We start from the raw sequence: 288,358 nt of genomic DNA, 5'->3' as shown, positions 1-288,358 counted from the left end.
TACAAGAGACCTTTTGAATAAAACATATTCCCGTTACATTATATTCACATTCCAAGCATATTTTCATAAATCATATGGAGTGCAACGTCACATACAGTATTAATGATTTTTTAAAATTAAAAAATATACTGCAACAGAAAGATAAGGGGCGATCTGGTTGGAAAACAGAATTTCTGTCTCATGGGAACGCTGACATCTGGAAATTTATTTTTGTTCCAAATCAAGTCAAGACCTCAAAATATTTCATGGAATAGAAATCCCAAATTTTTAATGTGGAAACATCGGAATGACCTTATCAAAATGTTTTGTTTCAGTCATGATGAAACATGATCATATAAATTATACCACAAAGTCAAATTGAAATGAAGTGAGAAACTTGGAATGAAACTAAAGAAGAAAGTAAAAACAAAAACTTCACTTCAATTTTGAATTGTTTTGAAATTTGTACGTTGAAGTAGACATGCACACTCTGCACATATTTCCCAGTCCTGAAGAAGAGCTCTTTGTAAGCTCTGAAGCTTGTCTCTCCCACCAACAAAAGTTGGTCCAATAAAAGATATTACCTCCCTACCTTGTCTCTTTAATGTTCTTACCAAACATTTAGATTTTGACAAAACAGCATTTTCCACTGGAAACGTTCCATCAAAAAAACTTTAACCAGCCCTAGATAATGGGATACTGTGTGTCAGAACAGAGGTGTATTTGCAGAGTTGAATGTGTCAGTGTGGATGGCTTCAATCTGCATTATTCCTCCATTCAACCAATGCTCCCAGTTTTCACTGCATGAATACAACCATTACCAATTGTTTCTTATCTTAGTACCTGATACCTGCCAAAAGCTTTGGTTTTGAATTCCTCCTTCCCCCGCACTCCCAAGGTCTGACATACCCAGGGGACACTAACAGAGAGAGCTTACTACAGCATGATCGGCAGTCTTGTTCAATTTAATTCTTTACAGAAAGCCTCACTCTAACTCTGACTGACAATTAGGATAGTTAATTTCTTTCAGAGAAACAAGTCAGCATTTCTCCATGAAGCCAGCACAATGGTGCTCAATGTGTCAGCCAGCAGGATATGTTGAACAGCAGGGCAGTTCAACTCTCTCAGAGATCGAATGTGTCATCTCTTGTGACGCATACTTCCTGTGAAACCCACTGTATCTCAGAGTGTCTGGTAAGAAATGCTATGTGAACTCCACCAACACAGGAGTGGTGGTGCCAAACAAAAAAAAAAAAGCCAAATGCTTGTCGCTCTGGGACAGTGAAAACATCTGCGGAGTATTTTGCTAATGCTAAACACTGCAAAGTCTGCAATTTTTCAATGGCTATTTTACTAGATGGCTGGGGTGAACGGGAGAGGAAATGTCCTCAATTCTTTAGGGAAACTTTGGATAGCTATTTCTATTAATATTTTTGAGGAAGTCTTGAATCCTTCATTGACTAGGATCACATTCCCATAGCATGTTCCAACTTCTGCAAAAGCACTTTTTGTAGGCTTGTCTGGCACTACATCCAAGAAATGAAATAGCTCTGTTGGCAAGAATACAATATGCTTTTCATGCAAAGTCTTTAATAGACTCCATATTGTCCAAATACATTTATCACCGAAGGGTTAGAGGAAAACTCTAATCCCTCTCTTGTTGTCCCTCTTTACCTTTCAAGATATGAGATTGGTGTGGAAGCAGTTTAAATTATAAAAGGCTACTTCCTTACCATATGTCTCAGTGAAATTCACATTAAGTGCACAACAGATGCTGTAGCTTAGGTCAATTTCAGGCTGAGAAGAATGTTTCCTTTCCTCTACTCTTCATATCAGAAGAGCACAGTGTTGACAACATAAAATTAAATCTTGTTAAAAAATCCACATTTGCAATTATTTTTATCAAATACTGTGGCCAGGTTTTCAAAGTGATCTCCAATGTGCAGGGCTTCATCTAAGACTCCTGTTGGTATCTAAAATCTGTCACCCAAAAACGGAGGTAACCAAACTCAGAGCCATTTTGGAAAACTCGCACTTGCTGGGTTTGATATTCATCAGATTATGGAAAGGGAAGGAGAGTTGATGGCAGCTGTCTGATCAGTTACGTAGCTTTACATACAAATTAAACAAGAAAGACAACATAATAGAGCCCTCCAGTATACGACATGAGAGAGCTCTGGGAGCATATGAGCAATCACTGTACACTATGGGTATTGTTAGAGAGAAGAGGTCACATACATATACAAATCTATTGATCTATTCACCTACCACAAGTGTTACAATGGTCATGAACTTTCCATTATGACAATGTGTTGGCGGCTGAGATTTTCACCGTTGTGCCTGAAGGGCATAATCTGGCCTATTTATATACATTTTCTGATCAGCTTACACCTGACATCTCACACTACTACTTACATCATCTCTGAATTTGCTCTTAAATGGCCACATTCAGCTATCATTGCAGCTCACTTAAAGTCACTAGGCTGGCACTGGTGAAACAGTTTAATGTGGCTCTCTGTATTCTACTCTCACCTTCAAGTAGATTGCACTTTCACAAAGGGCTTGTGTGTGGTGAATAAGCCTTCACACCTTATGCTCTGGGTAGTAGTAATTTTCAGATTCCAGAGTAGTGCAATGTATGGTTATAACTGTGTATACCTCATCCCATGCTACTTCGCTCTGTGGGAATGGTGATGGAGTAATTACACGTCCTTTTACTTTGTCATAAAATGTATTCTTATGACATTTCTCTGATACTATGGGGATAGGGACATGAGAACAGTGAAACAATAGCTATTCTTACTGCATTGTGTCTCTGAAATCCCATTGCAGGACTGACCTGCCTTTTCAGACCAGGTTTTAATTGTCTGCCTGCCCCTAACTCCAGGCTGGTCAACTCTCCAACAATTCATTTCTGCATTCCTCTAGTTTTCTCAAAATCATATGTAATCTACCTTTGCATGCTGTGCAGTAGGATGGAGGGGAAGGCGGGAAAAGAGTGAGCACACAAGAATCAGAGAATCACAGACTATCAGAATTGGAAGGGACCTCAGGAGGTCATCTAGTCCAACCCCCTGCTCAAAGCAGGACCAATACCAACTAAATCATCCCAGCCAGGGCTTTGTCAAGCCTGACCTTAAAAACTTCTAAGGAAGGAGATTCCACCACCTCCCTAGGTAACCCATTCCAGTGCTTCACCACCCTCTTAGTGAAAAAGTTTTTCCTAATATCCAACCTAAACCTCCCCCACTGCAACTTGAGACCATTACTCCTTGTTCAGTCATCTGGTACCACTAACTCCTTCTTCCCTTTTTTAAAGATGGGCACTAGATTAGCCTTTTTCCAGTCATCTGGGACCTCCCCCGATCACCAGGAGTTCTCAAAGTTAATGGCCAATGGCTCTGCAATCACATCTGCCAACTCCTTTAGCACCCTCAGGTGCAGTGCCTCCAGCCACATGGACAGGTGCTCATCCAGCCTCCCCATATTTGTGCCTGCTCAGCAAAGTAAGATCACAATAGCAAACAATATGAGCATAAGAACAAATTGCCCAGAAAGGGCTGAGGAGGTGGTAGTGCTGTTGTTCTGTCCCATTTTGCATTGGCCCATGGAGCCTGACTAAAAGAAGCAATTTGCTCCATCCTTATGGATGATGCAGAGTGCACTTCATGCACACTAAGCAGACCTGGGAGAGATTGTGCTTTCTGAGGAAATGGAATAATTTTATGATATAAGAAAGTGGTCAGGGTGATGGTGTCAAACATGAGAGATAATTGGGTGTGAGGGGGAATAAGGAGGGCTTGGGAAGAAAGATGAGTGCATGGGGTTTTTTAGGTTATGTTAAGTTTAAGCTAATGGCAAGACATCCAGGAGAAGTCAGAAGGAGGCTGAGATGTGGGATTAGATGGAGGGAACTAGAGTAGGAGTGAAAACATAGATTTATGAGCTCTTGGCATAGATAGTGTAGTTACAGCCAAGTGAGCAGATGAAGTCACCCAAAGAGAGGTTGTAAAGAGAGCTCAGACCTGAGCTCAGGACCCCATAGAAGACCTCCCCAAAACGAAGCTAAAGAAATGGCCAGAAAGGTAAAAGGCGAACTAGGAAAAACCAAAGACGACGACGAGGTAAGTTGTGTTCAATTGGAGAGATGGATGTGCAAGCAATACAGTACTGGGTCTCATGATGAAGCTTCAGACTATCTCATTTAGAGCTCAATCCCTCTGAACGTCAAGGATAAGTACTGTTTCTGTGTGTCTTGGTTTCCATTTATAGTTTCCTGAAAGAATTGTAGGTTTTGTTTAGAGGAAATACTATATTACTCTGTGTGAGTGGAATTTTCCAAAGCAATCAGTGGCGACTCCATTCTGCCTCAGTGGAGTCAGTAACAAAACTCTCATTGACTTGAATGAGAGTGGTTGTGCAATAGAGTGATTTTGAAAATCCCTATACTTCTAGCTCATCATTTACCACAAGAGAATTGAAATACACCAAGTCACTAAACATTTCAAACACAACACTCTCATAGGTAAGCTAATAACTAAAAGACCAGGGTTTGAACTCTGCCTGGGATGAATGACATGTTTGTATATAATTAGCTACTCCCCATTCATTGATTTCCTTAGTCTCCCTCACTGTTTGTTGATCTGTGATCTCTGAAGGCCTGATCCAAAGCCCATTGAAATCAGTGGAAAGACTCTGACTCATTTAAATGGGCTTTCAATCATGCCCTAAGTACACTAGTGTGATGCAAGCAGCTGGAAACATACGTAAACTATTGAAAATTTTCAAACTTTCCAAGTTTACATATCAAGGAATCAAGTTATTTATTTCAGAAATCCACATAATCACTGAAATTTTACAAGCTGTAGACACTTCATAAACACAAAGCAATGTAACGGCTCTCTGGGTATAATAATTCACCAGAAAAGAAGTTAAAATGCAACCACAGCTTCCGCTGAATAGCATTATCAAAGGGTATTATGATTCCATTCTTAAGCATTTCCCATGCTTATGGGAAAAGGCTCAATTAATGACTGAAAGCATAAGTGTACTCTTTTTTTGTCTAATTATGGTGGTACTGAAGCTTTTGTTTTGTTCTGAAAGCTTTTCTGAATACTTTTAATATTTTTATTTGTTCAATTCTTGCAAGATAATACTAAACTATTAATAAAGCTTTCATGCCCAGCTTGTATGCAGTGTATCTGCAGACCACTCTGCTGGCGAGGTACTTATAGTTCCAAGCTTCTATGAAATTAGATTACACCCCACACTATACACCATGACTCCTGTTGACTTTGATGTGATTGTGTGAAAATCAAAAGGCAAAATCTGGCCTTTAGAAAGATTCTCCTCACTCCCTCTTTAGTGGTTCATACCAACATACATTTTCTGTTAAGAAGAGCATGTGAAGAAAAGACCCAGGTAGGGACCGTCAAATTGTGGAGGTGAATGCATGGTTACGCAGGTGGTGTTGGAGAGAGGGCTTTGGATTCTTCAACCATGGGATGTTGTTCCAGGAAGAAGGATTGCTAGGAAGAGATGGGATCCACCTAACAAAGAGAGGGAAGAGCATCTTCGCAGGCAGGCTTGCTAACCTAGTTAGGAGGGCTTTAAACTAGGTTCGTCGGGGGATGGTAACCTAAGCCCAGAGGTAAGTGGGGCAGTGGGATACTGGGAGGAACCACAAGGAGGAGGGTACAAGTTGAGAAGCCTCCTGATTCATACTGAGAAAGTAGGGCAATCGGCTAGTTATCTTAGGTACATGTACATGAACGCAAGAAGCCTGGGAAACAAGCAAGAAGAATTGGAAGTCCTGGCACAATCAAAGAACTATGATGTGACTGGAATAACAGAAACTTGGTGGGACAGTTCACATAACTGGAGCACTGTCATGGATGGGTATAAACTGTTCAGGAAGGACAGGTATGGGAGGAAAGGTGGAGGAGTTGCATTGTATGTAAGAGAGCAGTATGATTGCTCAAAGCTCCAGTTTGAAACTGGAGAAAAGCCGGTTGAGAATCTTTGGGTTAAGTTTAGAGGTGAGATCAACAAGGGTGATGTTGTAGTGGGCGTGTGCTATAGACCACCAGATCAGAAGGATGAGGTAGATGAGGCTTTCTTCGGACAACTAACTGAAGTTTCCAGATCACAGGCCCTGGTTCTAATGGGGGACTTCAATCACCCTGACATCTGCTGGGAGAGCAATACAGCAGTCCACAGACATTCCAGGAAGTTTTTGGAGAGTGTTGGGGACAACTTCCTGGTACAAGTGCTGGAGGAACTGACTAGAGGCCATGCTTCTCTTGACCTGCTTACAAACAGGAAAGAATTGGTAGAGGAAGTAGAAGTGGGTGGCAACCTAGGCAGCAGTGACCATGAGATGGTTGAGTTCAGGGAAGGAAGAAACGAGAGTAGCAAAATACAGACCCTGGACTTCAGAAAAGCAGACTTAGGGAACTGATGGGCAGGATCCCCTGGGAGGCTAATATGAGGGGTCAAGGAGTCCAGGAGATCTGGCCGTATTTTAAAGAAGCTTTATTGAGGGATCAGGAACAAACCATCCCAATCTGCAGAAAGAATAGCAAATATGGCAGACGACCAGCTTGGTTTAACAGTGAAATCTTCAGCTTAAACTAAAAAAGGACGCTTACAAGAAATGGAAATCAAGAAGGCCAAGGCACAGTTGGAGTTGCAGATAGCAAGCGATGTGCAGGCTAATAGGAAAGGTTTCTACAGGTATGTTAGCAACAAGAAAAAGGTCAGGGAAAGTGCGGGACCCTTACTGAATGGGGGAGGCAACACAGTGACAGATGATGCTTTTTGTGCCTTGGTCTTCACAGACAAAGTCAGCTCCCAGACTGCTGCACCGAGCAACACAGTATGGGGAGGAGGTGAGCAGATCTCAGTGGTGAAAGAACAGGTTAAGGACTATTTAGAAAAGCTGGACATGCACAAGTCCATGTGTCCAGATCTAATGCATCCGAGGGTGCTGAGGGAGTTGGCTGATGTGATTGCAGAGCCATTGGCCATTATCTTTGAAAATTCGTGGTGATCTGTGGAGGTCCTGGATGATTGGAAAAAGGCAAATATAGTGCCCATATTTTAAAAAGAGAAGAAAGAGAACCTGAGGAACTACAGACCGGTCAGCCTCACTTCAGTCCCCAGCAAAATCATGGAGCAGGTCCTCAAGGAATCCATTCTTAAGCACTTGGAGGAGAGGAAGATGACCAGGAACAGTCAATGTGGATTCACCAAGGGCAAGTCATGCCTGACCAACCTGATTGCCTTCCATTATGAGATAACTGGCTCTGTGGATATGGGGAAAGCAGTGGAAGTGATATATCTTGACTTTAGCAAAGCTTTTGCTACAGTCTCCCACAGTATTCTTGCCAGCAAGTTAAAAAAGTATGGATTGGATGAATGGACTATAAGGTGAATAGAAAGCTGGCTAGATTGTCGGGTCAATGGGGTCAATGTCTAGTTGGCAGTTGGTATCAAGTGGAGTGCCCCAGGGGTCGGTCCTGGGGTTAGTTTTGTTCAACATCTTTATTAATGATCTGGATGATGGGATGAATTGCACCCTCAGTAAGTTCGCAGATGACACTAAGATAGGGGGAGAGGTAGATAAGCTGGAGGGTAGGGATAGGGTCCAGAGTGACCTAGAAAAGAAATCTGATGAGGTCCAACAAGGATAAGTGCAGAGTTCTGTACTTATGACAGAAGAATCCCATGCACCGCTACAGGCTGGGGACTGGCTGGCTAAGCAGCAGTTCTGCAGAAAAGGACCTGAGGATTACAGTGGACGAGAAACTGGATATGAGTCAGCAGTGTGCCCTTGTTGCCAAGAAGGCTAACGGCATTTTGGACTGTATTAGTAGGAGTATTGCCCGCAGATTATTCCCCTCTATTCGGAACTGGTGAGGCCACACCTGGAGTATTGCATCCAGTTTTGGTCCCCCCACTACAGAAAGTTGGAGAGAGTCCAGAGAAGGGCAACGAAAATGATCAAGGGGTTGGGGCAAATGATTTTTACAAGGAGAAGCTGAGGGAACTTGGCTTGTTTAGTCTGCAGAAGAGAAGAGTGAGGGGGGATTTGATAGCAGCCTTCAACTACCTGAAGGGAGGTTCCAAAGAGGATGGAGCTCAGCTGTTCTCAGTGGTGGCAGATGACAGAACAAGGAGTAATGGTCTCAAGTTTCAGTGCGGGAGGTCTAGGTTGGATATTAGGAAACACTATTTCACTTGGAGGGTGGTGAAGCACTGGAATGGGTTACCTTGGGAGGTGGTGGAATCTCCATCCTTAGAGGTTTTTAAGGCCTGGCTTGCCAAAGCCCTGGATGGGATGATTTAGTTGGTGTTGGTCATGCTTTGAGCGGAGGGTTGGACTAGATGACCTCCTGAGGTCTCTTCCAACCCTAATATTCTATGATCCTTTAAATGGCATTTATTTTTTCAACTATTGTTGGGTACTCATCCTGATTAATGGACAAAATGTTGTACAGGTGAGGCCACAAAGTGTAACCATCCACAGTAAATGTTGTCCTTTCAGTGGTGCCACAGGCTTATGATAAGTATACTGATATAAGATTATACTATTGGGTCACCTCTGTTATATACATAGATTCCAGAATGTTGTTTTTGAAGAGCTTCCAACAGACAATATCCAGCCAATAACAGATACATTCAAAGGTTTGTATATCCTACATGTAATTCTACATTTAAATAATATTATAACAATTGTAGGATCTTATTATGTTGAGAATTTCCCACCAAAGAGAGTCATACTTAGAGATTTAGGCACAGATCCTCCAAGGTATTACGCTCCTAACTTCTACTGACTTCAATGGAAGTTAAAATCATAAATACCTTTGAGGATCCTAGACATTAGTTCAGAATTTGGATCCCTTCTAAAACTCTTCTTTGACACTTTCCTGAACCTGTTGGCCACTACTCCAGCTCTTCCACATGGTGCTCTAATGTTATATTAAACCATCCAATATCCCCAGTTGCTACTTTGGTCTATTTATCAGGGTCCCTTAATATTTCCCAGTCTTTTCTTTGCCTGCATTGGTCCACTATTCTCTACCATCCACTTGTCCCTTCTCCATTCACTCTCTGTTTTCTCTACTGTTTTCCTGGCATTGTCTGCTGCTCACCCTTTCATTCAGCTTTTATTCTCCATGGATTCACAGTGACATAAACTGTGACCATATAGATCATTGTTGTAACCAGGGTCCTATGGTTGCACCAGATCTTATACAGAGGAGGCCAAGTGAGATCTCTATAGAAAGGTTGTAGTTTGTTGGTTATGATTATGCTGTCTGTATGTGTGTATAATTTTTGTATTTGAAGTTATGAATATTGGATATGTATTTGTTTGATTCTAAGTAGCCTCAGTGAAGCATTTGGTCAACTTCTTGAGAAAGCAGCAAAGAATCCTGTGGCACCTTATAGACTAACGACAAAGTGGGTATTCACCCACGAAAGCTTATGCTGCAAAACGTCTGTTAGTCTATAAGGTGCCACAGGATTCTTTGCTGCTTTTACAGATCCAGACTAACACGGCTACCCCTCTGATTCTTGAGAAAGGACTATTCTCAGTAAGTGCCCAATCAAGAAACATTTAACTGATAATGGACTTTGGGAGATGCCAATCCACATCTGAGCTTCTCTGGGAATGTTCAAACTAACATGTAAACAATGGTGTTGGCCTGCAAAAAGCTGAATCATTCATAGACATGTGACTTGCCCAGGTAGCTACAGACTCCATCTTGTTGCTGTGATCTTGCACAGGAGAACAAAGTGGTTTCCGCCCACGAGAGAGAATATAAAAGGCCCTGGAAACCCTTCCATTTTGCCTTCAGCTAGCTCAGAAGATAGCCTCTCCACCCCAAAGAGATGCCTGAAAGAAACTGGAACAAAGGACAATAACTACAGGGGTGTGAATGACTACTCAACCCAGACTAGGAAGGAGTCTAGTCTGTGAAAGAAGCTTATTGGAACATCTCCGAGGGTGAGATTTACCTGCATTTAGATTCCTACTATATTAGGCTTAGACTCGTGTGTTTTTGTTTTATTTTGCTTAGTAATTTATTTTGTTCTGTCTGTTATTAATTGGAACCACTTAAATCCTTCTTTTTATACTTCATAAAATCACTTTTTGCTTATTAATTGACCCAGAGCAAGTAATTAATTCCTAGGGGAGCAAACAGCTCTGCATATCTCTCTATCAGTGTTATAGAGGGTGAACAATTTATGAGTTTACTCTGTATAAACTTTATACAGAGTAAAACTGATTTATTTGGGGTTTGGACCCCACTGGGAACTGGGTATCTGGGTGCTAGAGACAGGAGCACTTCTTAAGCTGTTTTCAGTTAAGTCTGAAGCTTGTGAGGGATATGGTTCAGATCTGGGTCTGTGTTTGTAGCAGGCTAGCTTGTCTGGCTCAACAAGACAGGGTATTGAAGTCCCAAGCTGCCATGGAAAATGGGCTCAGAGGTAGTCTCAGCACATCAGGTGGCAATCCCAAGGGGGTTTCTGTTCCCCAACCCATCACAGATTCCTCTATCTAAGGAAATTTGAAAGGATCTGAGATTTTGGCACCCATAAGGATACTTTTGGCGAAACATCATTTGGCTTCAAGCTCATTCCCCCCAGAAGACTTCATATGGAAGTGAACTGAAACACAAGATAAATATTGACTTTTGTTAATATTGCCACTTTGGATTGAAATTCTAAATGAGGTGAGCGCTGAATCAAAGTAAAATAGAACCATACATGTAAATTAAACTTTGCCAAAATATGTGTGTAAGCAATTTCCATTCTGTTTGGGAACTTCAGCAACGCATGATTGAGAAAAATGTAATTTCTTACTTTTAGAGAGTATAGTAGTACACTGCAATCACAAATATAATAATTCTTTGCACACTGGTAATACCTTTCATCAGGGGCTATCAACGCAATTCACAAACATTAACTAGTTAAGCCATAGCAAACCTGTCTAAGTAATTTAATCACTATTTTACGCAGGGGAAAACTGAAGCACAGAATGGTAAAGTAACTTGCCTGGGTCTTCCAGTGAGTCATTGGTACCTCCAGGAACAGAGCTCAGATGTTCACACCCTAGCCCGGTAAGTCTGAAAGTTATTTCTCCAAACTATTTGGTGAATACTTACAAATAATAAATACCTTTGAAGAAAATCAGGAACAATTTTCAGACAATTCACTAGCCATAAAATGGGGTTGCTTCATAAAAAAAAAAAATTAGTCCTAGTGAATAATACACCTAGCTCTACTCCAAAGGTTTCAAAGTTGGGTTCAGATAAGCACCCAAAGATTTACTTGAACTTTTCTGAAATTCTTTGTTTGAGAAGTTAGTCTGAGAATCTTCCAGGAACAAGCTTCCTCATTAGACTTGACTTAGCTAAGTCAATGAAGTCACCCTGATTTACAAACACTGAGGATCTGGCTCTCAGTACTTACTTGTTTTGGTCAAGTCTCAAATATACCAGGAATAGCTTGTTACAAAATTTCAGTATTTATAATTCCTGCCAAAACTAGGGAGTGTGGAAACGAACCCACTGCTCAGTGTGTGTGTTATGTGTGCCTGATTCACAAGGGATGTGAGTCTGTTACAGATCTTAGCTAGAGAGCCTGGCTCATTAGATCAAGCTGTGAAATCTTGTGGTTCTGGCTCTGTAGGTCCCTGATTCAATCTTTGGTGTTGGCTAAAATGACAGCTCTCACAGAAGCCCATGAAAACATAAGGCAAGCAAAAGACCAAACCAAACCCTTTCAAACAACAAAACAGACCTGGTCCTGTCACTTTGACTTTTGGTTAAATGTTTGCTTAACTGAGTGAGCGAGGTACCATATTGTATTGAAGTTTCTGAATTACAGCAATGTAGGTCAGTCAATCTGTAAGTTAAATTCAGCATAAATAGACTGATTTTATAATAACATTGACAGCAATGCCTGTTCTTCTTTACCCATCTCCACTTCCATGCTTAAATAGAAATTTCACATGAAGTTGCACTATTGTCGCCTTGACTTAAAAAAAATCCATTAAATCCCACAAATTATCAGATGATTTATTTTTTCGTAGATTTCAGGAAATTTCAAAGTCCACCTAAACATGTCTACCAACAAGCAACATAACGGGATATGGGGTGAAATCCTGCTCCTCCCTGCACAAGGCCAGAGTGAATGGGTTTTGCATAGGGGACCAATGCAGGTATTTAGGAGAATAAAATCCTCTTGAAAGCCAGAACCAGGCCAAAGGACAGCAATGCAGTCAGTCTGCAGCCACTTCTACAGTTTATGGACTGTTGTAGAGTCTTCAAACTACTGCTCCTCACCAAGTGAGCACTGTGGCTAGTGGATCCATGCAGTTTACAGACCCACTGATCTTACCACACCCTATCCTGCATCTTTGTGGAGTCAACATGGAGCTTAGCTCCACAGTGCAGCAGACACTGAAGAGTCAGTCCTTCAGTATATCTCATCTGCATTCTGCAGTTGTTTTGCTGCATTATAAACTTTCCATGGCCCCAAGGATTTCACCATTATTTGTTAGTATAGTCAGTGTTGTGAAATTGTTCACATCACAAAGCATATAACACAGCCTAATTGACAACTGCCACCTAGGAGAGGGCCAGGAATAAAATAGCTGGGAAGCTTCATGTCAGAACTGAGATGCATAGGTAGAGCCTTGCAGAGGAATTAAGATTTGATCCTGCTCCCATTGAAGTAAATGGCTAAATTCCCATTGATGTCAGTGGGGCAGGATCAAGCCCCTAATGCCTGCTTATACTCACTCCTCCACTTTTCCCAAATTATTTAACAACTCAGAACTAAGTGAGGTCCTTAATTTGCCTATAAAATCTACAACTGTTTCTTTAAAAAAACCAAAGGGAACCTGCCTTTTTCTCAAAGCCACAGATACTACAAGGTGAACATTTCTTTTCTATAATTTACAAATTATATATACTCATCCAAATACCTGTCTTTCATTTTTCTCTACTCTTCTGGTTTTTAAGTGCCTTCTCTAACCAAAATTGCAGTAGTTGTGTGGGTCAGATTATCCAGAATTCACCCCTTAAAGATTCTGTGAGCCTATTCCTCACCCCACAAAAAAGATCTTTCTCACAATTTTCTGCTTCATTGCTAACTACATATCTCAGGTTGCTTGGCTTGCTTGCAGTTTTCATTCCAAAAGCCTGGGAAGATACCGTAACTATCTTACATCAACCCAGTGTCTCACACTCATGCTTGCTTTCCTGTTTTCTAAATTTGTAAATCACTGTTTTCCCAGATAAAATATATAGTGAGTCTTTCTACAAACCAAGGCTGTCATTTTTCCAAAATCAAATTAAATGCTGTCTGAATTTCAATTATATGTTTTGTAAAACAAACAAACAAAAAACCCAACAACCACCTCCTTCATTTTGGCTGATTTAGCCTTAAATCTTGTTCGACTAGATTGTGATTCAGATTACATGCCCATACGAGAGAGCAAGAACCACCCCACCTTACAACCTCCTACACAGCTACTCAATCCTTGGGTCCAGGTGCCTAGGATCACCCACTTATTGTCTTCCTAGAGCAGGCAGCCAGGGAATGAGTGGAGCCTTTTCCAAGTGCTTAAAGTTAAGCATGTGCTTAAGAGTTTTGCTGAACTGAGGCCCCCAAAGAGTTTACAGCCACAGAACCCATTCCTTCAAATTGATCTCTACAGGTAGACCCATGTGCCTACACAGATCCAAATGCAGGACTGGGGCCTACCTTTGACATGACATAAGAAATGATGATCATAAATAGTTTCAGCAAGGCACAGTCATATCTGGGAAGTTCTATTAATATTCTTTCTTTCTAGTAGCTTCTCTTCCCCACCACTTCTCATAAGTGAGATGGAAAAAACAAGGCTAATACTGTATGGTAAAAGCGTACTCTGCTACAGATGATATTTTTCCAGTTTTAAAAGGAACTCCTGGGAAAAGGTTTATATTGAAGTCATGCCCTGTAAAAGTAGTGGAAAAAGCTTTTTAAAAAAATGGTATATAAGATTAAAAATCCTTAAGGGTTCTATCCTGTTATCTTTAGATAAATTTCCCATTGAAGTCAACAGGAATTTTGCTTGAATAAGAAATGCAACATCAGTCCTTAGCAGAACATACATATACAGTTAAAATGATGGTGGAAGACAATAGCATCATGTTGAGTGCATCCATTCAAAGTCTTAAAAGCTAAAGTAACAGAAACTCATTTCTGTTTGGAAATAAATTGACCAGTATTGACAGCAGCTGGAACATAGTGATGCTGAACTTTTGGGTCATTTGGGCCTTTAACCGGACAATAATATAAAAACTTGTGCATCATCATTGATCTTAGGTTTAGGACTAATGCATAGTGCACTTCAAAACAGCTAGCTGCCAAGTCCTGAATATGAGGTTTTCTGTTTCCTATGTCAGCGTTAATGAAGATATCACAAACACCAAACAATGCATGTGTGACATGGATAAAACAAAGCAAACCCTGTGGTCTTTGACTTTCTTGTATATTAGCAATTACAGTCAACATACAATGGTAATAATGACAATAAAAAATGTCCCCTGGCTTTGAAACAATAGGGAAATAAATAAAATAAATCATGAGGAATCTTTGTTGAAGAAGCTACTTTGCCAGATAGAATTTGTTTTTCCAAGGATCTTCATAAATCGGATAAGGAAATCACTGAAAGAATTTTTGGAACATTTATATAACAGCCCAGTGTGATTTATTGTTGAATAAGTACATCCATGGATTATAAGATGCATCTAAAACACATGGCCCTTAGGTCACAGAATTAATTGATCTCATTTATTTTTATGCACTGCTTGAGCAATATGTACTGTATATTAAACAACAGAGTTGGAATATATACAGACATAGCTTAGGACAATAAAAGTACAAGTAGTTCTTTAACTTTTCAGTGGCCACAAAAGTGCTTTGGTCTTCTGAGTAAGTTTCATAGGCGTGGGAATGCTGGAGTTACACCAGGGAGGATTTTGACTCTCTGACTCTATAAAGAAAACTTTTAGAAATTAAGTATCAGAGGGGTAGCCGTGTTAGTCTGGATCTGTAAAAGCAGCAAAGAGTCTTGTGGCACCTTATAGACTAACAGATGTTTTGGAACATGAGCTTTCGTGGGTGAATACCCACTTCGTCGGATGCATGTAGTGGAAATTTCCAGGGGCAGGTATATATAAGCAAGCAAGAAGCAGGCTTGAGATAACGAGGTTAGTTCAATCAGGGAGGATGAGGCCCTCTTCTAGCAGCTGAGGTGTGAAAACCAAGAGAGGAGAAACTGGTTTTATAGTTGGCAAGCCATTCACAGTCTTTGTTTAATCCTGAGCTGATGGTGTCAAATTTGCAGATGAACTGAAGCTCAGCAGTTTCTCTTTTAAGTCTGATCCTGAAGTTTTTTTGCTGCAGGATGGCCACCTTAAGAACTGCTATTGTGTGGCCAGGGAGGTTGAAGTGTTCTCCTACAGGTTTTTGTATATTGCCATTCCTAATATCTGATTTGTGTCCATTCATCCTTTTCCGTAGAGACTGTCCAGTTTGGCCGATGTACATAGCAGAGGGGCATTGCTGGCATATGATGGCGTATATTACATTGGTGGATGTGCAGGTGAATGAACTGGTGATGGTGTGGCTGATCTGGTTAGGTCCGGTGATGGTGTCGCTGGTGTAGATATGTGGGCAGAGTTGGCATTGAGGTTTGATGCATGGATTGGTTCCTGAGTTAGAGTTACTATGGTGCAGTGTGCAGTTAGTGGTGAGAATATGCTTCAGGTTGGCAGGTTGTCTGTGGGCGAGGACTGGCCTGCCACCCAAGGCCTGTGAAAGTGTGGGATCATTGTCCAGGATGGGTTGTAGATCCCTGATGATGCGTTGGAGGGGTTTTAGCTGGGGACTGTATGTGATGGCCAGTGGAGTCCTGTTGGTTTCTTTCTTGGGTTTGTCTTGCAGTAGGAGGCTTCTGGGTACACGTCTGGCTCTGTTGATCTGTTTCCTTATTTCCTCATGTGGGTATTGTAGTTTTGAGAATGCTTGATGGAGATTTTGTAGGTGTTGGTCTCTGTCTGACGGGTTAGAGCAGATGCGGTTGTACCTCAGTGCTTGGCTGTAGACAATGGATCGTGTGGTGTGCCCGGGATGGAAGCTGGAGGCATGAAGGTAGGCATAGCGGTTGGTAGGTTTTCGGTATAGGGTGGTGTTAATGTGAGCATCGCTTATTTGCACTGTGGTGTCTAGGAAGTGGACCTCCCATGTAGATTGGTCCAGTCTGAGGTTGATGGAGGGGTGGAAGCTGTTGAAATCGTGGTGGAATTTTTCCAGAGTCTCCTTCCCATGGGTCCAGATGATGAAGATGTCATCAATGTACTTCAGGTAGAGAAGGGGCGTGAGTGGATGAGAGCTAAGGAAGCATTGTTCCAGGTCAGCCATAAAAATGTTGGCATATTGTGAGGCCATGAGGGTGCCCATAGCGGTGCCACTGATCTGGAGATATATATTGTCATCAAATTTGAAATAGTTGTGTGTGAGGATAAAGGCACGGAGCTCAGCAACCAGTTGTGCTGTGGCATCATCAGGGATACTGTTCCTGACAGCTTGTATTCCGTCTGTGTGTGGGATATTTGTGTAGAGAGCCTCTACATCCATGGTGGCTAGGATGGTGTTTTCTGGAAGGTCACCAATGCATTGTAGTTTCCTCAGGAAATCAGTGGTGTCACAGAGATAGCTGGGAGTGCTGGTGGCATAGGGTCTGAGTAGAGAGTCCACATATCCAGACAGTCCTTCAGTGAGAGTGCCAATGCCTGAGATGATGGGGCTTCCAGGATTTCCGGGTTTGTGGATCTTGGGTCGTAGATAGTATAACCCTGGTTATAAGGGTATGTTGATTTGTTCTGGTGTTAGTGTAGGGAGTGTCCTGAGTAGATGGTGAAGTTTCTTGGTGTATTCCTCAGTGGGATCTGAGGGAAGCGGCCTGTAGAATTTGGTATTGGAGAGTTGTCTGGCGGCCTCCTTTTGGTAGTCAGACCTGTTCATGATGACAACAGCACCTCCTTTATCAGCCTCTTTGATTATAATGTCAGGGTGGTTTCTGAGGCTGTGGATGGCATTGCGTTCTGCACAACTTAGGTTATGAGGCAAGCGATGTTGTTTTTCCACAATTTCTGCCTGTGCACGTCGACGGAAGCATTCTATGTATAGGTCCAGACTGTCATTTCGACCCTCAGGAGGACTCCATGTGGAGTTTTTCTTCTTGTGCTGTTGGTGGGAGGGTAACTGTGTATCAGTGGGCTGTTCAGTGTTATCCTGAAAGTATTCTTTGAGTCAGAGACGGCGAAAGTAGGCTTCCAGATCGCCGCAGAACTGTATCATGTTAGTGGGGGTGGCAGAGCAGAATGAGAGTCCCCGAGATAGGACAGACTTTTCTTCTGGGCTGAGTGTGTGGTTGGATAGATTGACGATATTGCTGGGTGGGTTGGGGTACCACGGTTGTGGCCCCATGTGGCAGGTAGGAGTTTAGACAGCTTACAGTCCTTTTTCCTTTGTAGAGAGGTGAAGTGAGTAATGTAGATCTCCTGTCTTATTTTAGTGAAGTCCGTTTGTATGGAAGTTTGGTTATTTATGAGAGTCTCCAGGTTGGAGAGCTCTTTTTTGATGTTTTCCTGTTAGCTGTTAACTAGAATACCCACACGAGGAAATAAGGAAACAGATCAACAGAGCCAGACATGTACCCAGAAGCCTCCTACTGCAAGACAAACCCAAGAAAGAAACCAACAGGACTCCACTGGCCATCACATACAGTCCCCAGCTAAAACCCCTCCAACGCATCATCAGGGATCTACAACCCATCCTGGACAATGATCCTACACTTTCACAGGCCTTGGGTGGCAGGCCAGTCCTCGCCCACAGGCAACCTGCCAACCTGAAGCATATTCTCACCACTAACTGCACACTGCACCATAGTAACTCTAACTCAGGAACCAATCCATGCATCAAACCTCGATGCCAACTCTGCCCACATATCTACACCAGCGACACCATCACCGGACCTAACCAGATCAGCCACACCATCACCAGTTCATTCACCTGCACGTCCACCAATGTAATATACGCCATCATATGCCAGCAATGCCCCTCTGCTATGTACATCGGCCAAACTGGACAGTCTCTACGGAAAAGGATGAATGGACACAAATCAGATATTAGGAATGGCAATATACAAAAACCTGTAGGAGAACACTTCAACCTCCCTGGCCACACAATAGCAGTTCTTAAGGTGGCCATCCTGCAGCAAAAAAACTTCAGGACCAGACTTCAAAGAGAAACTGCTGAGCTTCAGTTCATCTGCAAATTGGACACCATCAGCTCAGGATTAAACAAAGACTGTGAATGGCTTGCCAACTACAAAACCAGTTTCTCCTCTCTTGGTTTTCACACCTCAGCTGCTAGAAGAGGGCCTCATCCTCCCTGATTGAACTAACCTCGTTATCTCAAGCCTGCTTCTTGCTTGCTTATATATACCTGCCCCTGGAAATTTCCACTACATGCATCCGACGAAGTGGGTATTCACCCACGAAAGCTCATGCTCCAAAACGTCTGTTAGTCTATAAGCTGCCACAAGACTCTTTGCTGCTTTTAGAAATTAAGAGAACTGAACCAGCAATGCAGACTAAAGTCAACCAATGATGGTGCCAAATAAGTATGGTCAAATTTAAAAATAAGCCAAAGAACCATATAAATTGCTGATGCTAGGTAATTTTCTACAAATTCCATTTCACAGAATAAATACTTTTTTCTGTCAACCATTAGGTCCTGTTTTCTTTACCCAGATAAAATGATGCCCATCTCCCTTCTACATAGTGCCAATTTAGCATAACTGTTTTGATCATGGGAGGCTCATCAGCCCAGCTGAGTGAGGCTCATCAGCCCAGCTGAGTGAGGCATGGCCTAACCAAGAGTTCCCAGAAGCTGCAATATACATGTTGCCTATTATTTTTTATTTCATTGATTAATATATATATATTTAAAGACAAATTGTGATTTGATTTCAATGTCACAACTCACTCTCTCCGGTAGCAAAATGCAATGGTGGAAAATTTGAAGAATGTAGTGCTGCGTTAGGCTCAAAAGTTGGAATAGCTAATAGTGCCTCAAGAATTCCTTGTAATCATGGCAATTAATTATGCAGGGGAATCACTTTTTAAAGGTGTTGCTATGGTAATTGCTGCTTGATGAGGCCAGGGTAAGGTTGTAGCTGTTAAGCCTGGGCTGCAGAGGGTTTGCAGATGGGGCTTGCACCCTGTGTCTCCCCAGTTCCCTCACCCATGGGGCATGCCCTGTGTGTATGTGCATGTGGAGCCATTGCTGAGCCCCGGGCCTGCCTCATGCTCCACCATCTGCACCACCCTAGGTAGCAACCGTGGCTCCAGCTCCCACATTTCTCGGCTGCATCTTCACTATAGATAAGGTAAGCTTTTAATAGCTATTAAATAATACATTGGGGTGGGGATAGCTATCTTGTGATTTTTTGCCTCACCTGTCAAAAAAGCCACCACTGGTTCTGATAGCCCATCGGTAGCCACAAATGAAACAGACATAATGGCTTAGCAGAGACACCAAGCCTGGATACTAAAAGGTATTTAGGTGCCTAACTCCCAGTCTTTCTTTTTTTTCTTTTCTTTAAGGAACTAGGCCCTAATCAGTGGCTGGTCTTTCTCTCTGTGTGTGCGTGTGCGTGTGCGCATGTGCGCGTGTGCGTGCAATACTACTGCTGAAACACAAGCCAGAACTCTCGCAGTTGAAAGACAGTATTTTCAATGAGTCAAACATGAATCTTTTTCTGGTCAGTCAAATAGAAGCTAGGGTCAAACAGAACACTGAAAGATGTTCTTTGCATATCTTACAATAATATTATTTATCAGAAGACACCCAGAAATAGTAGAGGCTGCAAAGTACGTGCACAGTTATTACACTGTATAATACAATATGAATTACTAGAGTAGTTGGCCTATTTTTATCCATGTCTGTTTTTCTGATCAGTGGTGGATCCAAGAACTTGTCTACTGTACTTTTAGAAGGGATAATCCAACAACTTTTAAGGTTACAGGTCTCCAGTGTTTCCTGCTTCCAAAAAGAAATGTGAACACTTTTGTTGCAACAGTATATTTTCATGGATGGAAATAGCGTAGAACTAGTGTTTCCTGCTTCCCATTATCCTGTACTACCAACATCATCATTTGATACCATTGACATTTAGTCTATCTTTCTGTTCATTAACTACGAGTCAGGGAAATCATAGGGATTCGGTGAGTAAGAGACATTTCTCACAGAGATCCAGTGGTCTGAATGTAAATCTTCCTCCCATTGATATATAAATCCAGGACTAAGTACAGCCAATATTCTTAGCCAGGCAGCTAAACTTTTGTTATTTCTTTGCCTCCTCTTTGGACTGTCTAGGTCAACAACAAAAACAGGTTAACTGTGTGGTGTCTAGACTAGGGATAATAATTTAGTTTTCAGTTTGGTTCATTCTGGAAGAAATTATATATTATTATCAACTTATAAGGAAAGATTGAAATAACTCAATATGTTGAGTTAAATGACAGCTAAGAGAGGACATGACAACTGCCTGCAAGAATAGTGTCTGAAGGGTGTAACACCAAGAAGAATTGTTTAGGGTGGGGCATTACTAAAATGAATTGGATGAAAAAAGACAGGAAAATATTACATTGAAAAACCTATTAGTGAGGCCTATTAGACCACGGTGAAAAACAATCTCAAGGGAAGGAATAGGAGCATCATCGTTTGAGTCATTTAAACCTGGAATGGAAAAACACTGGAGAATAAGCTGTAAAGAACATTTCTAACATGGTCTTTGGGAGGTGTACCAGTAATGACCTAATAGATCATTTTAATTTGTAACATCTAAAATTCTATGACTACTTGCCACATATTCTCTTTCTATTCCTCCCTCATACTTGAAAGAATCTCAGAAAGAAAAGAACACTCTAAAGATGATCTCAGTCAAGTGAGAAACACTTGGACACAGCTATGAAGTGGGTTTGAAAGGCTTTGTAATATTTTGACACAGACTCCACCAATGCTGGTCTGTTTTGCAATCATTTTCACTATAATTATCTGATTTTTAAAAATTCCCATCTATTCTCTTTACATCAACATGGTGAACTTTTGTGTGTGTGTGTGTGTGTGTGTGTGTGTGTGTGTGTGTTCCAGCCAGTTCTTGTCATCTGTTAAATCTATGAAGCACCTTGGGAATTTGTAGGATGCAAGTTGCTATACACAGTAAAACTCTAATTATCAACATTGGGGACTCTGAATTTGCTTTTATAACTGATAATCAACATGTTCAATCTAATTAATGGACACTGGGAAACATAACTCTGTTTTCAATAATAGGAAGTTGTGGACTATTGTTGTTTTGATCATCAAGACTGCACTACAGAAGTAAGTTATTAATTAAGAATAGTAACTCTAAAGACATGTAATAGTGTATTTACAATGTTTAATGCCTTTCCAGATTGCACAACCCATTTTGTTGTTTGTTTATTTATTATTACATGATGTATTGGGTTATGTATTGAGTATTTGAATGTATTACCCACTGGTCCCACCTACTTTCCTAAAGGCTTTTAGTTTAAAATAATTTCTCATACAAATTGGTGGCAATTTTCCAATCCCATTGTAAGAAAAATCTTTTTTTTTCTGTTCAAATTAGCAAAAATCTTGGTGAATAACCTAAGAGAATAGTTGCTGACCTTCAGTGAAAAGCTTTTCAGGAAATACAGAAGCAATTGAATAATTGATAAATGAAAACACGACAATTCAATGAGGACACTTGCATACATTCACTGCAGAGGGCATGTGACTGTGAAGGTGAGACCCAAAAACCACTCAATGCCAACTGGCAAGGTTGTTACAAGAATATTCTGGTCCTAGTATGTACATTCAGGTTCACCAAACAATCTCATCTTAAAAGGAAGCCTGGGTCATGCTGTTCATTAATATCGTTGTGAAATGTATGTACAGATACTATGTAAGGAGTTATGTATACACACTAAAATGCGTTTTAAAGCCTGTGTAAAGACAGAGTCAACACACAGGTTTTCTTCTAGACAAAAGATGTTTATTCACCTGTCCCACTGTCAGTGTGTAAATTAAGCATTGTAAGGCAACACAATGGCTATCCATCTACATATGAAGTCACATGGGGGTTGTGAAATCAACAGGGCAGCAGCACAGAGGAAAATAAGACAGGGTTATCCTGACTCAAAGGACAGACAATGAATTTTGGGGATTTAAGAAGGCAAAAAGACATCCCTTTATCCTGCACCTAGAAGTAAACAGGCAGTATTTTACACTTATGAAAATGAGATCTCAACCAGTCCTGGTTGAAACACTACAGAGGACATTTAAGGTGAAATAAACTTCCTTAGATAGGAGGTTAGCTTGATGAGTTAAGTTTAGTCTCTTGAAAGCATATTATGGTTTTGTTTCATACATAATCCATTTGTTTTCATTATCCCTACTTACTATCTCTTGAATCTTTGATAATAAATTCATTGTTGTGTTCATTATAAATATATCTCAGTGCTGTGGTATTAAGCTAGGTGCTGATCCTCTGCTGAATCATACAAGATGGTATGTATGCTGTTCCCTTGGGGGCAACAGACCTGGTATTTCTCTGAGTGTTCAGTGGAGAAGGAACTGTCATTACAAGGGAATGCATAACCCAGAGAAGATTGTTTGGGTGGCTAACAGGCAGTAATGTCATGGAGCTGACACCCAATCTCCCTCTCACAGAAGCCAGGGGGTAACAAGATGGCTCACAGTCCTGGCCACCCCAAGAACTGTCACAGCACGAATGTGAAAAGTATTTTGAATTATGAGGGTTTTTAAAATTCTTTCCGTAATCTGTGTGCCACCCACATAAAGAGTCCAGTGCTGTATTCTGATTCCTCATCATGCAGGCACAACCCCATTGAGATCAGTGGGAGTTTTCTTTGAATAAGACTTTCGGCTCTAAGAAGTTGTGCTGTTTGTTGGAGTGAACTTTTCTCAGACACAGGATAAGATCCAGCTGGCCCGGTAAATGATGATCTGGCCGTTTGGAATCTGTTGATTTGCTTAGGGAGGAGGTGGTATTGCTAAGCAGATTCATTAATGCCAACGAATTTTACCCAACAGTGAACATTTAGTTCTTTTCTTTCCTCCCACTTAGGGCCTGATATTTGAGGTGCTGAGCAGCTCTGGAAAGGTGCTGACCGGCCAGCCCTAAATCTCCAGCACCGTCAGTGGATATTGCGAGACTGAACTGTTTAAAGTAGCAAAATTAAATATTTATTTTAAACAAATTGTCAGAAATGCTCGTCAGAGTGTAGTGCTCATGAAAAGTGCTGGTTTGATGTCTCAGGACAGCAAAGTCCTCTGCCTAGTCACACAGGAATGAGACAACTCACACGCTTACAGTTAAGCATGTGCTTAAGTGCCTTGACGGATTAAGGTCAGCGTGCTCAACATTTACAGGATTGAGCTCCTGGTGAACAAGCTTGTTATGAGGTACAGTGGGTATGAAGAGAAAAAGTACCTATACCACATTCAATGCTTTTCACATCTACACTGTCCTCATCAGAAGGATTGTTAAGAGTACATTATAACTTCTCAAGTGCAAAGTCATTCAACTTTTAATCATAGGAGAGCCACAATGGGACTCTTGGAGGAGTAAGAGATTACTCAGTATGAGTAAAGATGGCAGAACTTGGCCTTATAGCATCAGACTGCGACACAAAGAGTTATGTAAGTATTATACTGGGCCTAAGTCTGATCTCACCAAAGTTTTACCCTGATGTAACTATTGGCTGCAGTGGATTTATGCCTTCTTTACAAAAGTGTATTTGAGATGAGAATCAGGGCAATTGTATTTAGAATACAAAAATAGTTATTACTGTCATGACCAGGGCCGGCTTTAGGCACTGCGGGGCCCGATTCGAAAGAGCTGCCGCCGAAGACAGTGGGGGACTTCAGCGGCAGCTCAATTAGCTGCCAGTGCCTTCGGTGGCACATCAGCAGAGGGTCCTTAGGGACATTGCAGGGCCCCCTTAGGGTTGCGGGGCCCAATTCGGGGGAATTGGGTGAATCGCCCTAAAGCCGGCCCTGGTCATGACAACAGCTAAATAGAGGCTGCAAAAGAAGCAGTAGCAGCACCCTGAAGAAGAAAGACTTCCTCTCATTCACAACTAAAAATTCTGTGGTAACCTTTGCATTTGCTTTTCTGTGTTCTGTCTGTGCTTTTTAAAATACGTGCCTGTTGACTTTCTGCTTCGTCACATTTAATGTTACATTCACGTAAACTTCCAATCATTTTCTGCAAAATAATAATAATTACTTGGAGTTTTATAGCACTACTGTGCAGCTGCAAAATGCTAGGATCTTACTAAAATACCTATTGCACCAGCAGTTTTCATACCATATCAGAGTATCATTCTTCATTTCAGTCACTATAATTACTCATCTGAGCAACTTTATTAAAAAGCTAAAACTTCAAAAGCTTTCCACTTCTACTATTCTTTTCATCCAAGGAGTTCTAAGGGAGCTTCACAAATCTTCATCTATTAAGCCTTACAACATCCAGGTGAGGTTCTGTTTTAAGTAAATGTAATTGTAATCATTTGAGGGAAACTGAGGCACATAAAGTCAAAAGAGACAGTGATAGTCCCACAGGGTAAAATATGGAGGGCTTGAGAGGGACTTGAGTAATGCATAGGCTTTGTGCTGGAGTGACTTTCACCTACCATGAACAGAGCTAGGATTAGAACCTAGGAATCCTTGTTCCTTTCTCTAATCACTAAACAACCCTCTCAAATTCATCTTTGTGCAGACTAATTTCGTTAAAGATGTTTGCAAGAAGGAAGTTTCATGGGACTGGGAAACATCTATTCCTGGTAGTCTGTAAGTGAGGAGCTGCGGATTTAGGATTGATAAGGTAGGTAGGAATGTATTTAAACTCATAAACTGCTATTAAAATGTAGACATATACATTATTCTTTTATTGATGCTGAGCATAGAGTAACACAAAAGAAGTAGTTCAGGAGGAGTAAATCAAGATGCAATGCTCTCATGTAAACAGAATCAGAGGCAAAGACTGAGCAGTGTGTAACGTGATTTCGTTTTGTAAGTGGTTAACTTTTCTGTTAATTTTGTAAAGATAAAGCTAGACAAGGTTACAAATTCAGAATAGTCCTTTATGTCACTCCTCCTTCCAGGCACATTTGTATCATACAATAAGTGAGCTAAACTACGTGCCAGAGGTAACATGCATTATGGGCCTGACAAGAGTAACAATTCCAGGAGAGATTCTGTTCAAGATTGTGAAACAGCAGCAGGATGTTATCCCACAAACTTGTTTACCATTTCATATATACCACATGGAACTCAAGGAATTGGTGGGAGGGGTGAGTGAGTGAACAGGAGGCAGAGAGAGAAAATAAAGCAGCCCCAAATAAGGGTGTGAATGTTTGGAGTGTTTTTTTCTTTTTTATTATATCAGTATTAAACACTTACTGTTTATTATTTTCTTTTTATTACTGAAACATGAAACTAAGAATCCATGGTACAAACTAAGGCCCTGATTCTGCAATTGACTCCATGGGGATGCAGCAGTCTACACATGCGGAGTCAATTGTAAGGTCAGGGCACAAGAGGAAAAATGCAGGTAGCATTCAACAGGCAGCTGACAAACAGTCTGACTTGTCTCCTCATTAGACACAGATGTCTTTGCTAATGAAATAGTCAATTTCCAGGTACCTGACATTTTCTGGATTTTTTATTGAGACAATCTGAAATGTAGCAATTAGATGACCCCTAAAAAAATTTTTTTCTGACATTTACCAGGAATATCATGTGCAGATGTCAATCAAAAAACCTCAAGCAAACCCCGTCCCCAGACCATGTGTTTTGTTGTACCTGTATGTGTGCTCACTTTGAGGGAAAGAGTCAGGGCACAGAGAAATGTACACATAAGAATTTTTGTCCTAGCTTTTCAGCAAAACAACTCTTTTTTGTCTTTAGTACTGCCTCAGTAAATATTCTTAGCATTGCAGGAGCCACTGTAAATCAAAGATTAACAGTTACTGCATTAATATTTTACAGTCCGCAAAGTGGGACCCTATTAAGAAATTAATGCAGCTTTATAACTCTTCCCCCACTTATAATTCCTTTCTGCCTTGAAGCAATGATGTGACACACATGGGAAATATAAATTGCCAGAGACTGCAAACAGCGGATGTGTCTACACACTGAAATGTTAACTGTTATAGGCTGTAAAAACAGTTATTGCTCTTTTATGGAATGATGGTGTTCAAGACCTCAAGAAAGAATTAGCCTCATAAAACTAAATAATGAAAATATTGCACAGAAGGAATAGGTCTTTTTATTAAAAAGAATGGATCTTTTCCCACAGGAAGTTAACCAGCAATGATTTCTGATTCTATGTCCATTCTAACTGTATCTTCATCTGATTATCTACAAACATAGGTCCTATGCATAAGCCTTGGCAAAATGAGGACCATAAATTAGTGTGTCTTGTTTGGACCAAGGTAAGATTATACTCTATACAGTACCTTACAGCTTGGACGAACCACATAATGCTTAACTCTGCATTGCATTAAAAAATGTAAAATAGACAGAGTGTTTCAATTTGCTGTGCAAGAGTAAAAAGAGATGGGTGATGCAGGAAGCGGTGTCAGACTGAAGAGATGCAACCATCAAGAACCAAAGCTGTGTTCTAGTTATTGAATGAGGAATAAGGTGGAATACATTCAGCAAATGAAGACTGTTCTGAGCAACTATACACAGAATGGCTGCAGTGTCATTAAGAGAAAAACAAAGAACAAAAAATAAAGAAACATATACCTTATATTGGAAAGGGGGAAAATACAGTATAAAGGGGTCATTTAGTGAAAGAATATGAGAAGTAGAATCAGCATTTTTCTAATAAATTGCACAGGTCTGAAAGGAGGTGCTAACTCTCATCCTACTGGAAGCATGCCATTTCAGCATGTGTCAGTGAGTCTTCACCCCATCCTGAAGTAGTAGATAATGTTATTTAGCATATGAAAAATATGAACAAAGGATAGCTGGTTAAACTGCCAACATTGTATTTGGAGGAAACTCCTTCAATAGGACCCTAGCTTGCAAGTTGTTTAGAGCTGTCAGCTCTCATTATTTTCAGTGGGAGTGGTGGACATGGTTTTCATAGAACTGAGCCCATAATAAATATCTTATTTCCAGGTGGAATAAGATTACGGGGTTGCAATTACATTTCCCATCTCCAGTTGTGTCCTGTACAGCATGTACAGTAACTCCCCACTTAACGTCCTCTCGCTTAACATTGTTTTGATCTTACATCCCTGCTCCATTACAGAACATGCTCGTTTAAAGTTGTGCAATGCTTCCCTATAACGTCATTTGGCCACCTGCTTTGTCCACGGCTGTCAGCCCCCCCGTCAGCTCCCCTACGCCCCCACCCCCAGCCCCTCCCGCCTGCCGGCAGACCCCGAAAATCAGCGCCTTTCTCCTGCTCCCCCCAACCTCCTGCCCACGGCATCTTGCGGCATTCATGAGGCTGGAGGGAGGGGGGAGGACGCAGCGTGCAGCCTCCCCCCTTCCTCCCCAGGCTCCTGAATGCTGCAAACCAGCTGATTGCTGCAGGCAGGAGGCTCGGGGGAGGGGGCGGAGCGAGAATGTGGCGTGTGGAGTAAAGGGGGAGGAGGTGGAGGAGGGGAGAAGAGGCGGGGAAGGGGTGGAGTGGACGGGCCACAGGTTGAACCCCTCCAGCCCTCAGCAAAGTCGGTGCCTGTGCTTGCAAGAACAGCAAGAAGAGCAGCCGGACAATCCATCCTCTTCCACTCTCTGACTCCACCACCTCAATCATGCTTCATACTCAGCAGTTATGATTGTAGTATTAAATTGCTTGTTTAAAATGTATATAATGCCTTTTGTCTGGCAAAAAAATTTTTCCCTGGCACCTAACCACCCCCCATTTACATTAATTCTTATGGGGAAATTGGATTCGCTTAACATCGTTTCACTTAAAGTTGTGTTTTTCAGGAACATAACTACAACGTCAAGTGAGGAGTTACTATATCACATATCTATAAGGAATGCTCCAATTCCTTACACTTCGCGGTCTGTGGCAGTTTCCGTTCCCAATGTTAGCCAAGTGTTTGATGAAGTGTTGATGAATGAATGTTTTCCTCCCACTTTGGATTTTAATGGGTTTGTTCATCTTTGCCACTTGAGAGGCAATTCTTTTTGCACAAGACTGATTTATTTTAAGGCTTCTACATGATGTACTAGATATCCACCACTGAAAGAAAAGCCAAAATGATCGGCTCTGCTCAAGTGCTTTCCAGTGGTGTGTGTTTGCACTAAAAAAGAACGTCAAGATTTATTAAAGGGAACTCAGCTGGAATCACTTTCTTTAAACCTTCCAAGAAGACTCTGTCACTGATATTTGTATACAAGCCTTTTCCTCACAGTTAATACTGACCTGGCTTGTTGAGTATAGTAAATATATTCCATGGATCCTTCTCAATGTTCAAAGGGTGAAATTCACTATAGCGTCTGGGCCAACACAAGGCTTATGAACAACTTAAGCGTTCAGCAATTTTTTTTTCACTTTGAACTCTATGCATATAACACAGGGCTGCTTTAAAGGAGGAAAGCACTAGGCAGTGAAAATGATATTTGCCTCCTTTAATTGAAGTTATGTGCTTATTTTTTGTTATGATATTTCATAGTCTGGGGATACTGTTGCATCTGAAGAGCTCTGATGCTGTTTAGATAGTCACATAACAGCAAAACCCAGAATGGTTTTTTCATCTGTCTGGCCAGAAGTCTGTGACCATTTCACATGACCCATGCCTTATCACACTGAGATTAGATTACCGCAATGTGCTTTATGAGATGACCCATTATATCAACTCAGAACCTGAAGTTCATGCAGAATGAGGAGGTTTCCTTGTTAAGTGGTGCGTAAGCCCTGTCCTGACTCTCTGGACAGGGTGAATTTCACCCTAAGTGAACAAAAATACCACAAATATGCCACAAACTAGCAAATAGCCACCGCCCATCTAGATTTCATCAAATTCTCAATTATTGCTTCTTGAGCCTCTGGATGCTACATTACAGTTTGTATCTAAAATGTCCTATGGATTCAGGGAGGGTCAGATCTATTAACTTTGTCCATGCTGTCCTATTAAAATCTTATGTTTATATAACTGACCACAGCTGCTTCAAATGAATGCATTCCCCCAAGGCCAATTGGAGCTGCTGACCAAAAGAGAGGCAAAACAGATCTTCTTTTAATGTTTTAAAAAATCTCATCCTGTCTTCTCTGTTTCTTTATAGCCAACTATACTTAAATATAATTTAAGATTGCATCTAGCACAATCATCTCCAGCATTTTCACTGTGCAGACAAGCTTGTAATTGGAAGTTCCTTTTAAGGACCCAGGCCCAGATTCACAAAGGGACTTAGGTGTTGCGATGCTGCATGTCACAACAGCTAACGTTCAGGCACCTAGGAAATCACAGGAACAATACTGTGACCCACAAAGCCTGAGTTAGGTGCCTAGGTTCCTATACAGTGAATGGTGTCCTAGAATGAGATCTACAAAGCCAGCCTGCTAGTCAGGGAGCCACCTAAACTAGCCAATGGGAGATGTTGACAAGAGGGATGTGGGCTAAACCCCACCCGTCTTGCAGAGTTTGGTGTCTAAGTCTAAGCTATAGGGAGATGCTTGTGATTCATGAACCAGGGGAAAATAGGTGTTCATCCGCCTAAATCACAGGCAGGGCCCAATCCAGTATGCATGCTCAGAGACTGCCTAAGTCCACACAAACTGGTGTGTGGGGGTGGGGGAGGAGGAGGAAGAGGTCATCCCTTATATCCTTTAGCCAGTTGTTAGGGTATGCTAGGGAGACCCCTAGTTCATGTCCTCTTTCTGCCTGATGAGAAGGGATTTGAACAGTGATCTGACCCTGTCAGGTGAGTGCCCTAACCCATTCCAAATGGCACATTACCACCCACCAGTGAGTCCCGGGCACATTCTAGGTGGGTCACCGGCCCAGTGCAGAGGGGAATCCTGCAGGGAGGGAGGTTGGGGAGCCCCCATCCACAGCCTGCAGTGATGGCTCCTGTCCTGTGGGGCTTGGCCTAGCTCCTCACTCTGGTTGTGGCAATATGGAATGCAGGTGTGCAGCACCACTTGGTCAAATTTGTCCCAACCATCCCTCCATCATAACAGAGGGGCCCGGAGCAGGGAGCCAAGTCCAGCCCCAGGGGGCAGGAGCTGCTGCTGTGCGGTGAGTGTGGGGCAGGCTCGCTCTCCACCCCTCTCCCCCCAGGGCCTCCCCTCTGCACTGGGCTGGGATCAAGGTTTGCAGTGCCAGGGTGGAGGGTGCTGCTGTGGGGGGCGAGGCAAGGAGGAGAAGGATGCTGCCCTCTTAATTCCTCCCCCCCTTCTCTCATCTATGAATCTGGACCCTGGGTGAGTCATAAAAAAGAACAACACGCAGTTGGTGGGTTGCCTTACTAAAAGGTTTGAAGTATCAGAGGGGTAGCCATGTTAGTCTGGATCTGTAAAAGCAGCAAAGAGTCTTGTGGCACCTTATAGACTAACAGACGTTTTGGAGCATGAGCTTTCATGGGTGAATACACGAATTTTCGTGGGTGAATACCCACTTTCGTGTATTCACCCACGAAAGCTCATGCTCCAAAATGTCTGTTAGTCTATAAGGTGCCACAAGACTCTTTGCTGCTTTAAAAGGTTTGAGATATTCTGATATTCTCCCTCAAACTCTCCTATTGAAGTTGTTCCCCTTATATTAAATAATTGAATAATTAAATGTTAATTGAGCTAGAGAAAGAGTAAGAATGACTCTATAGCCCAGTGGTTGGACACTCACCTGAGAGAGCAGATTTCTGTTCAAATCTTTTCTCATCAGACATTGGGGGCTTGAAGTGGGCGACTCCCACATCCTGGGTGAGTACATCAACCGCTAGACTAAAGGTCATAAGGGAGGCCCTCCTCTTCCCCACTGTTTTGTGTGGAGTTAGGCAGCCTCTGAGCATACCTACTATAGCAGGCCCCACACATGACTTAGGCAGCTGAACACTTCTTTTTTCTCTGGTTTGTGAATCCCTCTGGGGCTTAGGTGGGAGATACGTAGCCAGACCCCTAGAGGGAGGCAGAATTGTGCATGACCAGAGGTAGAAACATAGATGTCTAGTGAATTTTTACTGCAAAAACTTAGGCATAGCACAAGTTTGAGCACCTACATCATTAGTTAATAGCCGATTGGGAGTTTTGTAGATCTCTGTGGTGTCTAAAAATGGAATTTAGGCACCTGAGCACCTTTGTGGTTGCTATTTCCACTGCCACTCCCAATATCAGCCCTGTCCCTCCACATGTGGCTCTCAGAATGATAATTTTGCAGACCCCTGAAAGGATTTCTTGGACTACTGGCAATCCATGGGCTGTGAACTACAGCTGACTGATTTTTTTTTTTGAACATTTATTCAAGAACAAGTGACTTTTCGATCCAAATGAAATTTTTTGGTAAAATTGTTCAGTTTTAGAAAACCAAATTTTTTTTTACTCAGTTTTTTAAAACTGAAAAACCAAAACATTTATCCATCAAATTTAGAAGAAAAGAGGTTATTTTTCAAAATTTCCCACTTTCAGCAATTGCCATTTTTTTGACCACCTCTGCTTTCAACCATTGTTTCTAATGTCCAATACAGAATTAATGTGTGGTATTTTGTTAATTTACTATATAGAATATTCTAATCACAGAAACGTTGACATGTAAGGCTGGAAGGAACCTCAAGAGGTAACTGAGTCTAGTACCATCCCCGCCACACTGAGGCAGAGATAGGTGCCTCCCTCTGCTTGGGATGCTCAGCCACAAACCCTCTTGTGGAGCTAGGCATGTAAGTCAGGTCAGCTGCTTAGATAACCCAGTCACCTAGCAGCCAAAACCATCACTCTCTGGCTCATGCGTCCCCTACATTCACCTCTGGCCATGGCTGTCTTTTGTGTGGGTGCAGTGCTGTCCCCTTCCACCTGTCAAGGGCCTGCATCTGGCCTCTTGCTGTGGGGCCTGGTATCAGGTCTTAGGTCTGCTCAGAACACACTTACATGATCGGGCCCTGCTGGTGAGATAGACAGCCCCCCACTTAGTTAGAGAATCCCACTTCAGGGCCTCTGGGGCTTTGGTCTGAGCAAGGGCTCCAAGCAGCTCATCAGGTGTAGGGTGGTATCAGTGTTTAAGCAGTTTTTCAAATGCCAACCAGTGGAAATTTAGGCAGCTAAAGGACTTAGGCACCTCCAGGGTTAGGTGGCAGCTGAGCAGTGACTGCAAAAATGTCAGTGGCACCTTAATAGGGGATTTAGGTGCCAAAAAAGGCAGCTGGGCATAGTTAAAAGATCTGCTCTAGGAATGATTTTGGGGAAGTTCTATGGCCTGTACTATGCAGGAGGTCAGAGTCCATGATCACAATGGTTTTTTCTGGCCTTGGAATTTAGGAATCTATTAATACTTTTAAGGACCTGAGCCAGGCTTCTAGATCATTTAGGTGCTTTTGAGCCTAAATCTATAATCAGTCTGATGTGGGGGAAATAGAATGTTTAGTTAAAGAACATTTTTGTATGATGGGTACCTACCATCTTTCAGAGTCTTCCATTACTAATAATGTGTAGGTATTAAATAAGCTGTGAGAGCGTTTGCATGCAGCTTCCTGAATGCCACAGAAATGCAGTCAGCCAGATTCTCTCCTTCTCTAGAGCTCCGCTTGGCTCAGGAGAGAGTGAGAGGATAGGGGCAGCATGTCAGGAACGGAAGCCATAACCAGATCCAGACTCTGATGCTAGACAGCTATAAATGACAGCAGTGACAGGCGTTGTAATCCATTACAAGTCTCTTTAATCAGGTAACTAAATAGTTATAATATGAACAAATATATTGCAAATACATTATAAAATGTACTTAAGCCACTGCAAATTATTCTAAATGTGTATGTATATTTATAGGCATTTGAAAGTAGATTTCAAAGGGTTTTGGTTTTTTTAATAGTCTGCTTTCAATTATACATCTATGAAGTGTAGTAAACAGTCCTTTCCTTTCCTGTTTAGTCCAAGCCAGGATTTAGAAGAGCCTTTGTGATGACAGTTGGAACCATAGGCTGTCTTTAGTCAGCTTGGAACTTAGAGATACAGGGAAAATTACAAGGTCTTTCCTAAGACTCGTGGTTTCAATAAAGAATCCCTTTTATATTCCTCACAACTGAGTCCTCTCTCTTATCTACCATGAGGAACTGACAATACAGCATGCAACCACATTTGAGCCATAGTCTATAGAGTCTACTCTATGGAACTGTATTTTGGTGTTAAATTATATCAGTGCAACCCCATCAATGGCAGTAGTGTTGCACATATATAATGAAGTTATTTCGGAGTACATTCTGTGAAACGCTACCCAGTTGAACTGGGGCTTAACGTGAATGTCATTGTTAGAATAATCAGCAAAGTGACTAAAAGCATTTTCCACATTAAATTGTTTAGTATTAATTGATTGTATTTATTTATCGACTTGACTCCAGTGCTGAGGCAAAAGACTTTTAGACTGCTTTAAAGCAAAACAGTAAAGCAAGACAGACACTTATAATACAGAAACCCAAGACAGTGGTCTACTGTACAAAGTATCTATGTAGAAGTGAAATCCAGCAAACTTCCCTATTTCCATGACATTGAGCTGTTATGGGCACAGCAGACAGTAGATGCAGCCACTAATTGCTTCTGTCTAGACACCATATAAAGGTTAATCTATTGGCCTTACTTCCAAGCTAGAGAATACCTGTGTTCTCAAGCAGCAGTATTTTAGGATACCATGTGCAAAGTCACCAGTGTAAAGTGTGTATAAAATACTGCTACATCAGAATGGTAATGAGTTACACCAACTTTGCACTGGGGCAAAAGACTGCACAAAGTGAGGAACTGTGGTGAGTCAGGTTCTATATCTCTAACAGCATTATTTTTTCCTTCACTAAATTCTTATGTGATTCTTTCTAGGCTATATCATGAGCAAGTAATTTCCTAAATTATACATTCAATCAACTTGCTATGAATGATAAATGATCTCAAATAAGGCCCTTGGCAGATGAAAACCCAAAAGAGAATTGTAGTGGAATAAACCATTTTAGTAAAAAGGAGATAAATTTGCCTTTTTTTAAAACTGACACCAGTAGAGGGTGTCAGTATTTGTCATCCTGATATAATACATCTCTCATTGATTTCTCTTTTAAGAAGAAAAAAATTAAATATGAATTTTCCTAAGGGTCAAAGGGTTGCAAAGCTTTTATGAGAACAGGATATCATTGTTTTGAAGCCATAAAACTTCAAACTGCAAACAGCCATCCAGCCTGAATGCATCTTTCCTGTAGAGAGTCAGGAGAGGAAAATGTAGCACTAGTAGACAGCACTCAGTGTCAAATTCTTTTATGCAATGTTGTTGTAGCCATGTTGGTTCCAGGATATTAGAGAGACAAGGTGGGTGAGGTAATATCTTTTATTGGACCAACTGTTGGTGAAAGAGTCAAGCTTGCGAGCTTAAAAGATATTACCTCACACACCTTGTCTCTGAGATTCTTTTAGCACTTTGATGCATGGTATCTCTTATCTGACTTCTAGTGGATTTAGTGCTTTTACTATTGTCAGGTCTCATGTTATTTTCTCCTTCTTGTACTATGACTAAATCTAGGTGCAATTTTTCACATTTCATTCCTCAAACAATCTAGGTTTGAAAGCACAGCTCATAATGGCACTTGCAAGGAGTAGTTACTTCCCTCTTGCTACTGGTCTTACCACTGTGAGTCTTGTAAGTGAGGATGCATAATAGAGAGAGAGGCTCTGCGAGCTGTTAAAATACTGACAGATGGGAATTGCAGATAATTATCTAATCGGATGGAGGTGGGGAGAAAAGTAGACAATAGGAAAGAAAATCTGGAACAGCCATAAAGTTCATCTAAGAAGGGGCAAAGATATTGCATTCTACTTTACACAGAAGTAGCAAAATTGATTGACTTACGATATCATGTTTTATATCTGAAGTAGTGAAGGATTGAAAACACTACCAGGGCCCAAGGTAGGCCTGTTCTTAAAGTACAGGTATTTGAGACCTTTATCTTTAAAAGGAGGTGACATTCTTGCAGGTCAGGAAATACCATCAAACTGTTGATGATCCCATTCTCCTACACAGTACCGTTGATCAAAACCCAGCAAGAAGACACTGAGGCCTGGTGAACACTACAAAACTCTATAGTTGTGAACAACGGAGTTAGCTGCCACAATACCAAGCATTACTTAGCAGTCAGGTACGTTCAGGATCCAGTCAGTTAACTGTGAATAGAACCCTATTATATACACTGGTAAAAGGTGAGCTGTTAGTGTACAGCTTTATATTTCATGGCAACATCAAACAAAGTCAAGCTAATCAAACTTGTACAAACCCCTTTCCCTCACACTCCAAAGCATGCCTAGCAGCTTATTGCATGGCTTGTCTCAATTAGAAAATCTTATTGAGTTTGAACTCAGTTGGGAAACTTTGAATTAACTGACATATTGGCCACTGCTGGAGACAGGATACTACACTGGATAGACCACTGGTCTGATCCAATATGGAAGTTCCTCTGTTTTCACTCTCTTCCCGTTTCATACATGCTCCATGTGCCGTTTCTCTTTTTTGCTACAATTAGGACCGTGTGACTCATTCACAATGATCCCAAGACCCACTCTACTTTAGCCTGGAGTGCTGGGTTTCCTGTGTTTGCAAACCTTAGCTCATGTTCTCAAAAAGTTTATAAACGTGGGCTGAAGTTCAAATTCACACAACCTCTCTATCCACAGCTGGCCTCTCTCCAGCTCCTACTAGATCCAAGATCCTACATTCTTATCTTTGATGTATCAGGGATTCCAGGTGGTTGTCCTCTCCTACTATGATGCTCTCTACAGGAGTGGACTTGGTACAAATTCATGCCCCTCCTATCCTAAAGCAATCTTTTGGGGGGCAAAAAGAAAGGATTACTGGACTCCACTTTCTCAGCTACAGTGTCATAGTACAGAAGGAGCAGCATCTACCATCAGGATTGAGAGGGAGGAACCTTTCAGGCCTGCTTTATACACTATAAAGAAGCAAAAAGGGCACAGAACCATTTAATGGTTAGTTAATGAAGTCATTTGGTCATTTGCTGGTCTCCCACTTATGAAGAAATATTTTGCTATATTTCAATGAGGCTTTTTTTCTCAACCTTCCATTAATAAAGCTTGACAACCCTGTGCACCTGATGGAGCTTCACAACCTTGGTAAGTAGAGGACCCCTGCATGCTCACTGAAAATGACGCATATGATTATGGGCAATCTGGGACTGAGAGATGGCCCATAATCCCCACTGGAAGGTTGCTAAGGAATCCCCTGAGGTTTCCTAGCTACTGAGCTAGAAATAATATGGCATCTCTGTCTCTGTAGTCAGTTCCTGAGGCAGAAAAAACAAGAGGAGCCTATTTGCTGCTGCTTGCCTGCACTCTACTTCCAGAAGACCCTCATAGAAGAGAAATGGCTCATGCTTGATTGACAGGTAGCCTGGTAGGAAGAGGGAGTAGCCACACAAGTCTCATAAAAGCCCTGGAGCGTGGCAAAGGCTACTTGTCCCAAGGACCAGAGTGAATAAGAGCTGGCTGTTAGGCCCCCCGCACATACACAGATCTAAGGTTGGACTCTCCTGGGATGTGTTGGCAGAGAGGGCAGCAGAGGACACATTAGAGTCAATTCATTGAACTTGAACTTCCAAGCAAATCTATGGGGGAATGTTTTGCTGCCATCCTTGAGGACAGAACTCCCAAAGTTTTGCTTGCAAACCCCAGGATTTGCACAGCTCATTGTAGCCATTAGCTAAAGCATTAAGGGTTTTACATGTTTGATTTATATTCATTAGCAATGTCATACACTTTAAGAATAACCCATCTGAGAGGTGCTAACTTTTCCCTCTTCCGATGGTAACACCTTTTGAGAGTTAAGGTTGAGCTGACTTTCATTACTAAACCTGCTTTGCAAGATTTAATTCCTGAGCCATGTCAAATAGCACAAGGAATGATACTGAATAGACTTAACTCATGTCAAACTTTCATCGACGTCAGTGAAAGCTTTACCTGAGTCTTTACTCAGGTCCAGTGGGAAGAAATGTTGCCAGTAGTTGTAATTTGATTTGTTCTGTTCTGTTCTGGGAGAGGGAGAGGCTACGGTTTTATAAGAAGTGTATTTTGTTGTTTTCAGTGCTGCAAAAAAATGGATGGAAACTGGACTTGCAGCATCAGATGCTTCTTTCAACCATAACTTGACACCATACATTTCTTATTGTTAAATAAAAGTCTTTATAATGTAGGCTTTATAATGGAAAACAACATAAAACTTTAGAACCTACAAGTCCACTTAGTCCTACTTCAGCTAATCACTCAGACAAATAAGTTTGGTTACAATTTGCAGGAGATAATGCTATCCACGTCTTGTTTACAATGTCACCAGAAAGTGAGAACAGGCATTCGCATGGCACTATTGTAGCCAGCATCGCAAGATATTTAGGTGCCAGATGCGCTAAAGATTCGTATGTCCCATCACGCTTCAACTACCGTTCCAGAAGACGTCTCCATACCGATGATGGGTTCTGCTTGATAACGATCCAAAGCAGAGTGAACTAATGCATGTTCATTTTCATCATCTGAGTCAGATGCCACCAGCAGAAGGTTGATTTTCCTTTTTGGTGGTTTGGGTTCTGTAGTTTCCGAATCAGAATGTTGCTCTTTTAAGACTTTTGAAAGCATGTTCCACACCTCATTCCCCTCAGATTTTGGAAGGCACTTCATATTCTTAAACCTTGGGTTGAGTGCAGTAGCTATTTTTAGAAATCTCACATTGGTACCTTCTTTGCATTTTGCCAAATCTGCTGTGAAAGTGTTCTTAAAATGAACATGTGCTGGGTCATCATCCAAGACTGCTATGACATGAAATATATGGCAGAATGTGAGTAAAATAGAGCAGGGGACATGCAATTCTCCCCCAAGGAGTTCATCACAAATTTAATTAACGCATTTTTTTTAACAAGCATCATCAACATGGAAGCAGGTACTCTGGAATGATGGCCGAAGCATGAAGGGGTATATGAATGTTTAGCATATCTGGCATGTAAATACTTTGCAACGCTGGCTACAAAAGTGCCATGCGAATGCCTGTTCTCACTTTCAGGTGACATTGTAAATAAGAAGCAGTCAGCAATATCTCCTGTAAATGTAAAGAAATTTGTTTGTCTTAGCAATTGACTGAACAAGAAGTAGGACTGTGTAGACTTGTAGGCTATTTTATATTGTTTTGTTTTTTATTGCAGTTATGATACAAAAATAATCTACATTTGTAGGTTACACTTTTACAACAAAGATTGGACTACAGTACTTGTATGAGGTGAATTGAAAAATACGATTTCTTTTGTTTATCATTTTTACAGTGCAAATATTTGTAATAAAAATAATAATATAAAGTGAGTACTGTACACTTTGTATTCTGTGTTGTAATAGAAATCAATATATTTGAAAATGTAGAAAAACTTCCAAACATATTTAAGAAATTTCAATTGGTATTCTATTGTTTATCAGTGCAATTAATTGTGATTAATGTTTTTAATCAGAGTTAATGTTTTGAGTTAATTGCGTGAGTTAATCGGGATTAATCGACAGCCCTAGTCTGAGTAAATCTTAGCTGGTCCCAGGGTTATCTGTCAAGGCATGACTCTGCAGATGATATGTGATATGAAATAACAAGAGGCCAGTGCAAATCTCTGGATACCATGTTACCACAGTGTGTTATGCAAAAGAAAATTATGTTAATGTAATTTGACGACAACTAGAGTTTGATGATCAAAAAAATCAGAACAACGGATACCTCTCATCCCAGCACATTCATCTGTGAGGTGGTGACATATATTGACCACCTAACCTGTCTTTGAACTAGCATGTTGATTTGTATGGCACTGCAGGAATTACAATTGCAGAACCGGGCTTGTGTAAGGATTTTTCCCCCAATACCACTAACACGAAGGAAGGCTTGTTGGGTGAAAAGCTCCCAGAAGCTCTAGAATACAGGAACAGACACTGGACGTAGATTTTCAATTTATTTTTATCACTAAAATATGAGCAATGCCCTTCCCCCCAAAATATAAAAATCACACGTGTTAAAAATAGTTTTAAGTTAAATATTAGATTAATAAAACCTTTAGGACCAAATCCTGATGTCCTTATTGGCCCAAGTGAGAGTCCTATCTGATGTAACAAATAATTCAGTATGTTCTTCATGGTTTAGCCCATAGAAGGTACAACAAAAAGCAATGAATATGTTTGTACTGAAACACAGTTTGAAGGAACCTTGATTCACGATAGCTGAGTTATCTGTATGCCGGTTAAAGGTAATCAAAAGGAAACTTGGGCCAACATTTACAAAATTGGGTGCTTACATATAGGCATCTAAATCTATATTTAAGCACCAAGAATGGGAGCTGTGGATGCTTAGTATCTGTGAAAATCAGGCCATTTATTTCAGTGCCTCAGAATATAGATTTAGGTACTTAACATTAGGTTCTGTTTCACCCATCTTGTCTCTATGGTGGACTTGTCATTTTCCATTTGTTGCAGTTATCTACTGTAACTCCAGACCTCAGTCTGAAACCAAATAAAGCTTTACATAAAGTAAACATATTTGGGCAGCCCAGTCACCATTACAAAGTTGAACAGGTGTGTAAAACAAACAAGTGCAAAACAGCAACCGGTGCACACAAGGGTCTAACAGTGCAAAACGTTCCAAACACTAAAGAGCAAACTAAAATAAAATATTACATGTGGTGTTATATACAATGGAGCTGCTCATCAGTAGGAATACGTTTTCTTTCCCCTTCTTTAAAGCAGGAATAGTATGCAGCAGATACTGCTAGCGGTGTAAGGTTCCAGGGCTCATTGATTGGCTCCCTCCAGCAGCTTGATTGGCTCCCTCCAGCAGCTTGCCATAGATTGGAGGACCTGGTTCTGTGGAGGCAAAGCAACAAGACAGGGCATGGGTGGGCAGAACATCGGTGGGTTTGGGTAGAAGAGCTTTGTGCCAGCTGGCTCACAATCTCAAAAAGTCTTCTGAACTTGTATCTCTGAAACATCATGTTTCATTCCCACATCTGCCGATCATATCAAAGCTACTCTGACAACCTCCCTTTCATCTCAGGTTCTCTTCTCCAACTCCAGGGCCAGCTTTCTTCACTTTGCAGCCATCTGGATATCCTCCAGCTGTTGCCTGAGCTCTATTTCGTGGAACTGGTCTGACTTCCTGGAGCAGTCCTTGTTCACCTCCAGCAGCAGATTGTTCCTGGTCCTCTGTCACTTGGCCCTCACAGCATGCAACCTTTGGGTCACAAAGAGCAATCTCTGTGGCATCCTTCCTTCCCTCACTGAATCTGAAGCTGTCTTAGAACTTCCTAACAAATGAAAAAAGTTTGTGAATGTCTGTTAGTCCCATATGGTTATATATTTTCTCCATGTGGACAGAAAGAAAAAATTGTATCTTATATTTCAAATACCATTCCTATAGCTTCTCCTGGATTCCAAGTTCAGTTGCAGAATATTTCCAGGAAAAGAATGGTGTGTAACCAGAACCTTTGCACTCCCCAAAATATTTATTTTCACAGGCGAGACTTATTTTAAAGGTGTGGAAGGGGTGAAATAGGGCAACATTGGTGACTATTTCAAACTTATTCCAGGCTGCTGTGAGTAGCTTTTGATGTTTGTAATCCTGGGTGAAGATCCCAGAATGGAAGAGAAAGCAGTTATTCCAGACCTCAGAATGGAGACCTTCTGGTTATGCCAGGAAAATCTTTTTGTGTCTTGTACCAGATGAGCTGGAGGTGGTTGTGAGTTACAGGGGAGGCAGAGGGAGACTTGCACTGCACTGAAATCTGATAGACTCCTGGAACTGCCACAGAGTGAAAAATTTTAATTTATCACTTCTCAGGACTGGAGCAAAATGAAATCTACAATCAACCAGCTGCAGCACCAATGAGCGAGCAATACCTCATGTTCCATTAACATGCTGTCCAGTCCTGGGATATTCTTGGTAGAGTCTTTGAGGGCTGTATTTGGTTAGACTATATTTTGCCAGGGTAATGGCTGCAAAGCTTTTAACTTTAGTGTTTCACACCCATGCAGTGCTTTTCTATTAATAGCTGCTTTGTTCATCAGGTGCTGTAAGTTACTCCTTTACAGTTTTTTCCCCTGCTTGTCTGCCATATTGAATAGCATGGTCAGTCAGGAGGAATTATGTAATTATGCTGCATCCACCCAAAACTTAAATGAGAGCTGAGATTAGAGGTTAAAGCCCAGTCACACGTTTCATAATATCCTTTATAATAATAACAATAATGGCTGCACCCAGTTTACCTGGGTGAGTTGCTGTGACCTCTTCTCGTTCTTCTATGTGGGACTTCTCCACCTTGTTGTGCTCCCTGGAGTCCTGGAAGCATTTCACCAAAGGGAATCCTGTGATGTGGGACAAAGGTCCTCTCCACCTAGCTATCCACAGCTAAGTGGGTGGGCTCCAAGTCCTCACAGACATCCAAGCTCTGAATCTACCCTGACCTGCCTCCACCGATTATTCCAGGCTGAAACTGGGATCCAGGCTTGGGGTGCTGTTAAGCACATGGTCCATCTCTCTGTAAAACAGACAGATCTTTTGGGTCAGCATCGGACTTTGAATTGTTATTCTCAGCCCTCCAGTGGCTTACCCTGAGGCCCTTTATAGCTTCACCTGCACCGTTATCCAGTCTGGTTGATCCCAGGATCGGTCTGCAGTATCATCATAGTACTGGGCATTCCTTCTCTGGGTCCCAGGGTCATAGGTTTAGCTCGCTTCAGCCCAAAAGGTTGTCCAAGGCTTTGGTATTAGCCTCCAGCCCAGTGGCTCCATACTGACATATGGGCTTCTAGCCAGACACTCATCTCATGGCTGTATTGGAGACCAGAGACAGGGCCGGCTCCAGGCACCAGCCCAGCAAGCAGGTGCTTGTGGCAGGCAACGGAGAGGGCTGGCTTGTCCGGCTCTTCAGCAGCAATTCGACGGCAGGTTCCTCAGTCCCTCTCAGATGGAAGGACCTGCCACCAAATTGCCGCCGAAGAACGAGGCTGCAGCGGTAGAGCTGCTGCCCATCGCAGCTTTTATTTTTTTAATTTATTTTTTTTGCCACTTGGGGCGGCAAAAATGCTGGAGCCGGCCTTGACCAGAGATGACTAAAACCGGAGGTTCTGCAAGCAGTGTGGGACCAAGGACTCTGAGAAGAAGCATATGAAGGTAAGCAACTTCCAGTTAAGGGACAGAGCACACGTAGATGCAAGATAGGACACAGGACTGGGTGCTTGGGTGCTTGTGGGAAGGGACTGGAGGACTGTCATCCATCAATTGTTGTGATTGGTTGTGGCTATGTGTTTTCACTGCAGGCACCTTGAGTTAGCAAAACACTTCAGACACCTCGAGCTAGCAAAAAGTTAGACAAGCTAACTCTTGATTTGTCCTCAACCTCAGACCATCTCAGCTGCCTTGTGGTTTGGCACAACTATAGCTTGACCGAGGTGAATTCGTGGCTAAAAGTGGAGCATGTTAAAAAGAAAACTTCTGGTGCACAGTAAGTTAAATCTCTAGTGAAAACAAAACAAGAGTGAGGTGATCCACACTAGCCCTTACAAACATGTTAAGTACTTCAAGTGAAATGATTAACAATTAACTGGCAATACAAAAGTCTAGTGTAGACATACCTATTCAGAGAAAGCAGTAAATCAAAAGCAGCATTCCCAGCCCCAAGCATTCAAAACTCATGAGTTAGGCCCTAAATAGTCATGAGATCGACTTAAAAATCATGAGATTTTAAAAATATAATACCTTTTGGGTCCTTGTTATTTACCTTCTGGTTTTTGAACCGTTCACATATAATTAAGTGGTGTTTTCAAACTTTCTTCTGCAACTATGAGGGATAAACTGTCCTTTTTTAAAAAAAGAAAAGCTGAGATTGCATGTCTCCAGGAGCTAAGGCTTTACAAAAAACACCAAATATTGTCAGACTCACAATCAAAATGGCAAGAGCTAGCAACACTGAAGTTTATGTCCTATATGGAGTATGTTAAGGGAAGTTCAGAGCAAAGAAGAACTAATCTCATTGTGCAGGCAAATATCCATATTTCCATTGAGCATGAGCCTGGGCTGTTTATAATAATAATAATAATACATAATAAAAATAATAATTGCCTAAGATTTTAAGGAATGTGAATAAACTATATATGCTTTTAACTCCTGGCTCAAGTTGTGTTCTGGGTTTTAGCTACTACTGTAACTAAGTTATGAAGGCTTGAAACCAAGGAATTTTATCATGCTTCTGGCCAAGTGATAAAGCGATAATGTCTGAACACAAAGAAAACTACGCATAACATTTGAATTATTGTGTAACAATGAAATGAGGCATAAGGTTTGTTGTGCCCTGCTTTGTCACAAAATGACTGGCATTCTGGTCATTTGTGGTTCAATGTAATGGGGGTCTGGTTTGGCAGCTCCTGTCAATCCAACTCCCATCTAAATTTCCCATGTTTTTATATTTTAACAAAGTCCAAGTCTCCCAGGCACATAAGGAACAGCAGACCTGGTGGTCCAAGTTTTCTGTTTTCTTTTAAAAGTAGAGGTCTGTTGTTGTATTTCCAACCCTCCCCTCTTTTTTTCTGTAGTCTCTAGTCCTTATTAGCTCAACTGATGATCCCTCAGAATCCTCCTCCACTAGAACTCCTAGCACCAGGAGCCCAACATGTAGGTATTAAAGTTTGTAATAAAGTTGTGGTTGGGTGCATGTTAGTAAAGTTTGTTTTGTATAGATTTTATCTAACACAAAGCAACTGAATGGAATTTTCTGCCACTTTTGGCCATACAGAGATGTTTTGTTTGAGGTCTGCTTATTGCTGGCTTTGAACTAGGGCTCACATGATTTTCTATGTAAAATCAAATTATTGGACACACATAATTCAGCTCCTTTTCAGAAAATGTGTAAAGCTCCATTCTGAGCTCTATTAATTTAGAAAAACATTCCAGCATTGCAGATTTTAAGCCAAAAAAAGTGCTGTTGGGATAGTACATTGTTCTCCATTTTTATCCTTTTTGTAGCTATGTTCTAGAGAAATTATACTCTAAGACACATTTCACATGGCATAGATAACATGTTCCCTTTTTGCACATCTTGTTAGTTCCTGTATGTGGTGTAAACCAAGTTCCTTGTTGGATATGTCTGTCTATATTATCATGCAGTCACCCAGAGTGGGGATTTCAGAGGCTTTGTAATATCTTACTACAGTCGGTGTTAGCATTTAGGAGAATATCCTGTATTTTGGGATTGGTCCACACAGAATGATGTCCTATCTCTTCCTTGATGAGTTCTGATGCTGCTTTGAACTTCCACAGTCACAAGGCTGTGCTATTACACAATCCCTCATCCGATACTTTCACTTGCATTAAAGAGTCTGCATTCACCTGACATATTCCCTCGGGAATTAGTCATTCCGCTTTTATGGCAATGGGGCTGTAAAAAAGCCTTAGATAGAGACACACAATTATTGGAGGTGCTCTGTGGAGCAATTTCCATTTAATCAACTTTAATTTATCTGACTTTCAGACTCATTATCCATCCAGATCCTTTCCTCATTCTTCTTCATTAATATTTATCTCTATCTTTCTCTCCATTTTGGTGACCAGATTCTGCTCTCAGTTACACCAATGCAAGTCCATTGGCTTCCATATCAATATAAAGGGAAATCCCATTTCATTGGTGTTTCATTGGGGCAACCTAGAGGAGAATTTTAAGTCCCACCATCCCGCTATTTATTTATATGTATATATAACATGTTCATCACTGAGGACTCAGATCTAATATTAGACATGCATATATAAGAAATCATTAGCAGACATATTTCAGGCCATTCTAAAAAGTTTAGAGTCACACAAGCCCATAAATGAGGAGCCACGCATATTTTAGTTGACCGTAGCTTATGTCATCCCACAGGCTTCTTCATGATTCAAGTCTGCTTCTGATCTGCTGCAATTTCAGTCTAAAGGCAGTTTTCCCAATGACAGATGACATTTATGTACTACAAGATCATTTGAAAGCAAATTCTACTCTTTTTAAATTATTGTCTACTCAGCCAAACCTTCATCATGCACTTCAATGTTTTCTTTCAGTTATTTCTTTTCCATAAACAAGGGATGCTGACCCAAAAGCCACGTCCTAGAGATGATGACTGCCCACCAGTCAAGGCTGAGCAGTGCAAGAAGAGGAGGAAGAAGCAGTATGAAGGTAAATGGGAGGATTTCTAACCTGTGCAGCCCTCTTTGGAAAGGGCCCCTGGCTATCTCAAAGTTCATAGAATCATAGAATCTCAGGGTTGGAAGGGACCTCAGGAGGTCATCTAGTCCAATCCCCTCTGTCTGGAACTTACCTTAACAGGTGAATTTGCTGAGGATTCTAAAACTGATATGATGAAGCTCTCAGGGAGCAGGCAGGGTTTCCTCAGCAGCAGATTCTAGACTATGGAATTCCCTTCCTCACAGATATTGGGATGATCTGAATCTCACCCTCTTCAGAGCTACAGGCAGGACCCCATGACAGGGTGAAGCAGTTACTGGTGAGCAAAGGGCTAACTCAAGATGAGCTTCCCCCTCCTTTTGCATGGTGTTCAGGGGAAGGGCTATAAGAATGGCTGCTTGGGAGATATGAGGAAGGAGGAGAATTGCCTTTGGGAAGGCAAGAGGGGCTCCTGTTGTGCTGAACTCTGCCATAGTTAAAAACTTCAATTGTCCCAGCTGGGTGAAAGACGACAGGAAGTCTTTTAATCATATAAGCATGTAATGTAAAAATGTTGTTGAAAGAAAGCCCAGCATGGGATCCAAGAATAGCATCAGCCAAGGTTGTCTGAACTGTTCATTAGGGAGTTCGACTTGCAACACTTTGCTGTGGCTCATTTGGCAAACCAAAAGCCATCCTGAGCAGCTAGGCTTGGTTTAAAAAAAAATGTTACCTCCCACAGACTGACCACAGGAAAATAAGAGCAACCTTGCCCAGAATTTCCCCATGCTACTTCTGAAAGTGACTAATTGGGCCTTTCCTGTAAGCTGGTTCTGTGTTCATCCAGCAAAGGAACTGCAAGCATTAGAGACAGAAGTTGCATTTTCCTCTAGTCTTTTCTCTCTCCCTCTTTGTCTGCATTTGTCTTGTTTTGTTTTAAGGTGAAATAGAACAAACAAAAGCCTCAATCACCAGGGACTGGGACTGTTTGTGTTTGTTCTGTGCCTAACACAGTAGGCCCCTGAATTTGCTTCGGGTCTCTAGTCACTATTGCAATATAAATATTAAACAGTAATAATAAAATCTGAAAGCCAAAAGCAACCACATAAAATGGACCCTCTCTTTTTCCCAGCATGGAGATTTAATATCCTCTGAGAGACTGTTAAGCAGGAGATTTTCCAGCTGAAAGACTATAGAAGTATAGAGAGAGGAAGTAAGGGAAATGGTTAAAACTCTGTTTTATTTGATTTTTTCATTTTGAACTGCTTTAAGTGTTTACTTTTTATTTTCTCTGTATGTGAGTTGAATGAATGTTGAAGAGTTTTTGTTAGCTGATGTACAACAAGAATATCCAAAGAATCCTGTGGCACCTTATAGACTAACAGACGTTTTGCAGCATGAGCGTTCGTGGGTGAATGCCCACTTCGTCAGATGCAAGAGTGGAAATTTCCAGGGGCAGGAAATTGCCCCTGGAAATTTCCACTCTTGCATCCGACGAAGTGGGCATTCACCCATGAACGCTCATGCTGCAAAACGTCTGTTAGTCTATAAGGTGCCACAGGATTCTTTGCTGCTTTTACAGAACCAGACTAACACGGCTACCTCTCTGATACAAGAATATCCAAGTCCCTCTTAGCCAAACCCTTAACCCAAAATACTATTAATGTTGTGACCGTACAAAAGTAACATCCCAAAGACATACCCAATTCTCACAACAGTCCACACCCAGGGTCAGATGACTGGCTTGTGCTATAAACTTGAGTGTTTTTCTGTTTACCTTCTGATTATGTTAAATTATTTTATTCTATTGCTATAAACATTAACTCTTGAAGACAAAGATCCTGTTGAAAACCTTTTTGTTTGGTTGGTTTTTATTTCTGTTTTTGTTTGTTTGCCAAGTCATTCCATTTACAGACCCATCTATCTGCATGTCTTTCCCCAGTGGCAGTCCTCACAGAATGGGACTGCAACCCATCCTGGAACATAAAACCCAGAAATGCTCCAAATACCAGAAAACAAATATAAGAAACCACTAACAGTGAACTACAAGTGAGGGATGGACAGTACAATGCAAACCACATATATCTGTATATCATAATGTACATTGATGGCTACATATGAAGTACCCAGGTAGACTTATACAGCAGGGAAGTTATGACAGCTAAAACAAAGAGACTGAAAAAGATGTGTGAAAGAATGTGAAACTTGGTGAACTATATGAAGCTAATTTGAGTGGGCCGCAGACCTATATGGCTCTGCTCATTTTCTGCAAGAACTTTATTAAATGTACTGGCTCGGTTTCAATGCAGATACATTGTTTATGAATGAGTTCCCTCATTGTCACACAATTGCAACTTTTGTAAACATTAAGCAAAGCAAGGAAGCCAGAAGAGTTTCATTTTGAAAAGATATATATACACAATGCAGAGTCACAAACAACTCTCAAATGACCTAAGGACTGTCACAGATAGGATGTGGTTATCACCCCTCAGTCTACATCATTTTAAGACATACTCAGAGGAAGTACACTTCATTACAGACTCTGCATATTTATCACAAACTTAATCTTTTCAATGAATAATTGAGGTACCTTCATATTTAATATCAGATGAATGTTTTATTTAGTTGTTTTGGGTGGAGCGTGTGGGGTTAAGGATTGCTTATGGAGAATAATTAAATAAACTTGGCATCCACCCACTCCATTCCCTTCTGAAGAAAAAAATAATCTCCCAGTGAAGTTACTTGGGAAATATTGATTCAAGCAGAGAAACTTAGTAACTAATGACTATGGGATATCACCTCCAAAGTCCTGCAGAGGTTTCTGGAGCAAACAAGCAGCCTTAACTCTGCCCTATAATGACATCAAGGGGAAAAATGAAAAAAAATCAAATTTGTCTTTAAATATCTGCTTCATATCTCATATCATCTGGGACTACAAACACTATTATTCATTAACGATAATTGTATGTTCATGGTATTGGATCACTACAGGGCAGAATTAAGGTTGTTTGGGTGCTCCATGTTTGGATTTCTTTTAAATTCAATCTTGACTCTGAATTCCCTGGCTTTATGATGCTTTGTTTTTGGATAATACAACATTCCTATAGTACATTTTTCCCCTAAATTGCAGATATGTGCTCACAACTTTAACTCCATCATAATACAGTTTGTCTCTGACAATTAAGCGATTGCTTATGCCAAAAGCACGTAACTCTAGTGCCCTGGCTGCCCATGGTATCCAAGGTGTTGATTGTGATCTATCAAGCCTTAAATTGGTTCGGAACCAGGCTGCTTTAGAGATCTTCATATGCCCTACTGCCTCAGAGCAAGTCTAGACTACAGCGCTACATCAGTGCAGCTGCACTGATGCAGCTGTGCCACTGTAGCGCATCTGGGAAAGTGCTTTCCCCTCGGCATAATTACTCCACCTCTGTGAGAGGCGGAAGTTATGTCAGGGGGAGAGCGTCTCCCATCGGCATAGCGCTGGTGTGGACAGCGCTTAGGTCACTGTAACTTGCCTTTCTCATCGGGTGCCTTTTTCACACCCCTGAGTGACGTAAGTTACATTGACTTAATTGGTAATGTAGACCAGGCCTCAGTTGAGCTCAGCTTCTCTCTTTATCTGCCAAGACTGGATTCATTAACCTTGTAACCCCATCTTTGTTGTCTGTACTTTTGAACAGATGGCTCAGTGTGGCTTTTGGAAAGCTTTTGGTGGGTTTATGGATTTCACATCTGTGGGGAGGAGTTTGTTATTTTGGGGGGCTGGAGAGTGAGTCCATTGTATGATATATGGCTTATACTGTGAAGGGTGTAGAATTGATGTCAGGGTGACCAAAGCCTTGTGGGATGAGCATTTGGAGGATTTTATGAAGTGAAAGAACAGAAAAGTATCACTTTCTAGATCTATAGCTTTCCTGCCACTCCATGATTAAAACCAATTGTTAAAACTAAAGAAATACTGACTGTTCAGTATCCGTTGCAGTTCTCAGATGAACTCAGTCATGGCTTAACGTCTATGGCTCAAGCATTATATTTTTGTATAAACATCTCTGCAATGGAGAGCAGCGACGATCTCCTTACATGACTGCTAACTCCCATAATCCTGACGTCTGTTTGCAAATGGCAAGGGGCCAGTGAGAATGAAGACAAGACTTTTGGCCAAATGACTGCAACTTTATTAAAGCTTTTATTTAAACAAATTCTGTCCAGAGCAGCATGGAGGGTGAAGTAGGAAGTAGGAAGAGGCCACCTAGCACTGCCTGTCATGCCAGGGCCGCAATCTGAAAGGGGCTTTAGAGCTGCAGGCCAGGGCCCTGGGCCCCCTTAGCCCTGGGCCCTGCAGCCCCTAAAACCCCTGCATTCCAGGTGGCCCTCCCTCCCTCCCGGAAAGTCCTAAGCACCGGAAGGGAGGGAGGAAGGGAGGGGAAGGAGGCAGAGAAGAGGAACTTGTGCAATGCTCCCTTGTAAAGTCAGCCAAATGACATTATAAGGGAGCATTGCACAACTTTAAAGAAGTATGTTCCCTAATGGAGCCGCGACATAACTTCAAAACAACGTTAAGCGGGAGGACGGTAAGTGAGGAGGAGGAGTTACTGTATACGCTTTATACAGAGTAAAATGGATTCATTTCGGGTTTAGGCTCCCAGAAAGATGGAATACTGGGTGCTGGGAAAGTCCCTGTTAACTGAGAAGCCCCTGGGCTAAGTGAATCTTAGGTTATGTGAACTGCAGGGGGGTGTGGCCCAACCACTTGGTCTGTTCTATAGCTGACTGAAGTGCCTAATTCAGCAAGTCGGAAGTGGAGGGAAGCCTTCTCTGGCAGCGGGGTTTGTTCTCAGTGGTATCCCAGCACATCTGGTGACAGTCCTGAGGGAGTTTCTGTGAACCAACCCGTCACACCCCTATTTATTCATACCAGGATTGCATCAGCTCTTTTGGCCATAGCATCTCATTGGGAGCTCATGTTCAACTGATTATCCACTATGATCCCCAAATCTTTTTCAGAGTCACTGCTTCCCAATATAGAGTCCCTCATTCTGTAAGTATGGCCTATGCTCTTTTGTTCCTAGATTAATACATTTACATTTAGTAGTATTAAAACACACTGTTTGCTTGATTACTAGGACAACTGCTGTTCAGCTTGGCCCTGTCTAAAATAGGTCATCTTTAAAAACACGTTAGTTAACTCATTTAAACTAATATGTTTTTAAACACTAGAATAGCGGAGGCTTCCTAAAAGTGGAGGGGGCGACCGGCCCCCAAACTGTGACCCTGCTCCCTGCACCGCCCATTTTTAAAAGTGGTGAGGCCATGGCCTTGGCTCCCCCTTTTCTGGTAGACAGGGTTCAGCAACTTAAAAATGTGGGAGTCTAAGGTTAACTAAGACCAGCTAACATGTTTTAAAAGTGTTAAAGAGAACTGCTGTTCACTAGTAGTGAAAACATGTTAATTAAAATGAGTTAAACAGCAATTTTCCTAGTCAAGACATGCCCTTTCTGTAGTATGATCCTGGTGAGTAAAACAAGATATGAATTATTTAGGAACTGTACTGTTTAACATTATTGCAAATATGTCTGAAAGCTGGTGGATATTTGCAAGCTTAAATCCATAATACATTTTAAAATCCATAATACATTAAAAATGTAAAAGAAACTTTTCCAGTTGCATTCTTTTACATGGCACTTATCAGCACAATCATTTCTTTGTGGATCTCTGAAGACTGAGAGGCAACAGTCCCATCTGTATTTGTTTCAAATCAAATCAATTCCAAATTTTCCCAAATGAATCCCCAAATGACCAGGAAAGAAGCCTGCTGTGGTTTCATTTATGTGAGAGCCAGGTCAGCTTACAAAAACATGGAAGGAAATTCTTCTTGCCAGGACTCCCTAAAAGGGGTTATTGATGCTTTCCATTAATTTTTTGCTTGCTCATAATGAAGCACATTGCAGTAAGTATTTGTAATACGTAAGGGATTTATATTCTTCTTTGCCATTTATTCGATAGTCCTCATCATACAGAAAAAGAGCTTTTGAGAGTTATTCAAACCTGTTAGTTCCCATCCAGCACTGGATCTAAGGCAAAGGGTAAATCTGTAACATCTGTGATTCATTGAGAGATCAAATTCCATAAATATTTAACACAAGCACATTCCCAGGAAGAAAGAGGTTCAGACGTAATTGCATTTTGTCTGAAATTTATTGTAGATTGGCATTTATGTAGACATTTGAATGCCTGAGTCCAGAGTTCATCTGAGAAGAGGCATTCTTCCAAACTACATTCCACACACCGTTCAAGAGGGCAAAATTTATTGCCCAAATAACAGAGTTTAAGACATGAAGACTATACCTACTATTGAATCAAACCTCCCCTTCTTTTGTATTAAAATAGAATCAAATTCAAAGGCCCATGTTTTGGAGGAGTTGTTTCTCTTTATATCTAAGCTGTATAAAAATAATCACCAATTCCACAAACAAAAAGTCAGAATTTACAGTTCCCAGGGGAAGACTCTCTCCTGCGACAGAGATCTGTGAAGATCATTGTGATTAAACAACATGGTGTCACCATGTGCCCATTCAGTCATCTCTGCTATTCGAAGGGCAGGTTATGAAGTATATAGAATTGAAATGCAATTGTTATGCTGAGGAGAACTTTAAAATAACTCATACTTAATTTTATTTACCTTTCACACCGTTTACACATGATGCCACATTTGCTAACTTCTGAATATATTTGTGTTTGAACTAGGCTTTGCTTCCTCACAGTCCATTTCCACATCCTATCTGATCCTGCAGTGAAGTGATGAGGGGTTGGAAGGGATATCCGCGTTAATGTAGATCACTCCTATTTTGGCCAGAAAGGTTGTTCATTGCATGTAGCACCATGCATTTCCTCTGCAAATGCTGACCAAGTTACCTTTATGGCAAGTTCACATCCCCAACAGTTTGGGGACCAGTAAACCAGATCCAAGAACTGAACAAAGGTCTCTCTCATATGGCAGTATGCAGCACTCACCACAGGATACTGGGCCCACCCCGGAATTGCAATATGCCTAATTCCAATTATTTGTATGGGGCTTCTTGTAATTGTGAAAGATATTCAGACCTAGATGTTTATAGTTTATTATGATGGCTTGACTTTGTTTAGTATCAGAGGGGTAGCCGTGTTAATCTGGATCTGTAAAGCAGCAAAGAGTCCTGTGGCACCTTATAGACTAACAGACGTTTTGGAACATGAGCTTTCGTGGGTGAATATCCACTTCGTCGGATGCATGTAGTGGAAATTTCCAGGGGCAGGTATATATATGCAAGCAAGAAGCAGGCTAGAGATAACGAGGTTAGTTCAATCAGGGAAGATGAGGCCCTCTTCTAGCAGCTGAGGTGTGAAAACCAAGGGAGGAGAAACTGGTTTTGTAGTTGGCAAGCCATTCACAGTCTTTGTTTAATCCTGAGCTGATGGTGTCCAATTTGCAGATGAACTGAAGCTCAGCAGTTTCTCTTTGAAGTCTGGTCCTGAAGTTTTTTTGCTGCAGGATGGCCACCTTAAGATCTGCTATTGTGTGGCCAGGGAGGTTGAAGTGTTCTCCTACAGGTTTTTGTATATTGCCATTCCTAATATATGATTTTTGTCCATTTATCCTTTTCCGTAGAGACTGTCCAGTTTGGCCGATGTACATAGCAGAGGGGCATTGCTGGCATATGATGGCGTATATTACATTGGTGGACATGCAGGTGAATGAACCGGTGATGGTGTGGCTGATCTGGTTAGGTCCGGTGATGGTGTTGCTGGTGTAGATATGTGGGCAGAGTTGGCATTGAGGTTTGTTGCATGGATTGGTTCCTGAGTTAGAGTTACTATGGTGCAGTGTGCAGTTACTGGTGAGAATATGCTTCAGGTTGGCAGGTTGTCTGTAGGCGAGGACTGGCCTGCCACCCAAGGCCTGTGAAAGTGTGGGATCATTGTCCAGGATGGGTTGTAGATCCCTGATGATGCGTTGGAGGGGTTTTAGCTGGGGACTGTATGTGATGGCCAGTGGAGTCCTGTTGGTTTCTTTCTTGGGTTTGTCTTGCAGTAGGAGGCTTCTGGGTACATGTCTGGCTCTGTTGATCTATTTCCTTATTTCCTCGTGCGGGTATTGTAGTTTTGAGAATGCTTGGTGGAGATTTTGTAGGTGTTGGTCTCTGTCTGATGGGTTAGAGCAGATGTGGTTGTACCTCAGTGCTTGGCTGTAGACAATGGATCGTGTGGTGTGCCCGGGATGGAAGCTGGAGGCATGAAGGTAGGCATAGCGGTTGGTGGGTTTTCGGTATAGGGTGGTGTTAATGTGACCATCACTTATTTGCACCGTGGTGTCTAGGACTTTGTTTGTATCGCTTTTTAAAATCTATGCTAGGAGAACTAAGGTAAGTTAATTTTTCATGTCATATTATGTTGAAAATTTCTATCACCTCAGCCAACTTGCAAACCAGTATATAAGTCATTTGCTCTAAATAGACCTGAAACTCTCACCGGAACTAGTCATTGACTCTTTTTAGTACACAGTAGAGCTCTAACAGGCCTATAGGAAACAACAGAAAGGAGATGAAACTTTGTGACCCTCCAATTGTTTAGTACAAATAACAAAATAGACTGAGGGGAATAAAGTGTCACTTTTTAAAGTCTTCAGACAGTTTTGGCTTTCAAATGAACAATTAAGTTGGAACTACAGGTGAATTCAGCCCCCAGTATTCATACACTAACCAAAATAAACTTTAGTGTAAGATGCATTTCAAATCTCTCATGATATAAAGTCAAATCCTCATCTAGTGCAAATGGCCATAGCGTCCCTGAAATCAGTTCAGCTACAATGATTTGCACTTATTAGGATCTGGCTTGTGGTATCTATTTGTCTTGTCTTTTGTGATCCAGATGCTAAACATTCTAATAAACAATAACCATTGAAACTACACTCTCTATCTCTCTCTTTTATACTCTACTTATCACATTATTTTTCATTCAGCATTAGTTTTTCTATTAGATTAGCACCACAAACTCTTCAGGGCAAGAACTGCCTTACTATGTGTATGTAGAATGCCTAGCATGAAGGGGCTTTGAATTCAGTTAGAAGCATTCAGGAGCTTCAGCAACACTACTAATGAATATGGAAGATCCAAAAAAAGAATGAAAGTTTGAACTGGAAAACCAACACAATTCCACAGACCCAAAGTAGGTGTGGAGGACAGTGAACCATCTGGAAGGGAGAGAAAATCAAAAGACAGTTCCCACCAGCAAAGCCTGATGGGCCTTTTTTGTAAAAGACTATGAGAAAAGGACAGAAATCATAGAAAAAATACCTACAGAATCTCCTTCAAGCACCATGCTTTGAGGCACTCTGCTGTCCACCAGACATATATATAGACGCATGTACACGCCTGCTGGTAACTCACTGCAGCACAGTCTCTTTCACCCCATTGTCAACCACTTAAGCCAGTGGTCCCCAACCTTTTTAGTCTGGTGGGCACCAGATGAGCATCCGCCAAAATGCCGCCGAGGCTCTGTATGATGCTGTTTGTTGGCGGCAAGCAACATCAGCCAGAGGCATCGCTGCCGAAATTCGGCGGCATTTTGGTGGATGCTCGTCCACTGGTCAGTACACGGGGACACTTAGACGCCTCGGCGGGCGACATGGCACCCATGGGCACCGCGTTGGGGACCCCTGACCTAAACCATCCAGTTCCCTCACATTTTTAGTACTGTTATTCAGATCATTCTTTTGAGTGATGGTCATTTGACAGATATTCCCTTGTGCATCCTGTAATTATTTCATGATACAGCTACAACTGTGCAGCTTACTACCTCAGTCCTTCCTCCTCCCTCACAAAATGGTTCTGTCCTCCCCATGGATACTTTTGTTCTCATTTTACATGCCACAACAGCCCCATTAGGAGAATGGAGACATTGCATAGAATGTTTTTGAAAGGGAATGCTTTGGTAAAATGAAATTGAGTAGGGGAAGTACATTTTCCTAAATCTCCTGGGGGGGGGGATATTTATATATGAAGTGTAAAGGGATGATACTTCTGCAGCTTCACAGCATCTACAATACAGCATTCACCTAAACAGATGCTTAGGCTCATTTTTCTTTAAACAGCTACTAAATGAACCTTTCTAGAGTGATGCCACATTAAACAGCAGCTTTTAAATCAGGGCATCGTTTCCTTTTCTTCAGCACTAGCAGATCATTTTTGGTCTTCCATTTAGATACCATGACATACTTGATTCAAACAGAACCTATTTTAAGATACACCAAACAAGCATCACCCACACATTACAAAGCTTTAACTGATATGATGAGGTCAAAAGTTTAACGGAATGTTCAAGAAATGAGCCTTTACAAACTTCTTATCATTGAGGGAATGTAGAAAGCTTTGCTGCTTGAGTGAACAATTAGCTAGTGGAAGATAACAATTGTAATCATACAACTCAGCTTTTAAACTAAAATAATGAAGGGTTTTGGGGCAGATAACATTAGGCAATTGCGTTGCCCCATCTCATATATGTCATAGAATCATAGAATCTCAGGGTTGGAAGGGACCTCAGGAGGTCATCTAGTCCAACCCCCTGCTCAAAGCAGGACCAAACCCAACTAAATCATCCCAGCCAGGGCTTTGTCAAGCCTGACCTTAAAAACCTCTAAGGAAGGAGATTCCACTACCTCCCTAGGTAACCCATTCCAACCAATAATGTCTGTCATTCATTATTATGCATCACTTTCCACTACTTCTCATATGGTATGTACATCAAGTAAGACCTAAAAGAATCCGTTGTAACTTTCCTGGGCAAAGGTCACAAGAGCTGAGGGTGACAGATCCTAAGAAAAACAGTGTATTTTTCTTTTTTTAAATGAAATATATGGTACAAATCTTCAGCTGATGTAAATCCATTGAGGTGAATGATGCTAGAATGAGGACCTAGCTAAGTACATAGGCTTATATTTTACAGTGCTAGTTTGCTTTCACACGAGCACACACTGCTGCTAAATTCTTAGAGCACTGTTGAGACAATATGTTGCTTTTACAGTGTCATAAAAACAATGAGCTCCTATTTTTAGTGCTGTGCCTGAGACAGGCAACAGTAGAGCAGTTACAGCAGTGGGGCTTGGAGCCAGGAACTCCTAGTGCTGCACTCCGGTCTTTGTTTGGAAAATCTAAATACCTGGTAGTTCAATCAATTTTAGCTTCCAAATAATTATGTAGCATTTAGAATTTCTTTGTCAGGCAAAAAGCCTTCATGTACAATTCTTTATTTGTATAAGATCTTTCAGAAAATGATTATAAAGGAGAAGCAGACAGGAAGATTTTGCGCCATTTCAAACTGCTTTGAAATAGCATTAGAGTTGTGACAAGAACCAACAAAGTCAGGAAACTCAAAATTATGTTAGTAGTGCTTGTTAACTAACACTGATTTGAAGAAAGCAACTTTGCTCTGATTTTTATGACTTATGCTGAAAATACCATATAATAATCCAAGTTTCAGCTCATAGCAAATTTTTATTAACAAGATGTAAAACCCTGAAAATTCAGATATGTAATATGAACAGTGATGGAGCCTGAACTATAATGTAGAGAGGAGAGAATGTTTTGAATTTGAATCAGACTCATTCCATCCCTCATCATGTGATATCTCCCACTTCAAAATAGACTAGTTCCTGGCCACTTTCACTTTGTTTTCCCGGTCCAGTCACTCCTGCGAATAATATGAGAACAGGCTGCTACACTATTTTGATGCCAGCCCATCAGTTAACCAGTGGGAATAGCCACTGTACGAGGAAGGGAGATACAGGGAAGAGATATACCAATAAAAACCAATATAGTGGCAGTATTTCATTAAAAAAAATAACACGGACATTTGTAAAACTATGGCCAGAATTCCTACTTAACTAAATATCAGAAACATCAAACAGAGAGCCAAACAACACAGATCTTATAACATGTTCCCCTATGCACAAATGCACACTGAAAGCTGCTGAGGAGACTATGTGTGAGAGGAAATGCTGTTTTAGCAATATTATCACCTGCTCAGATTTCTTGGAAATCCACATGATCTTAAAGAAGCATGCAACAGAGAGCACCTTATCTCCTGCCTCAAGATTACCCACCCCAGGCCTGTCCTTCCAGCAGGGCCAGCTCCAGACCCCAGTGCGTCAAGCGCGCGCTTGGGGCGGCATTTTGCCAGGAGGGCGGCAGGCGGCTCCGGCGGACCTTCCGCAGTCATGCCTGTGGATGCTCCACCGGAGCCGCGGGACCAGCGCACCCTCCGCAGGCACGTCTGCAAGAGGTCCCCTGGAGCCGTGGGACCGGTGACCAGCAGCGCGCCCCCTGCGGCGCGCCGGCCTGCTTGGGGCGGCCAAATTCCTAGAGCCGCCCCTGCCTTCCAGGACCCATGCAGCCCTGAATATTCAGAGTATTGCTACTAATGCTAATATTTAGCTTCCATATAGAACTTTTCATCTATAGCTTTCAAAGCATTTTACAATAGAAGACCTTTCCCCTCCATTTTGCAGATAGAGAACCTGATGCACACAGAGATTAAGGTCACATTGCAGGTCAGCGGTAGAGCTAGTTGTGGAACCCAGGTTCCCTGATTCCCAGTAGAATTGAAGGTGCATTTGTTGGGCTGGGGAAAAGGGAAGAATGTTGTCTTGGCTATAATTTTGGTCCTTTCCAGATCACAAAACAGAGGGAACCACAAGGCCTATACTTTGTACACTATAATCAAATCAGTTGTTGAAAAGGAAAACATATTGTGTTCTGTTTCTATAACAGAATTTGGAAATTAAACAAAAACCATATACTCATTTCACGGCACAAAACTGGCATTCCAATACATCTAAACAAATCTCCAAAGTACCCAAATACAAAGATCTGATGCAAATTATTTTCCAATGTAACGTTGTGCTTCTTTGCTGGACAAGGAGAACTGTGTCTGGAGATCCACATGATACAATAACGTAAGTGCTGAAGCAAAAGAATGGGTGTAAACCATTTTTTTTTGCATAGGAAGAGTTAGGGTATTTCCCCCCCTCTTTGTGCATGTGTAGTTCCCACCAGTGCTAAGAGTAGATAGGTGCATGAATTAAGGATTGAATATACAAAAAAGAGGTGCATTATTGATTTTATTGCTATTTCTGTTTCTTATAAAGGTGTTCAGTTCTTTTGTTGCTCCTGCCACCCTTGGTGTAAGCAAATGCTCAGTATGAGATGGTTGAACAAAGACGTGCCATATGCAAGATCACCAAATACTACTGTTAGGGTTGAAATCCACACCAAAAAACTCATGCCAGAAGCACCAAGATTTACAAACCTTTCAGCAAGCCTGGGATGCGTTATTGAGGTCATCTAGGCCAATGTAAGAATTCAGTGTAACATAATTTAACTGAGGTGGGAGCTTAGGATTCCACTGTTTGAGATGGGTAACTGCAACAGCTGAGGTCATCTAAGCTATGTGAGCCAGCAATATTTTCCTGATGTAAATCTGAGGTGGCAAGACATTTTCAATGAGGGGCCCTTTGCTTTGGCTTTTAATTTCGTCCCTGGTCCACTTGAATCTAAATATGATTGATGGCTGACTGGGAGATAAACATAACATGTTTGGATTTTTAAACATATTTTTGGTATGTTTTACAATATTTTGTTTTAGATAAACTGTAATCATAAATAATATATTTTTACTGTCTCCCTCTCTCTGTCTCTCCATGACCCTTTCTGGCCAAGAAAAGAAACTAAAGAAATCAGCTTGTAATTGTACCAGTTCTATGGGTTATGTGACTATAAGTGAAGAGACAACTGAGGAGTTTTTCTGTCCAAAAACCACAGATCTCTACATTTAAGCTCAGTTAAGCCTCGATTGTGCCTTTTAGACACAGCCTGGAGCAAGAGGTGGGATCTAAATTACACTACACCAAAAGACATTGTGCCCAGAGACATACAATTTCCTACCTTTTCCCCCTTTGCTTGGGTGAAGGGACAATAATTTGCTACTTGTTTATACCAGCAACATATAACACCACCCTTCACACTGGTCAGTGCATGGGGAGGTTGTCAATCTACTTTCTCCCCACTCAACCCTCACCTACTTTTTCCTTCATGCCTGACCCACTGCAACCCTCCAGGCAGGCCAGTGCTTAATTTGTAATGAAAGAAGCCCCAGGGCTCAAGCAATTATATTACATTCATAACTGATGCAGCAAGCCCAGAGGTGCTGGAGCTATGAATTACCTTGCCTAGAGGTGCCCGGGCTCATTCCTGGCATAAATTAAGCACTGAGCCAGGCCAACAGGGCCGCATATTGGGGGCAAATTCTGCACCTGCCCAAGGCTTGCAGGGCTGGACGCACTGTGGGGTCACAACTGGCCCATGGGATCAGGTACCTGCCCTGGGGTTTGTTCGAGTCTTGTACTGAGACCTGGGGGAATTTAACCAGGGCATGGGGTGGCTAATGTTCAGGAGACCCCAGCCAGGGGGCCTTGGAAGCCATAGCTAGAAATCACGCAGCCTCCAGGGGCTCAGGGCAGGGCTGAGTTTCCACACCCATGTGTGCGTTTCCTGTTGACTAACAGCTGGCCCCGCTCGGTCACATGATGTCACCAAGCCCCTTCCCTGCATGGCAGCTGGAAGAGCCAAGCCAGTCAAGTGACCTCGGAGGCTGGGTGAGCTGCACTGTGAGCTGCACCCTGCAGGGAGAGGCAGAAGCAACAACTGGGTACTGCAGACAGGGGCTGCTGCTTTCCGCAAGCGGACACTGAAGGTAAGGGAGGAGGCTGCCTGTGGGTAGGGGGTCATGACTCAAGCTGTTCAGTGGGCAGCTGAACCTTTAAGTTGTAACACTCTTGCTCTCCTTGATTAGTACCTTCCCCATAAGCAATCTCATTGGTTTCAATGGCACTAGTTAGGGAGTAAGTTGTTACTAAATGTGACTAAGGCCATCAGAACCTGGCCCATATTATAAGCGGTGGGTTATTTACATGCATTTTTATCATTACATTTTGGCATTAATTTTTCTATAAAATAACAAACATTGAATAAGTGCTTAGATGTTTTAAAAGATTGATGCACTCAATTGGCAGAAGTTGCTTCGCATGAGCATCTTGTTTCTGTGTAATGACAATAAAGAATGTCATGTTATGGGAAGAATTTTTCTCTTATATAAAGAAAAACAGATGTGCAAGGGCTCTGGACATGAGTTCACTTAGGAAGTTATGTAGCAGATCACGGGGCTGTTTTTTGTATAGTGTGTTGGGGTAAAAGTTGGGAAACTGAGTCACAAATCTAGCAAATTTAGGCTTAATCAATTTTGCCTTTATTTGTACAATTTCAGAAATGTTATTTATCAGCTATAGTATCTGGACATACATTTATAATAATAATAATAACAGACAAGACAGAATTGGTAAAGGTCCCAAGTTACCATATTCCAAGGCATCTGGAAGTCCTCCTATACTTCTTGATGGTTGTTGTCTCCCCTGATCTCTTTGTCTGATCTTCACTTCCATCCTTCAGTTTCTGGTCTGGCGTTTCTCCAATTTAGGCCCATGTTAACTTAGGTCTTCTATTTATTTCTACATTACAGGTTACTTAATTTTTATCTAATTGGCTTTTAACTCATCAACCCTGTGGCTTTTTAGGTAACCCATACATTAGGCATGGGCAAGAGTCAGTTATCCAACTTCTGCATTTTGTCTGCTGATTTTGCAGTTTCAGTGTCATGTTGTTTTTTTGTGTCATCCTGCCCTGGGTCTTCTCAGTAAAAAAAAGGCTTTTTGTTACAGATTTGTTTATTTTCACCCTAAACTTCCAAGAAACCATTATCTTTGTTCTATCTGCAATAACATCACTTCAAGCAGATTAGCAATTCTATGTCAAAGAAAAATTGGCAAAACCACACTTATGTCAGCAAGGCCTTGTCCTAAGTGTTACCTCATCTGTACTCATGCACTATCCATAATTAAAAATATAGATATCAAAGCTCTTAAGTTTACCATTAACTATTCTTCATTTTATATTTCAGTGCTATAAATCAATATATGTTATCCTTTTTAATCTGTTGGAAAGTGAAGAAGAGTTGCGAAAACCATGATGATTCTTTAATGTCAATACTTCTTACCTTCTGTAAACATGGGGGTTTTGTTCAAAGTCCAGTTTTGTTTGTGAATCACTATGAAAAAACTTCATTATAAATTTTCCTGTCAATGCATTTTGAGGGTGTGTCTCAGTTTTAGAACCTTGATATTTAGTTGTTTTTAATTGTACTCCAACAGGTGCTTGTTTTGTGTTACTCGTATAATTTTGAATCAGTATTTTAAAAATCAGTAAAGATGCCTAATTTTCAAAGCCGCTGAGCACCCACAACTCCAATTAACTTCACTGAGAATTAGGAAGGCTTAATAGCTCTGAAAATCAGGGCCATACACTTAAAAAAAAGTCTTCTTTGATTTTGTTTTTCCTTCTCCTTCTTGTTTCCCTTCCTTCAGTCATTTTTTCTTCTTTACACTGTGATTTGCCATAGGCAGGGCCGATGCAACCTATTAGGCGACCTAGGCGGTCGCCTAGGGCACTAGGATTTGAAGGGTGGCATTTTCTTCAGAAGAGACTGCGGCGGCCGGATCTTCAGCCGCCCTGGTCGCTGCCAACATTTAAGCGGAGGGAGCTGGGGCAGGGGGGCGTGGGGAGGGCCGCCTGCAGCAAGTAAGGGGGGTGGGCGGCACGCAGGGGAACTCCCCACCCCAGCTCACCCCTGCTCCGCCTCCTCCCTGAGCATGCCATCGCCGCTTCACTTCTCCCGCCTCCCAGGCTTGCGGCGCCTAAGCTGATTGGCGCCGCAAGCCTGGGAGGCGGGAAAAGTGAAGCAGCAACGGCGTGCTCAGGGAGGAGGCGGAGCAGGGGCCCCGCCGCGGGTCTTCGGGGCACTTCGGCGGCAGGTCCCGGAACGGAAGGGCCCCCCGCCGCCGAATTACCGCCGAAGACTGAGCTAAACTTCGGCGGCGGGTCCTGCTCCGTCTTCAGCGGTAATTCGCCAGTGGGGGGTTGTTCCACCCCGGAGCGGAAGGACCCCCCGCCGGCGAAGACCGGGAGCGGCAGAAGCTCCTGCGCCCGGCCGCACAAGAGTTTGCCGGGCACCCCGGAGCGAGTGAGGGACCCCGCTCCAGGGGCCCCGAAAAACTCTGGTGGGGGCCCCTGTGGGGCTCGGGGCCTGGGGCAAATTGCCCCTCTTGCCCCCCCCTCTGGGCGGCCCTGAGGCGGAGCAGGGGTGAGCTGGGGCGTGCGGGGTGCCTCAGGGCAGAGGGAGGGTGGGGAGCTGCTGCGGAAGAGGTGCCTCCAGGCGGAGGGGGGGAGCTGCCGTGGGGAGGGGGGTGCCTCAGAGCAGGGGCTCAGGGATGGGGGAGGGCACAAGGTGGAATTTTCACCTAGGGTGCGAAACATCCTTGCACCGGCCCTGGCCATAGGAACCACTCCACACAATGTGTCTGTTGGTGCTGCTGAGGAATCAGCAGTAACCGTATGGTCCTTCAGTCCATGCTAGTGCCCATCTCAAAGGCAAATTTTTGGGTGCCTAACAGTCTAGTCTAAGCCTGATTGTAAATCATTCTGCTCTAAAGAATGAATGAATTTTAAAGAATTACTCTGAAAAATTGAAATAGCATGGTTCCATATTTACTGTCTCAGTGGCTCAAATCATTTAAGGTTCTGAGCACCCTGAACTCTCACTGACTTCAGTGAGAGCTGAGAATGCTGAGCACCTCAAAGTATTGAGCCCCATATTTGCTCAAGTTACAAACAAAGATATTCCACCACCCCACCCTCCCTGACTCCTATCACTAAAATCTTGACCTACGGTCTGAAAGTCAAGCTGTGACCTTTCTGTCTCATGATCATCACTAGTAACTTTATCCAGCTGAAGGTTACCCAGGGTGTAACTGAGTTGTACATCCACCATAACTGTTATCTGGATCAGGGTTAATAAGCTCTAAAGAGTGCAGCCTAAATTTCAGTTCCCAGGGTAAGCTTGCAAAGATGTCAGCTAGGGAAAAAAAACACGTGCTACTTATAAACTGAACAAATTTATTATGGAGTCACTGAGAGACAATAAACATAGACCCTAGAATGCCATTGTTACAGCAGAATGTTTCAAAGTATAATGGCAGTTTAATACTGTGCTTGCTGGTTTAAACTTCATGAGAAAAGCATCATTGTTTAATATTTCAATAAAACATTCATTGTTTAAATATTGCAATACCTTTTATCATTTGTTGTATCAGTATGAAAACAGGAAGGAAACTCTGGTTTCTTGCACTGTGTTTCCTCGCTGGCACTAAAGGTTCTCCGTTTTTAGCAAGAGGGCTTCAACTAACACTGGGCTCAAGAAATCACTTGTAACTAAAGAGTGCTTTTCAAATATGGTTCCTGGTTTGCTTATACAGAGAAAAGCTTCTTATCACTTGAACTTTCAGGCTACTGAGCTGAACAAAATGGGCCACATCAACTGGTGTAAATCAATGGACCCTCAGCTAATGAACACTTCAGTAAAGCTATGCCACTTTACAGCAGGTGAGGATCTGGTCCTATTTTTACTTTGGGGAAAGAAGTCATGCTTAACTATGATTGTGATGAAATAAAGCAACTGACTCATATAAACATATGTTGTGGGATTTTCCCAGAGATCAGGCTTTGGGGAAAATATTAAAAACAAACACATTAGTAACAAGAGTCTATCCCATCCATACAGTATGAGTAATGAATCAAAAGCAAATCCTGGAATCCAAATCCCTTTGAATGTTAGGGGACCTTACATTTTAAACCCATAGATTCAAGTCTGCTCATATGGTTTGTTCCTTGGTCAGACCCAAAACTAAAAGGAGCCTCTCTTCCAGTTCCGGCTGGGGGGGGGGAATCTTTTTAAAATAATAAAGGTAAATATTACCTTCTAATGCTTCAGAATGACATTTGGCTACTCTGCAACACAAAAATTACTCAGAATGTTTGAACATGTTACATTCCATATACTGTAGTCATTCAATTTTTAATTTAAACATGATTGCTACTGAATCTAGACCCTTGAGTAGAAGTGTATTCCACCTATTCACCACAATCTCCATAAAATAACACCTCTTCAGACTCATCTTACTTGCAAACTCTCTTAATTAAAATCTGTTTCATAGAATCAGAGAATCATAGGACTGGAAGACACCTTGAGAGGTCATCTAGTCCAGTCCACTGCACTCAAGGCAGGGCTAAGTATTATCTAGACCAGCCCTGACAGCTGTTTGTCCAACCTGCTCTTAAAAATCCATAATGCTGGAGATTCCACAACCTCCATAGGCAATTTATCCCAGTGCTTAACCACTCTGACAGTTAGGAAGTGCAACTGATTGTTCTTTCCTAGGTGGAGTACTTTGCATTTGTCCTTATTGAATTTCATCCTATTTACTTCAGATCATTTCTCCAGTTTGTCTTCTTCTAATCCAGGGGCGGGCAAACTTTTTAGCCTGAGGGCCACATCGGGTTTCCAAAATTGTATGGAGGGCTGGTGAGGGGAGGCTGTGCCTCCCCCAACAGCCAAGCATGGCCCGGCCCCCACCTCCATCCGACACCTCCCTCCACTTCTCGCCCCCTGACAGCCCCCGGGACCCCTGCCCCATCCACCTCTCCCTATCCCCCATACCTGCCACCCTTGAGTGCTCCCCACCGCCCCATCCAACCCCTCCTCTCATTTCTGACTACCACCCGGGACCCCTGCCCCCATTCAACCCCTCTGTTCCCCGCCCTCTGACTGCCCCGACCCCTATCCATACCCCCGACCACCACCCCGAACTCCCCTGCCCTCTATCCAACACACCCTGTTCCCTGCCCCCTTACCGCGCTCCCTGGAGCACTGGTGGCTGGCGGCACTACAGCTGTGCCGCCCAGAGCACCAGGACAGGCAGCCACACCGCCCGGCTGAAGCCAGCCACACCACCGTGCAGCAGAGCACACTGGGTCAGGCCTCAGCTCTGCAGCTGCACTACCTGGCAAGAGCTTGCAGTCCTGCCGCTCAGAGCATTGCGCTGGCAGCGCAGTGAGCTGAGGCTGCAGGGGAGGGGGAACAGCAGAGTCAGGGCTGGGGGCTAGCCTCCTGGGCCAGGAGCTCAGGTGCCAGGCAGGAAGATCCTGTGGGCTGGATATCACCCGCAGGCTGTAGTTTGCCCACCTCTGTTCTAATCTGTTCAATAACCTCAAAACTATCTTAAACCTTAATTTTATAATAACTACTTTAAATACTTTAGGAAGGTCACCCACAGTATTAATTATTTTCTCTTAACACTTTATAATTTATCAGTTTCATCCATCCAGTTAATTATTTTTGTTGTTTATAACAATAAGAATAACAAGCATATTGTACTCTCTCCAACTTAATTATATAACTTTCTTACGATAAGATGACCAAAGTTGGACACAATACTCTAAAGGCCTTAGCAAGGCTCCTAACATGATGCTGCATTGGGGGTTGAAGGAAATAGCACTTCATGAGTGATGATGACGGGATGCATTATGCCCATGGAGGCTAGTGGCAGGCATGATGCCACAAGTTGTGTTCCACTGACCCTTGTTGCATCTTTTGAAATCTGGTGTGTAGAGAGTGGATATGTGTTCTCAAGTTACCCCCTCTCTGCTGCTCATCACTGATCTCCCCACCCCACCCACCAGCACTGATATAAGAACAGCCCTACTGGGTCAGATCAAAGGTCCATCTAGCCTAGTATCCTGTCTACTGACAGTGGCCAATGCCAGGTGCCCCAGAGGGAATGAACATGATCAAGTGATCTCTCTCCTGCCATCCATCTCCACCCTCTGACAAACAGAGGCTAGGGACACCATTCCTTACCCATCCTGGCTAATAGCCATTAATGGACTTAACCTCCATGGATTTATCCAGTTCTCTTTTAAACGCTGTTATAGTCCTAGCCTTCACAACCTCCTCAGGCAAGGAGTTCCACAAGTTGACTGTGCGCTATGTGAAGAAGAACTTCCTTTTTTTTAAAAAAAACAAAAAACCTGCTGCCCATTAATTTCATTTGGTGGCCCCTAGTTCTTATATTATGAGAACAAGTAAATAACTTTTCCTTATTCACTTTCGCCACACCACTCATGATTTTATATACCTCTATCATATCCCCACTTAGTCTCCTCTTTTCCAGGCTGAAAAGTCCTAGCCTCTTTAATTTCTCCTCATATGGGACCCGTTCCAAACCCCTAATCATTTTAGTTGCCCTTCTCTGAACCTTTTCTAGTGCCAGTATATCTTTTTTGAGATGAGGAGACCACATCTGTATGCAGTATTCAAGATGTGGGCATACCATCGATTTATGTAAGGGCAATAATATATTCTCCGTCTTATTCTCTATCCTCTTTTTAATGATTCCTAACATCCTGTTTGCTTTCTTGACTGCCTCTGCACACTGTGTGGATGCCTTCAGAGAACTATCCACGATGACTCCAAGATAATTTTCTGATTTGTTGTAGCTAAATTAGCCCTCATCATATTGTATGTATAGCTGGGGTTATTTTTTCCAGTGTACATTACTTTACATTTATCCACATTAAATTTCATTTGCCATTTTGTTGCCCAATCACTTAGTTTTGTGAGATCTTTTGAAAGTTCTTCACAGTCTGCTTTGGTCTTAACTATCTTGAGCAGTTTAGTATCATCTGCAAACTTTGCCATCTCACTTTTGACACCTTTCTCAAGATCATTTGTGAATAAGTTGAATAGGATTGGTCCTAGGACTGACCCTTAGGGAACACCACTAGTTACCCCTCTCCATTCTGAGAATTTACCATTTATTCCTACCCTTTGTTCCCTGTCTTTTAACAAGTTCTCAATCCATGAAAGGACCTTCCCTTTTATCCCATTACAACTTTGGTGAGGGACCTTGTCAAAGGCTTTCTGGAAATCTAAGTATACTATGTCCACTGGATCCCCCTTGTCCACATGTTTGTTGACCCCTTCAAAGAACTCTAATAGATTAGTAAGACACAATTTCCCCTTACAGAAACCATGTTGACTATTGCCCAACAATTTATGTTCTTCTATGTGTCTGACAATTTTATTCTTTACTATTGTTTCAACTAATTTGCCCAGTACTGATGCTAGACTTACCGGTCTGTAATTGCCAGGATCACCTCTAGAGCCCTTTTTAAATATTGGCATTACATTAGCTATCTTCCAGTCATTGAGTACAGAAGCCGAATTAAAGGACAGGTTATAAACCATAGTTAATAGTTCCACAACTTCACATTTGAGTTCTTTCAAAACTCTTCGGTGAATGCCATCTGGTCCCAGTGACTTGTTAATGTTAAGTTTATCAGTTAATTCCAAAACTTCCTCTAGTTACACTTCAATCTATGACAGTTCCTCAGATTTGTCACCTACAAAAGCTGGCTCAGGTTTGGGAATCTCCCTAACATCCTCAGCTGTGAAGATTGAAGCAAAGAATCCATTTAGTTTCTCTGCAATGACTTTATCATCTTTAAGTGCTCCTTCTGTATCTCGATCATCCAGGGGCCTCACTGGTTGTTTAGCAGGCTTCCTGCTTCTGATGTACTTAAAAAACATTTTGTTATTACCTTTTGAGTTTTTGGCTAGCCGTTCTTCAAACTCCTCTTTGGCTTTTCTTATTACATTTTTACACTTAATTTGGCAGTGTTTATGCTCCTTTCTATTTACCTCACTAGGATTTGACTTCCACTTTTTAAAAGATGTCTTTTTATCTCTCACTGCTTCTTTTACATGGTTGTTAAGCCACAGTGGCTCTTTTTTAGTTCTTTTACTGTGTTTCTTAATTTGGGATATACATTTAAGTTGGGCCTCTATTATGGTGTCTTTAAAAAGCGTCCTATATGCCACAATAATTCATTATTTTGACAAAACAATGCATATTATTTATAGTTAAGATTTAAAAGTATAAAATCATTAGCAATGGAAAGTAGTAGAGTGCTAAAATATTATTTAATATACTTTGGTCAATTTCATTCTATTTTGAATTATAATTTAAAAATGACGTAATTACTGTTTTGATTTTAGAATGTTAGGAGTAAAGCCCTGCAGCTGGGCCTGTTAAGTCTTCCTGACAGCCTAATGCTGCCTGATGGACTGCCCTTCCTGATTGGCTGAGGAAAGCTAGCAGGATGGTTCTTAAGCCCATCTGTAGCAGTAGCTTGCTCAATGCATGTGTCCAAAGATTCTCTGTCTCTTTGTGCTTGTCTCTCTTACTAAGCCCTGCTCCTCCACTGCTCCAGCCTAGATCCTGCCGGCACCCAGCAGTGTTCCAGTCCTGCCCCAGCCTTGCTCCTGCCTTCCCTGACTCCTGGTAATCTGGTTCTGACCTTTGGCTCTGATTCCTATCTTGATCTTTGGCATTTGGACTCTGACCAGTAGGTCTGACCACCTACAACCTGCCCCCTGACATACACAAGGATAACCTACTTAAAATTTTTGAGATCACCTCATGTGTACTGAAAAGTCAGTCAAGAACTAAGACTTATATAATCAATAGATGAAAAGCATCAATGTCAAACCTTTAGAAGCATTTGATTGAATAATGTTAGTCTGAGGAAAATATAACTGAGATACTATTAAGATGCTGATGGCATGAATTTTTAATGTTGGCAGAAGAAAATGAAAAATATGTCAGTATGCCCTAAACAGCTTGTGGAAAGAAGGAGCTGTTAATGGATTTAAGGAGGACAGCCTCATACATGATACATTAGACATAACTAATGTGTAGGGAGGTTAACTGATATCATTAGTCATTAAGAGCTGTTCTATCATAAGATGTTACTGTAACTGTCTGAGGATAATTTCATATTAACTACAAACCAAGGCCCCAGTTCAGGAAAGCATGTAAGCACTTGTTTAATCATGTGCTGAAGTCTCATTTCCTTCAAAGGGATCTAAGCACATGTTTAAGCACTTTGCTGGACAGAGATGCTTTCCTGAATTGTAGCCAAAAGTCTTGACCCAATGACAAATGAAATGAATGCAAGGAGTTCCACTGACTCCAGTGGGCATTTTATCAGTCTCCGTATACTCATCCCATTGAAGTCAAAGGAAGTTTTGCCATCATGTGTATTGTATATAATACATATTACAGGAAAAACAAAGTAAGGAATGTTTTAGAGAGTTTTAAAAAAAATGTATTGGGACTATTTTTGTATCCCACTCCATATAAAGTCAGGATCCTACGGTACTATGAGTCCAAGTGTTCAAGGCGCAGGGGAATGCAATAGAAACCTCTACAAATGACCTGAAATAGCTTTTCTGAATATACAAATGTCCCAAGTGTAAGGTCCAAAATTTCAGGAATTTACTGAGCTAAAAGTGAATGCTGACTCCTATTGGGAAGTTCGGAATGACCACTAAATGGGAGAAAGCACCTGTATCTAATCCTCCAACATCCTTAGATCAGTTTAAATTTGTGGCCTGCTTATATAGCAAATCTGCTATTGGTGCCAATGAGAGTTTTACCTATCCTAGGCAACAAGCCAGTGTAATTCTGAGGAGTGAGACTAAATGTATACCAGGAGAAAGAGAAAACATTTCTCTGGCAGTTTTTTTTTTCTTCTCAAATGGGGAGTGTATGATATGCTTGAGGAGTTTAGAATGTTAGATTAAGTGCTAGAGAGATGGATTAGTGGGCAGAATGCAGTCCAGGTTGTGTGATAAACTTCGCTATCTCCTCCACCTGTGTGGTATATTATAGAGACATCAACTGTAACTTCAGAATTACATTTGCATTGAAATTTCCACTTCAATCAGAACTAAAATCCTTCTGATTATACTTTAATAAATTGACCCAGTCTCCAAATTTGGCACGGTAACTCTCCAAGAGACAATTTAATATTCATTCCCATTTGCAGAGGAAAGATTTTTAAATGCTCACTTTTTAAAAAGTTGCCCTTTTCCTTTCATTTATTTGGGTTCTTCTAACTTAAAAGATAAAGGTTACAGAGGCTTCAATTTTCAGCCAGTAGCTCATCTTTAGAATCTCTCAGACATTGGCTCGGCACTGAGAGTTGAAATAATGCAATTTAAAAAGTAGTGCTATAATTTGTCATAACCAAATTGAATTTTGCCCTAAAAAGCTGAAAGACACAAGAAGTTTCATCAATGCTCCATTCTTCCATGAATCAAGAGACGTAGGGAAAAGTGTTCTTATGCAAAGGAGGGAAATTGGCATTGATTTCCTTTCATTTCCAATATACAATGATGTATCCAGTTCCTCTAAATCACACTCCAACGGACAACCTTAACAATGGCCACCATGAGATTAAAATATTTTACTGAGAAATACAAATTCCCTGCAGAAGTGGGCATGTATTATTACTACATTAACAAATCCAAAGTCCTAGTTAAGTCTATATACCTCCATGTAATTTCGAGGCATTGGATAAGTGCAGTGTGAGTAGTTTTACATTAGAAATGAAAGGATGTTTGTTGTGGTATCTGTGGAAGATGTAAGTGTGATACCGATAGTAGAAAGAAATGTGGGTTTAGGTTGCTCTGAAGTTTATAATAGCCTTAAAGGGTTATTGCCACATCTCCTGACGTTATCACTCAAGACTGGGAGACTGGGGGCCTGATCCAAAGTCCAGTGAAGTCAATGAGAGCTTTGGACCCAGTCTTGAGTGAATAAATGAAGGGATATTGAGGGGATATTGAGTGGTCAGTCACTGACTGTGGCTGTCAGTGTGGGACTGGCAAAAAGACGAAAATAAGAATGAACTACCATCAGGAGCAGCTCCAGGCACCAGCACGCCAAGCGCGTGCCTGGGGCGGCAAGCCACGGGGGGTGCTCTGCCAGTCGCCGCGAGGGCGGCAGGCAGGCTGCCTTTGGCAGCATGCCTGTGGAGGGTCCGCTGGTCCCGCGGCTTCGGCGGACCACCCTCAGGCACGCCGCCGAATCCGTGGGACTGGGTAACTCCCACAGGCAAACCGCCAAACCTGCTGTGCTTGGGGCGGCAAAATAACTAGAGTCGCCCCTGACTACCATTGGCCCCATAAAAATGACCAAAGGATTGGTTGACAGAGAGGAAGGATAGGTAGGATTTTCACTTCAGCAATTAAAGCCCTAGTCTAGCAACTGACACTATGTAATGGATCCCTGCACCTCCACAGAGCCCTATGAGATCAGTGAGGCGCCACAAAAAGTGTAAGGTTTTGCCCACATGAAGTCAGGTGCTGGATCAGAGCCTAAGTTGTAATGTTCTGTTTGGAGGCAGGGTAAGGCCTTAAGAAACAATGACTAAGTAGTAGGCCATCAGATGAGGAGCAAATATTGTTTCAATATTGTGTAATGTGAAAAAAATGAGCCCAAATATAAGTACAGCTGTATAGTCCCATTACCCCAAAGGGTTACTGTGCCTAGTGTCAGAGGAAAGTTATTTTTTTACCAATTTAGAAAATAAAAATCAGACTTTGAAAAGACCATTTGTTCTGCCACTCTACCTGTTTGTGCTTCTAGCTTTCTCAATGCTTGAAAATTATTCTGTTTTCTTCAAGGATTTGCTTTTCTACTTTCTCAGTAACAAAACTGCAAGCAACATGACAGACCTAAGTATTGCATGGCTGAGCATGTAGCACAAATCCCAGGGTGGCTTTGCTCAACTCCAGGGAGGAGACTCCCAAGAAAAATACTGAGTTACTGTAGCTGAGACGAGTTGGCAACCGTACAGTACTGTCCGCACTTAACAATGAACCCGTTTCAGGGAAATTGATTGACGGAAGTGGTTTGTTGCATCACTCATTCTTACAAGTTCAGCACGCTCACCTAACAATGCTGTCTTTGGGAGAACAGTTTTGATGTATCCACAGACTTGTTACAAGCATGTTTGTACTTTTGGAACTCCTGATACACTAAAGTACTCAGCACCTTTTGACCAGATGTTTGCATATTTTCAAAACAGCTGCTTCCACATATTTTAATAGTGCCATCTAGAAGTTATGTAGCTATGAATTGTTCTCCTTAACCACTGAGGATAGGACAAAAAGTAATGGTCCTAAATTACAGCAAGGAAGATTTAAGTTGGACATTAGGAAAAACTTCTTAGCTGTAAGGGTAGTTAAGCACTAGAACAAATTTTTATCTGGAGAGGTTGTAGAATCTCCATCATTGGGGATTTTTAAGAGCAGGTTAGACAAACACCTGTCAGGGATGGTCTAGCTAATTCTTAATCCTGCCTCATTGTAGGGGACTGGACTAGATAACCTGCCAAGGTCCCTTCCAGTCCTACATTTCTGTGATCCCAGAACTCCCTTTTCTCAGTCAGTATCCCTGCCATTGTCAGTGTGGGCTCGTCTAAGAACCTATTGTAGAGGAAGTTAGAGACAAACAGTGTAGTGTCCTTGCGTGAGCCTCCATAGAGAAGAGCTTCAGAGTGGTAGCCATGTTAGTCTGTATCAGCAAAAAGAATGAGGAGTACTTATGGCACCTTAGGCCACGTCTATACTTACCCGCCGGGTCGACGCGGCGAGTTCGACTTCTCGGAGTTCTAGACGCGATAGTTCGAACTCCGGAAGCGCCGCGGTCGACTCCGGTACTCCACCGCGGCAGGAGGAGTTGCCGGAGTCGACCTTGGAGCCGCGGAGTTCGCTTCCGCGGCGTCTGGACGGTAAGTCATTCGAACTAGGGTAGTTCGAATTCAGCTACGTTATTCACGTAGCTGAATTCGCGTACCCTAGTTCGAACCAGGGGCTGTGTGTAGACCAGGGCTTAGAGACTAACACATTTATTTGGGCATAAGCTTTCGTGGGCTAAAACCCACTTTATCGGATGCATGCAGTGGAAAATACAGTAGAAAGATATATATACACAGAGAACATGGAAAAATGGGTGTTGCCATACCACCTCTAACGAGACTAATCAGTTAAGGTGGGCTATTATCAGCAGGAGAAAAAAAACTTTTGTAGTGATAATCAGGATGGCCCATTTCAAACAGTTGACAAGAAGGTATGAGTAACAATAGGGGAAAAATAACCATGGGTAAATAGTTTTTACTTTGTGTAATGACCCATCCACTCCCAGTCTTTATTCAAGCCTAATTTAATGGTGTCCAGTTTGCAAATTAATTCCAGTTGTGCAGTTTCTCGTTGGAGTCTGTTTTTTGAAGTTTTTTTGGTTGGAGAATTGAGACTTTTAGGTCTGTAATTGAGTGACCAGGGAGGTTGAAGGGTTCTCTGACTTGTTTTTGAATGTTATAATTCTTGATGGCTGATTTGTGTCCATTTATTCTTTTGCTTAGAGACTGTCCAGTTTGGCCAATGTACATGGTAGAGGGGCATTGCTAGCACATGATGGCATATATCACATTGGTAGATGTGCAGGTGAACGAGCCTGATGGTGTGGCTGATGTGATTAGGTCCTATGATGGTAGGGTGACCGGACAGCAAGTGCAAAAAATTGGGATGGAGGTGGTAATAGGAGCCTATATAAGAAAAAGACCCCAAAATTGGGACTGTCCCTATAAAATCGGGACATCTGGTCACCCTAAATAATGGTGTCACTTGAATAGATATGGCAACGGGCTTTGTGGAAAGGATAGGTTCCTGGGTTAGTGTTTTTGTTGTGTGATGTGTGGTTGCTGGTATTTGTCCCAGGAGGTGCTGCTCTAATACAAATAACATAGTGATATAGACAGGCTGAGCAAAGGAGAGTATGACTCTGACTGAAGAATGCCAAAAGCTCCAATATAGTAAAGACTATCCAATATTTTTAAAAAATGAAAAATATTAGCATTTTTGTTGCTCCAAAATGTTTGATTCCAATGCAGATCACTGCTGCAAGGCTCTCCTCTGTCATCCTCCTTTACATCTATTGTTCCCATTCCTCTTTCCCCGACAGGCATCTGTATCAGAGACTGGTAGTGCCAGCATTAAGATCATAGAGACAGCAACCAGCCAGCCTCAGTCCTCACCACAAGAACACAATATTGAGACAAACCTGAGAAAAAGTCTAGAAATGGGATTTGGAAGGAAAGGGAGGAGGAGGGAGGTGAAGGAAAGAGGAGAGGAAGGGCAGAGGAGGAAAACTGAGAGGGAGAAAGAAGTGGAGGGGAAGGGCGGGAAGAAATGGGAAATGAGAACAAGAAGCCCAGCCTAGGAAGAAAGAGTCAAGGGAAAGGGCTAGGATCAGGGAATGGAAGGCTGGCAGAAAGAGAAAGAGGAGGGACAGGTGGAGTGGAAAAGAGAGGCAGGGATGGAGGGAATCGAATAATGGCAAGAGGTGGAAGGCTCAGGTAGGAGTGGGCCACAGGAGGTAGAAGGAGCAGAGAGGAAGGGGATGGACAGAGGCTGAGAGCGAGGGACAAAAGGGAGTGGAAGGACTAGAGAGCTGGGAATGGGAGGAGGGCGACACAGAGGGGAGGCGCTGTGAAGCGGGGCAGTGCGCGGCGGCTCCTCCCAGGCAGCCCGGGAAGTTTGCTGAGCATCCCTGAGACACCGCAGAGCGCTGCCTCGCTGGAGGGGAGAGTCACACGGTGCGGCGGGGGTGGGGAGGTTCCGCTGGACTCGACGCGTTTGCTGGCTGATCCCTGCTTGGCCCGGAACGGAGTCGGGGAGTGGAGAAAGCAGGAAACCAGAAAGAAGCGGCTTCGGGGGCATTTGCCTGAGACCAGCGCAGCTGCAGGCGCGCCAGACCCGTCACCCACACGCAGGGGACTAGGAGGACACCCACAGAGACACCCCATCTTCTCCAGGATGCTGGGTCCCCGAATGCCCCCGAGCGGCAGAGGCGAGCTGGGAGTGTGCAGGCAATAGCTCGGGTGTAGAACGTGAGTACACGCAAAGCTAAAGCGCTGATCTCCGCACCTTTCAGCTACAGGAAACTCTCTTTAGAAACCTGGCTACGCTCAGCTCCCCGCTGCGGGGGCTGTTAGTCAAACGGTGCCTATAATAATAACTACAGGACTCACAATCCGAGTCACGATCGTCTTTAACTGCCCGGCTATAGGTCGCTAGTGAGGTTTCTGTTGGCCGATTGGATTATTTGGCGCTGGTTCGGGGAGGGGAGTTTTTAAAAAGCGTGTGTGTGTGCGCGCAGGGTGGGGGGTTCATGCTTGATTCCTGCCTGGAATTCAGCTCCGCACATCCCCCACCGGGCTTTGGGAGTTCATCCAGTCCTCCCCTTGCGGAGAGCCGGCTGCAGTTTGGGGGAGTTTTGGACTCTCCGATTGGCTTTTCCTGGAAGCTCGCGGCTCGCCTGGCGTTTTTCTAACGAGTCTCACTTCTCCTTGCAATCCGTGCAGGTGGCGCGGGGCGAGCTGCCTGGTTTCCAGCCCGTGTCGGCTTCTAACCAACGCACGAGCGTGCGCCCAGCGAGCGGTCTGGCTCCGGAGCGCGGGACCCACGCGCTGCCGCTCGCGAGCCACCCGGTCCCTCGCGTTCCGGAATCCGAACGTTCACGCCTGTGGCTCCAGCCCGAGCCGGACACGGCGCGGGGTAGATTCTAGTCGGGCAGAGGGCAGGGGACCCGGAGTGGGGGTTTAAAGCGCAGCGTGCTGTTTTGACGGGTAGATGCAGAAAACAGGACTCCGGGAGGCACGTATGTATAAAGTGGTGCTTACAGAAATAACCTAGCTAGACATTATAGACCATTACAGAGGTGGGGCCAACAACTAAACCGTACATGCCGCCTCTTGTTCACTGGCACCTCACTCTTCTGAGCTAGCTGGAGCTAGCAGGGTCGTGGCGTATCAAGTCCTTTACACTTAACCTGAATGCCAGGGCCTGACCTTTACGCCATGGGTGGGTGTATTGTGCCAGAAGGACACGCAGGTAGCTTTGCTGTTTGTGGGCTCAGGTCACTTGCACTAGTCTGATGGCTGCGATGTGCTTTGCGGGGAAAGGATTATGTGTGTGTGAGAGAGAGAGATCAGCTAGTTTGGACAGATCCAGACTTATTTGCTTAGTCATGATTTTTAGACCGATTTGCGTTTAAACGTTTCACCTACAGTCAGAGGACTGGAATTGTGGTACGAGTCCATCACTCTTGCTAGTCCCAGTTATAAGACCTCATATTCTTTCTCCTGTTTTCATGTTGATTAATTATTACGAATTTCACCTGAAGGGATATGCCTAAGTAGTCAAGAACCAGGCAGCCTTACCTCCATTGTGCTAAGAACACCATTTAGGCGGGCTGTGTGATAGGGCAGTTCCAGTGAACAGTCCTGGAAGTGCTAGTAAAGTATCAAGTTGGTGATCAAGTTCCTTGAAACTGAAAATATCAACATTCCCAAGCCTTACAACCCAAGAGCAGTCTAGTATTGGAGTCAATTACAAATTTAGATCTCCACCTCCAGCTGGTTGGACAATAACTTAACTTAGGCAAAGTTATATGCTGCGAGCCCTGCATTTCTCTGGTCATTGCATTAAAAGTTATTTCATTTTTTTTCTTGCAAATTTTAGTACCTGTCAGATTTTATTCCTCAATACTCTCATGTGGTGGTCAGTCTTGGAGGTTTTTTTAAAGTTATACAATTCCCATGTCAGCTTTTATAATCAGTTCTTTGTCCTATGTACTATATGTAATGTAATTTCTAAGGTTTCCTTATACTGTACTAGATAACCTGAAAAAGTGCATGTTGGTGCCACTTGCTGCTTTTTTAGATTTATTTGTTGCCACTTTATTTGGAAAGATCTTGGAAGAGAAATTAGTTTGATATGTAAAGTGAAGGCTCAGTGTCACACTGATTGAATTTTCGAGAGATTGGTTAAACAGGTAAAGTCATGAGAGTTGTTCCGGGTTAGAAAATTACTTCCTATTTAGAATAGTGACTCTCTGCATACCTTTAGTTCTGTGTTTAGAAAAGAAAGAGCTTTGACCCAAGTGAGTGAAAGCTGGGGTCACTGCAACTTTTTAGAATCTGGAAACTGAACAGTGGATTCTTTCCCAGGAGGGAGGGCAGCTAGAGGGAGTGAGAAGAAAGGGGTAAAGATAACTTTTGCCAATATTCTTAAAGCCAAGATTCAAAACACCCAGAGCTCCTGTATGAGAGTTACATGCTTGCTACTTGGAAGAATTACGAATGCAAAAATGCTGTTGTCTAAAAGCTAGAAGCCAAGAAAAATAACTCTTTGTTAAAGGTTTTGGCCTAAGCCATAAAACTGCCAGCACATTCATTTTAAAAACGTTTAAATTTATTTTTGTTTGTTTGTGCTTTCCAAGAAATATTGTTCTGCAGCTGATGTTTGTTGTCTAAATCCCATTTGCAGCTAGAGCCATTCAATTTCAAATTGGGAATGTAGATTCAAATTCACCTATGTTCTCAGAAATCTTTTTGTATTCTTAAATTTAATGCCACCAGGGCGTGCCTGACAAATTACACACATTTACTCATCATCTGGAAAAGCTTTTAAAATAAAAAAAATAGAAGAAAGTTTGGCGTCGTACACACATTCTTCTCTTTTCCTTCTCCTTTCTGAAAATTGTCATTTGTGGGTAAAGTAAATGGCTACATATGGAGAAGGATGGAGACCTGGAATGTGTGGACTCTCCAGTCCCTTTATTCAAGAGGTTATTTTTTGTTGCTGCTTGGAATGTAGGGAAAGGTCAGTTCCAGTGGTGTACTGGATAGAGATATAATTCAGTTACCAATGTGACTGTGTAATATATATGCCCTTGTATAGACAAAAGTAAGAAGGAGAATATAGAAACAATGAGCCAAACTCTTTTCTCCTTTATACCCATAAAACCTCTTTGCCTTCAGGGTGGGTGTAATTAAGAGCAACGTCGCTCTGTTGTTGTTCCAAATAACATAACTCCTAGAAGACTATTTCTTCAGTCTACTGCAAGTTGCTGAGTGTCTATTGTGTGATGCTGAGAGCCCTCAATTCCCGGTAGGAGTCTTACAGGAGTTGCTTAGCGCTTTGCAAGATAGACCCTATACATTACTTATGTGTAATGGCCCAGCTCCTGCTCCATTGATTTCAGTGGTGCAAGACTGGAGCCAACAGTGTTGGGGTAGATCTTTGGCTTCCATACAGGCCTATGCACCACTCCCGCAGCACACTGAGACCACAACATGTATTAATTGGGCAGTTAGGTATTTCCCTGACATGGGAAAATCCCCAGCTACCACAGCCACATTACTGACTCTATACTACTTCTTCTGCTCTCAGCATAGAGAGCATATTGGCAGCGCTGCTTTGCTTTGGGATCCCAGACCAACTTAGTGGATGCTGGGGGGGCCATTTCTGCTGGTGTGAGTTAGAGCAGCAAGGAGGCTGCTATACTTTGTATAGGGACAAACTGGGCCCCAGCAGCGCTGGGCTTTGGGGGAGAAAGTGAGGTGTAAAGGTGATATACATCCACCTTTGCCCCCTACCTTGAGGTCTGCATTGAGAACAGCTGAATCAGACATGTAGATGAAGGTTTGATATTTGAGTGTTCTCAGTGAGACATTCACATGAACCTCTAGATGCAGTTTTTTTCATATTCACATTGTTGTGAATATGATGGGAGGGAGAGAAGTTTCACAGTTTTTCTGCTGTTATTGTTTAGCTGGAAACAATTTTCTGCTAGGGCAATTTAAAGGAGACCTGGAAATAAATTAGGGTTTTGTGATTTTTTTTTAAATTTATGATGTATGAAGAAGACATGGATGGCTTTTGTTTTATTTAGAGGAAGTGTGTGTGGGAAGATCCTGTTTCTTTGTTACATTAGAAGTTGGTCTCATCTACCCTATTTAACTTGGAACAGTCTATGGACAACAGGAGAAACAGAAGGATTAGTAAGCAATGACCAGTCATTTGTATGTAACTGGCATTAAGACATTTTGTAGAATGTCTACATCTGTAGTGCTATAGTACAGGAAGTACTTAAAAATCAATAGCATAATATGGTCCAAAACATTACTTTAAAATGTTGCTTCCAGATTAAATTTTAATTTTCCAGCATTTTCTTAAATTATTTATTGCATTATTGTTAATATAAATATTGAAATATTCAATATTTCTTATATTGAATATAAGAAATGAATCAGTGAGATTCATTTTCTGTAGGTCCTAGCAGGTAATATTGCTTTCTTTAGATCATGTTGACGAAATCCATTGTACAGCAGGAAATTCTATTGTTGATCGTCCAATACACTGTCCAAAGCAAGCAAAGGTTTACTTTGATTGTGATACTCCATATGATCATAACTGTAACAAGAGGTAGTTAGGAACAATGGAAGATATCCTATGTATTTTCTGTTGATTAAATATATAGTCCATGTCGTCAGGTGGTGTAAATTGGTGCAGCTACACTGACTTTAATAGAGCTACATAATAGAGCATACATAACAAAATGACAGCTCTGCTCACAAAATAGTGACTACTGAAATATTTATTTTGTTGCATGTGATACTGTAAGTAGGTTTCCATTATATATACAATACAACTTTATATATATACACACATCAACTAATCATTTTGTTGGGTGCCCAGTGATGAACATCCTTGCTTGATCTAACTATGGCTATCTGATTTCTTCTATGGTCACACACAAGAATGTATTGTAGTGAGAAGGCACTTACAATGAATGTGGATAATGTGAAATTCCTTTTATAGTGAAGAAGAATCACCCAAAAAGTTTCAGTGCAATACAGTGTGCAGGCTGTAAATTATTTACGATAGTCAACCTCTGCTTAGAATAAAGTTGTTTTGTTTAAAAGGTTCAGATTTATAGGGCTTCAGAAAAACTATTGTCAACCTAATGGTCCAATCCTATTCCAGTGACATCAAGGGGAGTTTTTAAGGGGGAGGGATAGCCCAGGGTTGTGAGTTCAATCCTTGAGGGGGCCACTTAGGGATCTGGGGCAAAAATTGGTCCTGCTAGTGAAGGCAGGGGGCTGGACTCAATGACCTTTCAAGGTCCCTTCCAGTTCTAGGAGATTGGTATATCTCCAATTATTACCTATTACCATCTTCAGTGGGAAAAGGATCAGGCCCAAGTTGTAATAGTGTTTATTCAACAGTATATGTATTTTCTCTAGTACCTAATAACTAAGTGTTGGTACCAGTCTGACCATGCAGTATCTAAGTTCTAACAATTCCTGCAAAATTATAAGGCTGAAGCACCACCATACTTACATCATCACATATTATTTTTGCATAGTCATGTAGTCCTTTTGCAGTATTTGTATGCCATAATTAAAAAAAAAAGTCTCAGCGACTCTATTGTGAATTTATATTACATCAAAGTTCATGGAAAAAACTAGTGCTGATTCAAAGTTATGACAGAGAAAGAAAAATCAAAGCTGTTTTTAAAAGTATTAGTAAAATATTAAGTCTGATTAATCTTTCACATATAATTAAATCGAGAAACTAATGTAGTTCTGAAGTTACATGCTATGAACTGCTGATTCCTTTTCATTGGATGGTACAAATAAAGGTTGGAATTAATTTGTATATAAAGTAATGGTACTGAAAAGTTACCTAATACAACCAACTAGTAGAATTGTCTTTGAGCTCATGGGTTTTCAGACAACAACTTAACTATAAATAGTATAATTTTGCCATGTTTAGAGAGAGAAACTATTTTAGTCATTTATAACACATCTATTACAATATCAGCTGGGGCCTGGGCACCTGACAAGTTGAGCACAAGTGGCTAAAATCCACCTTTATACCTTTCTTAATCCTAGGGCTGCCAGGGACCAAAACAGCTCCCACAGCCACTTATAACAGTCACAGGGATGTTCCACTGGTTAGACATCAGCAGAGCACATAGCATTCAAGTACCACTGCCTAGACCCTGTCACACTCCTGACCTGTCCAGAATATCCCCATCCTATCCCAAGGTGCCTCATCATCCCCTCTGGATTCTCCCATGCTCATCAACCCTTTAGAGATGGTGCAAAGTCACTTTGTACTTCTTCAGTGGCCCAGGGAGCATAACAGGAGCTGAGGATCTGATTTGTTATCTTAAAAATTGTGTTGGCTTTGGAGGATTTTAAGTAAAACTACTTACACTTATTCCTGCTTAGAGTCAAAATGAGGTAGTTACTAAACTCCCTGAGATTGGTTGGGTGTTTGTGCTAAACCTTCCTCCCTACTCCTCAGTTCAACATACAGTACTTTGTTTACTCAGCAATAGATATTTTCGATCCAACAACATAAGGAGTCAATACCCTCCATTTACCTCTTTTTTTCCATCAGTAGAATTATAATCAAAGTACATGCCTAATGTTTTAGTTAGTAGGTGGTTGGCTTTCAGATACCAAATGATCAAACCCACTGTAATGCTAGTCCTTGGTATATATTTAATGTTCCCCACGGTATATATTATTACAAGGCATATACATAGGATTTTCTTTATATAAAGACAGTGATATTGACTCTACTGACTCTTTTTCTCCACCAGGTTCTTGGTTTCACTGCCACTGCTGGATGTTGACATGCAACAACTACTGAAGCCTGGGGCATCCTCAAACGACTCAGAGAACTTCGTTAGGGAATGTGACTTGAACTCCCTCTTGTGGAAAGATATTGGAATTAAACTTTCATGATTTTAAAAAACAAAACAAATTATGGCAACAGTTACCATGCCATTTGTTGCTACGTTCACCCCTCCAGGAAATGAAGAATCTGACTCTCTAATCGTGCTACATTATAATTATACAGGGAAACTTATTCTAAGAGAAAAGGCGACTGATCGCATAGGGTTAACAACTGTTTCATTTCTGCTCATATGCAGTTTTATAGTCCTGGAAAACTTGATGGTGTTGATTGCCATATGGAAAAATAACAAATTTCACAACCGTATGTACTTTTTTATTGGCAATCTAGCTCTCTGTGATCTGTTGGCTGGAATTGTTTACAAAGTAAACATTCTTATGTCTGGAAAAAGAACTCTGAGCCTGTCCTACACAATTTGGTTTATTAGGGAAGGAAGTATGTTTGTTGCCCTAGGAGCTTCCACTTTAAGCTTATTAGCCATAGCCATTGAAAGACATTTAACTATGATTAAAATGCGGCCTTATGATGCAAATAAAAAGTACAGAGTCTTCCTTCTTATTGGAACATGTTGGCTTATCTCAGTTTCCCTGGGTGCCTTACCAATCCTCGGCTGGAACTGTATCAACAATTTACCAGACTGCTCAACAATTTTGCCTCTTTATTCCAAGAAATATGTTGTATTTTGCATAAGTATCTTCATAGCCATTTTGGTGGCCATTGTTATTCTTTATGCACGTATTTACATACTGGTAAAATCCAGTAGCCGTAACGTCACTAATCATAGTAACTCAGAGAGATCTATGGCACTACTTAGGACAGTTGTTATTGTAGTTGGTGTTTTCATTGCCTGCTGGTCTCCATTATTTATTCTGTTGCTTATAGATGTAGCCTGCAGAGTAAAAGAGTGTGCCATTTTATACAAGGCTGACTGGTTCATTGCTTTGGCTGTCCTCAATTCTGCGATGAATCCCATCATCTACACTTTAGCCAGCAAGGAAATGCGTCGGGCTTTCTTTCGCCTTGTTTGTGGCTGTCTAGTGAAGACCAATGTGTCTAGATCTTTGCCTATTCAGCCCACTCCAGATCAAAGCCGAAGTAAGTCTAGCAGTAGCAATGCACAGAAACCAAAGGATGATTTCCCACAGACTAGTGTTCCCTCAAGTATAACTGAAAAAGATAAATCACCATTTCAGAACGGAAACTTGTGCAAATGAAGGACTCAGCAAGTCAAGGACTCATCTATGGCTTTTTAGGAGTCAATTACAAACTTTCAATTTTCATGCACTTAAATCATAACTTAAATCATAGGGGAAAATGCTAACCACTTATTTAACTGAGTGTCTGTTTATCACATGACTTGTTTTGGTTTGGGTTTTAATTCTGTAAAAGATCTGACTCAGGAAAGCTTTTTCTACTACCCAACAGTCTGCATAAAATCCTTGTGTATCATGATGACAGGTATGACATCAAAGTATGTGGTAAAGTCTGATCTTACAGTACATCTACATCACCTACAAGAAACATCAGCTATTATACATATCCCACTAACCTGTTTATTGTTAATTGGGACAAAGGTTACTTACATTATACAAAGTGCATTATATTTCTCTATACATATCTTGCTATTATGTTAATAGCCTTACATGTATGTGGTATAAATAACTGTATATTTGTACATTTCTTTATTAAATAGTAATTGTATGGCAAAAGTTTGTATTATGCTACGCATAGTATTACAGTATATAATGCAATAATACAGATTATACAAGTATGTAGAAATTTCAAATAGTATGTTTGAAAATGTATGAAGTAGTAATCCTGAACTGAGTAGATGAAAATGCTATGTCTACTCAATACTTTTTCTTGCAACCAGTAACCACAGATTGCTCATGTTTACATAGTAACAGTATGATCACTAGGGCTGTGGCCAAATTTTTTTAGTTTATTTTAAGCAAACTGTAGCAGATAACCACTGACAGTGAGTATATATGTTTGTTAGTCAAGGTAGTTAAAATATGATCTAACAATTCACACATATATCAAGTGTAGGTACTTTTTCAATGCATGTATTTTTACTTACATTTTTAAATACTGTATATTGCAAACAGTATGTCAAACCTGTGAAAGTCTCTACAAAGTGGCATTCTTCTACAGTTAAAGCAGGCTTCCTTTTAAAAGGCAATGGACCATGACAAAATACTTTCAGAACCTCTGGACTTCCATCCAGGAGTTAGTACAGCGTGCAGCTGTATTAACATCTTCTAGGAACAGATCCAGATCATGCAGAACTGTTCATTTGGAGTCATGCTGCACAAGAGAAGGGAATCAGAATTTGTTCGTCTGGATGTGGAATGACTGCATGAGTCCACTGGGGACCAGTCCCTCTGCACCCACCTTGGCACCCCAAATCTATCCCCTCTGAGGACTTTGTAGACTTTTCCTGCCCCACTGTCCCCTTCCAAATGCATTCTCCTTTGAGGAGGTAGTCTCGTCCATTGTGATTAACAGCTCATAAATATATGGGCCCAGAGCCTTGGCTGGTCTAAATCAGCATAGCTTGCTTGAAGTCAGTGCAGCATGCCTGATTCACACATAAGTATAAATGAATTGTGCTTTAAGGCTAGGATTTTCAAAAGGAACCTATGTGAATTAGGTGCTCAAATTAGCTCCCATTGACTTTCAATAGCACTTGAGCACCTATTGGACCCATTTGAAAATCCCAGTTTAAATGAATCAAACCAAGCATTAAAGTCATAGAGTTTAAGACCAGAAGGGACCACCAGATCATCTAGTCTCAGTGCCTGTATATCACAGTCCCCCACCACACCCAGCACCCACACATTAAATTCAACAACCAAAATTAGACCAAAGTATTATAGTCCACAGGAGACTAGACTATGATGTGCCATAGGGAAAGAAGAGGTGCACCACTGCCTGAAGCCCCCGCAATGGCAGGAAATCACTAAGTAAGGTATCGTAATCCTCAAACAATCATAACTCTTCTTAATTCACAACTTACAAAAACTGGTGCTTAGTTTTTTTCTCTTCTCTTAATTAAAGCAGCTGTGTTTAAAGAATATGTCCAAGTATGTATAGTGCATAAACCCTGTAATGTATGTAGCAAAAGCCTTTCAACATATACTGTTTTGCCTTTTCATTGTCAAGTGCAAGGTAAGAGTCTACGTGTTAAAAATGTCAGCAGTAGTCTTTTGACAGCTGTAAAAAGAAAGAGGCTGATTTTGCAGCAACTGTGAAGATACCAATAAATATGAAATGACTTGTATAAAATAGAGCCTGCCCAAAGCAATGAGTTATAATTTATTAGCCACTTGAAAGAAAACCTTGGCAAAGAGTGGCAAGAAAACAAGTGTAATGACATAGGAGACTGAACTGTGGCTATGAAGTGGATCAAAGCTGTAGGGTTTGTATGCGTATTCATTATAAGCTGAACTGTGGCTGTATTGTAGTTTCATGGTTTGCCTCTTTACATCTTGGCGTGATGTGTGGTTATACTCTCCAGTCTTGGACAGCTCTCTTGAAATGAGTGTCATTAATAATGTTTGCTAAAGTCCTTCTGTTACCCGGTTCTTCTAAATGTTTGATTTGTTTAAATGACCAGTCTTGCCCTAGCCCAAAAGCTGCATTCTCAGCTATTGTAAACAGGAAGGGCTTTAGCAACTCAACTCCCATTAGTGTGAGGGAAAGCAGTGTGGCTGTTGTCTGGCTATGCGGAAAGACTAACTGGAGACATTAGATATGGGTTTAATCAGGCCACAACTTCATTATTAGATGTCTGGGGCTAACCTGGTGGATAAAATATGCAGTGCAGGAGAAACCCCCCCCACAATTCACTTGCGAGGGGTGAGTGCTTTTTTCAGCCCCCCTCCCCGACCTTTCGGTTCATGTCCCTCCAGCAGAGCCACTGCAAGGAACCTCCAATTCCAGCCAATTATAGGGGAGGGGGGGCTTCCACCAGCTCCCCCCTCCCTTTTCATCCAGGTCTCTCCAGCAATTCCCTTGCTGGGACCTTACCGCCCATTCCCCCTCATAGGAGGGGTTAAGGTGGACTATAATGATGGGGGGTTGGGGACACCTCTGATTGGTACAGCAGGGAGCCAACTGCCCCCAGCTCACTCAATTACCAAGCACCTCGCCTTAATTCCTTTTCCAAGCCATTTATCTGTTCTTTTGTGCCTTAGTTTATGGAGTACCTGCACTGAACATCCACTATACACTTAAATAAAGAGTTGCAACATATGGCCTACTGCCCATCATGCTATGCATGAACAGAGCCTACCTGAACCTGCTGCGAGGAAGGCAAAAAAACCCACTGCACCTGGCCAGTATGGTCATAAGGGAAAAATTCCTTCCCAGCCCCCATTAATGGGGCAGCTAGCGTAATGCCCACCACAGATATAGCTAATCACCTGGCATATTTCTGACCTAAATAGGGAGGGAGAGTGGGTGCTGCCTAGCCTGTTGCAAGTGATGAGTGGAGGGTCCAGGCCCAGGCTGACCTTTTTAAACCCCTCATTCCTAGGCGGTGAGTCATCCACCATGCTGACTGTTTTTCCAGTAGTTTTGTCTCCTCCTTCCCCCCCCCCCCCCCAAAAGCCAGAAAGCATTGCCCTCTTCTCCTGGCCAGCCAGACAACACCCTCCCACCCTCCCCACATTGCTTAAAGTGCAGGGTAGTGAAACTCACCCCATGCCTCAAGTTAAGAATGTTATATGTGTGTCTCCATACTTAGATCTGAAATAAGAATACATACAGTGGAACCTCAGTTAAAAACACCTTGGGCATGGAGGTTGTTAGTAACTCTGAACAAAACATTATGGTTGTCCTTTCAGAAGCTTACAACTGAACATTGACTTAATACAGCTTTGAAACTTTACCATGCACAAGAAAAATGTGGTTTCCCTTTATTTTTTTTAGTAGTTTACATTTAACACAGAACTATACCGTATTTGCTTTTTTTTTTCTGCTCTGCTACTGCCTGATTGTGTACTTCAGGTTCCAAATGAGGTGTGTGGTTGACTGGTCAGTTTGTAACTCTAGTATTCATAACTCTGAGGTTCTACTGTCATAGCCAAAGCCCACATACATGTCCATAAGCCTGAGCTTAAAAGCCCAATTCCATTCTAAGAAAGTATTTGAGCTAGCCCAATCAACAAGTTATGTAAGCCAGTCAACTGTTTGGGGCCTCATGGTGCTGGGCTGACATGGCAACTTCCACTCAACCCTGCTCTTTCCCCCTCATTCTGGCAGTGGATTCCTATGAAGAGGAAACTCATTATTCAAACTCACATTTCCTGCAGCTCAGCACTGTGCTCATTTTAAAGCTAGCTACTCAGCTTGTGCATGCCTATGCAATAGCCAATATTACACTATATGAGGCAGTTATACACAAATGGATAAATCTAGCTCTGTTCTTCATGGGAATTCAGAGTACTGCCCACTACAGAACCAGCATGGCTCTACTGTAGATAGGGGAGCCTGGATTTAGGAAACCCACCTGGCAGTGCAAACAGAGTGGGGATTTAGGGGCAGGGAAACTAGGGGACTGGCAGAGATGATGGGAGTACAGGTGCTGTGGAGGAATCCATCCTTGATTCTTTCACCCCAAACATCAAAGAATATCTTCCAATGCAGCCCAAATAGCTGGGTCTAAACTGGGCCAAGAGTTGCACTTATGTGGGATCAGAAACAGACCCTCAGTCTGTAGCTAATTTGTTGCACATAGAGGAAAATCCACAAAAGAAATACATACTTCACACTGGAGCCTTTATTTTTGTTCCAGACTACAAAAGAAACCACCTAAGGAAAAGAGCTTTCACAAGAGTTTTATTGCCAACAGTCTTACAGCATTACAGTATTTTAAAATCATTAAGTACCATAAACATTTTAGAAAACTTTTTTTTAAATCTCAAATCTTTGAACCAAAGTTATGATGTAGCAGTCACCTTTCAAAGAAATGGAACAAGGATTTGTGTTTGTATAGCAAACTTAGTTAAATTATAAAAGTCATGCTTGAAAGCGCTGTATCTACACAAACAAAATGTCAACCAAATATGATAGGCTTTGACTCTGTTGCAGTCAAAGGGAGTTTGTCCTCTGATTTCAATGGGAACAGGCTCAGATCCTTAGTAATTAAGTTAAATACTCTAAGGGTTTGCTACACAAGCAGAATTATGCTATTTCATAATAAAGGCACATTTCCCAGTAACCAATTATAATTAGAAGTGCAGTATTGCCCAAAAGTCCATTATTTTCATCTGCCATACTAATGAAAATGAAAACAAATAATGTTCACACAACTCCATCTGCTATCATAAAATCCACAAAGCTATGAACCCCTGAGAGGGGTTGATCAGCTCTCACTGGGCCATATTCTTTGAGCTGAATTCCACCAGTGTAAACCTGGCGTAGCGCCATTTAATTTAATGGAGTAAGTAGGATGTACACCAATGTAATCAGAGCACAATTTCATCCATTGACTTCAGCAGGAGTTGTAGGTTCAGCCTCTCTCAGGAGCCTGGACAGCCCTTTCCAATGGTAAAGCCCATGGAAGCAGGCTAAATTGGAAGAAAACTCAAGGAGAGTTTTGCCAGTATTGTTTGCCCAGACACAGAATGAACTGAGCTGTGGGCCTGCCCACAAACCTAAGGATTCCCCTAGCATCTACAGTAGTGCTGCCGCCACTGTCTCTAAAGCTCCAGTCCCCCATCCACATTCCCTAGTGGCATGGCTACAAGGAGCATACCTGGCCACAGCTACTTCTGACCTCTCCTTAAAGAGGGAAATTCTACAAGAAAGCTAATACAAGGTATTGCCTTTCTCAAGTAATCTGTGAGATCAGAGGGAGGCTGGGTTGATGTGCAGTGATCCAACATGGGGCTACCCACTCCCCACCCCGCAGCACACCCAATCACTGCCCTTCTTCCTACATGAATGTCACCTCAGAGTGCTCACCATAGTGTCCAAGAAAGGAATAGCTGGCTAACCCACCAACTCCATCCTTTTGCACACGAGAGGGGAAAATCTCAGCACACAGACCAGGATATTATCTGGCCCAGAATCAGGACATATAGCAGCAATTATTTGTGTTATGAAAATGGTATTTGGCAAAATCTTATTAATGGGGTTTGCTTCTGTTCTCACATGGATTCTTATAAATCAACAATAACTCTGTGGGAGCAAATGGAGCTACTCCAGTGTAACTGAGGCCAACTCATAACATATTATTTGGCCCTAGGGTCATTTTATTTCCCTAGCATGTTGTAATCTAAAATAACTGGGGTCAAATTCCACCTACTCTGCTGAGATGAGCAATTCATTGACATCAGTCAGCCTCCTGGATAAAGGGGATAAGAATCAGGCTCACTGCCTACATTTAAAGTTTGCCTGTATGTGTGGCCAAGTTCTCCAGAGGGGTGTGATTTTTGTAGAGTGGTCTAATCTTCTGTGCTCTTACTACCCCATACAGGCTGTGCTGGCACACACTGAAAGGTACCTAGTTAATCAACTACATTTTAGTTCATGCTAGAAGAGTCTACATTGGGCAGTTAGAGCACCACATGTTACAGCACTCCACTATTCACTATTTCTCACTAGAGTGCTTTGCTGTGCCATGTACACAAGTCCTTAGATTTGATAAAAGTAGCGGTGAGTTCATTATTTCCTACACAAGTTGGAAAATCAAAAATGGGCTAGGTGACTAAATTCCATGGATGAAGGATTTCCTAAGAGTCAATTCAGCTCTAAAATCAAAGTGGCCACTAGCAGTGGACTAGTAAAAACTTGGGACATAGTAGAACATTTCATGATAGACTTCATTTTGGATTCACAAAAGTTCAAGGGACAATAAACAACCACAGTATTTCCACACACCACTCATCTTTACAGAGATACCAGTCTGTGCAATTCTCAATCAAAAATGTTTCTAAAGAGTAATAAATACTGAATATTTAAAAAAAATTCATGATGGAAAGAAACATATTCATCTTCAAATAAACACAGCTTGTGCCAGGATTTAAGTTCTGTTTGGACTAGAGCACTTCACTTGGAACAGAAAAGCCATAATTACACAAATCTAGTCACAGGGGGAAACAATCTATTTCCCATACCAACTATATTAATTATTTTTCATTAGTTTATAATGTACTTTAATTGGTTTATAATGAATATTTTCTGGGTGGTTATTTTTACCTCACTAAAGATAGAGGAGGAACTGGGGGAGAAAGCCGTAGAATAGATCTTCATGTTAGGAATTAACACATTTTAAATAAGCCGCTGTACAGTCAAATGTGTGAGAGTCAAATATATGATTTAGTGAACAGTTCCCCCTACTTTGAATCAGCAGCAAGGTAAATAACCTTCACAAAACTCTAACTGGAAAAATATGTTAAGTAAAAACTCAATATTGTTGGTAAGTGTTTGAGGTGAGCTCTTTTATTTCATATTTGTGGTGTGGGATTTTCAAAAGGATTGAGCATTGGCCTAACTCTGCTCCCGATAAAATCAGTGGGAGTCTGACTTTAGTGACAGCAGAGTTGGGTGAAGGCTGCATGTCTGAAAATTCCACCTTAGTGTACAGCATTGTTTATATATATTTACACTTATTGTACATATTTGGCTCTATTCACTGTGTCAAGTAGATATTGGAGTCCAGATCCTTAAAAGTATTTAAGCGTGTAACTAGTTGGACAACTAAATACCTTTGAGGATCTATGCCTTGATGCCCTGGACAAAAGTTTGGGACATGGATTTGTAACTAAATGTTATTAAACAGTCACAAGTTGCAAAGTCCTGATAGAAAGCTGCAAATTTCCCGAATGCTGCAAAAATGTGCCAGCTTTAAAATGGGGCATTTATTACTTACAAATATATAAATATGTATAAATTCCATTGAAAATAAATTGTAGCTGGCATCTTGTCTGCCAGCAATAATTGTCCAAGGGTATAAATATTAATTCTCCTCTCCTAACTGCACAGCATGGACCCTGGAGACTATCACACTAAGAAATATGAGAATGCCATTCCATGAGGGGAATAAATAATAAACCCCAGGCACAGAACATATAAAACTGGCAGGTGATACCTGGCAGATTTCTAGTATGTACCTACATCATCTTTGTGCACTGCTTTATTTTCTATTCATACATTATAGTCCTTGTTCAGTCCTAAATTGCAATCTCCCATAGAAAACCTATAGGAGAGGGCCACACAACCCCATGATGGGACACTTATGGAGTTTCCTTCTAATACTCTCCTCAGAGGGGAAGGGTTTGGGGGTTGTAGAAGAGGCAAAAGGCATGGGTCTCCAAACCTACAGGCTGACCCTATTGATTTCAATGGGCTTTGGCTCAGCCATCCCAGGAGCAATGGCACCAGTGGCTGCTTCCTATGCAGCTCCTTAACACAAACCATAGGATAGATGCCATAGCAGTTAGTGCTGCTTGGGACAGCATTAACTCCCATTGGTGGTATCTGTGTGGTCTGCAGGACAGCATGTGTGGAATGCTGACTGACTCTGCCCTCTCCTGTGCCATACACCATCACCTGACCTACAAAGTCTCCGCTCTGCTGAGGGTCTTCCCCAGGCAAGGAGGCAGCATGCCATGGAAGCTGGCTCTCCTTCTGTGCTCCCCACCCAGACATGGCCAGCCTAGCTCTTGCACATTTGCATATTGAAGATGATCACAGGAGTACTTTTCCGGCAGAACTCTCATTGAAGTCAAGAGCTAATGGTATTTATTGTTTTCTTTGTGCCATCTAATGCTTGAAATTTCTGCAGCAAACAAAATGTCTGATTGAAACTTTGGAAACAAAGATGAAATTCAGCTGCCAGAACTAATACGGCTAACTTCACTGAAAAATTCGCCTTGATCTCAACCAAATAACTCTTGCACACCTACAGTAAAAGTAATGCAAAACATTTGGTTTACTTAAGAATGTCTTAGTAACATGGCCCTAAGGCATGTCTATTGCACACAGGGCCGGCTCTAGACCCCCAGCATGCCTGCGGAGGGTCCGCTGGTCCCGCGGCTCCGGTGGAGCATCTGCAGGCATGCCTGCGGGAGGTCCACCCGAGCCACGGGACCAGCGGACCCTCCGCAGGCACGTCTGCAGGAGGTCCACCGGAGCCGCGGGACTGGCGACCGCCAGAGCGCCCCCTGCGACGTGCCACCCTGCCTGGGGCGGCGCAATTGCTAGAGCCGCCCCTGATTGCACATGGTTCATACAATTGTAACATAAATGCAAACCAAACTGACGGGCAGATTCTAGCTGTCATCACACAATTTGGAATGTGTCTAGACAATAGGCCTGATACTGCAAGGCACCGGTAGCTTCCTACATAGTTCTGAGCATCCTCAACTACCCCTTAGGAAGGAACGGAGGACACTCCAGTGTTGCAATACTCATAGTTTTATCATGTGTCTTGCAAATTTGGCTCTCTTTTGTTTGTTTGTTTGGTTTGTTTTTGTAAAATCACAGCTCCTGGAGTCATGGGATGATGTGCTAATCTCAGCTTTCAGTCTAAAAAGTAGCCTTTGTTGCTGCAGGGGGGAAAAAAGCTTGAAAACATGAAACCTAAAGCCTCAGACACCAGAAAGAAAATAAAAAGAACCCACAATTATGATTTTTTTAAATCTCATAATTTTAAGCCCATATCCTGATTTTTTGGACCTGACTCATAATTTTTGAATTTTTGGGGTTGGCAACACTTCACAGAATTGAACTGCCCAACATGAAGGGCTTAATCATGCCTCCCTCCACAGAAGTCATTAGCAAATTGCTCACTGATTTTAATGAGAGCAGGACTGGGTCCTGCGTTCATATATTTATATCCTCATTCTATTATTTTCACAAACAGGACCAAATCCAATGAGCAGCAACAAGAGCAGGTGATGGATCACACAAGGAACTATTCCAGGAATTGGGAATCACCATAGCACAGGAACAATGGAGCCACCACCGCCCCCTTTTCTCCAGTCACTCTCCCTACCCCAGTACTACCTCACCTAGGGAAACTGTAAGCTGGGCAGATTTGCCACATTTCCAGCTTCTTCATGCCACCGGAGCTGCTCAAAGTAGCTTAATTATAGTGGAAAATGTAGCCCATGAAACACACTCTTGAGAATTCAGTAAAAGCGCTCCATCATTCTGTGTCTCCTTGCCACCTACCTGAAGGCTGATTTCCAAAGCATGTGTTAAAGCTTTCAGAGGGCCCATTTACAATTTCAAAACATAAAGTAAAGGTTGTGTTTGTGTGCAATTACAATTACATGGTTACAAACTTCCTGCAAATCTCTCACGTTTTCACTGTACCCATGTGATCTAAAAACGGTAAGTTAGAAAAAGGGTCTGTTACATGCAGCTGATTGATTGCCAGTTTTTGAAGGCTACAGATGGGACAATGCATAAGATTTTTTTACAAGTTTATTCTAATGCGTTTAAAATGCTTTCATTCATGCACCATCTCCTGTCACTTTATTCTGTGGGCCAGATTTCCAAAGGTATATAGGCAGCTAAGGATGCAGATAGACACCTAATGGGATTTTCAAAATCACGGAAGCAGGTGCCTCACTCTGAAATCGTGTGTGTTTTAAGTACCACAGAAGCCACTTTTCTCCCTGTGTTGTACCATGCTAAAAGTCTCCTGTGAGGTGGCTGGAGGCAGGTGGGATCTGATTCTCCATAGCCTTACACCTTTTGCAATCATCTTACACTTGTAAAAGTACTGAGTGCAAAGTGTTGTGGCTTCACACAAAGTCCTTAAGACCTAAAGAATGAAGTGTTGACACACCGGTGCATTTTAAATACAGTGAAATAAATGTGTAAAAGTCTTTTAGTGTCCCGGCAATAGTAATAATAAATAAATATGTAAAAATGGATTGCTATTCAGTTGTTTTGCAGGAAAAGACTGTTTTTTAAAAAGCTAAATAAACTAGAAGTCTGAACTTCAAACATTTACTCAGATGATTAGTCTTCATTTATGCAAGTAGTCTCCATGCATTATCTCCTGTGTGCTACTGACATAACTAAGGGAAAGTCTACACTACAGTGCTACATCAGCGCAGCTGCACTGATGCTGTAGAGCATCTGGTGAAGATGTGCTATGCTGACAGGAGAGCATCAGCATAATTACTGCACTTTGGCAAGAAGCTATGTCGGCAGGAGAGCATCTCCCACTGATATAGCACTGGTGTGGACAGTGCAAAACTTGGGTTGCATGGGGGTGAGGGGGCTTTTTCACACCCCTGAGCGATGTAAGTTAGATCAACTTAAACCAGGGGTTCTCAAACTTCCTTGCACCCTCCGACAACAAAAATTACTCATGACCCTAGGACCAAAGCCTGAGCCCATCCAAGCCCCACTGCCCCAGTAGGGGGGCTGCAACCTGAGCCCTGCCACCCAGGACTGAATCCCTGGGGCTTTGGCTTCGGCCCTGGGCAGCGGGGCTTGGGCTTCAGCATGTCTAAGCCAGCCATGGTGATCCCATTCAAAGGGGGTCACGACTCACTTTGGGTCCCAACCCACAGTTTGGGAACCACTGACTTAAATGGTACTGTAGACCTGCCCTAAAAGTTTGCAGGATTGGGGTCCATGTTTTTCCTTTCAAATTCTGTACAAACAACTTTAGTTTTTATAGTTAGTTACACTCTGTTATAGCAGAATAAACCAAACAGAATGGCTAGCTAAATTCTAACTAAATCCCTCAGGAAATGTTGATATTTCACAGTAAGTTTCCATTCTGCACAAACAGAGTCAAAATAGCAAAAAATTTCATGGAACAAAAAATTTTGAAAAGGTTTGAATCGGAAATGTTGAAACAGAGAATTTCGACAATTTCAATTTAAATGAAGTAAATCAACATTTGAAATGGCATTTTTAGTTTCAAACCAACATTTCATTCTGACATGTTAACTGAAAGTGAACTTTTTCCCTTTGATTCCCCCAATCATAAATTCAAAAAAACTTTGTCTAACTCTAAATTTTTCTGCAGAAATTTAGACAAAACCACATTTTCTGACAGGAAAATTTTCATCAGAAAGGTTCAACCATTTTCACTGTTGAATCTTTCCTACGCGTGGTGATGCACAGACCAGAAATAATCCAGTTTGACTTTCAATCTCAAGTAGAGATTGCAGGGCTACAAATTAGAGACAACATTGTTTTACTAATACACTTCACAAATGTGGCATGGAATTATTGAGAGACAATAAAAATTGAACCACAGTCTGTGCCAGATTAAAGCATAGGCACTATTAGGGGCATGTCTCATGCCCCAGCTCCTAGAGTGACATAATGAAGTCAGAATCTCAGCTTTCATTTGATTTTTAAAATAGCCCTCATGAATGCTAAGAAAAGCTTGAAATTGTGACCCAAAAGTAACCAGTGCCTGTCTGAGTCTATATGGAGCCTGAAACAATAACTCTCAGAGGTGTGCTTGTCCCATACATCTTCATTCTGACACTTGCTGCTACCCTAAAGAGGGTAGCAAGTGAACCCATTGGAGGGTGTGCCTGAGGCCTTGGATTGCCTTAATTTAGCCCTAGCCACAAGATGCCAATATTACAGTCACTTTGCACAATATAATCACAGAAAAAGCAAAACAAGGCTTTTCTTTCCTAAAATCATTGTCATAGATACCAGACAGGGTGCTACTCAAGCACTTCCATATTTCAGCCTTCTGTATTCCAGCATGGAATAGGGCAGACCTAATCTGAAGATCTCCATCCATGCCATGGGGGACTGTTATGATGCATCTGACTCCTTTCCTGTGCTCTCTGCTCCTACCCAAACCTACTGTTCTGTGCAGAGGAGATGGGAACTGAAGCAAACAGTTGTATCATCACAGCAAGGAGGAAAAGGGAAGGATGCAGCCATAATTCCCTGCGTACTAGGAGGCATGAAGAAGAACTACTTCCCCCCACATCTAGGGAAGGGGGGAGAAAGAAGATTCGGGTGTGGTCTGATGGGGAGAAGGTCCAACTGCTGCATGGGGAAGTGCTGGTGATAATTGGCCTCTGCGGCCTAGATGTAAAGATGTGTCAGGGAGTGGTTAGTGGGGATCCAAGAGAGAAGCCAGATGAGTGATTTAGTGTGAGATGCCAGATAGGGTGAGTCTTGAATGGCTAAAGGAGTTTCAGGAAGGCTGGGAAGTTTCATGTGACTGGGTAGACAGGGAGATAGGGGCTAGCTGTGAGCTGGTCCCATGGCAATGCATTGGGAAGTGAGACATGCTGAGATGGGGAGATTAGAGGTGAAAATGGAATTTTAAATTCTCAAAAACCTTTGAAAGTCAGTTCTTCCTCTGATAGCTCTTTTCAGGTAGTGAGCTCTAGACCAGCGGTGGGATTCCTTTTTGACATTACTTACAAAGTAATGACCTTTGCGTAGTCCATGGCACAAGGAGGACATTATTTGGGAGTTTTAAAACTGCCATCCTAGGAATGGATTCTAAAGCAAATCCTGAAGTCAACTTGGCCCCATTTCAGCAAAATACTTAGGCACATGTCTAACTTTAAGGAATGACAGGTCCTGTTGACTTCAATTGAACTAATATACTTGAGGGTAGACATGAGTGTAAGTACCTTCCTTAATCAGGGCCTTTATTAATCAAATCCTGAAACTTGGTTTGAATTTCTGACTTAGAAATACTGAAGTTTAAATTTTGCTCTCAGTTACAGTGGTGCAACCTTCACTGAAGTCTATGGGAGTTGCATCAGTTAAACAGAGAGCTGAATTTGGCCCGCAATTAGATATGTATAACTGAAAGACAAAGTCCATTCCAAAAGAAAGGCAAATTAATGAATTTTGTGTGTGTATGTGGGACAGAATGCACTTTTCAATGTACACTTCCCAATACCAAATGTTAATGAAATATCTGCCCAAAAAGCAACTCTAATGTATATCTATTTTTTCCACACTAATTAGAAACAACCAATAAATGTATAAAAACAATCACTTCCTAAAGGTTAACTTGAAGCTGTACTTAGGGAGAGGCACATAAAAATTAAGTTAATCAAAGTTAGCTCATTTAAATGGACTAATATTCTAGGTATTCATTTTTGTCATTGTTCTATGAGAAAAAAGGTTTCTATGAGAAAAAAAACCCACCTTTTTTGTGTGTGTCTTTGACCAACCACAAGCATTTTGCACCAAGTATATTTAAAAAACAAGCAGTTTGAACCCTCTTAGTCAATGTATGACATCTCATTGGTGACTGGCAGTCAAAAACAATTAATTCTTTAGCACAAGAAGTGAACTATTTGTAAATAATCTTAGTATTGAATTCAATAAATCAAAGCTGCAGAATATTAGTTCAATTATATTATTGTTTGAAAAATCAAATGCATACACCTTGTACACAGAGAGATCACACCAAGTCATTGTCAAAGCAAGTTACAAATATCTTGAGTAGCATCATATAAGAATTCAAACTGGACATCAGAAAGAGAAAATGCTTTTGAACTCAGTGACACTGAATAATGCTTTTAAAAACTTTTTCAAGCTAAATTTCCATGTTAGAATACGAGCTGCTGAATTTAATCCCCTCGGCTGGTATTTAACCAATGTAATCCGCCTGTGTTCTCACCATAATTGTGCTTATTAGATAAAACTACAAATAAGACGTCTAATATTGTATTCTCAAGGAAATGAGATTGTTGAATTCTATTTTTATCTGAACAATCACAATGGGCATCTTTTTCAGTTAAAACACATGGCACAGAACATTAGTTCCATACCTTCAACAGACTGACTTGAAAAATATAAATATATTACTGTATTTATATATAATGTGTGTATGTACACTGTCAATATTCACATTCAAGAATCAGAATAATTTTATTGAAATTACATTTTCAGAAATCTGTGTTTTTAATCATACTTCATGTCTGCATAGAGCAGTAAGAAATGTGAAGTGGTACTATACGGGATGGGGCTTTTTAAAGCTCAAGAAAACATATTGGTGATAGATAGATAGATGTGTGTATTTTTTAATGTACATGTTTCCAGGTTTGCAGTGTCCACTGCAGTGGTTATAGCTTACAAATGCTGAACATGTCACCATGGGTCACTGTTTCCTCTCAACTGGCTGCTGGAGGCAGAGTTCACTTCCAGCGGAAACTATTGGCAAATTGTTCTCAAGATGATGGTTGATGAGATGGCTTATGCTGTCAAATACATGATCCTTTGTACGAACCTTAAAAGAAGAGCATGGAAAAGTAAAGGTTAAATACGGACCAATCTTTCCTTTACCATTAAACAAAAGTTAACTGAAAATAAGACAAAATATTTTCCTTTTATATCTGTATACACGTGCGCTCATGTACACACATACACACAAACACTTTTAAGGGTCTGAGCCACCTCCCATTAGAGTCAATGGAGGTTTTGTCATCTCCAAATTAGTTGTTTCACCTCCTACCCCCTCACTTCTCTCCAAACTTCTGTTTTGCCTGCTCTCTTACTGGCCACCTTTTCTCACACTGAATAGGCCGGGTTGAAGATTTTCCATCACAACTTTTTTCAACAGAACACTGACCTTCTGATCAAATTAAACATTTTGGAGATAGTATTTGCTCTCTACAAACACTTTCAATTTTTTGTTGGAAAACTGAAAACCAAAACATTTCAAACAAAATCCAAACCTGCTGGGAATAGGCAATTTTTGGCCCAATTTTTTTCATTTTTTGTTGCCAAAATCTGAAAAATATTTGGCTTTTGGTTTTTCATCAAAAAATAAGAAATGTCTGCTGAAAATGTAGGCAATACTAATGAAATAGTTTGTCAACAAAAAACCCATTTTTCTGACCAGCTGCATCCTGAGTAGACCCTAAGTTGTCTATTACCACATGAGGAGCCTCACTTATTTAAATGAGGTTAATCCCAGAGAAAGGTGTCCCTCAAGGTCAGTAAAGGTAGCAGACCCTAGCCCTATCCTTCATACACTTGCATGTTTCATACTGCACTTTCTACTTAGATGTCAGTGGCCTCCCTCTCTTCTGTCTCAAAACCTGCTCAAGGAAATATTCCAGCTGCAAAGACCATTATCTGTATTTGGCTCTATATATGTTTCTGGTCTGCATAGTACCCAGTTGTGTCTTTGGACTGTAAGCTCTTCAGAGAAAGGAACCTGTTATTTGCCTAGCACAGTGGTTCTCAAACTTGTTCCGCCGCTTGTGGAGGGAAAGCCCCTGGCAGGCCGGGACGGGTTGTTTACCTGCCGCGTCCACAGGTTCAGCTGATCGCGGCTTCCCAGTGGCCAATGGGAGCTGCTGGAAGTGGCACAGGCTGAGGGACATATTGGCCGCCGCTTCCAGCAGCTCCCATTGGCCTGGAGCAGCGAACAGCGGCCACTGGGAGCCGCAATCGGCCGAACCTGTGGATGCGGCAGGTAAACAACTCGGCCCGGCCCGCCAGGGGCTTTCCCTGCACAAGTGGTGGAACAAGTTTGAGAACCACTGGTCTAGCACATTTTACCAATATTCTGTACAACTGCCATGCGTCTTCAATAATTAAATAAAAAAAATCTAAAAAATCTAAAAGGTTGCAAAGTCAAGCACTCAAAGGTTAGACAATGCCAGATTTAAGGTTGCTCTTGTGCGTATGCATTACAATAGTCTTTAATTACATGATGACATACTATTTTTCCCCCGAGGACTCCTGCATCATTTGTGTGAACTGAGATTTTTCAAAGACTTATAACTTAGCCAATTTGGGGCAGATTTTCACAGGAACATCAAAAGGCACATCCCTAACACATAGGCAAGCTCTTGCCAAATTTCAAGTCCCTGCTTCAAAGTGAGGAGCCCCAGATGGTTGTAAGAATTTTTTTTAAATGGGGAAAACTATGTATTTTGTCTAATCTCGTGCTCAGAAACAGCTGAACAAATTGTGCTGAAACTTTCCTTTAAAAAAAAATCATCCTGCGGTAGATACCCTCTTTTTATTTATTTTTTCTTTTCGCTTCCCTATTTGGGGGTCAACAAATCCAGATGCAGACACCCAGCATATTTAGTTGAAGTTTTGCAAAGTTGTAAAAGGCTCTTATAATGGGAAGTGCCAGGCAACCTTAACAATAGCAATGCTACCAGCTCTGCCTATAACAATCAGGGCCGCCCGGGGGGGAAGGGCAGGCAAGTGGGGCAATTTGCCCCAGGCCCCGGGCCCTGCAGGGGCCCCGTGAGCCACTCCGGGTTTTCGGTGGTACTTCGGCGGCGGGCCCTTCACTCGCTCCAGGTCTTTGACGGTGGGTCCTTCAGTGCAGCGCAAGACTTGGAGCGAGTGAAAGACCCGCTGCTGAAGTGCTGCCAAAGCCTCGGAGCGCTGCCAGGTGAGTACAAGCACCACAAGCGGTGGGGGGGAAAAAAAAAATTGCGATCGGCGGCACGTAGGCCACTCTACCACTGCTGCTTCATTCTTCGGCGGCAATTCAGTGGCGGGTCTTTCCCTCCGAGAGGGACTCGCCACTGAATTGCCGCCGAAGACCCGGCCCTGCCCCAGGCCCCCTGAATCCTCTGGGCGGCCCTGATAACAATAACGCTGCTGAAGAAAGTCTGCAGACTTTTACGATTTCTAGAGTCCAGCTAGCATTCCAAGTACAATATGATCTAGGAGGAAAACCTCAGTTCCCGCTAGTTGCTTTGAAACATCAGCTTTGTGTAACCTATCAGGCCCATATTTTCAGAACTAAGGGCTTGTCTTCACTGCAAGCTTGAGTTATCTGCATTCAAGTCAACTCCTCTTGAGTTAGCCTAACTCAAATGAAACCAGTCACATTGTGAAACAACACTCTCCAGCATCAGCAGCACTCAAGCTTCCATCCATATCCCCTGATGGCCAGCTAGCTCAAATTTAAAACACCACTTAACTTGAGCTAGAGATTTGTGTGTGTACATGGGAGTCAGATTAGAGGTAACACTCAAATTAGACCTTAAGGTCACACCACAATGAAGACAAACCCTAAAAATAGGCCCCTGAATAATTTGCACACAAATGACCTGTTGGGTGCTGTTTGTATGTACAGTTATCTCAAATAATTCTGAAAATGTGGACCTCAGTATGTCTAAGAAATGCACACTGTGGAAAAATGCCTCTTCAGGCTTGCAAGATGTTTGCATTTTGTTAGCTATGTTCATGACGAGCCACAAATCAGGCTGCCAAAGGGCTGAGCTAGTGGCTCACAAATCATAAAGCCAGCACAGTGAAGTCTAAATACAGAAATAGGCAAGCTGCTCCTATAGGAGCAAATTTCTCAAGTGGAGTGTAACTTGCAGTTAATACCTCCTTGAGGTGACTCTTCACTGAGCAAGGTCCTTGAAATTGCTGATGGCTCCTGAAGTGACATGCAAGACAAAAAACCCACTTGGAGGAGAATTGCAGCTGTGCAAGATGCGCATGACCCCTATGCCCTGACTTGGCCAATGTGGCCCCAAAGGTGGGAGGTGATGGCTGGCAAGAGGGCATGACCAGTTCTCTCACAGGTTGAGCTGATTTGTTTGTTTGGAGCTCAGCTGCAGTTTAAAGCTGCCACACGAGTGTTGGACATGCAAACACCTCACCCAGTGAATCCCCACTGAAGTGCAGGAGCCCCATTGAAACACAGGGGTGAATCAAGCCCAATAATATTTATTTGTGTGAGGCTAAATTATTTAATGTGTGTGGGGCATTTTGAGAAAGCAATACAGCCATGGTGGTTGTTGGAAGGCAAGGGGTGTGGGTAGGTGGTGATAACGGTGATAAATGCACAGAGCCAAACACTATCCACTCAGCACAGTGCCCTCCATCCTTAAAGTATCAGTGTTTTTCTATGTGGAGATCCACAATCTGATAAATAAGTATGTGAAGTATGAAATGTGTAAAATGATGCTTTGCAATGAGGGAAGTGGTGGTGGAGGATGTTTCCATTTGTATTGAAAACTCTAGGGCTAGATTGCAACTTGGACTGCAAGCCTATAAACGGAACACAGAGGGAGTGCACCAGGGCCCACCGCCTCCTGAGTGCCCCCTTCTGGCTTCAGGGAACTTGTGTGTGTGTGTGTGTGCCCTGCCTCAGTTTCCCTTGAGTCAAGGCCCCTCATTCAATAACTCCACTAGAGGTTTTTTTGTGGCCAATAATTCCCCTTCTTGGCATCTGGGTTTATTAACATAAACAATTCAAACTGACCTCAATCCCAAAATACTGTCTATTATTATAATACCTCTGCAAGGCCAGAATACCTCTTCAGTCCCAGCCTGCTTTTTATCAAGTAGCCACTCCAGCCCCTTCTAGCTAGAGTCTGTCTCTGCTCTTCCCAGAAGGAACCTTCCGGTCTTCCTGTCTGCAGTCCTTTCTTCCCCAGAAGAGGGCCCAGCACTCTCTCAGTTCGCTCAACTTTCTTCATCCCTCTGCCTCTAGCTTCTAGGCTTGAGCCCTCCCACATGGCCAAGGCTCTGCTGCAGGCACCTCCTGCTACCTGCCACTCTCTTACCACCTGCAACTCTGCAGCTGCCTCTCACTCTCTGTCAAGCAGCAACTCCCAGGGCCTCCCGCCTGGAGAGTCAAGTTTGAAAGGCCCATCTCTAGCTCAGGAAATCGCCTCCTGAGCCAGCAATCAGCCACTGGCTTTCCTCCTTATAAACCTTATGCTCAACGTAAGTGTAATGGAGTGGGGCTACCTGAACAGAGCTGGCTGACCCAAGCCCTCCTGGCCCTTAGAGAGGCAGGCCACCCTGTTACAGAAATCAGAACCTTCTTCCGTCTCTGTATAGGTTACATGGATCTTGAACCCAGATGGGTAGGAGATACTAGGTAAGACATCTCAACTACTCCTGTTGGGAAGGTAATGGCAGGATCCTTGGCTCTTCCATGACTTCTTGCTGCCTGGCACTGAGCAAAGGGGTGGGATTGGGGGCGAGTGCAGTAATTTGCTAAATACTGGTATAGGCCACCAGCAAATTACTACTTTCCCAGCCCCAGAGCAAGGAGCAAGCAGCGTAGCCATTGTGACTCAGAGGTGCATTACAAATGGACTCAAGTGGAGAGAGGTGATGCAAGGAGATCCTCATGCAGGGAGGGTAGCAGGTTCTTGCTGCCTTAAGGGGAAGGAGTGGAGGGATGTGAGGCCAATATCTTGGTTGGGCACAGAGGAGAATATGTGGTGCACCCCTGTGTAGCAATGGCCCCATGCTCCCTGCCTACCAGAACTCCAGCCAGGACACTGCATCTCTGAAACAGCCATATTGCAGGCTTGTGCATTAAAGGCATGATAGGACCCTACTAATTAATCCTCATGGCACCCCACTCAAGAGGTAGCTATTTGTATGTGTATTGCAGATAAACCAAAAGGCCCTTCTGCAGGGTCACAAAACACTGGTAAACTTTCAGTCCGAGTCGAAGAGGTTCCTATCTCAGAGATTCAGCACTCGGCTGGCTTGCCGAGGCTGACACAAGCACATGTAACCTCAGGAGTAATCCGGTTATAATGGAAAACATCTTAATAATATTCTTTGACTGCCCTCCTGTGGCAAATACAATGACAGTATGTACAGCAGCCTTCTTTAGTCAAAGCTTTTGTGAATCAAACCCTGCTGCCCTTTTGCAAGTTTCTCTGTTGAAGTCAGCAGGAGAAAGGCCCAACAGGATTAGTCCTTCTGTATGTATACCATATACACTAGTTTGTCAGGAACCTGTTGCTCTGGTTCTTATTATTTAAACTAACATTTTACACAGGAATAGAAAGTCTTATATTAAATGCCAGAGTGTTTAGCCACTAGGAAAACGGAACTGAAATATGTTGCTTTCCACCCTCTCACACCAGGTGGAGCTCCTTCACAAACTTTCACAGATGCATAGATTCCAAAGCCAGAAAGGACCATTGTGATCATCTAGTCTGACCTCCTCTGTAACACAGGCCATAAAACTTCCCCAAAATAATTCCTAGAGCAGATTTTTTAGAAAATCTTCCAGTCTTGATTTAAAAATTGTTAGTAATTGAGAATCCACCATGACCTTTAGTAAATTGTTCCATTGGTTAATAATTCTCACTGTTAAAAATGTGCACCTTATTTCCCAGTGAATTTGTCTAGCTTCAACTTCCAGCCACTGGATCATGTTAGATCTTTCTCTGCCAGACTGAAGAGCTCATTATTAAATATTTGTTGCCCATGAAGAGAGTTATAGCCTGCAACCATGTCACCCCTTCTTTTTGATAAGCAAAATAGATTTTGCTCCTTAAGTCTATCACTGAAAGGCACGTTTTCTAATCCTTTAATCATTCTTGCATCTGTTCGCTGAACCCTCTCTAATTTGCCAACATCCTTCTTGAATTGTGGATAGCAGAACTGGACACAGTATTCCAGCAGTGGTTGCATAGTGCCAAATATAACCTTTCTACTCCTCTTCGAGATTCCCTGGTTTATGCATCCAAGGATAGCATTAGATCTTTTGCCCCTAGCATTATGTTAGGAGTTCATGTTCAGCTGATTATCCACCACAACCCTGAAAACATTTTCAGAGTCACTGCTTCCCAGGATATAGTCCCCTATTCTGTAAGTATGGCCTATGTTCTTTGTTCCTATATATATATATGAAGAGGAATCAATGACCTGTCCTCTTCATTATTTTCCACTCCCCCTATTTTTGTGTCATCTGCTTACTTTTTCAGTGATGGGCAGCTACAAAAATACCAAGGACCAGTTTTCATGCCCAGCTCTGGCTAGTTTATATTGCTCTGCTGCTAGAAAGCCAATTTAACCAGCTAAGGGAATCCTCAGGTAGCAGAGAGACAGAGTATGCCATTTCTCTCCCAGGCTTGAGTGAGAGCCTATTCCCAGAGAAGGAAGTCATGCCCCTATGCTCTGGAGATCACTCTTATCAGAACAACTCACTGGAGCCTCAGGCAGCTGGGTGGAAATAAGAGCAGTGCAAAGGCTGTTCTAACTAATGCGAGGGACCAGACTGCTCCCTAGACAGCCATGGGATCTGGGGGCCACAAAAGTAACTTAATACCTTTGACTGCCCCGTATTGCACTGAGGACTAGACTAGAGGAAGTGGCCTCAGAGCTACCTCGCCATGTAGAAATGCTGCAGCAGTTCTTCAGCTAAGCATCATGAGTTGAGATTTAAGGTTAGGTGATGGGAACCTTAAAAATTCCTGTAATAACAAATAATTGTTATCAATAGGGTTCATTTTCTAGCTTACAGAAAATATATAGAGTCAGACACTTTTTTACTCTCATCCAGGAGTCAACACTTACAGTTCCTTCCGGATCCACTAAAAGAAGATGTTTGGCTTGTCTATTGTGCATACCAGTCAGCACATAGGAGCCTGGATTTGTGGTGCTTTTCCTGACCAGGAAGTCTCCACATTTCTTTAACAGCTGTTCTGCTTCTTTCCTACTCATCTCTCCTTGATACCAAGGCTCTGTATTCAGCTCGTTCATTATAGTGCAGTTAGCTGCTCTGGGTAATGGAGGACTGGTGCACTCGACCGAGGGAGCCTTATTCAGTGCAGGCCCAGTGGCCTGGTTCTTGAGAGCGTCTTCAAAAGGTTCTGGTTACAGGCACAGAAACAAGTGCAAGATCACTCACAGGTAAACTGCATTACAAAAAAATACAATTCCAGTCATTTTAACCCTGGTTTATTTTCTTGTAATAGCAACTTCTATTTATCCTTAAGAAGAAGAAACACAGTATGGTGTATTACTAGTCCCACTAGTTTATATAATATATTAAGAACACAGAGAATATTGTTTGTAAACAAATATATTAAAAATCAGAGACAATTTTGACTAATTGCTAATGGTCACATATTTGTATGTTCTGGACAGGATCAGAGCTCTCTTATTGTCTGGCTAGTTAGAATCATAGAATATCAGGGTTGGAAGGGACCTCAGGAGGTCATCTAGTCCAACCCTCTGCTCAGTGCAGGACCAATCCCCAGACAGATTTTTGGCCCAGATCCCTAAATGGTCCTTTCTGGAACTGAATTTACAACCCTAGGTTTAGCAGACCAATGCTCAAACCACTGAGCTATCCCTCCCCCACAAAGTTAGGAGGACTTCATTTTAAATAAAATGCATAATCTGCATAGTCATATTTATTACACAGATATCTGCTCTCTTTTCAAAACAGAGTATTAATTTAACAAAGATCCCTGATGTTTAATTACATACTATGATAAACTCATGAGTCTACATCCTAAATTAGGAAAAGAAGTCTAGGTTAGATCAGTGTGAGCTAACACATGTTACCTAATCCCAACCTTCTTCCTAGTGTAGATGCAGTGTAGACCTTTTACCTTGATTTAGCTTCAAAACTATAAGCACCAATAATTTCAAACCCAGAAAGATATGAATCACCTTCATTAATTCAAACCATTTCAGGAATGAACAAATGGCAATTCTATTGGTCCAAAATAAAATACTAATTATGTAGGGTCTGTCATTAGAGGTGAGAGTTAAAAGGGAACTCACTCATATCAAACAGATCTTTTCTTGGACTGCTGTCTTTGGTACACTCTTTTGTTCCACTGAATGCAGCATCTGCCTGAAGTGCAAGTAGAGCTTCCATGTTTATATGTTGGGTGTTCACATAAGCTGGCACCTCTCCTGTTGGGGTTACCTGAGGCTTCCCTTCTGGCACGCTGTAAATGTCCAAGGACCCTGGAAAATTCAAAAGACTTCTTTTTTCCCCCTCTCTTTAACATAGCATTTGGAAGAATAAAGCAGTATTGTTTAGAATAAACATAGGAGGTGTCACTAACCAAAGTGCAGACTCAACAGTCTCTGGAAAGAGAGATGAAAAGACAAACAACATGCCTGTCTATTAGAGCTTGGCACAGGGGAAAAATTGTTCTCGAATAGTCATTCAAATTCAAAACTGATTTTGATTTGACTGCATTCATGGCCCTTTTGTCTTCACTTTCTGCCTATTGTTTACTAGCACAAATACTGGCTGTATTTTATTGGAATATTCAAAACTGGGGCAGCATTGGTTAGTTACCTATGTCATGCGATCAGAGAACTGAAGTAAGCTAATCTGGCTTAGGTAACCAACCAACACAGCATCAGCTTTGAAATTTAAATATCAAATATCTGAAGCATCACTGCAAAGTAGCCAAATGAAGGGGAAATTTCATGAAGACATGCAAAATTTTCTGAATAATGAATATATTTCAGAATATTATGATTTGCTCATGACGTTCACAAAAAGCAAAACAGGAAAATTTTAGAAATCAATTATTTGTTACAAATAATATGCTCAGCTCAGCTCATAGATGTACATATGTGCATGGACAGACACTGTGATGGCTTGTACCCCTGTATTCACCTTTTGACTATTACTGTAATAATCTTTGTACAAAGTATGCCTTGTAAGGTATTCTTTAAAAACTCATAAATTACGGGTCAATAATTGTCCTGAACAACATTGTGTATACAATGCTACTGTATGGTGTTATTAACACATGTTCCAAACCACAACCCTGCCCAAACAGAAAATGGCAAACAGGTCTGTCTCAAATAAAAGAATGTGTGCTCTGCTTAATTTGCATTAAAGCAGAAAACAAAGGGAGTTCCAAGGGGCTAGAAAACCAGCAGTTTTTAAATGTTATTAAATAAACAGCTCTGGGAACTGAAATCCAAAATATATTCTGCAACACACACACGTGTGTGTGTTCATGTATGTGTTTCAGAATATATATTGGATTTCAGTTCCCAGAGCTGTTTATCCAATACCTTTCAGAAACACTGATGCTAAAATTCACTTTAAGGAAGAAAAGAAACTATCAATTAACTATAGTGTCTTGCTGCAAGATTTCCATGCATCAGACTTTCACCATATGGCCCCAATCCACCCAATCGAATCCAACTTGTAGGAACTTTACACTTCTCAAGCACTAAGGGGGTTGGAAAACCGCCCCCGGATTTAGAGCGGCTGAAGCGGTTCCCACCCCCCCACACTCGATCAGGAGACACACAGATTAAGCGCCGACCAGGTGCGTACCACTGGAATACGCAATGCATAGAGCACCAATCAGGGGAGGGGGCAAGGAGTTGGATTGGGGTTGCACATGCGCATAATAGAATGATTTATGTAACCATTATAACAAAAGGACGTGGAAACCCCCCGCTTGGGGCGCTCCACTGGAACAGACTGATAGACTTGGCTTCATTTATTGCTACATCTGGTGACCCCGACGTGATTCCCCCTGCTCACCGGCTGGAATAGCCTTCGATGCATCGACCCTCGCTGAAAAGCCCCGTTTCGTGAGTATGGGGGGGAAACAGTCAGCTCAGCAGAAAGTTCATGCGAAAGAGCTGCAGGCTATCATGCAACAGGCTGGCAGGCCAGCCTCCCTGGGTCAGTTAGAACAGCTACTAGCTGAAATCAATCGCCAATGTCCTTGGTACCCGGATCACGGGTCACTGTCAGTAGATGATTGGATAAAGATAGGGGCGACACTGCACGCGGAACCTCGAGCCGCGGTGCAGTGGCTCCTGCTTTGGCAGCGATGTACAGAGGCTCTGGAAACAATCAGGGTTGGAGCGTCATCCAGGGCTATCCTTCTCGCCCCCGTACCTTCGGCCCCTCCTCCTTACCCTCGGATCTTGCCCCCTAGGCCGCCTGAGGCGGTACCCGAATGCCATGATGCATGTCCGGGTACGGATGGCTCTTCACAGCCGAATTTTCGGCTGTCCCCTTTTCAGGCAATGATACAGAGGGAAAGGGAGGAGGGAAGCCTGAGCTCCAAAGAGATAAGGGAGTTATTGGCTGCGTTCCCAGTGACACATCGCCCTGGCAACGCAGAGGGGGAGGTTGAAGTGGAGATCACAGCCCTCCCCTATTCCGTTCTCCGAGAGGCGAGACAAGCGGTTACTGAGTCTGGATTGAAATCCACCTTTACCCGAGGCATGTTAGAAGGGATTGCAAATGGGTATAGCATGCTCCCCCAAGATTGGAAGGATCCTTGTAGGATGCTTTTAAGCCCCGTGCAGTATGTTATTTGGGATAGTGAATTTCAACAGGAAGCACTACAACAGGGGCGGGCATCGGGGGGGGGCCTATACTCCCGAGCAGCTGTATGGAGCGGGACAGTTTGCCAGCATACGGGAGCAGGCTGCGAATATCCCTCTCGCAACGCTTCAAGTTGTGGGGCGTTGTGTTTTAATGGCCCTGTTTAAAGTACCGGTGACGGGGAAACCCTCCCGGTCCTTTACCGTCACCCGCCAGAGCCCTCAAGAGTCGTATGTGGAATTTATTAACAGATTACAGGAGGCTATTCAGAGGCAGGTAGATAATCCTGAAGCCCAGTGGGAATTAATGAGGAAACTCGCTTATCGGTATCCCCCTTGAGGGATTGGTGGATACTGGAGCTGACGTTACAGTCATCTCCGCTCGGCAGTGGCCGTCCACCTGGGACAAATCCGAAGTGCTGGCCATTTGGGGAGTGGGCAGATTGCAGGCTGCTCAACAAAGCACCCGATGGATTGCTATAAGTCCGCGAGAGGGGGGAAAGGAGATTCTCCTTAAACCCTATATCATGGATATTGCTGTATCCCTATGGGGAAGAGATTTGTTAAGCAAATTTGGATCACATCTTACCATTCATGATTGAGTTTACTGCCCTTCCCCTTTTAGCTAACACATTTTGCTATTGCCTGGCCGAGTCCTGCCGTTTTCATAGCAGCTTTTCTTGGCTGTCCGCCAAGCACCACTCTTTCTTGGCTGTTCGCCAAGCCCTCCCTTCCTCTTGGCTGTTCGCCAAGTTTCAGTTGCAAGTGGTGTCCTTGACTGTGGCCAGTTTTTTTTTCTTTAACTTTTTCAGTTAACTCATTCTGTTCTTTTCGGATCCCATTGATAGTCATGCATTTTTTCATCAAAATGCTAAATCCTTGGCGAAGCATTTTATGATCCCCCTAATTCAGGCCCAACGTATTGTTCAAACCTGTAATCATTGTGCTAGTCTTTATTATTACCCCGAACTGGGTGTTAATCCCCGCGGTCTTCAATCCAACCAAATTTGGCAAATGGATGTCACGCTTTATTCCCCTTTTTTTCCTTGGAAATATTTACATGTTACCATTGACACCTACTCTCATTATATTTGGACCACCCCCCAACGGGGCGAACAGGCGAAACACGTGATTAATCATGTTCTTGCTGCGGTGGCCGTTATGGGCCGCCCCCGACAAATAAAAACCGATAACGGCCCCGCCTACATTTCTCACAGGTTTGCGGATTTTTGCACGCAGTGGCAAATTAACCACGTCTTTGGTATTCCGTACGATTCCACTGGTCAAGCAATTGTGGAATGAACCAATCGTACACTTAAAGGGTACCTGAAAAAGCAAAACAAAACAGTGGGGGATGATGGGCCAATCATGGGAGCCAAGCAAAATTAATTAGCGATAGTATTGTTTACCCTAAATACTTTAAATGTTTTTAAAAATTTTACAGCCACTGAACGACATTTTAAGACAGAAACCCCGCTCCCACGCCCATCTGTCAAATATAGGCAGAGCCCGGACCCTAATTGGTATGGCCCCGTTCCGTTGATAACCTGGGGACGAGGGCATGCCGCTGTGCTTACACCCACAGGTTTGTTGTGGGTCCCTGCCAAAAACGTGCGACCGTGGCACGATGACGTGGCATCAAAGCCTCAAGAACCCGATACCCAACTTCAATCTGAACCTGACCGAGACCTTTCAAGCGTGCCGAGCCACAAAGACGGCACCAAAGGTTACCTGGGGGCAGGTGAAGCGACTGGCGCAGCAGGCTCAGCAAACGCTGGAGAATAACAAGGCCGAGCCTACCCCCGAAAGTTTTACTGCTGCTATCTTTGCCTGTTTGATTGCTAATTCTTTTACCATATTGTTGTGTTGTTTTTGTGTGTCATTGGTTGGGGCCGAACCCGAATTGCATAGCTGCATGCGTTATAATATATGGGCTCGACTTGCGATCCTTGTCAATCATTCCTCCTTTTGTTTACAACAGGCCCCTGAGATGCATGGCCTGTTGGGCACCTGCCTGGTCCCAGTATGTAAGGCGCCAGGCAGTGCTGCATATGCAACGGGGATGTTTAATTTTATAAATGCCACCGAGATTCAATATTTTTTATGAGTCTATGGGGCCAGGCCACTTATGTGAAACCCGCAAGTGCCTTGTCCCTCTTTACCCCACGGGTAGCCAATCACGCCAATTTGACCTGTGCACGGATGGTTAATTGCACACGTCACAAGCCCCCAAAAGGATGTTTGCGGGTGGGTACCCCAAAATGGAATTGTACGCGCTTTCAAAATGTGTCCAGCAATTACGGGCACATCATGTTACCAGAGGGTTGGTTTTTTACGTGTGGTCAGAGGACCTTTAATTATATTCCGGCCAATATTTCAGAAGCTCAATGCTGCCTAAGCAGGCTCACATTGATACTCCCCACAAGGTCAATGTTGACTGGCTCCCGAATTAATGAGGCCCGCACCCGACGCCGGCGAAACTCTACCCCCATGAGGTCAGAATGTAACGCCAATGTCAACCTTTTCAGTCGGGCTGAGTACATTTCTCTGGCTGTTTCCTTGGTGGGTCTCCCTGCGTTGGGAGTGGCCAATCACCAACAGCTTAGTCGATTGGCATGTGCCTTAGCGAAAAATATTAATCATACGTCTGTCGCCTTGGCTTTGCTGAATCAAGAACAGGAGGGGCTTCACAATGCCATTTTAGATAATCGAGCGGCAATTGATTACCTGCTATTGCTCAGCCATGTGGTTTGTGAGGAGGTATATGGCATGTGTTGTTTTAATCTGACAGACAATTCTAAACGGATTCAAGCACACATAGATAACCTCCAAGAATTAGCACAACACATTCAGCAGGATAGGAACCCATCATGGTGGGATGGCCTTTGGGCGTGGCTGCCATCCATGGGATGGGTCCGAACTGTTTTGCAATATGCTTTGATTGTTATCGCCTGCTTGATTGGTTTTTTTTGCTTTGCTCAGTGTATTCCTAATATAATTAGGATGTGTTTTACACCCTGTCGGCGCAAACCCCTGCCTACGTTCCAAGCCGTCATGTATGCATATAAAATCATGAAACATGCGGACCAGGCACGGGTCGACAAAACAGAAAAGGAGGGGATGTAGGAACTTTACACTTCTCAAGCACTAAGGGGGTTGGAAAACCGCCCCCGGATTTAGAGCGGCTGAAGTGGTTCCCACCCCCACACACTCGATCAGGAGACACACAGATTAAGCGCCGACCAGGTGCGTACCACTGGAATACGCAATGCATAGAGCACCAATCAGGGGAGGGGGCGAGGAGTTGGATTGGGGTTGCACATGCGCATAATAGAATGATTTATGTAACCATTATAATAAAAGGACGTGGAAACCCCCCGCTTGGGGCGCTCCACTGGAACAGACTGACGGACTTGGCTTCATTTATTGCTACACCAACTCTATGATTGGGGCCTATATAAAGTCTACACTAAAAAAAACAAAACACGGCAGTGAGTTTCAGAGCCTGGTTCAACTGACGGGCTCACGGGGCTTGCACTGCAAGATCAAAGATAGAAGCATAGATGGTTCCTGCTCAGGATGGAGTCCCGGCTCTGAAATCCTCCCCACTTGCTAGGTTTCAGAGCCCAGGCTCTAGCCCAGGCAGGAACGTCTACACTGTCATTTTTAGCCCCTTAGTGTAAGCCCCATGATCCTGAGTCAGTTGACCCAGGCTGAGACTCTCAACAAAAAAACAAAACAAAAACAAAAAAAGCAACCCCGCAGCAGCAGTGCAGACATATCCTTTGAGAAGTATAATTACTTTAAAGTTTAACTCACCTTGTTTAACAGGAGCATGCTGCCAGTCTTCACTGAATTTGTCTCCGAAGTGTCGACTCTGGTAGTATGTTTGTTCTCTTCCTGCTGCTGCTGCAGACTAGAGTGGACATACAAACAACAATTCTTCAACTACTCCTTCCTTTAAAACACTGTGATGCACTGTTCATCTTTGAGGCTTTGTTCGGTTCTGTTCTACTTACACCTAGTCTTCTTTTCATTCCTTATGCATGACACCATGATTGAGCATTCTGTCTTGAATGTGTTTGTGTAGGGGAATGACAGTGTGAGTGACCTTCATGAGAACCTCACTCCTTCCTGTTTTTATTCTATACAATATGCAGCCTTCTTTATTTGGCAAACCCTGACAACCTACTGAGGATGCTCTGCAGAAAACAGATGCTAGAATACAAGAATGAGCAAGCATTCAAAAGGATTAACAGAAAGATTCACTCACTGGTACCTACTGACTGTATGGTGGGAGGGGGTTCTCATCAGACAAGGTATCTCTGGGAATTAAATAGAGATGTGCTGCCAACACGATCTTTGGCTCAGATGCTGAGTGCTGTTCCACTCAGACCAGCAGAGCCCCACTGATTTCAGTAGAGTCTATATGGACAGCCTCTTATAGCTTCTCAGTGCCACTGAAGTCAATGGGACTCCATATAGGTGCAGGACTTGTCTTCATGGATCAGCTTGAAGGAGCACAGACTTTGAGCCCAATCCTTGTGTTTTTGCCTGAATGAGAACAGTAGGATTGGCCCTGTAACGAAGTGCACAAACATCCAGCACACGAACAACCGGATGGCATTCAAACTACCCTTTCCTGGGGTTTCCTTTACTGTTAACCTAAGAGACCACCACCAGCTTGAAATATTAGTCAATTTAAAAACTAGGTAAAAGTAGTTTTAGGTGCTACCCCTGCCCATGGGGCTTGATATATATGGAGATATACCTAGCTCACAGAACTGGAAGGGACCCTGAAAGGTCATCAAGTCAAGCCCCCTGCCTTCACTAGCAGGACCAAGTACTGATTTTGCCCCAGATCCCTAAGTGGCCCCCTCAAGGATTGAACTCACAACCCTGGCCAACTCACAAACCACTGAGCTATCCCTCCCCCCTCTGCCAATTGGTTTGGTTAGAATCAAAGTATCCTGTTTCAAAAAATGTTTCTCTCCCCTACTGTGGAGGGGAAAAGTCATACATACAGCAGGGGATAGTGATTGTACAGGAGAAATAGTAAAGCTGATATACAAAAAATCAGTTGCAGAAAGCAAGCAAATGGAATAATGTGTAAAAAATTCCCCTCCCTAAGCATGTTCAGTCATAGCATTCTTAGGTGTTCCATGTAATAATGTGGGTGGGGGGAGAAGACAGGGAGAAATATGATTTATAAGGCAATGGTACCTCTTTAAATAAACCTTCTATCAGGACATGCACTTGAGCTCAGCTATTTCTGGATTTGCTGCTGCTGCCTGTGCCTCATACAGAGGCTCAACCCTTTTTATGTCATGGGTTGGAGCTAACAGGACCCACCTGATCCAGTTGCCAAGCCAGCCAAGAGAATAGCTCTCCATCCCTATGCAGGCTTCTAGGCCCAGATCTACAAAGGGACTTAGGAACTGTGCATTGAGCATCACAACACCTAACTGTTACGTGCCTAGAAAAATCACAGGAACAACACTGCAACCCACAAAGCTGAGTTAGGCACCTCAGCTCTTATTCAATGAATGGGGAAAGATAGGCAGCTTAGTAGACAACCCACAAAGCCACCTAATCTAGCCAATAGGAGATGCTGATAAAATGGATGGGTATAAAGCCCCGTCCCCTCACAGAGATAGGTGCCTAAACCCAGGTTGCAGGGAGGCACCTAGCTCTGCTAGTGATCCACAACCCAGGGAAAGACAGGCACTACTCCACCTAACTAACATGAAGGGCCCAATCCACTAGGTGTGCTCAGAGGCCACCTAACTCCACACAAAACAATGGGAGAGGGGACGTGGAGGAGAAGAACCTCTCTTATAACCATTAGCCCAGTGGTTAGGGTACTCACATGGGATGTGGGAGACCCCTGGTTCAAGTCACCTCTGCCTGATGAAGAGAAGGGATTTGAACAGGGATTTGCCACTTCTTAGGTGAGTGCTCTGAGCAAGGGGATATCCTGATGAGGAGCTCTTAGTGAAGTTATTCCACTGAAATTATATAATTGAATAATTAAATGTTAATTGGGCCAGAGAAAGGAAAAATCATTCTACAGTCCAGTCTTTAGGGCTTTCAGAAAGCTCCATAGAACTGGTCCAAAAGGAAACAGTCCACACTATCTTTCCTTCTGTGTGTTAACAGAGATTGGGGACCTTATAATTCCTCCCTAGTTACTTAGCTATGTCCTATTGAGGACAATGAATGTTGGCCAGTGACTACTCCCACCTAGCATTCTGTGATCTGGAAGGCTATGATTTTGCCTGTCTACTGAGCAGGTGTAATGGGTAAGAGGTCATCTTCAGCCTCTTCTCCCCCAGCACACCCATTGCAGGACAAGCCAGAATTTAATAATAAACAATACAGAGCCATGTTTCATTTCTTATTCAAGTCCATGAATGAATACGAAGCAGCAATAAATAAGGTGCCACAGTACAATTCAGCCATATATGAAAAGTTACAAGATATTTAACATTGTCAGTGCATTGATCTGGAAATAAAATGCTGCTTTCAAATTTTTGATTGAATAAGAGAGCTAAGCAGGTAACATTTCACTGACCTGAGCAGTATCTGCGGTATTTGGGATCCTAGTTTTGAATCTAGCATCAATAAAGCCACCAGTAGGAGGCATTTTATTAGGAATGCTGTTGTAATAGGGATGTTCTGCTGGCTCTCCATTTTCCTCCATCCAAGGTTCATCAAAACTCTGCATCCTGTAGAAAGGGATTATGTTACTTGTCTTGCAGCACGCGAAGTGCTGTAATACTAGCTACATGGGCCATATACTACTCAGCCCTTTGACAATTAAGCGACGTTTACAAAGTAAAATAGGATGAACCAAGCAGCACTCCAAACCTGTAATGAGGCTGATCCAAAGCTCACTGAAGTTGATGGGAGTCTTCCATTGACTTCAGAGAGCTTTGGATCAGGTCCTATATACCCCTATTAATGACAACCATTAAAAACTTCTTTACAATACCTTTCCTAGTTACATTTACCATGTTATTTGTAGTATTATTTGTGTGATTGATTGGCTGATGATAAAAAAAAAGGATTCCTTCATAATGTCTTGGGGCCTGATTCTGATCTAAATAACTCTGGTGTGAATCAGGAATGACTTTGGTGAATTCAATAGGCCCGATTCTCTGTTTCACTGCACATCAAGCTGTCTTTTACACCAGTGCAAAGAGAAGGTAAAATTCTTCCAAATCAGAATGGTAGCATTCTATACTCACTATGCATAGGGTTGCCAAAACTCAGTATTGTCCTAGAGTCTCCAGGAATTAAAGATTAATCTTTAATTAAAGATTATGTCATGTGATGAAACCCTCAGGAATACATCCAACCAAAACGTTGCTCACACCAATAGAGCTGATATGGTGCTAGCTTTGGTGGGAAAGTTTCTAAAAATGTTACTGTAGACAGAGACTGAGGTGGGGGAAAGGGATGTGAAAATCAGGGTGAAGGCTGAACCATAGGCTAATTTGGTAGGGGGTAAATCCAGTTCCCCTTTTAGAACAATCTCACATAGGGTTTCCTCCTACTCGGCCCTTCCATGTGCACTTTTTTTCATGGGAGAGCAGTCTGACCGCTATGTATGTGTTTTTAGAAAGCTTGTTTCTTTGACTTTAGTAAGGGTTATGATGATTTTTATGACTTGCAGCAAAAAGAAAAATCTCTAAAACAAGCAGACCAAAATCTGTCATGAACATTCATGTCTTTACAAAGAAACCCTGCAGGATAGATTCCAACCTTCCTGGGAAGTCCCTCCACTTGCATTACTTCAAGGCTCCATCCACACTGAGTATAAAGCTGGATTTAAAAACAAATTTTAAACAGATTTAAGCTAACATGGCTTAAAGACCTTCAGTGTGGATATGGGCCAGGGCATAGCTATTTAAAAACCATGCTTAAAATAGTGCTTTTACCTGGGGCCAAATATAGAGATGACTCTTAGCTGGTGTAATTTACAACTTGTTCTGGTCACTCACTATGTAAATTATACCAATTTAGGCTCCCTTAGTCTCACTTAGTGGTGTGCAATATGTCTCCTATAGCACACATCACCTCTGAATTTATGCATCTGTCTCGAACTCTAACAAGTGTTTGACTAGCCAGTATGGGCAGGAAATTATAATTTTAAAACAGTTGATCCTAGAGGCCGTGTTTAAACGTGATTTTAAAATGATTATGGCCCATCCACATTAATCAGGCAAACCATGTTTCACTCATTTATCAGGAACCTGTTTTGAAGTGTGTTTAAAATCCAGTTCTTCTAAGACAGTTTCATCCACAGCACAGCCATAGATTCACCCCTCGCTTTACCAGCTGGTGAAGGAAACTGAGGGACTAGAAAAGATTCTACTGCAATGTTACTCACCTATCATGGAGAGCAGGTATCTTAGAGGGACACCGTAAATATTGCTTAAATCGAAGTTCAAATGCTTGCCCTATGGTGCTGATAATATCCTGGGCCAGGTCATCACAGCATTCCAGTATATGGCACGCTAGAGGAAAGAAAGAAAGATGCCAACATTTACACACCATTATTTATACAGTCTTCACTGTGATGCAATAATTAATGGCACAAGGACCTCCAGGCCAAGGACAGTTGTTCTTTTCATGACATATAGATTTTATTAAAATCTGAATGAACAAAAATAGCAATTAGCTACAGCTAACTTAAGACATTGGCTTGATTCTCCTCTCACTTACACCATCTGAAATCTGGAGTGATTCCACTCCAATCCAATGGAATTATCGTACAACGGTGTAAAACTGGTGTAAGTGAGACCAGAATCAGGGCCCATAATTTGAAAAACTCCTTCAAGAAGAGAAACCTTAATGAATGTCATTCATTATCACCTGACTGTAACTGCGTGCAGCAAGTTACAGGAGAATTCTGAGCTTTCCATTAAAATAAAGAGATAGACACTAGAGAACATTTTCAGATCGTTCCAAATTAAACTTACCTTTATTTCTCTTTAATCTGTTTTCCATAATTTTATTGCCATTTTAGTTGATTTCTAATCTACTTATCTTGATGAGTGCCTGTGTGACAAAGTTTCCAACTGGTTCTGAACTTCCCCAAAATGAGGTGTGAGGGAGATATTCATATACAGGATACCAGCCAGATCTTTGGCCCTGCTATGGCTCCAGTGATGCAAAGGTGTCATGTGTTGGCATAACTGGCTATCTGGAAAATCCCTGGGTGGCATACAGCCAATACATCAGCTCAACAGTGACCCCCTCTCTGCACTCTTCCAGGCTGATACTCTGGAACTGTGTGGAGGGAGGCTGGCTACACCATTTCTACACCTGCTAGGGGCCGACAAACCCACTCCCTTTCCACTAACTGAGCAATAAGAATATGCGCCTGCAATATAACTGCAGTATGTCTACACAAGCTGCAATTATACTTCCTGACTGCAATGTAGGCAAGTCTGCGTGTCCAGTGCCTAGCACAAGCTGATTGGGGCTTCTAGGGACTAATGTAATACGAATTAGGAATGATGCTGACATTTGTGTGTGCTTGTACAATTTTGTTAGTAACAGTCACACAGCACTTGAAGAGCATCTACACAGTGATCCCACACAGGCTGGCATACAGGAAGGATTTGTGCTTAGACCAGGGTAGGACATCATGAGATCTGCAATTATGCAGATCCAGTGGCTGCTATTCCTGCCCATAGAGTTGTGTGATGTCTTGATGCAGGGCAAATGTTCCTGGCCCTGGGTTGCAGATGGATTTTTTCCCCCAGCATACTTCACCTGCATAAAGACTGAGACTGACACCACTGGCTTATGAAGTGAATTTGCCTTAGATGAATAAACTGTATGACCAGCTGTGTTAGACATTCAGCACCAAGGGATTCCCTAGGCAATGTGCAGATGTCTCCAAACGTGTGGACTGAAAGAAGTGAAGTTGAACAAAGGACTATAATATGCATGCATGCAATAGTGGAAGTGGGTATTTAAAGAGAATATGTTGCCTGCTGCTAAACCTGTTGGGAGCTGAAAAGAAACTTAAGTCATATTAAAAATAACATAATGAATAAACTGTCTCCTTAGATACAAGGATGGTTTCTGGGCAGGTGAGAAGTAGAGGCAGGATCCACAAAGGGACTTAGGTGTTGCAACCCTCAGCATCGCAGTGCTTAACTTTTAGGTACTGAAAATCACAGGAATAACACTGCAATCCACAAAGCCAAGTTAGGCCCTTGGTCTCCCTATACAATGAAAGGGGAGAGATAGGAGCCTAAGAATGGGAACCACAAAAGCCAGTATGCTAGGTAGGAAGCCACCTATGCTAGCCAATGGGAGATGCTGACAACAGGGATGTGTTCTAAGCCCTGCCCCTCTCTCTGAGATAGGTGCCTATCTCCACTAGTGATCCACAAATAGGAACCAGCCACCCGGAGTCAGGTGGCTTAGGTGTTTACTAGGTGTTTACTAGGTGCCTGCCTTGCTCCATAAAAAATGGCTGGAAAAGGGGGCAGTGGTGCTCATCTTACTTACAATATGTAGCCCACTGGTTGAGCACTCACCTGGAGATGGGCAATTCAGGTTCAAGTCCCCACTCTGCCAGAAGGAGAGAAAGGATTTGAACAGAGGTCTCCCACCTTTCAGGTAGGTGCTCTAGCCACTCAGTTATGGGATATTCTGATGGTGGTGGACTCCCTCAATCTCACCTGTTGAAGCTGTGGACAAATAATGAGAGAGTCATTGGAGCAGGGGGATCGGGCCCCGGGTCTCCCCTCCTCCCAGGTGGGTGCCCTAACCACTGGGCTCTCTCTTTCTCTCTGGCCCAGTGACTATTCAAGTATTTATCCACAGTGGAACAGTTATTGGCCTCATTTTAGGCTTTGCATGTGACTTAGGCAGCTGAATGCCTGTCTTCCCCTGATTTGTGAATCACTCTGGGGCTTACACAGTATAGGCACCTGGGCACCTAAAGGGAGGCAGCAGTGCATATACCCCAGGGTCGAATACTTGGGCAGCTAGGAAACTTTTACAGAAGGAAGTTAGGTGACTAGTGAGCTTAAGCACCCACAGGGTTAGGTGCTGAAGAGGATGCTGGATATGAAAACTCCTGCTATATTGCCCCCTGACACAAGGGGGCACTCTTGAGATGAGAACGCACCATTACAGATGTATAATAAAAGGAGTAGTGAGGAGGTAATTTTACACCTGTACATGGTGTTGGTGAGGCCAATACTGGAATTCTGTGTCAAGTTCTAATGTCCACATTTTAAAAAGATTATTGAAAAATTGCAGAGAGTGCAGAAAAGAGCCACAAAATGATTTGAGAGCTGGAGAAAATGCCTGACAGTGAGAGACTTATAGAGTTTAGTCTGTTTAGTTTATCAAAAAGAAGATTGAGAGGTGACTTAATTACAGTGCATAAGTACCTTCATGGGGAGAGTCAAAGAGGGTTATGATCTCCTTCCTCACAACATTCAGCAAAGAGGCTAGGAAGGTCCAGTCCAGGCATGAGGAGCATCCAGATGATTTGAAATATATTAATCACGGCAAAAAATCTGCTGGACTAACATATGTGGCTGCTGATTATTGCTGTGCTGATTGTTCCAGTGATCATCCCTAATGTCAACTTTTTATTGTGTTGCATTTACTTTTTCTGGAAAAATCCAATAAATTGAAAATATGAATTTATATTTTTAAATGGATGGCATCAAATATAGAAAATATCTTACCTCTGCGATTAACAGGGTCCTTAGCAACATATGCAACATAGTCTGTTGTATCCTGTAAAAATATATATATATACATAATGAATATATGAATTTGCTTTTGCACTGTAACAAAAGAGCAGAGCATATCACATAAGTATTTCCCATGAAGTGATAGCCTGGTGGTGAGGGTGGGACAGATAGCTAACCCACCATTTTACACACAGCAATATGACTGAGTACATCCTCTGTATGGAATCACTCCGAAGGCCATGTTCACAATACAGTTAACACTGTGCCATCAATATCCACGGTTAAGCATGCTAGTCTGTAGCAGGCTTCCAGCATGGTTTCCCTGACCAGTGTGGACAGTTTTTGCAGTCCTTTCTTATATGTGAGTTTACCTATGATATAAAACCATGCTACAGACTAACTCTCAGGTAAACCTAACACAAGGATGCAAATAAAATAGGAATAAGGAAAAATAATTTTTTATTTTACGTCTTCCGGGCTACTTTTTTATGTTTTGTGACTACCTTTAACTGATAAATAAGGCTAGGGAATGCTGGCCAGATAAGCAAATTCCTTTTTAAAAAGCTCTTCCATCTTGCCCTTAAGCACAGCTAATGCTGACATCTGTTCAATTTTAATGTGGACAGGGCCTAACTATGCCCTGTTGAGCACCATATTAATATCCTGTTTGAACACCTACAGCTCAGACACCTGGCAAGCATGTGCAAAAGCAACTCTTGTTTTTGGAATAAAACATTTCCAGGATTGGTTCTGATCCCGCTCACTCTGGTTTCACTCCACTGACTTCCAAAGCATTACCCTTAATTTACACCAGTGCAAGCACCTCTTCCAAAGCCTTGAAATCAGTTAAAAGACTCACATTGACATCAGAGGGCTTTGGATGAGGCCCCAATTGAGAGAAGACTCAGGGTCTTATCCATGACACTCAATATCTAAAAGATTGTCTGAAGCCATGAGTGGCGGTTAGCATAGGCAGGGGAAGGCTGTGCCTCCCCAAACAGGCTGGTATGGCCCTGCCCATGCTCCACTCCGAAGCCCCCTCCTGCCTGCTTCCAGTTTCCTTCCTGCTCTTCTGTGGCCAAGAGGCTGGGGCCAATGTGCAAAAGGCCCGGGGCTGGGGGCACTGGGGTTGGGGGTACTTCAGCTGGGCTGCTCGTATGCCCAGTGTGCTGGGGCTGCTCCAGCTATTCGCTCCAGCTATTCGCGTAGCTGAAGTTGTGTATCTTAGATCGACCCCCCCCACTAGTGTAGACCAGAGCTGAGACTGTGGAACAAAATCCCACAGAAGTAAAGGTATCAAAGACTTCAACACCTTCCGCTCCAAATGCAAGTCACACTTCTTCAGCCTCGCCTACCAAAACAAAACATAATATTGCATACACAGTTCTTCTCCTGGGGAGAAGATGAGAGCAAGAACAAACCACATGTGGCAGATGTTAGTCCCTGTGACAGATATGGCAATTTCCTACAATAGCCTTGAAAAATAACCTTAATGGGTTAAGTTTAAGTATCTTTTGAGTCCACTGTATTAAATGCAAAGGTTATGTATTATCATGGGCCGGGATTGTATGTAACCTCTCTAGCGGTAGATATGATGTGAACCTTGGGAAGTGTTATGAACTTCAAAGAACTATACTGAACAATGTGTAAGAATGGGCTTTTGGGGACAAACATTGTCAAGTGATTTACCTGAGGAATCTCTAAGGAGAGATGAATGCAAAATTCCCCATCTCCAGTTATACAAAAACCCAGCCTCTTGAAGTTCCACCCTGAGGAGAGGGCCATTATCTGCAGATTACCTGTTCTTGGAGTCTCAAGATCAAAGGCCCAAGCTGCATACAGGAAAGACTAACCTGTTTGTGGGGGTGGTAGTTCTGAGCTAAGGCTGTTATGAATTTGTAACCACAGAAAAGTTCCATTGTGGGGTTCGAAGCACTGACTCTTAACAGAGCCAGAAGGAATCATAGAATATCAGGGTTGGAAGGGACCTCAGGAGGTCATCTAGTCCAATCCCCTGCTCAAAGCAGGACCAATTCCCAACTAAATCATCCCAGCCAGGGCTTTGTCAAGCCTGACCTTAAAAACCTGTAAGGAAGGAGATTCCACCACCTCCCTAGGTAACCCATTCCAGTGCTTCACCACCCTCCTAGTCAAAAAGTTTTTCCTAATATCCAACCTAACCCTCCCCCACTGCAACTTGAGACCATTACTCCTTGTTCTGTCATCAGGTACCACTGAGAACAGTCTAGATCCATCGTCTTTGGGACCCCCTTTCAGGTAGTTGAAAGCAGCTATCAAATCCCCCCTCATTCTTCTCTTCTGCAGACTAAACAATCTCAGCCTCTCCTCATAAGTCATGTGCTCCAGCCCCCTAATCATTTTTGTTGCCCTCCACTGGACTCGTTCCAATTTTTCCACATCCTTCTTATAGTGTGGGGCCCAAAACTGGACACAGTACTCCAGATGAGGCCTCACCAATGTCCAATAGAGGGGAATGATCACATCCCATAATCTGCTGGCAATGCCCCTACTTATACAGCCCAAAATGCCGTTAGCCTTCTTGGCAACAAGGGCACACTGCTGACTCATATCCAGCTTCTAATCCACTGTAATCCCTAGGTCCTTTTCTTCAGAACTGCTTCCTAGCCATTCGATACCTAGTCTGTAACAGTGAATGGGATTCTTCTGTCCTAAGTGCAGGACTCTGCACTTGTCCTTGTTGAACTCATCAGGTTTCTTTTGGCTCAGTCCTCTAATTTGTCTAGGTCCCTCTGTATCCTGTCCCTACCCTCCAGCGTATCTACCACTCCTCCAAGTTTAGTATCATCTGCAAACTTGCTGAGAGTGCAGTCCATGCCATCCTCCAGATCATTATGAAGATATTGAACAAAACCAGCCCCGGGACCGACCCTTGGGGCACTCCACTTGAAACCGGCTGCCAACTAGACATGGAGCCATTGATCACTAGCCGTTGAGCCCGACGACCTAGCCAGCTTTCTATCCACCTTATAGTCCAATCATCCAGCCCATACTTCTTTAACTTGCTGGCAAGAATACTGTGGGAGACCGTATCAAAAGCTTTGCTAAAGTCAAGGAATAACACATCCACTGCTTTCCCCTCAAGGAGTTGGGAGGGGTGAACTCTGGCAAACTTATTAGAATGTGTGTAGGTTCTTTTGTTTTCTCTGTAATGCTTTCCCCTTAAGAATAAACGTGCTTGCATAGAAAGAGTCGAGTAGTAACTTGTGACTGCTGGTAATTCCAACTGTTCATATCCTCTGGAGAGAAAGCAAAGTGCAGACTCTGGCCTGTTTATGCAGTCTGGCTTGCTGAGAATATGACAGTGTAGGCAGGGAACTGTGCAGCCTCCAATAATCACTGTCAGGAGGGAGAGAGATATGGGTCTCTTCCCAAAAGAGGTGATGGCCGAGGAGCTGGGAGTTTAGAGTGGGTGCCCTCAAGGGACCACTCTGAGGGAATACTGGTGCAATTGCCCTGAACTGTAACACTCACATCACTTAATGCACTACTGCAATGCACTCAGATACCACAGTGATGAAGGTAGTAAAAGAAGGTGTATAGAACAGAACAGAATAGCCTGTCTCTCTGTTCATGCATCTCTAATACTCCCAGTGACCTGATGTAGGGGGAATGACTTTTGTGGGAGTGGTGGTGGATTTCACTCCTGAAGAGGAAAGAAAACAATGAATACATTTATATTGGGATATATGCTAGGCTGGTTTGGTATGTTTGGTGTATCAAGCAGTAATTAAGTTTAGCTGTGAGAGACAGGAACCACATGAGCAAGCTCTTCCTTTTATTTAAAAGTTCTCCCAACTAGGAGCCTACTGTGACAAGCCTGCTGAATGTCAATGGATGCTCACACCTACCCTCCTCTCCACCCCCAGAATGAGATCATCATACAGTGGTCTTGTTGTGTGAATGCTACTTTACAGTTCCACCAGCTCTTGTTGGCTCCTGTACTTGGTATGATTTGATTTCTCAGTGACTCAGTGGCATGACTTTCATCTCACTAAAACATTTGATAGACCTTGTTTATTTCAATTCAAATCTCTTACTCCTGCTGCTGGTAATGCTGTTTCCTGGTAAATCACTCTGCCAATGGGTGGGGGTGTTTCTAGGACTTAGCATGTGGGATGGCAGATGGGGTGGCAAAAAACTTTCCTATGGAGGCAGGCAACTGTACTAATCACACCTCTGCCCACTGCAGGAATTGTTCATTTCCAGTATCTATTGCAATCTGTGGTATTTCAGAGGTGCTGTTGATCAATTTTTTACTCCCTGAATTATTATTTTACAATGGCCCAAATTTATCCCTGCTGTATCCCCATTGAGTTTAGCAGAGTTACATCATGGATGAATTTGACCCATTTAGCATATTGATAACAATCAGTTTGCAAACATGTCAAGGTTATTTCGCCCTGAGGAGCTGGTTCAGTTAACTCATCTTGCAGTTGAGGTGGGAGAGCTATTTCATAAAGAGGGCTATATGTGCCATGTAAGTGGACCTGTCCCTGACAACAGGGACTGGGTTGATCAATCTAGAGTAAAGGCTTTCAAGACTCAGGAGGGACTTTTACTGTTTTGAGATTCTCTCAATTCTTCATAGATAGAACATATTCTGAAGCGTATTTAGTATGAAATTGGGAGGATAGCTCAAACAAATATGTAGATCAGTAAAAAGCCCAGATCTGCCTTCTGAATTGAATGTGAGTTGCACAGAGGCATCGGAGAGGAACACTAAACATGGCAAGTGTAGAAATACAGAACTGGGCTTCTCCTAAAAGGCACATCCTCTCCTCAAACATATGAGTGGAATGGACATATCTGAGGGCAGTATTTGGTTCTCCATTTTCATAAGATAGAGTTGAGGAAAAAGAAAGGAAAGAAAAGTTACCTGGACCTACCAGGCTAGAAATACAGCCACATCCTCAGTCCTTTACTGCAGGAAGGGCAAAATGGATAACAATCAAGATGAAAAGTAAAAGGATATCCATATGAAAATACTGTGCTTCCTTTGAAAACCACAGGGTCCTACTTACAGGATTTATAAGATTTATATGAAATGCTCTAGGCCCTTTGACACTTTTCCTGACACTCATTCATACAGGAGGATTTGTGACTGCCTGTCAGTGGTTTCCCTCAAAAAGAGCTTGATGGCAACAGTCCAGAAGAGCTTACAAAATAAGAAACAGAAGCTATCATGCTTATATTTTCCTTTGAGTAAGACATGAGATAAATCCTGGCATAAGGTCCTCCTATAGCAATACGTATGGAAGAAAATGACTAAAGAAATGCTTACCGGATCACCTCCAGAGGCAAAGGAAATAGACTGCATATGATGATTTGCTATGATCTGTTTGGATCAGAAAAAAAATCAAAAGTATGAGTCAGTAGATTCTCTTTTGCAGAGAGGTAGTCATGCGTCTGACAAAGTGGGTATTCACCCATGAAAGCTTAAGCTCGAATACATTTGTTAGTCTATAAGGTGCCACAGGACTGTTTGTTGCTTTCTGAAAATATAGTTTCCTGAAGATATTTTGGAGAAACTTTAATCTGTTGAAGTGAGTTTTTGTCACAGGTAGTGATGAATGTAACAAAAGGGCACATTTCACCCAAAATACAGAGCTTCCATATCCTGCATGGCTACAGAGGGCAAATGTTAGGGGCTTCCATGACCTCCTGCGGATTTGAACATTGTGGACACAAGATAGGCTCTCTGGCTCAATGGAGTTAACTGTCAGAGCAGTGGAAAGGGAGTGGGGGTCATAGAGAGAGGCATTCCCTGAGCTGACTAATTTTCCTTTCCCCTTTCTTCCCTGCACCTGAAAGACCATGCCTAGCAGTACCTCCCTCTTGAGAAAAAGGCTGTCTCTTGGAGTTCCTTCGCTGAGTCAGAAGGGGTCACTAGAGAATAAGGTGAAGTGCTTCCTCCATGTAACGCATGCTGCCTTCATAATACGTCCAGCTCCATCTGCTCACCCAACTATAACCTTTAAATAGATCTTTCATTATTTTTATTCTCAGTGGAGGCCTGTATTCCTCTTTATCCCCAAGGAAGGGTTTCTCTCCCCACTATTGCTCAAAGACCTGCATCATGGTGGTCTTTGTACCAGGAGGACTGAACAGTAATTCACTCCATGTCTCAGTGTCACTCCTAACTAACATGGTCAGCTCAATGGAGTGACTCAACAGCCCCCTTACCTCCCTACTCCAAACTAAGAATGCTGTTTTTCAATTCTCTCCAGTCCAAAGCTGATCCACGAACAAGAGACTAGCAACAAGAATCAAGCCTGTCTTTCTTGGATAGCACCGTAAAGAACTAATCACAAAGCCACTTGGCCAACCTTGCTTTCAGTATTCTGAAAGGTGTGCCACAGAAAGCAGACCACATTTTTATACATTCCAGGAATGTTCTCTGGGGTAATCCAACACTCCTAGTATAAACCAGAAAGGAAGGAAACCTCCACCAGAGTGCTGGTTTGTCAAAGACCCCTTCATTTCCCTGTCCTCCATCCAGGGGTGGCTCTAGGAATTGCGCTGCCCCAAACAGGGCGGCACGCCGCGGGGGGCGCTCTGGCGGTCGCCGGTCCCGCGGCTCCGGTGGACCTCCTGCAGACGTGCCTGCGGAGGGTCCACTGGTCCCGCGGCTCCGGTGGACCTCCCGCAGGCACACCTGCGGATGCTCCACCGAAGCCGCGGGACCAGCGGACCGTCCGCAGGCATGTCTGCGGGAGGTCCACCGGAGCCACCTGCCGCCCTCCCGCGGCACGCCGCCCCAAGCGCGCGCTTGGCGTGCTGGGGTCTGGAGCCGGCCCTGCCTCCATCATCATAGCATGTGTAGTGAATATAGATACACACAATATCAGTCATCTCTTCTATTTCCAGTTAATGAGACTATACTGTGGAGAGAAGCCAAAACATTTGGGGTTGACCCTCAGCTGGTGTGAATCAGCATAGCTCCATTGACATCCCCAAATCTCTGTTGCTTTACACAGAGCTGAGGCTCTGGCCCTTTATTTAAAATGTCTTCAGTTTTTGGTATGTTTTGCAGATGGGTCATACTAAGGGAAGGCTCCTTGTGCCAGTAGTGAAAGCTGGGGACAACAACTGCCCTTATAAAAAGTACTATCAGATTCTTTAATAATGGTCCAAAACACTACAACATGCCATAGTGCTGCTATTACACTGCTTGAGCTAGTCCTGTAGAGGACTACAGCAGCTTATCTATAAGATGGTGGGGAAAAGACAAATAAAAAGTAAGAAACCTTTCAGGTGTGTGTGTGTGTATGTTTCTAGTTTATTTTTTATCTTGTGGCACAGCAGGTTTTTTTCCTTGCTGTATCTAGGCACATCTAGGGACGTAGCTCACAGCAAATAGCACAGCAGTGATTATGCAACACTATCAGCTTTCTCTATATACATAGCGAGCAAGATTTTTTCTCATCTCATACATCATTCACAACCCACTGCAGTGATTCCCCAAAGTCAGTATATACCTTCAGCACAAAGGAGAAGAATAAAGGGGTTGGCTGACACAGGCTTCCTCCTTCTGAAAGGCAGACATTTCACTGAAGTGCAAACCCCCCAAAGCAGGATTTTTAACATCACCTTATGAATAGAATGTCTTCTAAAACAATATATAGAAAAAGAAAAGAAAAACCACGGGGGATAGGCATTCATCTCTGTAGATTGGTCAGAACCAAAATACCTCCACCCAAACACAGCCCAAGTTTGGAACCGGACCTTTTTCTGCCAGAAAAAGCCATTTCACATTGTAAAGTGGACCTTTTGAGAAGTAATGACAGAATTACTGTGAAAACATGATTTTCACCAATCTATGTTAAATGTGTAACCAAATTAATTAATCTATTGCACTTTACATTTGCATTCCTTTTTTTATTTGATAAAGAAATAACACTTTAAGCACAGGAGCATTTTATCAAGTAGCAAACATTACACGATATGCTCTTTATCAGAGGACTTGGGGATTTTTATACACAAACCTGTTTTGAATCAGGAGTCATTAGATTTAAGCTGGTGGTGGAAATATTCAGAGTTATGTTCATTCCTGCAAACTGAAGATTGCTCTTTCCCAAGACGCTAGAGAGAACTTTGCTTGGTGGCTGTGAAGTAAAGTAATACATTGTAGTTGATTCGCAACGATAACTCACTGCAATGGATTGCTAAACTGTATTATACTGTTCAGCCATGTGGGGACACTGTAACAAATCCCATTTAAGCTAACCTCAGCCATTCCTGGCAGTTCATTAAAGGATCTTATAGAAGGCTCATATCTGGTGTACCTCTGAGGCCTGGTCTACACTAGGAGGGGGGATCGATCTAAGGTACGCAACTTCAGCTACGTGAATAGCGTAGCTGAAGTCGAAATACCTTAGCTCGAATTACTTACCCGTCCTCACGGCGCGGGATCGACGTCCGCGGCTCCCCCGTCGACTCCGCTACTGCCACTCACTCCGGTGGAGTTCCGGAGTAGACGGGAGCGCATTTGGGGTTCAATATATCGCGTCTAGATGAGACACGATATATCGAACGCCGAGAAATCAATTGCTACTCGCCGATCCGGCGGGTAGTGAAGACGTACCCTGAGAAGGGAGCTCTGTAGCCAGTCTGTACCCAGTACAGGAGCCTGACTTGCTAATAGCAGCCCTCCAACCTCCCCGTACAAGGTGTACATATCACACTTCATGCAGGCTCAGCCGACACCTTAAGAGCTGCTTTTCGAGAACGACAACTTTTACTCTACACTAGTGATCACTTCCTTTGGGCAGCTACTTTTCTCTGTAGGTCATTCCTCATAACACAATTAACAAAATGGTGAAAGCATAAGTGTGGAATATAGCATCAAACCCCAGGTTGCAAAGCATTATTACTGTGCAATAGTCAGTGGGGATCAAACCCTAGACTTACAACACCAAAAGCACATAGTCTTAATACTTGAGATGAAGGAATAACTTTGTTAGCTATACGTAAGTAGCAAAGCCTTATTCTCTTTAGCGATAGAAGGAGATATAACTGCATATACTAAGCCAGTGTACTTCACATAGGAGAATTTTTTATTAATATGTAATAAATCCATATTACAGACTAGAGATGAGAATAGGCCCTAGCCATGAAAATTAAGATATATGAGTCACCATGAAGACAGGGTGGGACACGGACCTGCAAAAGTTCACGTGTTTTTTGTTGCTGTTGTTAAGATTTAGCTGAAGTGCTGCTACCAGCACCCTTTCCCTTTCCAAAGGGTTGGTTTGTTTTAAAAGCAGTACGAGCAAGTACTGAGAGAATGCAGAATTGGTCAACGCTACGCTCAGCTGATGCAGCAACTCATGGTGTCGGACGCCATCAGGTGGTTGAGGGACATCTACAGAGAACACATCACCGGACAACAGCAATACCAGGAGAGATGAGCTGGAGTGCCGATGAGAAGCACAGTCAGGAAAGTAACTGAAATACTTTCCTCATGGATTTTATTTTCTAAATTTACAACCTACCTAATTCTCAATTACTGTGGGACAATCTCCACTCATTGATATATTTTGCTTTCCACAACCAAATCTCTACAATTTTTCATGAGTAATGTACCCAAGTATTCAGATTCTAATCTCTAAACAAGAGATACTGCTCTTAGACACACTGATTCAGCAAGATGGCTCATTGGGCTCTAGGAACTTCCTTTCATCCATTTTCCCAGTGTTATTTTGTAGCATTGTGTTTTTCAAGAAAAAAGACATTTGCCTTTCTTTTACTTTCTGATTAAAAGCCCCCATTAAAAAGGCTGAATATGGAAGATATTCTCTGAAAAAACAATTCTGTTTTGAAGCAGATTCTGTTGTCACTGTGGTATTTGTTGTTTTAGTGTTTGCATAGTGGGAGTTAAATACAGTACACCCATTGTGACCATGAGAGCTAAATATATATTACATGGGTCTCAGCTACAAGAAAAAGGCCAGATTCAGCCAGGACGTGGGTGGGTTCTTGTTCTGAACCCTCCCTCATATATTCTATTTCTGTTGATAGTACAGCAGTTATCCATTTCAGATACAAGCTCACGTCACTGCAAACTAGACTTCCTAAGAGCTAAACTGTGGCTTTGCTGCAAGCCCTGAGTCAGGGGCAGTTCATAGTTGTACTGCTCCAGAGGTAGAGCCAGGATCGTACGGGCACCAACTCAGAGTCACAATATGGTGTCCGGCTGGTTCTTTCCTTGCTCCAGGAAGGCAACAGTTTGTGTCAGCCGTATACCTAGCACAGTGTACTTCCCCCTTTGCTGTGGCCAATAGCGTGGGGGCAGAGCCAAGATTCCAGCCACTTCCCCACCCAGCTATGCTACTAGCCATGATATGGATATCCCAGGCAGGGGAGGAAGGAGTATCCTTACACTCCCTTACTTTGAACTCCTATGAGCGATGCTGACCGGAAGGGCAGTAGGTGCAATCTACAGTGGCTGCACATAGACAAGACTTTGGAAGATTCTGTACCTGTAGTTCTCAGGCTGACTTAAACACACCTGCCCACTGCGTCCGGTTTCCGCTATGCTGAACTAAGGAAATATGGGTCACTGACAAGAAAGAAAGAAAAATACCTTTCTTTTTTTGAAGGCTGCTTTGGCTCCAGGTACTGCTTCACAAACACGGCTGATAGCTTCCCTGTGGAGACAGAAAATAAGCTTTATAGCAAATGGATGTGTTGGTTTCTTCATTATATGTTCAAATTGCACTGAAGGGGAATATTTGACAACTTAGTTCTTTATGGCATTCAGTCACAAGTGAAGACCCGATAACTAGTGAGTCAATTAGTTCTTTTCTCACTAATAAAGATATCATCTCTGATCAGCTTTAAAACAGACTCAATTTAAAAAAAAAATACAACCTGCCCAAAACATTTCCCTACTACCTTCCTGCCCAAATGTGGAATTTTCTCCAAATTTGGACTACTCTGCTCTGAGGTACAATACTCAATTTTGGTTCAAGGTGCAATAATTGGAGAACCATCAAGGATAAAAATTGATTCTTTATACCATTGGAGAGCTGGTATATGCTGCACGTCTCATTTTTTTATCCTAGTGAGATATTAGGTCTTAAAACAATGCTACTCTTAATTATTAAACACCGTTTGAGACCATTTTTAACATTTGTATTTATTTTGGGTTTTTTTCTAAATTTAGAACATAGAGACAGTTATTTTCCTCCCCCTCTGAGGCTTGTGCAGAGCCGAGCCAGCCTGGTTTCACATAGTATCAAAATTCTCTAAAATATTTCTGCAGTCATTTTGCTGCAAAATGTATGTTGTAAAGAAAATATATGAGAGTGTTGTGGTGTAAGGATTTTACTGGTATTTGTTCATCATGACCCACATAACTTGTGGCATTACCGTACCACTACAAATATCTTTATATCACAAACATTATGGGTTTTTTTCTAATCAGACTTATGTCATTGGTAAATTAATGTTGACAGGCTAAGTGAAAGAAACATACGCTCAGGAGGAATTTGAATGAAGAATATGATTGTATTTCAAAATGAAATTTTGCTGATCATGCAGCTGCAGGTGAATGTCTTTAGGCCCTATCGGTTTTAAACAATAGGTCAAATGCAACAACCAAATTGTTAATTCTTGAAAATACGTAAACATGCATGCACAGTCCTTCTTAGTCATGTTAATATCAGTGCTGTAATGGATCAGCCTCGATTGATGCAATACATTGTAATGGCTCCACTGGGACTGTTAAAGATTGCAAAATATTCTTTAACAGCATTAAATATTGAGGGAGATTTCAAATTATTAACAGAATAGTATGTGTATACTTCCAAATGGACAAATGACATTTATTTTACACAACCAAATATTTTTAAAAATAACAAAATTGAAGGGAACCCACCACAAACTCAAAAGCCCACAGAGCCAGAAATAACCAAAATCTCAAAGCCAACCTAAAGGATCATTAAAAACCGAAATATTTCTTTAATTCTACCTTGACACAATATCTGCGTTACTGTTTCAACCCATAGTCTATGTGAATGTATGTGATCAGTGTGCATATGGGAGGGGCTGCCCATGTATGTGCAAGCACACACAGACAATGGCCTAACAAATGAAGTTATTGATTTATTATGGAGGAATCAGTAGTGACTCCATAGTTAAGATTGGAGTATGCACAGAAATAAAAATTTGGCCACTTTTGGAGGGGCACTTTCTGTGCCTCCCCCGGCCTAAGGCGCTGGCTCTCCTCCACCCCTCATAGCCCTGGGGCCTGTGGCGCTCGCTCTCCACTGGTGGCTCCTCCCCCATGGCCCCAGGGCTGGAGGAGCTGGCTCTCCTCCCCTCCCCCTGCGGCCTGTGGAGTTGGATCTCCTGCCCTGGCCCGGGCAGGAGGAGCTCACTCTCCCTGTCCCAGAGGAGTTCTGTACCCTGGTTTTGTTGACTCGGGGGTGGTGCCCCTGCTTGCCTCCCTTGCACATGCCCCTGGTTAAAATTGTGTGGCACTTCTCACCTAGGGCCCAAACCAATGAACCTGAAGTCAGTGGAAAGACTCCCATTAACTTCAACAGATTTTGGATCAAGCCCTTAAAACAAGACTAAATCCCTCCATTTCACTGACCAATGATTGAATTTAGTCTCCAAATCTACCCCAGTTCAGAACCCCGATGAATTTTCTGCAATGTGTTTTGTGTAAAATTGTTACTAACTCTCCCAGATACAGCAGTTAACAATCAGGCCAGTTGGCAAATGAGACCTAACATGACTCACAAGCACAGAACAACAAAACACCCCACTCCTAGACATCATCCCTGCACCTCAAACTGAGGCTACTTTTGAAAATTTAATGTCAGACAGAAAAAATATTTCCCTTGCTCATAACATGTGTTTTCATTAACCTCAGAACAAGCCAACACATACATCTATGATCCAATGCTGCCTCCTTAGCCCTGCTGCCCAGCCATGAGCACCTCTGGCTCCTCAGATAGGCTCCCAGCAAGCCCTGGAGCCTGCAAAAACAGTGAGGAAGACTGGGCAGCAGCTGGGAGTCCTTCTCCCTCGCCCATGGCAGGCTCCTCAGACTTACTCCCCATCCCTTCCCAGTGTGCTTCAGAGCTGGTCTGGGCAGTTCTTCAGCTACTCATCCACTCTGACTGCAGAGATACAAACTGTGCTTATCAGGTACATTTTCCTGCAACTCTCCCTGACTGCTCTCACAATGTCCCAGCTACTATAACCAACAGAAGGCATAGAGGGGGCAGGGAGAGATTGCAGGCAAATTTTCCTGACAAGCGCAGCTTGCATCTTTGCATTGGAGACATCTCCATCTCGGATGCTGAGCTGGGGTTGGCATGTCTTTGGTTGCCTGGCCTCTCTGCCAGCCAGCTACTGAGTGTCAAGAGAGGAGCCCTATACTAAGGAAACTCAGTCCATCCATCAGACTGGGACTCCTGCTGGCTACCCTTATCAGGTCTGAAGTTGGGGAAGTGAATGTACTGGAATAAGAGGAAGAAACCTAGCTTGAAGGATTGGCTGGCTGTATCACCAGCCTCCTGTTGGAACAGCCAGCCAGTTGAAGCACTGCACACTTTGGCTGGGAAGTGGATCTGGAAAGGGGGATGGAGGACAGCTGGGGAGCCAGGATGCATATCAGCTTAGGCAGTAATAACATACTGCAGACTTCCAACTGCAGGTACATCTGTCCATAAAACACCTTAACCTTGCTGAGCTTGGAGTTGAGGTTGTGTGTGAGAATGTGTGAAATGAAAGAGAGTGTGCTGTGGATCTCAGGAGGACAAGAGTGCATTTGGGTGTTATGATATTGAGTCTGGACCGTAGTATTGCTTTAACTAGTGACTTTCTCGATTTTCAGTAAATACACTAGAGCAACCTCAGCTCTAAAGTTAACAGTGGTTTTGGTAGGGATATTAGGAGCTTTGAATGAAATACTAGCTTATCTTTGAAGCGTGCTGGTGAAGATAGTGGAGCTGGAGAAGAAGTTCTCTAAGCAATTTTGCCTGTGCAAGACAGGATGGCCCAGAGAAGTCTGGGGTCAGCTGCTCAGCAGCGATCCTTACAGCTGCTGCAAAAAGGTGTAGCATTTACTTGGCTAGAAGGCATGCAGGAGCTCAGGTACGGAGGTGCTCATATAGATCCCTGATTAGATAAACAGATGGAAAGAAAACAGCTGGCTGGTCACCCCCACTTTGGGCCTAGGACGTGGGGAAGAGATGGGGCGGAAAGAAGCAGGGAGGGGTTGGGGCATTGGAGGAAGGGGTGAAGTGGGGGCAGGGCCTCGCCAGAGCTGGGGGGGGAGCACCCCCCGGAAGATTAGAAATTAAGCACCTGTGCCCCAAGGTCTCTGCCAGTCTGAAAAATTCCTTCCTGACTCCAAATATGGCTCAAAACAATTGTCTGCCGTTGCTTTCAAGGGGTGGGGGTGGGGGTAGGGGGGGGGCTGATGACATGTACCCAGAACCACCCGCGACAACTTTTTTGACCCATCAGGCATTGGGAGTTCAACCCAGAATTCCAATGGGCGGCGGAGACTGCGGGAACTGTGGGATAGCTACCCACAGTGCAACGCTCCGGAAGTCAATGCTAGCCTCGGTACTGTGGACACACTCCGCCGAGTTAATGGTCTTGGAGTGGGGACACTCACAATTGACTGTATAAAATCGATTTCTAAAAAATCGACTTCTATAAATTCGACCTAATTTCATAGTGTAGACATACTCTTAGACTCTGAGTGTGGGTGAGACCCACCAGCCAGACACCTGGGAAAGAATTCTCTGTAGTAACTCAGAGCCCTTCTCATCTAGTGTCTCATTTCCAGCCACTGGAGATAGTTGCTAACAACAGTCACAGATGGGCCATATGCCATTGCCACCTCATTACAGCACCCACTCCATAAACTTATCAAGCTCAGTCTTGAAACAAGTTAGGTTTTTTGCCCCCACTACTCCCCTTGGGAAGCTATTCCAGAATTTCACTCCTCTGATGGTTAGAAACCTTCATCTAATTTGAAGTCTAAACTCACTGATGGCCAGTTTATAGCCTCTTGTTTTTTGTGCCAGTATTGACCATTAACTTAAATAACTCCTCTCCCTCCCTGGTGTTTGTCCCTCTGATATATTTATAGAGAGCCATTATATGTCCCCATAGCCTTAATTTTGTTACATTAAACAAGCCAAACTCCTTAGGTCTCCTCTCATAAGAAAGGTTATCCATTCCTCTGATCATCCTAGTAGCCCTTCTCTGCATCTGTTCCAGTTTGAATTCATCTTTCTTAAGCATGGGAGACCACAATTGTACACAGTATTCCTCATCTGGACAAGGTCTCACTGGTGCCTTGTACAATGGTAACAACACTTCCTATCTACTGGAAACACCTCGCCTGATGCATGATTGTATTAGACTTCTTTCATAGCTACATCACCTTGGGGGCTCATGGTCAATACACCAAGGTCTTCTCTTCTGTCACTTCTAACTGATAAGTCCCTAGTTTACAGCAAAAATTCTTGTTAGTCCCTAAATTCATGATCTTGCACTATTAAATTCCATCCCATTTCTATTATGCCAAAATTCCTTGTATGATATTCTGGTCCTCCTCTGTATTGGCAATACCTCCCAACTTTGTGTCATCCACAAATTGTATTAGCACACTTCCACTTTTTGTGCCATGGGCATTAATGAAAATATTAAATAAGACTGATCCCAAAACCAGACCCTAAGAAATTCCACCAATAACCTCCCTTCACCCTGACAGTGCTCCTTTCAGCATGACTCGTAGATTTGTAGTGTCCCCTTTAACCAGTTTCTTTCCCACCTTTTGATTCTCATATTAATCATCATCCACTCCAATTTTGCACCCACCATTCCCTGTATAGGCACACATCAAACCAGATTAACTGTGCATACAGCTGCTAGTTTGAGCATGCACTTACCTGACTTGTGCATACAAACATGTATCTGAACAGGAAAATACAGAGGTTTGTGGCACATTTGCATGACTAATCAATTGCATGGACTTTCGAAAATTTGGACATAAATGTAATTTCTTGCTTGTTGTGGAAAAGTGGTTGTCAGTAATATGTTTAAAACTTTCTGCACCCCATGCCCTTACAGTAACCAAGCACTGATCTCAGGTATGTACTACATAGTGCAGCACTATCTTGATAGCTTGTAAAATTTGTTTCTGTGCAGATTGCAGTAAGGACCACATACTGAGTTCCAAATCTGGCCCGAAATATTTTCTGCTTTGCAGATGGTCATATCTGAAGTAATTTTCACAGCAGAAAACACACTATGATTTCAGTATAGATTTCAGATGGCAAGTGTATCGAGTGAAATGTTGTCTATATGCAATACTGAATTTCTCCAGTCTTACCTACAGTGCTCCATGATGATCTGACATTATTGTGAGAAAGAAAAGCATTGGCATCACATTGGCATCATGTTCCATTTAAAGGCCATAGTTCTGATGTTTGTTTTTCATAACTTTAACCATCATACTTTGTGCACACTTCTAGCTCTAAGGAAGCTGGAAACTGTTTCTTTATTAAATATTTTGTTTTGACAATCACATGAATGTACCTCTGCTTGTTTTATTTTGGATTTTTTAAATTTATTTAACTCCTGTAATTGATTACTTTTTATGAAAACAGAGTACTGAAGCTATTGTTTTGTGGGAAAAGACAGACATGTAAAAGTTGCATTGACTTTTCAATTGAATTTTAAGAAAAAAACTGGTAGGTCAATTTTGAGACGAGAAACCCTGACCAATTTGCACACACAAAATGACTTGCATGCCACGGCCATAAAACTTGCTGTTTTTTCTCTTGTCTATCCATGTTATTCCACGCTTCCATCTATCTCTTTGCCAAGCCTAAACAAAGAGACAAACTACTGTATGCAACAAACATTCAATGAATTTACTTAGAAAAAGAACTGTACATTTCTGGACAAATTGAGGAGTGTGCCACTATTCATTTTCTGTAAAAGCAGCAAAGAGTCCTGTGGCACCTTATAGACTAACAGACGTATTGGAGCATGAGCTTTCGTGGGTGAATTCCCACTTGCATGCATCCGATGAAGTGGGTATTCACCCACAACAGCTCATGCTCCAATACGTCTGTTAGTCTTTAAGGTGCCACAGGACTCTTTGCTGCTTTTACAGACTAACACAGCTACCCCTCTGATACTATTTATTTCTGAACACTCTATCTTTGCCAATCCTTTTAATAAACAAATTACATAGCTACCACCTGCCAAGAAGAAAAATGGCCTATATTAAAATTAATATTAACACTTTAATTCTGAATAAATCCCACAGAGGCCAAAAGTAAACTTTCATAAATATATTTAATAATCAGAATATTTGTTCATTTACAAAACAGGCACAGTAAATTTGTAGTGTCTGAAGTGGTTAAGGGAGGATTAAGAAGCCTTAAAGACTAGTGCTCACATATTATAGTTAGTGGTGCCTTAAAGGCAGAGAGGCAAATGGGTGGGGTCTGATAGAAGTGAGGATGAAAAAGTAGCTAATGAACATAGAACTGAGAGTATGGAAGAGAATGATGAAAGGATGGTGGACAGGTCTCATGATATAATGGTGCAATGAGTAATCCTGGAGCAGAGCTGCTTGTACAAGATGTGAAAGGATCTAATGATGTGAACTCACAGAAGAGGAATGTGAACTAGCCTACTTGTTCCAGGTCACAGAAAGCATGGAGCAGAGGGGCGGATTTATAGAATAAGCTGGTGGTGATGAAAATGGCAAACAAATTGTGATAAACTTATACAGCAAGATATAAAGCCATTCCTCTTTTTCTTCCCTTCAGCTTCTCAGTTTGTTTCTTGCAATGTGGGATTCTCTCTATGTGTGATAGATCTGTAAGGGGGAAACAAAAACAAGCTGGCCATTCTATCCTTAACACATTTTATAAACTGTATACACAATCAGGACTGTGTAATCCACTATAATAAGAGAAATACATCTTTGGCAATGATTAGCTACAGAACATAACTTATGGTTAGATATATGTTGAACTACACAATAGTTATTCAAGTGCATTGGCACAATTAATACTCTTGAACTCAGAGTTTTCTATATGCATTTGAAAAGTGTTTTCTAAATTAATGACAGAAGTCAGTGCACTCAAGCCTTAGGCTATTTCAGAGCACCCTGCGTCAACAATTCATGGATGCTTTTTTAATCCCTTCACTGCCAAAGATATTTATTACCCATTGATTTGGTTTAGTGGTGTTCAGTTTTTTCAAAACTTCCATAGATGCATATTTATTAAGCAACACACCAGGCAGAATATCTTAGCACAACCAGTACCTTTCACTCCTATCAAGCCTTTGTGGGAATCTATTCACATATTTACTAAATTCCACACAAAATGTGAATAAAATGCAGATTTATAAAACCAATGTCTTTAGGCTTATATGAGCTCCAGAAAATCCTACTGTTTTATACACCAGCAGCATAGAGAATTACATATTGTTAAATCCTACTTCTAATAAACTAATTTAAAACTCCAATGATGTTCTGATTTTCAGAAATGTGGAATTGTGCATTCAATTACACACCTAATTTGTATTTATTACCACACAATTTGCATGCAAACAGGGTCAGTTCTGCACCTAACTAGCATCTTAGGAGCATACACATCTGATGTTTGTGCACAGCTATGGCAACTATACATGCCAATTAGACGCAGAACTCCATTTTTGTGCACACAGTTGTGTGCATATTCCTGACAATACCCTTTATGTTCAAGCATCATACAGACTCTAAAAGCCCTTCCAGTACAAAGAGTACATTTTCAAAACAAGCTTCTAAAACACCTTTTCATGTACCCAAATAGTGTGTGTGAAAAACCCTGTGTTTGCATGCACACGTCAACAGGGATTCTTTTTTTGGAAGATTAGTTCAGTGATGCCAACAAACTAAAGGAAGAACCTAAGTCTAGATCAGTTTAGTTAAGAAGCCATAATTCTCTAACCTCTATTCTCTATTCCAGCATGGCCTCTGGAAGTGTAGACCAGTGGACAGGACAATGGATTGAGACACAGAAGACATAAGCTCTATTCCTAGCTCAGCCATCGGCTCACAGTGTGACAGTGGGCAGAGGAATATAGGAATTGTCATATTAGATCAGACCCAAAGTTTGTCTCATCTAGTCCCTTGTCTCTAAGAGCAGACAACACCTGTCACTTCAGAGCCCTTGGTAGGCAGATATGGGATAATCTTTGCCCCAGGTGACTCTCTCACTAATTGCTAGAGATGATCTTAAATCCTGAAGCATGAGCTTTTCTTTTTGTAAAGAAAAACTTTTCCAAAATCTCTTGTTTTTGAATTAATGATTATAAAACTGGCTAGCCTTATTATTCATATAAATGTTCAATCCCTTCTTTGCTGCCTGATAAGTTTGCAGCTTCAACAACGTCCGGTGGCAATAAATTCCACAGACTAATTATGCATGGTGTAAAAAAGTCACTCAGCTTCTCCACACCTTGGTTTTCTCTGTGTGTTTGAAGTCCCATGACCCACCTGCTGTTAAAAATTTGACAGTCTCCTAATTGTCAAGTAATGACTCAGTTAACTTTGCACTGAAATTTGCCTTTAAAAGCAGGAATAAAACCCCTCTGCTTCACACTAACTACTAAATGAATCCCCAGTTTTTATCACTTTTTGCTCCAGTAAAATGTTCCACTTTCAAAATGTAGCCCTGAGAAGTCTCACTTCTTTTTGCCTCCCTCTGGCTAAATCCACAGTTGCCACAAACTCCAAACTTTACACAAACAGACATTTTCATAATATCTCAGAGAAAGGACAAATTTTGTATTTTATACTGCAGTACAGACACAGTTATTCTTGAACTGAATTTATTTATCTCTGCTAAGAAAAGCCAACAGAATTGCTCAGGTTCATCAACCTCTTGTTTGATAGAGCAGGGTGCAGCTACATCCATAGGAGAGTTGCCAGCTCCATGTCTTTGGCAATTTGGCCTTCAACTCTCCCTCAACCCTGTCCTCTCTGTAGTTCTTACTCAAGAGGCTAGCAGAAGGAGACAGGGAGGGCTGCCCAGGCTTAATAAGTTATCATTATTGTCCACTTTTGTTCATTATTGTTGGACTACCATAGGTCAATCAAATTAATCCAACACTACTGAAAATGTTTCCATTAATAATACATTAAAATTCAAGATGCTTACAATGTAAAGAACATTAAAAAGCCTGTTTGTTCCAACACATTTGCATGCTGCTTTTTTATGGGAGCTAAGTGGGCAGATGTAAATTATTCCCCATCAGTATTTGTTAGTCTGTTAAGCATGAGTATCAGGTATTATAAATTATTAGTTATCCGGGTATTATTCATAATACTGGTGCATATGAGTAGCAGTTATTCACCTACTGGGCACATTTCCTGGTATGAAACTCAACAGCAATAAATTATTACTTCTACTACTAATCTGCCTTCCATTGAAGGTTCTCAGAGTATGTGAAGCATGGGCTAGACAGTAAATTTGGAGTCACAGACCTGAGGCAGGGGCAGTCTGTCTGGAGCTGCACTGCCCCAAGAGGAGAACCAAAGCCCCGCCTTGCATAAAAATGGGGCAGATTGCTCTCCTTCCACAGCCTGCGGTTACAGGTTCTGAGCACAGCCCTGTCTTGCCCCTGCCCTGAAGAGGGGAGCACTAGCAAGCAGTCCCTGTGCTCCCCATGGCTCAGCCCCTGTGTAGCTGTTCAAAGAGAGAAAAGCTTCTTGATCATCCCTCTGTCCATGCATGGGTGTGCTGGGGTTACTTACAATCTGAGTCTATGTATGACACATTACCTACAGTACCATCCAGGTGGCAAAATCCATGGTCCATTAACCATAGGTGAACTATAGAACCCTGGTGCTTTCCAAGCAAAAGTAATATTTTCCAAGTAGCTGATGGAGGGAGGGGAGTTTCAGTGACTACATAAGACATTGTTTGAAATACATGTTACCTAAATTTCTTCATAAGCTATAGTGGAACCATTTTTCCCCTCCCAATGTCTTCCTTCCTTCTAGGTGATCTTTGCTGGCAATACGTTTCTGTAAAGAATACAAAATATGTAAAGAAATACTATATGAATTGAAATGTCATCAATATAAATTAGCGGTGGGCCTGAGCACAGTTCTATACCTTGGATTTGGATTTTGAATACCTCCTTTCCAAAAGTCAGGGGGTGGGGGGCGCGTGAATGGATGGAAAAGTGTGTATTTATGGTTTTGGTTCAGCCCCTTATGAAGGTAGGGTCCAACCACAAGATCTGGATCTGGATTGTGAGCAGGGTTCAAGTACCGTATCCCCACAAAGTTCATGGGGGACTAGGATCTGGATTTGTATTCAGGCCCATCGCTAATATAAGTTATTCCACTTCTGTGATCTACTTATTAACAGAACATGCAACATAATGTTTCACTTGGTATGGTGAGATGGCTTTCAGATGCTGCATGCACTAAAGTAATTGCACTCAATTAGCTAACAACAACACTGAACATGCAGGCTTGTAATCCAGATACCTGTAGTATGACAAACTGTACATGCAGCATAATTATAATTCGGTCCATGCATGCAACATGGTAGCTAACGCTCATTATAATATAACAAATGTAACAGTAAGCACACAGATGTAGACACTTGTGTATTAGATGAACTGTAAACATTGCACATGTTGCAAAAATATTTTACCTGATTTTTTTTTAAATAAAAAGTTTGAGGACACAAATGGGCTGGCCAAAAAACTTTAAAGGTGGCCCCTTTCAGTGGCGATGGTGGAAGGAGTCATGGTGAATTTAGGACCAGTTGCCAGCTGCAGTTAGTTCAGTTGTCTGGCTCCTCCTCTACGTTGAAAATGAAACACTTCTGTTCATCCCGCTGCCCAAGCAAGTTAGCATTACTTCATGTGTGTGCCAAGAATTGCCAATGCATAGTTAATTATGCAATTTGTGGATTCAGTTGGCTTTTATTTTACCATTATCTGTACCTGCTGACTTTTTTGCTTGCACTTTCATTTAAATGTTCAAAGATTCACATGGAGATTACAAAATAATAGGTACAATACAAGTGACAATACAATAGCACTCTAATTCTCACATTTGTTCTGTAGTAAAAGCCTCTGGCAACTTCATATTTCACAACAATCAAGGAAAAATCTCATTCAGCTTATACTTACCTTTTAATTTCTCCATAAGCCATAGCCACAGAATAATATAATACCACCTTTTTCTGGGTAGCACTGAAACTGTTGATACCCTTCTACTACCAGCATGGTAAATGGAAGCATTTGTTCATTGATTTCACTTAAGTAGAAAGTACATTAACTATTAAATATTTAACATTTTAATTTTTAAGAATGATAAACAATTCAAGTTAATTGTTAGACACGCAAAGCGCCAAGTGGAACACAGTGAAAATAGCTTACATTTTTCACAAGTGACCTTAAGAGAAGAAAGACCCCTAAGCAAATCATATTTATTCTGGGCCTTCAAAAGTTGCAGCCAGTTTTTCATGTGTTTGTTTTGCCCAAGCATATACTTGGATTTGGGTATCTAAATACCTGATTAATAATAATAGGTGGGATGGTTTTCAATACTTTTTAGGGGATTTGGCTTGGAGCAGCGAACCACAGCCAGTGGGAGCCGCGATCTGCCGAACCTGCCGACATGGCAGGTAAACAAACCGTGCTTACCCTGGCGAGCCGCGTGCCAGAGGTTGCTGACGCCTGCATTATAACTAGAGGTCCATACATGGATTTGAACTGCTTAGACATCTGAAGCTCAGGGTAGCTTCTCCAGCCAAGAGGAGTGGTGCAGCCATGCTTACACAGTGTGACACTCTGTCCCCTTCCAGTGGCTAGTCATAGAGCAATTTATGGAACCTGGGCTCTTTAGCTCAGGCAGTAAAGGCACCACAGGCACCAGCTTCAATCCCTGCTGCCGATGATCCACTACACAAAGGTTTTCAAATTTTCAAATGATTCTCATTGGTGAAGGAGCTGCAGAGAAATCAGCTAACAAGCAAGCAATGATAATGCCTCACTTGGCAGGCCCAGTAGCACAGCAGGTATACAACATTTATAGAAGAATCAAGAACAATGATACAGAGCATTTGGCACTGGTTACGGATGAACTATAGAATTATTACAATCCTAGAATAAATGTGACTTATTAGAGACTTCTGTTTTCTATTTGTAAGTGAGGTCAGCAGGAACCAGTTGTGCATATGTGACATTTTACCATGAAGGTTAAAGCTCAAAGGTGAGGTTAGGGAAATACATGACTTCTTAATCAAACATAAGCTTGTATGATGTGAAGTACAAAATTACAAAGTGAGGCAGAGACTGCTTGTGGTGATTGCTTTAACCATAACCCAAGCCATAGGCATTTCTAATGTCCGTGATTATTTCTAATGTTAGTGAAATACAGATTCAGGTTCTAGCATCTGATTCAAAGCTCATCCAAAGCTCCAACTGACTTCAGTGGACTTTGGATCAGACCCTATGAATGGATCCGAGGAGTGAGTCTATGTGACATCATTTTTAAAAAAAAAATCAGAATCCCCAAGCAACATAAGGTTTTCTGCCTGCAACTTTTCTTATGTTTTAGATGTGGTCAAAAGAATATGAGCCAAGGAAGTGCCCAGCATGTGATCAGCTATGCTACAACGTCAACAGAAAAATGTCATTTTCCAAATGTATGTTTCACAGTTAAAGCTAAAAATAACCATGAGCTCAGAGAACACTGGAACAGTGACATTTTGCACATAAAAATGACTGCAGAGTATACTGCTTTCTGATTGGCAAATAAGGTTGAGTTTTAGGGGCAGAGTGAGTCTTTCAACTAGTTACTGGAGAAAAAAGCAATACTAAACCAAGGAAAGTGTATACCAAAAAATAAGTGCTTCATATTCAGATATAAAATACTAAAGCAAGTAACTATTACAAATTGTTTTATAAGCCAGTGTCACTTAACTTTCCAAGTGGTAAGTACAAATGTGCCACCTGTGTCAGAACTAAAATTCTGTCTGGCATGAAGTCACTTAAAAAGGCCATTATTGTGAATACTGGGGAAACACATACAGAGAGACCATGGAGACAGCTTACAAGAAATATTCTCAAATGTCTTCTAAGGCCTAGAATGTTTGACAGGAAATTATAATGTTCTGTCATCTCTCTCTCTCTATCCCCCTCATCATCATAATATCTGAGCACCCAGTTAAAGGACTCATAGGGTATGCGTACACTGCAGCTGGGACTGGGAGCAAGCCTCATGCGACTTCAGTTTAAACCAGCATGCTAAAAATAGCAGTGCAGAAGTTGAGGCTCCGACGAAAACTCCGGCTAGCCACCTGAGCTCAGACCCAGGGGGTCAGATGGGCTTGAGAGCTCAAGTCGCAACATCCATACTGCTACTTTGAGTGGGCTTCCAACTGCAGTGCAGTCATACCCATGGGGACAAACTTAAAGCTGGTGCATGCAGGTGCAACTCTCTTAAGTCAGTGAAATTACACCCCTGTACAAGAGCTCTGAATCTGGTCCATGGAATCTACAAGAATGACATCCAAGCATGAGAGATATTAGTTTAATAACAGATGTATCATGTCTTCTTTGACTGAGATAGACCACTAGAAACTGGGAGGTATTTTCCAGAATCACCCTTCACAACCCATCTCCCTGAATTCAAAAAGGCAACAGTTTTCTCCACTAATCCCATTTATATTTTTCTTTTCAAACAGAATGGTTTATTGCCATGGATCTGACACACCTGATTTGGCTATGGTTTTTGGAAGCTATACTGTCCAAATGCTAGAAGATACTGGCATCTTGCCACATTGGAGGCCTGATTCAAAGTGAATGGGATCAGGCCCTAAAACTAGAATGTATACAAACGAACATTTGCTGTATTTCTCCCTAAAGAATTTCTTTATAAATAAAATTATTCATGGAGAATGTTGTAAAAGCAGGATAATATTTTAGTGATGAATTTAAAAAAATGCTGTGCTTAGAAATTCTGATGTCTACCCAGTATATGTTTACTATTTATTATGGATTGTCCGGAACGAATAATACGCTTGTATTTGCCATTCTACTAATTTCTTTCCATTTATATTTTCTGTACTATGGATTTTTAATTTTAAAAAATATTAACCCTTCTTTTGTGTGGTTTCAGAAGGAAAAATTAAAAATATATACACAGAAAATTCCTTAAGGCTTTTTAGCATTTCAGGCATTGAGGCCTCAATTCAGCAGTCCATCCCTATTCAGTGAAGTACTAAGTATTTGTTTAACGGTAAGCATGTGCTAAGTTTCATTGACTTCAATGGGACTTAAGCACATACCTAAACAAGTGCTTTGCTGAACAGGAATGTACTTAAGCAGATGCTTAAATGCTATGCTGAACTGGGGCCTGAAAGGACAGAAGAACATGCAGAAAATACTCTTTAAGTTCCTTTGGAGCTACACGAATTTAAGATGCCCACCTTTTAATGCAAAATATAAGAATGGGCCCAAAGAGTCTAAACATTTGGTTACATATTTGCTCTTCTCCAATCATATGCTTGACTGTTTGGAGATAATACAAGAGTTAACTATGTGAATTTATTTGCAAAAAGTCTTACCTTGTAATCTGTGTTCTTGTATTGAAGTCAAGAGATCTCATTGAGCGCAAGACCTCTATACACCCCAAGTACTGCAGGAAGAAAGAAAAGTTATAAAGTATGTATTATACGCACTGCTGACCTCTAGGAGAAGAAACAATTAATCAAGAAAAGTAATTGTGCAATCTTTGTTTTACATCTGATTTATCATTTGTAAGCTAGCTTTTCAGAACTAGGTTCTCTGGGTCACAGGGCTGTTCTATTTTAGTTACAATTTAGGTATATGTCAACATATCTTTTTATGCCTAATCTCATTTTAATACACAGTACATAATGTACTGCTTAGTAGTTCATTCACATTCATATTCTTTACTAGGCTTGAAGATATTCAAAGAAATACAAATAATATCAATATAAAAAGGAGTTAAATTGAAAAATATGCCAAGATATTGTCATGTCTACCATCAATTTGTTATAAACAAAGCCATATATTACGGGCCAGATTATCAAAAAGTCAGGCATACAATTGCATGTAACTACACCCCAAATCAGATATTTGAAAGAGTAAATGGTCAGTGAGAAAAACAATTGAGTATTTGCATGTGCAAACATCTGATCTGCACATGCAATTGCAATAAGTGGATGTGCACATTATCTGCCCTTCCCCAAACTCCTAAGTATCATAGGGTCACAGATATGGGGTTCTTTATAAAGCAGATGATGTGAAAAGCAACATGTTAATCCTTTAATCAACTGCTTGTAAATTCAGTTCAGAAAACCCCTGAAAAGACATATGGACAGCCATCTATCTATTGTTCTAAAGATAATCCTGCAAAATTAGAAATATCTTACTCAAGCAGATTCTAACACATGGCTGCCTGAATACAATCTGCCTTGCTGTCATGTTAAAAAAAAAATCTAACTGAAAAAATAAAAGGGGTGGAATTCGAAATTGTTCTAGGAAATGGTCATGCCAACCAGATCACTTTCAGACAAATGCAAAAAGTATTATCGACCTGATTGAAAGCAAAGTATGTAATTGTACATGAAAACTCTCCAAATTATTATAAGCTTACATCAGGTATTTCCATGTGCAAGTGACCAGTTAGACATAAATGCCTTGATTCTCCATTAGGTCCAACCTCTATCCCACCAGTGGAAGACTGAGCATGACAGAACTCAGTTCTACCACAACTCCACCTTGCCCCACACCAATATGCCTCTTCATCCCGCTTACGCTAGGAGTGCAAAGGGAGCAGGGGTGAGAGATGGCTATAAATTCCCCCTATGCAGGGGGAAATCATCCACTGCAAAGCTCTGGCCAGTTTAAAGCTACTTTGCACAAGCAGTAAAGTGACCTTAGCAGACTGGAGAATCCACTTCTATAATTAGTTTTTTGCGTGAACAAATACCTCCTCAGCACATGGACATTAGATGCACGATTATCCACCGGACTTTTTGAAAATCAAGCCATACAAAATACATAGTTAAAGAGAGAGATCTATAGATAACAGGCCTGATCCTTCGCTCTAGTACATTGTTTTTACACCAGTGTAACTCCAGTGAAGTCAACTGAGGTATGCTACTGTTAAACCGCTGTAACCAGGGGCGGCTCTAGCCATTTCACTGCCCCAAGCCCGGCGGTACACCGCGGGGGGCGCCCTGCCGGTCGCCGGTCCTGTGGCTCTGGTGGACCTCCCGCAGGCGTGCCTGTGGATGCTCCAGCGAAGCCGCGGGACCAGCGGACCCTCTGCAGGCACGCCTGCAGGAGGTCCACCGGAGCCCCCTGCCGCCCTCCCGGCGACCGGCAGAGCGCCTCCCGCGGCATGCCACTCCAAGCACGCGCTTGGTGTGCTGGGGCCTGGAGCCGCCCCTGGGTGTAACAAAGCAGAAAATTAGACCAGCATTCTTTGGAATAATGGAGAGATGGGTGTCCCAAAGTCTAATCAAGAAATTTTTTGTAGTGAAGTTATGAATTTCTGATTAAAGGATTATTGTGTTGTAGGGCTGTCAATTAATCGCAGTTAACTCACGCGATTAACTAAAAAACATTAATCACAATTTAAAAAATTAATCACAATTAATCACACTGTTAAACTGTAAAATATTTAATAAATTTAAATTGGTATTTTTTGATGTTTGTCTACATTTTCAAATATATTGATTTCTATTACAACACAGAATACAAAGTGTACAGTGCTCACTCTATATTATTATTTTTATTACAAATATTTGCAATGTAAAATGATAAACAAAAGAAATAGTATTTTCCAATTCACCTCATACAAGTACTGTAGCGCAATCTCTTTATCGTGGAAGTGTAACTTACAAATGCAGATTTTTTTTGTTACATAACTGCACTCAAAAAGAAAACAATATAAAACTTTTGAGCTTACAAGTCCACTCAGTTCTACTTCTTGTTCAGCCAATCACTAAGACATACAAGTTTGTTTACATTTACGGAAGATACTTCTGCTTGTTTCTTATTTACAGTGTCACCTGAAAGTGAAAACAGGTGTTCGCATGGCACTTTTGTAGTAGGTGTTGCAAGGTATTTATGTGCCAGATATGCTAAACATTTGTATGCCCCTTCATGCTGTGGCCACCATTCCAGAGGACATGCTTCCATGCTGATGATGCTTGTTAAAAAAATAATGTGTTAATTAAATTTGTGACTGAACTCCTTTGGGGAGAATTATATGTCTCCTGCTCTGTTTTACCCACATTCTGCCATTTATTTCATGTTATAGCAGTCTCGGATGATGACTCAGCACATGTTCACTTTAAGAACACTTTCATAGCAGATTTGACAAAATGTAAAGAAGATACCATTGTGAGATTTCTAAAAATAGCTACAGCACTTGACCCAAGATTTAAGAATCTGAAGTGCCTTCCAAAATCTGAGAGGGATGAGGTGTGGGGCATGCTTTCATATGTCTTAAAAGAGCAACACTCAAATGCAGAAACTACAGAACCTGAACACCAAAAAGGAAAATCAACCTTCTGCTGGTGGCATCTGACTCAAATGATGAAAATGAACATGCCTCGGTCTGCTCTGCTTTGGATCGTTATCGAGCAGAACCCATCATCAGCATGGATGCATGTCCTCTGGAATGGTGGTTGAAGCATGAAGGGACATATGAATCTTTAGTGCATCTCGCATGTAAATATCTTGCGATGCCAGCTACAAAAGTGCCATGCGAACGCCTGTTCTCACTTTCAGGTGACATTGTAAAAAAGAAATGAGCAGCATTATCTCCTGCAAATTGTAACCAAACTTTTTTATCTGAGTGATTGGCTGAACAAGAAGTAGGACTGAGTGGACTTGTAGGTTCTAAAGTTTTACATTGTTTTACTTTTGAGTGCAGGGTTTTTTTGGTACATAATTCTACATTTGTAAGTTCAACATTTGTGATAAAGAGATTGCACTACAGTATTTGTATTAGGTGAATTAAAGAATACTATTTCTTTTGTTTTTTACAGTGCAAATATTTGTAATAAAAATAAAGATAAAGTGAGCATTGTACACTTTGTATTATGTGTTGTAATTGAAATCAATATATTTAAACACATAGAAAACATCCAAAAATATTTAAATAAATTATATTCTATTATTGTTTAACCGCACAATTGATCACGCGATTAATCGTGATTCATTTTTTTTAATCGCTTGACAGCCCTATTATGTTGCTTTTTATATTATCTGGAATCTTGACAAAGTGTCTTATAAAGGAGCATACAAGTTTAGAGAGTTTCTTGTTTGTTTTCATATATCCAGCATATATTGTCTTTTAATTTATCTCTATAAAAGGTTATTGGAATCATTATATCTTGGAGTAATATTAAAGATTGAGGAAAATGAAAGATTGAGTGACTACTTGAGTTAGTTGATTTTTTGTTATTGTAGTATAAGAAACTACAGTTTGGGGGATAGATTTGTTTCAATATCTATTTTTTGTGCCATTACACTTCCCTTGTATCTCACCTTCTGGTTTTTGAAGTTTGTAAAATCTTGATGCAAAAGGCGTCAGCAAATATGAAGCCAAACTTTAAAGGTCAGATCCTCAGTTGTTTTAAACAAGCACAGCTCTACAGAAGTTAGTGGAGTTACACTGATTTACACGAACTGAGCATCTGGCCTAACCACCTAAAATTAAAAATGCAAAATATATTTGAGAGACCAACTGCATGTTTCTGCAGGTGTCATTACCTGTTTGTATCCACATATTTTGCATGTGCAACCCAGGCACCTACAACAACATTTTCAGGCTTTAGAGCATAAAGTTAATATGCTAAATTTATATTTAGGTACCTCTGCAGGTGGCCTGATTTTTCTAGGAGCCGAACACCTAAAGGCCACCTGAAGTATCCCTTTTTTACATCAGTGTTATTTTTTAAATATCTAGAAAATGTTTAGTCAATGTATAGTTATTGCTAGACAGGATAGAATTTTCTCTGTGTTTACGGGGAACAAATGGTTCCATGAAATGAGTGTTCAGTGTAATCAAGTGTTTGGAGTGAAGAGAAAAGTCGAAGAGTGTAAGCACTATCAGCCAGTTTTTGCTCACAGGGAATGTTAAAAATTATTGTTCAGTGTTTCATAGTAGCCTTATTCATCACACTACATTTCTAGAAGAAATCCTCCACTCCAAGAAATATGCACATGTTACTGTCGAGTCAGAATCTGGGATTAAAGAAATACCAACATTGCTAATAAAAATGTACAAAGATGTAGCCCCACGTAGAGTGGATTGCAACAGTCTAGTCTGGCAGTGACAAAGGCATGGATGACAGGTGCAACATCTGCACCCGAAAGAAATACCAGAGCCTCCTGTCCATACATAGATGGAAAAAGCTTACCTGCCCATAGCTGCTACCGGATTTTCGAATAGCAGTTGGGAATCCAGCCAGACTACTATATTACATATCTCTCTCACAAATGTTGAGCAAACCCCTTCAATCAGTCTGAAACAAGGTTAGAACTCCCAACCTCTGCAGCTGAGCAACTGGGACATCAATACCTAGCTCACCAGTACTATACAGGTCTTCCTAATGAGCTAAAATGGACTAGCAACATTTGCTTAACAAGATGATTGTCATCAATGGAGTCCCATAGCTCATGACATTACAGATTGTACCAACAGTACATAGCACCATGTACAAACTATGTCAGAGATAGCACGGTTGTGTTAGCAAATAAGACATGGTTACTGCCATGTAAGTAACCTTTCAGATCCTAACACATGTAAAGGCTGATATAGTTGTTGTGTAAACTACTGATGATAGCTCCGTGATGAAGTAGCCTCAATGTTCTTGGGTTCTGGGTTGAAATACATCTAATATTTGAAAGAAGAATGGTCTAAAATATATTGGAACATACTCTGTAATAAGCCCACTAGAAGCACAAGTTCTTGATGCTCAGGCTTAAAGTATATTTCTATTTTGGAAAGTAACTATGTAAAAATGGCACATATCGACTCACCACATCTGTTCCTTGTGTGTAGTCAAAGTGATATCACTTGACTTTCATTATTAAATTGAGCTTGTGCTGCATTTTACTCTTATTAGTACTACACAATATGACTAAGAGTGAATGAACAGGATTTGGTTCCTGTTTGTGCATGAACAAGATTGTTCACTAAATTCTAGCTGCAGGGACCATCATTAATAGCTAAAAGGCAATGGGATTGTGAAAATGTCATTAAAGGAGCAGGGTTGATCAGCTGTAACTGAGAGCCTAATTTGGGCAGTTTACATTTTACAACTGGTGTTGATACATGATCATAAAAGAACCCAGACTGATTCTCAGGTCCCAGGTTGAGTTTCCAGGGTTGGCAGTTACAAACATCTTGTATAATGAGCATATTTGTACTTGACATCATTGAGAAACAATAAGCTTACTGCCCTGCAATGCCATTTTTACAGTCTCTTTTCATAATACAACTGCATTTACAGTGCATCCCACCACCAAGGAAGCATAGTCAACAGGTTGCTACCCTTGTAGTACTCAAGCCACAAAGCCATTTTGGTAATTAATGTTTTTAAATTGTTGTTTTAACTGAACATTTATTATGTTGAGCAGCTCACTAATTTGTACTGATGGCAATTGGAAAATACATTGCAAGTGACTGAATCTAGCCAATTAGTAAGAATCTATCATAAAAAAGTAGAGATAATGCATCACAAAATACATTTGGTCATTTACTTCACAAGCAGATCATAGCTTAATTTCAAATACCTATGATACTTCATAGCCATATCCTTCTAGTAAACTCTGAATTTGTAAAATTAATGATGTCTTAGTCACATAACCCTTCTATAGCAATTGCTATTAAACTTCTGTGGAGAATTAGGGGGAAATCACTGATTTCCATATTTTGAGACACTTCTTGGGTTATACAATCCATGCCAATGCATATGGGAGTCCTAGGCCTGGTGACTGACAGCTTGTTGGGAACCTCAGAAGACTGGGCCTTCAAAGATATGGCAACAAGCCACTAGGCGGTGTTTGTCTAAAGCAGTGGTTCCCAAACTTTAACAACTGTGAACCCCTTTCACTAAACTGTCAAGTCTCACAAATCCCCTCCTAAAAATGAATATTGCCAGGGATTTTCTCCTTTACCGGAGTATAAATTATAAAAGCAGCAATCTTGGAAATATAAAATTTGTTTTTATGACATGCTTATTGCACACTATTTATTAATTATTATTTATCATTACAGTATTTTTATTACATTATGAAAATGGCAACACTCTTACAAGCTATGAAAGTGAGATCTTGGATCACTTTGATTAAGCCTGTTATAAGACAAGGCTCCTATGTTTCATCAAGAAGTATCATGTGAAACCAGCATGAAAGTATTTAAGAAGCCAACTCAAAGAGTTCCTCCTACACAAGCATTCAGGTCTTGAGCAGTCCAGGCAAACAACACAGGTTACAACAAAGCTTAAACTTGTTCTTCATAATAATTTTAAAAACATCACTAGCTGCCTATTTAATTTTAAAAACAGCAAAAAATATCCACCTCCCTTTCCATTTTTTATAAGGAGTCTTGAAGTTTAAATCTCCTCAATAGGGTGACCAGACAGCAAGTATAAAAAATCAGGACAGGGGGTGGAAGGTAAGAGGTGCCTATGTAAGAAAAAGCCCCCAAAATCGGGACTGTCCCTATAAAATCGGGACATCTGGTCACCCTACTCCTCAGTGTGATATGCTTGCTTTGATCTGCTTAGCTCTTGGAAGTCCAGGGGCTCCGGGCTGCTGGCCCCATGCTGCCTGGAGTTCCTAGGGACAGCTCTGTCCGCCATTAGGGATTTTTTTCCCCCGAGAACCCCCTGTAACATTTTGTGAACCCCAGTTTGGGAACCACTGGTCTAAAGAAACACAGTGCCAATATATCCTTTAACAGTTTTGATGGCAATAATATTGGAAATGGATTTCTAGAATTTGAAATAATTAGCAAAAAGGTGACCTGTTTTGTTATTCCTTGCAGGGTATTTTGCTCTAGTTATAAAAATAGATACCTCTTTCACTCCAGATTGAAAGAGCTTCGGGAGTACACCATTGTCTCCAGGATGAATGTGCAATTGCTTTAAGTTCTTACGTGGCCACGTCTGCTATCCTTACTTGAGTAATAACTTATTCTGGCATTAGTCCCATTTAAGTCAATGGGATGACACATGAATTAAAGCATTACTCACTGTGACATGGGAGGGGGGGAAATCAGGCCAAAGTGATTATCCCAAACTATTTAATTTATTTGAGATACATTTTTCTTGGCAGATGATCCCTCATAGATATGCCTTAAAGCAGTGGTTCCTCAATTTTTCCATGCTGTGACCCTGTTATAAGAAAAGAACGTTTCAGGCCTCCCTCTCCTACCCCTCCATAGTTTTGGGATCCTACTTCCATCCAGCCAGTGTAAAAAGAGAGATTGGTCATGACTCCTAGAATGAGAACTCGTGCTTTACAGGCACTCCAGATAAAGCAGAATAGGAGAATCTCTGATCTGTTTTGTGGGAAATAATCTTTAACGGGTAAATTGTGAAGTTCTTACTTAGGCAATCTCCTACGGAAGTCAGGGTTTGTCCTCTCACTCCTCAGAGCTAAAATGTGCCTTAAAAGGCACGTCTGTGAGTTGGATGAGATATGGAGGAGCTATGCTGCAGCTGGAACCCCAGGAAGAATTCTGGCTAACTCATTCAGACTCCCTCCTGAGATTCTTAGGGAACATATGATGCAACAACACTTTGTCACACTTTAAATGGATAATGTTCACTCCACTGCATCTGGCTACACCTCCTCTGGTGAAGGAGTAGGTGGCATTGCCTCAAATTCACCCTGTCCCTTGCCACTAGACTCCGTCGTGGCTAGTACCACTGGCAGCATGGAACAATGACTCTACATCACATTCTGACTGGCCCATGCACAAGGCATAAGGAGGAGAAACTTTACCTCCCACGTTTGTGAACCCACACACAACCTGGTGCTACATTTGGAACAGAAACAAACATCCTATAACAATTAGGAGGCATTTGTATCTGGGATGTTTTAAAGTGGGCCTGGTCCCACATTGTAATGGACCTATTGAGACTGATTGAGTCATTTAGCATACAGCAGGTAATGATACTAGAAAGTATTGCAGGTAACAGTGGAGGTCTGAGAATAGGAAGTAAATGCAAGTGAGTAATAGCCAGACTGTTTTAGCTCAGCACTTTAGAATTTAGTTTTTCTGGTGCTTTAAGATGTAAATATTTGGCTTTAAATGTCCTATTTAGGTTCTAAGTGAGATGGCTATTGAAGCCTCCCCTATTTTGAGTCCAATTATGTACATATAACATTGTACATTATATAATAACAAAAAGTATTCATGCAGTTAGATTCCTCGACTTCTAATGGTCCCCCTTCACAAAGATGCGCTGTGCCTCGTGTAAAGAAACATATAAATTTGAAGAGAGCTGATTAGTAACAACTTCTTTTAACTTGACTTTTTTTTGTCTTCACATCAAGACTTCAGCATATTTTCTAAGGGTTCAGCCATGCATTATATTCACATTGTGCTCTGGAGGGTGATGCAGTGGAGCATCTAGTCCAGGGGAGCTCCAGGCAGAATTCCCCCTGCAACTGCTGAGGTTACAGGGAGAGGGAGCCGGCTGCTACATTCCTTCAGGCAATGCAGCATACTCATGCTGCTTTGCTGTGCTCCACTTCCTCCTTGCTTGTTTGGTGCACAGGGTGCCACAGACTCCACTGAGGGAAGCATAGGGACTACACTGTGACAGGCTCTTGCACAGGCTGGGGGAGATTTCTTGTGCATTCCCATTCCCTCCCTGTGCACCTCATTGAGTCATACACTCACTAATATTGTGTTCATTAATAAATGTTCACTCTGGGTGAGATAAAACCATTTATCTTGGTCTTGTTTAATAGTAAAACAAGTGCCAACAACATATATATTTACAGTATAAAAATAATAGCATGTAACACACTATAGTTGAAAAGGCAAAAAAGTACTATTTAGTGTTTCCAAACATTTGCAGTTTTTGGTAAATCTTATAGCAATATGTAATTATACACAAAAGTTTAAAAGTCAATTTCTCATTTTCTTTTTCTCATTAAGGACTATACAGAATGCATGCTCTAGCCCAGACAGAAAACTCTAAGTTAAGATTAATTGAATAGAAATGGAACAGAAAATCTGAAAACAAGTCTTTACAGTTTAACAACAAATTACTTGACCCCTTCAGCTGTGAATTTATTGTCACAAATTGCTCCAAACAAAGAAAGCAATATTGCAGTACAGAACATCTACACTAGTTTAAACCACTATTAAATATTATTGTCAATAGTTTTTCATGCCTCTAAAATGGAGAAAATGATCACAAAAATGCAGTCAGCTAACAGATGATGTAGCTCTGGAAAAGGGGAACTAGTTAACTAGTTTTTTACTACTAACTAAAGCTGTACATAATACAATTACTATCTTGTGCTAACTACAGGTAGAACAAATGTAAATGTAATCTATATGGCATATGCTTTATTAATCCTTAATTGGTGAATAACAGTCTACTGTTTGACTGCCACGTTCTATTTGAACGCCAGGATAGTTTTGGATAACTGTAATAGCAAATGGATTTAGGGGACATAGATGCATTTTCTATGGAGGAGTTCAATGCCTCCCAGAAATCACTTTTAAAAAAATCAATTGCTGCAAACATTCCATAGTGTATGTATGCTTTTTTTTTTTTTTAAATGGTACCTCATTACTTTCATTTGGGCTTTCCGTGAAGTCTACAATTCGGCACTTTCTCCATTTTGTTCTCTGAACTGTCTGCTTGGTTTTCTGATAATGAGGTCATTGTTAACATATTATTAAAATTGTTATGGAAAAGAGGTATGCTTCATAAGCTTTAGATTTAATTAGCACAGTAGAATTAGACAGCATTTTCATAATGGACTTCAGGGGAAAAAAAGAGAGATTCCAAATTTTCTTTGAATCAGTCCAAGATATTTTTTAAACTCACTTTATAAAACAGTCGATCTAGACAACAGCACTAGGAACTTTAGTATTTGTTTAATACTCAGTGTGCAAATTCTTTAAAAAAAAAAACAGGGCCAGTTTTAAAATTTTCACTGCATGACTGTGAGTCACTGCATATTATTTGAGGCTGTGCTTTAAATAGCTTAAAAGCTTTTACAATTAATTTCCTGTGAACTCTTTTGAACGGAACCTTGTCTTCATATGCATTTGTTCAGGTACCATTGGGCTCTGATCCTGACTTGGATCTCTGGGCTCTACTAGAATATAAATATTCAGTAAGAATAATATCAATAATAATAGCTACTGAGTGACTATACAATGTTTTTGTCTAGATAAATCTACCTTATGGCTAATCTACCGAATCAGCTTCTGAACAAAGAATGACAACCATTTTGTCCTAACATACAAACCTTGTGTGTTTAGTTGTTTCAATGATAAAAAGATTCAGCCTCCTATGACAATGCAAAAAGTTATCATAAATAAACAATAAGTTCCTTCAATTAATATATGGACTTCACACACACACACACACATGATATCATGGATCTTAAAGAAGCTTATTAAGAAAAATTTTGTGAGTAAAAGAACTATTTGTTGTCCTTCTAAAATAGACATACATATACATAAGTATCTTAATATTTGAGAGAACGCTATCTCTTGGTATTAACAAGTGAGATATCCACTTATTAAGAAGATATCAAGATTTACTAAAACCCTAAAGAGGATCAAAGTAAGCAAATAAACTGTCATGGGAAGAGAGGGCAGGTCCTCTCATGGATCAGTAACTGGTTAAAAGATAGGAAACAAAGGGCAGGTATAAATGGTCAGTTTTCAAAATGGAGAGAGGTAAATAGCAGTATCTCCCAGGGGTCTGTACTGGGACTAGTCCTATTCAACATATTCATAAATGATCTGGAATAAGGGGTAAACAAGGAGGTGGCAAAATTTGCAGATGATACAAAACTACTCAAGATAGTTAAATCCAAAGCAGACTGTGAAGAGTTACAAAGGGATCTCACAAAACTGGGTGACTGGGCAACAAAATGGCAGATTAAATTCAATGCTGATAAATGCAAAGTAATGCACATTGGAAAACATAATCCCAACGATACATATAAAATGATGGGGGTCCAAATTAGCTTTTATCACTCAAGAAAGAGATCTTGGAGTCGTTGTGGATAGTTCTCTGAAAACATTCACTCAATGTACAGCGGCAGACAAAAAAACTAACAGAATGTTGGGAATCATTAGGAAAGGGATAGATAAAACAGAAAATATCATATTGCCTCTATATAAATCTATGGTACGCCCACATCTTGAATACTGTGTGCAGATCTGATCGTCCCATCTCAAAAAAGATATATTGGATTTGGAAAAGGTACAGAAAAGGGCAACAAAAATGATTAGGGGTATGGAACAACTTCCATATGAGGACAGATTAATAAGACTGGGACTTTTCAGTTTGGAAAAGAGACAACTAAGGGGTCTATAAAATCACAACTGGTGTGGAGAAAGTAAATAAGGAAGTGTTATTTACTTCCTCTCAGAACACAAGAACTAGGGATCACCAAATGAAATTAACAGGCAGCAGGTAAAACAAACAAAAGGAAGTATTTCTTCACACAATGCACAGTCAACCTGTGGAACTCATTGCCAGGGGATTTTGTGAAGACCAAGACTATAACAGGGTTCAAAAAAGAACTAGATAAGTTCATGGAGGATAGGTCCATCAGTGGCTATTAGCCAGGATGGGCAGGGATGCAAAACCATGCTCAAAATTTCTCTGGTTTTCCATGGAATTTAGCTAATTTGTACAGTCTCTCCGCTGTAGGTGGTAATTCATGTAAAACTGTGTGCACTGGAGAAAGTGAGTACCTCTTGCAAGGTACTGAGTGACTAACTCTCCCTGAAAATACAGCACACCTCACAGAACTGGGCACTGGATAATAAAGGGGTAGGTACAGCACATAGTTCAATGTCAACAGGAGATGCCAGTGGCAGTTTTGTATGCTCAGTGAATAACACTTTTCATGTCTGGTAATATGGTTCATGAATAATCAGGCATAAAGGATTTTATGCAGTAGAACCTTTTCATCTACTAGGGGAAGAGGTCCCAGAAGAATTGTTGTGCAGTGATGTAGAATATTTTCACCATACATTTGAATACATTTTCCCTCATGTTGTCAGGCTGTTTACCCATTTCTTCCACACCTGGCTGTGCTCTTAACTGCTGAAATTTAAATCCTGTCCTTCATTTCTTGTATCAGCAGATGCAGACAGTGGAGAACAGACTGGTTACGGAAGTCACTACATAGCACACGAGCAGAGGCATCAGGGAACAAAAGGGTTATCCAGTAAACCTCAAGAAGAACTGCAGAGACCCTTTACCAACTGGTATATATCTCTGCAACTCTAACTACAACCTCAGGTCTTTATAATGAGTTAGTGGCTTTAGATTTGTCCCCAGTGAAAAGGTCTAACACCATCTCAAAACCAACACATATAATGATAATTCAGTACCACTTAAAAGAGAGAGGCCATGGAGTTAGTTAACGGACGGAGAGTACATTTTCATCTCATCCCTAAAGAGCAATTCCTCTAAGTCAACACTAAGGTTTCATTTCATTTCATGTTAGAGATGAAGTACTGCTGAGAAGCAAATTTCAGCTCCCAGTTCTGAAAAATTTCTAATCTTTATTAGTGTGGATAAATATATGTTCAAAATAAATTTGGTGTGAACACTTCAGAACCCGATTCTAATCTTTTTGTATTTCCTATGCTTGTGTATATGAATTTAAATCACTATCACTATAGCTCAAAAACACACATGCAGTACAAAAAATCAGTGGGTCACAATTTCACTAGCTGCCTCTATAACTGCACTCACAATTTTACATGTGCAAACTTTTGTTTGTGAATGTTTTCACCCACTTTTGCATGCAAAAAGTTAGTGTAGATTTTGACATGCACATATTGGATAGTTATAGATCTACCTATTTTATTTTGCATTTTGCATCATGCATCCAAGTTTTTCTACACAAATATCACCTGTGGAAAAACTGCACATGCAAAAAACGCTAGTGTACCAAATTTCTGATGCAATTTTCAAGTCACTCTAATTATCAATGAGTGTGAATGTAAAAATATGCACTATGTAATACTGTAGCAGCAATGTATTGTTTATTCTTCATTAATGCATACTTAAATAAGAACTACTCTGCCACAGTTGTCAGAGTATTTTGTTGCCCACCAACCATCTCTGACAAGATACATTTTCTTAAAAGCACTGAGCAGATTAGTTCGAGCAGCTTGTGTCACGCATCAGAAATCCTTTAATATGAACATGCAAAAACTTCTGCAACCAAAACATTTTGCTACAATAGAAGATCCTAATGACATATGTTAAACCACAAATAGTGTACAATATATCTAGATTTATTTAGTAATAGTATTGCCGCAGTACAAGGCAGCCCTATTCATGGACCTGGACCCTATTGTGGTGGGTGATGTACAAAGACAAAACAAAAAGATGGAATTTGCTCTCATCTGAATTTGTTATTCTGAACATCATCAGACAATACAGTGGCAAAATGCCTGAGTCCTATCTGTGCTAAAACTTCTTCCACTTTTACTTTCAATGTAGCTTCAAAGGTCATCATGAATTTTGGATCCTGACAGTGCCAGCATAGATGCAGCTCAAATGTAGATAGTAAATCCAACCTGTATTCATACTTCAGATGGTTTGCAAAATTCTTGTCAGTTTTCTTCATTTGGCAAAACCAAAAATTGTTAGTGTGCACACGTTTTTAATGTGTTACTCATGTAGGGCACTCAAAAAGTTTAGTTCCAGATCACAACAACTTGGCTGTATACCTTGGGCCAAATTCACTGCTAGAGTAAGATGGAATCAGGGTGGATAAAAATCAATGGTTTGGGTTTTTTTAATTAAAAAAACGGATTTTTTGATAAAATTATTTTTGAGGAAAAAACCTATCTAAAGATAGTTTTAATTAAGATACATTATAGCTCAAAGCTATCTCATCATGAAATAGGGATTATAAATTCTAATTCTATAGTATGAGACAATATATTCATGTAATGTTTAAGAAAAGTTTTGTAAATGAGTTCCAATAGTTCATGGATTAGGGACCCAATTTTATGGGATTCCAGGGGTTTCTGGATGGATTATTTAGGTTAATCTTTCTATCTACCCAATGGGACTCAGTGCTCAGTCTAGAAGATACCATCAGAGATGCTTAGTTTTACTGTTCTCCAGAGATAACATGCTTGTTAATAGCAAAAATGTTTTAAAATAAATAAATTAATATAGAGAGGTGAGAAATAACAGACCTCAACCCTATTGTCCATTTGCAAATTTGTGTACACAGAGTCAATCCCTTACCTCTCTCTAAAAGTGCAAAGTTTCAAAAAGCTCAGTGAAGAGAAGATTGTTGGGGGCGGAACAGATTTGGACAAGGAGAAGAAGTCTGGAGATAAATGTGAGAAGGGAGGGACAAGCAGTAGAAACAAAAAAGTGAAACTGCTTGAGCAGCATATTCCAGAAGTCTTGAGGTCTTTCGGTGTGTAGCATTCATTGATTTGTGATCTACCATATCATTCTCTCACTAGCAGGGAAAACCTATAATGGCAGCAGGCCCTAAAAGAGACCCAGTTTGTGAATATTTTAATGAAGTTTCTCTCCCTGTGGATAAGACAGGCATGTGTGCAAAATGCAAACAGTGCAACAAAAAAATGCAAGCCCTGGTTGCCTGACTGAAACATCATGAGGAAGCTCAGGAGGAAGCTGCATTGAAGATGATGAAAGGAACATGTCTGAACATGCAGGATCTTCAGGTTGATAAACTTTTTTAATTCATACTTCTTTCTTAAGGACTGCCTGTCTTCCTTCTGAACTATTCTTGAATTCTCATGTTTGAGCAAAAAATATAGTTGTTACTCTATGGTATTATCATTTTAGATGCAGGTGTGATAAAAAATAAATAGCTGAAATAGGCAGATCTTCCTTTTACAATTTCACCTTTAAAGTAGTACTGTCAGTGAATGCAATGAGTAATACTAAACGAGCAGTATGGTAATAATAATTAAATAATTGCATTGATTTATTTTGTCAACATAAAAGATTCTGAAGACTATCCACCTTCAAGATCACCATCATTTTCTATAGTTTCAGAGTTATCTGCCGATGGTAGTGTTTCAGTCACATCATGTATGTCACCTGTATATCACCACAGTATATCACCTGTAGCAAAAAGAAAAAAACATCTCTATCATCCAGAAACAAACCATAGATAAGTTTGTGATAAGAACCAGCAGATTACAAAAAGAACTAATTGATGAAAAAATTGCTCGGTTTGTTTATGCAACAAACTCTCCTTTCTGTATGATTGAGAACCCAAACTTCATTAAGACCAGGATACAGTCCACCCAACAGAGCAGATGTCACAGGCAAATTGCTGGATAAAGTGTATGAAAGAGAAATTGAGCAGTGTGCAAAAGATCTAGAGGGTGAAATTATTAACCTGAGTCTTGATGGGTGGAGCAATGTTCACAATGATCCTGTTATATGTGCTTGTCTGACAACAAAAGAAGGGAATGTCTTCCTTACAGAAACAATTGATACCTCAGGAAATGCACACACAGCAGAATACTTACAAGAAGTAGCAGTAAAAGCTATAAAAAACTGTGAAAAAAAATTCAAATGTCTAGTATGCAGCTTGGTCCCAGACAATGCTGCAAACGTATCCAAGATGAGAAGATATTTAGAAGAGAGTCCCAAGCTAATAACATACGGTTGCAGTGCTCATTTGATGTACCTCCTAGCCAAAGACTTCAGTGGTCCAGAAATAAAGGCTAATGTTGTTGAAATTGCAAAATACTTCCGTAACAACCACGTTGCAGCAGCTGCTCTGAAAAAAGTGGGAGGAACCAAGCTAACTCTCCCACAAGATGTGCGATGGAACTCAGTGGTGGACTGTTTTGAGCACTATATCAAGAACTGGCCTAATCTGATGACCGTTTGTGAACAAAATCGTGAAAAAATAGACGGCACTGTCACAGCCAAAGTTCTCAACATTGGGCTTAAGAGAAATGTTGAACACATGCTTAGTACCTGGAAGCCTATTTCTGTAGCCTTGAACACAATGCAGGGAAATAGCTGTTTTATTGTTGATGCTGTTGAAATTTGGAAGGAACTGAGTGAGATCTTAAAAAGAGAAATATGCAATGACAGAGTTAAATTACAAGCATTAAAAAAACAAATGGGACAAGCACTATCTCCAGCTCATTTTCTTGCAAATATTCTCAATACTCGGTACCAGGGTCAAACCTTAACTGCTGAAGAAGAGGAGCTGGCTATGACATGGACATCCAGCAATCATCCCTCCATAATGCCAACTATAATAAACTTCAGAGCTAAGGATGAACCAGAATGTATTTCCCAGATTTGATTTAAAATGAAAAACACCATTCAAGAAATATATGTTTGCTGATGATGTTTTAAAGAAAGTCACACCAGTGAACTGGTGGAAGTCACTTAAGCACTTGGATTCAGAGACTGTTGAAATGATAATCTCACTTTTAACAGCAGTAGCTTCTGCCCGTGTAGAAAGAATATTTTCTTCCTTTGGACTAATTCATTTCAAATTGAGAGATCGTTTGGGACCTGAAAAAGCAGGAAAGCTTGTTTTTCTTTTTCAGATTATGAACAAACAGGAAAATGAAGGTGAAGATAACTGAGTTAGCTGCAGAAGCCAATATTTTAAGTTTCTCATGTTGACTTGGCTGACAGTCGATTTAATTTTTGTGGGTTGTTTTTTTAAGATTTCATTTAACTATTTTAGTTAAAAACAATTTTAACAAAAACAAACATGATATAAAAAACTTGAATGTTTAACTAAATTCAAAAATTTATATGATTGTTTTGTTAAAATATTATGTTTGCTGTTGAAGAAAAAAATTCAGAATACATAACGTTGTTGTTTTAGTTAAATAAAACAATTTAAATGTCTGTCTGGTGATGTTCTCCTCCTAATACAGCATGGCAAGAAAATCCTCCAAATATTAATGATTAACCTGTTGAATTGGAGATAGTTCACCTCCCCACTTATGATTTCATAAGTATATGCTTCAATTACCTTCGGTAAATGAAATACCAACGATCATTCATTTTCTGATATAGCTGTAAAACTAATCTGAAAAGTTTTCAAAATAAATCACTTAAAAATATATAGTGTGTACCTTCTAAAAATGAAACCTACATCTATCTCTTAGTTGGGAAGAATATGTATTAAGGTTATAACAACCAACAAGCATGCAATTTTATGTAGAAATCCATGATTAAATTGAGTCTGACTAGTGATTTAAATCATGATTTAAATCAATTTGATTTCAATCAGATCCACCCTGGCTGGGATGAATTTGCCTTCTTGTCTTTTTCGATGTGTTAGAACTAGTCACCAGCTCTTACACCAACATCAGTCTGATATGCTAACAATCAAGTGCTTTCAGTACACATAAGCGCATGCACGCACACACACAGAGATGTGCAAATAAAATTGATCTTAACATGAATTAAATAAACTAAAATAAGTAACAGTTAGGAGAAGTTATCTATCCTGGGCCAAAATCTAATTCAGATTTCAGTCAAATACTAGAAGTATTTAGCTTTTCCTTGTCTGCCATGAGAATATCTTTGGGCCTGAGTCTCATTTACAATAAAACCACTCTACTCTGCGCTGGCAGCATAAGAAAACTTAGAGAGCACTGTGGCCTAGTGGCTAGAGCACTGTCAATTAAGTCTTGGAAGACCTGGGTTCTGGTACTCAACACAACATCAAGCTGTCACTGTTTTAACAACTACATTGTATAGTACTTGCAACACAATTCTTCATTTAATAACTTTTTTTGGAAGGAGGCTCACAGACATGCAGTTTAATTGTCTGATCTTTTCTCCTGACTTCTGCTTACATTTTAGATAGTATTAAGTTAAAATGGCTGATGTCTTATTTTAGTATAAAACATGGCATCTGCCCTCAGTATGAGTCATTCGGGTTTCTGAGGAGGTGAAGAGAAAAGGATCTATTTAAAATGCTTGGACTACAATATCTGTGCTGCTTAACAGGTTCGTGTGCGAGTCAACAAAAAGAGTTTTGCTTTTTACAATTACCTCATTGTGGTGATATGGTGTCGGAGATAGTGAAGATGTTACACTTTACAAACAATAAAGGCATTTCTTGGTCTATAATTCTGTACTAACAAATAAAAGGGTAATAAAAGCAGATCAGCATTGAGATACATGCAGCATGCATACTATACAGTATACGACATTTAGAAGTCCTTCAGGGAACAGACAGGATTTATTTTCTTTTTTGTTCTTGTTTTTCTTACTTCCTGGATTTGTATAATTTAATGCATTTCCCAGATTTGATTTAAAATTAAAAACAAACAAAAAACCCTAACTTCTGTGCAAGTATAAATGTAAGGGGAAGAGATTTTTAATGATTTTCTTATAATCTCTTACATGATCATCTTTGGAGCTGCTCCTTGTCTTTCACTGCCCTTTATCTTAATGTATCTTGTTCGCTGTGCAGGTAGCGATCTTTAAATCTTTACACTGATTTCACTATATACATTTCAGTGCTGGCTGGGATTCTTAAAGCAGACTGATGAAGTTAGGCACCTAACTCCCATTGACTCCTAATTCCTTCAGGCCCCTTATAAAGAAAGCAAACTTTCCAAATAGTTAGTCAGATATTAAGCCATAGCAAAATGACACATGCAATGTGGTTATACTGGGCCAGATCAGACCTTCAACCCCACAGAATGAATGGAATCTACACTAGATCTGGCTGGAATGGGTGGAGGTAGGAGCAGTGCCAACCTACTCTCCTTCAAACCTCTGAAATTCATTCCCTGGTAGCATCATGCAGTTGATTCTCCATGGACAGGATAGGCTGTGTCAGTTTTGAAAAAAGGGAAGCATTGGGGAGATATCAGCACTGTGTTATACCATCTTCTGGCAAACCTGTAGCGTTTCCACTGGAAATGTCAGCAGGATTTAACACTGACATTTTCAGCATTAGCTTCCACTCTATGCCTTAAAGTGGAGTGAGAATAGGGTATGGTAGTCTGCCAATCGAAGTAGGCTCCTCAATGGGGTATGTTGCCAGGGGACAAGGGCATGGATCCTTGAGTAGTACTGAGGAAAGTAAGGGACACTGCATGAAAGCCCCAAGGTCCATATCCCTAAAGATCTTGGTTCATCCATATAAGTGGAGGACTGTGCCTCTTTTAATCTTTAGTATCAGATATTTAAATAACCTGCACAGAATTGCTCTTGTGATTGTGATGTTATCTGAATGTAGCAAAAGTAATCAAAAATCTAATTTCCAAAGGGAAAAAAAAAGGGCATCTGGGTGCAGATTTGCCACCTAAACTAGTTAGTTAGTTAGTTTTATTTGGATAGTTTATATTGTAAATAATCAGCAGGATTTCATACTGACCTTTCTTTAAACATATATAAATGAGACTTCACTAATCAAATAAATATTAAGACCATCTGATAAAAGAATCATAAATATGAAGAAACATGCTGAAACTTCTACTGCATTTTGTGAATCTAGAAAAGATCAAAAGTTCTCAGTGGGGGCCTGATCCTGCATTAATGAAGTCGATGCTTTTGACCTAAATGGCTGCTAGCAAAGGTCCCTAGTGAGTAATAATATCTGATTGATGGAATAAAAACAACATTACCATTATGGACTATCATCGGAATTTCTGTCCATACTCAGTGGCCATTTTTCCATTGACTTCAATAATCTGTATATCAGGTCCATAGACACTAGATCAGAACCAATAAGCTCAATGGGAATTTGGACTGAGCAAGAAATACAGGGTTTACTTAACTGTAGACAGTCTTACCATTCAAGCAAAACTGAATGCTACAGATTGACCACAAAAGGGTTGTAGAATATTAGAAAAATTAATCTCTGAGATCAAAGTAGTTCTTTTTTAATTCTGCCTTATCCCCTACCCAAGTTTTTTAATTCAGAAAACAAAACAAAACAGAGTTGCCACCTTTCTGATGTTTTTCGTAAAGCTCCAGCACCTGGAGTCATGTGATTACATTTTTCTTTAAATAAAAGCTGAGATTCTCACGTAAGTTTCTAGTTCTCATGGTTTTGAGAAAAACTTGAAAACATGAACCCTAAAGACCAGGGTTTCTCAAACAGGGGTCACCGCTTGTGCAGGGAAAGCCCCTGGCGGGCTGGGCTGGTGTGTTTATCTGCCCCGTCCTATGGGAGCCGCGATCGGCCGGACCTGCGGACGGGGCAGGTAAACACACCAGCCTGGCCCACTAGGGGCTTTCCCTGCACAAGCGGCGACCCCTGTTTGAGAAACCCCGCTAAAGACTCAAAAAGACAAAGACAAAAAGAACTCAAAATATATTTTAATTTCATGATTTTAAAGCCAATCTCATTATTTTTATTTTTTTATTTTAATTTTATTTTTTTTGAGTTCTGGCTCATGATTTTTCAAAGCTTAGGGGGAGGCAATAGTGGAATTTAAATGTAACAAATTCACCTTCATCCCTGTTATTATCATAAGGATAAATTTAAAACTTGGCCTGTAAACATGCACACAACCCTCACATTTTGATTTGCAAATTGGATATTTGGGAATTGTATGCCTAATTACTTGAATTACATGTACAAATACCTATTGAATACACAAATACCCAAATTTGGCATGTGATAATTTAGAGGCTGCCACTGAAAACTGGATCTATAGTTAACATGCTTAGTTCCAGGTATTCTGAATTTAGTACAGGTGCATCGTGATGGACGTAAGGAGCAATGAAAAGCTGACCAAAAAAACCCACCCCACACAATACTGTTATAAAGAAGGAAAACAAATTTAGCATCAGCCAAATGCAGCAGGCTGCAACAAACGAAACCAAACCAAAAAGTCGTGTTTCAATTTTACTACTCTACACATAAAACTAAGGGCTAGATTGTGACTTTGATTATATGCCCCTGCAAGGCTGTAAGGGAGAGTAAGAATACCCCTTCCCTCGCTGCCTAAGCTTCCTAAGAGTAGGTGGGCAAAGACTCACCAGAACAACTAAATGGGTACAGAAGTTGTTATCTGCTGCTGGTGTAGGCCAGTAGCAAATTATTGTCCACTATAGCATAGGGGAAGAAGAGGGGGAACTGTTCCTTAGAAGTGTAGACCTTAAGTACAACGCCTCCCATGGAAATGAAATGAGTGATTCAGTTTACACATCAATCCCTTTTCAGAGCTGTACTTAAAGGTCTGATTTAGTCCCAAAAGATGGAAACAATTTCCTAAATTCAACAACTGCCTGCAGAATGCTGTTAAAATCTCATATAACCTGCTTGTGGTCTGACATGGATCCTCCAATAAGATCTAAATGGATGATGACGCATAAGCATTACCTCTCCTCTAAACACATACACATAGTTTTAAGTTTACATATGAGAGTAGTCATGTTGATTTCACTTCGACCACTCCTGTAAGTAGAGTTAAGCATGTGTGTAATAGTGTGCATAGGATTGGGACCTAAATTTGGTTACATTCTCAAATTGCTACACAAAAAAGTATCCACCTGTTTCCATATCAGTTTTAAAAATTTTCTCCCACTCAAGACTGCAGTGTGAGTGTGGTGACCAAATTTATTAGATATAATTGCCAATTAGGCATTGCACTTATGTATTTTTGCAATATGATTTAAATGTTTTATCATTCAAATTTTGTTTGTGGTTTCATGTTCTGATCCCTTATATCTGGAACTCTTGTCCCTTGATCTGAAAGACTGATCATATATTTGCTTGGTTTTTTTTAAAGACCAGGTTTACATAGTGCTTTTTCTATGGTTTATCCACATTAACTGGTTTGATTTTATGCCTAGTAAAGCACTTTTGGGTGCACTGCATGAAATGTTTTGAATATAAGAATGGATTATATTGCAATATTATAGCATTTTTTGTTTTGTTTTTACTTTAAAACTGCTGAAGGCCACTATTTTAATCTCATCGGTACTTATTACAAGACTAAACCACAGGTTATCTAAAGGCTAACATCTATTTACTTCCTATCAAGATTGTTGACTGTGTTGTCAGTTAAATCTACAAATAAATAAAACATCTATGCCATTATCACAGTTAAGATAATCAGTAGACTTCTATAATTTGAAACAAATGAGTTTCATTGAAACACTTAACTGCTGTTAGTTGTTAGATTATGCAGTTTTACACTGTTTTATTACATGGATTTATTTTTCTAACAACATGAACATTTATAATCACTCTATATTAAACGTAGGCTCTATAACAGAAACCATTGAGATCTTCAAGGACATCCATTACTACAAGCCATTTTCTCTTTCATTTTTTTCATTAATTCACAAGTTGTCAAATTGTTCACCAGTGGTGTAAGTAGAATACCAGAACCCTTCAGTATTTTGTCTCCATACATGTCTGATGTCAAGAAAATGAACTAAAAAGTCAAATATATTTTGAACTATTATTTGTTACACAACCTTTTCACTGTGTTTGTGATGAAATTTTACTATAAAATATCCATAATCCACATGAAATTCACAGGAAAAACAGATTATAGATAGCACCTGTAGTTTTAGGTCCAAAAAAATTCCACCGCAACAAAAGATCCTGTGCAATATAAATCCTACCCATTTTTAAATATTGCATTTACGTTGTCCATCTCAAAATGGACAATGTGCACAAGCTTAAAAAACTGGGATAGCAATAAAGCCTGGCAAAAAAAAAATGACCACTGTCATCACTGAGGAAAATATCTGCCCATTTCTCTTTTGCAAATATATGTTGTTTATAATTGTGGACTAAAAAAAAAGCAAATTGAGGAAAGGGCATATATTTTATATTGCATATAATACACACATACAGTTCCAGTCAACATAGAAATATTGCTCATTGTTCTTGGAGATGTTCCAACATGGTTTACATCAAACTGTCCACTGGTGACATTTTGCCCTCCTCCTTGAATAATTTCCACATTTCTGATGTGAGTTAATGAAAAATACTAACCCTATGCCAATACACACATACAATGATAAAAGCTTTACTGGTTAACAGCAAATCTAATTTTTGTTTCATTTAACTAATGGCATATGGAATGCTCAGCAAGGCATATGGTACTAATTAAACACTGTACAAGTCCCCCAGATATTCAATATAGCCATGAGGTACCCAAAGACTGTTTCCTTTCAATGTACATTATCTATGTATTGATTTGATGTTTTGAATGCACAAAAGCCCTGGGAACTAACAGTGTTTAATGATGTGGGAACTGCACTTCTGTTCTTATCTATGTGAATGCCGCAGTTGCTGAGGAAAAAAATTCAGAGAGACTTAATGAACAGGCAAATTATTAACTAACTATGATGGGTTTTAATTTCATTCACACATTATCCTTTGTTTTTTATACTATTTTTAAACTTTCTTTTGACATTTACAATACATTTTTATCTATGAGTGAGTATTCCAGACAGCAAAAAGTTTAAGATCTCATCATCCTATTTTTAATAGAAATGCTAAACATCATAACGTTATACATTTTGATTACATATAAAACACAACTGATATATAGGCTGCTTAATGCTAAAGCTATCTTTTGAAAATATCCCAACATACTGGTTAAAGCATGTGACCCTAGCTGCATAGAGAGAAATCTTTGCATTGTTCCAACATTAAATATTGGTTAGTTTTTGAGAATTCACTTTTATTTAAAAAAATAATTTCTTTCATCTCTTTTCAATCAAACTCAAACTTTTCAGTTTCTTCTAGCATGCTTGTGGTCAATCAATCTACATATTAGCTCAAGAAAATAAGTTGTATTTGTTCTGCTTCATAATTATTACTTTTGATTGTACTTGTAATAGTGAATTCCAAAAGCCAGTAACTGCATGTTTCTGATGATATCTTAAGCAGAAAACAAATGGATTAAGTTTCATGAGCTAAGATGAGGACAGTATATGACCTTTTGTTAACCAGAATATTGTCATACAAGAGAACAACAGAGACCCGCTACTTTAACATCCAACATCCAGGTGTCAATTTTACCAAGAGACTTCTTGCAGAGTACCAGAAAAGCACTGTGCATTCAGAAAGGTGATACTAATTCATTTTCCGTTATGTTGCATGGTAAGTTTGAGACTGACAAAGAATTACAGTACTTTTTAAAAAGGGTTTTGAACTGTACCTCTTGTTAAACCTATCATCAATCAAAAAGCTACTTCTCAAAACTCCAATTGTTAAAAAAGTGCTCTGTTTTATTTAACATTGCTTACCTCACATTATTCTAAATTCAATGTAGCTTTAACTCATTTAAAACATTGTGGATTAAACTTTATGCTGTAATTTTTTTACATGCTGAATAAACTGAGATAAAAATAGATCTACATTCTGCTTAATACTGTTGCATAGTAATTTAACTCTTAAGCATCAGAGCTGTTACATATGTAAGAATTTGTGATTTAAGAGGGAATTTTGAACAGTATAATTATTTTTATACCTACTATATGCTATGTTTGAAAACATCAACTGGAATCTTCCATGACAGAGATGCTGCATGCACCCCCTTCTTACCAAAGGTACCATCCTTTTTACTCTACATTTTAAATGCTTTCAAAAATACAACAGTATCAGCCTAGACATTTATGGTTCACTGCTCTGGACACAAAGCATAAACTGAAAAGAGAAATAACGTTTAGGGTAGCCAAATCCTTGTTATGTAAAACGAGTCTGCATTTTGCCTGCACTACTGAGATAAATATTCTTATTTATGGAATGAGACAAAAACGGTAATCTGTGGTTTTCTCACCATGAGATTGTAAATACAACTTCACTCAAAAATGCACACTTTTCTTTGAAGTAATTTGTAGTTTGAAATATAGTGCATGATAAACAGGTCTCACGCAAAGGTGTTTCTCCTTCCTCCTGTATTACAGATTGCACCAGACATATTGAAAATGTGTATCAGAGACATACACAATATACCAGATAAAACCAAAAACCTGAATTAAGAAAAACACTGAATGTAAGAAAATCAGCTTTTTATCTTGAGAAAAAAATTTCTACATAGCTGTAAAACGTGCTAACAGATAGAGCCAATGTGCCTGTTTCCTCTTCTCTAATATAACAAATTAACACTGCTTTCTAATCCTGCCTTTCTACATTTACATTCCATGCATTCCACAGAAAAAAGAACATACAAATAGAGATCCTTTCAGCTTCACTAGTCTGTCATCAAAACCTGCCGAGAAATTTTCATTGATTAAAAGAAGAGAATGGAAGGAAAGCAGACCAACCTTCACAATGTACGTCACACCAGGTCCCAGGATCTTCTCATTCGAGTGCAGCCACCCTCGGGAGGGTTTATTGACAAAGCTGCTACTTTGATTCCAGTCTTCACCTCCCAGGTGCATTTCCTCTGACCGTGTTTTTTTTCCTGTACTCATCTTGCTCATGTCCTGCTGAGAACACGGAGTGGCAGAGACAAGGTTACATGTGTTTTCTGAAGCCCCTGCTGCTGAGCTAGAAGCACTCGAGCTTCCCTGCAATTTGGAGACAGCAAGCTCCTTCACTGCAGAGGAGAGATTTTTGATACCCAAAAGGCTGCCTGTGTTGGAGAGTTTCAAGTGGGACACCTTATGGATGAGGGTACAAAAGGTGGTGGGTCCATCTTCGTGGTCTTTGCGGAGAACTTCAGGCGAGACCAGGTATGAAGGTGCTGTTGAGGTCGTAGCAACTGCTGAGACTTTGCTGTTCATGGACAAATTGTGAATAAGATCATCAACTGATGTCACTGAATCATTCCTGAAGCGGTTATACTTGGTACGCTGAAGCATGCCCTTCTATCTGGTTTCCTGCATATGTTCTGGCAAATCTGATGCCAATGCAGGAGATGCCTGTGCTAACATAGCAGGCGATTCATAATAATGAGGACAGAGAGTAAATTTTGGCTTAAAAAGAATAAAGAGTATAAGGAAGTGCAAAAAAAATTTTAAATAAATTTATGGTTCCACGTTAAGGTTGGGTGAAGTAACAGTTTTCTATGACTGAGATCCCAGTCCTGCTTAGAGCTGCCAAGTCGCTCACAGCAAAAGCATGACTCACACAAATGAGAAGGACCCTTTTCAACAAAAGGCTCAGTGAACACTGCAAATCACTTCCTGTAGCAAAAAAAAAAAAAAAAAAAATCCACCCACTTACAGCACACTAGCACCAATCAATTCTCAAATTTCCTTTTCCTGTCTTCTCAAACAGATATTTCCTTCCAATCTTTATTTTTTCCTCTTTTCGTTACCAAACACAAATACCTCTAAATATCGGTATTAACTTAAAAAAAATACTCCACTCTATTCTTCTGTTAAAACGTTCTTCCATATCACATATTCGTCAATCTGTTAAAAAAAAAAAGGTCACAGTTAGGTATCAGATATTATAACAATGCTTCAACATATACAAACAAAATGGAATTCAGATATCTTGAAGGCTTTCAGAAACTCCTGACATACAACAGCATTAAAAAAATTGGGTGGACATACTACACTAAAGAATATACTCATTTTCTTTCACAAAAGCAGCCTAACAGCCTTAACAAATACCTTTGTGCCAATGCCGTTTCTCACAAAAACTGTTACATCACAGTTTTTATACAGAAACAAATCCTTCTGCCCTATATTATTCAAGAGCAAGCTTTTTCTGTTTTTAATGCAGTGTTACATGAAGTACCTGTGTCTGAAGAAAAAAAAAATTCTGATGTACGGCAGCAGGCTTACGAAATATGCCTTCATTCAATACTGATCTTCACTTTAAAGCAAAAACTGTAAAATGGATCTTCAGTACAGGCTTAGCTCTGAAAAATTAAGAAATACCAGAGGAATATTCAAAAGTCCTTATAGCAGCATACTGATGCCCTGCAGTAAAGAATATAAAATGCACTAGCTCTTGTGAAGCATAAATGCCAGTCAAAAACACCTAGGAGGAATAAGAAAATAGGTATAAATACTGAAATTTGCATCTCTTTTCCCTTTTATTGTAAAAATCCAAAATGTACAGTATAATGAAAATACAATGCAGATTATAAACCATATGGCTCTTTTTTGTCAGTTGTCTGCTTTGCAAATTATGGATTTTGGACATTATACTGCACTGTAAGAAAGCAAATTCAGACAAAAGAAGTTTAACGGTTCAAGTGCTCTTAAAAGAATCAGTATAGCTACAGCATATTTTTGAAGGAATTATCTTGAGGGATTCCCTTCCTTCCCCCAGGAATAAGGCTGCAGTACATGAAGTACAAATACACTAAAACAGCTTTAAATACAGGTATTTAATTAGCATAATTTATGACACATTAAGTTAAGTCAGCACCTCTTATCCCAGCAGTGATGAATAATGGAAATGTCCTATTCAGTGTAAAAACAGATTTCTAGTGATCTGCGGAATAGCCTTTCATCACCACACTGCAAACCTGCTACAGTATCCACACAGCATTCATTTTTCTCTCCATCCTGCTAGCATAGCAACAGCAAATATACACATCATAGATTATTTCTACTGTTCTCTAATGCACAGAAAACCCTGTCATTTCCAAATGGCTCTCTTCATTAGAAGCAGATAAAAAAAAACCCTGCAAAATGTGAATGAAATTCTGTGTATGTGAATGAAAGGACTGGCTAGCATACCAACATTTCTGTGAATGAAGCAAGGCCTTGCAGCCTCTGCCAGGCAATCCCTTGGGTGCTAACCATCCCAGCCAATAAGAAACAGCTTGGATGACTCATTCAACAAAGGCTTGCTAAATAGTGGAAGATTCCATTTCAAACACAGGCGGGATCTTTCATACAACAACCTGAGAAAAAAAGCCTGCTTACAATGATCTAAAGATGACTAACACAATTGTTTTGCAGTAAAGATATTTCACAACTAAATGTAAAGGATTTTTATTAGGAAGGGGGTGTTAGCAAAACTGTTTTCTTGAACATGTATTTCATCCCAAGACATTCATTCAGCTGTTTCTTTTACATCAAGAACAGCAACATGAATGTGCACATTTTGTTTGATTTTTTGATTGCTACAAATGTACATTGTCAGATTCCAATTTTACAGGTTTGCCTTCAGAGATCCTCTGGTTCGTATTAGCCTTTTGAAAAAAGATGGAGCTAAATATTTAACCCTTTGGCAAACTGGGTATTTTAAAATAGTGTCATCTGTAGTCCAGTGAGAGAGAGGCAGAGGAAAGGGTAGAGAGTGAGAGCTTATGGACTTTTAATGCACTGACTGCAGATCCTTTTCTGAAACTGACCTAGAGGGTTTGGAAATGCTACCAAAGCAACTAATGAAAACCTAGCTCTTTTGAAAATCTGGTCCTGAGTGCTGCACTGAGAGCTGCTGAGTGCTGAATACTTAATAGTCTGGCCCTTATTTCAGTGTTGAATGGGAGCTGAGCCCTTTTGAAAATCTGGCCTCAATTGTAAGTAGTGAGCACTTGAAAATCTGGCCCCACATAGCTCCTGGGACTGATAATTGTATAAATCTTTCAACCACACAATTGGTTCAAATCCAGTTCAGGTGAATAGTCATCAAAAGTCACTCCTGAAGGATGGTCTGATTCTCATTTACACTAAGGTGCCTGTATACTGCCCTGGCCATGCTATAAAGAGGCCTTCAAGTGAGCATAAATTACAATTAAAATTAAGGTAAGACCACTTTACAAAGCAGTGTAATGGAATCTTATTGTAAATGAGACTAAAGCCTTAATAATTGTTTAATGGTTTAACTGATTTAAACTATTCTCTCTCCAGGAAGCAGTAATCTGTTACCCTCATCTTCATAACCTGCCACATTTTATGGAGTGCCAGGTGTGATAATTTACATATGCCCACAAACATCAGTTTTGTGTGGCTTTAGTGCCAGTGAAAGGTGTTGGATTGAGAGTACATTTCCCTTACAGGGCTCCTTGACAGTGGGTGGCAGGACCTTATTCCTTGCACCCCTCAAAAGGAGGAGGCAAGGACTTGGCGGGAACCAGAAGCAGCCTGGGGGAAGCTCGGGGTAACCTAAGGAGAGTGAGGGGGTGCAGATGTTGGGCAGAAGGGAACCTGGGGGTGGGGAAGTGGCTGCTAAGGGATGGCATTAGGCCCTTTAGCTCAGGTCCTCTCTATTAGTTACTATCCCTCTTCTGTCTCCCCTGCTATTCCCATTTACCTCTGCTCCACACAATGGCTTCTGCTCCTCACTTAGCTCCCACCAGTGGCAGTAGCTCCTGCCCCACCTTCCTTCCTCTTAATAACCCTTGTCCCTCCTTTCCCCCGAGTAACTCATCACCTCCCATGCTGGGGCACTGGCAAGGCTCCACCTGGTTGAGAACCGGCAGAAAAAGTGAGGAACAGACAAGAAAGATACATCTGGCTGCCTGCTCTTCGGGCACCACAGTGTCCCCTTGCTTCAACCAGGATAAATTACAGTCCTGGCTCTTCTGCATACTCACAGCACAACTGAATGGTGATGTTCAATGTATAAGTGAGTGTCACACAAGATGCATGACACTTGGTATGTCTGCATACTCTGACATGTTAACTGGTTTCTTATTCACCTTTGAATCCATTTCTAAATTGCCCTCCTAGTTTCCAGAACTCTCCAGGGATGTGCTCCAACTCACTTTTGTGACAGTGAGCTACTCTCTGATGTGAATCATACCTGATATCAGTGGCGACACATGGAGGAGCATGGGCCCTAAATTTGCTGCTTGGCTTGTACTGAGCATGCTCAGTAACACTGCTGAAGCCAGCTGCCCTCCCTCTGCTCCCCTGCTCCTGCCCATCGGCAGGCACAGATCATCTCTGTCCGATAAACAAACAGCAATGAATAATTTAATTTGTGTGTGTATAAAAATCAGGATAATAGAATATCAGGGTTGGAAGGGACCTCAGGAGGTCATCTAGAATGCCTGATATTTCTGACTGAATAAACATGGGGACCACTTGGGGTGAGAACATAATTAATATTCAAAAAACACTCTTCACAAAGAGTGAATGTTTGTGCAAAAACCACACAGAAGGAGAGGGTCTTCTGGACAGATGACAATATATAGAATCAAAAGAACTCTGAAAGTAAATATTGATATGCTCATTTGACCCCAAAAAACAAACTGGGAGACTAACTTTCTCCACTAAAATTACACTTATTCCCCCTTTAATTCTTCCATCTTCTTAGGCAAAGTATTCTACTTCTCCTTTATGGAATCACGCACCTACAACCCCAGACAACTCTTCACATGTTTGACTCTCCCTTCATGCCCTACTCACATATTATTCCAGCCTCCCCTTCTGCAAAGGGTCTTGCTGATTTCTTAAAGAAAAAATTAATATGATCCAGCATGACCTCTCCCTCCACTTTTCCCCTTCTATCCTTTCCCCCAGTACATGCCCTTCCTTCTCTCCTTTTACTGACTAAGAATTCCGATCCACTATTTTCCTCCACCCCCTCTTTCTGCCCAGGTGGCCCCATCCCCTCTCATCTTCTAACCGCCCTTACCCCTGCTATCACCCAATCTTTTACTTGTCTCCTCAATCTCTCGAGATGTTGGGAACTGTACCTTAAAGTGGTTTAGCTTACCAGGCAGGAAGTCTCTGGGAGTGCACTACAGAAGCCCACATTCTGCAATGCAGAGGCAGTTGGGAAACTGCATCACAGAATAAAGAGGTTCTCTTTCAAGCACCTTAGTCCCAATGTGATTACTAAACACCACATGCTATTGGGAGTAAACAGAAATTAAAGAAAAAAAACTTGAGTGGAAAAAAAACATATGGGAGATTTTTTTTTAATCTGAGGGTAAAAAGAAAAGTGAAACTATAGAAGAGTTTCTTACTGATTTATGGATTAATAACCAATCTTGAATTTTTTGTGGGGGGAAGGGGCTACCTGAGTGCATGATAAGTAGTCTGGCAGAATTCCAATTTCATTTGGAATTGGGGTCAGATAATTATTTAATGACAGTAGACATTAGGATTCAAAAAAGTTAAAGCTGTGTAACAGTTAAAAACAAATTATCAACATCATATGTCAAAATATTCAAAGAAAATAGCCTTAAATCAAATTCTAATAACTCCTCAAGCAGACTTTTTTCTTACTTTGCTTATCTGTAAAATTCAATTATTACCTACAAAAATATTTTTTTCATCAGTTTGTGTGTGGATGGTGAAATCAACATTTACCAATAAAAATCTAACCCTTGCAAGCCTAATGATAAGAGACTGGATTTTGATTGGAATCCTCAAAACCTCAGAGAGGTCTACGGGGAGACCCAGAATTAAACCTTGACAAGGCAATTAGAATTTGCCAACCAATGGAATTCACTCAGTCCAGAATGAAACTTATGGAGAGTGGACAGTGCTCTGACCAAAAACCCAGTGGCATGCCAGGACAATTTTAGTAAGGCATGCAACAATTCGCTTGCATGTCTTAGGTGATCCAAAATGGTGTCCTCCAAGCAGCCTGACACCATTTTTTTTGTACAGAATGGCCCCATGCATGGGAGTCTGACAGAATCATCCCCTGGGCCAGATCCAGCCAATGGGCCAATGCATAAGCCACTTATTATCATTGCCAAAAGGGACCTAACAAACACCTCTCTGAGAATATAGATATTCTTTCAGTCACAAATTTATGATTTGCAAATTGAATGCAAACCTGGTGGAGATTTGGTGGCTGCAGACACACACTGTAAAACATTTGACAAAAGAGCAGTGGAGGAATGTTCAGAGTTAGACAGTGAACATATGAATTTGATTTAACAGAACTGTCCACTCAAACAAAATGTTGACTGTGATTGCAACAGTTCAGGATGAGACCATTCAGAAAAGGAGTAAGGCCATTAGCACAGAGTAGGTGGAACAGCATGTTCTCAGTCCTTTCACCAACTCAAGGGGGAGCTCTCAACCTTAGATGGGATTTTGTTTAGACACCAGATGGTGAGCCCTAAAAGTTAAGACGAAACATGTTAAAGAGGATAAATAGATGCCACTGAAGATAGAAAATCTACAAGAAGGACTAGTGATGTTTTATACTGGCCTCAAATGAACAGCACCCTTGAGGAAATTATTAAGGCTTATTACATATACCAAAAATACGGGCCAAGTCAATCAAAAGAGCCCATGTTAATGGTATAGGAAAAATTGGCCCTGTGGAGCAAATTGGGTGTAGATTTGTTTATGTTGTTTGGAAAAAAATATGTACTCATTCTAGACTAATATTCTTACTTTCCTGGGATAGTCTTTCTAGAAGATACTATGGCTAAATAGGTGAGCAAGCATATCACCTGTTTTTGCAAGACATATTCCTGACATAGTAATGTGTGACAATGGGATGCAGTTTAGTGGGCATGATTTTAAGCAGTTTACAGTTAAGTTTGTGTTTAGACATGTAACCATAAGACCCCATTATCCCCAGTTCAATGGATTGGTGAAAAGTGATATTAAAATAACTAAGTGCTACTAAAAATGGCTGCAGAGTCAAACTCTGATCTATGCTGTACTTAGCATTGTACAGGATAGCGCCAATGAAATGTGGTTGGTCACCTCCAGACATTTTGTTTAACAGAAAACTGAGAATGAGAATAACTGTAAAGATAGAAACTGACATCAGAAGAACTGGGGATGTGCAGAAGTATAAGAGACAGATACAGCTAAACAAAAAAACCGAACATGATTTAGAATTCCAGGAGCTAGCACTTCTTGATCAGAATGCAGTGTGCATCTCAGATGGAAATCAGTGGTCACAAACAGCAGTGGTTTCATATGAGGTTGACCCAGTGTCTTACAATATTGTCATCCAGACGGGCATGTACTGAGGAAGAATAGGCAATGCCTTCTCCAGCTTCCTGAAGGAAGAGAAATAAGGGGCACTGAGTTTGCCCCTTTGCCTGAGAAGGTCTCAATTAGGCAACAACCACAACAGTTCAAAACAACCAAGCCTCAGGACATGACAGCACCAGAACAAATGGAAGCACCTGACAACAGTAATACCAATATTTCAAGGGAAACCTGAAAGTCCAAGCAACAGTGCAAGGCACTTCAGAAGTTAATAAAACATTGGTAGTAAGTTTAGTTAGTAGGTTGGTTATAGACGTTTTTGGAATTGTTAAATAAATGTCTGTTGAGTGTTTTTGTTAGAGTTTTGGCTGCAAAAGGCAGATGTGGTATTGGGAACTATATTTGGAAGTATAGCTTCCCAGAAGCCCATTTGCTGTTATGCAGAGGGAGTTGGAACTGCCTCACTGAATAACAAGGGTCTCTTTCAAAGACTTTGGGCCCATCTCTTATCTGCAAGTATGGCTTTAACTGATTACCGAACACCACATCTCTCACTTCAGGTTTCTTCCCCTCCCCAGTACCAGCATAATCCCTATCTTAAAAAACCCACTCTTGACTCTTCCTCCTCCTAAAATTTTCCACCTGATCTCTCTTCTCCTTTTCATCTCTTAACTCAGTGAAAATTGTGTCTACATCTGCTGTCTGGAGTTCTTTTCTTGTAGTTCATTTTTAAACATCCCCACACTACTCTTGCAAAATGTCTCATGGGACTTTTAATGACCACAAATGATTGATCAATGCCTCAGTTTCACTTCTCAAATAAAAGACAGCACTTCCAATGCTACCGAGCCCTCTGGCATCCTATAGGGACATTGGTTCACAATAAGAGGGAAAAATGCCACCTATTGAATCCATTTTCTACCCTATCTAGATTTTATCAGCTCTCTCTTATCCAAATACAAACCAGGTTCAGTCCTACTTAATTTATGAGATCACAACTTAAGGTAGCACGGCTATAGCCAAGAAAAAGACTGTTATGATCTCATCTTCTTGGGAAATGAAGTAGCGTTTTTAATAAAGTAAAAACCCCACAACAACGTCAATGTAGCTATTCTAAGAAATAGCTCTGATATAGCATATTCTCTCTCTCACACACACACACGGCCCTATGAAATTTCAAAGGAGAATCCGATAGTTGATGTAGATATTCAGAGAAATCACAATCCCCAGCAGTGTTGGAAGCAATAACTGGTGACTGTACTCCATTTCAATTCATTTTGCAGGAAACAAACATGGAGTGGGTTCATATCATTTAGATTTTCCATACTGAGCATTGGTGGTTGCAGAGCTAATACAGTATCAAGTTTATATTGCCCTATGCCAAAAGAGAATGAGCGCAAAAAAACCTTTTGCATTTTCTATTTCACAAATTCAAACTCAATTGCTTCAATGAAAAATTCCTGCAAACTCACCCCACCCCTCCCAGAGTTTCATTGTGTTTCCATGACAACCTTGTTGCTAAGGTTGGACCCTGTGAATACATCAGAGTACTGTGTAGAGCTTTGTAAGTTGATCCTGTGGAAGGCCAGGTTGGTGGAAATATTGTTATTTAATGGTCAGCTTCTGATCTCAATTGCACCAGTGTAATTTGAAATACCTTCACAGACTTCAGTGGAGTTACTCAAATTTTAAACCAGTCTAACTGAGATCAGAAGTTGGCCCTAAATTAGTATCGCTCTCCTTCCTATACAGAGTGTGTGTCCTAAAAATATTATTTTACATGATAATGCTCTTGTTGCAAGATATTGAAATACTTTTACTCTTAAGACAAGTAATTCTGTGAGATGACTTATGAAAATTGGTAAGCAAATTAAAGCTGTAACTCATTGTTCTCCACTAAGGGATCCTCTCTTATTGTCCTATTGTTAAAAGCCATTATTATGTAAAAAGGTAAGAGTAGAGATGGGCCAGAACTCGCTCTAAATCTGCATTTTGTGGCACAGGCCCATCTCTGATAAAGAATTAATTTATTTTCTTAACTCTTACATGCTCCATTGAGGGGAGAAAAAAAGAATCAACAATATAGGGAGACTGTATTTTCAAAAATCAAACCACAAGATGCAATCACATTTTCCTCAGTCTTCTTCCATCCCTCAAAACTCCTTAATGGACTCTCTCCCTACTTCCTCAGTCCAATCCCATTAGGGGATATTTCCCCCCCACCTTCCCCATAGGTCCTACTTCTGCTCCATTACTGGTCTTAAATCCCCCTTTTTTTTTCTTTTTTTTTTTTAATTCTTGAGTTCTGACCTTTATACTGTGTCTTCCTGTTTTTATGAGTTTTCAAATTATCTTCTTTTCTTTTCCAAGGGCAGGCCCAGTCAAGACTCCATAGACTTCAGGAAGTCTGCTGCTCCAGGCTCCAAGTTGATATCTAAGACTAGACAGGAGCGCTGTTGGTTGCAACACAGATTTTCCAGTCTCTCCTCCCACATTGCCTCCCATTATGCTCATAAGCTTAAGGTCACAGTCTGTGCTGCACCCTACAACCCCATAATGACCCCATATTTTGTGTCCTGCTCTTACATAGCCTCTCACCCTGCTGGAAATTGTAGCTCCATGTGGGCAGATATGTATTCATGTGCTAAATATCAGCCGCTGTCACAAGCATCAAAGAGACAGGACATGTACTGCTCACACTGCCAGATTTGCATTGAAATTTAGAAGCCAAAAAGATGCAAGATGGCAACTGAGACAAAACATTATATTTTTGTAAAATTCTGCCTCACAGCTAAGACATGTCCCTGAAACCAGACCACTCCTGGAAACCCAGGGCAGAGGCTTACTCTGCTCCAATATGACCACTTTGGTGTAAAACAATTTGAGAAATCCTAGATTTAGAAAAACTAGCTTAGTGAGAAAAGCAACTATTAGGTGATTATATTTGCAGTCTGGTTATTGTTGATTAAGTGGAGTGACAAAAGTAACACTCTGGTAGTCAAGTCCACATAATTCAATTCCTTTTTATTTATTAAATATGTTAAATAATTCAGTAATTCCCTTTTCTGCTTCATTGCTCTATTCCTGTTTACTTTCTTTATCCATTGTGTTTATAGCCTGTTTTTGTTTGAAACGTCGTTTGACATATTTACAAACTAGTCTAGGTCTATTTGGTATAGTTTTTAAAACTGGGGGTGAAATCCTGGCTCCACTGAAGTCAATGGGAGTTTTGCCATTTAGTTTAATGGGGCCAGGATTTCACCCTGGGTCTTTTTCCCCAACCAATATTAGTGCTGTAATAATGTAACAACTACAGAAATTTTAAACGTTTCTGAATTTGCATTCGGAGACAAGTTTTGGGAGCTTTCACAGGTACTCTCGGAACCTTCCCCAGACCTGAAGAAGAGCTCGGTGTAAGCTCAAACGCTCATCTCTTTCACCAACAGAAGTTGGTCCAATAAAAGACATTACTTCACTCACATGTCTCTCTAATATCCTAGGAACATCACAGCTACAACAACACTTTTATGGAATTCTGAAAATACTCCACAATATGAAAATATTAACAGGGCACATTTACAATGTGGTAGAGATACTCTGCCTGGTGTATGCCTAGCCAGTGCGAAACTATGGGGGTTGGCTGAGGGATCATGAGAGAGACTGGGGCTGACACTCCTTTAAGTTAGAAGGACAGATAGTGAGCAGGAGGAATCTGCTGTGCTACAAGGGAATGTTTGTGCCAAGGAAGGAAGAGGTGCTCAAAGCTCCTAAGTGGATCTGTGAGCAAGGAACAGGTAGGGATCATAGAAGAAGTGAGAGCATTAGTGAACCGGGATGGAGAAGGAGAGGCTTAGAGTGCAGAAATAAACCACCATGCAGAGCTAAGACTCCCAGGAGGGACGTACCATTCTAGTGCAGTGTGAGCAGTGTAGGAGCTTCATGTGATTGCAGTGATTTCTTCTCCTTCCCAGAACCTAAGCTGCATTAGAACAGAGATCCCACCCCACTCCCCCCAGGGTAAGAGCTATGTAGAAGGGGGAAGCAATTGTCCTGTGGAGCTCTTAAACTGTGCAGGAGCAAAAATAGCATTAACTCTTACAGTGTTCCTTCTGGTGCTACTACCGAGTGGCCAATGGCATCACAGCTCTTGGACAGGAGGAGGTAATCCAGCAGAGTAACAAGTGCTTTCTCTGTCTGATGCCCTCTCCAAAAGCCTGACTGAGAAAGATCCAGGATATTGGTAGCTGGTTATTTTTCTCCCAAATCCTTTGTTTCAATAAAAGTAAAAGGTATAAAGGGACTAGCATTTATGTGCTACATTTGATTATTCCTATGTGCTTGCCTAAGGTATAAAATTATGCTCCAAGGCCCAGTTCATTGAGAAATAATCTATGACTGGTGATAGATGCATTTTGATGGTATCAGAGCAATAATGACATTTAACATATTAATTAACAAAATGTCAGTATGGAGATACAAGAGCCTGTCTCCTGCTTGACTATATAATCAACAAAGAATCCTGTGGCACCTTATAGACTAACAGACGTTTTGCAGCATGAGCTTTCGTGGGTGAATACCCACTTCTTCGGATGCAAGAAGATTCACCCACGAAAGCTCATGCTGCAAAACGTCTGTTAGTCTATAAGGTGCCACAGGATTCTTTGCTGCTTCTACAGAACCAGACTAACACGGCTACCCCTCTGATACTATATAATCAACATGATTGCTCACATTTTAATACCTGTAAATAGGCTGAGTCCCTATCTATCCTCAGAAGACCACCTGGACCCTGATTTAGCATCTCCCCTCGTAACCACCATTATTCAAAAGGTTTAGCTTTATTGATAACTATATGCTTAGTCTGATTTTTAATGTTCTAATGTGTGCGATTTTGCACACGTGCATCATTCTCCTTTCATCAGAAAGTTCTGATAATGCATCCTCCCCTTTGGATTTATGAAATTATGTCTTTTCATTCCTGCTCTAAGTTCCTCTTAGACTCAGATAAAAGAGCCTCAGTTACTCATTTCAGCCTGAATCCTTTATGGAAGGCAGCTTTATTTTTACTTTAAACAGCAGGGAAAACAACAATGCTAAAATGAGTATTAATCATGGTTGCTGTCAGATATAAAATGGTTGGGTGCACAAGACTGTGTAGTGCATGCACAGAGACAGGACACTCAAATAACCTTGTGAATGTACATTGTGCATCATCACAATCATCTAATGGAAAGGAAACACATTAAAAGGGGTTAGTGCTGTGATGTGTGGGTGGACTGGCAACATTTACAATCACCGTTCCTTCTACCTTTGCCAATAAAATTTTAGTTTCTGTTTTAACATTTTCTGACCAAAAATGTCTTTGTTTCAAAAGAAACGCAAAGAGTTTGGTACTCCAAGAATTATTTTACTATGATGGCAATGGTATTTGCAAAAAAAAAGGTGGAGATTGTATTTAACTGTTTCCATCCTACAGAAGTCACAAAAATAGAAAACAGTGCTTTCATCTTCCCTTTCATGGATAAAAGATGACATTCCATATTCCAATAAACTTATAAAAACATAGAAGACTTACTTGCTCCCTCTGCTGTGTAAAAGGAGGAAGAAAGCATAGGAAGACTGGGTGTGTCTACACTGCAGCTGGGAGGTGCGATTCCCAGCACAGGTAGACAGACTTGTGCTAATTCAACTCAAACTAGAGTGCTAAAAGTCTCGCTAGGTCTACACTGGGGGGGGAGGGGTGTTGATCTAAGATACGCAACTTCAGCTATGCAAATAGCGTAGCTGACGTCAGCGTAACTTAGGTCGATTTACCTGGCCATGAGGACGGCGGCAGTGGAATTCCGGAGTCGATGGCAGAGCTATCGGGGATCAATTTTATTGCATTTACACTAGACATGATAAATCGATCCCTGATAGATAGATCATTACCCACCGATCTGGTGGGTAGTGTAGACATACCCTCAGTATGGATGTTGCAACACTGGTGGTGGATGGGGCTAGCTGCCTAAGCTTGGATACTGGCAGCTAGCTACATCATGCAAGCTATAGAGTAGGTTAACTCCCTTTAGCCTGCTAGGAGCAAAGACTAGCTAAAATGTCATCCTGAACATACCTTAAGAGAGAAATGGTCTGTTGGTTAAAGGTGTATTAGTATTATCAATTATTTGTATTACTGTAGTGCCTAGAAGCCCATGTCATGGACCAAGACCTCATTGTGCTATACTCTGTACAAACAAAACAAAAAGACAGCTCTGAGGAGCTTACAATCCAAGTATAAAGAGACAGCTGGATACAGACAGGTTGTTTCCTTGTATTCCCCCATCAATGAGACAATACTGATCAATATGATAGGCAGTAGTCTTAGCACAGCAATAGCCTAACTGTGGTCATGTATTTTGTAGATATCATGGCAAAAAAGCATTTCTGTAACAATGCTGCCCTTGGTGGGACACTTCTGAGAGTATCAATTCAGGACAAATTGCTTAGAGCAGGGCAGTTACAGTGCAAGGCTGGGGTTTCTGCACTTCTAAGGCAAACCAAACCAGCCAGCCAGAGAGGACTCTGGTTTTACCCCACTGGCTAACCATAAGTCACACAAGCAATTCCCTTAGACACTCCAGTTTCCCAGTATCACCACCAGTGCCACTCATTATGGGGACAAATGGTTATGAAAACCAGTGCCCCAGTAAAAGAAAAAAAGAGGTTCTCCTGATCCCAGAGGACCAAGCCCCAGACCTAAGTCAATATATAAATCAGATCTTACCCACAAATCTCGCTGTTGTCAATCCTTTAGAATCTAAAATCTAAAGTGTTCAGAGCTTCAGTTTGTAGCAAAGTCCCTCCAGAGGTCAGAAGCAGGACTGAAGACAAAACAGAGAGGTTTCTAAGGCTTTTATATTCTCTGCCCTGTGGAAGATCACAGCAGCAGGATGGAATTTGGAGTCACATGGGCAAGTCACCAGTCCATGCATGACTCAGTTCTTTACAGGCTGACACCATTGTTTACATGTTAGTTTGAACATTCCTAGGAAAGCTTAGATGTGGATTGGAGTCTCCCAAAGTTCATTGTCAGTTAAGTGTTTCTTGATTGGCACTTACTGAGAATAGTCCTTTCTCAAGAAGCTGACCAAATGCTTCACTGAGGCTACTTAGAATCAAAACACAGTGAGATACAAGTACATAGCCAAATTCATAACTTCAAATACAAAATGATACACACATATCGATAGCATAATCAGTCATAACCTTTTTATAGACACCTCACACGACAACCTTTGTACAATATTTGCTGCAAATATATAACAGTGGTTGCAGTTTATGTCAATAACGTCACATAGGTATCATGCAAAAGAGCATTTAGAGGAAGGATTTGAAGATAGATAATGAGTTAATTTTGCAAATGTTCCCTGGAAGCTCCTTCCAAATGTGAGGGGTAACATTGGAGGAAGCACAAAGGTGCTTGTTTGAAAATTTAACAAGTGGGTGATGGAGGCTGGTATTGTGGGCCAGTCAGAGGCAGGGGAGCAAATAGGTAGAGTGGGGTCAGGTTTTGAAGGGCCTCAGAACTGAAGATAAGTCACTTATGTTTGGTGTGACAGAGGAAGAGGAGCCCATGGAGGGACTCAAACTGAGTGGATGACAGGTTGAGCTGTGTGAATGGATAGGAAAGGCCATGTCTTAGAGATGTTATGCAGAAAGAATCTAAAATATTTAGATGCACCTGGATGCAAGCACCTAGAGAGGTCCGAGTCAAAGATGACACCAAGGTTACAGGCCTGAATCACAGGCAGAATGGTGGTGTTGTCCACGGTGACCGAGAAAGGAGGGAAGAACTTAGGGAGAAAGAGTTCTGTTTTATCCGTTTGTTACCTGAATAAGCACTTTAGTTTATGAGCACCCTCAACTCCTACTGTCTTAAATTCAAAACTAGCCAATGTACTAAGGAAAGGCATGCCCTCTTTGCATACCTCCATAGACTCCTCCAAACAAACAAACTGCTTGTTTCACTTTCAAGGACCTCTACAGTCTATCCCCACCCAACTTATCCTCTCTCATTCACCTCAAGCTGTTGACTCCCCCTCCAATCAGCCCATAATGCCAGCCTCCATGAATCACTTGTTAAGTTTTCAAATGAGCTCCTGCATGCTTTCTCCCATGCTGCCCCTCACACTTAGGAGGAGCTCCCAATAAATGTCTGCAAAGCTACATCAGTATGCCGCTTCTAAATCCTCCTCAAACTCTTCTTTGCCATGTTGCTTACAAAAACTTGACAATGATTAGGCTGCTGGTGTATTGTGACCACTGCCTATCACCAATATTGTCGCATTGTTTCTGTTGTCTCTTGTCTTGGACTGTAAGCTCCTTGGGGCAGGGACCATCTTCTGTTCCCTATTTGTATAGTGCCTAGCACAATAGGCTAGTCCTGGTCCATGACTAGGGTTCCTAGGCACCATGGTAATACAAATAATAAATATTAAATGTTGTTTACCAAAAGTAGTCCAGCCCTACTGTCGTGTCAGTAGTTTTACTAAAGTAATGACCCAATAACAGAATATTGTTTAAACAGTTGCTCGGTTCCTTAATCTGACCTGCACTTACTCTATAGATTATCAGATTTTTTTTTCTGAAACAAGAATGTGCTCAAAATAAATAAATGTTCCTGTCCTGAAGTTAGTCATAAGGACAATTCCATCATTTCCTTGACTTGAATCTTAATGAATGGTCTTGAAATAATATTCAACCTCCTTCTCTGATCCTTTTTTATGCAGAAAATAATTATTCTTCCTAGTGTTTTAGCCACCATGCCCTCCTCTTGCATTTTTGCTTCAATGACTGTTCTCTTACATTACCATCTTTCTTCCTTCCTCTTGTGCTTCCATTTTTTATAAAGATGTTTCTTTTCTATTACTGTGGGTGGGCCTACCTCTACCAAAAAACTCATAGCCATTGAGGTACCCAGGTGAGATACATAATAAGGGATAGGATGTGGTATATGTCTTGACTTAAGTAAGGCTTCTGATATTGTCTCGCATGACCTTCTCATAAATAAACTAGGGAAATACACCCTACATAGAGCTACTATAAGGTGGGTGCATCACTGGTTCAAAACACGTTCCCAGAGAGTAGTTATCAGTGGTTCACAGTCAAGCTGGAAGGGCATATCAAGTGGGGTCCTGCAGGGATCAGATATGAGTCTGTTTCTGTTCAATATCTTCATCAATGATTTAGATAATGGCATAGAGAGTACACTTATAAAGTTTGTGCATGATACCAAGTTGGGAGGGGTTGCAAGTGCTTTGGAGGATAGGATTAAAATTTAAAATGAGCTGGACAAACTGGGTAAATGGTCTGAAGTAAATAGGATGAAATTCAATAAGGACAAATATAACATACTCCGCTTGGGAGGGAACAATCAGTTGCACACCGACAAAATGGGAAATGACTGCCTAGGAAGGAGTACTGTAGGGGCGATCTGGGGGTCATAGTGAATCATAAGCTAAATATGAGTCAACAGTGTAACACTACTGCAAAAACCGCAAACATCCTTCTGGGATGTATTAGCAGGAGTGTTGTAAGCAACACATGAGAAGTAATTATTCTTCTCCACTCCATGCTGATTAGGCTTCAACTGGAATATTGTGTTATTGTGTCCAGTTCTGGATGCCACATTTCATGAAAGATGTGGAAAAATTGGAGAAAGTCCAGAGAAGAGCAACAAAAATAATTAAAGGTCTAGAAAACATGACCTATGAGGGAAGATTGAAAAAATTGGATTTGTTTAATCTGTAGAAGAAAAGACTGAGAGGGGACATGACAATAATTTTCAAGTTCATGAAAGATTGTTACAAGGAGGATGGAGAAAAATTGATCTCCTTAACCTCTGAGGATAGGACAAGAAGCAATGGGCTTAAACTGCAGCAAGGGATGGTTAGGCTGGACATTAGGAAAAACGTCTTAACTGTCAAGATAGTTAAGCACTGGAATAAATTACCTAGGGAGGTTATGGAATCTCCATCATTGGAGATTTTTAAAAACAGGTTAGACAAACACCTCTCAGGGATGGTCTAGATCGGGGGTGGGCAAACTACAGCCCGTGGGCCAGATCCGGCCCCTCAGGACTTTGGATCTGGCCCACGGGATTGCCCCCCGTGGCGCCACGGGCCCTGCGCCACTCTCAGAAGCAGCCGGCACCACTTCCCTGCGTCCCCCGGGCAGTGGGGCAGCAGGCTCCATGTGTTGCCCTTGCCTCCAGGCACCACCCTCTGCCGTTCCCGTTGGCCGGGAACAGGGAACCGTGGCCAATGGGAGCTTCGGGGGAGGTACCTGGAGGCGCAGCAAGGGCAGCGCATGCGGAGCCCTCCGCCCCCCACCTCCTCCCAGGGGCCGCAGTGCTTCCTGGAGTGGCATGGTGCGGCGTGGGGCCAGGGCAGGCATGCAGGGAGCCAGGGCTGCCCAGGGGGTGCAAGTGGGGCAATTTGCCCCTGGCCCCACAGGGTCCCCCATGAGAATATAGTATTCTATAGTATTGCAACTTTTTTTATGGAAGGGGCCCCCAAAATTGCTTTGCCCCAGGCCCCCTGAATCCTCTGGGCAGCCCTGCAGGGAGCCTGCCTTGGCTCCGGTGCGTGCCACTGCCACCCCGGAGCCGCTTTAGGTAAGCGGCGCTGGGCCAGAGCCCGAACCCCACCTGCACTCCACCCCCCAACTCCCTGCCCTGATCCCCCTTGTACACCCCGCACCCCTTCTGAGCCCCCTTGTACACCCCGAACCCCACCAGCACCCCACCCCCAACCCCCTGCCCTGGGCCCCCTCCCACAGTCCATACCTCTGCCCTGAGCCCCCTCCTGCATCCCAACCCTCTTCCCTGAGCCCCCTCATACACCCCGCATCCTTCATCTGCCCCAATCCCTTGCCCTGAGCCCCTTTCTGCATACCGCACCCCCTCCCACGCCCAAACCCCCTGTCCTGGCCCTGCATACAATTTCCCCACCCAGATGTGGCCCTCAGCCCAAAAAGTTTGCCCACCCCTGGTTTAGATAATACTTAATCCAGTCATGAGTTTAGGAGACTGGACTAGATGACCTCTTGAGGTCCCTTCCAGTCCTATGATTCTATGACTGTTGTAACAATACATCAGCAATATGGCCGGTTAACAATGAGCTGTGTTGTCATGGAGTTGCAATGTGGTGACACCACATCGTGACATCAAGTTGCATTCATATTTAAGGGTTTAAACAGCATTAAGTTGTGATACAATGTTGGGGCCTCAAACTTCACTCCTTTGCTCTAAAATCCTAACATTGCTAATAATCTAGCTGATAAAATATGGCAACCTTTAAAAAAATTGTTTTTACCCCTACTTGTCTTCTTGAAGGCTTGGATAAGTCTGCTATAAGTGCTAAACAGAATTGATTTGGATATACCTCACCATATCTCTAAACCTTTGTCCCATTGTTTTTAAAATTGTGATTCCATTTAAGGGGGTGAAGTAGAGGCTGCAGCTGTGCCATGTTTCCAGCTGTCATTTTGAACTGATGAACAGGGTTGGGGGGAGGAGGGCATGCATTTGCTGGGTGGGACAGAAGAGGGCAGGGGAAGGAAAACAGATGAATGGGCATATGCCTTACATGTCATAGGCCTAAAAATGGTCAAATGCGGGGAGGTTAGCATGAGACAGAGGCCAATTGCCCAGCCAGAGCAACTGCCATTTTTGAAACATGTATGGTGGTGCCGAATGGATAGTGTGGGGACGAGGGAGGGAGGAAGGTGGGGACCTAGGAGTCTGAAAGGCTCCAAGTTCACATCCATCTAAAATGGCTGAAGACGTGGGGCACCCAGAACAGAAGCTAGCATGGGAGCATAGCACAATAATAATAAACTGTAAAGACAGATACTTACATGTCAAGGTTCCCTCCATAGGATGTGCCTCCTCAGTTCCACCTTCGGTTGCTGGCGGGGCAGGGATTGGGCTGGCCTTCTACCTGCCTGGCCACAGGGTCCTGAGTCCTGAAGAGATCCTGGCTTTCTAGGGAGATCTCTTTACTGGCCTCCTTGTGCTTAGCCTCTGATGAGTCTTGCTGGTCATGGAAGTGCAGAGAGAGAGAGAAGGTAGCAGGCTCCACAATCTTCTTGGATTGGGTGGTTGTGTAATCATGCAAAATCTGGTCTAACTCTTCAAAAAAATGCACAGGATCCATGTTTCCTGTTGGATTTTTCCTTGCGTCCCTGGTTTTAATGTAGGTCCTCCTGAGCACGATTGCTTTTTAACCAGCAGTAGTTGGGGTTCTAGCCATGACCCCTCACGGACATCTACCTAGCAACGTCCACAAACAAACCTTTATTCCTATAGCTGGCTGCAAGGCCTTCCTGTACTGATGCTTCTCCCCAGAGCTCTAGGGACTTGGCCAGGGGCGGCTCTAGCAATTTTGCCGCCCCAAGCAGGGCGGCAGGCCGCGGGGGGGCGCTCTGGCGGTCACCGGTCCCACAGCTCCGGTGGACCTCCTGCAGACGTGCCTGCAGGGGTCCGCTGGTCCCGCGGCTCCGGTGGAGCATCCGCAGGCACGCCTGCAGGAGGTCCACCTGAGCTGCGGGACCAGCGGACCCTCCGCAGGCATGCCTGCGGGAGGTCCACCAGAGCCGCCTGCCGCCCTCCCGGCGGCATGCCGCCCCAAGCGTGCGCTTGGCGCGCTGGGGTCTAGAGCCGGCCCTGGTCTTGGCATGATTCCAGGTGGCTGCACAAAGAATTTTTTAGGGCAGTGATACTCAGATTGAGGTTCGCAAGCTGCAAGTGGCTCTTTAATGTGTCTCCTGCAGCCAGGGCCGGATTAACTCTCCTGTGGGCCCGGGGCTATTAGATTTTGTGGGGGCCCCTTATACAAGTCTTTTTCCTGGGAGGGAGTTTGGTGCAGGAAGGGGCTGGGGCAAGGGATTGGGGTGCAGGAGGTGGTGCAGAGTCTGGGAGGGAGTTTGGGTGTGTGAGGGGGTTCTGACCTGGGGCACGGATTGGGATGCAGAAGGGGGATTCTGATCTGGGGCAGGGGCTTGAGGTGGAGAAGGGGGTGCGAGGTTCAGACTCAGGCTGGGAGGCACTTACCACAGGTGGCTCCCAGATGGCAGTGCAGCAGAGCTCAGGCAGGCCGCCTGCATGCCGTGGACCCACGCTGCTCCTGGAAACGGCTGGCTACTAGCACATCTCTGCAGCCCCGGGGGGAAGGGGACAGCATGTCTCTGTGCATTTCCCACGCCTGCAAGCACAACCCTCGTAGCTCCCAATGGCCAGTTCCCCGCCAATGGGAGCTGCTGGGATGGTGCTGGGGGTGGGGGCAGCACACAGAGTCACCTCCTCCCTCTCCTGCCAGGGACTGCAGAGACATACTAGCAGCCAGGAGCTTCCGGGAGCTGCGTGGGGCCGCGGCATGCAGGCAGCCCGCCTGAGCACCCTGCTGTGCCATGGGACTTTTAGTGGCCCAGAGTTGGGGATTGCTGCCTGTGATTAATTTTACGGAGCCCCCCTTGAGCCGCAGCCCTGAGCTGCAGCCCCTAAAGCCCCTGCCTTAATCTGACCCTGCCTCTTTGTAGTACATGATATTAAAACACTGTGTGATTTAATTATTAACCAATCTAAGTTATTAACCAATCAAGATGCTTTTACTATGTTATACACCAATTGTAGTTGATAAAACAATAATACTTGGTCAGTCATTTTGCTGGAGAAATATATATATTTAAATATAATATTTTCCCTGTCATACTGTTAGAATATGAATATATAGTACTATAGTCAATTAAACAATGAATTCACACTGCTGTGGCTTTTTTGGGTAATGTTGATCGCTAATTTGGCTCCTGAACCACTGAGGTCTGAGTATCCCTGTTCTGGGCTTCTGAAGTAATACTGCAGCAGTTGTGCCATACTAGAATCAAGTAGCAAAAGGGCAAAATGTACTGCCATGCCAGCTTTTAAATGAGGGAGGAGATATCCACTCAACCTAACAGCAGAGCGGAGAAAGACACACAAGTAAACAGACAGGTCTGTAATGGTCACCCATAAAGCAGTATTGGATATACGCTGGAGGACTGCCAAAGAATTGCACGGCACCATTGCGTACACATGAACAATAGACTGAACAAATTTGATTTGCAGCAAAGTTAGTTCACTTTGAAAGAAGACTCAAGACTTTGCGATAAATACGGAGTTCATAAATAAGGGTAAGATTATGTCATGGAGGTCACGGAAGTGACAGATTTTGTGACTTCCAGCAACCTCCATGACATTTTCTGCTTCAGCTGCAGGGTGGTGGGGCTGGAGCTGTCAGCTGGCAGGGGGCTCCTGCAACTCTCAGCTGCTCCAGGCAGTGGCCGGGGCTCCAAGCTGCTGCAGGGGGTGGCCAGGCATAGGTGCTGGAACTAGGGGTGCTTGCAGGTGCTGCCACACCCCGGACTTGAAGTGGTTTCCATCATATTCAGGGTTTAGTTTGGTTCAATGGCTCTCAGCAGCCCCATTCTATAAATTGTTCCAACACCCCTGGTGGTGGGGAGCCCCCTGCAGCTCCAACCTCCAAAGCAGCAGTTGCTGGACTTCCTCCCCTCCCCTTCTGCAGCGGGGCTCGGGCTTTCACAGTTATCTTTAGTCACAGACTTCCATGAATTTTTGTTTATTGCCTGTGACCTGTCCTTGACTTTGACTAAAAATAACTGTGACAAAATCTTAACCTTATTCATAGATCGTAAGGCCAGAAGAGACCATTTCAATCATCTAGTTGAACCTCCTGAATAACATAGGCCATAGAACTTCCCCAAAATACTTCCTAGAGCAGATCTTTTACAAAAATATCCAATCTTGATTTAAAAATTTGTAGTGATGGAGACTCCATCACAACCCTTGTTAAATTTTTCCAATGGTTAATTGCTCTCACAGTGAAAAAGTTGTATCTTATTTCTGGTCTGAATTTGTCTAGCTTAATTTTCCAGCCATTGGATCATGTTATATCTTTCTCTGCTAGACTGAAGAGCCCATTGTTAAATACTTATTTCCCAGGTACGTACTTATAACCTGTGATCAACTCACTTCCTAATCTTCTCTTTGATAAGCTAAATAGATCGAACTCCTTGAGTCTATCACTATAAGGTCTGTTTTCTAATGCTTTAATCAATTTCATGGTTCTTCTCTGAACCTTCTCCAATTTATCAACATCCTTTTTTAATTGTGGGCACCAGAAATGAACACAAATATTCCAGCAGCAGTTGCAAAATGCAAAACGCAGAGTTAAAATAACCTCTCTACTCCTCCTTGAGATTCCCCTGTTTATGCATTCCAGGATCACATTAGCTCTTTTGGCCTCAGCGCCACAATGGGAGCTCATGTTTAGCTGATTAAAAACCCCAATCCCCAAATCTTTTCCAGAGTCACTGCTTCCCAGGATAGAATCCCCCATCCTGTAAGTCTGGCTGACATTCTTTGTTCCTAGATGTATACTTTTACATTTAGCTGTATTAAAATGCATATAGTTCACTTGTGCCCAGATTACCAAGCAATCCAGATCACTCTAATCAGTGCCTGTACTCAGAGAATAAACAAACAGTCAAATAACCCACAGAAGACAGACCAAATGCACCATTCACCAAGTCCTGCAATGTCAAAGCACAGGATCTGCACTATATTGAATTGTGGCATGTGTACACAAGCATTTTCAAATCAGATTCACTCCACTTAATCTAGTTTAAACCCCTCGTGTGCACAAGTCTTTACTGTGCACTCTGTGTTCCCAAAGTTCCACATATTAAAGTTATTACCAACCATTTCTGTCTGGCAGTCAAAAATCCATAGAACCATACTAAGATTATTGTTGTTATTTGGTATTCAGACCTCAGGATTCTCTAGTGTTTTGGCAAAACCCAGTCAATAATCCAGTTACACTTCCATTACTGCTGGCAACCTGATTACCAGCAAGAAAAAGTTTTCTAATAACAAAATATGATTAATATTATATAGTAAACAGTTTAGCACTAGGATTAAAAACCTAACCTTAGTACTCTCAATTCGCAGATCCCAAGGCCAGATGGGAGTCTTGTGATGATCTAGTCTGACCTTCTGCATAACGCAAGACTTCCCCAAAGTAATTCCTGCTTGAACTAGAGCATCTCTTTTAGAAAAAAACCCACCCAAGCTTGGTTTAAAAATTGCCGGTGATAGAGAATTTACCGCAGCCCTTGGTAAATTTTCCATTGGTTAGTTCCCCAATAAATTGCTGCATTCTTATTGTTTATATGTATACCTTCCTAAAATATGACTTCAGAATATGACCTGAGGCAATTGTATTTGCAACATTTTAATATGAAAATATTTTGTTGATATATGGCGCAGAATGATGTATATCTAGCGATTCATATAACTGCATCAGAAGAATGACGATACTATGTTAACAGAACTTGGACAAAATCTAAAAGTAAAAAAGCATACTAGTCTCTGTGTTTGTTTTGGATGTGTGCTATTTTACTGTACTACTGTTATTTTCTGATTACTGTATATCAAGGCATTTAATGTACCAGTAATACTTATGATTTTTATATGCAAACATGGAAGCCTTATCTAAAGAATGAACAGAAATTTTTCGGAAAGTATCATAAGCACTATTGGAGAAAAAAAACTGTATTATTGCTAAAGAATGAGCTGTGGCGGTGTATTCTAATATTAGCATTTTAGGGGATCGGTTTTTAAAATGCAGTCATATAATAAATCCTTGTGGTAAACAAAATGTTAGCATTTAAGACCATGTTATTTACTGTTGGTTTTGAGTGAGAGAACCATCAAACAACTATACATACAATTTTAAAAAGTATATTGCCAGTTTATTTCTAAGAGCTTTTCCTTTTAAGCTATGTTGATTAACTGACTCTATTATACATATAGCTTGATAGATGATGTGATCTATGATCTCAGATTACAAGAAGCTGAATAGCAAAATTAGTGAACATTTTCCTGTGTAATCCAGTTTATTTTCTCATTAATATTTAGTACTGTATGACAGCCAACTGTGTATATATTTTGAATAGTAAATATAACCCTGCTTTCCCCATTACATCACCATTACTTCCTTAAAATACATATTTACTGCAGAATGCCCATAGTGTTTAGAGCATATTAAACTTTTAATTCTTTAAAGTCTACACATTAAAATTAGCAATAATATTAAATCAGTTTTAATTTCATCAAAGGCAGGCTGGTAGACTTACAAATAACTAGCATTTAAAGCCTGCCTTGTTTTTCATTTTAATTAGGAATCATGTCATTTCAAAACTAACATTTGATTTCATGAGACATTTGAGTCTGCTTGATATGGAAATGAAAGTCAGTGCTTGTAGGGTTAATCTGCTGAGTCGTGACTACTTGTAACTGTCAAATTCTCTCCAAGGATAAATAATTAAAGCTTCAGAAAGAATAAGCACACAGGAAGCAGTGAAGATTGGATGTACGTAGGTGTTGAGGGCATTCATTTTTACCCAATCGCTGAATAAAGAGCGCATTATTCATGCAATCTTGTTCATTCACTGCTACGTGACCTGCACCACAATAGGAGACTGCAGCATCCAGTGCTGAACTGAACTGCATTAGAGACAAGAAGGAAATAACTGTAACTGTACCAGTACAATATTTCAAACACAAGAACAAAATGCTGCCCTGTAGGTGTATACATAGCCTGTGGTTAATGTTATACTGAGATGAGTTACAGTTCTGATGACTAACATTGAAGCTGCTCATAAAAAATATGTATATTCTTTGTCATAGTTTTTCTTCATACTCTACAATATGATTAGCAAATATTAGCCTTAAAGTGAAATCTCTCCCTCTCTTTTAACCTGTCTCTTAAATTTGTGATTAAATAGTCTCTTCCAGACTTTTAAAAAACCAACCTAACAGATAGATGCTGATAATCTATTTAATAATTCACACAGAAATGAAGAGAAAATATTATCTAAAAGCAGCTTATATTGTAAAATATAAAAGCTGTAAAAAGGCACCTTAGCACTATAGCTTTAAAAATCATCTGTTGGGTCTTTTTAAAAGCTGAAAGTCTTCCTGTCCTTTAAATAGTTCCTTTTTTCTCCATATACTCCATGGTATATATACCACTTTTACTCATTCTGATATCCATCTTTGACATGATACATCATATCCCTTTTTTCAGAGTGGTAGCCGTGTTAGTCTGTATCAGCAAAAACAATGAGGCGTCCTTGTGGCACCTTAGAGACTAACACATTTATTTGGGCATAAGCTTTTGTGGGCTAGAACTCACTTCATCAGATGCATGGAGTGGAAAATACAGTAGCAAATATATATATACACATAGGACATGAAAAGATGGGAGTTCCCTTACCAAGTGGGGGGTCAGTCTAATGAGACAATTCAATTAACAGTAGAATATCAAGGGAGGAAAAATCACTTTTGTAGTGATAATGAGGTGGCCCATTTCAAATAATTGACAAGAAGGTGTGAGTAACAGTAGGGGGAGATTAGTATGGTAAAATTAGGTTTTGTAATGACCCATCCACTCCCAGTTTTTATTCAGGGCTAATTTGGTGGTGTCCAGTTTGCAAATTAATTCCAGTTCTGTAGTTTCATGTTGGAGTCTGTTTTTGAAGTTTTTGTTGTTGTTGAAGAATTGCCACTTTTAAGTCTGTTATTGAGTGACCAGGGAGGTTGAAGTGTTCTTCTACTGGTTTTTAAATGTTGCAATTCCTGATGTCAGATTTGTGTCCATTTATTCTTTTGCATAGAGACTGTCTGGTTTGGCCAATGTTCATGGCAAAGGGGCATTGCTGGCACATGATGGCATATATCACATTGGTAGATGTGCAGGTGAACAAGCCCCTGATGGTGTGGCTGATGTGGTTAGGTCCTATGATGGTGTCCCTTGATTAGATATGCAGACAGAGTTGGCACCAGGGTTTGTGCAGGGTTAGTGTTTTTGTTGTGTGGTGTGTAATTGCTGGCAAGTATTTGCTTCAGGTTGGGGGGCTGTCTGTAAGCGAGGACTGGCCTGTCTCTCAGGGTCTGTGAGAGTGAGGGATCATCCTTCTGGATAGGTTGTAGATCTTTGATAATGCGCTGGAGAGGTTTTAGTTGGGGACTGTATGTGATGGCTTGTGGTGTTCTGTTAAATTCTTTATTGGGCCTGTCTTATAGTAGGTGACTTCTGGGTACTCTTCTGGCTCTGACAATCTGTTTCTTAACTTCACCAGGTGGGTATTGTAGTTTTAAGAATGCTTGATAGAGAGCCTGAAGGTGTTTATCTTTGTCTGAGGGATTGGAGCAAACGCTGCTGTATCCTAGAGCTTGGCTGTAGACAATGGATCATGTGATGTGGTCTGGATGAAAGCTGGAGGCATGTAGGTAAATATAGTGGTCAGCAGATTTCTGGTATAGGGTGGTGTTTATCTGACCATCGCTTATTAGCACTGTAGTGTCTAGGAAGTGGATCTCTTGTGTGGTCCAGGCTGAGGTTGATGGTATGTCTTTCCAGATATAATTGTTGCTTGCTTACATATTTCTAAAACCAAAGTAAAAAAATATGAAATACCCCCCAAACATGACTAAATCAGCTAATACAAATTTTAAAAAGCCATAATATAGTACCAAAAGTCAAGGAAAAAATATCATCAAGGTAGGCTTTGACATACCCACAGGCACCAGCACCCCTCTGAGAGATTATACCTTTTTTCCCCCCTAGCTATGCAGTTTTAGATAACAGGATCGACTACATCCAGCTCCATCATTTTTGGTAGTAGATTTTATATCCCAAGTCTGGACAGACCATGCAATGGTTGCAACCCTATTTAAAAATCAATAATGATGATCCTGTAGAAAAGACTTGGAGGCTGAATAACTTCAATGAAAGATTCAGTTATTTTCAATGCTGTAATAAACAGAAACTCAGTTCTATTTTGATATTAATGATAATGGTCAAACATCTAAAAACATTGTCCAGGATGCATATTAAACAGAAATAAGAGGAAGATTAGTTAACTTAGCATCCCAGAGGAAAAAAGAAAGGGAAGCAGAAAAAGCAAAAACACAAGAAATTGAAAATGTTCAACCTTTGTATACAAGAACTGGGTCTAGAAGTATATTAAACACCTCTCCCCTTCCTCAGAGGGATAACTAAATGCCATTCTTATAGATAAAACTAAAGAGCCTCTCAGCTGGCTAAAACAGAGTATTATGAGCAGTGGAATAAAGCTCGTAAATTCCTCACCTATAGATTAAGAAAAGAAAAGGAAAAGTCAAATTCAAGCAATCTTAAACAAACAAGTAAACAAAAACAAAAAAAGGAAAATGTAAGACCAGAGAGACTGTTGAAGAATTCAGAAGGTTTTATACAAATCTTTATATCTTCAACTATAAAGAGCCTATGGAAAAAATTAAGGAATATAATATTAATGAAGATAACATCCCAGGGTTAATTCAGAAACAACTGATTGAGTTAGAAAGACAAATAGGAGAAGAAGAGGTTATAGAGGTGAATAAATCAATGTCAACGCAAAAATTCTTAGGACCAGATGCATCCTAAGTAGAGCTTTATAAAATGATTTCAGATATCACTGCAGGTAAATTAACTACTCTAGGTAATGATTTGTAGAGAATAAAGAGGTTCCATATACACTGAAAGAGGCAGATATATTAATACCAAAGCTACAAAAGACAAGCTGCTATCTCGCTTCTTAATGTAGACATAAAAATATTTTCAAAGACTCTTGCCAGAAGAATAGATGTAGTCCATCCTCAGTCAATACACATTGATTAAATAGGGTTCAAACTTAACAGAAAACTGAATGATTAAAAACATTAGAAAAATTATGAGAGTAATTCATGATATACAGAATTTAAAAAAGGACTACTGCTATCCTTTGACACTGACAAGGACTTTGATAAAGTAGAGTAGTCTTTCCTAAAGACACTTCATTTAACAATGGATTTTGGAGGTGATATGACAACTTGGGTAACTATATGACTTTCTTTCTCTACTAGGATAAAAGTTAATGGAGAATACGGCAAAGAATTACCAATAAAAAGAAGAATCAGACAAGGTTGTCCTCTGTGTCCCTTGTTGTTCACCTTCTTTATTGAACCTCTGACCCAAGAATACATCAGAATAATAGCATAGCGGGGGTTACCATTAATAAAAGAGAACATAAAATTGAGCAGTAGGCAGATGATGTAGTTCTAATGGAAACCAATCCACTACAATGTATGATTTGCATTCAGAATGTTAATAATGAACTCAGTGCTATATTGTGTTATAAAATTATACTAAATCTGAAATATTAAATGTAGGACTGGAGGAATGTATGATTAAATAACTACAAAATACATTTGAGTTTGTGTGGTACAAACAAATAAGAACTTAGGACTGAATATTTCTCCTAACCTCCATTGGTTCTATGAAATGTATTTTCCTTTCATTATTTCAAAATGGAAAAATGATTTCTTTGAACAGAACAAAAACTATATTTGTCTTGTCCTGACTCTATAGGTGTGGTAAAAATGAATTGGTTGACAAAAAATAATTTCCTATTTCAGGCCCTACCAATATGGATACCAGAAAGAACTCTACAGGAGATTCAAACAAGAATTGTTAAACTTGCATAGCGCAATAAGTTCCCAAGAGCAAATAGGAAAAATTCCTATAGACTCACTCTAAAAGGTGGATTGGTAGTACCTATTTCACTAAAATATTTATTGTCAGCTCAGTTAAGATCACTATCAACCTGACACCATAATGACCCCAATAAATGCTGGGTGGAAATCGAACAGGATTGAAATATAAATTTAGTGCATTGATTTTCTTATCTAAAAGATTTAGACCAAAGCAACTGGGAAATAATCCAGATGTCCTAATGACACTAGATAAATTCACCTGTTTTTTGTGGCATACAAATCTATATGTTGTGTAGCATTGTGTAGTTATAAATATCCAAACTTTTGGATAAATTAAATGAAAAACCAGGTCATCCCAAAATCTTATTCAGATACCAAGACAGCATATAAAAAACTGTGGAATGGAGAAAACTGCGACATAAGGGATCTCTTTACATAAAATAGTAATTCATTCTCCAGGTCCACTCAGGGCTTGGCTACACTTGAAAGTTGCAGCGCTGGGAGTTACAGCGCTGGTCGTGCAGCTGTGCAGGGCCAGCGCTGGTGTGTGGCCACACTCACAGCTACCAGCGCTGGTGTGTGGCCACATTTGCAGCATTTACAGCGCTGTTGGGAGTGCTGCATTATGGGCAGCTATCCCAGCATTCAAGTGGCAACAACGTGCTTTTCAAAAGAGGGGGGTGGAGGGTGGTGTACTGTGACAGGGAGCGGGGAAGATAGAGAGAGTGGATTTTTGGAGCCAACACTGTGTGTTAGCTTCTCTGGATTGAAAAATCACAAAATGTTCGCGAACCCTTAGTCTTAATTGCAAACAGCCTGCATCCAACGCTGTTTCTCTGTCAAGCAAACTGCTTGCCTCTCATTTGATCGTTCACAGCCAGGTACAGATAGCTCCTGTTTGCTGTGATCAGTGTTTGTTTTTCAGATAAACAGTTAATCGGCGCTCCGATCGTAGTTCACAACAAAACAAAGAGAGGCTGCATAACAAAACAAAGGAAGTAATTTAGTTAAAAGCATTCTGGGATATCTCCTTATTCCCTGGAGGCCAATAAAAGCGCTGGTGTGTGTCCACACTTGATGAGCAGCGCTGGATCACCAGCGCTGCAATCGCTACACCCCAACCTGGCCAGGTGTACAGCCAGCGCTGCAGCCAGGGAGTTGCAGCGCTGGATGTGCCTTGCAGGTGTGGACGGTTACTAATTGCAGCGCTGGAAAGCCTCTACCAGCGCTGCAACTTGCAAGTGTAGCCAAGCCCTCAGGTCTGACATATTGCTATATATACATGCTGCATGTGGGAGGTTTCCAGGTTCAAAGCTCACCTTGTATTTCTGTTATTTTGTTTGAGCTTGTCTCCTAATCCATAATTCAGATAATTTTCATATTTGGGGTCCAAATATATGAATATTCAGAACACCACATATAAATCCCATCCAATTTGTAAAATGAGCTATCATACTATCCTCCTTCATATCAGTATCTCCCTCCCACACACTTCTCTTTAGTTAAGCAGCCCAGCAGTCTTCTAAATCACCTCTCCATACAATGTTTATTGTCTTCAAGAGAAGACTGTTTTTCCCATTATCTCTTCCTTATGTGGCAACTTGGTGATGAGCTCCTTGCTTCTCTGGGAGATTGGCAAAGTAGACCTGTTTAACTTTTTTCTGAGGTATCTGCAAATGGGTGAGTGGCTTGTCCACCCACCTCTGTCAGTAGACCAGTGAACTCTAGGGGTGAGGATCTTCCGGGATCTTCAACCCCCACCCACTAGGAAGAGACAGGGCAGGAAATAAGAGCACCACCAGTTGCCTAGCTTTATGCCACAGAGTTTATTGAAAGGGTCTGAAGAACCTCTGACAAACAGCCTGTTGGGAGTTATATTGAATTGTTTTACAGGATACAGGATGGTATCGCCAGTCTTGGAAAATGATGAGAAGAAAGAAACAAGAGATATTGAACTTTAATGAAGCATATTTTATACCCATTCTACTCACCTACCAACAGTTTAAAAATATTAATATTGGAGACTAACCAGTTGATGCATATAATACATGTTTTCTTAGCCAATTTATAATTAGACAGTAAGGCAAAAATAGTGATTGTGATTATTGTTAACACAGCCCTGAGCCTCTTCAAGAAACAAAAACTTGCTGAACTCTAACATCCTTAGATATAATTATCTCATGATAAACTAAGTCACTGGAATTATCCAGCTACTCAAATTTATATTCTGAAGAAAAAAATGTGAATTTCCTATGATGAAAGGATATATTCATCACAGCTCGAGCTCTAGATGAGCTACATAGTCTATGCAGATTAACCTACTCCTTAAAACCATCCTCAACACCAACTTCTGATGTAGTGCCCGTAAGAAATATTGGGCATTACAGTTAGATATTAAAAAAATATCCTGCCCTACCATGCTACACAAGCCCTTACTGAATACCACATACTCTCACAGCTATAACCCCTATCAATCCCTTCCCCCTGCTCCTCTTGTATCATGGATGTAGTTAAGCCCCAATCCTGCAATAAACTATGCATAGGTGGACTTGCATACTCACACAGAAACCCAATGGCTTTAGTCAGGCTCCGTACACAGTTCACTGTAGGTTGAGCTGCAGAAAGGGACTTCAGGAGCTGATCTCATTTGCACACCCACCCTGCCTAGGTGCTCAGCAAGATGGGATTGCTTGCACAAATGTCAGAGGGGTAGCCGTGTTAGTCTGCTTGCATCCGAAGAAGTGGGTATTCACCCACGAAAGCTCATGCTGCAAAACGTCTGTTAGTCTATAAGGTGCCACAGGATTCTTTGCTGCTTGCACAAATGGTCACTTTTGGCTAGTGTGGGATCCCCCGTCTCCTTGTTATTGGGGCAGGAGTAATAAACTCACTGACACCTAGGTCTAAGTATTAGACCTGCTTTGGACAGTGTCTCTGATGCAAAAGACTGCTCAGTGTGTACCAGCAGTGAGGCTCCTCTGCTATCCACTGAAATCACTGAGAGCCATGTTAAGTAGCGGACCCTGAAGACACCTTGGTGCGGCCAGCAGGGCAGCTGGCAGAGAGTACCAGAGCAGAGCCCCACAGAGACTTGTGGCGAGTGAGTGCCTGAGCACCAGAGCGAGTAGGTGCCTCCTTATCCCCCTCCCACCCCCCCCACACACACACAGGGTGGGAGGTGAACTCTGCAGATGCACCTCTGAAATCTAGGTCTGCACAGTCCAAAGGACAGCAACTGTGAGTGCGATGCAGAGAAGGGACAGGCACGTTAAAGGGATTTGGGGTTGCTGGACTTAAGAACCTGAGGGGAAAAGTGCACTGCCCAACTTACTTGGTGGTGGCTCTTTTGCTCATGGTTTATGTTTATGAACCCTGTTTGTGGTGTTTCCCCAAATTAATGCCACATTATTTCTCTCCTTTTGTTAAAAGATTTTTTGCTACACTCAGACTCTGTGCTTGTGAGAGAGGAAGTATTGCTTCTTAGAGGTACCCAGGGGGTGGTGTGTAATTGTCCCAGGTCACTGGGTGGGGGCTCGAGCCAGTTTTGTGTTGTATTGTTGAAAAGGAACCCCTAGATACTGAACCCAGCCCTTGCTGCCAACTCTAACTGGCAGAAGGGTTACAACAGAAAAAGAACACTTTCCCTTAAAATATAGCAAAAATGAAAATTGGGAACAAGTACATTTTAGGCCTAATTCTCATCTCACTTAAAGTCAGGAATCATTCCAATGAAGTCAATTAAAGTGACACTGATGCACAAACTGTTTAAGGATTACCAGAATCCTTTTTGCTTTAGAAAGCTTCTTTTTAAACTACATTGTAAAGACCCTTAGCCCTCTTGTTGGCCACCCTCTTGAGGAAACAACAAGATCATTTTTTCAGCCATCTGTCACAATTAGCATTTCTGTAGTGAGATGAAGGAATAGTTGGGCATAAAGACTACAAGGTCTGATTCTCCAGTACCTTAATTTTGTATAGATATTTACACCTGTGAGTTTAAGATGCTCCTATTCTCATTGGGTAGAATTTTATAATCATTATGCCTCATTTTACCCATGTGCAAATGACTATACAAGGTGCAAGGTAATGGAGATTCAGAACCTGCATTTTCAATTTCATCCCCTAGGTCAGGGTTGATGTTCATTGGCAGAGCAATGTGAGGGAAGCTTGTCCTTCAGACACCTTTCTGCACCTGTACTATGGATGAAAAGATGACATCACTTTCCAGGGCTGTCAATCCAGCAACACACACAAGCACTAAAAGTCACTGAAAAATTAGAACTAGAAACACAAAGAGCCCAATCCTGATAATTATTGTTATTATTTTTATTTGTATTGTGGTAGTGCCTAGACAGGACCCCATTGTACTAGGTACTGTACAAACCAAACAAAAAGTCACTGCCCCAAATAGCTTACAATCATAAGTAAATCCTGTACAGCAGAAGCTCGACAGAGACCTGATCCATTTGATGAGGGGACACAGGCTAGTGCAGTAGAGACTCATGAAGATCCAGAAGGGTGCAGACAACTTATTCAAATGATCTGCACCTGAGCAGGTCTCCACAGACACTGAACTTTTCAGAAGAGAGATCCAGAAGAGATCCACAGAAGGGCAGCAATAACCCAAATTAAAATCCATATCTAGGGAAGAGAGTGGGACCAAGTGGTTGGACAGTTGAGAATGGAGAGGGGTTCAGGCAGTACATTCAAATCTTAATTGGAGGATGGGGAATTGGATAAGTCGAGAAAGTGGAAAATGTGATGGTTTCCCCCCTCCCAATTGCCTGGGTTGTGGAAGAGATCAACCAGTTCCTTTCTCAAGAGGCAGATCCTTTCATGTGGCTCCAGGTCTGGTTGGATGGGGTCATCCTTAGCCCTTGGGGTCTCCTTGGTGGAGAGACACAAAGGAGCCTGCTTCCATGTTGGGATGTTGTGGGGAAGACACCTTTTAATTGTCAGCATGTGTTCTGAGGGGGCAAAATATTCCTGCTTAGGGTCCCCACAATGGGCTAGCACTGTCCCTGCCTCTACCATATGGATCAGTCAATGGGAAGAGTCATGGACTCAGCCACTGGAGGGATGGGCAGAGCGGATCAGCCACAGACCACTCCACAGCTACTGGTGAGGAGGGCTTCCCTCACTTGAGATGCCATTAGCATTTCATGACTGTGAATCTTAACAAGGTTAGAGAGCTGTGGCCAGTCTCTGTATGCACTGAGTCTATTTCGTTTGATTTTGACAGTCTCATCTCTAATCCAAACAGCTTCCAACATTTTTTCTTGGTACTGAAGACAAAGCAAAGCTTATGGCTTTGCAATTACCCTCTTCCATTTAATGTGTGTGCATGTGTATATTTAGTGCTCTTGAAAGATGTCTAAGTGATAGCCCTGGAAACTGAAATCCTCTATTTAACCATAGAAGAGACCTAACATTGTCAGTGCAACATGCAAATTGCATCATGTGACCCTCACCTAAAAAGGATCATATCCCAAGCATAAGATTAAGGAGACTTTTTTTTTCAAATCCAGGACACTTTCATGGCAATATTGTTTAGAGGTACAAAATACTCAAGTGCTCTGCATTCTGCCTCTTTCCTTTGATCTGCTTCACCTGGTAGAAAAAGCTCCAACTGGAGCCATGAAATAGATCAAGGCAAGGTTGATTTCTTGCTCTGCGCTCCTTTTTCCTACCTACGTCCTTCACTTTTATACTATCTCTGGTTCTGGTGACCATGAAAAAGAAAAAAGGTGAGATACAGAAGGACTGCCATGTGCTTATCCACCTTCCTCTCCAACTCCCTGCCCATCTTTTTTGCGGGTCCAGAGGAGGGGTTTTGCACTGGCTAGCCTGTGTCCTTGACTCATGTTACAATTTGCAATGTTGGTGCCTGACAAGCTTTGGCCTTGAACAATGGATGGTTCAAAACACCTGCTCACTATGTAACAAGAGTGAAACACCACATACAAAAGTTTCTATAGTGGTGTAGCATTGTGTAGTTATAAATATCCAAACTTTTGGATAAATTTTATGAAAAACCAGGTCATCCCAAAAAGTTCTTGAGACACCAAAACAGCATATAAAAAATTGTACAATGGTCCTGAGAAAACTGAGACATAGGCGTACCTTTAAATAGTAATTAATTCTCCAGGTCCACTCAGATCTTGATCTCTCTGCTGACACTGCCAACAAAGGTAACAGGACTAATTTTGGTCCCAGTCCCATGGGAAATGACCACCAAACAGCCATAAGATTAAAATTTCCAGACAGTTTGAGTTGAGCTGGATGTGAACTGACCTATATGTAAAAAGCTCTCTCTTAGCGCTATCCTCATCCATCCAGTTCATTAGCTATACTTTTTAACTTCATCGGTAGGGACAAAAAAGGTTTTACACTCTCAGAAATGTTTTGGGGAAAGCTGTTTAGGGTTAAGAAAAGCTTGTAATTCGTTCTGGTATTAATTTTGACTTATTGAATTTTCTGATGTAATATCAGATAAATGAGGGAACATGTTTAAGTGCCAGATGATACATTACTGGATTATTTGCTTTAATTTATCAATCATATGAGGCATAATTTTTGTAACAAGTTTATTTTAGCATTATTCTGTTCCAAATTTCTGCACCAGCAAAACCCTTTTCTCCATGTAGTTCCATCTGCTGATTGAAAAAATGTTACAAGGTACCATGGCAACGCTTGCTATGCTATAACACGTATTGAAGAAATAGTTATGCCTCATAAGCCTGAAATGTAAGACATACAAACATGCACAAACTCTGTAAGAAAAACACCCTGGAGCAGGATTACTTTGAAAAAAAAAAGTTTTTTTGTTTTAAATTAAAAAGACAATGTAGTGAAAAAAATTAGCTTTCTTTAATAAAATGCAGTTTTGTGTTTTTAAAATGTATTAAATTGTTCAGTTTGAAATAAAATTAAAGAACTTGCAGTGGCTTGAACTGACAGTTTTGATGGCTAGGCTTTACAGCTCAGTGCTCATCAACCAGTTCACAACTCCCCATGTTATTTAAAGGCAAATCCAGTCCTGTTGTTTACAAAATGCCCCTTAGCAGTGGCAGAGTGTGGCAATGGAGAGGAGGAAACAGAACCTAGTCTGGCCAGATGACATTAGAGGATCTACTTGGATGGAAGCAGGCAAAAGCATGAAAGATCCCACAGTGTCTATCTCAGCCAAGTGGAACCACTGGAGGAAGGATTCCTCCTCCTGGCCAAGCTACTCAAGCTAGAAGTTGGACTTTGCATTTACCCCTTGCAACATTGTAGAGCAAATGTCAGTAGTTCATTAATATGAGAAATGCTATTCTAAACAGTCTCTTCTTTGAAGAAATGTAATGTGCTTTTCACTGCTAAAAATACAAATGTTTTATATAGAATACCACTTTTGCATTTGTGATTTCAATAGGATTGTGGCTTATTGTTTATTTATACTGTCATTGATATACATGACAACGGATAGACAAGCCTACCAAAGAAAACAAAGTTCATACATGAAATGGAAAGCATTTTATCTGCCAAGACCTGAATTCAGGGCTCAGAGTTTCTCCTACAATAGCTGGTGACATCTCTAATACAGAGAATGGAACAGGTTAGTAAAGGAGGAAATAATTGCCAAATATTTGGTTTTAAATTTTTTTTTTGGTAACACTGGGGTAGAAATCTGTGAACCAATATATTTGCATGTGCTCCATCAGTGGTAACAATTAGTTTATGTAGTACCCTGAAAATAACCCAAATACCTCAAAATCTTGTTTATGACATCATCCCAGACAGATTTGACAGCGTAATGTCCAATTTGTATTTCTCAAGACAAGCTCAGTGTCTTCTATGTATTTTTTTAAATCTTAAGCTGCAATTTTTACAATTTAAAGCTATAAACCAATGACAGTTATCACATTTAACCCCAATTCTTTCCAAAGAGAGTTTAATTTTAATGTCATGTCTTAAAGCTATTTAAAAAAAGTGATATACATTAGATGCTTGATGAGAACAATTTAAGTTGCAAAACCAAATGGTCCAGGGGTTTATTGAACAAAATTGTCAACCATGTTCTCAGTAATGCTGTAATTCAGATTTAGCCCAACCCCATCTCTTATTTACACTACACGCAAAAAAACCCAAAAACGTATAAAGTCCTGCTCCACACCATCAAATCAGTAACTGACAGTGGTAATACCCCACTGAATCCAACATTTCAGAATAAATACAAACAGATGGGTTCAGGTCCTAGTTACCTTCATGGAGTACCAGACAGGGTATCCCCATAATCTTTTACTATTTCCTTTAATGTTGAAAACCCGAGCTCTAACAATAAAAAGTAACATTATTTACAACAACAAATTAGGGGGCAAAATTCATAAGATGTGGTCAATGCTGTATTACTGATCCTCTCTTCCATTAAACATGTGGTCCAAAATGAGACAATGTGTACACATGAATCTGCATATTCACAGTATAAGACAAGGAAGGTATTACACTTGATAAATATGGGCTAAATTTATACATAGCAAAACTCCCTATACATGTCGGCCTGCAGCCTTGCATTTTATATCTGAAGAGATCAGAACACGAAGTGGTGTATGCATCCTTTGGCTGTCTAAGCCCTGGTCTACACTACGAGTTTAGGTCGAATTTAGCAGCATTACATTGATTTAACCCTGCACCCGTCCACACGACAAAGCAGTTTTTTTCCCAACTTAAAGGGCTCTTAAAATCAATTTCTGTACTCCTCCCCTGATGAGGGGATTAGCGCTGAAATTGACCTTGCTGGGTCAAATTTGGGGTAGGGTGGGGGAGTGTGGTTGCAATTTGATGGTATGGGCCTCTGGGAGCTATCCCAAAGTGCTCCATTGTGACCACTCTGGACAGCACTCTCAACTCAAGATGCACTGGCCAGGTAGACAGGAAAAGGACCACGAACTTTTGAATCTCATTTCCTGTTTGGCCAGCATGGCAATCTGCAAGTGAGTGCAGATTTCATCAGCAGAGGTGACCATGATGGAGTCCCAGAATCGCAAAAGAGCTCCAGCATGGACCGAATGGGAGATATGGGATCTTATTGCTGTATGGGGAGACGAATCTGTGCTATCAGAACTCGGTTCCAAAAGATGAAATGCCCAAACATTTGAAAAAAATCTCCAAGGGCATGAAGGACTATAACAGGGACCCGCAGCAGTGCCGCGTGAAACTTAAGGAGCTGAGGCAAGCCTACCAAAAAAACAGAGAGGCAAATGGCCACTCTGGCTCAAAGCCCCAGACATGCCACTTCTATGATGAGCTGCATGCCATTCTAGGTGGTGCAGCCACCACTACCCCACCCCTGTGCTTTGACTCCGTCAATGGAGTAGCACACAACAGGGATGCAGGTTTTGGGGACGAGGAAGATGAGGAGGAGGAGGAGATTGAAGATAGCTCACAGCAAGCAAGCAGAGATACCATTTTCCCCAACAGCCAGGAACTGTTTCTCACCCTGGATCTGGACCCAGTACCCCCCAAACCCACCCAAGGCTGCCTCCCGGACCTGCCAGGCGGAGAAGGGACCTCTGGTGAGTGTACCTTTGTAAATATTAGACATGGTTTAAAAGCAAGCGTGTTTAATGATTAATTTGCCCTGGCATTCATGGTCAGTACAGCTACTGGAAAAGTCTGTTAACGTGTCTGGGGATGGAGCGGAAATCCTCCAGGGACATCTCCATAAAGCTTTCCTGGATGTACCCCCAAAGCCTTTGCAAAAGGTTTCTAGGGAGGGCAGCCTTATTCTGTCCTCCATGGTAGGACACTTTACTATGCCAGGCCAGTATCACATAGTCTGGAATCATTGCATAACACAGCATATGGGCCTGGTGTTTCCTGGGATTCAAACAACATCCGTTCTTTATCTCTCTGTGTTATCCTCAGGAGAGTGATATCATTCATGGTCACCTGGTTGAAATAAGTTGACTTTATTAAGGGGACATTCAGAAGTGCTCATTCCTGCTGGGCTGTTTGCGTGTGGATGAACAGAAATGTTCCCCACTGTTAGCCATGCGGTGTGGGGTGTGGTGAAGTGATCATCCCAGAGAATTGTGTGTGTGTGGTGGGGGTGTTAGTTGGGTTTGTGCTGCACGTTAACCCAAAAACTGCAGCCCCTCCTTTTAAACTGCCAACCCATTTTAAATAGCCCACCCACTGGCTGCTTGGTATGGGAAATGAGGGTGCTGCTGTGTGAAACCATTCCCATTATGAAGGTTAAAGAAGCCAAAAGACTGTCTTACCATGGCTGCCTGCAAGCCAAATTCTGTTGCCTGGCCCTGCGTGAGTAATCTCTCACACCAAACTGGCATACCCTCAATAAGAGGCAAAATGCAACCTTGTACCAAAAGCACATGTGCTATGTAATGTTAACAGCAAGGTTTACCGTGAAAGAGTCTACCCATTGTTCTCTAAAATGTGTGTCTTTTTAACTACCATTCTCCCTTCCCCCCCCCCCTCCACCAGCTGCAAATGTTGCAATACTCACACTATCTTCTAATCTTCACTAGCTTCTGGGAAGGAGAAGGCGGAAAAAAACCCACAATTGCGATGAAATGTTCTCTGAACTCATGCAGTCCTCCCATACTGAAAGAGCACAGCAGAATGCGTGGAGGCAGACAGTGTCAGAGTCCAGGAAAGCACAATATGAACGCGAGGACAGGTGGCGGGCTGAAGACGATCAGTGGCGTCAGCTTGCTGACAGAAGGCAAGAGGCAATGGTGAGGCTACTGGAGGAACAAACGGATATGCTCCGGTGTATGGTTGAGGTTCAGGAAAGACAGCATGAGCACAGACTGCTGCTACAGCCCCTGCATAACCAACCACCCTCCTCCCCAAGTTCCATAGCCTCCTCACCCAGACACCCAAGTATGCGGTGGGGGGGGCTTCCAGGCACCCAACCACTCCACCCAAGAGGACTGCCCAAGCAACAGAAAGCTGGCATTCAATAAGTTTTAAAGTGAAGTGTGGCCTTGTCCTTCCCTTCCCTCTGTCCAACCTCTCAAGGTCAGCTAAAAGAGCACGCAGGAGACGACGATGACACCTACCAGTCGTAATGCACCGTCTGCTGCCAAAAGGCAATGAGCTGCTGCTGTGTAGCAATGCAGTAGCATGTCTGCCAGCACCCAGGAAACGTACGGTGACTGTGAGCTGAGTGGGCTCTATGCTTGCCGTGGTATGGCGGCTGCATGGGTAACCCAGGAAAAAAGGCTCGAAATTACTGTCTGCCATTACTTTCATGGGGAGGGGCGGAGGCTGACGACATGTACCCAGAACCAGTCGCGACAATGTTTTTGACACATCAGGCATTGGGATCTCAACCCAGAATTTCAATGGGCGGCAGGATAGCTACCCACAGTGCACCGCTCCGGAAGATCTGGCCTTATTTTCCTGAAAGGAGCCCTAAGGAACTTTAGTTATATAGCTGGTTAAGAGTCATAACACAAGATGTATTTGCAGGAAGGTAGGATGGGGGAAAAGGGGAAATCAAGTCATTCATCAAAGTACAGGTTTAATCTGGCAATGCTTGCCTCTGACTTTTCAGACACTGCTGCTGCTATTTCATGACTAGGTAAGTTTGCCTCCCTCTTGTAGTGGAGCATATTTTACTGTAGAAAGGATGAGGGACCATAAGAACATAACATGAGGGACCAGGGGAAGAGATGTACTACAGAGAATTCAATATGCCAGAAGTTTTAGTTTGGGATGTTCTAGTACAGCAAGATGCTTCCCCCTCATGAACTCCTGTCACTAAAGACTTGAACGTAGATAAAAAATATTAGTACTCCAAAAGTGGAATAAGATATGGTAAAACTAGGCAGATCTCTGGGAATTACCCTAAAATAGTAAGTTTGCAGAATTGTACTGTTCATCCAAATCCCATTGAAGTTGAACAGTCTTTCCATTTACTTCAGGGGACTTTGGAACAAGCCCATAACCTTGAGATAACTGTAGGACTAGAACAGAAAGAAAGAAAAAAAAAAAAAAGAAAGACCAAACACACCAAACAACAACAACGACAAAAATTTAAAAAACCCTACATTTTTCAACACATCTGCAAGTTGCAAAACCAGGGCTCAACTCAGTATCCATGACAACTCCTCTGATATGTTGCTAAAAACAAGACAAAGGCATTAAGTTTTAATACCTATACAGCTAGCTGAATCAGTTTGTCTGAATGGTTGCTGAACTATGCATTGCTTAATTTTTATTAAATTCAGACTATTCCTGCACAGAGGTTTACTATATACCCTGAAAGTATGTAGATGTTGTCCACTAGAAGAGCATCATCAAGTAAGTCTTCAACCAGATGTCTATATAGAATGACTCAAAAAAGGGCGGGTGGGGGAAGACATTGTAGAAATGTAGGTCTGGAAGGGACCTTGAGAGGTCATCTAGTCCAGGGATTCTCAACCTTTTCTTTCTGAGCCCCCCACTCCTCCCCAAACCTGTTATTAAAATGCCACAGCCCACTATAACTGGTTTTCTGCATATAAAAGCCTGGGCTGGCATTAAGGGGTAGCAAGCAAGGCAACTGCCTGGGGCCCCCATGTCACCCGGCCCCCACAAAGCTACATTGCTTAGGCTTTGGCTTCAGCCATGCATGGTGGGGCTCAGGAACCCAGACTTCAGCACCATGCACTAGGACTTCAGCTTTCTGCTCTGGGCCTCAGCGAGTCTAATGCTGGACATGCTTGGTGGCCCCCCCGAGGGACCCAGACACCTGGTTGAGAACCACTAATCTAGTCCACTCTCCTATGCTCAGCAGAACCAAGTACACGAAGATCATCCCTGACAGGTGTTTGTCAAACCTGTTTTTAAGAACATCCAATGATGGGGATTACACAGCCTTCCTGAAGTTGCGTATCTTAGGTCAACCCTCCCACTAGTGTAGACCTGGGCCTGTTCCAGTATTTATCCTTATAGTTACAATGTTTTTCCTAACGCCTCACCTAAATCTCCCTTGTTGCAGATTAAGTGGATTACTTCTTTTCCTATCATCAGTGGCCATGGAGAACAAGTGATCACCATTCTCTTATAACAGCTCTTAACATATCTGAAGACTTATGTCCCTCCTCAGTCATCTTTTCTTAAGAAAAAATGTCCAGTTTTTCAACCTTTCTTCATAGGTCAGGTTTTCTAAACCTTTTATCATTTTTGTTGCTGTCCCCTGGACTCTCACCAACTTGTCCACATCTTTCTTCAAGTGTGGAAACCAGAACTGGAGCTAATACTCCAGCTGAGACCTCACCACTGCTGAGTACAGTGGGACAATTAACTCCTGTGTCCAACATATGACACTCCTGTTAATACACCCCAGAATTATATTAGCCTTTTGCAACTGCATCACATTGTTGACCTATATTCAATTTGTGATCTATTATAACCTGAGCCTTTCCAGTAGCACTACCAGCTAGTCAATTATTTGATATTTTTCTTCCTAAGTGAAGTACTTTACACTTGTCTTTACTGAATTTCATCTTATTTCAGACCAATTATCCAAATTGTCATGGGGATTTTGAATTCTAATCCAGTCCTTCAAAGAGCGTGCAACACTCCCCAGCTTGGTGTCATCCACAAATTTTATAAGCATACTTTCTACTCTGTTATCCAAGTAATTAATACAAATATTTACAAGTACCAGACCCATGACTGACCTCTGTATATGCCCTCCCAGTTTGACAGCAAGCCATTGATAACTAATCTTTGTTTAGAATCTTTCAACCAGTTTTGTACCCACCCTTAGTCATTTAATCTAGACCACATTTACCTCGTTTGCTTGTGAGTCTTATGTGGGACTGTGTCAAACCCTTACTAAAAACATCAAGATACATCACATCTACTGCTTCATCCTTATCCACTAGGCCAGTAACCCTCTCAAAGAGGGAAATTAGGTTGGTCTGGCATTTTTGTTGACACATCCATGTTAGCTATTTCTTATATCCCTGTTATCCTGAAGGTACTTACAAAATTGATTGTTCAATAATTTCTTCCAGTATCTTTCCAGGTATTGAAGTTAGGCAGATTGGTCTATAATTCCTCAGGTCCTCTTTGTTCCCCTTTTTAAAGTTATGTACTATTGTTTGCCCTTCTTCAGTCCTCTGAGGCCTCATCCATCCTCAATGAGTTCTAAAAGATCATTGCTAATGGTTCCAAGACATAAATTCAAGGTTCTGTGTTTCTCCTACAAAAGATGACAGCTTTAGCAACTGAGACAAGGCAGGGAGCCACAAGGGACCTAACAAGTTGAGAAATATAGGAAGGATAAAAAAAAGAGATTTAACATGAAAAATGCAAGATGCAACATTGAGAGAAAAAGATTTCAAATGGATCTTCAATGCAAGGGAGGCACCTGGAAATGAGCAATACTCAAAATTATCTCATAGTCATAGCAAACAGTAAATTAAACAAGTTTCCATGAGATATGACAGCAAAATTGTCAGTACAGTTATGCAATATTATACATACACAGGCATTGCCACAAAGAACAGAATAAATGATCCCTTATTGTACAGCTCTGGTGCAACCATACCTGGAACATTGTATTCAGTTCCAGAACAAGTTATTACCAGAAATAGATTGATAAACTGTAGGGAGCTCAAAGAAGACTAAAAACAACAAGGAGTACTTATTAAAAACACTAAATATGTATACTTTGGTTAAATGAACTAAATGGGGGACATAATCAATACCAGAAGGGTATAAATACCAAGGTCAGACAGGAATTTAGGCTTGTATAGTAAAAAGAATAACAAGAAATAATGGAATTAAATTAGGAAAAGCAAGATTGAGTGGGGTTCCAATTACTCTTCCTTCAAAAACAAAATTCCTTTAAACTTCAACAAGAGCAAGATTGGGTACAGAAATACTAGGAAAAACTGACAGTGAGATGTAATGTATTAGTTCTCAACTCCATGCTCAGACTCTTATTTCAGCAATGGCCCAGTTTGCTAATGGCTGACTCATCTTTGAGAACAAGCTGACTTTAGCACCTTGCTCAGAATGGGGGTGTCAGAAAGCATCCCTTCCTGGAGCACCCTGCCGCAGCTAGCCAGGGTACAACAGACATGTATGACTCAGTTGCTCTCTTTCAGAGCCCCTAGAAGTAATCCAAATAGTCTAAGTAGTCCTGTACTTCAAGTAGAGCCCTCACCATGCCCCAGCTCTGCAATACTGCCTCCCTCTCATCCTTCAGCTCTGAGAGCTAACAGACATCCCTCTCTGCTATTCTCAGCCTTCAGTTCTCACCTGCCTTCTCTGCCCTTGGTTCTTTGGCTCAGAGGGATCAGCAAGCTAGCCCCCTCCTCTAGCTTCCTGATAATTCCATCCTTTCAGGGAGAGAATAGCAAAGTGAGGGAGTCTCCTGACTCTCAGGCAGCTCCCTTTTCTTGATGATTTTCACAGACTTCTGACTCAGCTAGTCTTCCCCCTTACAGGGTATGTCTACACTAGGGTTGCTACAGTGGCACAGCTGTGCCAATTTAGTGTGAACACTTACTACAGTGATGGAGGGAGTTCTTCTGTCACTGTAGAAATCCACCTCCTTGAGAGGTGTTAACTAGGTCAACAGAAGAATTCCTCCATCAATCCTGAGGCATCTACAGCAGGGCTTAGGTCAGCTTAATTACATTGCACAGAGCATGACATTTTTCACAGACCTGATCCATGTAGTTAAGCCAACCTAATTTTGTAGTCTAGACCAGACTTCAGGCTCTCCGTGGTTCTTTATAGCCCCAGGTGCAGCCCCACCCTCTTAATTCTCCAGACTGGCAGCACCTGTTCTGACACAGGGACGCTGGACCTGCTTCATTTACAGGGGCCAGCAGCCATTCTGTGTTAAGAAGGAAGGGTGAGTCTATCAGATTTGGGGATAGCTTTTCCATGGGCAGGAAAACACTGACATAATGATGCAGGGTTGCAAGAGAGAACAATCTGGTCCTTGGTGTTTATTCTATATTGTTTAGATCCTCCTACCTTTGGAAATATTCCTACACCATGAAACTTAATCATATAGCATATAGATTTTCAGATGAAAGAATAACATTATCTGTACCCACAGGTACCAAAAGTAGACATGCACAGAAATTATCTGTAAAAATTCCATTATCTTCCAATTTTCTCAAAATGTTTAATACATTTTGATCTCTTGATATTACCAGAGCCAAAAACAAGGGGAAATATTCGCTTTTAAAGACCTTCTGGTCATTTAATATGGAATCAGTGAGCCCTCCAGTGGCTCTTTTAAATGTTGCACATTATAATGCATATTACAGTAGTGTGTAAAACAAAGAAACATTTGTGACACTGCACCCCATGTTCTTCATAGTTGTATGATTATGACATAATTATGATGCATTTTGTACAAGATGTCTTGTCAGGTGTCTATGGAGAAACAAAGACTGAACTTGGGGAAGTGCTGGTCTCAAGCTAATGGAATTTCTAGCCTGTGTATGGAAACTTGGTGGAGTGCTTACATCATCAGCCAGAGTGAGAAATTGCTAATTCATATCAAATCTATCTAGTATGTTAGGCTTAGTTTGCAGTTTTGTTTATTTACTAGGTGTGATGCTCTGTACCCCGAGGAACACCCTGCACCCCCATGTTTACCTTTTTTTAAGAGCAGGATTGGATGTTTGTGTCCTTAGAGGTTTGTGCATATGTTGTTTAATTAGCTTGTGGCAACAGTTAATTTCCTTTGTTTTCTTTCTCAGTTCTTTCTCAGAGTGGGGGGTAAAAGGGCTTGAGGGTACCCTACAGGAAAGAATTCCCAAGTGTGCCTTCCTGTGTTCCAAAGGGGGGGGGGTTGCACTTGGGTGGTGGCAGCATCTACCCATCTAAGGTCAGAGAGAAGCTGTAACCCTGGGAGTTTAATACAAGCCGGGAGTGGTCAGTATTAATTTTTAGAATCCTTGTGGGTCCCCACCTTCTGCACTCAAAGTGCCAGAGTGGGGAATCAGCCTTGACATGGTGGCACAGCGGTGGGATCATTTTGAACCTAAAGCACCTGGGGTTAGCACAGAGGAGCCCATAAGCCATAAAGAGAGAAACCTAATTGCATCTTCCTAGACATTTCCTAGTCTACCTACATATCAAATGAGTAGTTTCTTCATATGATCTGATGATTTTCATATCTGGCCCACAGTTTTTTACAGCATTGCTGCTCTGTCCCTCATCTCTGGGAAAGCAAACACACACAAAAGGAAAGGTTTTTTTCACCCAATTTTAAAAAGTTCTAGCCTTCTCATTGGCCCGTTTGGTCAGGTGCTCACTTCCTTCCTTTTTACCTATGGGCTTTTTGACCCTTTACAGGTAAAGCAAGCAGAGAACAGCTACTAACAGAGATTTTATAGTTAAATGGCTGGCTGGGTGTCCATAAAAGGGAGCTACCTCCCTTTTCATTTATCACAGTAATGTTATAGGTTGTAATTTCATGTATATAGTTAGGAGGCTGTGTAGCAGTGTGGTCACCCCACTCCGGCCCTGGAGAGGGCTGCATCTAGGAAAAGGGAGGCTGATGAGGAAAGCAGCCACAGCTGTGGCCAGCTTAATCAGCTTAAGCCAGCTGGCCCTTATAAGAGGGTGGTGGGCTAGAAGCTAAAACACACATTATCTCTGGAGCTTTTTGAAAGAGAAGGACCTACCCGCCTGGGTGTGAAGAAGGGTAGCTGAGATAGGGTAGTGCTGGGGAAGGGCAGAGGGAGCTGGGGAGCTCCAGCCAGGAAAAACCCTAGGCTGTAGGCCTTGCCAAATGGGTCAAATAGTTACTGGGGCTGCAGAGGGGCAGCCCAGAGACAGGCAAAGGCAGCAGGTCCTAACCCCCTTGCTGATGACGAGTGGTTTATAGACTGCAGTCAGCCCCAAGGAGTGGGGGATAGATGATGGTTGGCAGAAGTCACTGAGGCAAGGTGGGGATAGAGGGTTAGGGGTTCCCCTGTGTAGGGAGACCAGACTGTGGGTTACTGCTGGGGGCAGAACCCTGCTGTAGAGGGGTACTGGGGTCTGGGAGGGACACAGGCCAGCGGCACGTGAGACACTGGCCTGCAGAGGGTGCTCTGAGCTGGAAGAGCTAATTCCCAGGATGACCAGCAGGGGGCGCTGTGCCAGTTAGTTATTGCCCTGCCACAGGCTGAATGTGTCCTCATTGCTTAAAACAAGCCCAGGCAAAACTCTCAAAGGGCAGAGGGGCAGTTCACGCCTCATCAAGGCATGTATGGAACAAACCCAGCCTCACAGGAACAAAGGACACTGGCCTAGGCAGCAACAAAAGATGTGTTGGACTCTCAAGCGAGTCACCCCCCTTCCCTTGGTCAGTTTGGGACTACAATGAGGTAATGCTCACCTGACCCTGAAGGGAGAGGGGGCAAAGCCAAGAGGGAAGAAAGAACATGATAAAAGGGAGACCTGTTTGCCATCCTCTCTCTTCCATCTCCATCTACGGACACCACCACCAAGCGACTGAAGCGCTGATCAAAGGGGAGAGCTTGGATGAAGGGCAACCAGCCAGCCTGTGGCGAGAAGCATCTAAGTTTGTAAGGGCACTGCAGGTGTTAAGATCAGCTTAGAATGCATTTTGTTTTTGTTTCATTTGACCAAATCTGACTTCTTGTGCTTTGACTTATAATCACTTAAAATCTATTTTTTTTAGTTAATAAATTTGTTTGTTCTCCCTGAAGCAGTGTGTTTGGTTTGAAGCATGTCAGAGACTCCCCTTGGGATAACAAGCCTAGTACATATCAATTTCTTTGTGTAAATTGATGAACTTGTATAAGCTTGCAGCATCCAGCAGGAATAACTGGACACTGCAAGATGGAGGTTCCTAGGGTTGTGTCTGGGACCGGAGATACTGGCTAGTGTCATTCGGTTGCATAATCCAAGCCACGGCTGGCCAAAAATGCTCACTCACGTAGCTGGGAGCATCTTACGTGCTAGAGCAGTGGCTCTCAAACTTTTTTTTACTGGTTACCCCTTTCACATAGCAATCCTCTGAGTGCAAACACCCTTATAAATTAAAAACACTTTTAAAATCTATTTAACAGCATTATAAATGTTGGAGGCAAAGCAGGGTTTGGGGTGGAGGTTGACATCTTGCGACCCCCCCCCCCACATGTAATAACCTCACAACTCCCCTGAAGGGTCCTGACCCCCAGTTTGAGAATCCCTGTGCTAGAGTCTGTGCATGAACAGCCCAGGAGGGGAGGTTTTTCTCAGCAGAGCAGGGTAAGGCTGGTTCCCAGATTTGAGAACTAGAGTGACCTAACAGATTACCAGTCCAGATAATGCCAGGGGAACATAACACTAGATAATCTGCTTTGATCTGTTTATCACTTATAATCACTTAATCTCTCTTTGTAGTTGTTAAACTTTTTTTTTAATTTATCTAAACCAGTATGCCTTTGAGTGAAGTGTCTGGGGGGGGGGGAGGGGGAAATCTCAGCTTGGTTAACAGAGGCTTGTTGCATATCTTTCCCACACTGAGGGGAAGGCAAACTTTATTAGTGAGTTTACATTGTACATATCCCTGTGCAGTGCCCAAACCTGAGACTTTGTGGATCTGGGCCCTTATCTTTAGACTGCTATGGACATGGAAGGCAATGAATGAATAATAAATTATTATTACATCAAAAACTATTGGTAACTTAAAAATAAAGCCATTGTCCCACTTTGAAGTGTTGTGATGCTGAACAGCCTATGAGGAAATTCTGGGCTGGATTGCGCTTCCTCACTCTCCATGTTCTTCTGCTTGATTCTCCAATTATTATACCTTGTAATCCTGTCTTTGTGATACCAAAGTCAGTTGCTATGGAAATAATCATCTCCTAAATTCAGTGTTATGATTTGGTTAAGCACAAGTATTCTTCAATAGTGACTTCTTTTGAAATCCATCTATACCTTACTAAGGTTCCAATCACCCCTCTCACAGGAAAACATACAGGAGCAGATTAAATGGAAGGAAATCTCAGCAAAATTATCCTCACTGAGATGATTTGCCATGGAAAAAGTCTATGGGACCAGCCCCAAAACCCTGTGGCTCTGCAGGGACCTGCCTGGATCCCAGTGAATAAACAGGAGGCACATATGCAGAGGCCCTGTACTTCTGTTGACTCTATACCCCAGCCCTATGCCCAGCTCTGTTAGTGTGGCTCCATTGGCACCATGCAACCAAGACTTTTTCAGCATCTGGCTGTCCTATAGACCCTTCTTCAAAGGGGAGAATGTTCAGAATTCTTTGTAAATAATGCCTGCTCAGTTACATTGTTTGCTTTTGTGTCACTGTTTGTTTCCCATCATCTTCTCTCACTATGTTGTGTTGGACTCTCTCATGGTGTTATCCATCTAATTCAGGGGTCCCCAACGCGGTGCCCGTGGGTGCCATGGCACCCTCCTGGACGTCTAAGTGTGCCCACGTACTGGCCGGTGGACAAGCATCCGCTGAAATGCGGACAAGTAGCATCAGCCAGAGGAGTCGCTGCTGAAATACCGCCAAAAATCAGCGGCATTTTGGCGGTGATGCCTCTGGATGATGCTACTTGTCGGCAGCATTTTGGCAGCGACGCCTATTGGCATTGCCACTTGTCAGCGGAATTTCAGCAGATGCTCGTCCGTTGCCATGGTCCTCTGTGGCTCGTTGTCTGGCACCCACCAGACGAAAAGGGTTGGGGACCACTGATCTAATTTAACCCAATACTGCCAAGACTTAAACATGTGCTTAACTTTACACACAAGTACTTTCACTGAAAGTGAATCCCTTTCCAGTCCTGCCTGGCCCACCCACTCCTCCCCAGCACACCAACTCTCCCAGCAGCTCCCCACTTATGGATTTCCAAATCCATGGAGCTCCCTCTTTAGTCTATGGGTTGCAGCAAGGACGCTGCCATGACAGCAGCTCATTCTGAATGCTCTGTGAGGTGTGATCTACACATGGAGGTTCCCCTGTGTGTGTGTGTGTGCATGCGCGTGCATCATGGAGCTACAATTGAGCCTGACAATGCCACACTCTGTGGCACTAAAGATCTGTAAGTCTGGTCTAATTTACAGTTATACCCATATTTTTGCTCCTTTTCTTCAGCCTGACTCTCAAGCTCACAGAAGTAGCAGTTCAACTGTTGTTTACATTTCCAGGTCTGATTCTGTGTTCTCTCTCTCTCTCTCTCACTCACTCACTCACACACACAATATTCTGTCCTAGTCTCAAATGGCTGCCACTCCAACTGATCTGAATTTCGATCAGCAGGTTTCCACCAATGTAACATTCTTCAGTGTGAGTATGTATACATGTTTGTAGGTAGAATTTGACTCAAGTGACTAGAAGTAAAAAAACTTAAAAATTACAATATAGCTCAACATACTTATCCTTTCCTGAAAGAAGAAGGATGGCTCACTGGTCATGATACTAGTCTAGGACTTGGGAGATGTGATTCAGTTCACTGCTCTACTACAGCCTTCCTGTGTGATCCTGGGCAAGTCATTTAGTCTTTCTGTGACTCAGTTCCCAATTTTTAAAATGGGGATAACAGTATTTCCCTACCTCCCAGGGTTGCTGTGAGGATAAATATTTTAAAGACAATAATATGCTCAGATAATAAAGTAAAAGTGACTCAGATAGTAGGGGCTATAGACATACCTTAGATAGAAAGCCACTAAGGGTACGTCCATACTACCTGCCCGGATCGGCGGGTAGCAATCGACTTCTCGGAGTTCGATATATCGCGTCTCATCTAGACGCAATATATCGAACTCCGAACGCGCTCCCGTCGACTCCGGAACTCCACCACCGCGAACGGCGGTGGCGGAGTCGATGGGGGAGCCGCGGACGTCGATCCCGCGCCATGAGGACGGGTAAGTAGTTCGAACTAAGGTAGTTCGACTTCAGCTACGCTATTCGCGTAGCTGAAGTTGCGTACCTTAGTTCGACACCCCCTCCCCCCCAGTGTAGACCAGGCCTAAGGTAAAGAACTTAAATTCATTCATTCATGCTTTGATTCTACAGAAATCAGAGATTAAAGGTGAACTGAAAATCAAAAAACTAAAGTTTTTCAAACTTGGGTGCTTGAACTAAACCATAAATCCATCTTTAAGTATCTAAATTTTCAGAGGCCCCAGTCCTGCAATGGGCACATAATTAACTTTATGCATGTGAGTAGTCCCACTTAAATTTTCAAAATCAGGGCTTCAGCAGGGGGTTTGCTTTTTATTCTAATTGTAAGGTGTCTTGCAAAACCTGTGGTGCTACATAATTCACAAACAACAACAAATGATGGTGTGTCATCAACACATAAGTGTGATTCACACTCACATTCTTCCCAAACTATCAACTGCTTCTGTGATTGTTACTTATTAAGGCAAGGACTAAAGGGTTTTTTGGCAGTAATCTGACTGTTCCACTCAGCCAGGAAAATATTCTGTGCCAATTTCTAATAAGAACATGTTTGAAAATAGAACTACACTAAAAGTACATCTAACTTTAAATTCCTCAAATATTTTGCAGAATTGAAAAAGAAAAGGCTGCAGAGAAATCCAATCAGAAATCATTATGTAGCTCACAGATGGGAAGCTTTTCACCTTCCCCTCTCTGCCAAAATACAAGAAAACTCTTTTTATTTTCATGTGCTATGGCACAAATCCTGGGTCCTGTGCATGTAACAGTAAGGCACACATAAGCCCTTTGACACCATGTATACTGGTTTACAATAGCCCAACAAACTCAGTGGATCATCTTCTTATCATGGCCTCATACTGCTTCCCACCACACCTGTGCACATCCAGTTGCCTGATCATTGCACTCTGCCAGGTCATTGGAAGAGCATTTGTGCTCAAGCAGCTCGCATCACAAAAGATGCTTCATATTTTGAGTCTTTCTGCTATATTCACCGGTATTGGACTCATCATGTCTCTAGACCAGCCAACTCCAGCGCAGATGGAGCTGATCTGTACCAGGAGATAGGTGCTCAACTGGTGGTAGTTGGAGCAGACAGGCTACCAGAGTCATTCTCTACTCCTGTTTGCCATAACTGAACCCTTGGCTGTTTTGGTGATAATGTTAAGGGGTTTAACATGGCAAGAAAACTTTGTTGTGACTTCAGTTGACTCAGAGTCAGTGTTGTATCATTACACCTGAGGGAATTCTGTGCTACTGTGCACTCATAATTAATGAGCTGTGCATATTTTTAATTTTTTATGCAGAAAAAAGCTTCTGGTGAAATGTTGCTGCAGTTCTGCCTTTTGCCCACCAGAGGCCACTGTGGCTATAGAACACAGCAGCTCCCAGCCAACTAGGGAAGAGAAAGATCCTGCAGAGCCTTCGTCGCAGTGGGCCAGGTCAGGAGACAGGGGCTATGGGGAGGCGGACAGCATAGGGTGCTGGGGGAGGTCAGACGGGGGCTCATAAGGGCTAGTGGGGGAGGACAGATTGGTGCAGGGGCTGAATGGGAGTGGAGGCACAGGGCCACAGTGGGGAGGGAGGTGCAGGGCCACATGGTGATGCGGAAGGGGGTGCAGAGCTACATAGGGACAGGGAATGGCTGGGTGGGGGCACAGGGAAACATGAGGACATGGGTAGGGGATACAGGGACACATAGGGACAGGGGAGTGACTGGGTGGGGGCACAGAGCCACATGGGGATGGGGGAGGGTTTACAGAGCCACAAAGGGACAGGGGAAGGCGGTGAAGGGCCACATGGGGATGGGGGGAATGGGTGTCTGCATGGGGGTGGAGGGACACGTGGGTGAAGGAACACATGGGATTGGGGCAGATGTGCCTGACTGAATGGGAGAGGTTAGGGATCAGCCAGGGTCTGCATGGGGGGAGCTCCCTAAAAATCCCTCTCTGCCCTCCCTCCCCCCAAAAAACCTGTTTCATACTTTTCCCACCCATACCCAGCAACCCTCCAAGTTCATACCCAGGCTCCTTCCCAGCAATTTACTTCCATCTCCTTCAGCTCCTCCGTTACCCCTGACTCCCCCAAGCCTTTGCACTGCTTTTGAAGGGTGTGGAAATACGATTCTGTATTTTAGTTTAAATGAATTATTACTCAGAGTTCTGTATTAATATGTCTAGTAAGGAATCTATTTGTCAAAAAACATTTCCTGAATCTTTTTCGTTGTCTGTATTGTTACAGACATACTTGCTGACAGGTATTTTGAAATAAATGATCAAAAATAACAAATTGGTGTGATTATATTGTGTTATTTTGACAAAATATGCAGAATTTTAAAATATTGTGTGCAGAATTTTATTTTTTTTGGTGCAGAATTCCCACAGGAATATACTTTCTTTTTCCTCAAGAAAAGAAGAAAAATGGCTTTACGATTTAGATTTAGAGCTGAGGGTTTGAATAGAGAATTCAACTAAATCATAACGGATAAAAACATACGTGCACTTTTTCCAAATTATTGACAATATAGAGGTAAACATCAAATTTGTTCTTTAGAAAAATATTTTAAAGCTAAAAGTAATAACAACGACATAATTTGCATTTATACAATTATTTGACTGTGAGTGCATAGATGTGTAAGTATTATTAGCTGAATTTTGCAAATGGGGGTACAAGTGGTTATAGGAGTCAGTAACAGAGACTAAGAATATATCCTAGACGTCCTGACAATTCTGCCTTCCCAAGTACACAGACATGTTCCAGTAATCTTATATTATTTGTTCAATCAACTGGTGTAACCAAAGATGGGTTAGCACTAGGGCCTTCTGGAGTTAGTCTCTTGGTTTAAACAATGTAAATGTAACCTGAAGAAGAGGTTGTGTAAGCTTAAAATCTAGGGTTTTTTTACCAACAGAAGTTGGTCCACCTTTGTCCCTCTACATGTAAACAGACACATATGCAGTTTTTCAGCTACCTAGAATCTTCTGTTAAATGTTTACTCTGTGAAGACAGCTGTATCCCAAAGCGTTGCCAGACCTCTTACAGATATCCTGCCCAATAAAAGCTAGAAAACCAGCCCTAATACATTATGCATTAATTAGTCTCTTAGTCATTAACTAGGATACCCAGTAACCGAACTAAGAGAAAACAAGTACTGTGGTTACCTGCTGGTGAAGTCAGTCTGTCCTTATTTGTGCCTTCATGACTCTTATTGGCTGCTGGAGCTGTGACTCTGGCACATAGCACTTAAATAGTTTTGTCATGCCAATGAAACACTTTGAATTGACTCACTCTCAGTAGCCTAAGAACATTCCTAACTAAACATCTCAAAAAGCTAGAGCAGGGGTAGTCAATAGCTGGACCGTGGGCCAAATCCAGACCGCCAGATGCTTTTGAATGGACTCCAAAATCTTTTAATTTACTTACTGTCATTATCGTTGGGTTTTTTTATTATTATTATTTTCTCTATAGGCTGGACTTTGACTATACCTTTGACCAAGAAATTTAGACCTTGACAAAAAATAATTGACTACCCCTGAGCAAGAGTAAGAGCATCCACACAGGGGGATACATTAGTGTAACTATAGATTTATAATTACACTGGTATAGTTTGCTTGTAAATTTCCACACGTAAACAACCTGAAGACTCAATACAGATAAAACAAAGGCACTGTTGGTAGGTTATAGGAAGTAGCTAGATGAACTGGCAAGTATTATAACACCATCTATCTGTCACTCAGGGCAGACCTACACTTACAACGCTATGGTGGCACAGCTACATCAGTGGAGCTGGTCTGCTGTAGTGCTTCAGTGAAGACGCTACTATGCCAACAGGAGACTTTTTCCTGTCGGCATAGTTAATTCACTTCCATGAGAGGCAGTAGCTATGTCAATGGGATTTTTCACACCTCTGAGCAACATAGTTATACTGATGTAAGTTTACAGCAGACCTGGCCTCAACTTCACAGTTTAGGGGTATGGTTAGACCTATGGCCACTTTAGTGAAGTCACTTTAGTTGGATAAGGAGAGAGTGACCATTTATTTTTTATATGGACCTGGTAACACTTTATCTACCCATGACTTTATCACCTAAAGATTAGACTGCTGTTCGCTAAGACCATTCCAACCGAATAGATGCAGCATTTATCAGTTCGCCTACTGAGGCCAGGAGTGCAAAATGGTGTCTGCTCTGGCTACCCATGATTTTTTGGGTGGAAATCATGTTTTAGCATGAACCTTTTATCCCTAAATGGGTAATTGAGAGAACTCCTCTCCTCTCATGCAATTCTGCTGCAGTTAGCAATAATTCTTAATCTGGAGTCCACACTTTATAAATGGGAGCAATTTTATGTGAAGACCTCTGGAACGTGGTTCCAGACTAGTACACATTCTAACCAGTTCAAAACTTCATGGCAAAAACAAAGGCAGCAGCATGGCAGATTCTTTCAAGAGAGTCTCATCATTCAAGGACACAGTTGTCTTGAAATATAGTCATTTTCAAAAGACGAGTTAAGAGTAGTATCAAGTATTACACCTGCCCTTGTAAACCCTGATCATTTTTGTGATTTGACAATCACATTCTCCTGTTTTTTAAAATGTTTTTCTCCCCTCTATCTGCCTATTCTAGGTACATAACCTCCTTTTAAAGTGTCTGACACTTTGGCTTTTAATGCATTTATCCTCACAACAACCATGGATGATAGGGAAGTATCATTATACCAATTTTACAGATGGGGAACTGAGGTACAAAGAGATAGAGTATGACTATAACACATATTACTAGGAGGCACCAAGTGAAATTAATAGGCAGCACGTTTAAAACAAACAAAAGGAAGTATTTCTTCACACAGTGCACAGTCAACCAGTGGAACTCTTTGCCGGAGGATGCTGTGAAGGCCAAGACTATAACAGGGTTCAAAAAAGAACTAGATAAACGTATGGAGGATAGATCCATCAATGGTTAGATGGACCTTTGGTCTGACCCAGTATGGCCATTCTTATGACTATACAGCAAAAGCTGTGCACAGAGTAGCTTACCCGAGCTAGTCTGAATCCAACTAGCGCAGTGCAGGCTTCAGGGGGGATAGTACAAGCCTGACACAGACCCTGGGTATGCACAGTGCTAGTCCATACTGTTCTACCTTTACTTATTGATAGGATGGGAAAAATGAAAGAAAGATGCAGACATAAACCCTATAAATTTACTATTCATTTTCCTGTTCTCAGTATCTATCACCTGTAGGTTCTGGAAATAATGAGGAATAGTAGTACATTGATACAAACAGGAGCAAGTGTATTGTAGGGATTGGTATACAGGATAAGGGAAAATGGGGTGAGAGGAAAACAATTCAATTACAGTGATTACAATAGGTGGCATGAAGCCAGCCCCTTACAAACCCTTAGGCCAAACCATAGACAGCAAGGTAGGTAATCGAATAAAAAGTCCGATTATAGTAACCTTCTTCACAGTTCAAGCGCCATCATCAGTCAATGGGGGGGGAAGGGTTTGATTGCTCAGGACCTGCAATCCTTTGGCTAATGTAAAGCCGCAGGAGAGGACTCTAAGGCGTCCTCTGAGGAGAAGATCCCGGTGTGATGATGATTCTACAGGTCCTGAAAAGTTCAACCTGAAAAGGAAAACATGCGCACTCCTGCCACTAAGATGGGCAGCCCGATTGTGAGGGCTGATTAGCCTTATATACTCTCTTTTGGCAGGGAAAAAACCCTCAAGGGAACCCCTGCTCAGGAAGCCCTGTGCATTTCCTGGGAAAAAACAGTTAAAACTGGAAGTTGCTTACCAGGTTTAAATCAAAAGAGTGAAACAGCTGAGTCAGGTGACCCAGGAGTCCATTTTGAAAACTAGGGCTCCATTTTGAAACTAAAAATGGTCTCCATATGCAACAGATAAACATACAACCAATATAAACATTAGCATATACCGTGAACCCAATTAAACTTTAGGGATGCTTGGCCCAACACTATGTCTGTGCTAGCTAGATTCAAGCTAATTTGGGCAGGCTAATCTGTGCACAGCTTTTGCTGTGAAGACTCACCCTCAGTGACTTGCCAAAGGCCACAAAGGGAGTTGGTGGTGGAGGAAGGAAATTGAACCCAGGTCTCCCAAGCCCCCAGCCTAAAGTACTTATGCTATGTTACTAACTTTTGAGAATGAGCTTGTTATGGTTAAACCCAGAGCCCTCGTCACACAGGATCCTGGCCACCCTGGGCTATAGCTGCAGCTGTCCTTGTGAGTGGTGCCACCCCATGGAGATGTGTTATATAGAGCCATGCTTATGAGTAGTTTGGACAGTTTCTATCTGTGCAGCTTTTTTCTGCCCGTTGCCGTGAGATCTGTGTAGGTGCATCAGGGCTTAGGTTAAGTGCACCCATGGGCTATAATCAAATGTATGTCTATGCTGCAAAAAACAATGTGTCCTTAATTTGGATTAACTAACTTGGGTTAATGCAGCAGTGAAGACATAGTAACTTGGCTCAGGTGGTTAGCAATATTGAAGCCTTGAGAAGCTGGGTCTGACGTGCTGATAGCCAGGGTTACCACATGTATGTCTACATCAAAACCACCTGCGGCAGCGAGTCTGACAGCTCAGGCTGTGGGGCTAAAAATTGCCCTCCCCACTCACTGGATTTCAGAGTATGGGCTCCAGCCTGAGCAGGAACATCTACACTGCTATTTTTAGCCCTGCAGCAGGAGCCAGAGTCAACTAACTCAGACTCTGAGACTTGCTGCCACAGGGTTTTTTTGCAGTGTAGACATACCCCAGGTCTCCACCACTATTGTAACCTGAAGAAAGGACAGACAGCAGAGTAGCCAGATGGTATGTCTACAGTGCACTGTAAGTGCAAGTTTAGGAAAACTTAAGTTAATGTAAGGCTTGAGCAGCTACATTTATTTGTAACCCCAGGTTAGGAATTGTTGAACCCTGATTCCCATCTGCAGATCCAGCCTACCCACTGCATTAAACAGGTCCCAGTCCAACCACTCATATCCCAGACTTCCTAGTGCCCTCCCAAAATGTGCCACGCTGGCCTTTTGTTCATGATGCAGTGTGTGGAAATTTGACTATCCAGCAGACAAAGCCAGCCCATGGGATACTTCTGGGGTATTCCCAGAGAGAGCACAAGTCCAATGAGGCTGTCTACACTGTAAACGACAGTGTTTGAACCCTGATTCCTAGCTTGACTCAGGCTCCAACCCTCTGCTCCCATGGGGTCCTAGGTTCCAGCCCTGGGTTAGTGTGATTGGGCTGCAGCGGAAGTAGTTAGGCCTGAGCCTGTTTGAACCCTGTGCTAACTCTACAGCATAAGCACACCCAGACAGCCCGTCACTGCTGGCTGCAGCAGGCAGGTACTGCTGCGCGAGGAGCTACGGGGGACACTCCTCAGCAGAAGGCAGGAGACGAGCAGGAACGGCCCCTAGGTCGGGAGGGGCGGAGCAGCTCAGCAACCTGTCAGCTGCACCCGCACATGCAGCTGAAGAAAACTGCTGGAACTGCCCCATTCCCCAACCGCAACCAATCCCGCCCATAACCGTCCCACAGCTGCTCACGAGGCAAGCGCGTGTCTAGAGAACAGCGAGCGAGCGCACGCGCCAATTCCTTCCCAACCTCTGCGCGCGCAGCTCACTTTAACCCTCCCCCTCTTACGCTACGCCTTTTGCTCTAATGGCCTCTAAATGGTTGGTTGGAGAAGGTGGAGGATACGGGTGATGTCATTGTCTGACGCATGTGACAGCGCGCTCTGTGATTGGCTGGCGCCGCCCGCCAATAAACGTTGAATTGTTGGATTCAAATTGAGTGGAAAGCTGAAGCGGTCAGTTGATGAGCGGGCGCTGCCTCAGGGTGAGGAACGCGAGTTGGGTCCTGCTGGTGTAGCTGCCTCCGCCATGGCCCACAAGCAGATCTACTACTCCGACAAGTACTTCGACGAGCACTACGAGTATCGGTGCGTGGGGCGGGGGCTGCTCCTCTCTCTCCTTCACCCTCTCCCGTGCCGCGGGGGGCGCGCGTAGGGGCCTCCGGGGAGGAGGCGGAGGCGCGGGGCGCAGCGCTCTCTGGGGTGGGGCGGTGTAAATGCTTTGCCTGCTGCTCCCCTCTGGGGGTGTAGGCGGGACCAGTGACTCTTCTGGGCTGACGGGGTTCGGGGGGCTCAGGTCAGAATCTGACGCTCCAATATCGGGGCCTGCCTCGAGCGCAGACGGTGCCGAGTCTGCCCCGGGAAATGAGGGGACGGGTCTGGGGAACAATGGGCGGGGAGCCAGGGGCGGCCGGGCTGTGCGCGCTGACGGGACTCGCGAGCCAGTGACGAAGTCGCGGGTCCTGCTCGGAGCCCTCAGCGCCGTCTCCCAGGGAAGCCAGGTCTGCTGGTGCTGAACTCGGGGGAGTTGCCGCGAGCTCGCCGGAACTTCCGCGTCCCTGGAATTAATGGGGGGAGACTCTAGCGGCCATTGCTGAGCGCTGGCGGGCTCGCTGGTCCCTTACCCACCCGGAGCAGCGGTGGGACTGGGTTTTACTGCCTGTAAACAATCCTGATCTCTGGGATGGGGTGACAACAATGGCAGCCGCCTCTGGCTCCCTCCAGAACGTGACTCTGCTTTCACTGCTTCAGAGTGAGGCACTCACTTTATACAGCTCCCTGAGACCACGTGGCCTGGGCAGGTAGGCACGTAGCCTTTTCGAGTGTAGCTGCTCTGCAATGCAAGGGAGTCCTGGAGCTTTAACTTGAAGTGTAGTAACTCACACAATACCCTGAACAAATCTTAGCATTAAGATGCCATGCTTCCTGTGGGACGTTTTGCTCTGGGTGCGTGTATATTGGTGACTCCTTATATGCAGGTTAATGACATTGAGCACAAGGCTATAGGATGGATGACCTCTTGCTTACCCCACTTGAATGTTTTGTTCATTCAAGCCTGAAACAATGCTGTGTAACCAGTTTGCATAATAGGGAGGCAGATTGTAATTGGTCTCAGAGGGAAGATGTAAACAGACTGCTCAGTGCCCTATGAAATGCACTACAATGCCTCAGTTTCATGTTACTCTCACCAAGATAGGCTTGTGATCTGTATATACAGTTTGGTATTCAAGGGCAGAGGTCAGACTATCTTGGTCAGCAGTTGACTTGGCAGTGATAAGTGAATCATAGCTGGTGGTATAAGAATGTTGCTTTGTATGTTTCTTAAAACCACTTATCTGATCAGGTAGATAAGGGTTTTCTTCTCTTAAACAGTGTGGCAATAATCAGTTGCCAGGAGCACTCTTTGCTTTGATAAACATGTGCTAGACTAGGCAAGAATTCTCTCCTGGCTCTCCTATATTTCAGATGAAGTGGGGAATGGAGTGCATGATTACACCTTCCCTTACAGGGCTGAAAGTTTAACATCTACCATACTGGTTCTTGGTTTTCAAGATTTTTAGCATACCACCTCTTAAGCTTAAAAGTATTTTAATATGAACACTTAAATCTGCATGAATTAAAACTGTTGCATCTTTAAATAGCCTGTATATTGCCATTGGTACATCATCAACATGTCTCTCCTAGGGTAGTGGATGGCACTCCCAGGGAACTTGAGAACAGGAGGGCATCCTTCCAGCAGCTGGGACTGAAATAGATTGGGAGAGGCACAATATCTTACGAAAAGTGCACTGGGCTTCCCACTGGTGGTCAGGATAACGCTGAGTTGCCTGATATCCTCTGTCTGGAGGATATAGTTCTGGACTTTGAGCTCTGCTTAAGAGATTTCTCTAGGAAAGGCAGTAAGGATTATAGCCTACAAATACAGGTGTCATCAGAAAGAAAACTGATCTGTACTGTAGGATAACTTTAAGTACTATTATATTTTCAACAGACATGTGATGTTACCCAGAGAGCTTTCAAAGCAAGTACCAAAAACCCATCTAATGTCTGAAGAGGAATGGAGAAGACTTGGTGTCCAGCAAAGTCTTGGCTGGGTCCATTACATGATCCATGAGCCAGGTAAATGAAATGTCTGTTCTATAGTTATAATTGCACTTTTAACTGACTGCACAGGTACTTGTTGGGATTAAAAGGACACCCTGAATCTTTGCCTACTTGCAATACCCAATGTTACAGGAAGCAAAAGATTGTCACAACTCGAGTTGTTTGGTAAAACTAACAGCAGTGGAGAAGCATTGGAGTCATTTTGGGGAGTGGGGTGGAGGGGGTGGCTTAAAATTTCCCTAACACTTGCTTTTAGACCCAGTGCAGGATTTCTCTGGGTATGTCCACACTACTCAGCGGGTAATGATCAATCTGTCGGATCGATTTATCGCATCTCGTCTAGACACAATAGATCGATTTCCCCGAACGCGCTCCTCATCGACTCCAGAACTCCACCAGGGCGAGAGGCAGAAGCAGAGTCGACAGCTCGATCCTGCACCATGAGGACAGGAGGGAAGTTGATCTAAAATGCGTAGACTTCAGCTACGCTATTCTCATAGCTGAAGTTGCATATCTTAGATTGATTTCACCCCCACCCCTAATGTAGACCAGGCCTCTGGGTTTAACTAGTGGGCATCTCATGTCTAGTTTGTAGCTATCAAACTTTTCAAGCCCTGAACTAGAAAACTGACATGTTGCTATCTGCTAGATTAAAGTTTAGACACTTGGATATACATAACTGTATAACTTAATCTTTGTGAACCAGAATAAAACTGTCATCCAAGTGGCTATATTATAGCTGATTTGCTAGAAATGACAGAAGTTAAAGATTAGAAGATCTTAGCTAAAGGGACTTACTAGATAAAGCAGTTTACATTAAACTGTAATACTATAATCTTTGTATCAAAGTACAAGTGACTCAATTTCAGACCCTACTTTGATGCTAATCATGAGTATTTAAGAATAAAACTAGTACAAACCTGACTGAAAGTTAACATATCTGTCAGTGGACAACTGCAGGTGATCTGTGAGCTGTCTTCAAAGTTTGATGGTTAGAAGAACCAGCAAGCAAATTCAACCAAAGGTCGATACAAATTTTCTGCTAGCATGGCCATTCCTTCCAAAGACTTATTGCATTGTTTCACACTGCTGCTTAAGGATGTGCATGTGCCACTTGGCCTGACGGCCTTGTTTAAACAAGGAAGTTGAACCAATTATCTAGATCTACCCAGAAATTGATCTAGTTAAATCAATGTCTCCACAAGTGGGTACACTCTTGAGCTGGTTTAAAACAGACCAGTCAAGTCTCTACTAGAAAAGGTAGTCTAGTATAGTCAGCCTGTAGTGTTGATGATAGAGCATAAAGGTGCTCTTGCCAGTATAGCTTACACTATCTTAGTAAGCAAAACAAGCCAATATAAACTGCATCTACATTAGGAGGGTTTGGTATGAAAATGTTGTGAAAAATCAAACTCAGCTGACTTTGCTCTACTAGCAATAGTCTTCTATTAAACTGGTACAAATTCCTTACTGAAACAAGGTCTAAGGACATGCATCCGACGAAGTGGGTATTCACCCACGAAAGCTCATGCTCCAATATGTCTGTTACTCTATAAGGTGCCACAGGACTCTTTGCTGCTTTTAAAGGTCTAAGGAGTTGATCATGATCATATGCTCGTGTATTAGTTGCACATGGGAAGATATAATTCCACACTAAAATGCACTGATCAGTCACTCAACGCTTAACCTTCCAAGTACTTGAAACTTGAGCATTCATGGAAATATCTGTTTTTTAATTTTGATTGGCCTGTCTTGGCACCAAAGGTAAACCTCTTAAAAGCACCTAATTGGCTTAAGATCCAAAGTTTTAGAAGTGCCTGAATTTTACCCCATATAGAAGGGCAAGCCTGAAGGCACTGCATATAGGAATGGTCATTTTTCTTACACTCAGTGGGGAGACTCAGCATTTTCTCTATTAAATGTAGTAATTGAGTACTAACCTGCTGTACACATGTATAGCACTGGCAATGATAAATATTGCAGGTTAACATTGAAATTTGTGTTCAATCTTATTTCCACAGAACCGCACATCCTTCTCTTTAGACGACCTCTTCCGAAAGACCAACAAAAATGAACTTTTTTTCTGGAAAACTTCTATTAAATCTTCTGGAACTTTATGTATATGAGTGTATATATGTTGGTAGTATTCAGTGAATACTTGAAAAAAATGTACAAAACATACATCCGTATCTGTGCATGAGCTGTATTATTCACAGCAACAGAGCTCAGTCAAATGCAATTCCAAGTAGGCTGCTATGGTGTCTAAAGAATAAAAACCTATTCCTTTACTGTAATATAAATGCCTATTTGACTACTTATTAAATTTTGTTTAATAAAGTGTTCATGTTGCATGTGTATGTCCTGACTATAGACTTTCACTTATTACATGTATCTTTTCTTTAGAAACTTTAGTTTCAATACTGAGCAGCTCTGTACAGCATTGCAATTACAAATGTTTGACTAGTTCAAAGCCCGTGGCGTCCCAACTCTTCACAATGGATCTGAAGAAATAAACACTGACTCTCAATTCTAGATACCTACTTTGTGAAGTCTTTCTAAGAAATCTTGTGTGTTAGCAGATAGGAATCAACTATGTAGAATTTGGGTGTTAAGGCTAAACTAGTGGAGGAGGAGGAGGTATTTGTCCAAAACTGATCATTAAATCACTGCATAGGCAAAAAAAAAAAAGTGGCTTCACAGCAACCTAGTTTCTCCACTATGACATAATACCTGTCTCTGGGAAGACACAGTTGCTGGCTGGCTACTCTGAATCAAGAATCTCTTCACAAAACAGGTTAATCTAGGCTTTGCTGCCCCAGAATGTGCCCCATCGCTTTGCTGCCCTTAGGCTATTTGAGCCACCTCTCAAATCACTTTAGCATGAGGAAGGCTAGTCAGACAATCACATCTAAAAACAGGCTGGAGAATGCAGTTGGCTGTCCTGGCTTTAAGGCTTTGGCTACACTTGCGCTTCAAAGCGCTGCCACGGCAGCGCTTTGAAGTGCTAAGTGTAGTCAAAGCGCCAGCGCTGTCTGTACTCCACCTCCCTGTGGGGAATAACGTACAGCGCTGGGAGCCGCGCTCCCAGCGCTGGGGCTTTGACCACGCTGGGGCTTTGACCATGCTGGGGCTTTGCAGTGCCGCAACTTGCAGCGCTGGAGAGGGTGAGTTTTCACACCCTGCTGCAGCGCTGCAAATTTGCAAGTGTAACTAAGGCCTAAGATTATAAATAGCCCATGTGCTGCTTGAGTTTGCGTTCAGAGAATAGCAAAAATCAAATGCTATTCAGGTTTTAGATAAAAATCTCTAGCTACAACTATGTCTAAGTCTTGTGACCACTCATTCCCCTCTGAAGAATTTCTTGCTATAATTTTATAACTATGCTAGCTCAACCCAAGACTGGCAATACTTTCACAGGCTGTAGTGTAAATCTAAATCAAAGTTACTGCAGTATCAGCGCAGTCACCTGTATTTTGTGGATTTCTAGGTAGCAGTTGCAAGTGTGTGATAATGACTTCAACTGTTTGATTCTCCTATGCCATCATACATGAGTAGAAGTACTTGAGCCTCTTGATTTTAAAAAGTAAATGGCTGCTAACTGGGCCTTCTCCCTAAAGGTCTCTTAACATTAGTGCTTCCCTTTAGAAAAGGCATAATTTGTCAAAACTTGAAGTATATGATCAAGCCATGCTGTCTACTGGAGGTGTATGAGGGGAAAATATATTAGCTGACAATACTCTAGCCCATTAATCATGGTTTGTACTTAATCACAGTGCACTAAGCTGTGGCCTGAGAATACAGCCTTGAAAGGTGAGTAGGATACAGTAATGGCTATTCCACTGCAGTCATAGTCAGAACTGCATGTAGATTCAAGGCATTCGATTATAGAATGGTATAGGCAGATAAGGTCATGAGACTGGAATTGTCTTAATGTCTTTTGTAAAGCACTTCGTAGAGCTGAATTGCAAAAATCTTTAATGTAACTTCCTAAATTATGTAGAGTGTTGTAGCTGTGTTGGTCCCAGGATATTAGAGAGACAAGGTAGGTGAGGTAATATTTTTAGACCAACTTCTGTTGGCAAGAGAGAAGCTTTTGAGCTTACACTGAGCTCTTTGCATCTAAATTAGGACTGGTCTACATTGGGGCGGAGATTGATCTAAGATATGCAACTTCAGCTACGCTATTCGCATAGCTGAAGTCAAAGTATCTTAATTCAACTTACCTGGCCATCCTCACAGCAGCAAGTCAACTGCCGTGGCTCCCCCGTCAACTGCTTACTCCTCTTGCCAAGGTGGAGTATGGCGTCAATTCGGGATTGATTGATCGTGTCTGGACGAGACACAATAAATCAATCCCCAATAGATCGATTACTACCCACCAATCCGGCAGGTAGTGTAGCTGTGGCCTATGTCACCTTAATTGTGTCAAAGTTCTATCCTTATGCTGGTCAGTAGAAAACATACCAAGTGCCTATGGCTATATCAGATTTAAATTGGGTCTGGCTGTCTTTAATAAATAACATGGTATTTTATGTCCATGTTGTGCAAGCACATTGCTTTCTGATATGCTAAGCATGACAAAAGTTTAAACAGTGAAAATGTCATCCTTGTTTTTTATTTTTTACATAAGTTAACTGACTTATGTGAACAATAACTAGCTCAATGTAAATCAGAAATGTATTTCAGACACATGATACAAACATTGAGACTGGGCTCTGTATTAGTGTAGTTTTTCTATATCATTACTGGTACTTCAGATTATCATCAAAAGATTTTGTGGAAGAAGAAATTTTATTTATGATCATAAACACATAGTTGCACATAACTGTCATACAAATGGAACAGCCTTAGCAAAAAAAAATGTTCTTGTGCACACTTCTCACAATGGTGATGATAAACTTTCTCGTTGATGGAGTCATGTACTTGACCCACATAGCTTGCAGTGGAGGGCTGCAAAGACGACACATTCAGAGGACAGCAGCTATGAGCAAGTAATCTTTCCAAAACATATTTTCAGATTAGTGACTACTAACTTTTAAAGGAAATAAAGAGACAAACTGGATGAGGTAAAATATTTTATTGGACCAATTTCTGTTGGTGAGAGAGAGAAGCTTTCAAGCCACACTGAGCTTTACTTCAGGTCTGAGAGAGATACCTGAAGAAAAGCTCTGTGTAGTTTGAAATCTCACCAACAAGTTGATCCAATACAAGATTTTACCTCATCAACCTTGTCTCTAATATTCTGGAACCAAAATGGCTCCAACTACATGCCATAAAGGAAATCAAGGATATTTGTATGAAAAGTTTTGTTGCTAGTGCAAAATCATATGCTTGTATTAATTTTTGAGTCTTTGCATTGTTATTGATGAAATACAGGACAAGGAGCATCCTGGATTGACTTGATGTAGAACTTTAGGCACTGCAGTGTTTATCACCACTCAGTCATCATTTTTTTAAAGAGAGAAGACACCATACATACCATACTATCTACCATACATAAGTACTTAGTTCATGACTATTCAGAAATATCAAGAATGCACTGAGCATACGAGAAGGGGAGTACTGGGCACAAACTTCCATTCAAGAAACTGAATTTTGTATTGTTGATGTACTCACAGCAAGTCTTAGAGAGGGATCCATATGGTGCTTCTTAGATGGCCAAAGCTCTGTGGTTGGGAGTGGTGGCAGTAAAGTGTCCCTTCCTCTGCCCCATTTAAATTATTTTAAATAGGAAGGAGGGAAGATATTGAGATGCCTTCAGTTGCCAACACTCTAAGCAGTTCTCATACTCTTTCTCACTATGTGTAAGAGCAGCCTTGGATGCTGGTGCATGTGACTTAGCTGGCTCTAGAGGCCTTGTTTTATTACTACTGGGCTGCTGTGGTACTGGGGAAACAAACAGGAGGGGGAGTTTATAAAGATGCTGCAAATGTAAATAGAAATGGTGAAAATGGAAAAAAAAAAGCGCCTGACTCATTTGTGCAATGATTGGTAGGAATAAAGTGTTCTCAGATGGTTGTAACGCTCTTGGGGTTAATTAAATAACAAACCAGTGAATGAAAAAGGAATACAACTTTAATAAAGAACTGAGGCACACAGTCATGCGGTGTTCCCAACCCTTGCCAGCAGGGCACACCGCCAGATGCCTATGTTCATAATACTATCCCTCATAAGGGAAAACCTCTAAATTATAATAGTCTACAAACATACCGCTACAGTGGTTATTTGGCCATGGATAGCAAGAGGGAAAACGCTGGAAAACTGACCAAACCGCCACCATTCCAGATGGATTATTTGCACAAAATAACACAATCAGCTTTCCGTGAGGCGCACGCACAGGAGCGTGCCACTCAGAGGCTCCAGGGGGTACCTCCCAGGCTGGCACACCGTCACCAAGGTCTTGGATGGCAGGTGCGGCAGTGCGGTCACGTGACCAGACCAACAGGCTCCACCTCCTTCCCTCGCTGCTGCCGGTGATTGGAAGGTGACGTAGAACCAGCTGCGCCGCGGCTCTTCTGACGCCTCTCGCGGGCGTCGTCGGCCGGTCGGACTCGGGAGCTGGTTTGGGGGAGGGGGGGTGGCGCTGTTCCCCTTCTCGGCCGGCCATGGCCACGGAGCGGGAGCCGGGCACGGCCAGCGAGGTAAGGCCGGCGAGGCGGCTCTGGGCCGCGCAGGGGTCCGCCCCTTTCCCCCCTCAAGCCGTTACATAAGCGGGGGCCTGGCTGCACCGCGGGCCCTGCTCCGCTCCCGAGTCTGGGGAGCCCCTGCGGGCCCGTGCGCCCTGCAGCTCTGCCCTGGGGGTGGAAGCCGCGGCGGCCTCCACCTTGGCCCTACGTGTGACGGGCTAAGGGGCCCCGAGCTGGCCTTTGAGTCCGGGCGGTTCCTTTTTAGAGGGACCATCAATTTGAAATGATACTTCTGGTCTGAAAATACTTGACCTGCTGTTGCTGCAAGTACCCCACCAGTATTACTGCAACCGGGAGGGAGCTGGGTCGGGGAGATACCTCGTCTTTCCGTTTTTCTTGTGCTTTGACAATCGTTTAGCCTTGCTCTTGCAATCAGATTCGTGCAGGTGAGCTCTGTGCCCGTGCAGAGCCATTTCCAGGTGTAGGAATTTGCTTATATAGCTCAGATTGCAGGGGAGGGGCAGGCATAAGTTTCACACTTTCCTTGTGAAGTCCTGTCTACGTGGGAAAGTTATACTGGTGTAAGCTAAAGTGTGCGTATAAACTAATATAGATTTACTGGTATAAACTGGACAATCTTATTCTGGTGTAAAGAAATGGCTCTTTTCAGTTTAGCTGGTGTTGCTTGGGAATGGGTTTAATTGATTCTGCAAACACTCAAACATGCATATAACTTTACTCATGATCAGTTCCAGTAGTATTTGTCCCTGATTCTGCAGCTGGATCCATGCAACTCTTGACTTCTGTGGGTCTCTACATAGGTGTTGGGGGTCTGCCTTCTCAGATCCAGTTGCAGGATTAAGATGTCAGTCCTGGAAAAAATGTAAAAAACTTAAATAAGCCTTTACAAAATCAAGACTCTGTTTTTTCTGTGAGGCTTTCACGCAACATCAAGGAAGAGAGAATCTTTTATGAAAAGGAACATGTGTTTATGAAACCACAAATAGAAGGGGAGTCAGGAGTTCATGTGATACCTGAAACCTCTTATTAATTTTTAAAGATGGTGTTTGTTCTAATTATCCCAAACAATTAAAAGAAGTTTGTATTTTGTACAGCATAAGAGACTAAATTCAACGTGCCGATCTATATGTAAAATATACTTTTTTCCCAAAAGCTCTGAAATAGTTACTTTTGTCAGATACTTGTGGAGGAGAGAAGCAAATAATTCAAAGAAGCATATACAATATTAAGAGCATACTTAAAAGCGAACTGCATTAGAATGCTTCAAGTTCTTTGCTAAAATCAGTGTTTTTACCATTACAGCGTTTTCAGCAGGAAATGTACTTGAGTTAAGCATTCAGTGAATATATTGCACCAGTACCTTGAGAACCAAAATGTCTCACGTTAAGACACTAAACACATCATAGGCATGGTGAAGTGTGTGTGTTTGAGAGAGAGAGAATATATATATATAAAGGAACCTATTATTTTTAAGAGTCACCGATGCTATGGGGTAGTCTTCTATTACATTTATTCTGTGAATAATGCCCCGTTGGTTGTGTGTCAAATATAAAATGTACATATCTAACCAATATGGCACTAGATTCCATAGAGATCTCCCAGTCAGCCTTAGATGTCTTTAAAATTAATGATAAACCCCAAATTAAAAGTACTTTTATGGTTGGTATTATTTATGCCTTATTCGTTTGTCTGGTAACAGCTTTAACTCCAAAAATAACTTGATTTGTTTTTATACTCGTGTGTGTACATATTTCATGTCCCATTTCTCACCAATGCAATCTATATTTTGTATTTAAGTGGCCAGGATAAATTTGGCAACAGTTGAAGTGGACACTCTTTCTAACAAACCCATGAAGACAAGAATCCATATTTATCTGTTGGGTTGTAAAAGCCTTAATCCTCAAATTTCCAGGTGCACCCTTAACCACCAGAGGGTGCTCTTGTACATTCTAAACACTGAAATTACTGTCAATGAAACATTTTTATAAACAAGGCTCCATGTGCCCTTGCATGGATACAGCAATTCATGAAGTTGACTTTGTTTTACTGCTTTAACAATGAAAACTAGTAAAGCAAGTCTTAGTTATGAAGAAATATATAATCAGATTTAAAATGACTTACTGCATGTATTAGAGTGAATAGAATTTTGAAATACTACTTTCTCCAAGCACAAACTATGAAGTGCCAGCAACAAGTAACATCAATAAATACATTCTGGTTTTAATATTGGAGCCTACTTTACATTCAAAAGGCCTGTTGAAGGCTGTAGTAGTCCAACATATGGAACACCTCCAAAATTGGGCATGTCAGTATGAATATATTAGTGCTGTGACAATCTCACTAGAAAGATACAGAATATAATGTTTGATCCATATTTTTTAAAAGCATTCACAATTACTGTACATTTGGAGGCAACATTTTAAAGTAATGCTAATGATCTGCTGAGATGATTATACTGATTAAGTGACTAATCTGAAAATGGAATATTCTTCTTTTTGCATCTCGTGTTAAGCAGGATCCTAGCATTTTTGTAATGTACCTTTGTTTTGTGTATTTTCTGTTACATGTAGGCATCATGTGAAAATAACTTTCCAAAGCAATCAAATCTTTGCTGTTTGTTTTTTCCCCTTCACTTTCCTTCTGAGAATTTTGTTGCTTCACAACTATTATTATTATTATTATTAGAACAAGTGAACAAACTAGCTCTTTTTTGTGCAGTTTTGCTCACACAGATGAGGTAGGGTTGTTTTTTTCCCCACTTACTTTTGCTTAATCTCAAAATTCATGTATCCAAAAAACATTTTGTTTCATAGGGCTTCAAGTTCTCAGCAGATGTCAAACCGTTTGTCCCAAAATACACGACAGTAACTGTTGCATGGTCAGAACCTTCAGAAGCATGTGTCTTTCCTACTACCTACTACCCACGTGTTCAGGAACCGTCTGTGGATAAGTATGTATTTTTCTGAATCTCATATGGGTAACTTTAACCTTCTAGTGCCTTGACTTTGACTACTTTTCCAAAACTGAAGTAGGAGCATCTAGTGCTTTAATTCTTCTAACTGTATTAGTGCTTGCCTAATGGTTTAGACTTCTGCATTGCTCTGAGTGATACAGATTTGGTACCTAGGTTGTTGATCCCAAAGACCTGGTATTGTGGAGTCACTAGAGAAGGGCAAGGAAGTCTCATGTCACTCTGCAGTGCCTAGTCTAGCTGATTCAGATGTGGTGTTTGGCTCTGGAAGGAATCACATCCAGTCCTGGGGCAGAAGGATGATAAACTATTATATGGTTGGGAGAAACAATGGGTATGTATAGAAAGGGAAGGAAGGACCCTTGAGAGTGGGGAAGGGGGAGGGTCCCCAAATGCCTTCATTCTAGATATAAGGAATCTTCAGGGTCCTTCCTTGGTTTCCCCTTCCCCCCCCAAAAAAAAACCCCCACCAAAAGAACTTATCTTACTAGGTAAATCTAGTAAGAATAAGATCCCCAACAAATCTATTTTCAATGTAGCAGTTTTCAGGATTCTCCAATGTAGATTTTACTAAATGGATTTTTAATGCTGTATATTAGGATTAAAAAAAACCCTAACAATTACAAAGGTTGGGTTTAATATTCAGTTGGTATCCTAACTTTTTTATTAGTTTCTCAGAATGTTAAGCATTGGTTTCATTTTAGCCATAATTGCAGTGTCCTGCAACTTATTTACAGCCTAAAAAACCGCCCAAAGATTGTGTTCTTTTTTTTATACCTTAACTGACTTTTCCCAGGGGCGATCTCAGAATTCTTACAAAATTATCTTTGTATACACCCAGTATTTTGGATTGTTGTAATCTGTTTAATGATGAGCTGAATGCAAGTCTGATTTATGACAGAATATAACATAATTAAAGAAATAGTGAGAAGCACTATTAAGGTTGCATTGTTGGGGACTTAAGTCAGAAAATGAAGGTTAATGGTTGATGCACTATTGTGCATATGTCTCCATATAAATTAGGATAGGCTGAAGTCAAAACAACTCTTACAACCAGAGAGAGAGCGAGAGAGCGAGAGCATTTCTTACTCCAGACATGCAATACACAATATCTACTTATTCCAGAATTGAACAGATATATGAAAATAAGAAAACATCAGGCTTATAAACTTTGGCCACGCTAAGCTTCTGCATATCCGATTTTAAAAAACAGTTAACATTTGTTTGCTCAAATTGAGACTGTCACTGCTAGCTGTTCACTTTACATCTGTAAATGTAATTTCTGTGGGAAATGTCTTCACTTTCAGAGGCCTGCTTAGAATTTGGCATGATCTGGTTGGTGGAGACCTTACTGATATCAATTTAGAAAAATGTGTTTACTGATCTTCTCCTTCCTTTTTAACTTTCACATCTGTTGAATTTGTGGAAGCTGTATTTAAGGCTTCCTTTAGCCAGTAAGCACAACCCAAATATTTACCATCTAAGCACCTTGTACTGTATTGTTTTATTGGGATAAATTCTGTCCCACAGAGTACTGTATTTATACTCCTGGTTTTAAACTGTATTTTAAAATAAGTTTCAGTACTTCATATTCCTTTCCTTGTAGTGAAGTGCATTCGCACGTGCCTCTTAGTTGTATTACACTTTCAGGTCTCTCTGTCTTTTAGTTTAAGCTCACTCTTTACCACAAGGAAGTCTGGCAAAATAATAAAGAACTTGCTATCAACTGTTAAAGCTGAAAAAGGGAAGTATAACTTTTAAGTAAAGCAGAATAGTTTTGAAACTCAGTAACAAATATTTTGTAGGTAGAATCATTGTGGTTTTTGAATTTTAAATAACCATTATGAAAGCTTAACTATAAAAAGGAGATAAACATTAATATTTTAATCATGCTTGAGGAAAAACTTGAATTTTATGGCTAAAACACTTATCTAGAAAGCAGTGAGTAAATACTTAATTGAAATTATGGAGAATGCTTTTCTTGCAAAATATTATGCCTGACTTGATATTGAACAAAATCTTCAACTAAGGAATGGTGTATTTATTTAGGCCACAAATATGTGCAGAAGATGTGTCCTGGGATGGCGCTTCATCTCTTTCTCAATATATATCTGGTAGCATTATGGGATATACTCCACTTGGTGAATACTCTAGCTCGCCGCCTTCGTCTGATGCTGCACCAAATATGTGCTCACTAGCCAGTGCACGGTATAATTATAACAACTCTCAACACTACAGTCATTCCAGGATAGTTAATGAATGTGGCGAACAAATTTGTCCAGTCAGACAAGAGACTAGAAAGACTCCTAAAGTAAGTGAATACCTTCTTCTGTGAGCTTTAAAATGAATAGTCACTATTTGTTCACTATTGCTTCTACCACAGCATTTAAAGGGATGTTGTTAGCAGTAATATAGACCAGATTTAGATTTTTATAGCAGTAAGATTTTTTTTTTTACAGTATCAAAGACCAGTATTTTAAAATTCTGCATATTTTATGTGTCAAAATAACACAATATAATCATGCCAGTTTCAACTATTTTGTTACTTTATTTCCAAATACCTGTTGGCAAGTACATCTAACAATACAGACCACAAAAATCTTCAGGAAATATTTTCTGATAAATAGATTCCTTATTAGGCATACTAATACAGAACTTTGAAGAATAATTCATTTAAACTACAATACAGGAATGTATTTCCTACACCCCTCGGAAATAGTACAAAAGCTTGGGGGAGTCAGGGTAATGAAGCTGAGAGAGAGGGAAGTAGTTGCTCGGAAGGAGGCTGGAAGTGAACTTTGTTAGGTTTGGGTGGAAGAAGTATGAATATATATTTTTTTCGGTGTGTTTGCGGGGGGAAGGGAATGTTAGGGAGCTCCCCCATGCAGACCCTGGCTGACCCTAGCCTTCCCCATTCAGTCAGGCACATCTGCCCCGTCCCAGTACCTCCACTTAGCCAGGCATATCTGCACATGTCCCCATGTGGCCTTGCACTCCCACTCCCATTCAGCTCCTGGCTCAATGTTGTCGCCCCACTAGCGCCCGTGCCTCCACCCCAGTCCCCACCACTAGCTGTTCTGAACCCCAGTCTGAGTGACCCCCCAGCAGCCCTATGTGCCCTGCTCTGTTCACCCTCCCCCATGTCCCATGCCTCATCACCTGGCCCTGCTGGCAGGGTGCTGTGAGGAAAGCAGCTTCTAGCCTGTGAGCCAGCTGCCCTTTCTTGGCACCACATCAGACCCTGGTAGGTGAATGGTTTAATTATAGTGCGACCCCTTTCATGGCTTCTCCTTTGCCTCCTGGTCAGAATCAGTTCTTCTACGGGGGGGGGCGGGGGAAATCTGGGGTGGACATTAATTCTGTGCTTGCGCAGTGGTGCAGAATTCCCCCAGGAGTAATATATATATTGGATTGCCAGTTCTCCCAGTATTTTTGTGAGATGCCACTGTTTTGTGGCATTAAAATTGTCCTCTTATCATATCGCCTGAAGTTCATGGTATCACGAGGTTTCTGATTGAGGTTAAACAGATACCGCACTTCTTGCTGCATCCATCAAAGGTCGCAGGTAGGAGACTAAATAGACTGGATTTCAGTTCCAGCTGCCACCAGTATAGGCTGCTGCTCTCCTTCTTTTGTCCTGCGAAATGAATCTGTTTCCTTACCTGTGCTCACTGTAACTGTAGAGCTAAGCAAATAATTTATTTTTCTGGTTTGGAGGCCAAACAAAAAAATCGGAAACTTTTTTTTGGCTGAGGTTGAAATTTTTCAGTTTTTCTCACCCAAACTAAAAACCTGAAAAAATTGAGTTTCAGAAAATACCACCACACAGTATTTCCAAAACGAAATTTGCTTCCCAGCACTGGCAGTTGTAAATGAAATTAGCATTCTTTTCAATTTCAGCTATTGCAGCCGGGCAATAGCAGCAGTGAAAATAAGAATGTCAGTTTCTCTCAGCAGCTGCTGGTGCTTCCTGGCTCTGTGACTCCCAGACAGCCCCACCATGCATACTGCCCAGGGTTTCCAGATTCCCAGCCCTGCTTTGAGTCTGGAAGCCCTGATGCCTTGGACAGTCCCCATGACACCACTGTCATAGACCCTGGGATGCTGTCCCAGGGCATCCAGGCTTCTGGGTCTGAGGCAGCAAAGCTGGAAGCCCTAAGATCCCTGACTTGAGTTGGGGTCCTCCAGGCCTGCAGGCTCCCTGCCGCAGAGCCAGGAGCTGAGTCCCAGTTCAAGTTGGGGCTCTCCCCATGGTAGGGTGGGCATTTGACCAGTCCAAAAATAATTGGCTAAATGTTGGTCAAATATTTAAAGCAGTAATTTATTGGAACAGTAACAAAAAGAGTAAAACTTTATGGTCTCCAGTAGGCCTAGACTTAGCCGTAGAGTTTTATACCTAATTCCAAAAATCAAGTTACTTAAAAATGAGTTGTTTTAATTCAGAAAAATGCAAAACATAATAAAATGAAAGAATGGCACCAGATGCTAGGCCACTGCCTACATCAAGGCATTGCTGGAATATTTGACCGTGGTTAATAAAAGCAGGTCAATTGACCAGCCTGCTAAGCCTGTCCCATGGCTTCCAGGCTCTCTGAAGCAGAGCTAAGAGCCTAGAAGTCTGGAGAACCCTGGCTCAGCTGGGTCTTCCAGGGCTGCCCTGAAGCTGCAGACTCTAGAAGCTCAAGCCAGGACTCCAGGGGGATGTGGACAGTTTTCTTCAGAGCTGCGTGGACCCTGAAATGCTGAATGTAGACACGGGGAAACAATTCAGACCAGCAAATTGGCATATTCTGACCAACTCTCGCTGTAACAAGCATGGGAAATGTTGTCGTGAGGCAAGTGGAGAAGCAGGAAGCAGGTCAGCAAGGATAGTAAAGTGGGGGACCAAGAGGTATAAAGGTGATCCAAGGAGTATGTATGGTTCCCTTCCCCTGAAGGAAGTCAACCCTATTCCAGCTGCGCACTCACAGAATTGGTCAGGAAAGTATGGAGGGGAGAAGAAGGTGGATTGGGGCAGCATCCAGAGTCTGGGAGACAGACACAGAGATGGGCAGGAGCCAAAATAGTTCCTTGGAAGAGGAGGTACTGGATTGCAGGTAAAGGAGAGCTGAGCAGAGCCAGTTTCCATGGACAGTGAAAAAGAAGTTGAACACGGGACTATGTCCTTGAGTGGAGCAGGACAGGGCAATGGCCAGCTGAAGTAAAGTGAGGCAGAGGGTGGTACCCATTGAAGGGAAGGAGAGGAGGGAGCTGAGATTAGTGTTTAGAGAAGGATGCCAACCATCAATGAAAGAATAATGGAGGCAGTTTCCCAGTCTGGGGGGATTTTTTATTTGTGCATTTTAGAATGAATTTCCTGAAATTCTGAGAAAGGAAGGCAAGTCCCCCAAAAAGTTAAGTTTTAAAAAAACAAAAAACAAAAAAAAAACCCTGCCAAAAAGCAGCGTGATGTTAAGCCATTCTCTTGATGATTTTGGTCTGTTGTGATTTTTGAACTTGTTAGGTTAGCAATTTTGCAGGCAGCATGCAACTCAGACTGTCTATCCTGAAATTGCATCCACGTGGCTGGCCTCCTGCACCAGTGCTGAGCCCTACTGACTCCAGTAAAACCCTGTCTGTGTGCGGGAGCCCACCCATGTAGATACAGTTGCAGAATCAGAGCCTAAGTATGCATTAACATGAAGTGTCATGAGACCCTCAAAGTCCAATTGATTACAAATAAGTGGACTAATCTGGTTTTGTTGTCCAAACTGAGACATGCAAAAACTAAATAGCAGAAATAACAAAATGTAAATCAAATTTAATAATCTAAGATGTTCCTCTGATTTTTATTGGTCCTCAAACTGTGTTGGTTATTTTAATACTAAATTAAAGTCCAAACTCTTTAGTTATACTTAACTAGAATAACCTTAAGTTATGGTAATACACTTGGTCAGATCACCATATTTGCAACTAAAAAATCTTCTTGAAAGGTTTTCATTTAACCAGCCAATTCATTGTTTCTTACAGAGAAGATCAAAAGGTGATGAGCAGAAATTGGACAATAAAAGGCTTGATGGAAGTGACTCATCAGACAGAACAGCAAATAGAAGTTCACTTCATACTTCTGTGTATGGCAGAGATGCTTTGAAACCAGGTACGGGTGCTAATATGTGGCTTAGTTAAAATATATGCAGTAGAAATTATAATTGTTGACTATTTAGTAGTTTCTAGTTTAGTGTGACTATATGTTTCTGAATCTAGAAGTGCCAAGTCAAGGGGTATGGGGAGAATACTTCTTCGGGTGACTCCCTTTTTGAGAGAGGACCATGAATAACCTTATTTGCTGACTCTACAACATAAGGTAGATTGATATGAAGAACTTCCTAGGCAAGCAACTAACTTTAAAATTACTCCTAGGTTCACTGTTAAATTACTCTTTCTGCATCTTTATTATAATGATTAGTATATCAACGTTTTCAAAATGTTATTGTTGACCTGAAACTATTCTGTAACAATCAATGTGCTTGGATATCATGATAGTTGAGGTGACATAAAAATCTAGGTATAATTTAGTGAGTATAAACTGATAGTTGGCTTCTTTGACTTTACATGTTTTAATTAGACAGGTCTAATAAAGCCATGTACAGGAAATCAAAACCAATTCCAAAAAACGAGTCTCTTCCAAAACCTACCTTTGAAGTTACCCTTTCGGATTTCCCCAAGTTGCAGACTCTGGGAAGCAATGATGTAGTGGACCTACAAAAACATAAATGGGGGCCATTATGCTCAACTGAAGGCAATACTGCAGTCTTGAGACAACCAGTGAGAACACAGACTTCTGCTTTGGTGACCACAGAGGTTAGTTGATGTTTGTACTTTGGAGTCATAAAATGACTTGTTCAGTGATTCATTAAACCACTTGTGTCGTCAGGGTGATTAAATAACAAATAGCTTGTAGAGGGAAAAGATAGGGCAAGGCAGGCTGCAGACTATCACTATAATAAAGTAGGAGACAATTGCTTGAGAGTAGACTAGGAATTTAAACTATTAGTCCTGGGGGAATTCTGTACCTAAAAATTCTCCACACAGTATTTTAAAATTCTGCATGTTTTGTTTTGTCAAAATAACACAATATAATCACTCCAGTTTCAATTATTTTGGTAACTTATTTCAAAATAATTGTCAACAAGTATGTCAACACCACCCACAAAACAAAAAAGACACCCCCCCCCCCGCCCCCCGGAGTAGTTACAGAAACCCCTACGACAACTCAGCTCCAGTTGGGAGGTACTGGAAGGGGCTGTGTGAGGTTAGGCCAGGGGTCCCCAGGCGCCCGCGGGGGCATCTAAATGCGCCCATGTCCTGGCCGGCTGTGGCATTTCGGCAGCGACGCCTCTGGGTGACGCTGCTTTTCAGCGGCGTTTCGGCGGCGACAGCATTTCGGCAGATGCTCGACTGCTGCCACGGTGCGCCAGACGAAAAAGGTTGGAGACCACTGGGTTAGACAATCCACTCACTGTGAGTTGGGCTCTGCAGAGTTCAGCGGCTCCTAATGGCGGCCAGCGACTCTGTAGCCCCAATTCTGCAGGGGAAACACAGAATTCTGCACAAATTTTGCATTGCACAGTGGCGCAGTTTACTCCTGTGGGAGTTCTATAATAGTTAGTATCTTGCCTAATATACAGTAGATTTCTGCTTAATAGCAATCCTGATATTAGCAACTTCTGGTTAATGACAACATATTGCTGCGACCCAATTCCAGCTCATTTCAAAAAATGTCCAAATCCCATTAACATTTTTTTTATTAATTGCGTTAGTTAACTGTGATTGACAGCCTTACTTATTAGCAGCTGGTGGATAACAGCAACTCCTCAGGTGCCAGCAAAAAGATACTATTAAGTTGACTCTATTATAGAAAGATTTTTTCTTTTCCCCCCCATGTGCAGTAAAATATGTGATGCTCACACCTGGGACCTTGCATGCTACAGTAGCCCATCCCCTCCTTGTTCCCTCCAGCTACTTTCTTATGGGGGCTGGGGGGAGGTAACAACCACCACCTCTGTGCATGGCATTGCCTCTGGATTAATGACTAACGTGCATCAGCTTCAGCCAGTCATTAATTCCCAGGAAATGCTCTGCACCTGATTTGCATTTCGTTCACATAATTGCTGGAGCCTGAGAGCAGGAGTGTCACGATGCCAGATCTCTGCTGCCTGGGGAGGTCTCCTACACAAGAGGTATTCTCAGGGTGCCATTTCTACCCCCTTTTAAGATTCTTTTATACTAGCTGAATGGTATAAAAGGGTCTTGGTATGGTTGCAGAATATCATCGGGCCATATGAGTCTAAAAAGTTACGTACACTGGGATTCTTCTGTATTTAAGAATACAAAACAATGTTGTTGCTTTGTAGGATGAAGCTTCAGTGGAAAACAAAGCTGTAGTAAAAACTTATACAGAAGCAGGTTCAGTTTCCTCTTCACTAGATACTAGAGGTAAGTGCTGGAGAAACCCCAAAATATCTACCCCCTATGGGGTTTGAATTGACTATGCATCTCATTAATATAAAAGTTAAAGTACTGTTGAATGTTTCTTGAGAATAGAATAAATGTGCAAATTTAAAGGTAAAAACCTACAGCGTGGAAACTAACCAGTGAGAGATAATGAAGCAATTGTTTTAATTGCTATGTAAATATCTTGACTTACCACAAACTACTTCCAAAATATATGTAAATAATGGATTTCTAATGCAGTGGAGTTCTTAGTTTGTAGCAGATCTCTAGATTAAATTTTAAAAATTCACTTGTTAAAAGCAAAAATGGCAAAAGGGAAATTGTTCAAAACTAACCACTTTTAAATGCATTCATTTTTCTTTTAGGTCTTAAGTCTCCTCAGATTTATGTATAAGATTATCTTGGAGTTAAGAATATTTTATGTTAATGGATGAGTTTTTATATGATTCAAATCTATATCCATTTGTATTGCAGCAGAAATGTCTGCTCTCTCAGTTGAAGTAACCGCAAGTGGTTAACTCTAGTGTATATAGAATTCACTAGCTAATTGTCCCATTTTTGTCTGTGGACATTTAAAGAGTAGTGCTGATGTACTGATTCTGCTGCTGCTGCTTTTTTGTAGTTTGGTTAATTAAGAGAAATTATCAGGTTTTGAAGTATAGTGATCTTTGACTTCTGATGTTAAGGGTGGTACTCCTAAAGTTTAGTACTTTGCTTTCTGTAAAAAAAACAAACAAAAAAAATAGTAAATTACAAGTACCCTTAACATTTAGTAAACCTTAATAAACAGCTTGTTTTGAGTGGTTGACTAGCTGGTTGTTAATAGCTGTCTTCTTTCAGTGGCTGGCTGAGTCCTTGCCATTATAAGTATATTTCATGCGGTATTTCAGATAAAATGGATCCAATTCAGACTTCACTGTCTGTTTCTGTGGCTGCAGGGCAGTGTCTTGAGAGGACAAATGCAATGTCTTTGCTGCTTGAGTTTGGGACAGTGTCTGTCTGTCTGTCTCTCTCCCCCCCGCCACCCCCGTTGAGATGGCAGACGTGTGGTGACTAGTTTTTGTCATGACCTGTGCTCTGGACTCATGTTCCTTGCTGGCTGAAGGCCAGGATGAAAAAACTGTCTCAGTTTATTGGCAGAGGTCATCAGTGGGAGAATAGAATGCTGGCGTCTGCTAAAGAAATAGCCAACTATCAGCAGTATCATCCAGTATTGTGGCAAGACAGCTCTGAAAGTATGGCTTCCTCAGAGCTCCTTGATGTAATCTCAGTACAGACTTGAGCACAGGAACTGGTAGCACTACTAGGTTAACTCCTAATATCTCTGCTAATATTAAATTGATCTCTGTCTTTGATCCATTGATTGTGAAGTGGTGTTGTCTTGTCTCTGAACCCCAGCAGGAGTAGATGGGACTGCCCTTTGGTAATTTTGTTCTTAGGGTCCATGTTGTCTCTCCTCTATTGAATATGTAAATGTTGCCAATTAAGAAGGCAATTGAAGGGTTTTAGTTACTCGCACCCAACACAGCCAGTGCTGTCAAGACATCTGGTCAAATGTCATGGTATAGTAGGGGAGACAACGCGGGTGAGATGGTAATAATGGTAATTGGACCAACTTCTGTTGGTGAGAGACAAGCTTTCGAACCACACAGAGCGGTGTGTCTTGAAAGCTTGTCTCTCACCAACAGAAGTTGGTCTAATAAAGGATATTTCCTCTTTCATATCCTGGGACTGACACAGCTACATCTATACTACATACAACATTGATATGGTTGGGACATGGATAAGAGCTAACTGGCTGAAGTTCAGCCCAGGTAAGACTGAGGTAGTGTTGGTAGTTTGAGTGGGAGAAGGGAGCTGCTGGCAGGAGGTTCTTAATGTGAGGATTCCTACTTCTGTCTGACTCTCAGGGCACTCTCAAACCTTCTTTATCAGGGCTGTTGCGGGGGTGGGGTGATGAGGTGGTATTTAAAACAAGGTTATGCGAGGGTGTTTGGTATCTCATTTCGGCTTTATGGTGGCTGTTTTAGATTTTTTAAAAAATCTAAAACACTTAGAGGCTAGAATAGTTGGGAGGGGTGGGAAAAACTGCAGTTTTTCCAAAAATTAATTTTCAGTTCTGCAAATAAAAATCCATGTTAAAGCCCACAGTCTGCATAACAACAAACAAGTGTGCATGCCCAGTGGAGGAAAAAAATGTAGTAAGGAAACACCTTGGTCTCTAGCTGCCAAGGAACTAATTTGAACAGCAGTCAAAGAAACTAAATTAAAAACAATTGGAATACCTTGTCACTAATTGTAGAGGTGGTGGTATTTGATTCATTTGTAAACCTTTTGAATATTAAGTAGCTTGAGAAATAATTTACCTTTTAGATATCTCTGAATATTATTTTTCTTTCCAGCAGCACTTCCTCCAGCATCTGCACCTTATTCCACTCAGTCACATTTATCTTGGGCCACCATACTATTGCAGGCTCCAAAGAGAGTTGTTTCCTCACCGGCCTCTGAACTTATTTCCAGTAACGATTCTTGCAGCAAAGAAAAACAAGATGTTCAGGCAAATAAGGTATTCAGAGAATTGTCTGTTAGATCAATGGAGTGTAACAGTGGTTCTCAAACTGTAAGTCAGGACCCCAGAGTGGGTCACAATCCCATTTTAATGAGATCGCTAGGGCTGGCATTAGACTTTCTGGGGTCTGGGGCTGAAGCCTGAGCCCCACTGATGGGGGGCCAAAGCCCCTCGCACCTGGGACAGTGTGGCTCAGGCCGGGAAGGCGGTGCTCAGTTGGGCTCAGGCTTGAGTCTGCCTTCCTGGGGTTGCGTAATAATTTTTGTTGTCGGAAGGGGGTCATGGTGCAATGACATTTGAAAACCCCTAACATCATCCATTGAAACTATTTAAAAAAAAAAAAAGGCCATTAATGTATCTGCAAACTAAATGCCTCTTTGCTAAGGTAGTTTAGGTGTAATTTTATACTTTGTTAGAAGTGGTGTCCATAATTTTAAGTTACTCTTCTTTCATATCTTGCTGTCTTCAAAAGTTAAAGTTGAAACAGGGCCTCTTTTAGGAGGAATGTTTTCTGCCCAAATCACTGTAGCCAAGGTATGCTGTGATAGTTGTGCAGTACGTTTACAGCAGTATATTCTCTGCTGTGCTCTAATTGCTGCTGGGTCTTAACACATGGGCCGAGTTTCTACATTTATCACAATGTAGATTGGTTAGGGCATACTTTGTTGTACATGTTTGATCGTTTGCATATATTTGGTAGCTTTTAAAATATTTTTATTTGTATTCTGATACTAGTCATCTGTAAATAGCTGATTTACTCCACTCATGGTCTTTCAATAGTCAAAAACAAGAAATGATGCTAGTGAAACTGAGCCTGAAGAAGTATCAGAAAAGAAGAAGAAAAAAAAGAAAAAGAAACCTAAATCAAATCCTGAAGAGGAAAAACCTCAAAATGAAAGCTTTATAGTACAAGAACCACCAAGGATTGAGGTACAGTCAATGTTTTGGTAATGTATGCACATAAAGGGATTGGTATGTGATTTCTAATGTGTAGAAACCTGGATTCAGATCTGTGATGTAAACTGATTCTGTAGGTATATTTAAGAAGGCAGTTTTCTCCTAGTCCCAAAGTGCAGTTGTGACTGGAATCGCAGGGGAGCCACGTGAGGTCACTCAATTAGAGTGAACTGCAAAGAATGGGACAGACAATCCCCAAAGCTGATGCATATTCCAATACTTATATTTACCAAGCCAGCACAAAGCAGCTTCCATAATAACCTCACTGGTTACCCAGAAACAACAACTCAGTAACCCAGCCTCAGGCCTCTACCTAGGCACCCAAGTCAAATATGATGAGGATTAATAAAATTTATTCATCATACAAAAAAGGTTCTACCCGTCCCAAAGGATCGGACACATTACCTTCTACGTCAATGAATATTCCAGATCTTACCTAAATACACGCTTATAGACAAATCTTATTAACTAAACTAAAATTTATTTTAAAAAGAAAAGGGAGAGAGGATTGGTTAAAAGATCAGTATACATACAGACATGAGTCAGTCTTGAGATTCAGATTCATAGCAGAAACAATGAGCTTTGTAGATGCAAAGAGGTCTTTCAGAAATAGTCCATAGATTATAGTCCAATGTTTATATTTCAGGGTGGTCAATTCAGAACTGGGTTCTCAATCCTTGTGGCTTAGGCTTCCCTGCATGAAACCTCAAGCAGATCTGAGATAAACGGGATCGGGACCCAAGGGTCTTTTATACCATTTTCTAGCAGCCACTTGACCATAGAGTTCTGGGTTAACAATAGGCTTTTGAAGTAACCTTCTGTTTCCTAAGCGCAACCAGTAATTAGTTACACAAATTAACATAGGGCAATTTATCCATTAGGTAGTCTATCACAAACTTCAAAGAGACAAATAGTCATTGACATTATTTCACCCAAGTTTCATCTAAATGTTAATACTCCCTTTTGATCTCTGAATTAATAGTTCTAGTGACAGACAGGGACTGTCTGTTTACATGGCTAAAGTTTGAGTGCACACAGACCATTAGTATCACTTCTAACAATATAGGTTTGCATTTCAAAGTTCTAGCCAATTAACATCAAATGGCCATAATTACCATTTCTAATATGTCTCTACAGGTTGGCTCTGGGTTAGTTAGCCTGCAAGCTGTTAAACCCTTTCTGGCCGTGTGTTACACTTCGTATAAGATTCATTGCAATTATCTAACAGCGGTAGCAATAATGATTTGCATGGTTATATTTTAATTAGACAAAGTGACAACAGTCGATTACAAAACCCTAACTAAGAAGTTAGGCAAATCAGACTCTGTATGTGACAACAGAGATCAGAGAGAAATATAGGGTGTGGTAGCATGACACTTGCACCTGTTTATGTCCCACTGAATTCCACGCCAGTACTAGTAGATTCCTCTGCAGGATTTGTGGCCGTAATGTGCATCATGACTACAAGCAGCCAAAACATTCAACTTGGGATTTCTTTTTTGGTAGCAAAGGAAGCAATTAAAATCTGTTTCTTACTGCTTAGTTACACTGTACAGCTAACAGTGTGTCATGTGCTTCAGATTAAATATTATATTGGAGTGGGGGAAGATCCAGTTGATTTCTCCAATATAATTATTCAGGAGTAAATGATCTGCTAGGTAAAGATTACACATGTACATTTTTGTGTACTACATTTTAAAAAACAAACAGAACCTCTTAATGCTAAGTAGTAACTCTGAACATTTTCCCCTAAGATTACAGAATTGTTTCTTTTTGTGTTTGTACATTGGACAGCACTTTGTACATTAATTTTTGTTTCTCTAGTAAATGAAGCAGTTTCCATTTGTTTATGTGGCTATTTCCTCCTGCAACAGTGAGGGGGAGAGGCGTTTTTAAAATGTGGTAAATGTGGTAAAATGTTGAACTAATTGGGACTTGGAGGGCAGGACATGTAGGACCTCAGAATACCCTATTTTTTGAGATTATCTAGATTTTAAATTGGTTTCCTTTTAAGATTTTTATATTAACCTTAACTCTTCCACCGTACCCACATATAACCCAACTTGGTCTTCAGATTCATGCAACTCCTGCTGAAATTGATCAATATGAAGGCACAAGTACTCCTGTTTTTTATCTAAATGGTATATGCTTAAAATAGAGCTATTTCAAAATATGTGTAATTTGGGCAATTTAAGGTTACTTTGAGAGCATTAATGTAAATTTGTGGGGGTTTTTTCTGTCTCCAGAAAAAGAGAGTAGTTCTAATCAGTATTATTTTTACTCTAAATTCCTATTGTGGATTTTATTAATCTATTTGATCAGTTATAATTTAGCTATTGCACAAATAAAACTGAGAAATAATTTTCATAGTTACACCAAGTAATAAATTGAATATTAACTTGCATTTTAAAGTTAACATTGTGATTGAAAACTGGGGTTTTTTTTAAATATATTAAATTCCACTAAGTATAGTGTTATGGGGCTAATTGGCTGAGCAAAGAAGTCTGACATCACTGAGCTGAGTGAAAATCTGTTCATTACAGATATTTGAACACCACATCCAGTCAGTTCCAAAACTTGATGTTCTAGGTATCAGTGGGCAAAATTCCAGTTGATTGAAAAAATCTGAAGGGGGAAATAGGGGATCCATGGAGCTCCTTGTAGCTGAAGCTGCTGCAAGATTCCTCTGTAATGGTCTTTAGATTGAAGAACTAGTTGATGGCAGCCACTAACACTTTCCAGTATAACTATATCACCCATCTCAGCTCTGCCCATCCTCCAAGTACAGTTTAAACTTGTTGACATCCTGAATTACTTACCTCCCAGTCAGAAGAGAGAGAAAATAAATGAGGGAATAGGGAGGAATGAGTAGGCAGGCCATTTGTCCTGCTTTTGAAGGTTTGTTCCTGTCTGGTACTGAGACAAAATTGGACGTGGCTTCCAGCGGAAGTGAAGTCATGCCATTCTGAGAAGTACCGAAATGTTATATCCTGGGAATATGTGAGTGGAAATTGGGGAAATGGGAAGGGCACACAGAGCCCATGGCATGGGGAGAATGGGGGGGCCACATTATCTCTGGCCTGAGGTGGAGGGTGGAGTGGCTGCAAGGAGTCCCTGAAATTGTGGGAGATGGGAGCATGGCATACAAGGAGCTTATGGAGGGAATGAAGGATGTCATGGAGTCTGTAATGTGCTTTTTTTTTTTTTTAATGCTCTCAGCCTAAAGAAGCAACAAGTGTGTGATCCTCTAGTTTGCTGAATATTGTATACTGCATACATGCATTCTCTGTGCTGTTGTTTAACTGTAAACTTACATAGTCAATAGTATCAAAACATATACTGATTTCTTTGTTCTCGATTCCATAGTCCAAAGGTTATGGCACTCCCCTCTTTTGTTCCCCTTCTCTCTCACCTGCACTTTTTAAGGCAAGACGACGTAACTGGAGGCTAGAGTGGGAAATGGGGGCTTTGTAGTTCAGAATGCTTGTAAATGTTGGGGACTTTAACCCCGACAGCGAAATTCGTTGTCTGATCACAGAGACAGGCAACACCAGCAAGGTCCGATCAAAAGCCCTTTATTGACAAGTGCACGCATCAATAAAGGGCAGCTCCTCTCCAGTGAGAACCAGCTAGCACTTTACAGCTTAGTATTCGCCTATATAGACAGTTTTATTACGTCATACATCACTCACTTGAGCAAAACCCACCCCCCCTTTGTTTAACAACTTAAAACTAGACACTTTTAATATACACACATGCCTAGACTTTGTTTACAACTTTAGATTATTAATTATATCTTAACACCACCCAAAAGTTAGAAATACAGGGGAGTTTTAAACAAACCTATAACTCAACCAAAGAGTTAGAATCTGAACCGTGGGATGCTAGAGTTTCTTATCAGTTCTTCAAACACTGTCCTTAGCACAGCTAATGGTATGCCAGGAATGCAGTCCTTGGCTTATCTCAGGCTTATCTCACGTTTTCCAGGGCTCTGTAAAACAATGCTGCTTCTCAGTACTTTTCCACTCTGGGATTACCCAGAAACCTCTGTTAGCCTGACTTCAGTCAGGTTGGCATAACTGTTTTGCCTGTTATATTTTCATTCAGGCCTAACATAAATGATCTAAAGAGTGGTTCCTAAAAAGTAACAGAATGGCTCTTTTAACTGTCCATACTAGTTGGCTGCAGTACTGACTGCACTCAGAATACTAGAAAAGATTCAAGGTCTGGCACCTGTTAATGCAAGTGTTGTTTTTTGTTTTGTTTTTTAAATCCCTTCATCTCTGAACTAGTTGCTGCCATATGCAAAATCTGCCTTCTGCAGCTTTTAAGCATTAAGATGTTAATAATAGTTGAAGGAGATGCGCTCAGATCCGTTAATCTCTATACACCAAAACAGATGATGTATGTTTCTTTATGTGGAAGGGAGGGAGAGAATATATATTGGATATATGGGAATTTAGAGCTGATCGTCCTCTTTAAAAATGATGGCTTGTATTTTATTTAGGATGCTGAAGAGTTTCCTGACCTGGCAGCTGCTTCTGACCGAAAAAACAGGGTGGGGACTCAGAAATCATCCTATGCGCCTCCTGTTAGCAGAAGGCAGCCTGAAGTAAGAGATCTTGTCAGATCCCATACACTTGCTTTGTATCTCCAAAAACTGAACAGAGAAAAATGGAAACTTCAGAATGTTGAATTTTCATATTAGTTGTGCTTCAATTTGATGAAGAGGGTTGCTCTTAGAACGTGTAAGGGAAAATGGACACAGGTGTCGTCTGCAGTGTTATAGCCATGTTGCTCCCAGGATATTAGAGAACAAGGTGGGTGAAGTAATATCTTTTATAGGACCAACTTCTGCTGGTGTGAGACAAGCTTTTGAGCTTACACAGAGCTCTTCTTCAGGTCATATGTAAGCTCAAAAGCTTTTCTCTCACCAACAGAAGTTGGTTCAATCAAAAAGATGACCTCACCCTCCTAGTCTCACAGGTGTCTGTCTGCTGAGTATCTTCAACTTCTGGCTCTGCAGCCTGGTCAGTGTTAAATCTACTCAATTGTATATCTAGGGCATCTGGAACACTACATTTCAGTGCCAGTCTGCAGCAAGGGTAAGAACTGTGCAGCTTTTTGGCAAAAGTAATCTACCTGCAAATGCATTCCTTTCACTGTTTTCCACTTTAAAATCATTCTACGGTGAAGGAACAAGTCTAATGCTTGATCTGTACTGTCAGCTTATGTCAGCATAACTATATCACTCAGGGGTGTGGAAAAGTGACGTAGTTATATCAACCTAACCTCCAGTATAGATAGCGCTGTGTTTGATAGGAGGGCAGCTCTCCTGTCGGCATAGATAGTGTCTTAGCTACATGCTACCATAGCACTGTGAGTGTGTGGACAAGCCCTAAGCCATTTTTGTGTTACACTGGAGTAGTGTTTCTAAACCTTTGGGCTGTGACCTGCAGGGGGTGACAAGACAGTTAGGGGGTCGAGTGTGTCACAAAGTATTAAAAACTTTTTTTCTAAAGCAAAAAATATAAACTATCCAGAATAACTTGGAGGTAGCCCAAACCTTCAAAGTTTGTGAGGTAAAGCATGGTCTCAAAACACACACACATCATATAGGCTTGTCCATATTTTTTTTAATTGTTATAATAAATGTAGAGGGGTCTCAAAAGTATTTTTCACCACCAACCAGAAAAGATTGAGACATTTGCATTAGAAGAACTTAGTAGGCAAACTAGAAATAATGAAGAAAGATAGAGGACTTGGATGTAGTTGACCAGTCTAGTAGCCAATGAATGCTCACTTTCTCAGAGGAAACTCATTGCTTACTATTTCAGGTCTGGGTCACAACTCCTGTTACTGTAGGTAGACTTGACTACCACATGTTCCCTTTATCCCCCTGCAGATATTCATATTGCTTACATTTTGGTGGTTTAAGTCTACAGTATATGACAGGAGTCTAAACATTTTCTGTTCTTTCTTGGTACTTTCTGTCTTTAAATTTCAAAGGTCCATCTAACCAAAGAGTCCTGTGACAGTCATTATCGAAATGATACATCAAACGTGGGAGCTGTTGTAACAGCAGGGAAAAAACCAGGGAAACATGCTTCATCTGCTATGTTGGAAAGAAAAAAACCTCAGGTAAACCAGTTCCCATTGAAACTAAGTGATCATAGGCTGAAATTGCAGAGAGAACTGGCATGTTTAGCAATAAGGACCAAAAGGTTCAAGCTTAAATGCAAGTGTATCTTTTTTTGTATCTACAGTAAGTGGCCTGATTCTTTAGCTGGAAGTACTTGGCACCTGTGAAAATCAAGCCACTTTAGGTTATCAGATGTGTGAAAATTTGGGCAATGTATCTTTTCACTTGTTTTTGCAATGTATGTGTGTTAAGTACAGGAACTCCTTGCTTAACGTTGTAGTTATGTTCCTGAAAAATGTGACTTTAAGCAAAATGATGTTAAGTGAATCCAATTTCCCCCTAAGAATTAATATAAATAGGGGGGGTTAGGTTCCAGGGAAGTTTTTTTCACCAAACAAAAAACTATATATTGTATAGATATACACACAGTATACGTTTTAAACAAACAATGTAATACTGTTCACAGCTATGATTGTGAAGTTTGGTTGAGGTGGTGAAGTTAGAGGGTGGAAGAGGGAGGGATATTTCCCAGGGAATGCCTTGCTGCTAAATGATGAACTAGCACTCGGCTGAGTCCTCAAGGGTTAACACATTGTTAATGTAGCCTCTCACACACGGCAGCATGAACACGAGGGAGGGGAGACAGCATAGCAGACAGAGACACACCAGGTGTGTGGAAGAGAGAGATGCACACTGCCCTTTTAAGTAAGCTGACCCACTCTTAAGTGCATTGTCTTTTTAAGTGGATCAGGAAGTTGAGACAGCAGCTGCTGCCCCAAGCGCTCTCTGGCTCTCTGTCCATGTCCCCTCCCTGCTCTATATGGAGAAGGGGTAAGCGGGCTGCAGGAGCAGGGGGGAGGGGGACACCCTGACATTAGCGTGCCCACGGGTGCCGTTCCTACCCCCCCCCCCCCCCGCACAGCAAGCAAGAGTCTCTGGGAGCAGCTCTAGCAGAGGGGAGGGACAGCTGAACTGCCAGCAGTTGGTAGCATGCAATTGATAGCCTGCTGGGCAGCTGCAGCACAGGGAACTTAGGTGAGCTGTCGGTCCATCCTGGTTACAAGCCCCCACCAGCTAGCTGCAATGGGCTGCTCTTCCTGCAAGCAGTGGACAAAGCGGGCAGCTGCCAAACAACATTAGACGGGAACATTGCACAACTTTAAACGAGAATGTTCCCTAACTGATCACCAACGAAACAACATTAACCGGAACGACTTTAAGTGAGGAGTTACTGTATTGGAGATTGTCCCCTTAGCCCATCTGATTTGATCATGACGTGCCCTATCCTAAACCAGCAAAGAATCCTGTGGCACCTTATAGACCAACAGACGTTTTGGAGCATGAGCTTTCATGGGTGACTTGCATCCGAAGAAGTGGGTATTCACCCACGAAAGCTCATGCTCCAAAACGTCTGTTGGTCTATAAGGTGCCACAGGATTCTTTGCTGCTTTTACAGATCCAGACTAACACGGCTACCCCTCTGATACTATCCTAAACCAGTTTCTTAAGAATTCAGAAACAGTTTGAGCTGGAGTCTTAAGGATATTGCACACCCAGAGATTATATTCTCACTTCTACATCCAACCATAGGCACATCATTTTTAAGTTGCGGAAGGAAAGCAACTTCTGTTTAGGGGCTGCAGTGCTTGCCCCCAGGCTACCTTTTAAGAAATGAGCGAATGACATGAGCTGCCTTATTCCAAAAAAATCTTGCTGGATCAAGCTTGACTTGGATTTATTAGCATTCTACTGGGTATATATTGTTCTCTCTAAACTTTGAGAAATGCTTTTACTGTTTCAGTGGGCTCTTCAAAATTATTTTCAACTTGATATCAGACAGGTAGTACGGCAAGCTAGTAGTCAGCCATGCGGAGCTAGGTTGTAGCATAGCTCTGGTAGTGGAAGTAAATCAGAATGCCCATGCTTCCTGGCTTGGCTTGTTGTTGGTTTGGTACATTACTAAAATGATGGCTGGGGCTATGAAGCAAGAAAGAGTTTCAATGATGTTGGAAGGTAACCTTGGTTTGGACATATTGCTTACTCTGGCATGGTTTGTGTACAGAAATCAAGGAGGACCATGGTCCTGCGGAGATCTTCTTGTGTCTTATTTAGGTTACTAACAAAATGTTGTTTTATAGCTCTTTCTGCCTTAAGCCGGGCCTACACTTAAAAATTCAATTGACTTAACCATGTTGCTCAGGACTATGAAAAATTTTGCACCTGGAGTACAGTGGTAAGGTTGATCTCACCCTTGGTGTAGACACAACTAGGTTGATGAAAGAATTCTTCTGTTGACCTCACTACCACCTCTTCGAGTAGTGGATTAACTACATCAATTGAAAAAACCCTGCTGGTGATGTCGGAAGTGTCAACGTTACAGCGGCACAGCTGTAGTAAAGACATACCCTAAGTTTCACATTTCTGCCTCTGTTAGGTTATTCATTTACAGTAATAAAAGCAAGATCATGAAGCTTCTATAAATTTGGATCTAAAATTAATGTTGTCTCAGGACAGAAGAGGTATAGTGCCAGCCATGGAAAAGGCTACTTGCCCACCTTCTTGGATTGAGACACAGGAAAATAAGGCTATTTGTTAGACGATGGCACAAAGTAGGAATCACTAGAGAATTCTTTTCAAAGAAAGGCATTGGGAAGGGTGAGGTGTCTGCACCAGGCCCAGGTGCTGAAAAACAGCTGCTAAAAACAAAAATGCATCCACTATTTATCCTATATGTTTCTGAAGTAAAATTAGTAACTCCAGTAAGCCTTTTAGTAAAAGGTACCTGACATACTTCCCAAAACAGAAGCTTGTTCAGTTGTGAAATGTCTGCTGATGCAAGTGTAAAGAGGTCTTTGGTGCTGTGTTTCAGTAGGTGTCAAAAAACCATACATCATTAATCCAAAACAGTCACTGTTCCAAAACATTAAGATTTGATGTGTTTTTCCACTTGTTTTTTGATCTTTAAACACAAGTATTCCTGAATGAATGTGTCCATAGTATATTGTATGACACAAGAAATGCAGCCTCTTAAGATCTGAAATGGGACAACCCATGTTTTATTCCTGTCTTCCTTAGGAAGCTTCTAAGAGCAGTGGAAAGAAGAGTCAGATTCCAGTGAAGTTGGATTTGGGAGGCATGCTGGCTGCATTGGAGCAGAAGCAACATGCAGAGAAATCAAAACAGTCCTCAAAACCTGTGGTGCTTTCAGGTACCAGCTATGATTTAGATTTCCTTTTTTCATGTCAATTGTGTTGGTTTCAAATATGTGAAATTAAAAAATAACCTCACTTTGAATATGTGGTAATTGAAGAAACATACTTCACATTTGTGATGGACAAGAAAATCAAAGTGAAGCAAGCTATATATGAAAAGTTAAGATAGATAACATGGGGGTGGAGGTAGGGAAGAACCACAATTTAGCTGGAAAATATCTTTTCAGATGAGTCGGAAAGGTGACTGAAAATTAACTGAAAAGTTGGCAAGAGGGGACATATTTGGTCTTTATTGTGCTTTATGATGTCTGGGGATAGCCAAAGTCTATTTCAGCTTGGCATTTTGCTTTTGTTTTTAAAACTAAAACTGTCAGGTCTTGTTTTCTCTTCCTTTGTCTTTCTTATTGACAATTGGGGAACTGATAAGATTATGACATTACAAGAGGCAAGACTGGAACCTGAGTAAATGAAAGCAAAGAGAATTTCAGTCAGTTTCATTTTTTTGAATACTGATTTCACTGAAACTCCTGACAAACCAGTCTCTTGGAAGAAAAGCTCTCCGGTAAAGATTCAAACCATTCCATCCCAGCTCTTTCAGCTGAGGGCTGAGAACTCCCACAGCAATTCCCTGGTTCGTGGAAGAGTTATCTAGGCAAAAACAAAAGACAAGACTGTTAGAAGTGTCTGTTAGTTGTAAGGTAAAAAATGAGCAAAAACCTGGCTATAGGGAGGGAAAGAAATGCTTTCAGGCTTTATTTGTATATCCTAAAGAAACAAAAATGGCACAACACATTGTATTGTAGATCACCTGTAAGGAAAACTTACATGTAACTACATTAGTTCAAGTAAGAAAAACGTAGTAATCCATTTCTATCACTTGACAATGATCAAGAATTTCTCTCCTTATTTTGGAATTGTGGAAACAATATACTGAGTTGAATTAACTCTAAATACGGTAAAATTAATTTCATAACTCTTTTTTTTATACCATGCCATTCTTGAGATTTCAAATGAATAACTGGAAGTATCAATTATCAGTATTTTTTGTCTTTGTTCACTGTGAGAACTTGGAATATACTTGTGTATAATCTCTCCTAGCATTAAAGGCAGCCAAAATATAATATTGGAGAGGTACTAGCAACTACAATTGTTAATCCTAAATCCCAGAATAGTTTTAAAAAGTACTTGCATGAGGATAATTTTAGTGTGGATCGGAGGGTGGGGACAGGGTGAGTGGTGTAGCAGGAAGTAGAGCATCATGAATCATAGCGTCTGCTCCTGTAGTAGTAATTACATTAGATTACTTGTGCCTGGCGTTGTCTCATAAGAAGGATGAGACTGTCTTGGCTGTACCTAGGAGGGATAAGACAGCTGTTGCATCATCAAGAACTTTTTGAGACTCAAGTGCTCACAATAAATCACTTGAGCCTGAGCCAAAATTTGAGTCTGGCTTGTAGGTTGTGAAATACCTTTATGCTAATAGCTGATATAGCTGCAAAGAAGTAAAGAGAATAGGAAAAGTCACAGAAATTTAGTAGTGTGACAAAGATAGCGTTTATCCACATTATTGCCTTTCTACCTTATACTTCATTTTCAGAGTATGGTGAAAGTGGGAGAGTGACTCAGTCATAGTAATTAAACAACTTTAAATTTTATAAAGGATGTTTTATATACAAGGACATTTGTCATCTTATAGAACTGGAAGGAGATTACATTTTAACTATGTTAAATTACTGACTTGTTTGACAGCTTCAGAGCTTATTAAAGGTGTTAATTGGTCCTAGAAACAACAAATAGTAATAAACTATGATGTAAGGCAGATCATAAGATTGGTTCTTGAGTACTTAAATTGAGCAATATCCTTATTTTTATTATATCTGTTAACCGTTAGAGGGTAAGACACATACACTTGGATTTATTAATGTATGAAGGGAAAATGTTTGACTCTAAGGGCTACTTGTCAAAATTCTATAACCATATACAAATGACAACAGTACTGAGCCCTTTTTTTTTTTTTGCATTTGCCTTCAAAAATGCAAATAAATATACAACACTGAGTAACTTCTTAATTATTTTTCTCCAGGCTGTGAATACACAGGTGATATGCATAGTTTGTGACAGACGTATTTGAGCTTCAGGATTTTATGCATATTCTTGGTTCTGAAGCAGCACATAACCTTTAGCTCTACCTACACACACCTTTATATTGAAGAACTTCCTTGGCTGTGTTCTCGGCTGTGTTCTCATTTACTAAGTCTAGCCTGAATCATAGAATATCAGGGTTGGAAGAGACCTCAGGAGGTCATCTAGTCCAACCCCCTGCTCAAAACAGGACCAGTCCCCAACTAAATCATCCCAACCAGGGCTTTGTCAAGACCTGACCTTAAAAACCTGTAAGGAAGGAGATTCCACCACCTCCCTAGGTGACCCATTCCAGTGCTTCACCACCCTCCTAGTGAAAAAGTTTTTCCTAATATCCAACCTAAACCACCCCCACTGCAACTTGAGACCATTACTCCTTGTTCTGTCATCTGCTGTCACTGAGAACAGTCTATATCCATCCTCTTTGGAACCCCTTTCAGGTAGTTGAATTCCCCCCCCCCTTCTTCTCTTCTGCAGACTAAACAATCTCAGCCTCTCCTCATAAGTCATGTGTTCCAGCCCCCTAATCATTTTTGTTGCCCTCCGCTGGACTCTTTCCACATCCTTTTTGTGGTGTGGGGCCCAAAACTGGACACACTACTCCAGATGGGCTTCACCAATGTCGAATAGAGGGGAATGATCACATCCCTTGATCTGCTGGCAATGCTCCTGCTTATACAGCCCAAAGTGCTGTTAGCCTTCTTGGCAACAAGGGCACACTGTTGACTCATATCCTGCTTCTCGTCCACTGAAACCCCTAGGTCATTTTCTGCAGAACTGCTGCGTAGCCATTCAGTCTCTAGTCTAGAGCAGTGCATGGGATTCTTCCGTCCTAAGTGCAGGACTCTGCACTTGTCCTTGTTGAACCTCATCAGATTTCTTTTGGCTGAATCCTCTAATTTGCCTAGGTCCTTCTGTATCCTTTCCCTACTCTCCAGCATAAGTACCACTCCTCCCAGTTTAGTGTCATCTGCAAACTTGCTGAGGGTGCAGTCCATGCCATCCTCCAGATCATTAATGAAGATATTGAACAAAACTGGCCCCAGGACGACCCTTGGGGCAATCCACTTGATACCGGCTGCCAACTAGACATGGAGCCACTGATCACTGCCCGTTGAGCCCAACGATCTAGCCAGCTTCCTATCCACCTTATAGTCCATTCATCCAGCCCAGACTTCTTTAACTTGCTGGCAAGAATACTGTGGGAGACCATATTAAAAGCTTTGCTAAAGTCAAGGAATAATACATCCACTGCTTTCCCCTCATCCACAGACCTACTTATCTTGTCATATAAGGAAATTAGGTTAGTCAGGCATGACTTGTCCTTGGTGAATCCATGCTGACTGTTCCTGATCATTTTCCTTTCCTCTAAGTGCTTCAGAATTGATTCCTTGAGGACCTTCTCCATGATTTTTCCAGGGACTGAGGTGAGGCTGACTGGCCTGTAGTTCACCAGATCCTCCTCCTTCCCTTTTTTAAAGATGAGCACTACATTAGCCTTTTTTCAGTCATCCGGGACCTCCGCCGATCGCCATCAGTTTTCAAAGATAATGGCCAATGGCTCTGCAGTCACATCCGCCAACTCCTTTAGCACCCTCAGATGCAGCGTATCCGGCCCTATGGACTTGTGCTTGTCCAGCTTTTCTAAATAGTCCTGAACCACTTCTTTCTCCACAGAGGGCTGGTCACCTCTTCCTCATGCTGTGCTGCCCAGTGCAGCAGTCTGGGAGCTGACATTGTTTGTGAAGACAGAGGCAAAAAAAGGCGTTGAGTACATTAGCTTTTTCCACATCCTCTGTCACTAGGTTGCCTCCCTCATTCAGTAATGGGCCCACCCTTTCATTGACTTTCTTCTTGTTGCTAACATACCTGAAGAAACCCTTGTTACTCTTAACATCCCTTGCTAGCTGCAACTCCAAGTGTGATTTGACTCCTCCCTGGTCATTTGGTCCACTTCTTGTAAGCTTCTTTTTTGTGTTTAAGATCAGCAAGGATTTCACTGTTAAGCCAAGCTGGTCACCTGCCATATTTACTATTCTTTCTACACATCGGGATGGTTTGTTCCTGCAACCTCAATAAGGATTCTTTAAAACACAGCCAGCTATCCTGGACTCCTTCCCCCCTCAAGTTGTTCTCCCAGGGGATTCTATCCATCAGTTCCCTGAGGGAGTCAAAGTCTGCTTTTTCTGAAGTCCAAGGTCTGTATTCTGCTGCTTTTCTTTCTTCCTTGTGTCAGGATCCTGAACTCGACCATCTCATGGTCACTGCCTCCCAGGTTCCCATCCACTTTTGCTTCCCCTACTAATTCTTCCTGGATTGTGAGCAGCAGGTCAAGAAGAGCTCTGCCCCGAGTTGGTTCCTCCAGCACTTGCACCAGGAAATTGTCCCCTACACATTCCAAAAACTTCCTGGATTGTCGGTGCACTGCTGTATTGCTCTCCCAGCAGATATCAGGGTGATTGAAGTCTCCCATGAGAACCAGGGCCTGTGATCTAGTAATTTGTTAGTTGCTGGAAGAAAACCTGGTCCACCTCTATCCCTCTGGTCTGGTGGTCTATAGCAGACTCCCACCATGACATCACCCTTGTTGCTCACGCTTCTAAACTTAATCCAGAGACTCTCAGGTTTTTCTGCAGTTCCATACCAGAGCTCTGAGCAGTCATACTGCTCTCTTACATACAATGCAACTCCCCCACCTTTTCTGCCCTGCCTGTACTTCCTGAACAGTTTATATCCTGTCATGTGAGTTATCCCACCAAGTCTCTGTTATTCCAATCACATCATAGTTCCTTGACTCTGCCATGACTTCCAGTTCACTTTGCTTGTTTCCCAGGCTTCTTGCATTTGTGTATAGGCACTTAAGATAAGTCGCTGATTGTCCCGCTTTCTCAGTAAGAGGCAGTAGTACTCCCCTCTTGGGCTCTCCTGCTCATGCTTCCTCCCAGTATCCCATTCCCCACTTACTTCAGGGCTTTGGTCTCCTTCCCCCAGTGAACCTAATTTAAAGCCCTCCTCACTAGGTTAGCAAGCCTGCTTGTGAAGATGCTCTTCCCTCTCTTTGTTAGGTGGAGCCCGTCTCTGCCTATCTCTCCTCCTCCTTGGAACACCATCCCATGGTCAAAGAATCCAAAGCCTTCTCTCCGAAGGGAAGAGAAGCTGTCTTGTATCAGCTTTAAATCTGAGTGCACAGTAGCTAATCAGCTCTGAGTAACTTGCTTGATATTAGGAAGATACTATGTAAATTCCCTTGAAAGCTCTAAGTAGAGAGATACAAAAAGTGACTTGCAATATTTTCAGGAACAAATATAGCAAGTTCACTCTGCTGTTACTTCTGATGTCTTATTCATTGAAGTATTAAGGTAAAATGATTTCTGTGCAGATCCTGAAAGTTTCAGAGACTTGATGCAGCTAGAAATTCTTATTGGGAGTATGTTAGAGGAAAGATGGTCTAATGATTAGTGTAGTTAGTGTGCTAGCTTGGGATTTGGGAGATCCAGGTGCAGTCTGTGCTCTACCACAGACTTCCTGTGTGACCTTGGGCAAGTCGCGTACTGTCTCTGTGCCTCAGTTCCCCATTTGTAATGGGGATAATTCTTCCCTACCTCATGGGAGCATTGTGAGGATAAATACATTAAGGATTGTGAAGTGCTGACATATGATGATGGGAGCCTTATAAGTACCTTAGATATCTCATTTATTCATTTATTATACTCTAATAGAAATTGGGTGGTGTTGGCTTGCAAGCAATTCACAAATACGAAGGGTGGAGGAGGTTAGACACATTTAACTTATTCACTACAAATAATTCTAGAAGCTCTAGCACATCCTTGAAGCTACCATAGAATCTGTTTGTGGAGGTGGAGAGGATGAAATCCCAAATAGCAAGTCTAAGTAGAACTTAGGTTTCTTAAAATTTCTCAAATTGGATTGGCATGATATTGAATGTAGCCTGCATTGCAATATTTAGCTTAATTTCTTCTCCATATTTTTGAGATTGAGAGATCAGAGCTAATTAAGCTGATAGTATAATAGAGATGGGTGAGGTAATATTTTTTGGGGGAAGGAGCTGAGACAGACTAAAGCTCCTCTCTCTTCCCCCTCGACTCATAAATTGCATAAAAAGTCTCTTTATATGATATAGGACCTGTTGCATTTACACTAATGACAGCCAAACACTAAATTTGCCTTAGATTTTGTTCAGATGTTAACACTGAGTTACAGCTGTCTGATGAAAACTCTCTTATCTCAGTTGGCGGTGCCATACCATTGCTTTCAAAAGAACCTACAACAGTAACAAAAAATCAACAATTAAATCAAGGGAAGACACCACATAATCCATTGGACTCCAGTGCTCCTTTGATAAAGAAAGGAAAGCAGAGAGAAGTCCCCAAAGCAAAGAAACCAACATCTCTTAAAAAGGTGCTCCAATTTATTACCTTTTATTAAATAGCTCTACTGTTCTCTTTAACCATATCACCATCATCTGTTAAATGTATTAATCTGGATTTTAGCCTTGCTACAAATTCAATTTTAGATATCCTTGATTTTTTTTTTAAAAAGTTCTTGTATATGATCAAGCTAAATATATTATTCAGTGTTCCAAATCAGCATTCTCTAATCCAAACTCAAGCCACTTCATAGCACAAGGACTGTATGTATGCAAAGGTGCTCAAATCTTTGGGATGGGGAAACATTAAATACCAAGCTCTGTAGTTTAGCCAGGCTGTGCTCAGTGCAGGTTTGGGCGCGATGGTCTGATCCCTAGCGTAAATTATAACAGCCTGAAAGATTCTCTAATCTCTGCCTGGTTGCCCATGGAGCTTTTATGGAAGCTGAAAATATAAGGGCATCCGGGCCCCTTCCCATACCTCTTGGGCATCCCTTTTATACTGGGGCCAGTGGCATAGCATTAGTTCAACCCTGAGATTACTTAGTCCAAGGAGATCCTCATGGAGCCAGTTAGGATGGTTGAAAAACAATTCTGCACTGCTGAAGTGCACCTGAAAATTGTACAATATAAAAACTATAGCTAACAAGCAGTGTGCCACGTGCTGCCTTGGACATCACCACCCTTTGTTCCCAGCCTGAAACGGATAAACAATTTTTTTGGGGGGGAGGGAGGGGGTTGTTTTTGTTTCTGCTGTACAGTGTTTAGCACATTTAGGAGCCATTGTAATAAAAGTGTCTGGTTTTGCTTTTTCTTGTTTTTCCCCCTCTAATACAGACTTGTTTTTCCCCTCTGGTAACTGGGCCCTGTGGTGTAAGTGGTCACAAAGCTTGGACCAGTCAACTGAGCCAGTAGCCCCATACATGTTACCTGCTGCATAGCAAGCTACTCTGGGGGCTGTTGCAAATACAGGGGAGGATGACTGATTTCGAGAAGCTGTCCACTGCTCTAGCTGTAGCAGCACACTTGGAATGTGTTGTCAGACTGGCTCCAGTGTTACACAGCTTTCCTCATCCCCAATACTCCCCTTTATTACCCTGTACCACCACTCTCCTTTCCTTTCATCTTCTCTGTACCCCTCAGATTTGTCTCTTTTCCCTCCCTCCCCCCACCTCACCCCCGCAGTTGAGGAACACTGATGTACTACAGACTGACTGGATTTTACATTGCTGGATTGAGGCTTTACTCCCTCACATCCTACTAAGTACCTTAAGTGTGTATGAAATTGGGTTACTCTCACATTTTATGTTCATACTTCAGTGCTTTTATCTGCCCCTTTGTTTTGGGCCAACTTTTTGCTCTAAGTCGTCACTACCCTTCAGCTTTTCTCTGTCCTGGTAGTTGGCCACCAGAAGTTTCTCTTCCAGTTATGATGGTAGCCATTAGAAAACATCAATGTTAATGTAGGGGCAGAGAATTCATCTTTTCGCCTTTTGATACAGAGGCAGGCTAGGGCATATATGGCTTTTGCCTTGAGTCTTTACACTTACTCTGACATTAGGCTGCCTGAACCTGGAGTGAGGGGATACACCTACAATGAAACTCAAACCTTAGTGACATGGTGGAGTTAGTGTTTGTAATTGGTCTTGTTGTTAAAACTTGATTGTATTGGTGCCTGCCTGACACAGAACTGTTTAATTTTTAAGATTATTTTGAAAGAGAGAGAACAGCGAAAACAGCACCTGTTAGAACAGACAACGATTCCAAAAGATGATGGAGATACTGTTCATCAGTGTGAAGAATCCACAACTGAAGATCAGACACTTACTCAGGATACCAAAACAGGTATTTCCTGATGCCGAATGTCTTTTTTTTTTTTTATTGGTGTGGGGGAGGCTTTTTAATTTTTTTTTTTAAAGAGCTAGCTAACTGGATACAACACTAGCAATGTCACACTGCTGTGGTACTTTCTGATGAGTAGACAATACAACGTGTAGGTGGCGGTGTGGGTGTAATTGCACTTGCTGCTTTAAAAAACTTGTACACAAGACTTGTGAAATGAAGATTAGTATAGAGCTCAGGCCTCCACTGGGGATTTTCTAAAAGGTTTTTTTTGCAGAGTGAAGTTCCAGCCCAACTGTTAGAGCTGATACCCTGTGTCTGTGCTGCTGGATAATTGCGAGTCTAATTATTGTTGCCTCCTTTCTACACATGTTGGATTTACTGTATTTGTAACTGTGTCACAGCCGTGGTAAAGCTCCTCCTGGATGCTCACCATGCTGCTGTTTGGATCTTACCACACTTATGCTCTTAAGCTTCCGTTGGTGTGAGTAAGCTGCAGCATTGTGTCTTTTCTTGACCCCTCTGGCACACTTATGTGCACTGGCTCTGTCTGTTACCAGTTCATTTAAATGGGGTCCTGCCTTCCTGGGGGCCAAAGCGCAGGACTAGCATTGACACCCCCCAGATGCCCTAGAAGCTTAAACTTACCCTTTCCCAGAACTCCGGCCTTGTGGGCACTCTGGATTTATACTTCACTTCTTCGGATTACAGACTTTGTAAGGGTTCCAGTCATTATACTTTAGCTAGTACAAGAAACATGCAGCTGTAGAAAAAACAATAAAATATCTACACACACTTTCCTGCTCAGTTTCCTCACCATTCTGACCTAAGCCCAAAATATGCTTCAGAGGCCTCTACACTGTTAAGGATCCACTTCCTGCAGCCCATGACTTCTCTGAATCGTGGAGTCTGGCTGCAGGAGCAAAACAGCTTTCTACTTCTGGTCTCTTCTCCCCCTTTCTGTAACCCCCACATACAGTGCTCGTCTGCTGTCTTGCACAAGCGTCCTCTAAAATGGCTGGTGAGTGACCCTTTCATAAACTTCAGTCCTTTGTGTCAGGTATCCCTGCCCTGGCCTTCCCTTTTCTTCCTCCCTCTTCCCTCTTCTCACCCCCACCCATCTGCCTTGTCAAGTAAACAAAGTCCCCGGGAAATGATCTCTTGCTCGCATGCGCGCGCACACGCTTGCACATGATCAGCAACGTTTAACAACCCTCCAGTGTTATCCTTGTGTCAGGTGCAAGAATTTCTTCTGTCAGTTCCTGTGAGTTTTAGCTCAGTATGGAGGCAAAAGATAGCAGAGAAGGCAAACAAGCCCCACATTGAAAATGAAGTCGAAAGTTTTGATATAGGCATGCAGAATCTCCAATATCAAACAGAATTTGTAAATTGTACATTGCCCAAATTGTCGCATAGTAGGAGTCTCCAAGGGAAGTGTTACCTAGCTTGCATCTACGTCTCTAGAGAATCTCTCTCTCTCTCTCTCTCTCTTAGGTCATCTGATGTGTTTCTCTGCCAATATAGATCACTAACTGTTTTGTCTAGTCTGGGGTATTCCGTGGGGCTTCCACTTCCACCATTTCCAAAAGGAAACTGCTCCCCACAGGCTAATAAATCATATTGTTACTGAGGGTTTTTATATATCAGCTAAATTTCCCTGTCTTCACTGTATTCCATTATTCCCAATTAAATCTGTACAGAATGATGCAGTATATGTTATGAATATACATTATGAGACTTCAAATTTGAACTAAATACTTCAATTATTCAAGATTTTCTCTTGACAAGGCAGGTTTTCTCTGAAAATCTTAACATATGAAAATAGAATTAAACTTCCCCTGCATTTGTAATTGCATTTTTTATCAATTATAATGAAGAGTGAAACAATTTAACTGTTTAACAGCCAGTTTTCCAAGTGCTCCAAAATCCACTTGCTTGCTTGAATTGTTTTGGAAATTGCTGTGACCAGTGGAGGCCTGAGGTAGGGTTAATTTTCCAGTTTAAAGATCGTTTGAGCAACTGTTTCCAGAAGTACAGCCCCCCTAAAATCATCTGACATCAAAATTGTATGGTGCTTACAACTTTTTTTTTGCATGCACCTGAGGCTCTCACTATGGCTCTGCTATCCATCCTAAGCAGGTGATCTCAAGTGTTTGGCACCACTGTTGCTTTGGGAAACCAATGTTTTAAGTTATACAGACTAAAAACTGATCTACAATGTTGCACACACCACATTGACAAGCCACAGAAAGTCATTTGCTCATGTGCAGCAGGAAGCACTCTGAAGCCAAAGGCTTTCCAAGCTCCCTGTTATCATAGTAAGTGGGTGGCTCATGGTGATGTGGCCACTGAACCTGAGTAGTACCCATGTGTTAAAGTTTGAGTCCTGCCTTTGGCAGTCTCTTGATTTGGTGTGCACATTAGTTGCTGACTGTCTGCTCTTGGCCAAGGTCCTTTTAGAAATTTTACCCTGAGAGCAAAGCTTATAGTTTAAGATCTATATTTCAAACTATTTTAAAATCCATGTGCATACTTATATTTTACCTTAGACGTATTATCATGGAAAATAGTACTAACAAGAAGGAAGACGGAAGACTCTACCCCAAGGCTACTGTTTACTAATGTAATCATGCCATATGCTCCTCACCCATTCCATGAACAATGGAGTTGAGGCCTGGTCTACACTAAAAAGTTAAGTTAACCCAAATATATTGTTCAGGGATGTGGATTTTCACATCTCTGATCAACATAGTTAAGCTGTTCTAGACAATGCTAGGTCGACAGAAGAATTATTCCATTTTCTTAGCTACTGTCTCTCAGGGAAGGTCTACGCTACAAACGCTGCATTGGCGCAGCTGCAGTGCTTTGATGAAGACACTCTAAGCCGACTGGAGAGAGCTCTCCCATCAGATTAGTTACTCTACCTCCATGAGAGGTGGTAGCGATGTCAGTGGGAAAAGCTCTCCCACTAAGATAGCGCTGTCTATGCAGGAGGTTACAGTTGGTATAACTACGTTGCTCAGGAGTGGATTTTTCACGCCTCCGAGTAACAGTCATACTGAAGTAAGTGTGTAGTATAGACCTGACTTCAGGGAGCTGGATTAACTATAGCAATTGAAGAACCCCTCCTGTTGCTGTAATGAGTGGCTATACTTAAGTGCTGCAGCAGTGTAAGTGTAGCCATAGTGTTACCCAGGGGTTTCTGAACCCAAAACTGTGGTAACTAATCTTCGATTCACAGGTGGTCCCAGGAAATAAATCAATGGGAGACCCACCTCTTCTGTCCGATAAATGCTTGGTACACATGAGTGCTTTCACTCAAAGATCTTCTTCTCTTTTTTGAGCCTGAAGTGCACATCTAAAATAGCAATAGTCTAGAGCAATCCAGACCTAGTTATCCAAAATGTGAGATGGTGATGAATGGTCAGCAGCAGGTTTCTGGTGGCCAGCCTTCCTCCTAGTCACTGGGGAGTTTGTCAGACTCCTAGCTTGTAGACATCCTCTCTGAACTTCTCCAAATACACACTATAACCTTTTTTAGGTTGCTCAAAACAAAGGACGTAACTTGTAGTAACCCCTAGTGGGCTAACAATTTTCCTAGCATCAGGAAAAAAACGCAGAATTCTATTTGTCACCAAAACAACTCCTAGTCATAATAGCAAGAAATTCATAGTCATAGACACACAGGTCCAAGGTCAGTTATCCACACTTCCTCCCATTCTCGTGAATCTGTCACTTAGTCTGTCCTTATTAGCAATGCTGCCACTGCAGCTATTTCACATGCTTATGCAAAGCTCAAGTTATTCCTGACTTTGTGGTGGTCTTGCTTGCAGGTAATGGTGGCTAAGTGCACAAAAGGACTTGACATAACCACAGCCAAGTTCTCTCGTAACAATAGCCTGAGCGTGAGCCAAAAAAAAAAGAGTAGCTGCAACTCTCATCCGTGTCAGAGTGATCAAAGTGGTTGCTGAGCATTAGAAAGTGAACCTGTAATAGAAACACCAACAATTAAAATATGGCTAACATTTACATTTTCTAATGTAAAACCATGATGCTGGCATCAGTCAAGAGTATTTTTTTATTTATCATGAAAATTTAACACCACAAATTTCAACTGACAATAATTAATCCCATCTCTGCCAAACAAGGATCATGTTTATCAATTTCATTTCTTAGTCATGTGTGATCAGGTGATCTAGAAAAAGGGATCTAAAAGAATGTCAGACATTAGAAAAATTTTAGTCATGTCCTCTTCAAAACAGTCACAGCAAATCTCAAATTGTATTTTTTCCCTGTAAATTGCTATAGAAAAATTGAGTAGTGCACAAACTATTTACTTTTTAAAAATGATACCCTAACCCAAATATGTGTAGATCTTTTTTACAACTGTTAGAATGGAAATTCTGTGTAACCTTAACTGTGGTGGCACTACCATCCATAATATTACTAATCCCACAGTAGGGTCAGGGATGGAGATAGTGGTGCAAGTTGAAATTATTTTGTCAAGGGGTTCTCAGTACAGTTACCCAATGAAGAGCTTGAACGCTCATTAGCATAGTGAGAGTGTCTTGGTGTACTTCAGCAGGGGCTGGGGTAGATTTTGGAATAGTGTGGGAGGATAACACCCATTAAGATGAATAGGTTAATTCATACTTCTCAGAGTTATCAGACTGTATTCATGTCCATGGAGTGTTCTGATTCATCTGAGAACATTACATTGAGATGAATTAACCTCTTCACACCTCTGCAATCCTCTTATAATAAGGAGTTATGCAAAGCCACTTCCCCAGTCACTGAAGTGGAATACAAGTTCTGGGCTTGTCCTACACTCCACCCTGCTTACTCCAGCTGGTAGATGTGCTTCTCACAACCTGTCAGTTACCACCCTCCTTCTTCCCCATGGTGTCTGCAGTCCTATTGGGTGGATGGAAGGAACAAGAGTAGGGGAGAGGTGGAAGCAAGGTGTTCCCAGGAAGCCGCCTTGTGCCCCCTTCACTGTGACCATCACCACCTCAAACAAGTGAAAGTCAGTGCTCAAAAACTTTAGTGGAGGGTTAAGGTTGGTTGACAGTGTCTCATACCCTTCCAGAATGTCTAATACAGCTGAACTTAAACTTCTTAAAACCAGGAAATACAAAATTAAAGTACATACCAGCCCTGCACTGCCCTTCAACCTTAGCTGTTCTCTTTGAGTGATGCCCTATGCAACGCCTGAGAGATGCCGTAGCAGTCTATCTTTGCTGATGATATGGAGCACTGTGGGGGGACAGCATGAGTATGATAGGAGAAACCGAGAATGGTGGTCACATTTAGGTTGGCATAATGAACAGCAGTTGGCTATACCCAGTGTATACTCAACCATTTCATCTGCTCTTTCCAAGCAGATGAAATGCCAGGTGTCACCACCTCCTTAAACCTTGTCCTGTAGATTTCCTCTGGATTATTACTTGCACTTACCTCTGCTCTGTAGTGCACTGTCATGCTTCTAGCAGACTGCTACAAATCCCCTTGGCAAGGATAGACTGTTGTGCTCCTTTACTTGCACAACTGACATAACTTAGCCCAGAAAGCAGATGGATTCTCCTCATTACAGTGTGAAATGTGGCAATCTGCGGCAAGTAATCTCTGCACTGTAAATTCAGCTGTCCCTAACACAGTGAAGGGCAGTTGAGAGTACATACAGATGAATGTGAATACAATTCTGTGGGGGACACCACACCATGTAAAGTGGCACACTAACTTAGTCATTCCTCATATCTGTTTATCATAGGGCAGCCGTGACTTACATTATATTGCATCTTGCAGGTCCAGTGGGCAGACTTAAAGTGTTGGGAAAAGATTGGTGTGTACCATAACTCTGTATTTCCTTTCCTGGTTTTCAAGGAACTGCCAGCCATAACTCTGCATTAACAAAGTTTTTGGGCAGTGAATTTTTATCTAATGCTGCTTCCTGTTTTCTAGTCAAACCTGTCTAAAATTGAAAGAGCTGAATCTATAGGGAAAAGATTCTAAAGAACCCTGGTCATATTTTAATACTTCTTGCTGGGTCGTTCACTTCAGTACTAGAAATGATCCTAATAACTCTGAAACAGGTAAAAGCAGGGCTGGTAGGAACTACCTATCTTCTTTCTGTGTAGGAGAGTCCTTGAGTTACATTCTCACTTACAGATCAGTTAAATTTTTCATGTGTCTTTTATAACACACAGACAACCGTTTATTTCTTTATGCTTAGACGTAGCAGAAGATGTTCCCATAACCTCAGTTTCTGTGGCTCAGAGAAGTTCAGAAGAGTTTCTGGAATGTAAAGACCTCAAGGATTCTGTGGAAAGTTCCTCCAGTCTAACACCACTAAACTCCAGCCTTCCAAAAATTCATAGCAGGAGATTTAGAGAGTAAGTATTTTTTAGTATTGGCACTTCCTTTGTACCACGGTACCACAGGCAGGACGTTGCTTGAATAAGGTAAGTTACGTCAGTAACGTTCTGTGAAATGCTAACTGAATTTAAAACTCACAACTCTGAATTCTTATTTTCAACTCCACTGCAGGTTAGCACCTAATATGTGACATCCCAGTAAGCAGCAAGTGCAGTACTAATATGTCAGTCAGACTAGGAAGGCAGATCCAAGATCACCAGAGAAGAGGAGGATAATAGGTTTAGTGACCACAAAAGGAAGGAGGAGCAGATACTCTTAGAAACATAAAAACCTTGCTTTATAATGTGGAATAAATCACATAGTTACATAATACAGGAAAAGCTGTGTTATCTGACCCGGTACCAGAAAGCTCTCTAAACCGGCATTTCTAATCTTCATAGAAAGTCCAGTTTATAGTCGGCTTGGTGCGGGGCCCTAACTGGCTCTCATGGTTCCCTGGAACAGGTGACATGTCCCTGCTGCTCCTAGGCAGAGGAATGGCCACAGAGGGTTCGGCGTGTGGGAGGGGGTGCGGGGTTGGGGCACGGGAGGGAGTTTGGGTGTGGCAGGGGGCTCAGGGCAGGGAGTTGGGGCACAGGAGGATTTTGGGGTGCTGGATCTGGGTGACACCTCAGGCGGCTCCCCACAAGCGGCGACCTGTCCCTGCTGCTCCTAGGCGGTTCCCGGTCAATGTGAGCTGCGGAGCCAGCACTTGGGGCGGAGCGAGGGCACCGTGCAGAGCCTCCTACTGGGCCTCTGCCTAGTAGCAGCCAGGACAGGTCACTGCTTGCAGGGAGCTGCCCGAGGTAACCCCCCTGAGATTGGGCACCCCGAAACCCCTCCCCAGCCCCACACCCTCTCCTGCACCCAGACTCCCTCCCAGAGCCCGTGCCCCAGCCCCGCACTCCCTCCCACACCCAAACTCCCTCCCTCTTAGCACTTACCAGCACCCTCCATTCCCCCAACATGCCAGATAAAGCTTTTACTGTACAGAGAGAGAGTGAGTGTTAGGGCTCTTTCACCTTTCTGAAAACACTCTTATGGTTAGAATATTTCTTTGTTTTCTGCTGCCAGACAAAATGATAGAGAGGTACAAAGGGGAATGTGATTAGCAAGATGACATGTTTGTGTCGCATCGAGAAATCAAGGGGACAAGTTAGTTGCCCTTTTGTACAAACACTTCAGATGTTATGAGAGCAGTTGTGTGTGCATGTTTCCTTTTAACGAGAAACTTTGGTTATTGTGTTTGAACAGCAGGTCAAAGATCCACTATAGGAAAAATGAAACTCTGCCATTGACATAACTGTTTAGTAAGTGTTGTTTTCATCTTCATTCTTCAAAAAGGCACCACAGCCTTTTTATGCTTCAAGATTTAGTTAATGTAAAAAAAAGTGACTTTAAATTGCCCTTTTTTTTTTTTTTTTTTTTTTTTAAGTGAACAAATTTCTTGGGTCCACAGCAACCCAACATTATTTCACTGAAATGGCAGATAGGTCTGGATATGCTCAGGGCTACTTAACCAAAGAGGTCTTCTATTGCTTGGTATTCAGGGTGGAGGATTCTTTTCTACATCTAGATTACATTGTTTTGGATTTTCACTGAATTGTTTTAATGGGCTTGTCCATTAAACTGTTACTGAGGTAAATCTGAAATGGTAGATAAAGTTCTTTTACCAAAAAAAAAAAAAAAAATCCCACTGAAATGTAAGACTAACCAATATGAAACCTAGTTTCAGTTGTAAGGTTAGTATTGGTTAGAAATAGGGGACCAGATCTCACCCTTCATGGGAGGGAAGGGCAAGGAACTCTTTTTGGTTCCCCTTGTGGATTACCCCTGCATTCTTCTGGTGTGGGGATAATTAGTGGGTTCCAGTATACCTCCAGAGCAAGAAAGCAAGGGTCTGACTTGCAGAGTGCTGAGATCTGGGTGGATCTTGGATCTGTGGGGATACAGGGCCATCCATACAAAGGCCCTATGAATCTGTAGCCACTTATCCCACCACTTTCTGGTAGCCTAGCTCCATGGTGCCAGGGGTTCCCTTCACTACAGCTGTCCCCCAAACCCTTTTTTAGAGTGGTTACCAGTGTTGAGGAGGTCTGGGGGAAACTTCAGTGCAGCTATCTCAGGCTATGTCTACACTAGCACTTCTGTCAATAAAATTTTGTCGCTCAGGGTGTGGAAAAACACACTCCCCCTCCATTCCCCCAACCAACATAACTTGCAACGAAAGACGCTCCAGTGTGGACTGCACTGTGTCAGTGAGAGAGATTCTGCTGCGAACATAGCTGCCACTGCTCGTGGGGCTGGTTTAATTATGCTGACGTGAAAGCTCTCTCTTGTTGCCATAGAGAGCTACATGGGAGACCTTACAGTCCCCATGTACAGCTGTGCTGCTCTAAGGTCTCTACTGTAGACATAGCCTAACTTTCCACACTGATTTCCACTGGGTACCAAGAGGAATGAGATGCATCTGCTCTTTCTGTGGATTCCCCCCCAACTCCCCCGCACACACAGGCAGATCACAAGGACATGATCTGGACCAGAGATAAGTAAAATGATGATACAGTTGACTTTGTCCCTTGCCTTTGGCTCTTGCTCCAATTTTGACATTTCAATTTGTTATAAGTGACAGTGCTATAGAAATCAAATAGCACTTCTACAATGTGGTTGCGATCTCTTGATTCTTAGGAGTGAAAATAGGCCGTGACCTTGGGGAAACTCATTAGCAAAACTAGTCCTTTATCTTGATATGTCTTGGTATAACTTGATACAGGAGCTGGAGTGTCAAGAAACAAACCAACCTCCTTGTATCTTTTAATGCACTGAAAAACCTGGAAAAAAAATTTTATTGTCCTGTACGTAGAGCATGTATTTGAGAGAATGCAGTTATGTTTGCAATTGCAGAATATTTAACACTTAAACAACTGATTATTTTTTCCAGTTACTGTAGCCAGGTACTTAGTAAAGAAGTTGATAGTTGTGTGACAGATCTTCTAAAAGAACTGGTTCGTTTCCAAGATCGCTTGTATCAGAAAGACCCAGTGAAGGCCAAGACAAAACGCAGACTTGTTATGGGGCTCAGAGAAGTTTTGAAACACCTGAAGTTGAAAAAATTGAAATGTGTCATCATCTCTCCAAACTGTGAAAAGATTCAGTCAAAGGGTAAATGTTTTTTACAAAAAATAGTTCTACATTTATCTTATGAAAATACAACAGACTTGTTATATTGATGATTTATTGGTGCCTTCCTTGAAAAGTAAATCAGATTGTTCACTCTAAGGAATCGGAAAGCAAATGACTGGTTGGAGGATTTATCAACTTGTCATTGATGTATTGTTGAAATGTTATAAGTAACTAGTGTTCAGATCATTGTCTTTGATCTCTGATCTTGAAGTGACTTAGCTTTTAAAAGTTTTTTCTTTTTTTTGACAGCCATACTTCATCTTTAGCCACACTGCATTGTTTTATACTGTTTATAGTGCTGCTGGTGTGTCAGTCCAATCTTTGTTCTTCAAATTAATAAAATTTGGAGTTTAATAGCAGTGTTATCTGGGGATTCATGTTGATTTAAAGGGAGAATTGTCAGACTAACCTTCTAGATGAGCAGATCCTACAGTACACTATTCAGCTTCAAGTCATGTTTCTGTGCACTGCACATTTGTAAATATTTTTTTAAACATATACATTCTGGCATTTCTAAATGCAGCATCTTAAACCTGTAGCTTTTACTAAGGGACTTCTGGCAATAATGCCTTTTAGTTATAACTGGATTGAATAAATGATACTTTTTGAATAGTCTCATTCTCAGTTCTCTGTCTGTTCCAGGTGGGTTGGATGAGACTCTACATACCATTATTGACTGTGCCTGTGAACAGAATATCCCATTTGTCTTTGCTCTCAATCGCAAAGCTCTAGGACGTTGTGTGAATAAAGCAGTGCCTGTCAGTGTGGTGGGAATTTTCAGTTATGATGGTGCTCAGGTGAGTTGAACAAAGACACTGGTTCATACCTTTTAATTAGTATTATTCTGTGTGCATTGTGTACAATAAAGACTTGACTCCGAGGCAGCTAGTCAGTCTCTCTCTCACTCCATTTTCTGTATTTATACTCTTGACAGGTCAGTTTCTTTATAATGTTATACAGAATTAACATTTATTTCCACAGCACCTTCCTCCTTTTTGCTTTGTTCACAGAAGTATTTTTGGCCAACTCTCTGCCTCTTCTCTACCCAAATCTGCTCTTAAGGATAACAGGTATTTTAAATACCTGGTGAGTTGTGTGGAGGGAGCAGCCTAGTGGCAGCTCCCCCCCTCCCTCATCTCTTCCCCCGCACCCCTCAAACAACCTTGTTGCAGATTGGGAGAACAACCAGGGATAGAGAGGGATACTGAATGTTATTAAAAGAGACACTTGAAAATCTACAACAATCTTCCTCTTCTGGCTGGTAGAATATTGGTTTGAATGAAACTTTGCAAGGGGGAGAGGGACTACATTTTCAAACTGATACATAATAAAAATAGTATTAATAACACATTAAGTTCAAAGCAATCTATACAAACGCTATAGCTATACATGTCAGATGTGTGGCTAAAACCACATGTTGCTTAAAAATGTACCTTTGAGTTCCTCACTGCATCAGAAAGTCTCTTGATGTATTTCCCTGTTATCATTAACCAAAACAAGATAAAACAGTTACTAAACAAAATCCAAGTACGTGGTTTATTCTGTTTTGCCTGCTCGTGTGATTATTTAATATTCTGAGTAGAAGGGGTGCAAAAACTGTACCCTACATCTTTACACATTTCAACAGAGAAATATGGTTTAAGCCCTAATAGTGTTTCATGTTCTCTTACCACTGGCTTCTCTCCTACTTTTTGTCCATGTTAGGACCACTTTCACAAAATGGTAGAACTGACAATGGAAGCCAGGCATGCATACAAAGATATGGTGGCAGCTTTAGAGGAAGAGGCAGCTGAAGGGGGAGGAAGTGAAAAACACAGCACAATCTTAACCACTCAATATGAAGAGAAGAGCTTGTCCGAGACCGGTAAAACACCCCATGTGGAATCTGATGAGGATGTACCAAATTACAGTGAGTGTTCAGTGGTTTATTCTTTGTGTTCAATCAGTTTTCCTTCCTTTGTACTAAAATTCTCCTCTGATCAGAATCTTGCTGAGGCGGTGCAGACTAAGGATGTCTGGTTAGGAGGGGCAAACACATCACTTTGGCCTGTGACCTTACCGGACTTCATGAATTGAAGTCAGATCTGGTTGCTGTTTGGATGGGAGACATCAAAAGAAAACCTAGTTTTTCATGAAGTTTTATTGTTTACACAGCAAAAGCTTTGCATGGGCTAGTCTATTTACGCTGGATTTAATCCAGCTAGTGCAGGTAGTAATAGCAGTGAAGTCAGCATAGAGCAGGCTAGCAAGCCAAGTGTACTCAGGGTCTGTGCTGGGCTTATGCTACCTGCGCTGAAGCCCATGATGTGCTGTTTTCACTACTAAGTTATCCATGCTAGTTGAGTTTAAGTTAGTTCAGGTAGGCTAACCTGTGCACAGCTTTTGCTATGTAGATGAACGTATCCTTCGTAGATGGCACTCTTCCTTTAAGTAATTTCTGAAATAGTCCACCTGGTGGTAGATGGCATATGCTGCTCTTTCATTTAAGGTTTGTAACAGAGCTCCTGACCATTTGTGGCTAAAATTCCACTGGCACTTCTTTCTTGTAAGACCAGTTGGCCCAAGCAGACTGGCAGAATTCTGGTTAAATAGTTTGACAGTTTGCTACTACAGCTTCAGTTGTGTAAGATTCTTCTTTCTGTCCTGAACTTTTTCTGTGCTGTATGAAGCAGGGCCGCCCAGAGGATTCTGGGGGCCCGGGGTCTTCGGCGGCGGGGGCCTCTTCCGTTCCGGGACCTGCCACCGAAGTGCCCCGAAGACCCGCGGCGGGCGCCCCCCCCCCCCCGCCGCCAAATTACCACCGAAGCAGGACGCGGGTCCCGCTTCGGCGGTAATTCGGCGGCGGGGGGGGCTCCCGCCGTGGGTCTTCGGGGCACTTCGGTGGCGGGTCCCGGAACGGAAGGGGCCCCCCGCCGCTGAAGACCGGGCTGCGCTTCGGCGGCAGGTCCCGCTTCCCCTCTGCCCCGGCCCCAGCCTCTTACCCCCGGCTCCCTCCTCACCCAGAATCTCAGCGCCTCGCAGAACAGCCGCAGCGTGTGGCCGGCGGGGCCTAAGCTCCGTCCCGCTCAGAGCCGCGTGGTGAGGGGGCAGGGCTGGGAGCTCCACGCTGAGCGGAGGGAGCTGAGCTCAGCCTGGAGCTCCCAGCCCCGCCGCCTTATCACGCGGCGCGGGGCGGGGCTCAGGGGCCCCAGCGGAGACTCGGCGCTTGATGCGCTGAGGCTCCAGGAGAGGGGCGGAGGCGGGAGCCTCCGCTGTTCTCTTGGGGGCCCTTGCGGAGCCCGGGGCCCGGGGCAAATTGCCCCCTTTGCCCCCCACCTCTGGGCGGCCCTGGTATGAAGGCCTTCAACCCTGTAGGTAACTGCATTTGCAGTACTGAAGGAATGATCTCTTTTTGTGTATAACTTTTAGTGTCCATATTAGGATCTGTAAATAAAATGTGCTTATGATATAGCATTAGAAAGTTATTCATCAGATCATTACTTTGAAACAGCAGTAGGCAAATGAGTCTGTATCAGTTCCTAAAAAGTGGGAAGTAATATAGGGTTAGATAATTTGAAACTTCTCCAGGGGGACTGTCTTCCAGCAAGTGCTGCAAAGTGTGTTGGCTTAAGAGTCCCTTCCATGCTGATTTCTCCCTCAGTTCTCAAGTTGTCCTTCATACTGGGAGATTGAGCATTTCAGTGCTTAAGTAGGGTTGTCTATGAATACTAAACTTGGGAAACCTGTGCGATACTCTGGGAGAAATTAAAGTGACTTTCAGACTAATATTTTGTTCTTTGTTTTATAGTCAAAATCTGGAAGAGAAAGCTTGAGGAGGAGTATAACCCTTATGCCTTGGAATTAGAAAAGATTGCAACTACTGAAATGCTGACCTTGAATTTAGAAGAGCCTCAGTAAAGCTGGATCATATTTTATTGGGCCTTATTACTTTTTACATAGATATGTAAATACTGAATTATCTAAAAGCAGTGGTCCATCTAAGCTGCGAGGTGTAGCAAATAAAGTGTAATCTAGGAAACGTCTAAAGTTGGCTAAGAAGAGTATTCTGATCTCACTTAAAATGCGCACTGGAATGCATGAAACATTGGCTGATTCTTACAGGGTTCTGTGTACTTGACTGGCTGCTAAAGCTGCTGCTGCTTCATTCTTTGTATTAGAGAATTAATTTGAAGGGAGGGGAAACTGTTGTTTTAACCCAGGACCACTTATGTATTAAAACAAACCCATTCCTGCCATGTTTTTAAGGGTTTTACTGCTGGTGTCTGGTGCCACAAGAAGAGCTAGCCAGAAAACAAAACCTCAACATCTGTTTGAGACACAAATTCTGAAAACCTTCATTTGGGGAGAATATTTCACCTTGCTGGTCTTCTGCCTGGAAGGCTCTGGTTAATTTCACTTTCCCTGCAGGCAGAAAGTGAGATTGACAAGAACCTTCCAGGTGGGAGCAGTCACTTTTGTTTTCCCAATGGAAAATCAAAATTTTCTTGGAAAAACTGGAAACTTTGTGCTGGAATGATTTTCTGAGGGAAAATAGCCTTTTCCAAAATAAAAAAAAATAAACGAAATTTTCAAGCAGCTCTAGCTTCAAGTCAGGTATAATCTCCCTTCCTTCCCTTAGGGCATGCAGCAGCTGGGAGGGGGACGGGGTAATGAGTCATAAAATTCCTGAGATGGGGAAGCTGGTAAAATTAAAATGGACCACAAAGGAGATTCCTGCCCTAGAAGAGCACTTAAGATCTGATGCAGATAGAGCCCTTTTGCTGGCAGAGGTTAGGAATGCTTCCAGGAAAGAGGTGGGCCAGCCTGTTTCTGCCCCCTTTCTCCTCTTACAGAATTTGTTCTCCTTGCCTTAGGAGTACCACAGCTTGGAGGATGCAGTGCTATAGCAAAGGTACTGAATTCTGCAGGGAAGGGCAACTGCTTTCTTCAAAATGCACCTGCTGCCTGCATTTTCTTTAGCTGTTGTCCAGCTACCTCAGCCAAGCCCCAAGGGCAGCGATTTGTGTGCCCTTGTTGCATAAGGAAGAATTGTACAGCAATGTGCTTGGTTGCATAAACACAGTATGTGAGGTCTTAGCCCTTCCCTTCAGAAGAGTGTTAGTCTTGTTGCTACTGTTTTTTATGTACAGTTGTGAATTTTGATTCAGATAATGAAGTCTTAATTTGAGGGAAAAGATCTAATATGTTAGAGCCAAGACTGACTGTATATAATTGTGTATCAAATGTAAAGAATTTTCTGAAGACAGGCTTAATTTACTTTTGATATTGAAACTTTTTTTAAACTTGATGTGTACCTGGTGGTGGTAGAGCACCTTTGTGGGAGGTTTCTTTTATAAATAAGTGCTTATATATTTTTAGAATGAAGATGGCACACTTAATGGAGAGGGCCAAACTGTGCAGTAGAGTATTCAGATTTTTATAAGGGTGAAAACGAAAATTAGGATTTCTGATTTCAGTGTGCAAAATAAAATGGTTGTAAATCCCAGGTGCAACTAATACCTCTGTGTAGTCTGCCATGCGCTTCTTCTTAATGCTCAGAGCAACTTTCATTTCAGCTTCTCGAGCACAGTGCTCCTGAAAATCAGGTGCCGGGGGAGTGTCACAGGTAAGCCAAAAGCAACAGAGGTAACATCAAAAGTCAACCTTGAAATGATTTTTGAAGTATAAAACTGATGACATTTTATAGCATCCTGTGGTTAGAGTGTAGCTAATACTTGATTGATGTGTGACCCACAATCTTATGCTCTGGGGAGTAAAGTCAGTAAAAGGATACAAAGCAGCTCTGCTTCGACACTGAGTTGATCACTGGATATGAGATCTTTCTACTTTTCCATAATTGCAACTGACCTTAACTTGACTTTGGGAGTGGGGAAAGAGTCCAGTGCTGAAAGATGATTTGGGCTGGCAATAGACATTTCTGGCCCAGTAGGAGGTTGCTGTGTACTCACACAACAGTTTGCATTGCTGTATG

General features: G+C 41.7%; 4 protein-coding genes across 7 annotated transcripts; 3 read left to right on the top strand and 1 right to left on the bottom strand.

Annotated features, from left to right (window-relative positions):
• Positions 1-75,088: 75,088 nt before the first annotated feature.
• Positions 75,089-85,344, top strand: S1PR3 (sphingosine-1-phosphate receptor 3). Of its 3 annotated transcripts, none has more exons than XM_045022355.1 (2): positions 75,089-75,389; positions 81,962-85,344. In XM_045022355.1, exon 2 carries the CDS (start codon positions 82,128-82,130, stop codon positions 83,268-83,270), a length of 1,143 nt encoding a protein of 380 aa, XP_044878290.1. In that variant the 5' UTR covers positions 75,089-75,389; positions 81,962-82,127; the 3' UTR covers positions 83,271-85,344. The 3 variants fall into 3 exon arrangements, with proteins under 3 accessions (XP_044878290.1, XP_044878292.1, XP_044878291.1); XM_045022357.1 differs by lacking the exon at positions 75,089-75,389 and adding an exon at positions 75,484-75,501; XM_045022356.1 differs by lacking the exon at positions 75,089-75,389 and adding an exon at positions 75,843-76,159.
• Positions 85,345-97,993: 12,649 nt separating this feature from the next.
• On the bottom strand, positions 97,994-217,201 carry SHC3 (SHC adaptor protein 3). The gene is made up of 15 exons (XM_045021593.1): positions 216,828-217,201; positions 173,820-173,943; positions 173,443-173,488; positions 172,394-172,847; positions 146,486-146,556; positions 131,431-131,494; positions 128,831-128,950; positions 126,127-126,180; positions 120,795-120,846; positions 117,461-117,587; positions 115,640-115,793; positions 112,885-112,981; positions 106,525-106,713; positions 105,307-105,602; positions 97,994-98,269 (listed from the first exon to the last, which is right to left on the bottom strand). The coding sequence occupies exons 3-15, from the start codon at positions 173,469-173,471 to the stop codon at positions 98,141-98,143; spliced, it is 1,836 nt and encodes a 611-aa protein (XP_044877528.1). The 5' UTR covers positions 173,472-173,488; positions 173,820-173,943; positions 216,828-217,201; the 3' UTR covers positions 97,994-98,140.
• Positions 217,202-231,254: 14,053 nt separating this feature from the next.
• On the top strand, positions 231,255-236,314 carry CKS2 (CDC28 protein kinase regulatory subunit 2). Its single transcript, XM_045020318.1, has 3 exons — positions 231,255-231,412; positions 233,316-233,443; positions 235,450-236,314. Exons 1-3 carry the CDS (start codon positions 231,354-231,356, stop codon positions 235,500-235,502), a joined length of 240 nt encoding a protein of 79 aa, XP_044876253.1. The 5' UTR covers positions 231,255-231,353; the 3' UTR covers positions 235,503-236,314.
• Positions 236,315-239,940: 3,626 nt separating this feature from the next.
• SECISBP2 (SECIS binding protein 2) lies at positions 239,941-287,883 on the top strand. 2 transcript variants are annotated; one of them, XM_045021979.1, is made up of 18 exons: positions 239,941-240,069; positions 242,889-243,025; positions 245,096-245,357; positions 249,056-249,182; positions 249,651-249,886; positions 251,440-251,521; positions 253,945-254,105; positions 254,889-255,038; positions 259,573-259,677; positions 261,075-261,206; positions 264,283-264,415; positions 270,811-270,980; positions 272,655-272,793; positions 279,023-279,182; positions 282,146-282,366; positions 283,030-283,184; positions 284,092-284,296; positions 286,175-287,883. In XM_045021979.1, the coding sequence occupies exons 1-18, from the start codon at positions 240,034-240,036 to the stop codon at positions 286,282-286,284; spliced, it is 2,721 nt and encodes a 906-aa protein (XP_044877914.1). In that variant the 5' UTR covers positions 239,941-240,033; the 3' UTR covers positions 286,285-287,883. The 2 variants fall into 2 exon arrangements, with proteins under 2 accessions (XP_044877914.1, XP_044877913.1); XM_045021978.1 differs by having other exon boundaries at positions 253,942-254,105.
• The last annotated feature ends 475 nt before the right edge of the window (positions 287,884-288,358 follow it).

This window comes from Mauremys mutica, chromosome 6, assembly GCF_020497125.1.
Source record: "Mauremys mutica isolate MM-2020 ecotype Southern chromosome 6, ASM2049712v1, whole genome shotgun sequence".
Classification (NCBI taxonomy): Eukaryota; Metazoa; Chordata; order Testudines; family Geoemydidae; genus Mauremys; species Mauremys mutica.
The sequence above is the reverse complement of the archived record's forward strand: the minus strand, read 5'-3'. Positions and strand labels throughout refer to the sequence as shown.

Excerpts from the sequence above, each read along its gene's own strand:
- SHC3 (XM_045021593.1), bottom strand. The coding sequence starts at position 173,471 with ATGGAAGAACGTTTTAACAGAAGAATAGA. Across the intron at positions 172,848-173,442 it reads CGTTTTAACAGAAGAATAGA|CAAAGTCTCAGCAGTTGCTA; the intron begins GTGGAGTATTTT and ends GTCCATGAACAG. Across the intron at positions 106,714-112,884 it reads GCATGCTCCTGTTAAACAAG|GGTCCTTGGACATTTACAGC; the intron begins GTGAGTTAAACT and ends TGAATTTTCCAG.
- S1PR3 (XM_045022355.1), top strand. The coding sequence starts at position 82,128 with ATGGCAACAGTTACCATGCCATTTGTTGCTACGTTCACCCCTCCAGGA.
- SECISBP2 (XM_045021978.1), top strand. The coding sequence starts at position 240,034 with ATGGCCACGGAGCGGGAGCCGGGCACGGCCAGCGAG. Across the intron at positions 264,416-270,810 it reads AAAACCTGTGGTGCTTTCAG|TTGGCGGTGCCATACCATTG; the intron begins GTACCAGCTATG and ends CTCTTATCTCAG. Across the intron at positions 270,981-272,654 it reads AACCAACATCTCTTAAAAAG|ATTATTTTGAAAGAGAGAGA; the intron begins GTGCTCCAATTT and ends TTAATTTTTAAG.
- CKS2 (XM_045020318.1), top strand. The coding sequence starts at position 231,354 with ATGGCCCACAAGCAGATCTACTACTCCGACAAGTACTTCGACGAGCAC. Across the intron at positions 231,413-233,315 it reads GACGAGCACTACGAGTATCG|ACATGTGATGTTACCCAGAG; the intron begins GTGCGTGGGGCG and ends TATTTTCAACAG. Across the intron at positions 233,444-235,449 it reads TTACATGATCCATGAGCCAG|AACCGCACATCCTTCTCTTT; the intron begins GTAAATGAAATG and ends TTATTTCCACAG.